Source organism: Triturus cristatus, chromosome 10 (genome assembly GCF_964204655.1).
Source record: "Triturus cristatus chromosome 10, aTriCri1.1, whole genome shotgun sequence".
Taxonomy (NCBI): Eukaryota; Metazoa; Chordata; class Amphibia; order Caudata; family Salamandridae; genus Triturus; species Triturus cristatus.
The window spans coordinates 1,052,128,667-1,052,417,024 of NC_140593.1; the positions used below are offsets into that span (position 1 = coordinate 1,052,128,667).

Consider the following 288,358-nt stretch of genomic DNA (forward strand, 5'->3'; position numbering starts at 1 on the left):
CGATTCGAATGTTTACTTAGATGTAACAGCCAATCAGAATCGCGCTCGCGCACGCCACCGTACGCGTACGGTAAGCTAACGGTAAGCGTACCGTAAGCTGGCTCAGATATATATATTGATTTAAAGGCTATTTTCTCAGAATCTACTGAACAGATTTACACCAAACCTACAAAAGGCACTTCCTTGACCTGAGGACTACCTCTCTGCCAAATTTCTAGTAATTCTGTTCAGCCGTTCGGGCTGTAGCCCTGTCTAAAGGTCCTATGGAAAAATGCATGGGAAAAACGCGTTTTGGGATCCCCCTTTTATCTCAGCCCCCGCTTGACGAATCCCCCCGAGACTTTCAGGGTAGGAGCGGAGCGTAGCGCCCCACCTATTTTGAGAAATTCGCGAGGATTCGTCGACCGGCGCCAAAGTTATTCAAAATAGAATGTTGCGGATTTCCTATGGAAACAGGGTCCTAACTATAACTACCTACTGGCGACCGCCAGTAGGTAATATATATATATATATATATATATATATATATATATATATATATATATATATATATATTTATATTTATATTTAGGTGGAGGGCAATAGAAAGGGGAAACACCTAATGAGGAATGCTTAGCGTTATTGTAGGCAAACTCTGCCATACAAAGCAAGGCACCCAATTCATCCTCATACTGAAGTGAAAAGCACCAGAGGTATTGTTCTAAAGTCTGATTCAGCCTTTCAGTTTTGCCGTCAGTTTGAAGAGGGTAGCTGGACGAAAGCCGGGCATCTATTTTCATTGCAAGACATAGAGCTTTCCAAAATCGGGAAGTGAATTGGGTTTCTCGATCAGTTATTAATACTGCAGGGATACCATGAAGCCTTACTACGTTCTGCAGAAAAACAAACACCAGTTCAGAAGACGTAGGTATTTTCTTCAGAGGGACAAAGTGACCCATCTTCGTCAGATGATCCACGACTACTAGAATTACAAGGGGGGCATTTCAACATTGAAATCCATGGAGACGGTGTGCCAAGGTAATGGTGGAATAGGAATTGATAGAAGCTGCCCCACCTGTTTGTTATGGCTGGTTTTTCCTTGAGCACAGACAGCACAGCCACTCACGTACTGTCTAACATCTTTGCGGTGGGTTGGCCACCAGAAGTGTCGTGTGGTCAATGCAATGGTTTTTTGAGCCCCTAAATGTCCGCCTATAGTGGAGTCGATCGTCCAGGTGAGAGCTTGAGTTTGCAAGGCTTCAGTAGGCAGGAAAAGCACCTGGGAGTGGTACAGCAAATCATTCTTTTTTGTCCGGAGAGAAGGTTCAACCAGTAGCCACTCCTGCTGGTTCAGATGGCCTACCTGCATCTTCACGTCTTCCAGGAAGGTGGCAGAGGTTACTGCTCCTTGTTCTAGTCTGGGGAACCTTGCATGTTGTAAGATTACAGGACGGTCAGGATCTTCCTTTTCAAGGGGTTGGTGGACCCAAGAGAGGGCATCCGCCTTGCCATTCTGTGGGCCTGGTTGGTACTTTATCACAACATCAAAGTCAGAAAAGAAAAGAGTCCCATCTCAACTGTCTTGGTGTAAGGGCTCGGGCTGTCTTAAGAAACAGTAAGTTCCTGTGATCAGTTGATATCTCTATGGTGTGGCTGGCTCCAAGCAGGTAGTGCCTCCACTCCTCACAGGCCCTCTTAATCGCAAACAGCTCCTTGTCTATGATGCTATAGTTGCATTCGGTAGGTGTTAGCCTTTTTTGGAGTAGTAGGCCACTGGGTGGACCTCTCCGTTGTCAGGATGACGGTGTGAAAGAACATCCCCCAAAGAAGATTGAGAGGCATCAGTTTCCAGAATGAAAGGTAACGTGACATCCGGATGTCTCAAGATAGGAGCCTGTGTGAATCTGAATTATAATTTCTGGAAGGCCGCTTCTGCTTCTACTCCCCAAACAAAACGCTTATTCTTCCGTAAGAGCCGGGTGATAGGCTGTTCTAGCTGGGAAAAGTGCTTAGTAAACCTCCAGTAGAAGTTTGCAAACCCTAAGAGGCTTTGCACTCCTTTCACCGACAATGGAGACTTCCACTCTGTAATGGCCCGTACCTTTGTGTTATCCATTTGCAGCCCTTTGTCATTGATAACATAACCAAAGAACTCGATTTCGGGCACGTGAAAAAGGCATTTCTCCAGTTTTGCAAAGAGATCATTCTACTGCAGCCTTGCAAGCATTGCCTTCACATGTTCAACGTGTTCCTTGAGATGGGTGGAATAGATCAAGATGTCGTCAATATAGACAATACAGAAAATGTTGAGGTAACCACGTAAGACTTCGTCCATGAAGTACTGGAAGGCGGCGGGGGTGTTGCAAAGCCCAAAGGGCATGACCTGGTACTCGTAAAGGCCACATTTGGTTCTGAAGGCCGTCTTTCATTTATCTCCTTGACGTACTCTGATCAGGTGGTAGGCACCTTGGAGGTCCAACTTAGTAAAGATACGCGCTCCCTTCAACTGGTCCAATAGTACAGGAAAGAGAGTAAGTGGATAGCGTATTTTTACAGTGTCCCTGTTGATGGCCCTGTAGTCTATACAAGCACGGAGGTCCCCCTCATTCTTGGGAATGAAGAAAAGAGGTGATGAGGCAGGTGAGGAAGACGGTCTTTAGATTAGTCTCTAGATATTACTACTTGGGTTCTGTTCTGCCTTTATCGCCTCTCACAGATTTGAATTCTGGGCAGGCGAGGGACTGGAATAAACGACGGTAGCACCGGCAATCTGGAGGCACAATGGCTGATTCAGCCACGGGGGACCAAATGTGTCATGTGGCATGTGAGCAACATTTAACATTTAATTTGTAAATTGTCTATGAGAGACTGAGAACCTTCACAAAGGGATGTAATGAAATGTTCACCATCAGGTTGCAAGCCATCAAAGACATGCTGTCATGGCCGCCAGGGAGAGAGGTATCATGACCTCAACCTAGTGTGTCCTTCGTCGCTGCCCATGACTATGTGTGCCTCCAATGAGATCTTGGTATGTGCATTTAAAATCTGTGTAGTGCCAAATGCCTAGTCGAGAAGCACTGAGGGTTAGCAAAGTGGCGTCCACGCGGAGATAGAAAGGGACAAAGCCTTTTGCCATTTCTACAGCAAAGTGTTCAAGTATAGGATTAGCACGGTGCCATCCACGGCAAGCTGTAAAATGGCAAAGCTTTTGTCCCTTTCTAATTAGGCTTGGATGGCATTTTGCTAATGCTATGCTTAAAGATTTTGATAGAAAAGCAGGTATATGAGGTGAGCAATTATAGAATGTTGCTGGTGTTGTAGGGTTCTCTATACAGCATCTGCTCTCCACCTAATCTTGGGAACTACCCGAGTTCTCTGCTTCTTTTTTCATAATTTATGTGTCACTCTATGCCTGAAAGGGTATTGTTTTGACATATATCTATATATATCTATATCCATATATCGATGGATTGAGAGATAGAGAAAGACATTTTCAAATGTTTTGATTTCCCCTGCGGGACAGATTGTGACCACTGAGGGAAACACACATTTAAAATATATATAAGGAGATTTTTGCACAATTATTGGAGTCCGTACCCATTTATCCGTATCGAGTGGATTTTGTTGGAAAACGTTGTGGTATATATATATCCAACAGTTCTGTGGCAAAGAAACCCAAGCCGCTTGCAATGACAGGCCGCGGCGGGGTCGCGAGCCCCTACGAATCCAAACCAGCGTCGTCTTCCCAAATCTATGAAAACAACACACCGTGGCCCCAAGATATCCTTATGCGTGATTCTTATTGCAATGTCACTCTACGCGTTTCGAAGCTTCAGCTCCTTGATCACGAGTAATGTGAATGCACAAAACAAAGAGTTTTAAATTAATCATTTGACACACCTCCGTATTGGCAGTGAAAACACACTTCATAATGTTACAGACTTAACAATCGAAACAGTGGATACAGACGTATTTACAAACGATTTTGTAAATTTCACTTCTGCCAAGTTTGGCTAAGGTCTGTGAGAAGGTCGTTACAAATCAACTGACCAACTTTGTCAAGGCCTCGGGTTTGCGTCACCCGCCTCAATCCGGATTCTGGGCCTCGTTCAGTACGGAATCAGCTTTGCTAGAGGTGTCTGAGGCTATTCGCGAGTGTCTGGATGCCGGCGGGAGAGCCACATTGGTTATGCTTGATCTCTCTGTGGCATTCGACACTGTGCCCCATTCTCTGCTCCTGGATCACCTCTTGGAGATTGGCCTATCCGGTTCTGCTTGGGACTGGATTAGGTCCTTCCCGGAAGGCCGCTCGCAGCAGATTTGGCTTCCTCCATGTGTCTCTCTGCCTCAGCGGGTGGCCACTAGGGTCCCACAGGGGTAATCCCTTAGTCCCCTTATTTTTAACATCTATGTTACTCCTCTGATTTATTTAGCGGAGGCATTAGGGGCTAAGGTGATGGCCTATGCTGACGACACCCAGCTTCTATTCTCCTGGAGTAGGGATGATGATTCTGTTCTATCGGCTCAACATTGCTTGGCCTCTGTTTTTCGCTGGCTCGCTCAGGCGCAGCTAAAATGGAACAAAGAGAAGCCTGAGGTCCTCTTAGACGGCACTTTCCCTGCTAACTTCAGAGAGAGGTTTTGGCCCCCGGGCTTCCCCTTGCCCAGTGCAATGAGCAACACTGCTAAAAATCTAGGGGTCTGGTTCAATGAGAACCTGTCCTTTTCAACCCAGGTCAAGAAGCTGGTTGGGACCTGCTTTGGCACCTTGAAAGCTCTGAGGAGATTTCTTCCTCTTCTTCCGAAACCTGCTAAAGAGACGGTTGTTCGTGCCTTGATTCTGTCCCGCTTGGACTATGCTAATGCTCACTATGTGAGCCTAACCGGCTACCTCCTGAATAAGCTACATGTTGTCCACAATTCGGCGGCCAGACTGATGCTTGGGTTGTCTAGCAAGTGTAGCGTGCAAGCTCATTTACGCTCCTTACACTGGCTTCCGGTGGAATCACGTAAAAAATTTAAAACTTTGGCTATTGCCCACAGGGCACTTTATGGCTCTGGTCCGGCCTACCTCCAGAAGAGGTTTACTTTTTATAACCCAAGGAGACAGTTGCGGTCCTCCTCTCAACTTCTGGTGCAGACCCTAGGTTTAAACGTCAAAGGCTTGGTGGGAGCTCTTTTGTGCGGAAAGCTACTTTGGCTTGGAATGCTTTGCCCTTGGCGCTACGCAGCATCCAAGATCCTGCTTCCTTTAAAAAAAAAAAAAGCTAAACACCTTTCTCTTCAAGCACTCCCGGTTTTTGTCTCCCTCCTTCAAGTACGCGCCGGGACACTCTGAGTATCTGCGCGCGATATAAATTCATTTAACATAACATAACATTTTCTGCCAAAATAAATCAAAGCAATAATCTCAGTTAGTACATTGTTAAATATTAATTTTACAGGGCGTATTGCAAGTGCGATACACTGCGGGTAAAAAAACAAACCCGTGCAGTTCTATTTCCAACGCCCAATGCAGACTTGAACAAAAACTTTATAGGGAACTCGCTAGTTAGCAAGACACATTAATATGTGTATTCTCATCACTCCGCCCCGTGGGCTAGTAGTACATTTTTTTAGTTCTAAATATATATATATTGCATATGCCACATGTCTACCATCTGCAGAGTATGCTCCAGTAGATGGTAGATTTATGTGACATATACAGTATATATTAATGGATATCGCAACATGTTTGCATGCAGTGGAATGGCCTGCACACAGGTTTATTAGTTGTTTCGGGTGCTTATTCTGCATTTGGTTGATTAACTGGAACTAATGAGATTAAATGTTTCCCCTGACAGTTTACCATGGTTGCAAATCATAAAACAATGAAGTCACATTATAAATAAAAGTGCTGTATTATGCCACATCATTTGCCTTTTTGTGCTGCATAAGTTAGTCAACACTGTTGCATAATTTGGTGCTATCGTGCTGCATATTTGCATTGACTCTACAGCACTGAGTTTCACAAGGAGCACGCCTGCCCATATGTTGCAGGGGCTACTATGTGATTGTGTGCTTCTTGAGATCAAAGGTAGATATGTAGCTTTGGGGATTTTTTTTTTTATACTGGAAATGCCCAGCAGCTGCCCCAACAATAAAGTTTTACGTAAGTGATGTTAAAAGTATGCTGTGATATTGGGTATGTGGCAAGGTGAAGTAATACTGTGTCTTTTTTGTCCTTTTTGAGTGTCTTTGGAGAACTTGCACATTTACGAAAGAAGAACCTGCACATTTACGAAAGAAGATAAGGCAAGTTTACTTTGTCTTTATTTACTACTGCACACATCTCACACTCATACACCCACTGACAGTTTTAGAAAAACAAATCTGTCTTCTACAGAGAAGTGTTTTCGAAGCATGGTTTTAGACAGTAGCAGAGATGGCATTCAAATGGATGACTGCTGCCCAGGCCCTGACTCTGGTTATAGAGGACAGCTCTGAGGCAGGGTGAGAGACTGAGACAGCAGATAAAGAGACAGGATTTGAGGGACAGGAAAAAGGAACAGAATCTGGAAGCAATTTTTCAGTAGGCGGAATTCTATCCGATGACTCATCTTCCAGCGAATCTGAGGGACATGATGATGGCAGTCGAGCTGTCCCTTCGCAAGCACAGTCTGTGCAACAGGGCTGTCGTAGCAGGTAAGACCAAACCAAAGAGCAGGCATGTGTGGCGTCAAGCACAGGCTTAGGGCCTGATTATGAGTTTGACAGTGTCGGATGCCCCACTCCCGGACCACCAAACCTGTGGTTGAACCACTCGCCAGATTAGGAGTTTTCTCCTGGTCTGGTAGGTGGTTCTTTGGCAGTACCTAAGATATAGGCACCACAATGGGAACGTCAAAATCAGTACCTGCACGGAATGGACTGCTGCAGTCCATGTCGTGAGGGTACTAGGGTGCATGCACACAGGGGAGCACAGCATGCCTCCTCAGGTGCAAAGGCAACAGGGGGTCATGTGGGACCCCTTGGTTTCCTCTCCGCCATGGTTTTCTTGAAGGTGGAACCACCATGAAAACCGTGGCGGAGAGGGAACTCATAATATGGTTGGTGGGACCGCAGCGGTTCCGCGAAGCATATTATGGCCTAAAAACCACAGCGCCACCACACAGGGACCTCTGATCCCTGGCAGCAACAGCAATCCCATGGCGGCCCAACCGTTCTAGTTGTATGAAGGCGTTCGGAAGACCCCCGCCCTCCAGTGAGTCTGGCGGTCCATGGATCGCCTGACTCGTAAATAGCTCCCTAGTGCTCTCTTGGCAGCCCCCCAATTTAGTTCAGCCCCAAATTCTGCCTTTCACTGGCGACACCGGATGTAAAGTCGCTAAAGACAATTTTTTGCCAATTGACTACATCCATCTCTTTTTGGATGTTGACTCCCTTGCTCAAATTGTGCAGCAAACAAATTTGTGTGCCGAACAATTTCTGAGGGAGCACAGGGGCACTCTAGGGCCTCCTATGGGGCATCAGTGGGCTCCCACTTCACTTGCAGAGCTGAAGATATTTTTGGGCCTATGCTCAAAATGTGGTTACTTCATAAAACAACCTTGTAGACCTACTGGTCTACTCGCACGGTTTGGGTAACCCCCATCTTCGCATAGTACAATAGCAGAAATCATTTTTGCCGTTGGAGCATATGCTGCATTTCAATGACAATTCTGCTGCTTTGCCCTGGGACCATCCAGACCAACATGGCAGTCATTAAGTCCTCTGCTAGGGCGATGGTGGAGTAAACATAAGCCTCGTTGTCACAGACTACCTGGTGTGGCAAAATTATTTTAACTAGATTTTGAAGTGCTTTTTTAGGGAACTTATGTATACAACACAAGGACCACCCTATTTGCCCAATGCTACACGTATGGATAAAACATTTGTCCTGCTTGCCATGTTCATCCTCCATCAGAACTTAGTAGATGTTCAGTTTGCTGTATGGCAAGTGCATTACAGTCACAACACTGCACATAACGGTGAATGGGACATATGCTACATACTCACGGACTACAGTGTGTCAAAAACGACAGTTGTTTATAGTTTAAGACTTTCTCTTTAGGGACCATCAACAGTATTCCCCAGCATGTTGGCTTTAGTTTCAAATGTAGATATTCTCACTCAGTTCAAGGAATAGAGACATCAAGTCCTCTGCTAGGGCGATGGAGTCTTCTTTATCAGCCAATATGTAAAGATGTCCCTTACGAAGAACTCCTTTTTTTCCCCCAATGTGAATAGCTGTGAATTTTGGATCCAAGCGTAGCCGGCACGTAGGCAAACCTGAATATTTTTTTTAACTACACAACCAGGGATATCCAGGTTTGCATGATTTCTGTGGCTCTCACCAGATAATTTTACCCAGCAGCCCTAGCAAAAGTTAAACTTTGGTAAGAAACGCACATTTTCTTCACGTTTATATGATAAAAAGACATGCGTCAGCAGGAAGCTACAGGTTTCCTACCACCCTGAGTTCCCACACGTCTCCCGATATTTGAGTGAGTGGCCCAATAGAAAACAACACAAAATGCCTAATTCGCTATGTTGAGAGATAAGCAATAGGGGAGGTACTGTATTTGAGGCCGTGCTGTGGCGCCACTTGCGCAAACAGCAGATATTTTTCAAAACTAGATAACCAGACGTATTCAGGGTGGTGTGCTTTGCATGGGTCCCACGAGGTTTTCTTACCCACAATGCTCTGCAAACCTCTAGCTTGAACTAAAATTACACATTTTTCCTCCATTTCTGTGATGGAAACTTCCACTGATCTTCATTACCCCACTTGTGCAGATAAAAACGCTGCCCCACTAGTGTGGCTGGGGCTGGTGCCCGCTACATGAACGGCTCAAGCCAAGGCCAATGGGAGCCCTCGCCAGGGGACTCCCATTCCCCTTGGTTTGGTCCGTTTCTGTCACGAGCACTAGGCCTAGACACAAAAGTGAGTTACCATTTTTATGGGGAGACTTGGGAGAATGCCGGGTGGATGAAGGTTTATGTCTCTCCTGCATATTCCAGAACTTTACTTCCCCTGGAATGTGAGGAAAATGTGTTTTTTTTGTCAAACTTTGAGCCTTGCTAGGGTTTGTGGGCAGAAAAACCTGGCGAGATCCACATAAGTCAGCCCACCCTAGAACCCCTGAGTGTCTAGTTTAAAAAATGTATAGGTTGGCTAGGTTTCCCTAGGTGCCAGCTGAACTGGGGTCCAAAATCTACTCCTACCCTCATAGCGAAAAAAGGGTCAGTTTTCAGTGGAAAAATGCGATGCGTTCAGGTTGTGTTTTGGGACGTTTCCTGTTGTGGGCACTAAGCCTACCAACATAAGTGAGGTACCATTTTTTTATCGGGAGACTTGGGGAAATGGAAGGTGGAAGGAAGTTTTTGGGTTCCCCGCAGATTTCAGAACTATCACGGAAATGTGAGGAAAATGTATTTGTTTAGGCAAAGTTTGAGGTTTGCAAGGGATTCTGTGTAAAAAAAATGGTGAGAGCCACACAAGTCAGCCCACCCTGGATATCCCCAGGTGTTTTGTTTTCAAAATGTACAGGTTTGCTAGGTTTACCTTGGTGCCGGCAGAGTTAAGATCCAAAATCTACAGTTACACACACTAGAAAAAGGGTCCGTTTTCAGTGAAACAATGCAATGCATCCAAGTTGTGTTTTAGGCTGTTTCCAGTCGCAGCCACTAGGCCTACCCACACAAGTTGGGTGCCATTTTATTATAATTAAATTGTTTATTTCGGATTAAAAATCCATAAAACACATAATTAAAAATAGCATTTCTTATATACAAGGGCCACTTATAACATTTCTGTCAATTAAAAAAGAGGCAACTGAAATGGAGAAAAAAAAGCAGGGGCAGGGTGGGGTAATGACCCTTAAAATGTATATCCTATTTCTACGGGGTGAATGTTGTTACAATTCCCCTCTGGATCGTAAATCATCCTGAATCAGGTCAACTACTACTATACTCCTCTCTTATATGATGTCTTTAGGAATACAACCCACCTTTTAAAGTATACAACCAGATGCCAAGTCTTTTTGGTAGCCTTTAGTTCATTTAATTTGCTTTATACGCCCCTTCTCTCGATGTAAAAATTTCAACACGTTCTTATGTTGCTAAGCGGTGCTTCCTGTCCGCATGCGTATAAGCCAAGCTGCATGTAGAAATTTAGCCATGGCAACCATAACCACTTCCCTAGTGTCAGATTTCAATATCCTTAAGGCTTACCCAATCGTTCTTACACCCGTAAGGCGACATACAGGAATAATCTACTTCTTACAGGGGTTGTTGTAGGCAGAACAGAAAAATGCAAAATGAGTAATGGTGTTGGGACTTATGTTACACACTGGGCAGAATTTGCCAGAACCAGTATTGGTCCCCCATCTCCCTGTAAACTCTGCTATGGGGAGAGTACCACATCTAAACTTCAAGTAGAGTTGCTTAGGGAAGGAGCCTTGTATCACGTCTAGGCATGTCTCATAATTAGGGCTGATCTTTTGATCTAGAAAGTAGTCTGTTAGACTACCCGAGGAACAGTTTTTAATCAGTTCACCCCATAGTTAGTATCTGCATCACTTTTTTATCAGGCTTTTTGATAACTTAAGGGCATCTTCTGGTTTGTCCCACAGGGAATACAGGGCAAGAGCTTTAAACATCCTTTTAAGGTATGACAGCCACGATATCCTCAAATGGCCTGGTGTGTTTAAATGATCCCTGAAGGTTAGTCTATAAGGCTCCAATTCAGGGGTTGTCCAGATTCTATAACAGAACAACAAGGGCCTCAATTGTACCATATAAGAAATGGGATACAGACCCAGATCCATCAATTGGGGAAGTATTGGGTGCTCTGGGGGAGATTAAGTAACTGCCTAGCTAAACGATTATCGGCCACATTTAATTCTCTTATGTTTGAATTACCCCACAGTTCCGCTCCGTAGAGGGCTGCACTCTTTGCCCTGATTTTATGTAGTTCTAAGACTGGGGTTAGGCTTTTGGATTTCAGTCTTTTGGTCACTTTGAGAATTGCCTCAGACTGTTGTTGAAGTTTGAGAGCACACTTGCTCACCTCAGGCTTCCAGCTTAATTTGTGGGACAAGGTTATCCCCAGGTGGGGTTGTTTATCAATAAGTTAATTTGGGAAGTCCCATGGGAGTTTAATGTCATATATTTTGTTTTACTTACATTTATCTCTAGACAACAATTAGTACAGAATTAAGGAAGCAATTCAAAATAGCTTGCAGGCCGCTTGGGGTTTTGGAAATGAACAGCGGGTCATCTGCGAATAATCGTACCGGAATTTTTATCGAACCAATTTTTTGGGCATCATTATTGGGGAAGTTTAAAAAGTCAGCCAGGTCATTTACAAATAGTGAAAAGTGAATTGGAGCTAGCACGCACCCCTGGCGTACTCCCCTTTCTATACCAAATGCATCTGTTAATTCTCCATTTTTGCCGGTATCAAACTCGTGCTGCATTATTCTCGTAGATCCTAATAAGGATATGTAGATGATTAGCCGGGATTCCCATGCTTTCTAAGACTTCCCAAAGTTTCCTTCCTGTGACCATATCAAAAGCAGATTTTAAGTCTACGAAGATGACAAAGACATCTTTTACCCAGGACTACATTTATCCAGTATATTGTTAAAAATCTGACAAATTGGTCAAGGGTGCTAGTTTTTGGCCTTAAACCTGCTTTTAAATCTCAGAACTTGTTATTTGAATGGGCCCTGTCAGTCAGTTTCTCTTACACTTGCAGGCAAAAAAGCTTCTGGAGCCCACCTAAAAGGCTAATTGGCCTGTAATTTGCAGCCTCATGGCGCCATCCTTTTTTTATAAATAGGGACGATTTAAGTTTTGCACCAGGATTCTGGAATAGCACCCCCTTCAAGAATCGCCCTCGTTAGGGGGTTCAGATAGGTTGCCCAGATATCAGTTTCAACTGCATAGAGATCAGATGGAATAGAGTCTGGGCCCGGGGCTTTTTTTGGGATGATAATTTCAAGGCCCTCAGGGAGTCTAGGCTAGTTATTGTCAGGGTGGTTTAGGCTCCCTAGCGTACTAAAGGGGCCAGTATCACCGATCCCCTCACCGCTCCCTTTATAGTCTAAACGTTTTTAGTTCCTGTTGGTCTGGTTGGCTGTCAACGTTTGTGTGGTTGACGTTGCTACAATCTTACCTACTTCCCACATCGACGGGAGCAGAGCAAAGCTTCCCAAAGTGGTCAACCCATTGTTGCGGCTGGACATTGAAGGCATTTTATTGAGACTTGGGAAAATGGCAGGTTGACGGACAAATCCACTGCCTGGGCCCCTAGAAGTGTAACCTGTGATCTAAAGAGAAAATCCACACATCGACTCCCAGTGTCTGTTTTCTCGATGCATCACTGCAAAAGATCAACTCATCGCCACTGCTATGGAAAACGTGTAATATTTTACTTGGCATAAGCTGCAGCCATTTTGTCTGTGGTGTCCATTTAGTTTCCTTCATAATTCTCCCGTCCCCTTATGCTCGTCTTTTCACTCTGCGTGTGTTATCTATTTTTGTTGACTTCCTGACTCAGCTAAAAGCAATGTACGTGCTGAGAGTTTGTAGCTGCCAGTACCCCTGTTAACTGTCAATCACTTACTGCTGCCATAAGCACTCCTGCTCCCCCTCCCACTTTGCTGACCAAGTGGTTATTCATCTGCCTGTGTTTGCTGAAAACTATTTCCAAAACTTGTTCTCCCTATTTCTGTTCACATGCTTACGGAGCAGAAAACCTGTATAAAAGACCTTTGTTCTGTGACTTCAGTGTACTACCTCCTCCAGCACTTGAGAGTGCTGTGTGGACGTGGTCACACCCATGAGTGAATTAAAAAATAAAAATATAGAAAAGAAGGGAAAAAAATAGAAAAAGAGGATAGGGGACGTCGAGTAGAGGTAAATGGCCAGTACCCCATTAGGCGCCCTATTTATCCCATACTTAATAAACCTCAGGATGACTGCATCTTATTAGATCAACCCACACCCCCGTATAAATTCCCCACTCCAAGTGCCCCTGAGGATGAGGAGCATTTGTCTTCAGAAGAAAAAGATAAAGATAAGCAAATTGGGTGGCAGACTCGCTCTACTTTATCTAGGGAAGAGAAAGATAACTTGCAGGATATTGCTAGAGAGGAAGTACGTTGGACTACTACAGCAACGGCCCTCACATTTACAGTTCAGACTTGGGAAGACGCCAAACAGTTATTTTTGTAGAAAAATTCCCTTGGGAGGTAATATATGGTTGGCGGCATATTTCGAATGCAACAGAATCAGATGATATAAGTACTGATTATAAACAGTTAGGTGATGGGACTTTCCTTTTTTCGACCCTACCTGATATGATTAGACGGGTGTTCAAATTACGAGATGATATATTGCGTTTGCAAAAGGAGCAAGAATTAGCTACGAAAAATAAAGTTGCAGAAGCAGTTCAATTTCAGGCAAAGAAAGTAGATGCTTTGGTGGATGCGAATAAACCTAATAGTAGTGAGTCTGCTATGAAACCTATGTGTGAAGCTGCACCCCTGTATGTTCCTATGAAGGGTGCAGGAACCAATAATGGTAAAACTTGAGATGATGCAAAGGGATATTTTATATATAATTGGGTTTACACTCCTTGGAGGAGAGCTGATGTGACGGCTCTTACAGCTGCTTTGCCCGACCCCCGTTAAAAAATCCTCCAGCCTTCTATGAGGAGGTGGAAGGAGCCAGTAGCTCCTGCACTATGACCTTGCCAGTTATTGATATGTTCTTTGGGCTTATTTTGCCTCTTGATATGTGGAGAACAATACGTAAAATAGATGATAATGTAGCATATGGTGCAGTAGCGGTCCGTGGAGGGATTTCCGTGGGGCGGTGAGGCGGGGCGGGGGAGGGGCAGGGTGGGGAAATGTAAACACCGGAATATGGATCAACGGAGGGAAGTACACATTTAAATAAATAAAACAAATTCCTTTGCGCGCGCTGCATCGCAAAATGCGATGCAGCGCGCGCAACGAAATTAGTTTTATAAATTTTAAATGTGTACTTACCTCCGTTCATTCATATTCCAATGTTTACATTTCCCCACCCTGCCCCTCCCCCGCCCCGCCTCACGGAACTCCCTCCACGGACCGCTACTGATATGGTGATACCGGAGAACATTTAGAACAAATAGATGCGGTAAGGGAGCCTGCGCAGAAACCTCAGAAGATATTAGATCTGCCTAAAGCAATTGTGAGTAAGTTGAAAACTCTCATACCCCCTAAGAAAATAGATTGGACCACGTTAGCATCCTGTACACAGAAAAAGGATGAGTTCGTTTCTGACTTCTTTTCAAGATTTGAAGAGACATTCCATGATTTTAGTGGTCAGTCATTGGCCAATGATACAGGTAAGCATTTGTTTGTTGACAAATTTGTCACTAATATGTTACCAGAAATAGCTAGTCGCTCAAAGGCCAGCGAGAGTTCTTGGACCAAGTCTTCCCCAGTTTCCCTTTTGACTATGGCCCAATAATATGAGGGACAGGAACAGGAAGTGAAAGGCAGGGAGGATAAGAAGGTTAAAGAATTAAAGACAAGTTATGTTGGCTCAAGTATATAGTCCACCATTTAGGGGAGGTGGAAGAGGCGGACATTCAATGTATAAACCTGGGGTGCCCCCTCTCCCTTGAGCAAATTTGTCCCCTGATCAGTGTGCCTATTGTAAAGAGACTAGGCATTGGCGTTCTGAGTGCCCTCTTTGGCGAGGTCAGCAGTACCCATTGGGGAAGGGGTAGTGTGAGAAGACGCCCAGGGAATTCAGGACATAGGGGAGGTACAGGAGCTCGCCCCAGATTTGAAGCAGTTGAACAAATTACTCTAATACCTTTGATAGACGAAATTACGCCAAGTCCTTTGTTCTGCACCAGTATTAGGTACCCCAGAAATGTTGATGAGTGACTATTTGTCCCAGTTAACTGACAGCTTGTCTTCTATTTATCAGCAGGTGTGGGAAGCTCTTCCTTCGTGAGCCCTGCTGTGCTGACATTATCATCGCGACAATTAGGTCACCGAGAGAGGATGAGCTGTGTCACCTGAAAGACCTGAGTAAGTCTTCCCGGACCACACGATCCCTGGTACATCTAGATATCTGCTTTGACCCAGGAAGAAAGACATTTCAGCGCAGAAAGACTGTTTGAGCCACTGTCCTGGGTGGTTAAAGACTGACTACAAAGTGGGGTAGCCGATTAGTGACTACTCGTCTCAACGGTAATGAAGAAACCAACGCCTGCCCAAGACCTTAGGGCATAATCTATTGTGTTGTTTGGCGATGAAAATTAGTTTGCCTAGGAAGAAGGAGATCACTGCGACAACGTGCAACGGCTGTACAATCTGCATCCTTGGTCAGAATTTGACTGCTATCATCATCGCTACTGTAATGTGGGTAGTGGAGGAAGTAATGACTGGAGCCTCCTTACCTAACATTACTGTTACATCACTTGCTGCAAAACAGCACCATCGTTTTGATTTGCCGCAACATGAACAGGGATACCAGCAAAATCTGAGAAACAATTTATTTCTTCAAATGTTGCATCAGACACACCAGCTAAGCAATGCTACTAACTGTTGGGTTTGCGGCAAGATTCCTCCTCATCAGAACATAAAAGGAATCCCGTTGTCACCGCTGCCATTCTCTCACAATGGCTTATGCCCAGCTTGGTTCAAACTTCTATATGCCTCTAATGAATAAAAAGTTTGTTATCCCAATGAGGAAGGGGACCCACAAGCCAAAGGAACTGTATCGGAAATGGAGGAGTATCGCAGAGGAAATTCCTCCACATGTTATGTTTTCCCCAACACTCGAACGGCCAAGGGTAACGGGCCTTTTGTCATCGCTGTAACTAGAGCCCGAGCAAATCTTTGTGTGAGCAGTTTTGGTACTATCCCAGTGGGAAAAAGTGACTGTACCACAGTATTGAACATTACTGGAACGAATAATAGCACTTTTCTATCCTCGCCCAACACTTATTGCATTAGTGGGAGTAAAGGCTACTATCATCTACCAATTGGATGGTCTGGAACATGCTACGTGTCCTTCTTGCTTCCTCCTGTGTGTGTTCTTAGCACCTGCATCTTATCATAAAGATCAAAAACTGTTTAATGAAATTTCCTTGAACCGATTCAAAAGAACTATAAATAATGATGAAGTGGATCAAACCGACACTGCATTACAGCAATATGTTGACTTTTATTTGGGACTCTTTTTCTTTGTTGGTGCGGCTTTGAATAGCAGGAAAATCAGGCACTTACAAATGTCCAAACTGTAAATGCCTGTTCACCAATAGACCGAGAAGTCAGCGATATGATGCTCAACGATATACATGATATTTATCGTACCCCTTTAAAGCATAAGAAAATGTCTTAGCTTATGCCAAAAGGGCCGTCTGTGGAAAACGTGTAATATTTTACTTGGCATAAGCTGTAGCCATTTTGGCTGTGGTGTCCATTTAGTTTCCTTCGTAATTTTCCAGTCCTCTGCTGCTCGTCTTTTCACTCTGTGTGTGTTATCTATTTTTGTTGACTTCCTGACTGAGCTAAAAGCAATGTATGTGCTGAGAGTTTGCAGCTGCCAGTATACCTGTTAACTGTCAATCATTTACTGCTGCCATAAGCACTCCTGCTCCCCCTCTGCTGACCAAGTGGGTATTCATCTGCTCTTGTTTGCTGAAAACTATTTCCAAAACGTGTTCTCCCTGTTTCTGTTCACATGCATACTGAGCAGAAAACCTGCATAAAAGACCTGTGTTCTGTGACTTCAGTGTACTACCTCCTCCAGCACTTGAGAGTGCTGTGTGGATGTGGTCCCACTCATGAGTGATTAACAAACTTGTTATTTATTCCTACTACAGTGCTGATCTCTACTTTGTTGGTTTTTGAGCCCGTGGACAAAAGGGTGACCCTGCACCAGTGTACCCATAAAAAGGTATATTTCCACAGAGTGGATGTTGGCAGTTGATGGAGCAGTTTGCAACTCTGATTTCACTCATACCAGGAGGCACCCATTAGTGCACTCATGACATCGATACTGGGGATAGTCCACCTGTAAAGCACAAGATATACAATCTGACTGACAGAGTGAAGGCTAGTATTAAGCAAGAGGTTTCCAAGATGCTAACCCTAGGGGTGAGTGAGCCCTCCAGAAGTCCTTGGTCCAGCTCAATGGTCTTCGTTGCAAAGGCTGCCCCGGTGTCAACCCTGAACTGCAGTTCTGTGTGCACTACTGCGGGCTCAATGCCGTCACTAAGACTGACGCACACCCTATCCCCCAAGCTGATGAGCTCATTGATCGGCTGGGAGCTGCCAAGTTCCTCAGTACATTTGATTTCATGTGTAGGTACTGGCAGATTACCTTGACCAGGGGGGCACAAGAGAGGTCAGCGTTTTCATCACTAGAGGGGCACTACCAGTTCCAGGTTATGCCTTTTGGGTTGAAGAACACCCCTGCCACATTACAGGGACTGGATAATCAGGTCCTGGCTGGGTTGAAGAACTTCAGTGCCGCCTATCTTGACGACATTGCAGTCTTCAGCTCCAGTTGGAAGCACCATTTATACTATCTTCAGGAGGTGTAGAAGGCCCTGCAGAGCGCAGGTCTCACTATTAAGGCCAGTAAGTGTCAGATAGGGCAGGGATCTGTGATGTACTTGGAACACCAGGTAGGAAATAGCCAGGTGGCACCCCTACAATCCAAGATTGACACCATTCTAGCTTGGGCACCCACAAAGCCCAAGCAAACACAAGGAGATGATTGACGGAGCGCTGAAACTTTTCAGACACTCACCCCCAGTCACAGATCTAGGTTGAATCCATCATCGTTCTTTAGCTCACTTCACCACCCCAGTTCAGACCCAGCCACATACAAATCAGTCTTGACCCTGTTCCTTATGGGAATAGTTGAGCCCAAACAGCCAAGCCAGGTCTTACCTGGACTGGAAACTAGCAGCCTGGGACCGGTTTCGGGTAACACTCCTCATCCGCCAAGCTAGCTCGGATCCAGTGGCAAAGTGAGCAAGGGACCCACGCCTGGGCATACCCTGCCAACTTTGGGCAAACACAAGGAGATGATGGATGGACCGCTGAAACTTTTAAGACACTCACCCCCAGTCACAGATCTGGGTTGAATCCATCATCGTTCTTTAGCTCACTTCACCACCCCAGTTCAGACCCAGCCACATACAAATCAGTCTTGACCCTGTTCCTTATGGGAATAGTTGAGCCCAAACAGCCAAGCCAGGTCTTACCTGGACTGGAAACTAGCAGCCTGGGACCGGTTTCGGGTAACACTCCTCATCCGCCAAGCTAGCTCGGATCTAGTGGCAAAGTGAGCAAGGGACCCACGCCTGGGCATACCCTGCCAACTTTGGGCAAACACAAGGAGATGATGGATGGACTGCTGAAACTTTTAAGACACTCGCCCCCAGTCACAGATCTGGGTTGAATCCATCATCGTTCTTTAGCTTACTTTGCCACCCCAGTTCAAAACTCAGACAGAGGTGAGAGCCTTCTTAGGCCTAACTGGGTACTACCAAAGATTTGTCAAGAACTATGGCACCATTGTTGCCCATTGACAGAGCTGACTTCAAGGAAGCAGCCATGTCAGGTGATCCAGACTGTGGCATGCCAGACCGCTTTTCACACCCTGAAGGAGGACATGTGCACGGCTCCAGTGCTCAACACGCCTGACGTCTCCAAGGAGTTTGTGGTGTAGACTAATTCCTCAGAGCATGGTGTGGGAGCCGTGCTTTCACAGCTGAACAAAGGAGGCCTAGATCAACCCGTAGCCTTCATTAGTAGGAGGTTACTTCCCCGGGAACAGAGGTGGAGTGTGATTGAAAGGGAAGCTTTTGCTGTGGTCTGGGCACTAAAGAAGATAAGACCCTACTTGTTTGGAACTCACTTGAGCGTTCAGACAGATCACAGTGCCCTCAGATGGTTAATGCAGATGAGGGGTGAGAACCCAAAACTGTTGAAGTGGTCGATCTCCCTACAGGAAATGGACTCTAAGGTGGACCTCCACCCTGGAACAGAACAGGCCAATGCTGATGGTCCGTCTGGGTTCTTCCGCCTTAGTGAAGAGAACTCCCATGAGGTTGAGTAGTTCTCCCCACTTTCAGCTGGGGAGAACTCATGTTAGACCTAGCATTGTTTGCCGTGATTTCCCCAGTCTTTTTGCTTCTGACCTCCTGTTTTTGACTGTGTGCTGCATTTCATTTCTGCTGGTTTTAGGACTCTGGGCACTTTACCACCACTGACCATTGCTAAAGTGCAAGTGCTTCCTGTGTAAAATGTATTGGTTTGTCCATGATTGGACAATGCTACTAGTGGGCCTGTAGCACTGATTGTGCCGCTCACATGAGCAGCCCCGCAAACATGTCTCAGACCTGCCACTGCAGTGTCTATGTGTGCAGTTTTAAACTGCCATTTTGCCCTAGCAAATACACCCACTTGTCAGGCCCAAACCTTCCCCTTTTACTGCATAGAAGTCACCCCTAAGATAGGCCCAAGTAAGCCCCATAGGCTGGGTGCAGTGTTTTTAAAAGGTATGACATGTACTGGTGTGTTTTACATGCCCGAATAGTGAAATACTGCTAATTTCGGCTTTCACTATTGCAAGGACTATCTCTCCCGTAGGGTAACATGGGGATTGCCTTAAGATATATTTTAAATGTATTTTCCCATTGGGAGCCAATGGAGATTTGGAATTTTGGGTCTCTGAACTTACAATTTAAAAATACATCTTTTGGTGAAGTTGGTTTTTAAATTGCGTGTTTGAAAATGCTGCTTTTAGAAAGTGGGTATTTTCTTGCTTAATCAGTCTGTGCCTCTGCCTGTCTATAGAATACTCCTCTGGGTTGGCTGACAGCTGGGCTCTTGTACATTCACTCTAGACAGTCACACAAAGGAAGCTGAGCTGTTCCTTGCATATCCTGATGGCCCATCACCAGGCTGATGCACCTTCCTGAGCTAGATTGGTGTAAGGAGTGGTCACTGACACCAGAATAGGGCTGTGCCAGTCCTCACACAAAGCTGTCTTCACCCTCCTGTAGTGTGTCTGACGCCTGGGCAGGAAAAGGCCTTATGCACTACAAAGCCTTTCCTTTGAAGTTTGCCTACTTCAAAAGCAGAACGGGTATAAATATTGGACCTCTGACACCCCAAAATCAGAAAACGTCTGGTATGTTGAAGTGACTAACCCAGCAACCACAACCACCAACCACTCACTCACTGCATTGGAACAGCTTAGCATACTGACAACCACCACCCTGATGAACTCTATACACTCAGGAGCACCCACCGACCCAAGCCCCCAACGACTCTTCAACCTCGGAGGCAACGAGGTCAGCAACCAGCTCACCACCATACTCAATGGCTCCATAACAGCCACCTTTCCCGATGCATGGAAACAGGCGGTGGTCAGACCCCTCCTCAAGAAACCTTTGGCAGACACCAGAGAGTACCAGAACTACTGTCCCATCTCCCTCCTTCCATTTCCCACCAAAGTCCTGGAGAAGGCCATCTACCTCCACCTCACATATCATCTGGAAAGAAACAAAGTGCGGGACCCATACCAATCAGGCTTCAGAGACAACCACTGTGCAGAAAAAGCCCTGATCGCAGCAACAGATGACATCTAAGCCCTACCTGGCTGAGGAGAATCAGCCGCCCTCATTATCCATGATCTCTCAACAGCTTTCGACACCGTCTCCAACCACACACTCATCGATCTACCATGCCAGATTGGAATCACAAATGATGCACTCAGATGGATGCGTACAAAGAACAATGTCTCAACTGGAAGTTATTCACATGGCAAATTCAGAAACAGATTTAATCACAAGGAAGAACAGAAAAAAGACTTAGATGGATGGCATTCTTCCTCATGGGATGCACCCAGTGAGAGTCTGCCTCCGTCCCTTCACCTCGCAACCCAAGCACATCATCTGAGTCTCCCAAGGCTCATTCCTCAGCTCTACCCTCTTCAACATCTATATCACACCACTCACAGACATCGCCAGATCGCACGAAATCAACATCTCCTACGCCGATGACGCACAGTTCTTCCCTCACTCTCATCCAACCCCACCTTAACAAAGCCCAACTTCCACAATTTTATGACGAACATCGCGACATGGATGAAAGATAACTGCCTTAAACTCAATAAGGACAAAACCAAAGTTCTGCTCTTCGGCAGACACACTACCCTTTGGAATGATTCATGCTGGCTAGCGGAGCTCGGACCTACCCTCAAGCCGAAAGACCACGCCAGCAACCTCGGCATCATACTGGATAGCGAATTCTCCATGAAACATCAGGTCAACACCGTCGCCTCAGCCTGCTTCCACTCAAAATCTTCAGATGGTTCCCCATCAGCACAAGGAAAATGATCACGCAGGTCCTCATCATTAGTCGGCTCGACTATGGCAATGCACTCTATGCCGGCAGCATCACTGAACTCATGCAGAGACTCCAGACAATTCAGAATGCAGCTGCCAGACTGGTCCTCAACCTGCCCAAGAGGACACACATCACCCAGCATCTGAAAGACCTCCACTGGCTCCCTGTCCAGAAGAGATGCCAGTTCACGCTCCTGATTCATGCCTACAAAGCCCTCCACAACCAAGGACCAAACTGCATGACCCACTGCCTGATCTTCCACCAGCCGACTAGAGACCTCCGCTCCGCACACCTCCATCCTTGCCCAGACACCACATATCCGCCACAGCTGCACTGGAGGACGCTCCTTCTTCCACCTCGACACCAAAGCCTGGAACACCCTCCACCTCCGCTGAACCACTTCAGGAAGAGACTCAAGACCTGGCTCTTCAACTGATACCTCCAGCACAGCGCCTCAATACCCAGCCCCCCAGGTGATTAGCCATGCTACACAAATACTACTTGATTGATTGAATGACTGAGGACATAATACCAGGAAGAAGAGCTGGATGCTGTAGGAGGGACTGCCACTCTGCCTGTTGCTTTCTTGTGCTGGCTTGCTGCTTCTGTCCTGGGAGTGAAAGGACTGGACTTTGCTTTCTGTATTCTGCTTCCAAGGTTCTCCAAGGGCTTGTGCATGCTTGCCTCCAGTTAAGAAGTCTCAGGGCCATCAAAGACGTCACCTACCAGTACCTGGGGTCCTCTGCTGAGAGTCCTGACTTGCCAAGTGGTGACAAATCTAGTTCCTTGGCCCTTGGAAGTGTAACCTTGTTATCTAAAGAGAACATCCAGGCATCGACTCCCAGCGCCTGTTTTCTTGATGCATCGCTGCACAAGATTGACTCATCACCGCTGCCTGCACCAAAGCATTGTTGCCGCTGGAAACATCAACCACGATTTTCACTGCACACCCCAGCTCGCCGTCAGTGTGTCGGTAAAAATCGTTGCAGCATGAGTCCTGAGCACTGTCACCAACGCCTGTGACACCCGCACGACTTAGACGCAGCACTTGCTTTGCAGCTAGAAAATTGATGCAGTGTCTGCTTCGCTGCTGTTGCAATGACGCAGTGAGTCTGGATTGTCGACGCATCGTCCCTCAACACCAATTCTTCATTGATACTGCACAGCAGTAAGGAACCGAGGCCACCTGTCTGGAAACTGATGCATCACCTCCCCTTCCAGTAAGGAACTGAAGCATCACCTCCCCTGACAGTAAGGAACCTACGCATCGCCTTCCCTGCCTAGCAGTTAGGAACCAATGCATTGCCTCCCCTGGCAGTAAGGAACCAATGCATCATCTCCCCTGTGTAGTAAGAAACCGATGCATCGCTTTGCTTTTCTGGCACCTAACCTCCCCTGATCCTGGCACGGTCTTTGATTTTTGATGCATCTAAGGTACTGTGTGCTAAAATGAACTCATCTATTGATTTCTATGGGCTTAACTTGCTTAATCTTTTAAAAGAGATATCTTGACTTGTGTATTTTGAATTTTTGTTGTTTTGGTCTTGTTTTCTTCAGATAAATATTGGCTATTTTTCTACCCTGGTGTGGACTCCTTTTGTACAGTTTTCACTGTGTTACTGTGTGTATATGTACAAATGCTTTACACATTGCCTCTGAGATAAGCCTGACTGCACGTGCCAAGCTTACATGGAGGTGAGCAGGGGATATCTTACCAGTGTCACTCCCTTACCTTGACTAGAGTGGGGGTTCCTACTTGGACAGGGTGCAAACCACTGCCAACTAGAGACCCCATTTCTAACATATTTACAAGAGAATTTAAAGAATGGGTTAATTGTGCTAACCTAATTACCTGCAGCAGCACCTTGGGTTTTTTTGTACTGAGGAAAGACAAAGACCTTTGACTTTGTATTGATGAATCAGATCACAATCAATGATAGATATCCTGTGCCTCATATCAAGGATATTTTGAAGCCTATTCCGTGGAGCACAATTTGTTTTCTGCACTTGGCTTATGAGGTGCTTATTATCTACTAAAGAAAGTGGATAAGTGGCAAACAGTGTTTCACACACCATTTGGGTGTTTTGAACTGTGTACTTCCATTTATGAAGTAAAATGCTCTTCCCATTTTTCAACGCATTACGGAGTCAGTGCCTTAAGAAGGCTTGCGACACTTTTACGCCGTGTTGCATCAATTTTTGGGACACAGCAGCGGCATAAATAATGCGCCATGTTGCGCCATATGTACAAAGTGGTGTATGCAAGCAGATGTGTCACTTTGTAAATGCCTGTGCTACATTATACCTGTGTCAGGTATAATGTATGCAGGGTGGGCGTTCCCACATGAAAAAGCCTCGTACAATAAATACGACATATCCATTGTGTCGCAAGGAGGGCACTCTTTTCATAAAGCAGGCCCTCAATGTTCTCTCCAGTCTTGAATCAGTTTAAGTTGGTCTACTTAAATTACATTCAAGTGCTTCCTTCTTTACCATACACTGCCAGTAAAATGTCGACCTTGATATTTTGGGTCATTTGTAAAAAGTCATCAAATCAGTTCTGTAACTAATGTTATCCTTGTATAAAATAGGTGTCCTGCAATAATTAGTAGAAGGACGCAGACAAACGGGATTACAAGCACCAAAAGCGTAAATAGTATAGTTCTACGATGGTGCTAAACAGTGTATATATGCAGGCATATAAACCTGGCAGAAATCTAGCGTACAATTACTTTGCGAAACCTACTCTAAGTGTACCTAGAGTGTGTGTAGGGTGTAGAGCCAAGAATCACCCGAACAACGATCCAACCACAATACCTGATGGAATAGATTGAAGGCCTCGTCTTGGTCACAAACTGGTCACCCCTCATGAGATATCAGTCAGCTGCGTGGTGATTTCTCAGCATGCAAGGACCCTCGGTGTCAGTGGAAATACCTCCTCTACTAATCTATTGGGATTCTCATCTTTTATAATAGATAGCAGCCTTGTGATGAGCGCATAGATTAGTGATGTTATGGATATAAAGATAGCCCTGTCGTCCCGTGGTTGAAAATAGTGATGACATTTGTACGCAGTGCGAAAACGAGACCTTGTACATGATGTTCAGGGCGTTGTGATAATGTTGTGCGAAGCTAGATGTAAAAACAAGTTTAGTTTCAGAGAAACTAATCCAACATTGTTGTGCGTGCAAATGTGTGCAAAAGGTCACAGCTGGAAATGTTGTGTGAGGACAATGTAAGAAATAAGCTGCTTCGCTACATGGGCCTAACTCTGGAATATAACACTCTTACATTTCTAACAAGAGTCATGTCAACATCTTCCTGAAGGTTGCATACATTCAAGAAAGGAAGAACCATCCCTCTCCCTGAAATCCCACATATTCCTGGCTGCCCATTGACCTGTAAGTCAAAGAAACCAGGAATATTACTCGGCTAATAACGAAGGATACTGATGGTGAAAAGTTGACAAATAGTAAATCAGTAGCTGTGAAGGAGGAAACTCTCTCTAGCTAGATGACAAGAGCCCTTCTCACATCTAAACTGTGTAGCCTAATCTCCTCTGAATAAGAACAGGGAAAAAACTGACGTAAAGTCACTTCTTGATCCTTATGGGAGGAGGAATTTACTTTCGCACAAAAGCTGGACCTGGCAAAAGAAAAATTCTATCCTCAGAAAGTTTGCGAAAAGGATGCATACAAGACTGGAAAGCTAGTGCCCCAGTCTTCTGACTGTGGTAACTGTTGTCAGAATTTTTTTTTTTGTGTCAGAATTTTTATGTACACTCATTCTAGAGGCTCAAATGGTGGATCCTTCAAAGCATAACGAAAATAACGAAAGGTCCTAAGTAGGTAAAACAGGAAAAGAAATTGTGTGGATACTATTAAACCCGTCAACCAGATGTTGAACTTAAACTTCATCATCTGAAAAGTTTTCCCATGTACCCCATAACCTCTGATGGCTGCCCACTGGATCTTTAAAGTGGAGACTTTCAGGCCGATGTGGAAACCATCCAAGAGAAAAGAGAGGATGAGGTCCCAGTCCACTATTTGAGGATCAAACTAGTACCCAACACACCATTTACTAAAAGATTCGACATTTATGGCATGATTTTAAAGTGGAAGATCTTTTAGACATCTGTAGTGCCATGGCTACAGAATCCTGAAGGGCCCTAGATTTGCCTTTCAACCCCCATGCTGCCAATTTGAGTCTCGTAGGGTCTCTTGGTGCAACATCAGAAAAGCCAGAGGATCATCAAACCTCCGATAAAATACTGACGATTACATTGTCTTTGTTCTTGTGAAATTTGAAGCAAACCGTCATCAGCATTGTAAACATGATTATTCGCCTTTAAAACTTTTACATCAGTAACTCTTCTGAAAGATATCAATCACAATAAAGTTGCCAACTTCCTTGACAACTGACGTAATGATAAATACCTGTTTGGAGAACAACTTTCTAATTTCTCAAAGATCACATTTACAACACACAAGCAACAGTATTTTCCCCTCAAATCCATGTGCAAAATACCCACTCTTTTTTTTTTGTCAAACCATTTTTATTGCAGGACCAAGTACAGCTTACAGCAACCAGGATGCATGTCAATAATGCAGGTTTCCCATCCTCCCCTTAATCATTAATCCGTGTAGTATACACAGCCGTACTGCCCACATCCCAGAGGCCGGGCGGCGTCATATAGAAACATGGCACATTAATACGAAACTGTCAGGAGCATACTTCCGGTGAAGAACCCCGGTGCAAAATACCCACTCTTGTAATAAAAACCCACGATTAGCAGAACCGTCTCAAACTATAAGTACACCAAAGGAACATCTGGATTCGTCAAGTCCTCAGCACATTGTACTTACTTCGACAACAGCAACAATGACACCATTACAATCGCCTAAAAAAACTGTTCAAGATGACCAGTTTTTGGCAGACTTGTCATTTTTCTTCAAAAAAACTCAAAATTCTCCTAAACATACGCCAAACACAAACCCAATTTAGAAGACTCTACAGCAATTGGTGTCTGGCCTCAACTTCTTCAAACTTTCCAACAAACAGTTAATGCTTTAAATTACCACTCTGATAAACTGGATGTGCAGATAGACCTTTTGAACACCTTAGCACTGTTCACAGCAGGCATCGACAACAAATTGGACAAATTGAACAATTTAATAATAGGAGCTCAATCTTCTGCAAAGCTTGTCCAGGCCGTTTGTTGCTGTTCCCCAATTATAGACTCTCTCTCGTCGCTTCCAGCCTTTCTATCAAAAGTTATAGAGGAGGTCAAGCTGCTGAAGAGAAGCGACTCATTAACAACTCTTTGCCCACAATCGCAAATTCTGCCAAATACGTCCCAAAAACAAGTCAATCCTTGGATCACATCAAAACAAGGCACTGAGCTGAGGGAGGGAACAGTTCCCCCCCCCCCCAAAAAAAGCTAAAGGAGCAGTCACCTTCTGACCGATTCCAAATTGGAATAACGGGCTCCAATTTGACTGAAGCAACGATCAAAAATGCACGATCTCCAAGTGGGGGTATAATCTGCGCAGACCATATTGAGTATGAGTTAGCAGCTAGTTCAGCAACTCTGACAGCCTCGATCTCGGAAGTGCAGCCAGTTCCTTTACCACCTTGCAGCAAGAGAGAGCGCAAACGCCAGCGTAAACATAGAAAAACAAGGACTAAAACAACAGCTGCTTCGACAAATTTTTTTCCTCTTTTTGCAATAGCTTCTAATAAAAAAGTTTTTAGTGAAACCGATGCACCATCACCTTTAGTAAACCCAAGTGCAATTGAACAGAAAGGGGATCTATCAGAAATTGTCACAAAACGGACTCTGGGTAGCAACCAAGACTCAACCAAGCCAGCTACGGGAACAGAGATTGTCGATCTTAGCTCTGTTAAAGAAAAGCTAAGGGTGAAAATTAACGAATCAAGCCTGTTAGAGCCCACATCTGTGGGAATAGCAATAGAAGATCATAGTACAGCTAAAGAAAAGCTAAGGGTAAAAAGTAATGATCTAAGCTTGCCAGAGTCTACAGCAATCGCAATTAATTCCAATCCAGTGCCTGCTATAATTCCATCACGGTCAGATAAGTTAATGACTAAACTAAATTTAACAAACACAATTTATAATCACAAAACACCTCTTCCTATTAATAGTCAGTCTGTGATGAAGGCCTCCAAACACCAACCTCAACAGGAGCAGGACCTCGATGCAGGCCCGTCAACCAATAAAACCAACAAGTCAATTCAAAGTCCACGTAGCAAAAAGGACTCAAAACTTTTTCATATTATACTATCTCCCAACTATAAATCAAAAGGACGGCAAGATACCCTTAATAGATCCAATATAATCAAACTAGTGGATGGTACCCCGGGGTTCGCAGGTTTGGTAACGGATGATATAGAATCTATTGTATTCCTTCCACCAAGAGGCACACAACCATCAGAGGTAACACTGGTAGCATTCAAGTCGGCCTATTGAGTAGGGGTATTTCTGGATCATAAGGCCACCCTGCGGGACTGGGGCATTCGAGTGTACCCATATTCCATCCCAGGGTACCCCCCAGCACTACTAAATCAGCAAACTCCACCTAAAAGAGCTGGAACCTTTCGATCTGTGTCCCACTCTAGAACATGCTCGATACTAAAAAATGCGTCAGGTCCTGAAGTATGTAACAACTCGTCTTCAAATGTGGCCTTTAATGACGATTCACACCAAGGCTGGAGTTGGTTTCCAGCTATTTTATCAACAAAAAGCCCTCAAACATCTCCATCAGCAACGGGGCATAACCCCCAAGCAGACTCCACCTTCTTAATTTGCTCCTGGAACATCAGTGGTCTTCAACAGAAAATTATGACCTTTGACACCCACTACTTCATTTGTAAGCATGCAGTAATAGCTCTGCAGGAAACTTGGGCCTCTCAAGGCTGCCCTGTTATCGGCTATATTGACCTATGGAAACCAGCACTGAGGGATAGCCGGTATGGTCATTCAAAAGGTGGCTTGCCACTATATATATCAATTAATCTAAAAGGCCCAATAACACAACTAAAACTGGATGAAGACTAGTTGCTTGGGGTCAAAATCAACTCATGGCGGGAACAACATTCACTCATCTTCCTAAACGTGTATATCAATCCAAATACCCATACAAAAAAAGCACACCTGGTACGACTAACGGAAATTATGAGTGACTTAGCCGCGGAGTACCCTGACTCAGACTGCATTATTACTGGGGATTTTAATACCAATATATTTCAGGGGCAACTAACAGAAACTGAGGGGCCCTTTCTATTTCCCTTGAACGAGGCAGAGCCACAAACCAAACCGGCAAATCAAGCCTACTGCAGTCTGGGACACCTCTGTGTGACACGTTTCTACAGCGCAGGTTACCTGGTTATTAATGGAAGGTCGGAGGGTGATATCCCCCCCAATTGGGCTTGGACAAATGGATATAAACTATCCTATTTGGATTATTCCATTTGCAACTCAGCTTTGCTTCAATGTCTGGTCAGTTTTAGTATACACCCACGAACTGAAAGTGATAATCGGCCTCAGGTCATAGCTTTCAAAACAAAACCAGTGAAGCATAAATCTGCACCCTTAACCAGCAGGGGAATATACTCCGAAAACCTAAAGCGCCTGAGATGGAGCGAAGACATCAGCCCAAAGATCTTATACGTAAGCATGGAGCTCATAAGAGGTGGAACGGATCAGGATGCCTCCCCGATAGCGACATGGTCGATGCTCTGCTCACATTTGATTGACCTTTTCTCAAAAAACAGCATTCCCCAAGGAGATCCCTTCCACGCCAGTTTGCACTTTCACAACAGTCGAAGCTACTTAAGAAAGCCAGAAACAATGCCTTACGACTATTGGCAAAAGCGCCAGGGAACAGCGAATGTTTAAAACAGTATCAGGCAGCCCAAAAGTCACTCAGGCTGGCGATCACTAAGGACAAACGGATACATGATAACCAATTCTTGTGTAAGTTAGTGTGCGAGAGTAAGAGCCGAAACTCACGAAAATTCTGGGCCCTAATCAATCAGTCCAATACGAGCCCATTGAGCTTTGGATCTGCCAACATTCAAGAATCTGATTGGGTTGCCTTCCTTACCGATCATTTTAGTCCTCCAGAATGTTTAGGTGCTATAGGAGGCAGCCCCGCAAGAGTGAAAGCAATAGATTATAATAATAAGCAGAGCAACCTTAAAGAGCGTTTAGACACCGACAATGAGGATCTTCAGATGTCACAAGAAAGGGTTGCTACTGCTGTGTCACGAGCAAGATCAGATGGAGCTCCGGGCCCAAACGGCCTGCCGCAGAACTTGTTTAAATCCGATGTGGCACTCTGGTCAGGCCCATTGACAAATCTTTTTAACTTTGCTCTGAGAACTGCAACAATCCCAGACTCATGGCGGGGTGCAATAATCCAACCCATTTATAAATCAGGTTCCCGTGCCTCTCCCAATAATTATAGACTCATTGCACTGCTGGACATTGAGGCGAAGCATTACGCAGGTCTCCTGTTGGAGGAGCTGAGGCTATGGGCAAAGGACCATAAATTGATACCAATTAATCAAACAGGTTTCATTGCTAACTCCGGGACGTTGACCAATTTATTAGCACTGTCAACCATCGTCGAAAAAGCACTCTCCACATCTAGATCTGTGTTTTGTTGTTTTGTCGACTTTAAAGCAGCGTTTGACAGGGTTCCGAGGGCTGCTTTATGGGCAAAGCTGAGGAAATGGGGGATCCCCGAAAAACTCTTGAAGGCAATAATACAACTTCACTCCAGAACTTGGGTCAGGGTGAAGCTGGGGTCCGGCACGCATCTCTCTCGGAAAATCTTGACATCAAGAGGCGTGAAGCAGGGATGTGTGCTGGCCCCCATGCTTTTTAATCTGTTTATAGCGGACCTGTCATCTACATTGGACGGCATTAACAGCCACCTCCCAAAGGTAGGAGGTTCGGCCTTAAGTAATCTTCTATATGCCGGCGACCTAGTCCTTTTTAGCCTCACTAGGGTCGGGCTGCAAAGGCTCCTCGACAAACTGTATATCTACACGACCATGAACCAACTAGAGGTAAATTTAAAGAAAACACAAGTTGTCCCATTTGGTTGGAAACGGCTTACTATAGGAGGATGGTCATATAATAACATAAGCCTTGTTGTAGGACACTCGTACAAGTACCTAGGTGTCCATTTGGACTCTAGGGGTAATCTTATTAAACACCGTAACGAGATTGCAGTTAAAGCTATGACCCTTGCAGTGTCATTAGCAAAGCTCTCGAAAAATATCTCTGGGCCAACTCTCTTACCACTCCTAGAAGTTCTGAGAGCAAAAATCAGCCCTACTCTATCATACGGTATAGAGATATTTAGGGGCAAGCTGAACACTGCCCTAAATCAACACACAATCAAAATCTACAAAAAGGTACTCCATTTGCCAAACTCTGCATCCCCAGCCCAGGTAAGACTAGAGCTGGGGATATTGAATTATGATGTTTCTAACATGGGTACATATTTTAACCTCTGTCATAAATTGAGGCAAGCGGACCCAGGCACATTAGAATTCTTAGTCTGGCTGGAAATCACCCCAAAAAAACCCAGAGGCACGTTTGGTTGTCTTCTCAAAGACTATATCCATCAAATGTCGGTGAGTGAGCTATGGGCCCTCAACCCTAGTCGGGCAGCATTTAAATCTGGTATCAAAAAATGTGTGAGATTGAGTTCTCTCATAATGGATAAAGCACTTTTTACCAAACGCAGTCATGCTTGGGCCCTTGTAAATTCATACAGATGTGTAGCTCCTGCAACTTACTTGACTTGTACATATTCATTGTATTTAAAACGCAGTTTTATGGCAATCAGAATGGGTGACTGGCGTTTCTTGCAAGATTTGCCCCCCTGGCTACGCGCGGCGGAAAATACAATCTGTAGAGGGTGTGGCAAGACAGCTGAAACTTTGTTACATGTGGCTTGTCTTTGCCCAGCTTTCAACCTCCACCGTAGGTGCAAACTCAAAGCAGAGTGGAATAGGCTGGGTGTTCGGACATGTAGGCAAGCCATTATCGCGACCCTGAATCCCGAAAATACAGCTTTAAACTTGGGTTTAACAAACTTTATTCAGCAAGCATACCGTACTTTATGCAAAAAGGGTCTTGCTAATGAAAATCTTAGGGAAGATGAATTGAAATGATTATTATGCTCTGTACACGGATGGGCCAACACACTAAACTCTATTTCACAGGATACTGCCTTGTTTTTAATACGTATGTTGTATTTTTATAGTTAGTGTATCAAAAATGTCTGAATAGTTTTTAAACGTTTGTTATTAAGTCTTGAATCAGCGACCAAAGATGTAGAAAATTTCTACTTCTATTATGGTTACTGAGCTGCTGCTCGTCTCTCTTTCTTTTTTCTGCATTTTAAAATAGTTGTTTTTTTTATGTGAATTTTGTAATCTCTTTTAAAGATATCCGTGTTATATCTAAATAAAGATTATTATTATTATTAACAGTATGTTAGTCTAGGCAGTCAATGCAGTTTAATACCTTCCATAACTCTTCAAACTAAAGCATTTCTTCCTACTATTACTTTTTATTACAGTTGTGAGGTAATATTACATGGAAGTAAATAGATTCATGAATGCCGGTTGACTATTTGTGTACTTCTAAACCAAGTCATTTGTAAATTTTATTAGCAGATGTAAATGGGTTTGTCAATCTGGCCCATGAATCCTTAACAACATGAATCTATGTGGCAACCAGGCCCAGTCTGGTATTTAAACCTCACTGGCTTTTTAGGTCGAGGACGTCCGGTCTGCCGAAAGGCAGAACCGGAAGTCGGAGATTTAATGACTTGGAGAAGAGGGGCTTGAAACCGCCCCTCTTCTCCCCTGTTCTCCATTGGCTGGCCTCTTGAATGCTGGCCAGCCATTGGAGAAGAGGTCAGTCATTCAAATCAGGCCCCGTCCTTTTCGGATCGGGGGGCGTGTTTTTTGCAAGAAGTCTCAAGGAGGAGACAACAGCAAAACACGCCCCCGAATCCGAAAAGGACGCTGCGTTTCTCCGAGGCATTTCTGCTCTGCCTCGGAGAAAGGCAGTGGTGTCTTCCGGTGCCCTCGTCAGCAATCGTTTGGTTTGTGATTTTTAATGGCTTTGTTTAAAACTTTGTTTTTCGGCTGGCTTTAACCAGCGGCTGAAAGGAGTGTCAGCACTTCTATCCGTTGACTGCATTTCGCACATGTGCACCGTGAACCACTTTAAAAAGCTTCCACTCACCCGACATTACATTTTTTCCCTGGAAGAAAGCTCGAGCAGGTGTTTAGAGTCACACTGCAGCAGGACGCCGAAGCATGTGCAGGTCAGAGAGGCACACACACGGACAACTGCGTTCAGGCACCCAGCAACAATCTGATAGTGCTAACAGGCCCGCCACTTTTTAGGTATCGGCCGTGTAATTTGTTTTTTTATTTCTGTTTTGTTCAGGTGGCTTCTGTAGCAGTACACCGGAAACACACATTTCCTAGTTTTTTTGTTTTTTAACTCCTAGCAGCGGGCGGAACGTTTTTAGGTCTCGTCTTCATACAATGTCGCTTGGCTCTAAAAAAAAAAAAAACAAGCCCAGAATGGAAACTCATTGAACTCGTTCGGCGCATGGTGAGGCGCTCACGCGGCAACAGGCAAGGCAGGGTTGTAGATCATAATCTATGCACACATTTTGGTTAGGCTGCGTTTTACAATTATTTTTGCCATAGGTGGTTTTACAGTCGACATCTTATCAATATGAGCTCAAATCACCTTTGCCCGTGAATAATGGAGTATATTGTGTTGTGCATAATTTACACGCGTCTGAAAGAGAATGTGTATGAATATCCGAAAAGAAACACACGTTTGGAAGAGTAGGGGAGGATTGCCTCTCTGGAGGGCAGGTTTCTCTTTGTTGTAAACTCTGGCAGTCTAGCCCCCTCCCCCAAACCATCGCCCTCTCCGTGTTTATGTATGTGAAGGGTGCTACATTCTTCGGCTGCAGCCCGGCCTGCTTTAAAAGCGGGTGCTGCCATTCCCCCATCCTTCCCGGATGCCTGTCTTAGGGCACACAACAGGCGTTCCCCTCCCCATGTGGGTGATCACAGATCCGGTTTCCACGTGAGCCTTTTTAATCTAGTGTTTCAAGTGATCCTATCGGCGCGCGGCGTTAGTCACTGCAGGGACTGCACATGTCCCCGCAGGCCTAGATAAGGCGAGTCATTCCACGGCCCTTTTATCAGGGTGGGAGCAGCCCAGCCCTAATCGCTCTTCCCTTAAATGTCCAGCACACAAGCCAGCAAGGAACGCACGTTAACACAGAAGCAGTGGGTGCTGGGCACCCTGAGGTCTTTTGAAATGAGGTATATCATTCAGCAGAGAAATGTATCTCAACAAATTGACTAAAACAATTGGAACTCTGATTTTTCAAGGGATCGCCGGATAGTGTAAAGAGAAAAACTATTCTCTTTGCCCAGCCCAGTATGTCGGACACTCACTAACAATAGGCCCGCTAGAGGATTTGATGACGTCAGATGGGCTTCTAGACCTGGTATGAATGACATCATTCACCGGATGTTCCGTGGATTTGTGGAGCGGAGCTTGACCCTCCCTGACAGACGGTAAAGTTCTCAAAAGACCGGTTAAAGCATTTTGAAGTTTGCTCCTGTAGTATTACCCATACTTTTGGAATTAATGGTCAACTTTTATGTGATTTTCTTAGTTTGCCAGGAGTCGTCACAATTGACCGTTTATGCTCGTAAATTTTGTTGTGGGTGAATAATTCAGCACCTTGAGGCCTGGTGTATGAATCGTGTCCACAGGCACCTACTCCGCCGACACACTGATTACATGTAACCGGTCTCACCAACAGACTGAGTTCAAACCGACCCTGCTGACGTCCTTCGAGATTTTAAGCAAACTCTCTGCTACACTGTTTTTTTTAACAAATCATTTTTTTCCTCTCGGAGATTTTAAGACAATGTTGGTCCACGAGGGCCCACGCCATGACAGATCTTCCAGAGATCCATGTGTGATCTTTATACATACAATTAATCAAATGAGAACAGTTTATTAACTCCTGTTGATCCTGAATTGTGGGCCCAATTTGGATCTGGGCCCAACTTTGGACACCTCTGATTCAAACCAAACCGTATTTCCTGTCGTGACATTTTAAACCGAATCCACTGATGCCCAGTGAACACGTGACCACACTGCGATGAGTCCTATTGTGAGCCTTCCTCACACAGGGACATTACAACCGGTACAACTTTCTAATTCCGATGAACACACCGTCCTTTCACAGTGACATGAACCACGGGCCATTATTTCCGTGAGCTTTTGTAAATAAAGTCATTGTCATCCCACGAGTGCTTGAAGTAACCTCAATGGCACACTGTGAGATTCTAAATCAACCCCGCCCAAATGTCGGTGAGATGCTAAAACAATCCTGCTGCCAACTCGAGATTTTAACCGAGTTCTATTTTAAAATGCATTTTTTACCGTCCTCTTTTCTGTCCAGAAGAGGGGTTCCTCACAACAAGCCAGCAGCTTCAACTGCAAAGGACACATCTTTTGAACATATGGCCGAGGCAGGGATTCTGTCTGCATCGAAGTGGGACTTTTAAGGAAACTCCCCCCGCCCATAAAATACCCGTTCACATTTTGGAAGACATGTGGCTCACAGAAAGACCAAAACATGTTGACCACTCGTAGCTATTTTTTTGTGAACGTTTATTAGGAAAATCTACCTGGAAAAGTGTTACTGGAAAATGTGCTTAGTTTAACTCATTTCTCGTTTTACTGATTTTTTTTATTGAAAGGCATAAGGATGAAATGATTTTATGGTTGATTCTCACAACCCTTATTTATATGTAATTTGCTTTTCTCTTAGCTCGCCAAACTGCACATTATGTACCATTAGCCACGTGAGCACGAGACAAGTGTCTTGAGCACCCATGCAGTTTAACCACACCTGCGCTTGTTTTTCTACCAGAATCTTGACAAATGGTTCCTCCATTCATGAAGATTTTGTGGAAGTTTCGACAGTGATAAATTGTTTGCAAAACTATTTCATGCTTTGGGTTTAATAAACAAGGGTGGCATGAGCTTGCCAAGGGCAGGTCCTTCATACATACATATATACTTACGTATTTTTCTGGATTACCAGGTTGTCCAAAGGGGAGGGGGTTGGTAGGAGGTTAAAGTACCCTACGGATTGTACGCAGAGCGTGGTTGTCTGCAAAGAATAAATTGAGTTCAGGATTAGTGGCTTTAAAAATTACATTGGTTCTGGGAACTTTTCAGCTGTATGTAGTTTTTTTTAAGTGTGCTGATAAATTGTTATTTCTAGTGAGATTGTTTAAAAAATAACGTGTCTTATTTTTTTATACGGTTTACAAATATTTTATATGAACTTTATCAAAGCCGCAGTTTAAAAAATACTGCAAGCAATCTGCCTCAAATTCTTTTTTAATTGAAAAAAAATGAAATGTGAAATGTGTCAGGCCCCTTAAATGAACATGCCTGCCATGTCAGACCATTCACAAACATGCCCACAACAGCACAGCGTGTGTTCCTGTGCTAAGAGGTGGAGTGTGGATTTGGAAGATCCCTGGAGAAAAAGCTCATAATCTGATCCTGCTGCTGGTTAAATAATGGCTCGAAAAGACTGTGAATGGTACTTGCGACAAACGCAGATGGTTCTTTTTGAAATTCTTTAATTTTTCAGACATGCTCCGAACATCGGACGGGGCAGCTGTACAAGCATTAGGAATGCCTATTTCCTAGTTGCGATTCGCTGTGTATTGCAATTAGGACATCGGAATTCCTAATGTATGAAGCACATTGAGTTTCCTTTAGAGATTCATAATGGGTCGCAAATCGACCAACCTCATGATTATTATTATAAGGTAGGTCACAGTTTGTGAACCATCAGGAATGGCAGCCATGCAGCAGACCACCATGTCTGTGATTGCTGTTTAAACAAGCATTTACAATGCAATGGTTTCGGCATTGGTAAAGTTAGAGCTATTGGCATTGCTCATGACATTATTTTTGTTTATGTTTTTGTTTTTAAAACATTTAAAGAAACGGCATTGTTATTTACAATGTCAATAGCTTAATCACTCTCCAATGCAAGACCTATTGCATTTGCACCCACACACAGATTAAGCTATTGACATTGTAAATAACAATGCCGTTTCTTTACATGTTTTAAAAACTTAAACAAAAATAATGTCATGAGCAATTCCAATAGCTCTAACTTTAACAATGCCGAGACCGTTGCATTGTAAATGCTTGTTCCTGCAGGAGTCGGGTAATTTCGAGGAACAAGGGCTGCCATCAAACCCATAGGCTTTATTACAGCAGCCACGGCTGTGTTACGAGAGAGCGGAAAAGAAACAAACAAACAAACAAGCGAGCAAAAAACAAACAAATAAAAATAATAATGGTGGCTGTTTTGAATACGTTTTTGAACATCTTTGACAGGGCTCTGGGGTCCAGTTCTAGTGGCGACGCTATTTGGCAGCTAGGCTCAGGAAAAAAACGCTGCATTTATCAGAGTAACCGCATGTTGTCCCTACTTATCAGTCAGGAAATTCCAGGCTACGCCAAATTAAACCTTTCCCTCCCCAGCCATACTCTTACCCTGCGTCCTCCATTTCTGTGGTGTCAGACCATGAGCAGCAATTATAACAGGAAACAGTAAGTCATCCGGAACACAGTGCTTTCACTATCCAGAAGCACAAACTGTGCTCATCTCTCTTCAAGCCCAGAATTAGAACACAAATGCTTCGGAACTATCAAATATCACAACAAGGCCCCGAAATATCAGACTTCACTACCAGGCCCAGCAGTGACGCAGTTACGGCTCGAGCGTACAAAAACGTGACAGCGATCGTGACGTGCATTCGTTCTAAAGCCACGTGTTATACGCATCTGGGCTGTCAATCAGGCACCGCGCGGGATGCTGGAGGTTTGATTAACCGGAACGCTGCATATGAATGAGTGAGTGAAGACTTGAGGCATTTACATTTTATCACAGATTCGATTCAGCCTAGTGTGTACTGTCGTCCAGAAATGCCTTAACATATACAAGAAGACATTTTGACCTGTAGGCTGCGCCCCTACGAAATATGTCCTTCGTCTCTGCCTATATTCCCCATTTTTCCTATATTTTTCCCATTTTTCCTATATTTCCCATTCGTCTCATACGAATGGGAAAACACTTTGAAAGGCTAGGGTGTTTGTTCCGCCGTAACAAAAAAAACACTAAACCTATTTGTAAATCTGAATTTGAATGAAACCATAATAAACAAGCCACTAATTAATACCTATTACTTCAACAACTTTAGATTACATAAAACATCGAAGGTGTCACCAAAAAGTGATACTTAAATATTCTTTTGTTATGCACCAGAACTTCCTTTGTACTGAGACCGTCAACACATCCTGTCTAGTAACCTTTTAGTAATAAATATCACGTTTTGTTATGGGGTTCATGTGGTGTTGCGGTCTAGTTCTCGGCGCACTACGTGCGACGTCACCGGACTTCCGGCGGCGGCCATCTTGGACTCGCATTAGCGCGCTGATTCAAAGGGGATCGGAGCTCCGTGCCGGCGCTCCTGCTAGCAAATGTAATCTCGAAATAAATACCCCTTCCAACACCTTCACCACGTCTACGTTCTTCTGTGGGGGGTACCACCTAAGAGAAAGGGGCAACATTACAATGGCGACGAGAGTGGGATGCGGCCCAGCGCTGCCTCCAGGGTGAGTGCCACGGGGTGAGCACGCTGTCTACACCCACGGTCACCAACGGAGAGCGGCAGAGGACACGCATCAGGGCGGGAGGACCCTGACCGAGCCTGGTTCAGGGCGGCAGCAGCCCGGCGGTAAGAGACAGCGCCAGGGAGAGGCACGCGGCCAGGCAACTCCACGCATCGTGGCGGGGGTCACAGGAAGACGCGCGGGAAGCGGAAAGTCCGACCAAGACGACGACCCAAGCGAGGGGAGCTCCAGCGCCAGAGGTTCGAGCCCACGGACGCGGCGGACGGAGGCTGGGAGCAAGATGAGTACCACATCGACCGGATTGCCGAACCCAGTACCATTCCTAACGAAGGCGGGGGTTCCGGAGATGCCGTGGGAGGATTGGAAGCGGTATTTCTTGAACTACCTGTTCGCTTTAGAGGAAGAAGGCGGCGGAGAGTTCTCGAGCACGCGCAGGAAGAGGATACTCTTACACCACCTGGGGCCGGCAGGTCAGAGAGTGTACGACGATCTGGTGAAGGTAGTGCGGACCGCAGGAGACGATGACGTGTTTCAGCACGCGATCGACGATATGGATGCACATTACCGCCCGACTGTGTGTGTAGCCGTCGACAGGTACAACTTCTACCACAGAGCGCAGCATAAAGGGGAAACGATCGACCAGTACGTGGCGGCGTTACAGAAGCTGGCTCTAACGTGCAAATTTGGGACCTTCCAGGAAGAGTTGATCAGGGACCAAATAGTAATGCATGCGGCGAACACGTCTATCCAAGACAAGCTGTGGGCCAATGGCGACGAACCCCTTAAGACAGTGGTGGCCATGGTAAAGAAAGCCGAATTGTCCAAGAGGTGTGCAGAGGTGGCGAAGAAAGAACGTCTCCCGGAACAAGCGGTGTGCAGGGTAGAGGAACGGAAGAGCCGCGAGGGCCAAGCGGCGGCAGAACAACACAACACGCGACCATACAGGAAGTCCACAAACAAGGGCGCGAAACAGCAAGTACAGGGACAGGGGAACACCAACACGTGCTACAGATGCGGCAGCAATAGACACGCCGCCAACGACAAAGGGTGCCCAGCGTTCCGGGCCAAATGCACATACTGCGGCCTGATGGGCCATTACGAAAGGGTATGCCGAAGGAAAGCGCCGAGGCAGCAAGTGAAGTATGTGGCACAGGAGACGGGCAAGGAGGAAGAAGCGGAAAGCCAGGAGGACGAAGAAGAGATCCTGATGATAGAGGATCAGATACTGGGGATTGACGGGGCGGTCGACAAGAAACCCAGATGCGACATGAACATCGGGGGAGTGAGAGTCACAATGGTCGCAGACTCGGGTTCCCCCTACACGATCATAAGAAGGAAGATATGGGAGGAGGACTTCGATCCGGTTACAACACACCAACTGCGTCCCACAGACATCCATCCTGTGACATTCACCGGGGAACCTATACCGATGGTCGGGTATTGCCCCCTAACCTTCGAGTTCAAGGGCAGAACGTGCGAAGGGAAACTATACGTGGCAGAAAAAGGGCCATCAGTATTGGGATGGAGGGATCAAGGAAAGCTTGGGATAAAATTGAACCCGGGAGGTCGTGTCCAAGTGCTCATGATGGAGGAAGACCCTGGAGCGGGGGCAAGGCAGTGGAAGGAGGAGTTCCCAGAAGTCTTCAGAGAAGATATAGGGAAGTTAACCAAATTCACGCACCGAATAAACCTGAAGGAAGGAGCCCGACCGGTGTCACACAAAGCAGGGAACATTCCGTTCCGCACCAGAGAGGCAGTACAAGAGGAACTACGGAGGTTGGAGGACAACGGGATCATTGAAGCCATCGACAATGCGGAATGGTTGGCCCCCTTAGTTGTGGCACAGAAGCCGAACGGGAAGGTGAGATTGTGTGTGGACCTCAGGGAGCTCAACAAAAACATCGTAGTGGACAAGTTCCCTCTTCCCCGCATCAACGAGATGCTGGCCAAGACCAAGGGCGCCAAGTGGTTCTCCACGGTAGATTTAACGTCCGCATACCACCAGATTGCACTCCACAAATCGTGCAACCATCTCACATCGTTCATAACACCGTTTGGGTGCTACAAATTCTTACGGATGCCGTTCGGGCTGGCCTCTGCTGCAGCAGTGTTCCAAAAATTGATGTACCGCCTGTTCAACAAGATGGAGGGAATCCAGTACTTCCAGGACGACATCTTGGTGATGGGAGCCTCCAGGGAAGAACATGACAGGAAGCTAGCGGACGTACTGGCAGTACTCAAGCATAATGGCCTCACAGCCCAGTGGGACAAGTGCAGGTTCGGAATGGAGAGTGTCACGTACCTGGGGCATGAAATAAGCCAGGAGGGCATTAAACCCAAAGCGTCAAACGTAGCGGCTATCAGGAACGCACCCACACCGTCGAACAAGGAGGAGGTACGGACGTTCTTAGGGATGGCTGAATTCTACAGCAAGTTCGTATCCCACTTCGCGTCAAAGACACACCACCTGAGGTCGATCCTGAAGGACAAGACGGCGTTTGCATGGAAGGAAGAACAACAGCAGGAATTTGAGAGGATGAAGGAAGAAGTATGCGGGGCGGTACCCATTCAAGGATTCGACCCAATGGCTCCCACGATCCTGACCACAGACGCGAGCGATCAAGGTCTAGGCGCAGTGCTAACTCAACAGTCCACACAAGGAGCGGCGGCCACGATCAGCTTGAGTAATAATGGGGTTGGTGCAAGCTGCAATCGGACAAGGGGCAAGCTGGGAGAAGGAACTTAAGCGTCTGCTATGGGCTTACAGGATAACTCCCTCTTCCACAGGCTACAGCCCGTTCCGAATACTGAGAGGGAGAGAACCATTCACCCGAGACAACGTGGCATGGAAGAGGCTCACCGTGCAAAGTCATTGGTCACCGGCGGTGGTGCGCAAGAACTTGGAGAAGGCGCAAGCCGTGTACACGAACTACTATGATTCAAGACACAACACCAAGGAAGTCGCACTGGAAAAAGGGGAGTGGGTCAGGGTGAAGCTCCCAACACCCGGGAGAAAAGGGGACAGCAAATTCACGCCACCATTCCAAGTAGTGGAACCCTACTCCACATCGGCCTTACTGAGCGATGGGAAGATATGGGCCCAAGAACGCATGGCACGATGTACCAGGGCAGAGGAAACGGAGCACGGAACGGAACTGAACAACAAGGACGAAACCCGGTCCACACCGGCGACGAAGGGAGAAAGGAGAAGACCGGAAGGAGAGGCGGGAAGCTCTCCTCCAGAGGCCTGGCGTCCAAGAGAAGGGGGAGTTGAGACACCAGGACCCAGAGACCGAGAGACAGCGATAGAGACAGAGTTGGGTGGTCCTGAACTCAATGGAACGAGTGGAGCAGCATCCCCGAGTGGGGGGGGCACCACTCCAACCGCGAGCACCGGAGGTAGGAGAACACGCTGCGGGAGGAGAATAATGCTGCCACGAAGATTCGAAGAGTTCAGCCTGGATCACAAGTAAGACTGTACACGTGTGAAGGGGGACTTGGCACGTTGTGTAATTAAAGGGGGGAGATGTGGTGTTGCGGTCTAGTTCTCGGCGCACTACGTGCGATGTCACCGGACTTCCGGCGGCGGCCATCTTGGACTCGCATTAGCGCGCTGATTCAAAGGGGATCGGAGCTCCGTGCCGGCGCTCCTGCTAGCAAATGTAATCTCGAAATAAATACCCCTTCCAACACCTTCACCACGTCTACGTTCTTCTGTGGGGGGTACCACCTAAGAGAAAGGGGCAACATTACAGTTCACACCATTGTAAAATTCATTAATAAAAACATAAATAAGTTTACACTAAAATGCTTACACTGCATTTTTGGCAGACTGTAATGGATGCATTTTACATGACACCAATACATTTTGGCGGCTATTGCAGCCACAGAGACATTAGCAGCAACTTGACATGAATTAATAGAACCAGGGCCGGCTCTAGGGCGGTGCGATCGGTGCCACCGCACCGGGCGCTGACTTGGGGTGAGGGCGCCATGTTTATTGTTTAAGAAGCACCAGATGCCACGTTCCTTGCCCCAGCAATTTTGAAGCATCAGTAAAAATGTCACGATAACTGCGGTGATTAATGTTTTTCCTGTAGACAGACCGGAGCTTTGTCAGGTAGAGAACGTTTTGACTCATTGTGCCATGGGTTAATATGCCTGCTGCACAGAACGTGTCCTATTCAGACCACAAACTACATACACTCTAAATAGGTCAGTGGGTTATCGCGTTGTCAGAGAGATTCTTTTGTTACCTTTTGTTACCTGCAGTTTAAAAGTTAAAATCTGAATATAAGAACAGTGAGCTCTTAACTGTCCTTAAAAGAGCTGCATGCAAACTGCAAGGAATATATTACAGCTACATGTTTTTTTGCCCAGTCTTTCCTTATCCTAATATTTCATTTGAGTAGAAATCAATTCTTATTATTTAAAAAACCCTAACAATGGTGTCACAACACTTGAAATTCTGAATTTGTGCTTTTCCAGACCAAGGACTCTTAAACTATACTGCCTACCAGAATGGATGATATGTGACTCCTACACCTTGTAAGCCTCTGTCTTATGTAACATTTCCTATACACTGATACATGTATGATTGTCTCCGTGCAATATATGTGTGATGTAAAGTGCTCTGACACCGTGCACTGGTATGAGAGGCGCTATAAAACGAAATGAATTAATAGACAGTGTTTATGGAGACTTGGGGGGGGGGGGCATTGTCGAATGGTGGTAGTGAGGGAATCCGTGGCAAGGTGGTCATTGGTGGGGGGCGCCAACAAACATTGTCGCACAGGGCGCCACCAGTACTAAAGCCGGCCCCTGAATAGAACAGCTCCGCAAAGCCAGTAGGTTTTGCCTATGCAAGAGCTATTGGGTTTGCCATTGTCTTTTAACCATGTTGTAGAGTAGCGCAGCTGCTATGCAGCATGGCTAAAAGTTAGAAAAAAGTGTTACAAAAAGGCCAGTGACACGGACATGGGTGTGGGAGGGGGAGAAGCAACAGGGACAACGGGGAGTGAGGGTGGGAGGAGGATGAGCAACATGGACAGCAAAGGTGGGAGGGGAAGGAGCAACACGAACAAGAGGGTGGGAGGGGAAAGAAGCAACACCGACAACGGGGGCTGTAGGGGGAAGAAGCAACAAGGACCTTGGGAGGAGGAGATGGAAGAAGCAACACTGGAAGAAGCACCAGGGAGAAGAAGAAAGAATCAACAGAGGGGGAGGAACTAAGAAAATAGTATCTCAATCACAGTCTGAGCAGCGGAAAGACACTAATAAAGATGAAGCAATCAATTCTTGGCCCATGCTCCATATGAAAGAAGAGGAAGTAAAGCCAGCACATGTGGGCCAATAAGGAAGCAGCAAATAAGAGTGACAATGAAGCCGAATGTAAGCAGTGGGCATGCTCCAAGCCCCTGGTATACAATACCTCTTTCTAGCAACAGCGCATGCATGCTCTTAGGCAAGCACTAAAAAAGGAATTCCTATTGCAATACATGCAACACATTAGCAGGTCTTGGAAGCTGGGAGCACTGATGTGCCTTATGCAGCGCTGTGCTTAACAATCTTGAACCAAGTTTCCAGGCAATGAGAGCAGCAGTATACGTTATGTTAGTAATGTGTTACCAGTATTCGTCTAGGTTGCATCCTATCCAAGCTTTCAGATGGGCGTGCACATGATTTGATGCAAATTAAATCAGTGCTTGTGATAGAGCGTGATGGTGCTCTAAAATTGTAGGGGTGCATCATAATCACGGATAGTCCGCACCCGCATATATTCATGTGTTGTGTTAACGTGTGGCTATTAGAAATGTGGTGTAATAATGATGTGATGTTAAACGATATAAACTTATTTGTGCCATGCAAAGAGAAACAAAATGACATTCATGACTGAAAGTGTAATCCTTGTTATGTTGTAGCTGCCTAATGAAAAGTGTATGTATAATAGAATGCATTTTAGTTTAAATGTACACCAAGATGACGATTGCACGAAGAAATAATGAGATGCTGAACGTGTATTAATTGTAGATGCTGTAGTGCAAAGCATTATTAACTCAAGTGTATAATTTGATGTGTAAAGACCTAAATGAAATGTTCACGTTGGAATATGAAAGGCCTATTCATTTATTCTTACGTTGACCAAATTGTGTAGGCCCAAAAATTTATTTTCCCTGGTGTGCTCTCGCATTTAGAAGTAGTCAGCGAATTCCATGTGTATGCACGGATGTTCTGTTCTCACGTTGCAGTTGCAGGTGGAAGGAGCTGCCTTTTGTTAGTTAGAACTAACGCCTTTTGTTTTATGAGTTAGGCATGGAGGAGATGTGCAACAATTTAAACAACAAATCGATAATTAGGAGCCGGTGTTCCTTCTCACTGAGGAGACCTGGGAACAAAGGTCAACGGAATACACATGGAGAAGACAGTGGAAAACTACCTAGGAGAGGTGTCCGTTAGTATGAGGTTATCTGTGGGCGTGTTCTACATTTTTGCATTTTGGATTAGGGAAAGTGCCCCGAGGGAGGAGAGGCAGAAGAAGAAAGAAGGAGGTTTAGAGAGGTAGAGGGAGACAGGATGAGTTAGGTGTTAGATAATTGATTTGGGAAGAGTATCTTAGAATGAACTCTTTAGCTTGTCATCTGGTTTCCATTGTGACTGTGCTTCTTAGGAAGTCTTCAGAAGCTGACACCTTTTTTTACTGATTTTGTCTGGGAAATGCTAAGTAGGGATGTCACCTTAGAGATAGTGTAGGGATAGTCTAATGTTTTCCACTTTTTAGAGACAGATGAAGTGTGACTTAAATGTTGGAGCAGACGTGCTTGTGTTTTATTTTTAGAGTTGTTTATTCTCTTCATGATCCACCGGAGCAGATTAATCCATAGATTCGGTTTTGTATTAGTTCCTATGTATTTTTACAACCTCGTCTTGAGGTGCTTGTATATTCAGTTGTTTTTGGCTTTGTAATAAACCCCCTAAACTGAAGTTGGAGTCTGTGAGCTTTGAGATTTAACTAGTATTTGAAGTCAATTGGGATGATGTACAGTTTCTCCCCTTTACACTTCTCAGCAGGTAAAAAGAGACATCGACCTGAGGTTCCTTGTTAAATTTCTGTAGTGGAACCCAGCCTTATCACTTGAAAAATTTGATTTGTGAAGGCTGTGCTTACTATAATGGATCAAAACACATTATAGTACTTTCAGGCATGCATTGGATACTAAATGGGCTACATGTACCTTTGTCATGTAATGTTATTTTAGGGAGACTTGTAGAGTGCACTTATCACCCATGAGAGTATCCAGGCGTAGAGTGCTCTAATCACCCATGAGGGTATCCAGGCACTTGAGCAGATGAGTGAGTGGGCAAATGATTCCCGTGGAGTTATTCATAGAGCCAGGTCTTCAGCCTCTTGCAGAACTCAAGAAGTGGTGAGGAGGCACTAATGGGCTGGGGGAAGTCTTTCGATGTTTTATGTGCGATGTAGGAGAAACAGCAGCCTCCTGCTTTGTTTTTATGAATGCAGGGTGTGTATGCGAGCGAGAGTGAAATAGAGCATAGATGTCTGGACGGCTTGTGAAAGTGTATGAGGTAGTTAAGGTATGTTGGCCTGATGTTGTGTAGGGAGTTGTACAGCTGTTCTACAACCCTACCTTTGATCAAGTAAAAGTATGAGTGGATGGAAGGAGGAAGATGGACAGATCGGGACAAGTGAAAGGATGGATGGGTGAAAGGATGGATTCATGAATGTAATGGTGGGTGAAAGATTGGCAAGATGAACATGGACATATTGATGGGCACATGGATGAAAGGATCGATGTATATATGAAAGGGTGAATGGATGGAAATGAGAAGTGATGAACAGATGAATGGATTGGTAGATGGAAGGGTTAAACAGATGTGTGGATAGGAGAAAGGAAGGGGGAAGAAATGGCAAAGAGAAGTCTCCAAAGGAGAGGCCAGGTTTGCTCAGTCTGAGTGCACAAGTTGATTAGATGTATATTTAAGTGGAGGATATTTTAATTATCAGGGTACTTACTTGCTTTCTACACACAGGCCCCAATTCACAAAGGTAAACGTAGACCTGAAATCTAAGTTTAGACCTGAAGCCAAGTCCAAGTTTAGAGCTGAAGTCTAAGGGCCAATTTACAAAGATAAACTTTGACTTCAGGTTTAAGTTTACCTTTGTGAATTGGGCCCTTAGACTTCAGGTCTGAGTTTACCTTGCGAATTAGGCCCATAGCCTTGTGGTCCATAAAGGGATCAGCAGGAACAGAAAGTTAACAGTGTACTAAAAGCCCTATTTACATTCTGGGTTTCCACTCCATGCCCTTTCAGTCGCTCCTCAACAGCAAAACGAAGACTGTTTAGGGCGTAAATTTTGACAAGGGATTAGCCCTGTTATGGCACCTTCTGTGTTAAAGGGTGCATAATGCCACTTCCCCTACCACTGGCATTTCGGTGACTCGTACTGCATGCTAATCAGCCCTCCTCCCCAGGTAATCTCAAGAAAACTGTTTACTAAAAACAGACATTTGAAACAATATGGAGTCCGAGAATACAACAATCATGACCTACGTTGCCTATTTGCATACTTTTGATTATATTTTCATTTTATTGAGACACTTGTGAGTGAACAAACATGATGGACTTGTGTAGTCATATACAAAAAAAGTTTATTAGGCAATGAATAGAAGACATCAAGGTGCAAATCAAGAAACAGCAATGAGAAGCCAGAGACCGAGCTTGTTTGGATGACAAGGGCAGCAGAATACTGCCCACAGACAGGGTCACTTGCCAGACTCCTATATCACCCCCATCCTGCAGCCAACGGCTCTTATATCCCTGTAAATGGAAATGAAAATAGTTGAACCACTGTGAAAGCGTGTGCGTGCTCACACACCTGCACGCATCATAAGATCACTGTTCACATAATCAAGAGTTTGCATTCTCAACCACCCCTATTGTTCCAAGCTCTTCATCTAGGACAGACATGGAAATGTCATAGAATCGAATCACTGTTCACATAATTAAGAGCTTGCACGTTCAAACACCCCTATTTTTCCAAGCTCTTCAGCTAGGCACTTTTAATGAATTTTACGTCCAGAAAAGCACAAAACCCTTCTAAAATTTTTGCTACAAAGTCAAAAACTTCCATAGTTTGCAATATTTGTAAAATATTACTTCTAGCTTTAAGGGACCATAAGTATTGTTAACTGGTTGGTGTCTAATGTTCCCTTTCATATCTGCGTGTGCCCTACTTTCATTGCATCGCTTCCGTAGCCCATTTCTGCTATGCCTTCTGTTTTTCTCTCTAGGTTAAAAAAATAGGCACAGAGATTCCTGCTGGCCCATCTTCTAACTCACGACATTCATTTTCATTTTTACCATGGAAGTCATTTACTTTCGTACATGTAGGTATTGGCCTACTTAGACTTCAAAAATATAAATTGACTTCCACAACTTTTAGGCATGGGATTTTAGTATTTATCCTTCTAAAAAGTTAATTGCTTCTTGTTCCATGACTTAGCAAACAGCAGTGTCCCCTCAGCAGTTTTTACCCTCATTAGTTTGGATTACTGTTTACAGACAGAGCAAGAGTCCAATCAGACATGTCCCTTTTTTACGAAATACGAAATACTCGACTTCAATTGATTAATCACTTTGGATCAACTGAATATTTAAAAATGTAATGTACATCAGGTTATGGCAAAAGCTCTGGAAGTGTCTACATTCTGTTGTAATTTGGAAGTTAGAATCGTTTCCAAATGGGGAAGTTTAAGTTAGAAGAAATAAGTCTGCAAAAGCAAACTGTTAGTGAGAAAATTCTTTTCCAAAAGGTATTGTGAGAAAAATCTCATTCAAGGAAAGTTTAATGATGTTTGCAAAATCTTCATGTCAAATTTTAAATTCCTACTTCCTTAAATAGTACCTGGTTTGCCTATCTTGTTTCTCTGTATGCTGGTCAGGTTTGAGAACATATGACAATATATTTGGTAAACTGGTGAGAAAATTGCATCTTTGGAGACTGCGAAAAAAACAAAAATGTTCTTAATCTGGCCACTCCCTGGATGTGCACGTTATCATGTTACCATTCAGCTACAGTTGCTTTCTGAAATCATTTACTGTTGTGAGTGAGACAGCTAGTCCAAGGTGATGTAATGCAATTGCAAGAAACAGGAGAAAGAAATCTTGGGACTTAAATAAATGGACAAACAAAATGTAAGTACAAAAAAACTGCAGAAAGAAAGCAGTAAGTGGGTATCACCAAAGCTAAAAAGATACAATTAAAATAATGATAAACATTAATATTAAGAAAAAATAATTAAAAGAATAACACAAAAACATTTAATAAAACTGTAATGAAGTGGCCGTTAAAAAACGTAAAACAAAATAGCAAAAAATGAAAGAGGATATAATACACAATCCCCAAAAATATGAATCAATTTAAAACAAATAAAAAAAAATGCACGAAATTAATGTAAAACTGAGTAGAGAAGTAGGATCCCAATATTCATCATTTCAATATTAATCTTCCGAAAATAGTCTCGGTCTGTATATTGCACATAACAAAATCACATATAAGCCATATTCCAAGGTGCATGTGCGCATGTTAGAATAACTATGTTGTAGTCACAATTTTGGTGGTCTTTCAAAAACCTTTCCTATGCCTGCCAACTGTATGATGAAAAAACAGAGACGGTAGCCATGCAAGACACTGTTGTTGGCAGGTATCACGGTTGCCTGAAAATGTGTTTTGCCGAGTCATAGGCCATGCAAGAGAAAATGACCAGGTAGTGTTTTGCCCCGTTGACTTGGATTCTGTAACAATCCCACACATTAAATAACAAGAGGAGGAACCGCTCTGCTTGGAGGCTTTGACCATGTTTAAGGATCTTTTAAGGATGTGGTTGAAATGTAATTGAGCTGAGAGGGGCCAAAATGTTCAAGAGGGAGACTTGGAGGGTAAGAGGTGCAAGGTATGACTGTGTTCAACACTAATACCAGTATTACTTAATAGTATTTACCTTAAAAGGTTAAGGTTTTTTTGTGTATTAGTGTTTTCAACTTGACAGAGTGCCCTGGAGTTTGGAGGAACAGAAAAGCCAAGCCATTTTTACTACTGGGTTTTCTATGTTTAAGGTTTCATGTATTAATAGTCCATGGTTGTGTGTGTGAATTAGAGTCCTAACAGGTTTAATAGGGAACCCTATACAGCTAAAGGCATATGATGTCAATTCTATAACTTATTTTCAGTCTTAAAACCTCTTGATTTACTCCTCGATTTAGAAGCTGTGAAAATAGCACAGTCCTCGCTAGAATTTACCTTTAACCAATTGCAAAAGTTTCCTGCTAGATCCAATTGCAACCTATTGAATTTTCTTCTTTCAGCTATATGTGTCCGCTGAAAATTCTGCTGGTTAAATAAAAATATCAGCTGCAGCCGACATACACAATTAGGCATGGATACCCTTCGTTGATGATACTAGTGATCACTAAATGGTCGCTACCATGAGCTTATTATATTTTTGTTATCTTTTCAAAGATGCAAACAGCAATCACTGGATCCCAAACACACCATTTCTAAATGATGAACTGAAATGTACAGTAGTTGACTTGTAATTTCCCTTTATTGTCTCCAGAAATCAGGTTTACCAAGGCCAGGGGTGTAGCTTGGTTAGTAAGACTGGGCCCAACTATTAATCATAAATACATTCATTAGTGAGTTGTAATACCCCAAACACCGCCCCCCCCCCGAACCTGCCCCCCTGACCAAGGTTTATAACAAGCTCACCTGGCTCCTCTCTCTTCCGGAAATCAGAAAAGCAAAGGTCCAGATCAAATTACAATACAGTCATCTGGAAAAGCTGTAAAATCTTTCTGCCTCATTCCCCACTCACTCTGACCCTCTCCTTCACTCGCTTTCATAACTGAAAACCATTCAGTAACTTTGTTCTGAAATCCCTTTGTCAAATCCTCTCTGGTTCTCTCCCCACTTCTCCCTTTTTGGTTTACTCTTAGACTCATATTGTCAAAGGATTGTGATCTGCATACAACAAATTTTCATGAAGACAGGCGGACAAGAAAGTAATAGGGCTTCATTCTCTAGTGCCCATAAATGGCAAAAAATGACCACGGATGCTTCAAGATCTCCAAACCTCTGTCTGGTTCTTCAGTTCTTAGTGTACAGTCAGTGCAACCAATAAAAAAACAATGTCAAGTTATCTGATGTTTGCAAAGCCACAAAACTGGATAAATATGGAACCGTAGATGTTCTGGCCTCCTCTTCCCCAAACGGAGAAACGCCCGCACCATCATTGTACCCTCCCCTCCTTATGTTGGCACTGGTCAGCTACATCGCCTGGTCAGGACTTAGTAGCCTGTAGTGAAAGAGCTGTTGTAGGTTTCAGTGTGGAAACATGTACTGTGAGACGTACTCGTGAGGCTGTAGGCAAAGTAGGCGACGGCAGAGCCAAGAGTCAGTCCAGACATGTAGGAAACCGTCATAGTGTTGCCTAGAAAAAACACACAAGCGGACTTTAATTTTTTGCACTTTAACTGGTTTCTCAAACATTAGGATACTGCAAATCAATATCCTTCAAAATGTAATAGCATCCCAGGTTTTCAATTATCTGTGCATTTTCTTATTGTTTTTAATTTTAATCATTTGTCAAAGTTTACTTCTCAGAAATGGCATGAATTGAATGTTCTAAACAGTGAAATCCATGTGTATCATACAATCAGTCACACCGGTGGCAACGAAAGCAAATGTTCTCCATCATGCCTGCCAATTAACCCAACGTGCACTTAGCCCGGTGTACACATTCATTTAAATGAGTCACTGACTACCAAAAATTTCATGATTGTGTTTTTAGTTTTTTCCTCCTGGCAAAGCAGTCATGGACAAACACATAAGTCACAGCTGTCGTGGGTATCGGGACAGACTTTTGGAGTCAGCAGGGATTAACAGTGGTTATGATGAGAAAGTTTTCTGTTGTAATTTATGCAGAATCACAGAGATGTTTTTTCTGGTCACCCTAATGGTAAGAAATCACTTTTATACAAAGTGGGAGCAGCAACCTCTACAAAATGCCGACATGCATTGGTGTGATTAAAGCAGAAACTTCATAGTTTGAGGTGGCGTTGGATATGAAGTTATTCAGAATTCCCTGACTCTCAGCATATTGACAAGCTGTTCAGCTCAAAGCCAAAGATTGTCGAAGCTCCAGGGGAAAGTATGCTTTGCATCTTGGAATGAAACATTTAAAATAATAATAAAGCCTTTTTTAGGCCAGCTATAATTATCTGGCTTTTTCTTGTGACCATTTGTGGTGGTCCTGTGTGCCTACTCTGATCTTACTCTATCATTGACCCTACTGTAGTTTAGTTCTTAGGAAAAAAAAGAGTAAAACTTCATCATAGTCATTGGAAATTAGTACAGAAAAATAGTCTGATTGCTAGCAATGTATTATTCACCATCAAAACAATTTCACTTTAGATACATAATTCTGAAAGAGTTGGGTTCTTATGTTACTACAGTTTTGGCTCTTACTTCACTGTAGGGCTTGTTAGAAGAACTTGGGTTGATCATCTTTTGAAAGGCCAGAAGAGCTTGATATAGGACCCCTGAAAGACAGTAATTCTCTGGTCCTTTTGTAGCACCCTACCAACAAAGACTAACACTGCATTACATTTTCAATCACAAACTGTGCTCGAGAAAGGCCAACTTTACTCCTGAATCGCGGTTAAGCAGAAGACTCAAGGAAGCATGAGTGCAGAACTATGGATCTTCCTTCACCCAGATCTGAGAAATCAATCAAACCTATAGGTCTTAAAAATATAGAAAACAAGATTCTTCATCGAAACCTTACCATCCTTTTTAGATGACACTAAGACCACTCCACCACGCCTCTTTAATGAGAGACAGGGCCCCCATCTCTACTCATAACATTCCTGGAGCCCACACTAAACTTCTAACGTCCCCTTCATAACCTAGAGTCTCTAAGTTAATTACTTGCTTGTAAAAGTATACTGTAAAGAGTGATATTTTCTTATCTGTAGCACTGCTACTTGCTACTATTTACAAGCCAGTGCTATAAAACCAAATAAATTATTGAGTTACAATGAGATATGTTTATCTTTTGTACTATCAGTGAGTTGACAGTGTAACCACTCAGAGATAACTTAGTGTGACCACTTACAGATTTGAAAGCGACCAAGAAGATCCTACAACATTCATTGCTGTCAGGTTTCTTTCCCAATAATTGCTTATAGTTTTTTAAACTCGGTAATCTACTACTCTTCTTCTAAAAGGCATCTGTAAGGATGCTCTCAATTTGTAAGCATGACACAATAAGGCAATACTTGTTTGTGTACAGTTATTGGTGATTTTGATTATCTTGTGATCAATACTGCCTGGGTAGGTGTATGCTCCTGAGTTTAATGATCGCCTAAGACATTCCAGGCCTCAAACTCCTTCTTAAGCAACAATCTTCTGTGGAAGGTGTGTTAAAGACATCCTTGTTTACTTTTGTAGCCTTTCACCTATTCATCCAGGCGGTTGGCCATGGAGGGTCATCTTGGGAAGGACCTAATGTGGCTCCTGTCAGCATTTTAAACTTTAATAATTCCTCTGTCAAGCTGACTTATTGCCACACTTAGGGGCATATTAACAACGGGCAGCGATAATTATCGATGGCCGTGCTTAGCGACAATTATATTATCGCAGGCTATCTCTGGTATTTATCGCCCTGGTAGCGTGTTATTAACAACGCGTTACTCCAGGGCGATAAAAATTCCAGAGATAGCGAGGTTATCGTCCTTTTGCAGGAAACATCGCTGGTTTTCCAGCGATGTTCCCTGCAAAAGGGCGTTAACCTTGCTGATACGACCCACGGGGTCGTATCAGCATAATCCACCCCCTATGTTAGGGATGGCTAAGTCAGGATTTTAGCAGACGTTAGGTTTTGGCGAAAACTGCAGTTTTCACCAAAATGGAATGTGTGCTAAAATCATGTGGGCTGCCTTGTAAATATCGCGATGTAAACATCAGCGATATTTGCAAGGTAGTCCATCTTGGGTACGCCCAGTAACGCCCACTTTGGAGATGCAAAGTGAGGCGTTGGGAAAAAGGGTGCTAACATGCGATTATGCATGTTAGCACCCTCTTGTAAATAGGGCGCTGGTTTTATCTCCGCTTTTTTGGCTTTGTAAGCCAAAAAAGCGGAGATAAAGCCCTTGTAAATATGCCCCTTAATCTTTTAGCGGATGCCTACATTGAAAGCTCAACCAGAAACCTTACTTTAATTGTCTGGGTGATTTTCGTGCAAGGTACCATTTGAACTCTCCAGCCTTTCGGGAGAGTATCTGTTGATAAATTGATGTTCCGGGCTTATCCTGGGCTCTCTCTGCACCAGCTGTCAGAAGAATTATCTGATTCCCTTCTCTCGTTGCTCTAGTCCTTGTTAAATGTAGAACCAAGGGATAAAGATGGAGTCTGCACGAATCTAGAATAGGTTCAAATCTGCCATTACATTCATGTTCCTGCATTTTCGAGGTAGCTACACCATCCCTGAAATACAGAGATGCATCTTCCCAGAATTCAAAGCTGTATTGCACTTAACTCTTTCTGTGGATCATCATGTATATTAAGGCATTCGTACCAAAGTATGGAACTTTCCTTTTTGCAACGAATACAAAGTGTGATCTACAGGGCATGTTGATCCATTCTGGCATCGAGCAGCAGACATTCCACCCTAGAAACTGTTTGAACTGCATCTTCACAATGCAGCTGCATGTCTTTAGGGTGCTTCTGTTTATCTTTATTGCAACATGTTTATTAAGTAAATACATTAGTTAGTAAATTGCTTACACAAAAGAAATGTAAAGAACAACAAAACTTAGCCAATTATGTGGTCACAAGAATAACGTTGAGGACAATTGTGAAGTTGGATAAGACCAAACATCAAAAACCTTTGACGGTGGAGACCTACACCCAGATAGAACTCTGCCATAGTGGAAATGTTTACCTATAGATTTGTTTTAGATCTAGGATCCAAACAAATGATAGATGTGTGTACAGCATCAATAATGTTGAAGCATTCTACTTACCTGCCAACTCCCGTTGCTCTGGACTCACTTTGCCTGCCGCCAGGATCATGGGCACGCTGCCAAAGTAACCATTGCTGATGCCCATCAGGAGGGAGAAGATACAAGGCCATGCAGGGTGGCCAAAGGCAGGTTTTCCACTTGGGTAAATGCACATAATAAACAGGGGAATGAAGATGACACGTAGACAAGAACAGATGAGGAGGTGAGTGCCTCTCCAGTCGTAGGGTAATGCTGCCAAGATCTAGAATAATAAACAAAAAAACAAAGCGGTAAGCAATATGTCTCATAGTTCTAGTGCATGAGGTGAGTCAATATTCAATGGGGATGCCTTGGGGAGGTGACAAAAATAGTTGAGAAAGAAAATTCAGACTTGTCTCAAAAACCTTAGCTTGTTAGGTGTTCTAGGTGGTGGAGCTAGACAAGAGCAAGGAGGGCTTAGCAAATCTTATCAGTGAAATTCACATTTACATTTCAAGTATACTGAACTCCTCCATCCCTTCGAATAATCTTAACCAAAAAAATCATTGCTGTTTTTAAGTTCTAACTAATGAGAGAAATTACCAAGGACAATGAAACATTAAAAAATATATATACAATTTTAATAGGAAAACAGCATACAAGGATAGTGTGCCGCTCTGCAATCCAGCCAGCCATCGGCCACTTATTACTACACAGATTGTAGCTCTGTTCTGCAGTTATGGAAACAATGCCTTACCATCCAGAGGAAACTGGATGTGGGTCTGAAGGGATTGAAGCAGAGGGACTAGAGCGACTAGAGAAATTATGAACATGAAAAAGATTGCCTGTTTCAAAATCACTAAGCCTCAAGTCCTCATAATTGCACTCAGGTCAGGGTAAAGGCCCCACTTGCTCAGAGCCAACCACAACCAACACAACAAAAACAATTACGAAAGGCTCAGGAGGAAAACATTATAAGCCAAAGCCTTTCACTCTATAAAGTAAAGATCTTGCAGCTTTTCTTGGATAAGGAGCAAAACATTATAAGCCAAAGTCACTGCCCAGTGCCTTTCACTCTATAAAGTATGGATCATGCAGGCTTTTCTTGGATAACTATGAAAGTCTTCCTCTGACGTGCCAAGTTCACCTTTGCTGGAAAGCCAACATTCACTGGAATGTTCATGTTCTGGAGCTCTTTGCTAAAATTTCAGAGAGTACTCCTCCTTAGCCAAGTCTCCAGAGTCGATTTTGCAAACACGTGAATACGTTGTAGGCATGCCTTAAATGTGTCTTCTGTGCAGCCACCCTCTATAATTTGCCTCATGTTTTCGATGAGCCTCAATCAGCAGGACCCTGCAACCACCTACTTCTTTGCTCCTTGGGCCCTTAATGGGCAGTGTTATGGCCTTCAGCGGTGTCACCAGTTTGAAACCCTCCCGGTCACTGAGTTTCGTCTGTACTAAGATCAGTTATGTACAACAGCTTAAAATGGCAGAAAGGTACTAGGAAGCGCTATACCAACAATAAGTTATAATTATGACAAGTAAGTGGTCCCAGCAGGTAATAGAGAAGTAGTATTAACAAATTCTCTCTATGGTGAATCTTACTATTAATTTCTTATCAAAGTTTGTAAAAGTAATGCATAGATTGTGTTGGACCAACAGGACATGTTAGACACACCATTGCACTAACATTCATTAAAGCGCAGAGGTGGGGTACCACAGTGCTCACAAATCATGGATCTCTATTCACATCACTAGAAAAAACCCCAACAGTAAACAGGACACACTAAGTTGGGCCCCATCCAAAACATCACAGATGTACTATGTATTTGGATTTCACAGCACTCAGTACAGCACTGGACACTAGGACATGCTATACATTACGCTGTATGTTGGGAGTTTGGTCTTAATACATTTCGCAATTTGGGTATAGTAGAACACTAAACTCCTAACCTATACATATTTGAGGTACATATTTGCTCTATATCATGCAATGTCAGTGGAGAAAGCAAACCTTAATAAAAGTATCTCTACAAAGTAACAGAAAAACAAGGTCCTTGTCAATCTTTATAGGTCAAATAAGGTTAAAATATGACAACCACTGATTTTTACAAGACTTGAAAGCACTGGAAGACAATAACAAAAAAAACATTGGTATTCACAACCAATAGAAACTGAAAAGAGGAAAGCCTTAGCCTTGGACAAGCCAAGAAGTGAGGCACCCTCTCCAGTTGTGCACCTTGTGCGCCAAGCTACATAAAAAGGGGACTGTTAATAGTAAAAGTGGGCAGGGAAATATCCAGACACCTACAGATGGACGAAAAATATTGAACTGCCCAAAGGTGTGGGACATATTTTCTGCTATGAATGTTGGACATGAAAAAAACATGTAGTGGTACTGGAATGGAACTAGGTCTCAATAGAGCTAATCAAATGGGGAACAACTATCCATGAAAAAGGGCATTGGAAATGTTTGACGATGACAGGAATGTGGAAAGATGATAGTGAACTGCAGTTGTTTTACAGCAAACAGATGTAGAAGTTGGCAGATCAACATTTTCTGTTTTTGTATATAACTCTAAGGACATTATAGTGAAAATGGTACTTAGAGGAACTAATCCGGGCCCACACATACCCTGATGGAACACCTGGATGAACAATGGAGATTTGTGGCCTGATGTAGAAGTCCCTTAATAAATAATCCTTCTATCATGTTCATAGATTTGCATTCTCTGCAAAGGTGGTGAATGCAAATTCATCAAATATAGGGCTTTACTCACGAGTGATAGAGGTTTGTTCCACAAAGTGGCGCTATCCGTTATGGGAGGAGCCACTGTGATGGAAAAAAAAGACTAGTAAATTATACACCCTGCCTGTTACTGCTGAGGAAATGTAATCATTGAAGCAAGCTTTCAAAGTGGGGTAACTTGCCTAAGCCCACAATGATAGAATACTAAACATGCTAGGGCTTATTTTACAACATGGTAGGGACACTAGATTTTGCCTTTTCCAGAACATCTGCTAGCATTTCAAAGAGGCACTCTGTCACCAAGGGCCAGATGTACAAAAAAGTCAGTTTGTGATTACCTAATTGCGAATTTTTGGGATTCGCAATTAGGAAATCGCAAACTGCTATGTACAACAGTGTCTCAGACACTGTTTGGAATTCCCAATGGTTTGCAAATGGACCTGCCTCATTAATATTCACGAGGCAGGTCGCAATGTGCGACCCATTGGGAATGGCTACAGTCACAGGGACGGTGGCCTGCTGGGGTCAGCAGACCACCACGTCTGTGATTGCTTTTCAAATAAATATATATTTCCTGTAATGCAGTTCGTTTCCGGAAAGGCAAACGGGCTGCATTACAAAAAGATTTCTTTTCATTTTTAAGATTAGGCAGTGGTCCGTGGGCCTGTTCTTAAAATTAAATTTCACCCACATTCACGAGGGGTGAGGGATCCCTTGGGGACCCCTTCTGTTTGCGAATGGGTTACCGCTTCCTCTACGGAGTCAGTAAATTATGAATGTTTTGCGACCACATTCTGGTTGCAAAACATTCATACATCAGTGCTATTTCGTATTAGGAAAGGAGGCCCTAAACAAGCCTCTTCCTAATACCGAATCGCAAAAGCAAAATGCAATTCGGTAACTAGTTACCGGATCGCATTTTGTCTTTTGTATATGGCAAAATACATCTTACCGATCACAAACGGCCGACCGGTAAAATGCTTCATACATCCGACCCGTTGTCATTTCGTGAACCGGTCGGTGTAGATAGGGTGGTTTGAAGTTAATTGTAAAATTTGGAAGAACTGCTGATATAGCTGGAGCAGAGTTTGCCAGCAGTATGTTTGCCACCTGGGTCTAATAAATAGGGTGGTTACACTGCCGAGGTGCAAATGATAAATGAAATATTTTTTGTCGAATTGTCTCTTACTGCTCCCTTCTAAATCAGGCCAATCTACTCTAGTATCATATCAGTATACACAATGTGCTGACACCATTGGTGTACCATACCTTGCCCACAAAATCTGAGAGATTGAAGACTGCCATAATCAGAATTGGTAGCCACTCTCCCAGCGTGCAATTGCGGATCTCTGATTCCAGCCCAGGGAACAGGCACAAGGTAATGAAGTACGTCATGGCGATAGATAGCATAAAGGGCCATATCACACGAGAGACAATGTAACGATGCAGCATCATGTCTGAAATAAATAAAAGCAATAGAACACCCAGGTCAAAGATCTACAAGAAAGCATTTATTTTCAAACCCGTACTTTGCAATGATGGGTATGTGTAGCAGAAACATGCGAACGGATGATGCTCAACGTGCAAAAAATCGCCATTTTCATTTGGCATTTAATATAAACGCGAAAGTACCTGGACGTTTCACAAAATGTTTATGCTGTACCACTGTCTGCCCAACAATACATACATATAATCCTTTTATATTCTACTGAGGTAAAAATCATAAAGCAAGTTTATCTCCAAATGTTTTTTCGATCGAAATATGCAATGGTGCTTTTAAAACACAGCCTCTGCTCTTTTGAGATAAGGCTTCTTGCGACTATAGCTATAACTAGCGCCTTCTCCATGCACTGATTATAGCATTTAATATTATAGCTCTTATACCATTTAAAATAATAGTATTTACAATAATGGTGATGATATCACAAATCATATCTTTTGTCAGTATACAGTGCGTGGTAGAGGTATAGTTTATGTAGTGTGGCTATTGAGTTGAATACACTGTGTCTGGAGGTGCATGAGTTATAATAATTTGAAGGTGTTGCATAAAATATAAGTTAAAGGCTTACAAACACTTTGGTAACCAGCTTAAAGAAGCAACAATGGGTGCTCTGCACAACGTGTTGGGTTAGTAGAAAAAGTTATACAATTAACTTAGACGGTGCTCAAAGAAAAAAGGGTTGGTTACCAAACAACCCTAATATGTCCCTCTCAAAAGGGGGACAAAAAATCTCCAAAGAATAATCCGAGCACTGAGGAAATAATAAAAAAGGCAATGTTCATTCTGACAGTATTGATGTAAAGTCCACTTTAATCCAATTCATCTGTTCGGGCCAAAGGAGGTGTAGTCCATAAATCTTCAGAAACAAGGTTAGCAAAGTGCTACACAGCCAATGTGAATTTCCATCAATGGTAGAATAGTACAGAAAAAATCCAATGGTTTAGCCATAAGTACGGTTCAGCCAACACATGTCTCGTCGATAGGTAAGTGATACCTCAACTTCTTCAGGGCTGTATACTAGGAGTACTCTCCTTGATGGTCTACTTTTTGCCGCTATACTGGACTACATTTATATTCTGGTCTTTGATCCCGGCAACACCGAGTTGGTTACCCAGATATATAAAACAACACTCAGATTTCTATCGAAATTCCAGCCCTGAAGAAGGCTCGGCATGGATAGCACTCTGCTAATCTTATGCTTAAAACTTTGCTGTAGAAATGGCAAAAGACTTTGTCTCCTTCTATCTCGGTGTGGATGTCACTGTGATAATCCTATGCCTAAAGATGTCATCAGTGATGTCACTGACCATGTCATGAGTCATTTAATATGTGAGGTATAAGCAGTGCATTGCGGCGGCATAAGTTATAGTTAGCTCAGGTAACTAGAACTGTTGAATTTGAATAGTTTTGTACAAGTGAAATCTGAGCCTAATTATAACATCCGTGTAACCTTTGTTTTTTTTAGTGAATTTCTAAGGTTTTTTAAAAGTTTATTTCCTAACTATAAAATCCCTTTAACCCTTGGTTTTGTTAGTGAGTTTCGAAGGTTTACATTTTTTTATTTCCTAACTGTAACCTGTAAACTTTCAGAGTGGGTGTGTGAGGGGCTATATGGGTCTGGGACTGCGTCTGTGAGTGGTTATGTGGGTGTGTGAGAGGGTTTGTGTGTAGCTGTGTGAGTGGGTTTGCGAGTGACTGCATGGGTTTTTGAGTGGGTGTGTGAGTGGCTGTATGGGTCTGCGAGTTGGTTTGTGAGTAGCTGTGTGGGTATGTGAGTGGGTTTGTGAGTAGCTGTATGGGTCTATACAGTGGGTGGTGAAAGGGTCAGGGCCTCCGACGAGCTCTCAGCAATCCCACTGTGTGGGACTATCTGATGGTAACAGGAGGGGTTCTTGGCCCCCAAGGATCCTCATCATCCAATTGGACTTCATCCTCCAACTAGTAGTCTGCCAAAAGGCGTGTTTGCAGAGTGCTAGACAATGCTCACAGCAATCTCGCTGTTTGGGTCTTACTGGTGGTAACAGGAGGGTTTTTGGCCCCCAACAACCCTCAACATCCAAGGGGACTTAATTCCCCTAGAATAGTGTGCCAGGAGGCGCGTTTGCAGTGTGGTGTACAAGGTGGGGCAAGGCCTTCGACGAGTTCTTAGCAGTCCCGCAGTGTGGGACTTTCTGGTGGTAACAAGAGGGGTTCTTGGCCCCAAGGACCCTCAGCATCCAAGGCTACTTCATCCCTCAACGAGTAGTGCGCCAGGAGGTGCATTGTAGAGTGGTGAACAAAGGGGGCAGGGCCTCTGATGAACTCTCAATTAGGCTGTCATCGTATACTTCTTGGAAGAGTGTGCACTGCCAGTAGTTTCAAAAGCACAGGCCTGACTCCAAACTCAGGAGGCACAAAAGTGTGTATACCAGGGGATAAACACACAGTCACCCGTTTTTTTCTTTTTTAACCAAAAAGAACGCATTGTAGATGTAGTGTTTTTGCAAAATGAATAATAAAGTTGTTTGTACAGGTCGGCACGTCTATTTAAGGCAACACAGTTTGGACTGTGAGGATTGCTGTGGAGCTCATTTCATTTGTAATTCTAATAGTTCGTCTGGTGCTAGAAGCCGCTGCAGCGAGAAGAAGCTGTCTTCATCCAGAAATCTGTGATAACATGAGTCCTGCTCTAGAGAAGACAATGAGACTACAAAGAGGTGAATCTCCACCAAACAAGGGTACTTTCTCTTTACTGCATGAAGCTAGTGCTTCTTTGTTTGGTGAGATGTACTAATTTTCTTTGGCACCAACAATGCATCACCAAAGTTGGCTGGAAATGTGTTAGAGGGTCTCTTGGTAAGCTGTCCATCATCCTGGCTAAAGGCGGGAAAACCATTGCATACTACTAAGATGACAGGATGGGGGCCATACAGGCGGAACTTCCAGGTGATTTTGCGTATTTGAATACTCCTAGTCATTTATATGGGGGATAGGGGCTGCATCCCCCCTACCCGGTCTGATTTAGGCCCAGGAGACCCCATCCCCGGGGCCCATCCTCTTCATGCTGGGTGCCTTGGAGCCCACCCAGGGTACACAGTGTGCAATGTTGGGGATGGCAGGGGGAGCCTCAATGCCCATGCAGTCCCTGGCATTGCTCACGCACACAAGGAGCTGCTAAATATGCAGCTACCTGTGTGCTGGACCAATCCTTTCATCTGTTTCAGTGCCCGCTTGACGGCGGGCAAGGAAACAGATGAAAAGTCCGCTCCCTGATAGTGGGAGCAGTTTTCCAGCTCCTGCCAGCTGGGAGCAGATGTACTGTTTGCTCTCGCTTGGCGGGAGCTGTCATAGCTCCCACCAAGCAAGAACAAACAGCGGTGTCCCAAGGGGTGGACACCATGGGACATAAGGAACTGGCCCTAGGGGGTGGCGGTCCCCAGGGCCATTAATGGCTCTAAGAAGGGGGGCCGTTTGCCCCCCTCATTTCTGTTTCAAAGGGCCTGCCCCGGGGAGGTGGTGGTCTCCGAGGCTGAATACGGCCCAGAAAGGGCATTGCGCGGCTCCCCTCCCCCGTTAGCTGATATTTTTGGCCCTGGGGAGATGGTGGTCCCTGGGGCATCTATTGGGCCCCGGAGGAGTCCATGCTAGGTGGACTTCATAGCTAAGCTTCCTATCTTGCCAAACAACCAGATATTGATAAGCTTTTCACTGGTCCACCATCTCTACACCTATTCTCCACGTAAATATGCTCCTTTTTCCGGACTGAATTATTTTCGTTTTACCAAGATTTACTGTAAGGTTATTGTTCATTTTTTATTTTATTTTATTTATGGATTTTTATATAGCGCTGACCTGACCCTGGGGTATCGGAGCGCTTAACAACAGTGTTTCATAATAGTTACATAGTAGAGCAGTCTTAAAAACATAAAGTTCGGCAGTCCAAAAGTACTGAAGCTTCTTGAGGTAGTGGTTGAGTCCTGAGTTAGCCTCGTTGAATGCTTTATTGAGGTAGTCCGAGGTCTTGAGGCAGCTTAATTAATTGCACACTTGTCTTGAAGCGGGTTGAGGTGGATCTGAGCGATGTAGAGTCAGACAGCATCGGCATCAGGGATAGCGTGCCGGCGGCGGCTATCCATTCGGGAGGGAGTGGTCGAGGAGGAAGGCTTTTATGTGTTTTTTGAATTTTGTAAAGGATGGGATAGTTCTGATATCTTCTGGGATGGAGTTCCAGACTTTTGGCGCGTTTCCAGCAAATGACCTCGCGGCAGTTTTGTGTTCGCGTGTTCTCAAGGGGATGAGAAGGCGGGAGTTCAAGCTCCTGAGGTTTCTTGTCTGCCCGGCCCTCTTGAGTTTGGCAGCCAGATAGTCCGGTTTTCCAGTGTGAAGGGCTTTATGCGTGAGGCAGGCCGTTCTGAAGTTAGCTCGCTGTTCGACTGGGAGCCATTTTAGTTCTCTTAGTGCTGGTGAAATGTGGTCGTATTTTCTGATTCCGGTGACCATTCTGGCTGCTGCGTTGAGGGTTGTTTTGAGGGGAGCCAGGTGGGATTTTGTGGTGCCGGTTAAGGTTGCGTTGCCATAGTCGAGTCTGGATAGCACCAGTGATTGGGTGGCTTGTTTGAGGTCTTTAGTAGGGATGAATGGTTTAATTTTGTAGAGAAGCTTTAGGTTAAGGAAGGCAGTCTTTGCAGAGTTTTTGATGTGGTTCGTCATGTCCAGTTTAGGGTCTTGGGTGATTCCTAGGGATTTCACGGAGTTAGCCAGGGTGAGATTGCCGTTTAGAGCATCCATAGCTTTAAGCCATTCTGCGATTTGTGCGTTCTCTTCTTTGTTGGAGATGAGGAGGATCTCCGTTTTGTCCTGTTTAAGTTTAAGGTGATTTAGGGACAGCCAGTGTTGAATTTCTTTTAGGGTGTTGTTTAGTCTGAGGATGTCATCTGGGGAGGAAGTTTCCAGATAGATCTGGGTGTCATTGGCATATAGGTGGAAGGGGATATTCGCCTTTTTAAGTATGGTGGTGAGGGGTTCCATGTATATGTTGAACAGTTGTGGTGAGAGCACTGAGCCTTGGGGCACACCTCTGCTGACGGGGTGGAGGTCAGAGGTGAAGTTTTTGATTTTTATCCTTTGCGAGCGGTTCTGGAGGAAGGAGGTGAACCAGCGGAGGACCTTCTCATCGGCACCTACCCTTTCTTTTAGGGCCTTGATGAGAAGTTGGTGATCTACCGTGTCAAAAGCTGCCGATAGGTCGAGGAGAATGAGAAGGCAGAAGTGATCGGAGTCCAGTGACTTATGGATGTCATCTGTGATATTGAGGCTCGCCGTCTCAGTGCTGTAACCTTTTCTGAATCCCGATTGGTGGGGGTCAAGAAGGTTGATGTTGTCCATGTGTTAAGTCAGTTGTGAAGGACGCATTTCACGAGGATTTGGGATAGGAGGGGGAGATTGGAGACGGGTCTGAAATTGTTCAGGTCCATGTAGTCAAGGCCTGGTTTTTTAGTAGTGGTGTTACTTGGCCGACTTTAAGGCATTCAGGTACGATGCCGGATATCGGTGAGCTGTTGATGATTCTGCACCAGAGCGGGGCTATGGAGAGTTTACGTTTTTTGGTCAATTGAGTGGTATAGGATCCAGAACGTGAGAAGCGGATTTGGAGGTGGAGATTAGCTTGATAATCTCGGCTTCCGTGATGGGATTGAAGGACTTACATGTATTTGTGTGGTGTAGGCATGTGCTTTCTATTGGAGCGGGGGGCAGGCTTTGGCAGGCAGGGTTGGTGCTGGTGTCTAGCGAGTGTTCAATCTTGGAGATTTTTTCTTTGAAGAAGATGGTGAAGTTTTCGCACAGTTCCTTGGAGGCCTGGGTGGGGGGTACGGGGGGCTTGGTTGTTTGATGCTTGATGATTTTAAATAGTTCATTGGGCCTATTTTTTGCATTGTCCAGGGCGGAGCAGAAGAAGTTGTTTTTTTCATTACGGATGTGTTTTTTGTATTTTCTCCGAGCTGCTTTGAGTTGTTCTAGAAGGCTTGTGGAAGGGTTGTTTCTCCAGAGTCTTTCTGTCGCTCTAAGTTGTCTCCTTTCGATGTTGATGTCCGTATTGAACCAGGATCTGGATGGGATGTTCCTGTTTTTTTTAGTTTCAGGGGGGCTATCTGGTCTAGAATGGATGTCAGGGATGTGTTGTAGTAGTCAGAGAGTTCTGTCGTGGATAGATCATCCGAGGAGGTAGTGAGGAGGGAGTTGACTTTTTTCTCCAGGTCAGTCATGTTGATCTGAGTGAGATTTCTGGTCCATTTGGGCTGTTCTTGCGTGGGGGGTTGTATAGTGGCTGGCAGTGTGAGGTGGAAGAGGATTAAGTGGTGGTCGGACCAATCTACGGGCAGGGTGTGGTTTTTCGTCACCGTGTCGCGGTTGGCTATGATGGAATCTAGGGTTGCACCTTTTTTGTGAGTTGTTTCTGTGCAGTGTTGCGTGAGGTTGTTGTTGCGTAGTAACTCACTCAGGTTTTGGATTAGTGGGTTGTTATCTTCGTTCCAGTGTAGGTTGAAGTCGCCCAGAATAAGGTTGTTCACGTCTCGTAATGAGCAGTGGGCAATAAGGTCCGACAGGTGTTCGGTGAAAGTGGTGGAGTTGCCTGGGGGGTGGTAAATAAGGTGACAGGTAAGTGTTTTTTTGTTGCAAGTGTTGATGTTGACAGTTAGGCACTCAAAGGTGCTGTAGTTGGAGGAGTTTGTTTCCGTCACGGAAATATTGTCTCTGTGGATGATCGCTAAGCCTCCTCCTCTTTGGTCTTTTCTGTCTTTGTTGGTGATTGTAAAGCCTGGGGGGACGAGAGTGTCCAGGAGTGGAAGGGAGTAATCATTAATCCAGGTTTCTGTGATGAATGCTATGTCTATGTCGTGCGTGAGGATGGATTCTGCTAGTTCAGTGGCATGTTTGGTGGCTGATCTGCAGTTTATGAGCATGCAGTTAGTGGGGGTCGTCTCTGTTTTGGGTTTCTTCGTTAGGGGGACTGTGGGGATGGTAGTGCGGGTGGTCGGTGGCCTTGGTGAGTTTGGAAGGGCTTGGTCTCTTCCTAGTCCGGTGATCACCTGATTTTTGGATTGGAGGGTGACAACAATACGATTATCGTACGAGGAGGCGAGATCTGCTGCATCGCTCTCAGACATAGCGTCCCTGGTTCTTTTCGGTCTCTGAGTCAGATTGGGGAGGGGATTAGCTACCCATCTCTGGTAAGGGACAGTGGACGGTCTAGGTTGTGTCTGGGTGGTGGAGGGGTGGGTGTGATGTGGTTGCTGGGGCGCTACGAGGTTGTCTAGGATTTCACTCAGGCCCCGGGTTATAGTTGTTATCTGGGTTTCCAGCATGGAGAGTCACTGCTCAGTCTCTAATTCGCTGAGGTAAGGGAACTGAACCTGTGTGGGTGTGTTGGGCCTAGGGAGGGAGAGTCTCAGGGTGTTGGGCAGCTTAGTGGTGGCTGTGTTGTCCGATTCGGGTCTGGGGAGAGAGGATCTTAGGGAGATAAGTAGCCTAGATTTGGTTGTGTTATCCGTGTGGGATCTGGGCATAGCCGAGAGTGCAGGGTGGCGGGGGTCTTGTTGGAGTGTGGGAGCTGTATTGCCTGTGGGTTCGGGGGGATGGGTGTTCAGGTTGTTCGGAGTGAGTTGGAGTGAGTGGAGGGCAGGTGGCGGGTGGGGGTGAGAGCCGGCAGGGGACAGCTGGGGATTAGAGCCAGCGGAGGGCAGTAGGGGTCCTGTTCTCTGTGGGGGTGGTGAGGGAGATGTCATGTGGTGAGGTGTCTTGTTTGGGTGTAGTTGCTTTGTTGCCTGTGGGTGTGAGGTGGGTGGGAGTGAGAGCCGAGGGTGGGAAATAAGGGGGTCCTGTAATTCGTGGGGTGGTGAGAGGGATGTCGTGTGGCGGGGGGCGTGTGGCGTTGCTAGGTAGTATCGGAGCGGTAGGTGGCGGGTGGCAGTGAGAGCTGATGGGGGGTAGAGGGTTCCTGTTCTCCCTGGGGGAGGCGTGGGGGTGTTGTGAGGAGGTGGGCGTACAAGGTAGCTAGGGAGTATCGGAGATGTGGGCGTCAGGTGGGGGTGAGAGCTGGACAGGGGTAGTGGAGGGGAAATGTTCTCTCTGGGGGTGGTGAGGGGTGTGTGCTGTTGTTAGTGAGTGCCGAAGCGGTAGCTGAGTTCAGACTCCTGGTCTGGTTCCTCCAGGGGGGGAGTCGGGGCAAGAGGGGAGGGGGGGCGTGAGAGGGTGCATTCCGGAGAGAGGGTAAGATGGTGTCAAAGGACTCTAGATTATCGCTGTTGGCTTGTACCAGGACGGTGCCGTTGGAATACATGATCACCGTGGTATTACCAGTACGCCTTGATCGGTACGGGAGTGATATTGTTAGTTTGCAGCTGTGTGAGGTGTTGGTGGTTTTTGAAATGCTGAGCTGCGATCTGAAAATGGATTACCATGCTTCGTGTCTCTCAGTGTGGAAGATAAGGTCCGTTTTTACCTTTCCTTTGGAGTGGCAGTGGTAGGTGTCTGCAAAAAGTGACTCGGTGTGCTGTCTTATCAGTTTCTGTTTAAAGTTCTTCTTCGCTTTGGGTGAGAGGTCAGGTGGGAAGCTGATCACGAAGGAGATCGGGGCATGCGGAATTATGTGGTTCGTAGAGGAGGGGGCGGTGTGGGCTGTCGTGTCGGGAGGCATTGTGTGTGGATGGGGCGGGGGCGGGCTCCGTACTGGAGGACGGGAAGTTGTATCCGGGGAGTCTTCGGAAAGAGTAGGAGAGAGATGGAGAGATTCAAGTTGGGAGAGATTCGGGTGGTTACTAGGGCTAGTTGAAGAGGGCAAACTCAGGGGTGTGGTGGATTGGGATGCGGACGGTGTGGATTGCGGGGTCGCCTCAGTCGAGAGTTAATGTACCTGGGCGTCCCTTTGGAAGTTAAGTGTGAATATATGGTGGTCACAGGTGCGTTCAGTCTCTCTACCTTCTTCCTGTTGATGGTGGGTTCGGAGCAGCATAGAGCTCAAGAATGTGGTGTTTTCCCATTCAAAGGCGGTCATAGTTTACCAGATGAGATAGGGGAAGTATCAGACCAGAAGCAAACGGGATCAAACAGTGAGCGGCGTGGAGCTCCTGTCTGAGGTGTTAAAGTGCAATTCAGTGGTGGTGGTTTAGTGGTTGTCAGGTCGGGTAGGTGATTTTAGGCGGGCAGCTTGTGGTGTGCACCTCGGGAGAGGAGGGTTAGGTCACAGGTTGCGGCGGTGGGGTTGGGGGTCGCGCTGCAATAGGGGCAGGTCAACTATCGTGAAAACATGAAGATAATTTAGAGCTCTATGAAGACCAATTGGAGAACGATCCTGTATCACAGTATTATCCACATATTATAATACAGGAATGTGGAGGCAGTGGATACCACATCTGTACACAATGAATGCCTAAGATTTTTTACTGAGAGGAATTTCCCAAACCCTGCAGGGATTCAAAAGATTTTGGATGGATAGCCTCACCCACAACTTATCACATGCTTCATCATAGGCGATCTGTCCACACCAAGGCTTGCAGGATAGATGGATTATTGATAATCATCTGATATCTGAATTGTGTGATTTTTAATCATATTTAAGGTACCCAACAAGTTAAGGATACTTCCTGGATATATCTTAAGATATTTTCAGAAAGCATCTGGATCCTTGCTACAATCCACTACTAAATTATCTAAGATCTCCTAGCACTGGTTGAGTCCGCCAAGGTGGCATTTACCTACATTGATGTGGATAGATCACATATGATGAAGCATGCCACGATATGTTGTGGCGATCCATTCAGAATCTTTTGAATCCCTGCAGGGTTAGGGAAATTTCTCTCCGTCAAAAACCCTGGCATTGGATGTGCAAAGATGTATTGGTAAGGAGGGTATGCCTTGGTTTGTTACCTCTCTCTCTCTCTCTCTCTCTCTCTACTACTGTGCCTAGTGTATACCACATCACAGTCATAGATTAGGCAGCCACTCGAGGCACTACATACCACTTACTCGGGCCAAGCCTCTGCTGGAGGCACCATATTCCTTGTCACTCTCAAGGGCCACGCCTCACCTAGAGTAACTCTATTCTACTTCACATTCATGGTTCCATGCTCTACTCAAGGCATTCTATAGCGCACCACTCTTATGTGTAAGAGGTGCACTCAAAACACTTTTTAGTACAAATCTATCAGGAGTACATTTTTCATGCAAAACAGTCTGTAAAACAGGTATGACTACATATCTGTTTACCAGGTCCTTGATTCTGACTCAGTAGTTTAAAATGTGTAAAATGTTCTGAAACATTCAAATTCTTGGACACGGGTATTAGCATACGCTCCAAAGTGCATAATGTCCACAAAATAGCACCTTTGCTATGCAACAGAACCTGCTCCAGTCTGTTCTTCTGAGTTGGAGGGCAGAGAGCAGGGAGAGATACCAAAGGCTAAAAATGACATACCACCAGTGAGGAGTTAAAGAAACTTACCTCTGAAACTAGGCCAGTTCTTTTTAATTTTGGGTATAGGAACGTCAAACCTCACATAGGTTCCACCACCTGCTAAGTCAATACCGTTGCCTAAGCTGCCCATAGGAGACTCCGGACGTCCTCCATTTTCCTGTGAAAGGAATTAAAAAATATGTTTACATGTTGGAAACGGATAGTTTTAAAATACTGCATGATTCAAATTTTAAGAGCACTGTGAGAACAAATCTCATATTCGTATTCCACCTGAATATTGAGTTTTTTATATTTTCCTGCCAAAATAATGTGGACGAATAACAACTACCACAATATCCTGAAGATAATATATGTAGGTAAGCATAGATTTACTAATCTTAACTCCACATATGTTTAACTTATAATGCATTGTACTGTTTAATTTCTATAGCGTTTCCATACCTCTTGTCGTTGTCCAGAAGCACCTTGCAGACTAGGCATTAGTGGTTGGCGTCTGCGGCACACATATGTCAGAAGTTTACTGGTAGTGTTGTCATATATTAAAGTTAAGCATTGGTGTTATGCGTGATTTCCTGAGAGTGTACTCCAAACCTGACACAGTAACATATGCTAGCCCATTACTCTTGTGGCGGAAAGTAAAGAAGTGTGTGGATAGGGACACAAGCAGCATCTAAAAAACCAATTGGGGTTGTAGCCTTAGAGATACGTGACGCTTCATTGCTTGAGAAATTTTGAAGAGCAGACACTCTCTATTAAAGAGTACCTGTTTGCTATGTATTGGATTCCTACCGAGAAGTGAAAGTACTCTCCCCTTCAAATTTAAGAAATGGAGGTACTCAGTACATGACCCTCCCTGGCCTTTTAAAGCACTGGTCTTAGATTATGGGTAATGCCGAGATTTTATAGAAGTTCTCAATTGCCCTTGAATTTTGATAGATCTGATTTTCTTTAGCTGTGTGTTCCATCATTTTCATAGCTGCCCTGAGAAGTTGCTATACCCTCTGCATGCTTTATGGAATGTAGGAATTTTTAGTAGTGGAACTGTTCGTTGTCTGTGGTTTCTTCCTAGGCTGTATAGCCCAAGTTTCAGTTGTAAGAAGCCAGGCCGCAGCCTGTGGATCACTCGAAGTGCAACACAGAGGCCTGTGAAGACTATCTATCTGGTCACTGGTGAACAGGGTAGTGCTTTGAGGGCAGGGTGATATGGTCCTATCTATTTGGGTGGAGGACTTGTGTGGCAGCAGTATTCTGTATTTATTGTAGTTTGGCAATTATTAGTCATACCAATGTAGAGTCTGTTTGCATGGTCCAGCCTTAACATCACTAGAGCTAGAGAAACCTGTATACTTAGCCGAAGGTAGGGGTAAACACATTGAAGGATTCTTGTTGTGTAGTATGAGCCTCTAGTCACGATGTTGACTTGGGATTAGAGAGATAAGTTGGAGTCCATAATCACTTTCAAGATTTTTCACTTCAGCTGACATGGTAGGTGGCTGCCACTTTTTCTGAGGTCCAAGTGGATATGGGGCTGTAGGTTGCCCAGATACAAAGGTGAGTTTGCCTTTTTTTAAAGGAGCTGAGTTAGAGGTGATTCTATAGCATTATTCAATGCCATGTAGGCATTATTTGAGTCTTGAAGATTTGACCTATGAGGGTTGTTTGAGTTTTAATATTATCTGAGAGGCATAAATGAGCTGTAAATGTTGAAAAAGTAAAAGGGTGGCAGTTGATTTCTATGAGACCCAAACTGAATTTGAGAAGGATAAGGGATTCAGTGGTGACATGGAGACAATTTGGGATCTGTCCTTAAGGAAGCATTTTATCCAACTGAGTGCTGTTATTCCAGTTCATACAGTCTTTGAACATCTAACTGGTGGTTTACTGTGTCAAAAGCGTATGACAGGTCAAGTCCTAGTAGAGCAGTAACCCCATTATTGTTGTTAGACACAGTTTGTTTGGGGTCAAAGGGCACACATTTCATCGCTCAGAATTGAGGAGGTGAGGCTGCATCACGGAGGGGCATGTAAGCAACTCTAGAAGCCCACAGTGCGAGACACAGTTTGTTTGGGGTCAGTAGGCATGGACTTCATCGCCCAGAAGTTAGTCAGCCTGAGGAAGTGGTGCTGCATTGTACGGTGGCATATAATTACCTCTAGCAGCTATGGCACAGGACGCATGCAAGGATGCCCGCAGGAAGGGCACAGGGCACGTCTGGATAAAGACTGACCCAAGAACGGTCCCGTCGTCAACCGGAGGAGGCTGAGCCGTGCCCCCTACCCTTACGCTCTCTTCTTGAAGCTATCTCTACACTGCTAATGGGTACATGTAAATCTACCTGCTCTTCACGTGCTCCTGTGATTGGCACCACTATTGACACCTTTCTTGCACGTGGTGTTGGGGTCATCTTGCAGAATATTGAGCTAACCTTTCCTTGCTGGCACTGCTTTGTCTCTATCCCCTGTCCCTCCATCAATTGCATCAATAAACATCGGGGCTAATCGTGACACCAGGCAATTCTACTTTCCATCCAGTGCCAACCCTAGCCTTGAAGCACTTGCAGTAAAACAAAAGAGAAAAACAGCTCGTTTGTCTAAAGTCCAAGAAAGGGATCTATCTAGGCCTCCCCTTTTAGAGGCTTTCTTGGTGGAAGATTTATTTCCAGGATCTAGCTAATGATAAAAGAGATCCTACTCCTGATGTCTGCTAGGCTTGAGAGGATCAATTCCAAGCTGGCTGAGCTCGGTCTAAGTGGGGATGTCATTACTGAGAGGGTCTCCTTCGCTATACGGTCTCAGGGTGATGTAAACCAAGGGCCACATATGGTACCAGTTGTCTGCTCACGCTTAGATCCCTCTATTGCAGTGTCTGACTCTGTTCCCACTATTTACGATGGGAGAGCACCTGGAACCCTGAGCCTTATGGCGGGGATGCCTCTTAACAATGGCATTTTAGTCAATACTCCTCAGCTCCTTCCACCATCTTTAAATCGCCCGAAGCACATCTCTAGTAACCTACAAGCCCGAAGCCCACCTTATGTCTTCCGCCTAATGCCTGACCTTATGTGCTGATTTTAGCTCAGGTCCAACATCTGTCTGTCACATCTCTATTGATACTGTGGAAGAATTAAAGCATAAAAATATTCATTGGTTGACTAAGAATCTGAATTTTAACGAATATGACTCCAGCCAAATATTGTTTGCAAGGAGAGTCCACTGGGTGGGTCCCTCTATTTAATGCATGGAGGGTGATTTTGTAGTGCTACATTTTCAGAAGCCCACTTTTGTGTACAACATGCTGACTCATTTTAATGGCTGCTCCCTGAGGAATTCAGCAATAGTGTTTTTATCGCTAGGCTATTTTTATAGGCTTCCCAGCATTTCACAATCTGTAAATGAAGCCAGTTTTTTGAAGAGCTGGCTCATCCAAACCTGTGTGTTTTTGAACAGGAAAATAGATTTCTTTCTTTGATGAGTTTAGAAAAGTGAACTGATCAAGTTATGTACCATCTTTAAATTCAGCTTTATATTGTTAAAAAGAAATCTATTTCCGTTTGCTGCGTAGCTACTCCAGCCCCCCATATGACCAGCACGGTTCTCTCTCATCTGAAAGTAGACAACAATCAGTTTGACTTTAGCAATGCATAAAGGTGTAAGTTGAGAGGGAGTGAGCATAGGAGAGGACGTTTGAATAGAGTAGTACAAGAACAGAGTAGGGTATTTGCTTAGGTGAGGTATAGAGGGCAAGGGAGTAGGAAATGGGTGGATTGGAATTTGGATATGCATATCTAGAAGGAACTTATATTTGGAGTTAATGATACATCTATTCTTACCTATTTATACTTACCTTTATGATACTAGAGTGATGGATTTTTTAATTTGACATATTTTAGCAACACTATTTTGGCTATAAAATATTTTGCTGTAGATATTTTGACATAAAACCCTGAGATGCCACTAGATCTCAAACATGCATTGAAAGTTCCCTAGTATGTCCTGAGCGGCGATGCCTGCTCCCTGAGAAACATACGGCACACCCAGAGCGCATGAAATGCTCTTTGATATTGTATGCATGCTCTATTGGGTGTATTGCATTCTCTTTGGGTTCAGTGGCGTAAGATACATGGAGGGGCCACGGCTCTGGATTTAATCAGGAGCTCTCAGGCCAGAGAACTTTGCTGATAGGGCCCCCTGCAGCTCGGGCCCCACACCCACACCATGGAGGCTGCAGGGGCCTGTGTTACGCCACTGTTTTGCGTCCAATGTTCAGCCACTGATAATGCTCTATGTTTCATCGAGAACTGTATGAATTTGATTCACAAGGTTTCCAGGAAATTTGACTAACTTGCATTCCTATTCACTACTCTTACTGCCATATAAAAGTTATTCATGTTTTCTAATTCACATACACTGTTTTATTGCATGTGAAGTAAATGTTCCACAACAGCATGAAATTGCTAAACTAAGAGAATTTTTGCCACCGCCTCAACATCAAGCTTGAAAAAGCAATCTAACAATTCCCAAAAACTGATAGAGGCCCTGATATCTTGGTGGATGGGATACTATGTCACAAACATGGCGGATATCCCGTTTGCCGTGTTACAAGTTCCATAGGATATAATTGTCATTGTAATTGTATTTATATAGCGTTTACTACCCCTTACGAGGCATCGAAGTGCTTTTCGGCAAGTAGCACGCTACTCCGGAACCCAAAAGGATTAGTGATGAATCAGTATAGATAATTATGAGTTCATTTGAGCAGTGGACATGTGAGTCTGTTAGTTGAATCGAAAAGGATAATGGAGGGACAGAAGAGGTAAGAGTCTATAAAGTGGGCGATCATAGTAGTAGTAGGAGGTTTGGGATGAGTAACAGAGAGCTGGAGGAGGGAAGAATCTCTAGAAATGGATTAGGGAGATAATGTAATTAAAATGAGTTTTTGGATGAGTCTAAGGCGGGATTCACTAGGGAAGAATTTAGAAAGGGTCTTTTGGGAGATTATAGAAGTAATATTAGGGATATTATTAGATTTGACAAGCAAATGGAGAAGCCCTAATGTGCCTGATGCTCATTTAAAATGAATGACAGCAGAATCTGGTTGCTGCCTTGCGACATGCCTGCAGAGCGGCACATTTGGGAACTGGTATATAGCAGACGGGTTATACCATCTGCCAAGATCGTAATCAGGCCCAGAGTCTTTTGCTATTTTTCCCTGAAACAAGGAATTCCCGCATTTCAAAAATTCACTCGAGTGAGTGTGAGGGAAAATGTTTCATTTTCTTAATCTTTTATAATGAAAAGTGACGAAAAGTGATCCTTCCCCTTCACATACCAATGTAGACTTTTGATAAGTGTCTCAAAAAATTCCACAATGGTATCCTCTCACTAACTTTGCTGATTAACTGAAAATCAAAACTGCCCTCCAAGGATTCCAGTGCTCTTAGACATCTATTCATCACACCTTTCTAATGGTAAGTCTAGCACATTCTGCTCATGTTAATAGTATTCATCTACAGCTCCTCTGATTTGAGATGTACTGAGAGCTCTCTCTGGGGCAGAGGGCCTCTGTCATGTTCATTTAGCTGTGAAGCAGTGATTAGCACAACAGTAAGGCCAGAAATATCAAATAAAAAGACAGAATCAATGGTGACTGCTTAGAATGTAACAATATCAAAACTGCTAAGTTGCAGATTGTAGACTTGATGTATATATTACTATGCATATCTGATGTAGAGTTGCACAGTCTGCACAACTTCCAATCCAGTATCTCCCCATCTCGACAATGGAAGTCCCTGTCCATGCATCTAGAGCACTATGTGATGCACGGATATCTCTGAACGCATCGCGAGCTCTCTTACATTCGCTGTAACATCTTGCTGTGCTTGCCCTCTGAGATCCACTGGAAATTCTCTGAGCTGAGATTCACAAAGAATTCCTTGAGCACTGTTCAGAGTTTTTAATACCATGTAAACAAACTCTTTTTGAAACATTGTAATATCTCTTAGGGACATTGAGAAATCTCTGTAAACTACCCAGAGCTCTCTTAGATCTATAGTGAATCCAGGACTGAAATGGGAGTTCTGTGTAATGCATAGAGATCTCTGAACTGCATCAAGGATGCTCTTATGGAGAGTGTAAGCATTTGGAGGTGCATTGAGTAGCACATATGGTACATTGATGGCACTCTGAATTGAATTGCAAACTCTCTTGGCGGCATTGCAAGCCGGTTGAGGTACATTGAGAGCTCAGTGGACTCTATTGTGACACCTCTGCGACCATTATTCATTGAGATCACTGACATGTCTCTTAGAGTCGCTGAAAAAGTCCCTGCATTGCGGTTAGAAGTATATGGATTCATAAGGAACTCTTTAAGAAGACCATGACATTCATAGTAAGTTTACCAAAGAGTAACGTATGTAGAGCTGTACATTTTATCAATATTTTGCAAAGCCATCCTTAGGTGTCTCTAAGATGCATTTTGTTGCTCTTCTACTACCTAAGTTTTGTTAGGTAACATTTTGTACTCACCATCGCAACTCACTCTGGTTAAGGGACAATTTTAGAAATAGAACAGCAAACAAAACGTATTTTAAAGTGAGCATAAAATTCATGCTCACATCATGCAATTTCATGTATGTTTTTTATTCAATTGCACATCTGGGCTAAAATTCTTGTGAGATTCAGAAGTAGAATGGTTAGCACAAAAAAACCCATCTTTAGCTGAAAGCAGTTTTCTGCTCAAACTAGCCTCCTGCCAGTATCTCACAAGACTTTTTTTACGTGAGGTGCTCACTCTGGTAAAATAAAAAAGTGGCACCAACGTACATTTTACTGCTAAAAAGTAATTTTTGCCAAATTTTCTTGGCATTCATGAAATTTGGCGAGAGAAAATACACAATTTTGCACAACCCCCCAATAAACAATGCTTTTACACCATTTGTGCTATTTAGTTGATAAGAAACTGGAAAACAAATTTGTTTCAGAAAATTTTTATTTTCATACAAAGACCAGAAAAATAAAAAGAAAATGATATCAAGGGTATGTAGTACACTCCGGTTACAATACATGGAAGAAAGGCAATAACATCAGGTGCATAATGCAACAAGTAGAGCTGAAATAGATTAGTTTGAGGGGATCTGGGGCGTTATAAATCAACTTTTTATAAGTCAGGGATATCGCTTTCGTTGGCATATATCCATCAAGCAATCTGTCCTCCAACGGCGAGGATTCTGGGGGAGAGTCACCCTTTGGTAGACGTGATGTTAGCGCATGCCTCACTTGCAAATATCGAAAGTGCTCTGTAGCGGCCAGCTTATATTCCTGTTGCAGAAATGCAAATGTGACCACTTCACCCTTTTTCCACAGGTCTCCAATCTTTGTGATCCCGATCAGATCCCACTTGTCAAACCCCTTCGTCGTCCTCAGGGTGCCCAACTGTTCCGCATCCCACAGAGGAGTAGCCAGCGTGAGTTCCGATCCCACCCCAAGCTTCGACTTGCAGCATGCCATACCTGTACAGAGTGTTTGGTTGGTCCTGTCGGGAAATTTTTGTGGCTTAGAGTATAGAGTTGTATTATAATTACCGGCCGGCAGTAAACATTTTTCCATCCTGTAATCTGGGTCGCCCCAGCGGCGGTATGTACAATGATTAATTAAGGTCAAATGCGTCGCCCAGTAGTATTTTTTGACATCTGGGAGTCCGATCCCCCCGTCGTACCAACTCAAAGCTAATTTTTGCAGTGCTATGCGGGGTCGGCCATCCCAAAGCAACTTCCTCTGGAGGCCCTCAATCTCCTTAAAATACTGCGCCGAAACCAGTTCTGGGAAATTCTGAAGCACATAGAGAAACTGTGGTAGCGACATCATTTTGAACAGCGCTGCCCTACCCAGTAAGGAAAGTGGGAGCTCCTTCCAGTTAGCCACGTCTCGCTTCAGTCTCTGCAGGGTCGGGAGTAGGGTACGTTCGTAACAAATCCTGGACTCTGTTGTGATATAAATTCCCAAATACTAGAAGCCTTCCCTTGCTACTTGGATAGGACATCCCCTAGGCAGGGGAGGGGGCCCTTCACTGAGGACATACAGCAGGGACTTACTCCATTTGCTTGTGTACCCCAAAAATTTCCTGAAATTTGTAAATATGTTGAGTACTCTATGAAGCGACGCCTTAGGGGACGCGAGGTACAACAGGAAACGCACATTATTCTTGAGCAGCAGGTCAAGATAAACCCTGGGCATTACCCTAGGAAGGGGCGTGGTCTTCAAGGTGGAACTCATGGTGGTTTGCTTTCCTATAGGTATTTGTTAAAGGCATCCCAAAGTCACCTGAGACCGGCGGTGCCATGTATTTTTGCATACAGAATGTTGTCAGCACCTCTAACAGAGAGCAGCAAAGCAAGTTCCACCACTTGTCAAAGGGGCTTGGGGATGTTGCTTTCCAGTCTGAGAGTACTGTCTTGGTACCCAAGGGGAGGAGGAGGTCCAACAGAAGCAAAGGAGTGTTTTTTGAGGTCTGAGGAACGGGGCTTAGCAAGTATGCCCAAGGTATCCGTTAAAAAAATCTATTTTTATTGTTAACGCTGAAACCTCATGTACTGGTACTTGTATTCTAGTCCGGAGCGGGGGTACCATCATGCAGTTAAAAAGCATATGCTGAAGGTCGCCTGTCCTCTTCCCACATCACCAGCATGTGCCTGAGCCTCTAAAGTTTATGTAGTCTGGCGAGAGTCCAAATTGTTTTGTGAATGGACCAGAACCTTGATTGTGCTATCGTTGGCATGATTTTTGCAGAAAAGGGAGATAGCCACATATTTTGGTACATTGTGTTTGTGAATTCCGAGGGGCGTGCGGATTGTACATGGGATTCCCATTTTGTGGTAAATAATTTCAGTGCATACCCATTGGGGGTGTCTAGGAACTTGTTTATACGTGAGGCGGTGTGATCACTTGTTTTAAAGTTGCCCAGTAATCCTTTTTTTTTTTTTTTTTAAAGTTTGAAAAACCTTTATTGTACCATTAAAGTGTACACTGCTATTCAGCCAACAACCCGGAGGCAGGCAGCTTGTGTTTGCAGCATCGCGCCGCGAGCTCGGATCAAAGTCATACACTTGAGCAAAGTTCCGACAGCATCGTTGTCTCGGCTTTCCACATTTTACTATAGAAAAATATGAACTGTACAAACTACAACAGCGGCTGCAATCTGGAAATGGAGGAGAGCAATCTAGCACCTGAACAAAGTTTGCTTGTAGTGAACACCCAGCGACCATGCGGTTATACTCATGCGTCGTTACGAGAGTCCCTGCACACACGGCTCCACTTCGCAGCTACACGCCAGCCCTGCAACAATGCCACACATCCAGCAGTCACTCTCAGTCACCGTCAGCCACCTCAGACGTTGCCAACCAGTCCACCAGCGGCTGCCAAATGTCAGCAGGCCTCGACCGCAGCGGCATCTGATCCCAGTAGGCGGTCAATTGCTCCTTGCAGTAAGTTGCTGACGCCACCCATCCCGAAACCCTCGGCGGAGCCTTTTTCTTCCAGTGTAATGCTATTTGGCGCTTAGCAAGCAATAGGAGAAGGGCCAATAACCTGCGCGATGCACTAGGCACGTTCAGCACAAAGCCCAGGAGGGCCACGAGAGGGTCCGGCACACTAGTCAGACCCACCATCCTCCCTATGGCGGCAAAGACTGCCTCCCAAAACCCATAAATCGGACCACACACCCAAACTAGGTGGTAGAATGTAGCCTCTCGTTCACCACATCTCCAGCAATTCGCATCCACCTGTAATCCCATTTTAAAGAGTTGCATGGGTGTTCGATATGTCCTGTGAAGGAAATTAAAGTGGATAAGTCTCAATCTATAATTAGGAGACAAGTTTTCAAGTTGGGTGCAACAAAACTCCCACTGCTTCTCTGTAATTTGAATGCCTGCCTCCCTCTCCCACAGGGACCGTGAGTCTGCATGGGCAATAGGCGAAGCATTTTGCGTAGCCCTATATATACGCGTTATCAGCTTGCGCGAGGAACTATTCGAGAGTATGTCTTCTAGCGCTGCCACCGCCGGTGGGGCCTTCGGGAACATAGGATACCTGTGCTTGCACGCCGCCCTCAGCTGGTAATATAGTAGAAGTTCAGAAGCCGACGGATCTGGCGCTACGGCCATGTCCTGCACGGTGAGGAACATGTCGTCTGGGTAGAGGTCACCTGCTAGTTTCAGGCCACAGCAACTAGCCCGCCGCGCCACCGCCGCATCAGTCAGCGGTCCCAGCAGTGGGTTGCCTTCCAATGGCATACTCGGGGCATATAGCTCAGTCACACCCGCGCGCTTCGCAATGTTCGACCAGGCCCAACGCACCATCTCCACTGTATTAATGTCTTCCTGGGACCTTCTATATCGCTGGTATGCCGCCGTCCTGAGGGGGCAAGGCGCCGCCACGTCCGTCTCTATAGCTACGTGGGGTTGGTAGGGGATCGGATGATGCCAGAAATGTAAATATTGGGCTTGGCACTGTAGGCGTACAGCTCGATGTCCGGGGCTGCCAGGCCCCCCTGACGGAAAGGGAGGGTAAGTAGGTTCCATGCCACTCTGGGCTGCCTGCCCGCCCAAACCAGCTCTCTCATGGCAGAACGCAGCCGGTTGAAGAACGCCTTTGTCAACGGTAGGGGATGTTAACAAACAGATAGAGGAATTTGGGCACCACAACCATTTTGAGTATCGCGATGCGGCCCGTCAATGATAAAGGCAGCGTTTTCCACCTCTTCACTTTACTTTCGAACCATTCCATAGCCACACCAAAGTTTGCCAGCCACAGTTCGTGAATAGAGCGGCTTATGTGTATTCCTAAATACTTGACCTCGTCTGAGACCCAATCTATTGGGAATTCAGTGTGGCATGCGGTTGTGCCATCCGTCAGCGGCAGCATTACCGATTTAGACCAGTTAATGCCTATGCCAGTGAGGCCGCTATAGCGCACCATTTCTCGCATAAGCGGGTCAAAATTTTCGGATGGATTGATCATGTATATGGTGATGTCATCAGCGTACATGGAAATGAGCAGCCCGCGCGACGTGAACCCAACGCCTCGCTGAGCATGGTGCTGTCTCATGCGGGCTGCTAGTGGTTCCGTCGCGATAGCAAATAACAACGGCGACAGTGGGCACCCCTGTCGTGTCCCTCTGGTTATGGGGATTGGATCTGACATGTGTCCATTTACCCGCACCCGGGCCGTCGGACCGTTGTAAAGTATGCTGTTGTAATCAATGAAAGGATGGTCCGATCTTCTTAAGTAGATTGGTTATGATCTTTATTCAAGTTGTTAAGAAATCAAGAGAAACCCCACCAGGAGCAGCTGTCCTGCTGCTCAGCCCATACCCAACTGACATTCACAGACATCCAACATTCCATCCATCCAACATTCCACACCACAGTCATTCTAGCTGAGCAGCAGGGAAACATAAGTTACAACATATCTCCCTTCTTTACGGGGAACAAGTGCATTGTAAAATAGATAAGATGAAACAATAAAATAATGACAATATGGCAAATAACATATAGTCACGAAATTGAATACAATGCACCAATAATACGAAAATAATGCAATACAATATAGACATCTCACATCATACCCTGTCACACCATACCACGTCTCATCAAACTCACATAAAGAAACATCCAATCACAGCATATACTATATCTCACCAAACTCACATAAAATAAACATCATACTACATGTCATCTCCCTATCACACCATACTACATCTCAACTCGCACACAGTGGATACTTAAAAACAATCTTTTACACCATACAACATCACAACTCGCATGGAAACTATCCACTTCCTGAATAAACCACTATCCTACATCATACACCAAAAAAAAACCCATATGGCACAGATCACACCAGTTGGCCAGACCGGCACGACAAGCAACATACAGGGAACCAACCTTAAACAATACAAATATCAGGACACAACGTGCACACCGCAAGTCAGAAAACAATCACCCTCATAACACTTCTACACACACATCCAAAACTAAACCACTAATTCAATAGGTATCACGTTCACACACATTATACAATAAACCATACCTAATAATGAATGACTTAACATAACACAGCCATCTCATGCACGACTCAAACCGATGAGTGGCCCAACCATTAACCACCACCACATACACAACATCAACAGTGTTTCGAAATTCTGGGACCAATGTCCCTTCCCCCATTCCTATTATGGGACATGGCTCTCCGTCGTGGTTCAAATTCATACACTAAGTCAATGGATGACTTATTCACATACAAACAATCAACAACAAACTTGTAATAATGAGTGACTTCATATAACACAGCCATCTCATACACGACACAAACCAATGAGTGACTGAACACTAATCCACCACTTCATACACCATATTCACAGTGGTTCATATTCTGGGACTTGTGTCCCTTCCCAATACCAATTATGGGACTTGGCTCTCTGTCGTGGTTCAAATTCTGGGACCCTCTGACCCCTTCTAATTGTGGCTCAATCGCCTACTTCTGGGATTACTATCCCGGTTCCAGGTTCAATCTGGAGGCTGCTGGATTCTATATCCTAGTATCACTGTCCCGGCTCTGGGCTCAATGCTCCTCATCACGCACTCGTTTTTAATTACCGTCCCCATCATGGATCAGCTTCCGGGAGATTTATTCCACTTATTGACTTTATAGTCATTTCATATTAAAAAGCACACTGCCAACATTCTGCTAGTAATCTTCGCTTTTCAATATTCACTATCACCCAGACCAATGATGTTACTGGCAAACGTCAGCAAAGGCAGAATCTTTTCCTCTCAATAGTGTATTTTTTTTCCTTTTTTTTTTTACACCCTGAGCTAAAAGACACGCCGTCAATATTTCCACCGTAGTATACACAGTCAGCTGTTACAAAACGACATATCCCGCATCAGCAAGGCAAGAAGATTAAAACGGATAAAATACCTCACATTTTTATCTTTGGCAAACAATCGATCTGTGTGCGCCTGAATTATTCACATAACCTGAAGGCACGCATATCCACGTAGAACCGGGTGGTTCTCGGCAAGGACATGCATCCAAAATCGCCACTCAGGAGTACTGACGCAGGCAGGTTGGAGTGAAGACTCGTCACAAAAGGGACGGTGTCATGGTGACGCCGACAGTCTCCATGAGGAGGTAAGCTGGCACGTATTGTCCCTCTCGTGCAGGATTTGTTTTCCATTTAAACTATGGCAGTTAATCCGTTACTGTGAACGCACACGCTGAAGACAACAGTCAAAACCAATGAATACCGTAGATATTCCGTAGACATCTGCACATCTCTCTCTTTGAAAACGTTCGCTGCCAAACAATTCAAGCACTGTTCAAAGATGCATCAAACTCAGAAGCCTTAAATAATCACTGCCCTCAATTGACACCTCCAAAGCACCAAACAGCAACGGAGCTCGTATTCACAGTCAACTAAAAGCTTAACAGCTTCTCACCGGGGCCCGGTCATTGCCCCCGAGTAATATATTCAAAATATACGCCGGAGCTCGATATTTGCCCCCGAACGGCACACTCAAAGGTTCACCACACTGAAACGTGAATCTTCAATAAATAATACTGAGGCCCGATCTTAGCCCCCGATCGTCACACATCAGAATTCATCACATTGAAACCTGAATCTCCATTACTTAGTACTGAGGCCCGATCTTTGCCCCCGATAAACATGTACTAAACTCATATCTGGCACGCTTGGGTTAAAGGGCGACCGTTGGCAGGGTCACTAGTGGGGTTTGGGTGCCAGACAGCAGTACATACTTGTTTCTATTTTCCTTCAACAAAAATAAATCTTTTACGTTGTGGTTTCTTTAGTTAATATTTCATGTACCTGTCAGGTTTCTTAAACATCCATGGACTTCTCTTTTCATGTTCTCCTGTCAAGTTCCGTTTTTTCCTTCAAGTTCCAATAGGTTGCACACGTGGATTCTTCTTCAAAACATCACCAAAATGTTGTAATCAATGAAAGGATGGTCCGATCTTCTTAAGTAGATTGGTTATGATCTTTATTCAAGTTGTTAAGTAATCAAGAGAAACCCCACCAGGAGCAGCTGTCCTGCTGCTCAGCCCATACCCAACTGACATTCACAGACATCCAACATTCCATCCATCCAACATTCCACACCACAGTCATTCTAGCTGAGCAGCAGGGAAACATAAGTTACAACATATCTCCCTTCTTTACGGGGAACAAGTGCATTGTAAAATAGATAAGATGAAACGATAAAATAATGACAATATGGCAAATAACATATAGTCACGAAATTGAATACAATGCACCAATAATACGAAAATAATGCAATACAATATAGACATCTCACATCATACCCTGTCACACCATACCACGTCTCATCAAACTCACATAAAGAAACATCCAATCACAGCATATACTATATCTCACCAAACTCACATAAAATAAACATCATACTACATGTCATCTCCCTATCACACCATACTACATCTCAACTCGCACACAGTGGATACTTAAAAACAATCTTTTACACCATACAACATCACAACTCGCATGGAAACTATTGATATGCCAATGCTCCTGGCAAACAGCGGGCTGAATCCCATGCGGGTGAAAAGCGTAAGCAGGAATTTCCACTCCAGCGAGTCGAATGCCCTGGTCGCATCCAACAGTGCAGCCGTAGCCTGCACCTTGGGGTCTAAGTAGTGGAGGACCCCAAACAGCACTCGCAAATTATGTGAAGTGGATCTACCCAACACGAATCCCGACTGGTCAGAGAGCGCTATCTGTGGCATCATGTACTTTAATCGGTCTGCAAGCAACTTGGCATATATTTTGGCGTCGAGGTTTATTAAGGAAAGTGGGCGATAAGATTCGGGGTTAGCAGGGTCCTTTCCTGGTTTGAGCAGTGCAATTATCATTGCTTCCCGCATCGATGGAGGGAGGACACCCGTCTCAATGGCCTCCTCGTACACCCTGTGGAGGACGGGAACCAGGATATCCGTGTACTCTTTATAGAAAGCAGCCGTCAATCCGTCAGGGCCCGGTGCTTTGCTAAGGGGCATACTCGCTATCGCAGCACGTATGTCATCTTTCGTGAATGGTAAGTCCATGTACTTACGGGCTCTATCATTAAACCATGCTAAAGCTATGGTGTCTAGGTAGTCATTTAGCACCTGATCATCCGGTGTCACTCTAGTGGTGTAAAGGTCTCGATAGTAGTCGGTCATGGTTTGAAGTAGGGCTTGCGGCTCCCTGGCCACCCCACCCTCTGTATTTCTAAGTTCCAGAATGTACTCCGCCCCTCTGGGTGCCCTCAGCATGGCCGCCAGCGTGCGACCGGCGCGGTCCCCCTCCCCGTAACGTCTGGCCTGACTGTCTTTAGATAGATATGCCACTTCTCTGTCCGCCTCCTTTTGATATTTAGTTAGTGTCGCCCTAAATTCTGCTCGTAGGCTGTCCTTTGGCGCCTCCAACAATGCCGACTCGAGGTCAGCAAGCTCAGTTTCCAGTTTGCGTAGTGTGTCCCGTATGGACCGCAGTACACCTGTTTTCAGCGACATGCAGTGGCCCCTAGTCACCGCCTTGGAGGCCTCCCAGAGTGTGCCCGGCGAGTCCACCGTGCCCTCATTAAATTCAAAGAATTCCTCTAACTTCTCGCGCAGTGCCTGCTGAAAGACTTGATCGCGAAGCGCCCTGGAGGGGAATCTCCAACTAAACGGTTGAATGTAGTGTGCCGGAGTGGACAGCGTCAGGCACACCGGTGCATGATCAGACAATGACCTCGGCAAATGTTCCACCCCTAGTACCATAGTGTGTAGGTCCCGTGAGAGCAACCAGTAGTCTAACCTAGACCACGCCGCTCTGTGGACCGTGATGCAGGTGCCAATGCGAACCCCGGGGTGTAGTCTCCACCAGGAGTCCACTAAGTCTGCGTCCCGTATAATGTCGCCCAACGCCTCCGATGCCCTAGGGTGGTGCGCCCTGGCCGCACCTTGCCTATCCATAGCGTTTGAAAGTACAACATTGTAGTCACCCCCCCACAGCATTGCAGCCGGGCCGCAAGCCTGCACCCTATGCCACAGATCACAAAAGAAGCCCGCGCTATCGTCATTCGGGCCATATACATTCACCACCACCATTCTCATACCACACAGCGTGCCCACTAACAGGAGGTATCGACCTTCAGGATCCTTGATTACTTCATGTGTCGTCCATTGCAGACCCTTTCTGATCAGTACCGCCACCCCTCTGGAGTAGGTTGAGTAAGTAGAATGCGCTATCTCCCCCCACCTGCCATGACGGAGCATTTGTACAGCTTTATCGGTCAAGTGTGTTTCCTGCAGGAGGCAGATGTCTATTTCTTTTCTGAGCAGATATGCCTGCACCAGCCGGGCTTTACGCCTGTCATTCATACCACGCACATTCCAGGTGAGACATTTAATTTGCTTCACGGCGGTAGAAGTAGCAGTAGACCTTGTTCTGTCAGCACGCCAGCCGTTTTCCACACATCTCGCCCCCACCCATTCATACAACGCGCTTCTTGTCGTGTAAGCCCAGCGTGTTCCTGTGCTGATAAAGCGCCGTGACAATGTGCACAATGCCCTAGTCGACTGGGTAAGGTATAGCGCACAGACTGCGCTTTCACGCAGAGACTCACTCCATCCAACCTCTCGACTGCAGCCAAACAGTCAACAACAAAACCCCCCAAACTCAAAGTGTATGTCCCTCCCGCTCCAACCCCCCAATCAGGTTGTGCATTCACCCCCCACATCACCTCCCCCACCCCAACGCCTTTAACTACACACAATAGCGGTAACCAGTGATCGGGAATGATCCCTTGGGGAACGCAGGTCAGCCAACAGACAACCCCGTACTCATGACAGGGTGATCGAGCGCCGGCCCAGCATGTCAGCTCAAGGCCCCCCCGCCCCCCAGCACTAGCACATTTCAGCGACCCCTCATTCGGATTCAGTTAACTACCAATGTTACCAGCAGGCCGTCTACCCCGGCACAGCCGAGGCTGAACACCCCAGCGCAATGATAAGCCCTTAACCCCTGCAGTCACTCAACGTCGCTCAGATTGTCCCTCTGGTCCGGACCCTCTGTATGCGGTTTGGACTTTTGATCTTTGACCAGTTGCTTAGCATACTGCAGGGCGGCCTTTGCGTCCAGGAAAAAGGTTGGTTTCCCTGGGCCCTGCACTCTCAGCTTCGCGGGGTAGATTAGGGAATATTTTGTGCCTGTTTGTTGAAAGACTTTTTTTGCTGGCATGAATTCTCTACGTGCAGCCTGGACCTGCACGGTGAAGTCCGGGTATATGGCGATGTGGTTGCCTTTGTACTGTACGTCTTGCATTTCTCTCGCCATGCGTAGGATCGTGTCACGGTCTCTGAAATTTAGGATCCTCGCAATGATGGGCCGTGGCGGTGCCCCCGGCCCAGGCCTCGGCCCCAATGTCCTATGTGCCCGCTCGACGAGGAACATCTGTGACAGCCCCGCAGCAAATAGATCTTTCAGCATCTGCTCAACGTAGTGCGCCATGTTCGTGATGTCTGTGGATTCGGCCACCCCCGTAACGCGAACGTTGTTGCGCCTCGATCGGGCTTCTAAGTCCTCATTTTTTTGCTGAATCAGCGCCAGAACCTTGTCCATGCCACGCATTCGTTTATCTAGGTCCGTGTGGCTTTCCTCGATGTCAGACACTCGCGATTCCAACGCCTCTGCTCTGCCCTCCTGCTTATCCATCCGGGCCGTAATGTTGTCCATGCGTGCCGCCAATGCATCCATTTTAGTGTCTAGTCCCTGCAGGCTCACCTTCAGTTCCTGGAACATCGATTTGATGTCCGTATCACGGGAGCCGCCCGGCTCCGCCACCGCTGCGTCTGCGTCTCGTTGTTCCTGCTCCGTCTGCTTTTGCCTGGTTTTGTCAAAGGTGAGCCTCGGCTGCCTCGTGTCCGGCTTGCCCATCACTGCCACACAGCACAGTCGCCAGCCGAGGGCGGCAGAAACCCAATGTCAGTTTGGTACAGCAGGCCCAACCCAACGGGTGCCCAACGCAAGTGACCGCTGATGGCGCTGCAAGCCAACGGCTCCAGGACGCACCTCGGCCAATCAGTGCGGCAACCGGCGATCTACGCCGGGATCGGGCAGAGGCAGCGTGACTCTGTGGGGCAGCAGCACCCCCTCGAACTCTCCTAGCTGAGCTGGCCAGCTCCCCAGCGCCTCTTCGACGGCTCCCCCGGTCAGGGATCTAGAGGTAAGGCAGGATGCTCCCAGTAATGTAAGCGCTGAACTTCAGGCGGACCCCACGTCTCACAAAGGGCATTAACGGGGCGCTCCAGCCACAGCAATCCGCCGCCTCGCTGTTCACCACCCGGCACCGTTCACTGCGGGGCCCGCCAGCGCGGCCGGGATCCCGATGGCGCCCCCGATCAAGATGGCCGCCTCCTCCTTTGCGGCCAGGCCTGGCCCGATCAGCGCCGATTTGCAGGGCACACGTGCACCGCACGGGGGTAAGGCCGCAGGCGCTCCGGGGGGGGCCCGGATGACCCGTCCTCAGGCGCGCCACCACAGCAAGAGTAAGCGCTGCACTCACCGGCCGCCAGTATCCTCCGCAGCTCCGGCCTCCGGTTCGCGCCGAGACCTCCAGGCCCCCCGTCTCAGCCCAGCAGCAGTCGCCAGCAGCGCCAGATCCTCAGCCAGCGCTCCCAGGCACCGCCCGAGCGAGGCGAAACCGGAGCTCCGGGCGCTTCAAATGGGCAAGGCGAGTCAGCAGTCCGGCTCAAAACAGCACAGCACTCCTCCGGGCTCAGTTCTGCGCAAGTCCCCGGACCTCACGGGCGCGCCAGGCCGCACCGTCGCAGCCCGCCCGCCGACTAACTTTCCTCAGCGGCTCCAGCTCCAGCTCTAGGAGCGGCGTCGGGCAGTCCCAGGCAACGAGTAGTGTGCGGGGAGGTCGAGTGGACCGAGTCCAGCACCCGGTGTTCGGATTTATTATCGGATTAATGTGCTCGATCGGCGGAGCTGCGGTTTCAGGCAGCCATTCCGCTTCACGACCAAGCCACGCCCCCAAGTTGCCCAGTAATCCTGGGAGATCCGGAGGGTGTGGATACTTCTGTTTACCCAGTACACCTTTCAGCCTCAGAAATGTATAGAGGTCTATATTGGGTAGGTCGAATTTCAGTTGCAGAGTTGAGAATGGAATAGGGTTTGTTCATGATCCCAAGTCATTTATGGAGTTTACTCCTTTCTTTGTCCATGATTCCTAGAGTAACATTGTCCCCTTTAATTTAATTGCGCAGTTTTGCCAGAGGGAGGCCAAGGTGGAGTTCATGAAAAAAGCGCTTGTGAAGCAATAAGAGAGATGCAACAGTGTCCATTATTGTAGGTATAGTTTGTTCCAGAGGCTGTGTATCGTGAGGATGGAGCTAAGTGGGTTGGGATAAATTAGTTGGGATTCTTTGGTAAGCCAAGGGGGTGGGGCAGGTCTCATCAGTCCAGAGTCACCACAAGTTCTGTGCTGACAAGAATACCCTTTGATAGCAGAGATAATCTGGGAGGTTTATTCCTGTAGAGGATTTGTTCCTCTTCAGAAATTTCATGGAGATTATCGGTTTCTAGTTCTTCCATAGGAATTCGGAGATGAGCTTATCTATATTTAAAAAGTAAAGGGGAGAAGGGTACAGGAAGCATACTCGCAATAACGTTGATTAGAGTCACTATCATCATCTTAACAGTGTCCACATGCCCTCCCAAGTGATGTTCTTCTGGGACCAGGTGTGAAGAAGGTCTTTTATTTAGGGGAGAGTGTTTTTTGTTCATTAATAGCCATGGATTGTTTAAGATCAGAACTAAACCATAAACCCAGATATTTAATGTCTTCCAGTTGCCATATTAGACCAAGGTAACCAATTACAGCTGAAGTACAATGAACGTTTAGAGGAAATACCTCAGTTATATCTTTGTTCAGGGTGTAGCCTGCTACTAGGGAGTATATTTCTTTCATGATGAATGGGATAGCTCGTGAGGTGTCCTCTGTAAATAGAAGTACATCATAAGCATAAGCTGCCACCACATGTCTGCCAAGGAGAAAGTTGATACCTGTGATATATGGGTTTTCTCTAAAAGCAGAGATTAGAGATTTTATAACCAGCATAAAAGTAGGGGTGATGGAGGTGGGCTCATTGGAGCTGTAGAACTTCACATAGAATGATTTAAAGGTGTCAAGGATGCCTTGTGTATATGAGGGAACCACAACGTCAGAGTTCCTTATTGCTGATATGAGGGCTTTATTTTTTGCATATTTTAAGTAGTTAACTAGGGGTTTCCCAGCTCTATTGTTGTTACAGAGCCTCCTAGCATTTGTTACATCAATACACTTCTGTGCTCTCTGACTAATAATTTGGTTATATTGTTATAGCATGGAGTGGAGTTTAGTTAGGACAGATGAGCCTTTAGTATGTCTGAGTTGCGTGTTTAATGTCTGAATTTCTACCAGTTTCTTGCGGTAGTTGGAGATAGCTTTGATTTTTTGGGGATCTGAGTGGATCATAGTGCCCCCCAGTGTGGCTTTGAGAGCGTCCCATCTTGTGGTTGAGGACGTGTCATTTGGAAGGTTTCCCATGAGGAAATAGCCAATGACCTTCAGAAATTCAGCTCTATTGTTAGGGTCTACTAGATGACCCTAAGCGCCATTGCAGTGGTGGAGGGCTAGGGTAATTTAGAGTTAATTGAAGATACACACACGTGTGGTCAGAGGCCACTATCGGCTCGATTTTCAGGGAGTGGGCCAGATGGAGTATAGAGTTACTCACCATGATATAATCTATCCTCGAAAAGCAGTGATGGAGTGATGAGTAAAAAGTATAGTCACTCCCAGCCGGGTTATATAGACACCAGACATCTAGGTTATTGTTGCTACAACAGATTTTTATTTGTCTGTGCAATTTATTACTTATACATTTATGTGCTGAGATTCTGTCTAGGTTACCATCCAGAGGAAAGTTGAAGTCTCCACCCAGAATTACACCCCGGTTGTCTGGGAGGTCCAAGATTTGTCTTCCTAGGTCCTTCTAGAGGATACTGCATTGTCGTTTGGTGCGTATATATTAACAATGAAGAATTCTAGATCCCTTTTCTTCACTTTGGAGATGAGCCATGAGCTGTATTGGTCAAGAGTGTGTGATATTATAGATTTTTTTTTTTATCAATGTGACCTCACCGTTCTTTTTTTGTGGGGCAGGTAAGAGGCCGATCTTGGTAAACCAATAACCTATAGAATTTTGCGTTGTAAATAGATTTCAGGTGGGTTTCCTGTAATAGGATAATATCCCCTTTTAATTTGTTGCAGTATTCCGCTACCACTATATGTTTTACTGGTTGATTAAGTACCTATGTGTTTAAAGAGAGTATGTTTTTATTGAAGAGATGGGAAGATGTCTTTGGGGATTGTTTCAAGTCTGTGAACGTGAGGTAAGCTACTTGTTTAAGAGTATGTTGTTTGATATAATACAGCAGATATATCCTGGGATTGTAAATGGTGTGCAGCTGGGGCATAATGTGTGTGTTGGGGTGGTGTAAGTCGAGGGACCGCCCAGGAATCTGAATGTAGCAGCGGATAAATCATCGAGGAAGGAAGACAGAGGAGAGAGAGAGGAGAGAAGAAGAGCCAGACTAACAAGACATTCAATCGAACTGGAACAAAAAACCTAACCCATACCCACCCTCCACCCATCCCTTGAAATGCCACAGGATGCATTCCCCTTCCCTAATCTAAGTGGGCCACAAGCTGGCCTGTCCCAAACCAACTGGGTGACTACCCAATCCTGCAGATCGACTGATGTGGTTCAAAAAGCATATATTAAGAAATGGGAATGCACCATAGCACACAGCTGCCGCCACCAACCTTACAGCGATCGGTCTGTACATTTGGACTAAGCAAAGGGGTTTTGGGTTATGATGTATTGCTTCTGTTAAGATCAGGTGGGACTGCAGGCTGGTCGCATGCTTCGAGTAGTGACCCCCACCATTAATGGCGGGCAGGTGACTATGGGCATGTAATTTGTGGGGAGTAGCCATATATTACATTGTTTATATCATAACCTGTGTCCTATGGAGTGAATCGCTAATCTAAACAACATTATGAGGAATACTGAGCGTATTATTGTAAGCAGAAAAACAATATAGAGCATTAAAAGGTAAGTAGAAAGGGTGTCATAAGCCAACAACAGCTAGGCTGAAAAAAAAACCTTTAAGGCAAGGCAGGTTACACTAGTATTGGAGACATAGATGCGAGTACCTCATATCTGCCTTGTAGTACGAACTCATGTCTGAGTATGAGTAAAGCATTATGTCTATACCTAGAGGAAAGAATAAGTGTAAGTATGTGTTAAAGTAGGCTTAGAAGGTCCATTCGAGGTTACCACCTTGATACTTGATCAAGTATATGAAACATGCATGTGTAACATAAATTAGAGATAGTAGACATTACCAGCAAAGTCTCGGCGGCTCAACTTAGGGTAACATCAGTTCTAATTGTCAGCGCTAGGATCTCCTGACAAACATTAGGAATCCTCGTTTGTGCACGGGTTAGAGACAAATAGCATTATCAACTTAGTCGAAGAAATTCAGTGCGGAGAAACTTTAGACCTGTTCATTAGCGCAAGATGTCCCTGGCATACTTTGAATTACCATAGCCGCAAACACAGAGGCTTTCAGAAACGTTTGTAGGTCAGTGGGGGTACCTAAAGAACAATGACTTTCCCTGGAATACAATATGGAATTTAGAAGGGCCAGCGAATCCAAAAGGAGTGTTATGATCTTTGAGAGACCGACAGAGGGCCAGGAAACCTTTCCTAATGGATACCGTCTCTATTAAGTAATCCTGTGTGATGTTGATTTCGGAGCGTTCCATAGGATGTGATGAGCTTTCCTCATATAGGCAAGTATATGCTCCTGTTGGCGGTATCATTGCAGTCTGAATATCATAGCTCTTGGAGTGGAGGAAGAGTTTGGAGGGTTAAAGTGGGTTTGCCCATTGGAACTCTATGAGCCCTTTCTATCTCAAAGTCTTTATCAAATTTGATTCCAAGGGTGCATGGTATCCAAGCCTCTAGAAATTTGACACAGGAATTTGTGTAATCCTCTACCTTTTCTGGGAGCCCAAATACACGGGGATTTCCTCTGCGGTTGCGATCCTCCAGCTTGGATATCTCTTTAGTCAGGGACTTGATCCTATTGGTAGTTCATCAATGCTTTTTTCTTCGGGCAATGCAGAGTCCTCTAGCATACCAATCCTTGTCTCTGCTTCTGTTAGACTGCCTGCCATACTGTGAAAGTCATTCCGTCGCACTTGCAGATCATGATGCATGGCTGCTTTGTTTGCTTTTGTCTCTTGGGATAGGTTGTGCAGGGCTCCAAGTCATTGCACTATTATTTCCAGGCTTGCCCCCGGGTCTGACTTTGGTTTGATCGGAGGGTCTAGCAAGGGATGCTCCACCTTGGCGTTTTTGTCTTATTGTCTTTCGAGTCAATATTGTCCTTGGATTCTTTGCGCTTAAGGTCTGCCATTGTGGAAGAGCGAGTGGGCCTGGTCTTGTGGGCCAGGGTACTCATTGGTCGGGCAAATAGTGGTGTGGGTCGAACAGTTCAATGCTCCAATAGTCTCCTAAAGCTTCTATAGGGAAGTTCACGGTGTTTTCAGTATTACGTAGCATTGGTCAGATGGTAGTTATCTATGGTCTCTGTGTTAGGTAAGGTGAGTTCCACCAGCTGAGGTGTCTCACACACAGCATTCATGCTGGAGGTGACTGAGGAGACTATGATGCCCTTGACCATCCATGTCCCTTGTCCAATTGACCATACACCATTAGCTCAATAACTATCTCAATAACATGGAATTGGATGCTCAGAGGTACACTGTGAAAAAGACGCACGTCAGGCTGACTGTGGGTCCCAAATAGATACTGGAATGACTGTTCCGCTGGGGCGTTGGAATATGAAGGGCTGACCAAGACGTTCAACCTATGTTACTGCCAGTATTAAGCCCAGTGCAAGTAGCTGCGGTAATCAGGGGCCCCGGGACCTTCAAAACCTCCCCCGAAGGTAGTCATAGCACTTGACTATGATGTATTTAACTACTCTGGTCGTTATCTCTCTGAGCGTTCATAATGCGCTCCATGTGGTAATGTAGTTATAAGCAGGTTGCTCATGGGATTGGGTAGGTGCATGCTCAACGGCTTGGGTGTGATATTGAACTTATGAGCCTTCCTGGTTAAGTGTAGCGCCACACTAAGAGATTGAGCTTTACCTCGCTTTCCTTTAACAGTCCAGGCTGTGAGTCATTCCACGGATTAGGGAGCTAGGGGCGGTTGCCATTTTGTTTTGTGCGAGGGTCTTGCCTCCAGGGCGCCTTCTGAGAATGGTGAGCTATGGCGTGGGTCCCCGTCACGTCACATCCCCTGTGTTTTGCATACTTGATGGATGATCTTCGTGTAGTGACAGAGGTGTATGTACTGTACCTCCATTTTCTTTAGCAGTCCACCCTGAGGGTTGCTCTGTGAAGTGCGGGCCACTGGGGACCGCCATCCTCTTTACCCTGCAAGTAGGACACTCGTCAGTAATAATCCTTTGTAATAAACAGGAGTCTGTTAGCTATAACATGGGTTCCTGTCTCGTCACCCCCCGGTATTTTGCATGTTTGATGTCTGTTGTAGGGTTAGTGGTGGATGGGTGGCCTGCTCAGATTGGCGAGCTGAACGGCATTAAGGAGGCATCGCTCAGACACTTGGGCGGAGTAGAGGTGGCAAACTTATGAGGCTCCTCGGATGGTGTCCGTGTGGTAGCAGAGATATATGCTCTCTACCTCTTTTTAGGTCTCGCCTGATTCAGCGCTTGCGCTGATCTGGCCGAGACATTTTGTAAACAGGCTTTTTCAAGTGCTGCCGTGGCCTAAAGCTACAGTGCACGTGAACGTGCACGCGCGCAGCCCCATGTGTCTTTCCAATCGCGATCGCGATCGCCATCACTTTCACTTTTGCGGCCGCGTTGCTAAAGCTTGTTTGTCTTGCGTGCTGCTGCCGCCTATCTTACACATCGTGTATGAGCATGGCGCACTCATGTTTCCCACGGCATTTGCATTTCATCAAAATGTGGTCTTTTGTTGCCTACGTGCGTTCCCCCGATCCTGCTCGCACAGTAACTTTTAGTCGCTCCGACAGGTTTGCTTCGTGCACTGCAGAGAGCAGGAGGCATTTCAGCCTCTCCCACCACTCTTAACGTCTGCTGCGCATTCGCAGACTTTACACAAGCTGTATTTTTATTTGGGATGCCCACACTGCTCCCGTCCAGCACGAGTAATTTAACACACTTCTATGCGCTCCAACAGACTTCCATGGAGCGCTGCCGAGGGAAGGAGGCATTTCAGCCCTTCACACTAGTCTTAACATTTGCTGCCTTTTCACAAACTCCCAGCACTGTAGTCGGAAACACGCAGTACAACTACATTTCCGTCAAGGTGTGTTCAGCACAGAGTAATAAAGCAAATCGTCCTTCTACGCTCTCTCTCGTTTATGTCAATTACAGTTAAAAATATTACATTTGTCATGCAACCTGGCCTAAGTGTGTCTCCAGTGCACTACAGCTCCCAGCAGGCTGTGTGCACGCAGACCCAGTTGTGCCCTGAGGATCTGGTGCTGCTACTGCTGAGTCACAGGTGCAACTGTGTCCCTTGCTCACTGTTGCGCTCTGGCTCTGCTAATCCTGCTCATCTTCTGGTCTCCTCTCCTGTGTGGTCGGGGCCACGTAGGTATGAGGCCATGAGCAATAATGAGGCACACCCTCCCCTTTATTTTGTTACCGGGACAGCAGGCTGTGGCAAACAGTAACGTCTCTGTGTTTCTTCTTGTCTTTCTCTCTTAAGCTGAAGGTGCAAATCTTCCAACCACTCTTAGATGCACCCCTGGCCGTCAAGGCTTTCTTATTGTGGGCTTTGTTAAGGCTGCTTTTTGGTTAATCCTAAACATGCGGACGTAGTAATTGCAGAGTAATTCCAAATAATTATTAAGCGTGGATCGAAGATTGGTTTTACCTCACAATCTATACAGCTGAAAATGATTAACTGATAAGTGGCCGGTGTTTGTGTTAACAACAAGCAATAGATATGTTTATCACCCACTCTCAGCATAAGACACAGCCACTACAGCAAGTACCGTGCCCTGGAATGAAGAGAAGCAGCTGGGGAGCTTGAAGCATTTATGGCTGGAGAAGGTGAGACAAGGTATGTTAAAGCTCCTTTGTCTTCATAATGTACACTCTTGAAATTATTGGCACCTTAACAGCCACATACCGACGGTCCCTACCCCGTTACTTTACCTTCCACGTCGTTTTACTTTGATTTACGTTTCACGCTGTTCCCACTCGCCTGTTGCTTCGTGCAAGATTTTTTTTTTTAAATTTATATACACGACTGGCAGACGTCTGGTTTTCTTTAAAAATGGTGTAATAACAGCAGAAATCCCCAACTTTCACACATAATATTTTTCCTGTTTATTCCGTTGACAACCACTTTTTTCAGAATGTTACTTTTTTTGGTAGATAAAATTATCATTCCACTGCAAAAAAAAGGTTGTCATTTAACACACCACCTCCCGCCTGTCCATGCGTGTTTAACTGTTTGTCTTCCTCCCTAAGCATTACACACTTCCGCTGTAGAGACCAGAATCTCTCCCAGAACCAGTAAAATCCAATATCATGATTCCCTTAAAGAGACAAGTCCATTTAACACAGAGGCACAGCAACACTTGTTGCAAAATGTGGAGTCACTTTGTGAAACTTGTATTTAACTTTACCTGCTCTGCCATCCCCACCCCACACCAACTCATGTCCCTCCCTGCTGCTTAACTATTTGTCTTGCTCCCTGAGCCTTACACACTTCAGGTGCCTGCTAACACAGATATAAAATCTCTGGCCGGACATTAAAATCCTATATCATGATTGCCTTAAAACAGCAGTCAGTTGTTTAACAGCCAATGAATACTCCTGCATGCAGAACATCCCAAAAATCGATCCGTGCACATTCCAAATCAAAGCAGTCTTCCCAGCTGTTCGCTCCCCAAAAAACAAAATCCACATTACTCTCCCCTGCAACATAATTCCATTACATTCCGCAACACAATTTAAACTCCACTTAATTTCCTCTACACATATTTCCAGTCCAACCTACAAAATTACACTCCATACCACAGTATTACACTCCACATATTTTCACTCTATGCCATACAATTCCATGCAACACAATTCAACTCCACATAATCCCATGTCACAAAATTCAAGTCCACAACACAATTTCACTACACACCACATACATCCAATCCACACCACAGATTCCCACATCATGCCACATAATTCCACTCAATACATGCCACCCAAGGACATGCAATACCACTACACATAAGTTCACAACACTTCATACCACATAATTACTAACCACATAATTTGATTGCACACACTGATTCACCATTTCTCATATTGGTTCTCTTCAGGTCTTCAACACAGTTTCTTTACCATAAGGTTTAAAAAAAACACACACACACTCTCCACCTCTACAAACAAAAAAAATAAGTAAAATACAATATCGTTTACCACGCCAATAGCGCTAACTTTCAGAAATGCAAGACCGATTGCATTGCAAATACTTAAGACTTTTTTTGGGTTTGCGGCTGCCTCTCGTTTTCAATCCCCTCCTCTCTGCTTCAGTTTCCCCTCCCCCTGGGTGGACACGACATGAAAGGGGACTGACCACGGAATCGTTTGCAGAGGGTAATTGGTTGTGTCTGTGGGCTTTCTTTGCTGCTCTCTCTTCCTCCCTCGGTCAGCACAATTAACATAAAATAGAAACTGAAAGTAGAAAGTCGTCACAAGGGAATTTTTGTGTGTGGTGAGGGGCGGGGGCGTATGTATCCTGAACAAACAAGTGAACCAATGCCAAAAAACATAACAAGCATTTGCAATGCAATAGGTCTCGCATTATAAAAGTGTGAGCAGCTGGCATTGCTAATAATAATGCAACACTGGCTATTGGCTTTGTAAATGATAAATAAATGCCATTATGTGTTTGTTTTACAAAATAGATTAAAAAAGGCATTGTCATGAACAATGCCAATAGCTTAAACTTTTGCAAATGCGAGACCTATTGCATTGCAAATGCTTGTTTCTTTAGTAGTCCAGACTGAGAATTGATCCGTGAAGGAAGGAGCAGTAGGTGGCCGCCATTTTGTTTATGCTGCACAGGGATCATTTGTTGGAGCAACCCCCTTGAATCCATCGAGCTGTGGCATAGATACCAGTCTCATTACACAACTCTGTGAACTACTTGCACTGACGGATGTGCACAGGCTGATAGCCGATGGAATGTTTGCTACGCTTCTTTAGAACTGCGGATCGGGCGTCGAGCAGTTGGCTCCGACAGCCATCTTGTATATATTTTTCAAAGCATACTACTGTGCGTCAAACTAACTAGACCAGCTTTTATTATTGGGTGGGATAGCCTGCTGCTCAAAGCACTGAGAATTTAGTGTGAACATTAACTGGTCGGAAAAAAACATTCTGCTCGTCAAAAAGAGTGACTTCCCTAGACACAATGCCAGTGTACACACTGGGTAGATTATTAAAAATGACTGTAAATGTGGAGAGATACTTGTAAATATTTGGATTACAAACTGAAACAGCGCATACAGTACCACACTTATACTCGATTTCAAAATTAAGAAGTTCCGCAGTCCTTTATTCTAACAGTGTCACCAATAGCTGTTCAAAAACCAAAGCATTCACCTTTGATAGAGTTACATTATTTCCAGTCTCAGTTAAACTGCCAATATATCTGTGGAAAGTAAAAAAAGTTTCTTACAAACCTAAGTTATCAATGATTTAACGGCGCAGATAATTTTACAGATCACATTTTCCCAGATTTTCAATTTCTAACATGTTTACAGAGAATTCTAGAACACTATCCTTTTGAAGAAAACTTTTGAAAATCAAATGAAACTTCAAATATGGTTGTAATCTCAAAAGCTGGCAATGGCAAACATCTTTGTGCCTGCTACAAACCAAGGGGCAGATTTACAAGCCCCTTGCACTGCTATTACGTCACTTTTTGTGATGCACTGGCAGCGCATTTCTCTGCCCCATAATTACAAGGACAGGAAAAGCCACCCTGCATGGCTTTACCTGTCCTTGGAAATATGGCCCCTTTATACGCAGCACTTTGCATGAAAGGAGCGTTCCATGAGTGTTGCTGTGGGTGTTCCCACGCAACACCCATGGAACCAGACACATTTCCAGATTTACGAGGAATTGTAAACCTGGAAAGGCATCAGTAAGAGTGAGGGGCAACGAGGAGAAACGTTTCATTTCTCCTCGTTTTATTCTTCTCTCAATGCGTACTGCATTCTACAGCACGCATTGAAAGAGGAAAATGCCGATAGTGATTGTTTTCATGCAGGAAGGGGCACCTTCTTGCACAAAAACAATCTCCCCATGACGCAGGCATCCTTGCACCATGGTTCAAGGGTGCCTGGGCCGGTGCATGGCAGCTGTTTGTGCACGAGCGCAGGGGAGAGCACAGCAATGCGACATATCATTGTAAATATGTTGCATTCCTGTGGTCTGAATGTGCCGCAGCGTGGCGCAGTCAAAGGGCTTGCGGTGCAGTGCTGCAGCACTTTCTCCTAGATCTGTCCCTAATTATATTGATAGCCGAGCATTCTTATTTTTCATGTAACTAGGGTGACAATATCGCACCATCCAGAGCATCTGCCGTATGAAGTTTTGAGGCATGGCAGCTTCATGAGTCAGTGGCCCCGCTGATAAAGGTCCATCTTCTCACCTCTGTGCACAACCAAGCAGAGGTGTAACCTTATGGCATGACACCTTCACCTCTCACCCTTGTCTCTAAGGCACATAGAAAAAATTTGACTGACTTTACCACAGCTTGTACCACAGCCTCGCTGGCCTACTGACACCGATGTGACAGGCTCCACCTTCCTGGCCTTTCAGGTGCACCAGTTTAATATGCTTCTGACTACTGGAATTACGCGGCAGGGGAGGGCCAGTTTATGTGGGAGGATTGAGTAAATTATGCATTAAGAAAGGCCAAATTATGTGGTGTAATGCTGCACATTTTGTGATAGAATTACTTCATTATTTTGTCATTTTTAGGTCTCGCCTGGCGTAAGACTGCGCAGACGTGCGCAGTCTCGCTGGCGAGATTTAATGACTTTAGGAGATTTCTCTAGTGGGCTTTAAGCCCCGCCCCTCTTATCCACTGGCTGGCGTCACCGTTTATGCTAAACGGTGGCCAGCCATTGGAAAAGAACGTCTAGTGACATACACTTTTTTCTTTTAGAGCCGTCCCAGTTGGACTGGCTGCCCCGACTTACTGCTGGTGTAAAAGGTTTTCTTATCTTTATGCGGCCAAACACATGGCCCCATAAAGATAAGAAACCAGTCATGCGAGTCAGTCCAACTGGGACGTCTCTAAAAGAGAAAAAGACTATCCCTTCATTTATCTCCTGCACACACATGGCCAATTCACTCTCTTCCTACATACACCATACCCCTCTAAGCTCCATACCTTGCTCTTGGCGCAGGTCACGCTCCGCAGGGCTCCGTAGAAGATGGGCAGCAGGGCCATGATCATCAGGCTCCCGTAGGCTAGCGCCGTCCCCTCTGGGGAGGCCGGCAGCCAGGCAGATGCGTTGGAAGCTGTGGGGTCCGAGTCGTTGATCAGTGACGGGGGAGGCTCTACCTCTGCCATGGCTGGAGGTTCGGGGAGCTGCGGGTTTCAGAGAGGAAGGTGGGACGGGAAGGTGCAGCGCCAAGGCTGCATGGAGCTCTGTAGGAGGGCTCCGGACATGGAAGAGACTGCTCTTTCAAGCTCCGCTGCTTTTTGGTACCGGTAAGGCCACGTCGGCTGCGCTGCCGACTTTGGTGCAGGAAACTAGGGTTCGAGCCTCGAGGTCGCGTCCCCATCCTGTGATTCTGGGCAAATCACTTAATCTACCCGTGCCTGAATATGTAATGTAAATACGGTGCTCATGTACAGTGCTCCAATACCTTCGGGTCGAATTCGCGCTATATAAAAGATGCAAAAAAATAAAAAAGTGACGTCCCTCCCGGATGAAGCACTCCGCAAGCTCCACTTTGTCCTTAGCAACGGTTGCCGACGAAGGGCGGGCCAGGTAACTAAGGAAGTGTATGTAAACATCAGAAACAGAATTCATGCTGCAAGTCAGCCTTACTCCACTTTTGAAATGAATCCGGTAAACGTGCTTAACCTCAATGATAGACAGGAACAGGTAAACCTTCATTTATTTCAGAGACCACAAGAAGTTTCGAAATTGAGACTGCATTTGTGAAACAGGGCAGGCAGCAGAGAACACTAGGCGCAAACAACCAATCGGCTTCTTTGTTTTCTTGGAGCACACGCCAAAAAAGGGGCCGGAAAGATGCCACCCGCAACCGATATCTAAATGAACATCTGAGAGACATCGGCACAGCGCTCAGTTTCATTTGACAAAACGGGCTGGGGTGAGAGGTCACTTCTAAATCTCATTCAAGCAAGAGCGGTAATATTTTAAGTCACAGCAAAAAGCAAAATCGTCTGTCTGCCATCTATTTCTAGCATTAAATAGATTGGCAAACTTACTCCATAGTCAGCAATGTCGGTAGGAGCGGGATTCCCAGTAGAGCGCGCGCACTGGTACAGAGCAGTTAGAACAAGGACGGGCTTGCAGAACGGAAGAGGAGTTGTCGAGTAATGGTTTCCTCTCCGCACTGTGCCACTCCACCCGTGGTCATGAGTGAGTGATGGCTGGTGCTACCAAAGTGTACTCAACACGGTCAGCAAATCATGCGACCAAAAAGAAACATACAAGATTCCAGATCACACGTAGGAGATGGACGCCGTTATACCGTGTGTACCTTAGCCCTCAGGTCGGCTTGGAGGCACTGCTTGATTTGTATTAAAACAAGCATTGAAAATGCAATAGGCCTCGCCTTTTATTAAGTTAAAGCCATTTGCTTTGCTAATGGTATTATATAGCAAAGCAAATGGCTTTAACTTAATAAAAGGCGAGGCCTATTGCATTTTCAATCCTTGTTAAACTGTCTGGGCATTGGTTGCACATCATGAGTACCAGTTCAAAACCCAAATATAACAATAAGCAAAAAAAAGGTGACCTGTCAACCTTTGCAATGGACCTCCGCTGTGCGGCAACATTGGTTGCCATGTTTTTAGTAACGTTTGAGCCGCTTGAGCTCGAAACAAATTTTTGTTGTTGTTAAAATCTGCAGAATATGCGGAAGATGATGCATTATGTGGCAAGGGCGGCAAATCTCTAATTATGTGAAAATTGCTGTGGCCACACAATCGCATAATTCCAGTGCCCCTGACTATACTCCAGTCTTACCAGAAACTGTCAGCACAGCCACACCCCTCTATCAAGGATACTGTGTTTTAAAAATAAAGAAATGACTGACCCACGTCAGCCCTGTCAATAATCAAAGGCATAACACATGACTGACTCTGCCCAGCCCTGCCCAACTCATAAATACATTAGCTTGAAATGTGACTTTTTTCTGGTCCAATCAGGCACATTTTGTGGTCCAGACGCCACATTCCTAGCTCAATTTGTGACTGGCTTCATCCCATGTGTTTTGCGCCTCTAGAGGCCCTGCCCTGTAACCAATCGGATTCTTGCCACACTTTGCACCTTAACTTATTTGCCTAAAATGTGAATGTCTCAGCCCAGTGCCACTGATGTAATATTGGATTGAGTATGCCACATGCCATCCTGCCTGCAAAAGGCACAAATCATCTAAGATTAACTGTTGCTCTACATTACCAACCTTCTAGAGGCCCCCTCCTCATAAGATTGGCTCTACCTATGTCTACCTGTTTGCCCTCTTGTCCTTTCAGAGTCTCTAGCCTTCCAGAAGTAGCCAACAGGGCCTCTGACTGTGTCTCTTTCTTAAGTAATACCCAGTGTATGCTCTGCATTTCTATCCGTTAGGAGGCAACAGTGTACAAGAGGAGATGAAGGAGATTGCACATTTGGACCAAAGTGCTGATGACACCCATACATTGTAACATCCTTGTTCTGCATGGTGACCAAAGTGATGCTGAGACTTCTCACACAACTGTGTTAACATCTGAACTGCGCATGATGACCAATGTGTTGTTGAGACAAACACATTTTAAGATTCTACCAAAAAGGAAGGAATACAAATATTGCTATAGTCTTTGTTTCCAAGAGGCCTAGTGGTGTTGGAATATACAGTAGTTTTGCAAAGAAACTAAAACCAAGCCAATGCTTACAAAGCAATGACCAGCAGACACTATCTAGGGACCGCTCTGCAACAACACATTGTCACCAGAGTTCAAAAAATGTTTCAGCCTGGTTGACAAAGAGATGGTCAGTCACAACAGCTTCAAATAAGTTATTTCTCAATTATAAAATATTTCCCCATGATTAAGCACATATTACTCCTGGAACTTCTCACAACTGACTTACTTAAGACACACCTATCCACAGAAAATACTTTAGTAGTATGTTGCCCCAGTCAGTTTCCTTGAGTTCCTATGTATCCCATAAGCTCATATGTGTTCAGAGTGTCCTTGGAATCCTATGTGTTCCCATAAGTTCACATGTGTTCAGTGGAAAATGTACATTAACATTAGCATTGGGTCTTAAACAAGTGAACAAGAATCGTGTTCACATGATGTGTTTCGTTCATGCAGAGTTTTGCAAAGAAATAGGCCTGAATCTCAAACTGCATTTTGTAGTGCTTGAAGTAGTACTAAAGTACTACTACCTGCTTACTGCAAAATATATTTGACAAACATATGATTGGATATCTCAATTTCCACTTCTCCTATCTTATGTATTTGTATATGTAAGTTTACAGCTAAGGGGCCGATTCCGATGTCGGACGGACTAAGGTCTGTCAACATCGGTCAGGAGCCGTAACCGACCGACCTGCTGTCGTCGGTTACGGCCCTGCAAGTACGATGCGACCGAACCCTGTTTGGTCGCACTCGTATACTTCACAATGGAAGCATGCATTCCGAGCGGAATGCATGCTTGCATTGTGAAAAACAGGGGTGCAGTTCATCCCTGCACCCTGTGGCCGGCACTCCAAGGTGCCTGCCACCGGGTGCAGGGATCCACAGAGGGGCACCATTGGTGTCCCCAGGCCGTAATTCGGCAGCCTCACACCCATAGGGGCCCTACTGGGGGCCCCAAAGACAGTTTCAGACTGCCTTTTCGTGCCGGTAAGACCGGCATGAAAAGGCAGTGAAAAATTGCCATCGTACTCCCTCGGTTGTAAAGAGGTGGCCGGGGGAGTACTGAAAGATGTCCGGACGGCAGACGGGCTCTCCGCGCCTGTCATCAGCCATCCAGAAATCCGAGTTGGATTCCTTTCCGACCGAGCCCATCAGAAAGGCTCGGTCGGAAAGGAATCCGGCCGGGCACATTCCGATGCGTGCGGAAGGGCTCCGAACGATGTTCGGAGCCCTTCCAACCGGAATCGGAATCGGCCCCTTAGTAGTAAATGTGGAAGGAACAAGGAGATTGGTAGTTAAGAGAGAGAAGATGCTGTTAGAAATGCTGCACGAAGGGACACTCATTATCATACCCTGAAGATCATACTTACGTTGGAGTATATCACATGTCTTGGTGACCAGACAACAGGATGACAAGGTGCCTAAGGGCACATAGAGAAATGAGACTAAAACTTAATGGGTGTCTGGAAAAGAATGTTTGGGGTGTTCATTCTCTTTATTCTCATGTTCTGTATTCCTGGGTTATCTGTTATAATGATTAGAATTATAATACATACAATTTACATATATTAGCACATAATAAACACTAATTAACTTATAATACAGAGATGTGTGTATATTTAGGAAGTACAACTCTTTAAATCCTACAAGTGCTTCTCTGGCTGGTCTCTCGTTTTCCTAAATGCTCCAATAATGCTAAGTGCAAAGGCCGAAGGAGGAGGTGGAAAGTGCCTAAAGGTTTTGTCTTCTCCAAAGAAATCTAGGCTATAAACACATCTCCGGGGCTTAGGATAGTTAACCCAGGTGTGCCTTCAAACATTATGGGTTTCACAACGCTTTCTAAATCACAACTTGATATTAAGTCGTAATAGGTACCTAAGTCGGGTGTAAGCACGACTACTCCTAGAAAAAAGATTTGTGAATTGGACCTTGCCTGTAATTTACCTTTTCAAGCTGTACTCTAATTGATATTAGAGATCCTGACTTTGAAGTTGATAATGCTGCTGCCAAAAGACCATAATAAAGAAGAGATAAAACAATTAGGCAAGCAGCACACCCCCGATGAGCTAGATTAGCTCTTCAAATGACACAGTCGTTATTCAAAACCAAGAACAAAAGGTTGCTATCCTCGACACTACTCATCCACTTTATTGAACACTTTGAGTCACCTACAACACTTTGGGCCTCATGTAGGAAGCCAAATACTGGTCGGTAACGGCCGAAATTCGGTAAATATCCCGTTACCGACCGGTATTTAGGCATTTGCTATGTAGGGGGCTGATTTCTGGATTCGGTATTTACCGAATCGGAAATTAAGATATCGGTAAAATACCGATTCGGTAAAAACCGAATCCAGAAATGCAATGTAGGGAGCACTCTAAAGAGTGAATATCAGTATTAAGAATTTGTTATTTACCACCAAATACAGGTTGGTGATAAATAACGAATACCTTGCAAAAAGCAATATTTTGCTGATTTAAGAGTGCCATGTGGCAGACATACATGCCCTTAGGGCATGTATGTGCGCCACATGTGCACACATGCAAGATTCAGGGGTGCAACAGGGTGTCAATGTGACATCCTGCCACCCTTGTATATGCTCCCCCCATTACCGAATCGGTATTTACCGAATCGGTAATGAGGCATACCTTCCCATTGATTCCTATGGGCCTCCAGGCCCATAGGAATCAATGGGAAGGTATGCCTCATTACCGAATCGGTAAATACTGATTCATAATTTCCGAACTTTTCCGATTCGGTAAACTTTACCGAATCATTACCTACATCACATTTACCGATTCATAAATACCGAATCGGTAAAATTTGGTATTTATGAATCGGTAAATGTGAAGCTACCTACATATGGCCCTTTGAGTTTAAGTCGAAAACCTATTTTCACACCTATGTTTAACAAGTGTATTTTTGAGGGCAATATCCAAATCCTAATTCACAGAATCAGGTTTGGGAATTTGTTTTCCTTCATGCAGAATTTACAAATATATGCAAATTCTGTCCGTTTTTTAAAATGTCTGCTGTTGTGAATTTAGGGTGTCATACTGAAGCATACAAAAAGTGATGGATGGAATGCTTGAATTAATCTCAGCCACTGGTAATTACTCGAGCCACATCCCAGTTCACCATTATTTGACACACCATGCCTCCTCAGTTTGGATTTAGCCATACGCAAATCAGTCTTGACCGTGCTCCATTAGGAACAGTACAGCCCGAACTGCCAGCCCAAGTCCTACCTGATCCAGAACACAAGCAACCCCAGACCGGTTTCACCTTTGTTAGGGCTCATCAGTTGGGTATAGCTTGATTCCACTGGAACAGTTTGCACAGAATCCACTTCTGAGCAAACCATTCCCACTTAGGGTATTGCGCTGAAGCATACAAAAAAGTAATGGATGGAATGAGCACCTTGCAACCAGCGGTACTGGTCTCGGGTGGATTGTGTTTTGGTTCAGGGAGGACCCGGCCTAGCAGTTCGGATTCGACTGGTCCTATAATATAGGAGCAAATTACTAAATATTCCACTCTGGTATCATATACTAAGCCACTTCAAATAAACTTATTACAGCCGTGACACATTTGTGCACCTATAAATTGAAAATACTCTGAACACTTGATCTAGCACACAAGGTCAGCATTTAGGCTAGTGGATAGTTTTGTGAATATCCATGTCCTTGCCACGAACCACCTTCTTCTGTTGCTGCCAAAATATCAATACAAATACATGTTTTTATTTACCACCCAAGGATAGAGCTGCAACAAGCGTGTAGACTTTATCAAAAGCTCTCTCCGTGTGTTAACTCCAGGCAGCTGTTAGCTGCAAAATCAGAGTCATACTCAAAGCAACTTCATTAGGAGGAGCTGTAAGAATAAACCCAGTTTAAGTATTTATAGCCTTAGAAGGAGTAATCAAGGCTGCAAGCCCAAACCTTTACCCGTTCGGTGACAATATGCTGTGTCCTTTATTATTTCCTGAAATGTCTATGTACACCAATGGTTCACATTAGAAATGATCAGTTAATCCCTTGAAATTATGAATTATATATATATAATTATATATTTCATATGGTACTGGGTTTTGTTGTGTATTGCCCTCCATTTAAATGAAGCCAACACCACAGAACAAGACACTTGTCTTTATTGGCACAGAGCAGTAACCACCATGGACCAAGTAGCAAGGAAACATCTCACAACTGCCACTCCTCAAACCTCCAAGCCATGGCCCAAGAATTCCATCTTACATAAATACTGAAGGGCAGATTTATGTAAGAGTTGTGTCGCCCTTGTGCCACGCAGCTCCTACATAGAAGGAGGGCACATAGAAAGAGGAAAATGCCTCAGGGGATTGTTTTTGTGCAGGAAGGTGTCCCTTCCTGCACAGAAACAATCCTGCTTTCAACGCAGGCACCCTTGCACCATGGTGCAAGGGTGCCTGTGTTGACTCTAGGCAGCACGTTGTACTCCAGAGCTGGGAATTGATAGGAATGCGCCATATAGCTGTATATTGTTAAGTACGGCACTTTTCTGCCCTTTCCCTATCACACAGCGCAGCAAGGTAACTTGCTGCACTGCGTGATTATTTGTAATGTAGGCCCCTAAGTGCAGTGGATCACAAATTAAGGTAGCACACGCACGCCATTCTGAAGAACGTCTGACCACAAACAGTTCCTGAAATAAAAAATAGATAGTGCCACTTGTGTTTACCATCAGAGATCTCATATTTCAGTGAATCTGTAAGGGATTAGAGTGTTGTTATGTAGGGACCTTAGGGCATTATCCGCTATATAAATTAACAAAGGTCCTCAAATGCTCTTTGGAAAAGGTACACCTTAAGCCGTTCTTATGAATTGGTTATCTTAGTCTTGAAGAAGAGAAGATAAACAACATCCCACAAATATCTTTACCCTACATCCTGTAGTGACCAGACGAGAGCTGGAGCTGGTTCACAGACAATGTGTATGTTGATAAGAGATCAGGTACGTTTGCAGGTTAATCAGATCCATATTCCTGCTGGTCCCATGTGGAGAGCAGAGAACACGCTCTATATGTTTACTTCATCTGGTGTATACATTTACCACATTTTCAGGATTAACATGTTCTCTTCTACATTTTTTCTGGAGCAGGACCACGGCAATATTAGTTAGAAACTTTAATGATACTTTCTTGGCAGTGGGACTGTGTTAAGATGCATTGGAGTATAACAAATTAGGTGGTTTTGTTGAATTTAATTTCTGTATAATCTTCAGCCATGACTCCATTTCAAAGCCTCTTCTCTTCTGCTCCAGAAATCCAGCTAAAGAGCCTTCTTTAGCCAGTGTCAAGTTTGTATGACTTGAACATGCAATTATGGTAAGTGTATGTGAAGCTTTCTCTAGGGAAAACACATCTTTCCTCTGCAACCACAGATTGAAAAAGCTTGTATGTCAAATCATCAAGGTTAATCATATCAATCTGTACTTATATCGACTCCAAAATATCCACTACTAACTTATTTTTAAGGTAGGCCTACATTGGGTAGTTTAGATTAGGTGTTCTTAACTCCACATTTATTTACCTTACTGATAAATGGGTAGTTGATCGATATTGTGCAGTACCTGTAGGTACAAGTCAATATAAAAAAAACTCAATATTTTAGTAGAACATAACACAAATGTATATTTTTTATTAAGTAGCATTGCTTATAATGACAGAGCCACTCAATAGAGAATGGTATCCAAGGATGATCTGTAGGATCCATATTCTGTAAATTCTGTTGTGGTTCCTTATGAAGAATGAATAGTGAATTTTACAAAACCTGGTTATTTCAACCTGCATGCTTCTCAACCACCTGCCATGCCAGAATCTCCAGTTGTGTTTAAAGTATGAGTTTGGTGATGCAATGCTCATCGCTAGTACAAGTTAAAAAGTCCTAAGTACACATAATATCTGTATCTCAGAAAAATAGAAACTTACAAATCTTACTTCCTCTGTAATGGCATCGTGATGAACTCGGTAGCCATTTCCATGTCGAGAAGCACTTCTGGGCTCTGGAGCACCCTCCCGGGCACGAGCTGTGTAATAGCGGACAAAGTGTGTGCGCCTCACCAGCAAGTGGAGGATGAAGCACATGAGCTCGATGCCGATAGAGATGAAGAAGAAGATGATGGTGTTGACCTTCTCATCAGGTAAGAGCATTTTGGTGAATATGCGACTGAGTGAGATGATCACCCCGGCAGTACCTGGAAAGCAAATCCAGTTCAACAGGTGTCAATGGTCAGACATTCACTGGTATCTAAAGCACCATGAAAGAGAGGGAATGACTGCTGACTTGGGGTTGATGACTACATGGTAAGGAGATGGAGAATTTTTATTAAATGAACAAAATATCAACCCTGCTCGATTTGCAATGTATCCATTGTGTAATCAGTTATAAATTCAGTACTATTGCATCCTCTTTAGCTTACCACCAATCTGATGTGATTTTATTGTACTCATACTATAGACCAGGATAGGTTCCCAGTAATTAAATGCCCCCTTCCCTCAAATCACCATGTACTGGATATGTTGGTGTGTCAATCCAACAAAATGTCTTCACCTGAACCTAACCTTTTCGCTGAGTGAACGTGCATAAATACCTGCTTTTTAGGTTAGTATGGTAGCAGCATGTCCTGACTGTACGTCAGCACTTTGTATGTCCTCACAAGATTCTTGATCATCTTAGGTTTTCTTCTGCATATTTTGAGTTCTTTTATTGTCATTAGTTATTGTGGTGAGTTTTTAGAGTGTCTGATGTGTGTGATGAGGGATCTTTGAGCATTCACTATATGCCAAATTAAATTGCAGATAACTTGTTCAAGTTTCACATCTCTGTGCGGCATGTAACATGGAAGGAAAGCTTGATTATGAAAAGTTGTCAAGACAAATGTTTGCATCCTACACCTCCATAACTGTACGGGGCATATTTACAAGCCCCTACCGCCACCACAACGTCACCTTTCACAGCGTTGTGGTGGCAATAGGGGTTCTACCTTATTCACGTAACGTGGCTTAACGCCGCCTTGTGAATAAGGCACCCTTATTAGCATGAAAGGGGAGAGGGCAATGGGCGTTGTGGTGGCAGTTCCACCGCAACACCCATTGATTTTGACGCTGCCCCATATTTAAAAGGGTTAGTGTGAACAGAAGGCCGCAGCAAAATTAAGACCAGGAAGACCCTGGTCTTCCCCTGGCGCAACGAGGAGAATTTTTTTATTTCTCCTCGTTTTTGCTGTTTCTATGGGTGCTGCGTTGTGCAGCACACATAGAAACAGCAAAATGCCATTGATTATTAATGTACGGGAAGGTGTCCCTTCCTGTACATAAACAATCATTAAAAAAATGACGTTTTGCAACTTTTATGTGTGCTGCACTAAGCAGCACACATAGAAGTTACAAAATGCCATTCAGAGATTGTTTATGTGCAGGAAGGGCCACCTTCCTGCACATAAACAATATTCCCCTGCAACGCAGAAACCCTTGCACTATGGTGCAAGGGTTCCTGCGTTGGCGCTAGGCAGCTAAGTTTAGCGCCAGTGCAGGGGGAAACGCAAGGCTGCACTGTATTGTTGTAAATACAGTGCAGCCCTGTGTTTTGGAAGTGGTGGAGCGCTGCAATAAGCCAAGAAGGCTAACGCTGCGCTTCACATCCCAGGAAGGAGAGGTAACTGTACGGTTTCTTTATGAGTCTTTGGCATCCTTTTCAAACTTGACAAACTCTATTAAACAAAGATCTTAGGGCCAGATGTATGAGAATGGATTTGGTAAATGTGGTCGCAAATTGCGCACTGACGTTTACAATATCCGTTTGTTAGAGAACCAACCTCTGAAATAATAGGTCAGTTCTCAAAAACCTGATTCATAGTGGCTTGCAGTTTGCTCAACCTCATGAATATTAATGTGGAAGGTTGCCAATTGTGACTTACTATGAATAGCAACCATCACAGGGATGGTGGCCTGCTGAAGTCAGGAGACAATCATGTATGCTATTTATTTTAAATAAAGCACTTAAATACAACACATTTTCCGTAAAGGAAAACGGAATGCATTTTATTTTTAATGAACATTTAAGTAACATTTTTTAAGAGTAGACAGTGGTCCCATTCACAAAAGGGAAGGGGTCTCTTGGGAACACATTCCTATTTGCGAATGGGTTACCACAACATTTGTATAGTCGGCAAAATATGAATGTTTTGCAACCATATTTAAGTCACAAAACATTAATACATCCCAATCAAAATTGATATTTGGAGAGAGCTCCCTAAACACACCTTTTCCAAATACCGATTCGGTATTTGACGCAAACCCAAACTGCAATTTGGTAACGTGTTACCGAACCATAATTTTGGTTTTATACATACCAAAAAAGCCTTTTTTTTGGTCGCAAATGGCCCAATTCTGCGAATAGGACATTTTGCAAACTCAAAAAAGCTTGGACGTCTAATTCTAAGCATGGGCGGTTTCTCCATTAGGGCTCTGGGGCCACACCACTCTGAAATTCCTACACATTAACTTAAAAAAAAGTCTGTCTGCCATGCCTCGCTCTGAAGCAGGAGACAGAAACCAGGCAGTAAATCAACTTTCTGCAATGTGACGCACGATGCAGTGCTTACCTTTTTAAAGCCCTTCATTGCCATTGTAATCTATAGTGGTATTCACTGTAGGCTTTGAAGCTGACAGTGTCACGGTTTTGGGCATCAGAGTCTGCCTCCCTGTGTGAGGCTAGATATCCGTCATTCACAGACATAGATCTCACCCTTTCACATTTGTCACAGGGTAGGAGGATGCAAGCGTATGTGATTAGGCGCCTTGTCCTCGGTAAATGGTAAGTGTTATAATGCTAATTTTGTGTTATGTATATTGTGCTGAGACCCCTCGCCATGTTAACCATTCACTTTGACACCCCAGGACCTGGCTGCAGGTCGCTGGGCCCTTAAGAAGTGGAACTGCTGTATTTCTTTACCCACAAAATTGATCCAAAAGGCTAGCAGGGTTTTTGTTCCCTTGTGAAGTTGATCCAAATTTCCGAGCCAAGCGCAAAGGGAGAAATAGGTGCTTATAGAAGAAAAAGCTACATGCTGTATGGCATTAAAACTGGCCCTATCTTCATGCCCTTAACATTAATGCCAAAAACATGGATTGATTTACAAACAATGAAAGTTAAAAACATTAAGGTAATGCATGTCTGCGATTTAGGTCCTCTTTTATTTCGCGGTTTACTTAATCTTGCATTCACCAAGGATGTTAACTATTTCATCATGTTGCGTTTCTGTATTTTGTTCTTGCATCTTATTACTCTTGTATGGTGAATACTTTCTGTCATGCCAGGGGTTTATGATGGGCTTTGATTGAGAGCTCTGGCAGGGAGGCTGAATTCAAAGCAAAGTGCCTGTCAGTGGGTTGGCCTCTCTGCATTGCACACAGAACGATGGTCATGTATTCCAGTTGCAATTGTAATTCTCTGTAAGTGTGTGTGAGGTGGGTACACGGATGTCAAAATATTTACAAGGCAAAAGTGAAAGAAAATCAAGTGCTTAAATGTGAGTGTGTGCAGTATATATTTAGGGGTGGTGAAGTGAGGGAGATGCGAGGAAGTGCATTCGGCGGAGGGTGAAAATTGAGCAACAAAGAGGAAATATGTGCGGTTGGACGAGATGTGCAGAGAAAAACAGCATTCATATCTAACATAAAGCGCATATAACTGTAGGCCAATACACTTACATGGGCCTCAATAATATTTAATTAGAAGTCTCACAATTTTCAATATAACTGACTGAAGCCAGCAGTCTTGAAGCCTGGTTAGAGCATTTTCTTCCAAAGTCGATGCCTCATGCAATGTGCAAGACACTGGGCAATCACACACTTTAAAAGGCCTTAAATTGTTGCGCAGTACATTTTGCACATTACAGTAACTGTTGAACATATTAATGCAGTCTGATATGGGGCAGTTTTAAATGTGTTTAATAATTCAAGACTATATGTTGCCATTGCTTTATAAACCATGCTTCCTCACTAAATTCATTTACTTTAAAATGCACAATTTGCCAATCTTTAAAAAAAAAAAAATCTCAGTAGGAGGACCCTTTTGGACCGTACGTTTGTCCATTACGCTTGCTCGCTACATAAAAGCAATACCCAACTTTTACACTAAATGTCCCCAATTTCAAATGTCTCTGGCCGCTACTGCCAATTATACTCTACATATAACTTTATTTATCTACACCTAGCCCATACCTCTACCACCACCTACACTGCGCTACCATGTTTCCCCCTATACATGTATCCTGGCAATTCTACCCCTGATTATAACCTAGTACCCTAGCAGCCATGCACATCTACCCCCTGATTATATTCTAGTACATCTACAGCTACCACTACCTATAACATAGTACCTAAACTCCCTCCTTTACCTTAATTTCATTACCTCTACTTATACTCTTTTATCTCAAATTCTACCTTAGTATCTCTGCTCCTATTTACACTCTATATTAATCAGTATATCTATACCTGCACCTATATACCTTAGTCTCTCGTCTCCTATCTCTACCCTAGTATCTATACCCTTATGTTTTTAAACTTTTCCTTTGCTCCTTCCTATCTCTATCAACAATGTTGTGCCTCTTTCCTTGCCTATGCTCATTTATGCCCTACAAATAACCTTATTGCGTGGCACTTATCCCATACCCTGCCACTTAATCCCTCTCTATACCCTACTATCTCTACCTGTACCCTGGCACCTCTACCCCTGATTATAACCTAGCACCCTAGCACACTTGGACTTCTACCCCTAATTATACTCAAGTGCGTTTACCGCTAACAGTACCTATACCATAGTACCTGAACTCCTTCCTGTACCCTAACGTCATTACTTCTACTGATACTTTTTTACCTCTATCCCGGCCTATATCACAGTACCACAATACCTAGCTTGGCACCTTAGTATCTCAGCTTGCTCCTATTTATACCCTATTCCCTATACCAACCTATCCCAACCTGTACAGATCCCTATAGCTACCTGTACCTCTAGACCTTAATACCTCGTCTCCTGTCTATCCCTAGTATCTCTACCCTTACGTTTTTAGGTCTCGCGAGCAAGGCTCGAAGAGACATTTTATATCTGGGCTTTTTCAAAGTGCTGCCGTGGCCTAAAGCTACAGTGCACGTGAACGTGCACGCGCGCAGCGCCATGTGTCTGCGCTTCACATGAACAGCATCTGCGCGTTGAGTGCTCCTCTCCGGAAGACCTGCTGAGTTAATTATAGGTCTGCAGAGGCATGCTGTGATAATGACCGCTCCCCCGCCCCCGCCAAGCGCGCGTGCCACGCTCCACCGGGCTTGTCTTGTTTTTTTTTTGTGCATATTTATATAGCGCGAACTCGACCCGAAGGTATTGGAGCGCTTTACATAGCACCCCATTTACATTACACATTCAGGCATATAGTGAGTTTTACGCACTCCTCTTCACCTGACATCCGCTTTTCTTCATTCTGTAATCTGCCCCTACTCCCCATCTTTGCAGAGTGGAATGAACCTCGCCTTTCCCAGTTCCTTACACCCTCACATATCTTAAAAGAAGGAACAAACAGGCCACTGCTCACACTCCTTTCACATACCAATGCCGCACACACATTCTCACAGTATCTATCGGACTATGTGAAAACAGCATTTTGTAGACACTAACAAGCTTTCACCTGCAAAACGAGTACAAGACAGTATAAATAGTGCTTTCACTGTGAAAACCACACGCTCCCACCCATCGTAGGCAAACTTGAGGCCCGCTAGTATTGCGTTCACTTTAGTCTCTACGTTATAGGTTGAGCGAGTGAGGCACGCTTTGATCGCTCGAAAGAGGCAACTTATTTTTCAAAACTGCTCCAGGGGCCGGCATGTTTGCATATCGGCTTATTCCCCGGCTTTGCACAACGCCGGGTAAATGTACTATGCAACACGGACCGACTAACTCTCAAAAGTTTCATGCTTAGAATTCAGTACCTCAGGGGAAAAAAAGTCAGCAACATTTCTGAGCATTAGAGACAGTGACTGTTTTTCCGTTGGTTCAAGAAAGACTCGTTATCACCCTCAGCGTGCCTTTGCAAAATATACATGTGGGAGATAAAATAAAACAGCTTGGCTCAAAATATTATTTTTTAAGGAACCATAGAGGTAACTGCTCGCATTTAAAATGGACATGTTTATGCATTCATTATACATGTTTATGCATTCATTAACTTAACGTGTGGGTTCACTCACGAGGTGGCTTTTAGGTTTCAGTCAAACACCAAACGTAGAATGAGAACGTACCTCTGAATACAGGATACCCATGGCTGCTCCACACGGGTCTGGAAGAAATTAATGCAGGATTCTGGGATTGCGGGGGCGGCGTCCGACTTTGCTTGCTTAAATCCAATCGTTTCAAGGGGTAACTTCTGCCTGTAAACACACGGCAACTGCCAGGCGCGCAACACTCATTGGACTCAAAGGGCTTCAGCGCCCGTCCCCCCCCCGCTCTCCTCCTCGGGTGTGGCAGCACCGGATGAGACAGCTTCCCGGGCCACACACAGCCGCTCCCGAGCACTTCACAGGTCTTTAAAAGACCATTTGCAAGTTAATGAGGCCTTGCTGTTGTTTCACCCTTTCTAAGTGCCCCTCCAGTTCCACTCTTTATTATGGCTTAAAAGATTCAGCCCCCACCAGACTTTCTCAAGCGTTCTAAAAGCAATATGGCACGGCCAGTAAAAGCGAGATTTAGAAAAAAACTTGTGATAGCTTCTCACTTTGCAAGAAAATCATTTTCTACTTTCAACTCGTGGCTCGTGAGTTGTTGTGAACGGCGTGTGCTCCATTGATTTTGACCCTTTTCTGGTCAATTTCAAGTCCAAGCGCGTATGCTCACGAGGTAGTGGGGTATCAGTTAGCCCTCTTATCACGTAACGTGATTCTAATGTTTGTTTTGTTTCCATTCTTACCCTTTTGCGCACATGAGACACCCAACATAACTGCTGTTCCCAGCTTTTTGGTTGCATTTTTTGTTTGACGATGAGCATGTGTTGTAATGAAGCAGCCGCATCTCTAAGCCTATATGTGTGCTCTCAACCAGATTTAGAGTCAGTGCCACACTTCTAAGAGGCGAGGTTGCAATTTGCACAACAGCGTTGCAGCTCTCACATGCACCAAATGGGCCCTGCTTGGAGCACAGCGGGAGTGCTGCTCAGTGCATGTCAAAGAATGCTTTCAGATATATGTATTGGACACACACATCGAGCTTGTCACATAGCACGTTACACAAACCATTGGCATTGTAAATGACAATGGCTTTTATTTATGTGTTTTTAACAACCTGCAAGCGGTGCGTAAACACGCACTTTGTACTTATAGTCGCTGCCTATGAGAAGCAAGGCTGGCAGTAACTGAATCTCTTTTACTACCAGCCTTGCTTCTCGTAAGCAAGGACTATGAGTACAAAGTGTGTGGTTACGCACCGCTTGCAGGTTTTCAAAGCACATAAATAAAAGGCATTGTCATTTACAATGCCAATAGCTCAAACTCTGGCAAATGCGAGACCTATTGCATTGCAAATGCTTGTTTGCACTTGTCTTTTGTTCCTCTCTATCACTATTGACAATTAACTACCTCTTTCCCTGCCTATGGCCACTTATACCATAAATATGACCCTATTTATCTACACCTAGCCCATACATCTACCACTACCTATACTGTGCTACCATGATTCTGTCCTATACCTTACTCTCTCTACCTGTACCCTGGAACCACTAACCCTGAAAATAACCTATTGTCCTAGCACTCTTGCACTTCTACCCCTAATTACACTCTAGTACATCTACTGCTACCACTTCCTATATCATAAGACCTGAACTCCTTCCTGTACCCTAACATCATTACCTCTACTGCTACTTTTTGTTTTTATCTCTATCACTGTCTATATCATAGTATCACTATACCTCCTTAGACACCTTAGTATCTCTGCGCCTATTCATACTCTATACCAACCTGTATAGTAAATCTGTACCTGCCAATACCTATAGACCTTAGTATCTTGCCTCCTGTTTATACCCTAGTACCTCTACCCCTACCTATACTCAAGTACATCAACCCCTAACTATATCTTGGAGCCATAATCCCTACCAACACCCAAGCGCCTCTCCTCTTATTTATGCCCTAGTACCACTTCCCCTCACTACACTGTAGTATCTCTAGAGTTACTTGTAACTTTATTTTTTCCCTTGACACCCACCTACACCCTAATATCTCTTGCTTCCACTTCTTCCATTTCACATAATGCTTGTTGTCTTTATTATTTTCTTGCGCCATTTTCTTTTCCCTTTTTTTTGATTTTCCCTGGAGTTGAATATCTTCCCATTTTTCGAGGAGGATGCTTTTTCCCATTTGGAAATTAACCAAAATGGAGCAGCACCAGTCTGGCTAGTAAGCCAGGAATTCTTCATTTTAGATATTCTTCTGAAATAAGAGCTAGCGGATACCGATTATGCCAATGCGCCACAATGCGTATATGCCAAACAACTGGCTGTAAGGATTTTAAATAGTGGTTCAACTGAAAAATAATTGACAGTCTTGGTAACTATGAATATGTAGGTCCAGGACCCTGAGAAGTTTTCATGTGCCCACACAATATGTTCAATTCTAGTTAATTTGTTTGTGACCATTCAACTACTGAAGCAAACTTGCTCAAGACATGTTTCAGATTATTTACTGTGAGCCTGATAGGAAACCATGTAAAAAGGAGATGCAAACATATCCACATAGTTTTACTTATGGAAATTAGGCTTCTTTACATTGTTGCGATGGTGCTGGAGCCATTTTCATAGTGGTTGTGCTGCGTTCTGTGTTATATCACTGAAGTCGTATGGGTTGTGAAAAATACAAGCGTCACATAAAGAAGAAGTGTAACAAATCAAACACACCTGTGCAGCAGGAGAGTGTTAAGGATGTGGATTATAGTCAATGGGTGCATTTTTAAGCATGCTGTTTCAAATATATTACTAAAGCATGGTTTGGTAGAACACTTTAATTTACAGACAGCACATTTTCCATTGAAATAGCCTCTAAATGTGTACAGACATGCAGTTCTACTGATAAACCCAAATAGCACACAAACAATAATGTGCTTGGAATAGGATTTCACCAAATGTTTAACATTTGAACATCACCAAGTTACTTGTCTTGATTTGTTTCATCAGATTAAAATCTTTGCTTCCATCACAGTTCAGAATTACAAATAACGTGCTTCATTTGTGCTTTCCTAACTTCTGGTACATTTTGAAATATTTGTACATTTCATTTACAGGTATTTGCATTCTGTTGTGTGTTAGAAACAATTTACACCCTACAGCCTATCCTGTCATTTTCACTCTGTATTTAAACGCAAAGCAAATGTGACAAGGCAAAAACAACATTTAAAAGCCATAATAAGGGTGTGGGACATGGTCTCCTCCCCAATCTCCAAAGGGCACAAGACAGGGTTGCTGTCTCTCACCCCATACCTTCGCCCTCATCCTCAAACCACTTGCTAATTCAATTAGGAAGAACAAGGCAATGAAGGGAGCATCCATAGGCAAAGATGCCTTCAAACTCACAATGTTTGCGGGCAACATCATGCTCTCCTTGAAAGACCCTCTACACAAGTACTTGAAGAGCTTACCAGATTCCAGGCAGTCTCCAATTTGTAATTGTCACTAAAATGGGGATGCTCCTGATAAACCTCTTGCTATACCAGGAGTTAGCACTGGACAGCCTCCTACCTATCCCATGGTCTATAGACTCACTTACCTACCTGAGTAACCCTCAGCTATTCTAAAAATGGCATACCAAAATTTTGCTTGGTTGGTGTGACGGGCGGTTGTCAAAATGAGGTTCTTACCCCAGATTCTTTATCTATTTCAGACATTCCCGTTGCTGCTTCCACCACTGATTGTTAAACAACTACAACAATTAATCAATACCTTCATTTGGAAACATAAATTGACCTTTATTGCTCAAAAGAGCCTCTCGACCCACTTATATTGTCATATTTTCAGGCCACCCAGCTTAGATATATCTTGGAGTGTGGAAAAATCAATCAAACAAACTGTGGTTCTTTGTAGACCAATTAATCACCTTGACTCCCTTTTTGCAGGTTCCTGGGATTCAGAGATAAAAGAGAATATGGTTTATATACTTCTACCTAATCACTAGAGTGATCCTGGTCGAATAGGATAAGGTGGCACAGAGACCAGTTTTTACAAAGTTCCAGACACTGTACACACAAATTTGCTATAACACGGATTTTGCGCCAGCTGAGGAGCCATTGGCATTCAAGATTTGGAGGGATAGGAAGGGCCTCATGGTGGATTCCCTCTTTCAAAAGCAACGCATATTATCTTTGAAGAACTTAATGCCAAATTCGGGATACTAGAAATTGAGCGATTTGCATACATATAACTCTGCCATTGGGTCCTTCATCCTACAATGAAGGAAGACGTTTCACGCCTATGCACGACCGTTGAGAAGTGGCTTAAAGGTGGACCACATGATAGGGGATTAATTAGTAATTACTATACTTTATAGGTATCTTTTAGACACCATACCCCAATGCAAAATCCAGGGCAGAAAAGGTGGGAGGCAGAGATAGGGCAGGTGCTGGCCTCCAACGAGTGGAAACACCTATATAATAGAGCATGCACCTTCACAAATAACATGCAACTTAGAGAAGCGCAATGCAAAGTACTGACATACTGTTACACAATACCAGAAAGAACTGGAACATGGAGGACATCTTGCGGTGATTACTGCTGGAGAGGTTGCTGTGCAACAGGCACCTTGATACATTTGCTGAGGCAATGCCCTAAACCTGGGAAATATTTTGGGGGATGTCATTACTGATCTTACAGAGCCTTTGAGGTACAAATCCCAAAAGAAACAAGGTCCATCTTGTTTGGGATACCCTTCTCGACCTACGGGTCACCAAAGTCTTTCAGTGGTAAACATCTGGCTGTGGTTATAGTGATGGCAATACAGGTCTTACTATCCTTGTGGGGATAGAACACAACACCTGACCATGTGGTGTGGCACAGTAAGCCGTGAGATATGCTAGTCATGGAAAAGATATCCCTAGCAGTGGGTAACTCCCTTAAACCCTACAAGACTAGCTAGAACCCCTACATTCAATTCCTTACACATGAATATAGGGAACTCCAATGCCCCAAATACCTTAGGGCTATTTATCTCATACCAGAAGAAGTCTTTAAAATGCTCCCAACTCAAAAGACCTAAGCGTAATGCACCCCAGTAGTGGTGCTCCTGGACAGTCAAATAGGGAGGAATTCCTTCTGTTGGCTCTAATTCTGAGAAATAGCCTTGGTTTAACAATGACTGATTGAGGGGCTAGAGGGAAAGGGGGAAGGGATTTGTTTTGTTATACAATATGTATTGCAAGGCTACCATAGTGCTCTTTGTCGGCTGGACGGCTGCGGACGATGGTATGTGTATAAGGACAAACAAAAACAGTTAACGCTATATACAAAATTTAAAGACATCTTTATTGCTCATTGATCTTCTGAACTTCAGCATGATTATTTTTGGGGAGCTCAGCACCCCCTCTTCGACTACTTCCAGCGCCTATGCATCATTAGAACTGAGGTGTTACTTACTTTCCCCGGTCATCACACCCTGGGTATATCGTTTGGGCAGCATCCCGGTGTAACCGTAGAAACTGGATTGCTGCACTTAAAGAGACAGGGATATAGAAAAAAGAAAGAACATGGAGAGATCGTTACTTCCTTTGCTGATGTTAAACACAGATCCAGTATGGTTTCCCATCATATGCTACGTTTTCCACATTATTTTCAAAATAACTTTCTCTAGAAATTGACGTATATGTTTGTTGAAGACCAGACCATGATCTTCTGTGGAATTTATCCTGATGTGCAGTATTATAGGAACATAGTACAGCTTCGATTAATGAATAGCACAGTTTATGCAGAATTTACTCTGGGATTCTGTGGCAGCTCTGCGATTCAAAAACAACACATTGCTAACGCCCTTAATAAGCTGCAGGGGAACGCGGAGTTATTGGCATTTTATATATGTTTCAGTATCGACACCACTGTTCATAACAAACTATTGAGTCTAGACATTGACATTGACTAGTTTCACCATGTTTTGATTCCCTCATAACTCTGGCGTGGAATTACTAACGAAAGTGATTCCGCCAATATTGCCAGAGAACTTTTGGCAACAATGTATTGCTGGGTGGTCTGATGTGCCGTGGTGGCTCGCACCACATTATTTATAATTTTGAGAAACAATCCCAAAAGCCCAAGGATAATTTCTGTTTTGTCCTGCCTGTGACCACCAAGCCTCACAAGGTGGTACGAGGCAGGATAAATCACCAATGAAAGATCGACTTATAGTAGGCTCCCCGTGAACAAACAAGTTATTTGTCAATCTGAGTTCCACACTCCATGGCGGATCGTCAACTGCGGATTCCCCAGCAACGTTCAGTCATGCCAGGGATCTGCAGCTGCCGGACGCCGTGGTCGTGGTTGCATTGATGTTCTGTAACAAAAGCCCTCAACTTAACTTGTTGCCTCCGCCTGGTACTTCTACACAGACCTATGCTAAATTGGCTGCCGGTTCATGCTTTCCAACAGTGGAACCAACTGAGGCTTCACTGTTGGAAACCAAGCTTCCCTACCTCAATATGAGGCATGAAACTTCTGTGTGATACCTGGATAGCCAGCCTGACATGTATAAACCAGCTTTAGGGCCTGATTTAGACTTTGGTGGGTGGGATACTGTGTCACAAATGTGACAAAGTATCCTGTCCGCCAAAGTCAAATTCAGACCCTTAGTCAAGCACATGATAAAACCGCTGCAGTCTGCATTGGGGCTGAGAAATCAGCACACAAAAAGATGGGACAGGCTTATCTTTTTATGTGACTAGTTCTCCACTCCGACTGCTGAATCTCCATAGTTGTAAAGTTCCTATCAGTGCTGGACTGGCCTATATGGCAATCAGGCAGTCCCCGATGGGTTGGTCTGACAGATCTGTGTGTGGGCTGTTTTTTCTTAGCAGTTGTAGGCCTGTTTTATGGCCAGTTGGGCTGTTTTTTACTGTTGATTTCCCAGATACTACCATTTTCTTGCTATAGAAACAGAGTAAACGTACACAAAAGTGTAAGTTTACCTTTGTGAATCAGGCCCATAGTATACTGAATGGCAAAGGGGCGAGCTATGTCCCTTACACATCCTTCCTCTGTGCAATTTGTAATGAGTCACAAAGGCCCTTTGAGATCTGGAAAGACTTTTGGACTTGCGAAGTACCTTTCATCTACTGTGGGATCTGATTGTGCCATTGCAAAGTCTGTTATTCTGGGAATCACAGGCTTTGCTGCTAGAAATTAGGTTTGTACATTTAGCTCATATTGCTTAAACTGTGGCCTTTTTATTTTTCCAATTATTGTAGACACTCCTCTCTTTCATTTCCACGAAGGTCTCCTTATTTAATATGCTAAATGGCTTCCTTCTGGTGCATTATTGTAAGCATTGGAAAGCGATAGCATATTCATTCGCCTTAGCTGTCTAATCCCTTAATACTGTTTTGACACTAATCCAGACTCAATGAGGATCTTCTCACTGTCCGTCTCAGTAAAACATTTCTCATTGAAAAGGAGTTATTAAATGATAGAGCAGGATTAAGGATTTCCGAACTTCATGCTTAATTAGATGTGGCATTTCGAAAGGATAGTTTGCTTATGTAAAAAGAGAAATCGAGACAATTCACCAGCCCGGGATCATTAATGGCTTGATTACTTAATGCCAATCTGCATTACTAACAACTGTGATGAGAAAGACAGACTTGCTGGTGTATCGCATCGCTTACCTCCTCCTACCATGGCCTACCTCCTGCCATACCTAGCAGAATTGGCTCGTGAGCCTCTGCATATCGTATTACCGGCTGTAAATTGTGATCGGCAAGCAGCCAGCGTATTGCAAACCCACGGACGCCCTTCGTCATTAATTCCTGCATCCCCATGGCGGCGCCGTAAACTATCCGACAGGATTTCTCAAACCACATCCGCAAGGTTTTCTCAAACGTCTGATAAACCTAGAACTCCCATCCCACCCTCCATCCACTTGGATTCCTTCCCCCCAATCGTCCCGCGCTTCCGATTCAGGCAGCATATACTTTCAGGCTTGCCAAATTTCCTTGTCCTGATGATGATCCATGTATCTAGTTATGGATCGCAACGTCGTTGACTTTCTAAACAGCTTGCACGTTAAACTCATTTGTTAAAACAAGTGCATCACTGTTTACCTTAAAAGCTTGCCCAAATTATTCGTATTGGTGAAAAGCTTTTTTCTTGTTTTGCCTGAAAAATGTGTGTTCATTTGTGAATGTCTTTTTGTTCGTTCTTGTAGGATACAGGACTGTGTCCCACTCGATTACTTTTTGTTTGATCACTACCAATCATTTTGATCCATTGAATCTAATGTCCGGCTGGACATCTTTAACACAATATAGTACTGATTCTGGTCTATATTCATTGCTATTGAATTTTGAATATTTGAAGGACCAATTGTTTTTCACAACTAGTTGACACCCAGGGTCCTTCCTACCTTGTGGGTTCCCTTCTTATATTTAACACATGATCCTGCAGATAACATCGGAGCTTCCACCTCGCTCCGTGTGATCCTATTCCTGCACACCTTGGGGCATCGACTGCTGCCTTTCTGGCCCTTGGAGCCCGCAACTACATTGCTTTCCCCCCCGCTGGTGGCTGCCCACGCCTATTGGGCCTATCTGTGGACGCGCATCCAGATCGCGCGTTGCACTACTGTGGAGCCGCTGCCACCTCTCCTTGCACCAGCTGCCCCACTGGAATCGCTGCGCCCGCTGGTGCCTTCCTGCTGCCTGACCCCCCGTCGGTCCTGGTGAGTGCCACTGCTGTGGGGGCTTCCGCGGCGGGGTTGGGCGAGTGTATGCTGCACCGCGGGGCCTGGGCCTACCTTTATCGCTGCTGGGGCTCTTCTGCTACACTGATCTCAGTTGGCCTCCCTGCACTGCCCCGCATCGAGGGCTGCACGCCCCCGCGTCTCCCCGCTGCCATTGCCCCCGCGCCTCTGCCTTCTTCCGCGGCGCTCACGGCGGGAGCCGACGACACTGCAGCCAATACTTGCCTGGCAGCCCCCGGCTCTGCTGACGCCTCACGCTGCCTCTCCATTGCCCTCACTGGAGGTCTCCCAAGCTGCCAACGGCCAGCTTTACTCACCACACCTGGGCCTCTGACTCCTCAGCTGCACCATCCATGCACCGCTGGCCGCAAAGCCTCCCTCCTGGATCGCGCAGCGGGCGCTGGGCCGTAGTCAGCGCCTTGCCGCCTCTGGGCTGCATCTGCCTCTCCTCCTCGTGGACTTGCTGGGTCCTGCCTGCCACCCGGCCCCTGCTGATTCCTGGTGTATGGAGCTCTCGTGGGGGCGCTTGCGGCTGGGTTAGGTGTGCGCTCGCTGTACTGCGGGGCCAGGGTCTTTCCCTCTTCCAGCTGAGGCTCTTTGCCCTTTGCCTCTCTTCGTTGGCCCCGCGACGAGGGTGGAGCGCCGCCACGCTTCCCTGCTGCCTCTGCCCCCTCGGCCCCAGTTCCCTCTGCTGCTTCTGCTGCGGGGGCCATTACTGGCGCGGCAACAATATCGCCCACACATCACCGGCTCTGCTGCCCTACCGAGTCGCCATCCCTGCTCCCTCTCTCCAGGACCCGCGGGCCTGATATAGCCTGCCACCACGAGGGGTGACACAAGTGGCTTTCCCCTCGTCCTTCACCTCCGGCCTAGCCGCCGCCCACTCCGAGAGTGCCTAGACTCTTGCCACTGGGCCTGGATCACCTGCACCACTTTTTCCTGCCACGGCGCGCTCCACACATTCCCGGGTTCTGTGGCCTTGTCTATCCGTGGCAGACCCCCTTCGGTTCTGCGGTGGCCTTTCTCACCTGCTCCTGACCGGCCATGGGGAAGACCAACCCTAAACAACCCAAGATCGCCTTTGACCAGTGCCGGCAGACTCGCCAGGATGGCGCGGTCGCCGATGGGAGTGATCCGGCCACCCAAACGGATTTGTCCCTAACACGGGAGGATGATTTGAAGACCATCATGCTCGACGTTAAATCCACAGTTACCGGCAATGCGGCCCAGCTCGATCAGCTGTTGACCCGTCTTGACACCGTCAAGGCCCGAGTTGACTCGCACGACCACCGTCTGCTGCATGTTGAAACGATGGTCTCTGATGCTGAAGACACCGCCACTCAGGATCGCCACAAGCTCCTCAAAATGGACAAGATTCTTGAGCTGATCCGGAGCAAGAATGAGGATATGGAGGCGCGTTCCCACAGGGGCAACCTCCGCATCACGGGAGTGCCCGAATCCACCAATATCTAAAAAATGGAGGACTTTGTGGAGCAGCTTTTTCGCAAACATTTTTGGTGATGTCTTATACTCTGTCATCATCGTCAAGCGTGCCCACCGCTCCCTCGGCCCTCGCCCTTCCCCTGGCCTGCCGGCTCGTCCCATTATAGCCAAACTCCTGAACTTCAGAGACCGCAATGCCATCCTTCGAGCGGCCAGAGAGAGGGGCGAGATTCGTCATCAGGGCAACTCCTTGTCGTTCTATCCCGACTACACAAGGGCGGTGCAGGCTGCTCGCCGCAAGTTCCTCCCGGCGAAACGGATCCTTCAAAAACATGAAGTCTCCTATTCTCTGGCACATATCCTGCCAAACTGCGAGTCAGGCAGGGTTCCAAGATGCTCGTCTTTCCGGATCCCAAAGACGCTATGGCCTTCGCGAAGAAATTGGACCGGACACAACGTTCTTCTCCTGCTAACTCTCAGGCCACCGCTGATGGCAACCTAAGTGACAATGACTGAACCTTATTTGTCTCTTGACACTATCACTAACTGCACTCCTTGTTGCTCAGTTACCTGATTGAATCTCGCCTACTTTGAGTTTTTTCTTCCGCAGGGCTCTCTATACCTTGACCACGCTGCGGGCTCGTTTCCCCCTAATGCCCTGGTGGCAGTCCTTTCTGTTGTTTGCTATGACCTGTGGCTTGGCCACCCTGTCTTTTTGGCAGGGGAGTATGCTGGGATACGCCATGCCTCCACGGGATGACTCCCTTATTGGACATAGACTTTTCCCTTGCCAGTTGTGCGTCCCCGGGGTGGATATGGGTGGACTCTCAGCCTGCTCGGGGGGTTGGTGTGGGTGGTGGGTGACCGGATTTCTCTGCACAGGATTGGCACCACATCTCCCTGCTGCTCTCCTCTGGGGGGGGGGGGGGGGGGGAGTGACTTTAACGTTACGCTGTCTACCACGCTAGATCACTCCGGTCCGCACACATCTCATCCACGCGCCGCTTCACTATTGAGTTCTATTCTCACTGATAACTCCTTATACGACGCATGGTGCCACACTCGCCCGAGGCACACGAGGGCACTTGCGTAACAGGCTCCCATGGCTGCTGGTCCCGCTTGGACCTCTGGATTATCACTCCGGACACCTTTGCTTGGCTCACCTCTGTTAAGCATATGGCGCACACTCTCTCGGATCACGCTCCTGTTCCCCTCTGTCTGTGCCTCCCTCACTCCCTACGTCATGCGTTCTCTTGGCAGCATCCCCCTAACACGCTCCGGGACTCGGTTTTCTGTGACGAGATACAAACCGCAATTACAAATTATTTCAAGCTCAACGAGGGCACTGCTGACTCGCCTTCCACGCTTTGGGAAGGATTTAGGGCCGTCATTCGCGGGGAATGCATCTCTAAGCAGTCCGGTGTCTTACGCTCGATCCGCGGCACTCTTGATAAATTAGAGACGGAGATTAAGGCTCTGGACTCCTCCCACTCCAGGGACCCTAACCCTGACATGCTTGCTCAGATCCGGGGGAAGCTTACTGACTTTGCTGACGAGGCCAACAGAGAGCTCCCGTTTCTGGGCAGGGAGGCGAGGGCACCTCGCTTCGGTGAGGGTGACCACCCTGGCAAGACCCTTGCCAACCTCCTCCGCACGCCTCACGCTGCGTCCTATATTACCTCCCTCCAGCACGGAGGCCCTGACAGAACCACTTCTCCTGAGGAGATCAAGACGCGTTTCACCGCATTTTACTCACAACTTTACACGGCCGGGACCGTGCCCCCGCGCAAGGTTCTCGATCAATATTTCGATACCCTTCAGCTCCTCTGGCTTGGCAACCCTCACCGGGAATTCCTTGATGAGCCCTTCTCCAAAGAAGAAATCCTTGCTGTTATTAATGGCATGCCTGGTGATAAGGTCCCCGGTTCAGACGGCCTGCCAGCGTCCTTTTGTAAGGCTTTCGCGCCCCTCCTGATCCCGCAGATAGCTGCCATGTATAACAAATCTTTTGAAAACGGCCAGTTCCCCCCTTCGCTCCGTGAGGCATTACTCACACTACTAAAACCGAACAAACCCCCAGAGCTCAGGGACTCGTATCGTCCCCTCTCATTAATTAATACGGACAACAAGATCTTTGCCAAACTCCTCGCCTCCCGCCTTCTTCCCTTCATAAAGCTCATCGCTCGCCCGGACCAGTCCGGATTAATTCCTGGCCGTGCGACCTCCCATAACCTCCGGACTATATTCTCCGTCTTGCATCAAATTAACCCCAAGCTCCCGGCAGTGGCTGCCCTGCTGGACGCCAAAAAAGCCTTTGACACCCTTGAGTTGCTCTTTCTTTTTTATCTCCTCCCTCGCTTGGGCTTTAGCACGGTCTTCATACGCAAAATACAACTTCTCTACACTCTTCCCACTGCCCGCCTCCGGATTAACGGTCAAATATCGCAGCCAATCTCCATCGTGAGGGGTACCAGGCAGGGGTGCCTGCTGTCACCCATGCTCTTCGCCATAGCTAGACTCCGACAGCACCACACCCAGAAAGGTCTCGGCTTCGCGGCCCGCGCTCTTGTCGTCTCCATGTATGCAGACGACGTTACATCCTATGTCCGCAAACCTCAGGAGAATCTCAGCCCTCTGGTTCGTGAGGTGATACGGTTCGGGGGCTACTCCGGCATCCAGGTTAACTGGAATAAGTCTGTACTTTTCCCCCTCACTGATGCCACGGTCCCCTTTACTCTGGACTACCCCTTTGTTTGGGCATCCGGTCCAACAAGATACATGGGTATCTGTCGGAGTAGGGACGTAGATGAACTTTGGAGGGCTAACTTTGGCCGTGCTGTGGACTGGTTTGAGTCCAAAATTCCCCTCTGTCATAAGTTACCCTGGTCACTGGCAGGTCGCATAGCCATCGCCAAGATGGTGGTGCTCCCGAAGTTTTTGTATTTATTTGTCAATATTCCCATCCCTCTCACTGCCCACTGTTTTTCGCAAACTACGCTTATTGCTCATCACTCTGGTCTGGGCTGGTCGACAGCCCAGGATTGCTTATAATGTCCTCACCCTCCCAATGTAGCGCGGTGGTCTTGGTGCCCCTGATTTTAAACTTTACGCCCTTAGCGCTCAGGCCAGTTTTCTCCATTTCTGGCTCCACCCAACTCCTTTTCAGCCACATGTCGCGGTGGAGGCTGACCTGGCTTCTCCATGGCCGCTCACGACCACCTTATTCGCCCTGGCGAAACTCCCACGCACCGAGATTGACACGGTGGAGACTCTGCGCTGGGCCTGGGACGGGCTCTGTAAACTCTCCAGCTCCGGCATACTCTCCGTGAATGCCATGCCTATTGCTCATCACCCAGCTTTACCCCCGTTCAGTCGACCGGGATGGTTAAAAATGCTACCCTCTTGGGGCTCTCCACAGTGTCTGACCTCTACCCTGGGGACACATTTTTCACCCTTGCTGTCGACTCTGGCCCCATGGACACTCTGCTCTACTATCAACTAAGGGCTATTTGCAGGGAGCTTCACCCCACTTTTCCCTAGCCTTCTTCCTCGATGGCCACTCTTAACCTCCTTTACACCCCCCCCACCCCCCCGAAAGCTGGTCACCAAGATATACTCCCTTGCACTGGCAGCATCTTCCATTTCTACAGACCGGGCGCGAGTGGCGTGGTGTGAGGACCTGGGTGTCGAACTCTCTCAAGAGGACTGGCTTTATTGCTGCACTCAGATTAAACGCCTATCCCCAAATTACCGCCTGCACCGCATCCACTTTTTGTATTTGCCTAGGCTTTATCGAACTCCTGCTTAGCAGCACAAGATGGGACTTATCCCCAGTGATACATGTCTGCGATGTTCCGCTCCTGCTGCAGATTTTTCCCATCTAGCCTGGCTGTGCCATCAGATCTCTGCATACTGGAGCAGGGTGTGTGCCCCTATTTCTGAGATCACCTCGTCGCCGGTCCAGCCTGACCCTCTGCTTTGCCTTTTAGGCTTCAAGAAATTTTGCCCAGATGCTACGTGCCGCCTGACTGCGATGCTTCTTGTTTTTGCGAGGCGTAGGGTCTCCATGTGCTGGGGTTGCAGGCTTATACCTAAGGTTGACACTTGTCTTGAGGATGCTTCTCGGTGTCAGACACTCCTGTCCGAATTATGGGACCTAATTCCGGCCAAATCCCGCCCAATTGACATATGGGGTCCACTTGTATCTTACCTCTCCAGTCGTAATTCTCTGCGTCCAGAGACCTCCCCCGCGCTCCCCGCCGGCGTGCCGCCCGCGGCTGCCGCCGGTGATGGTCAGTGAGTTGCTGGCTCTCCGCTCACTCTCCCCTTTGCCCCCTTAGCCTCTCTCCCTCATTCGATGGGCCTCTCCCTGTGGCTCACACTACCTCCCCAGTGCTGCCACCGCATTTTCTTCTCTGTATCGATTTCAGTGGAGAAGTGTGGCTCAATGATTGGAGCGGCAGACCCTGATGCAGAGGTCTAGCCCGGAACCAGGGTTCAATTCCCCACCTCGGCGGGTCTTGGGCTCAAAAATTCCACGGACCTGATAATTCTCGCCTCGGTGCCATGCCATTCCAATCATGGAGTCCCACTCTGCAACTCTGGGCAATAGCTTGCTTAATCTCCACAACGGCCCCCACAACGCTAAGGATGCCTGGCCTCCACCTTGGGGGTGCCCAGGAGTGGACGCCTCACAGGGAAAGCCAGGATGGGTTCCACAGCGGTATTCGTACAAGCGCCTTGAGACCCTTGCGGGTGAGTAGTGCGCTATACAAGTATCAATTTACATTTACATGTGTTCTGTGTATGAGGTAACCTCTGCTGTATAATACTGAACGGGGCCTCCCCTCCTGTTTGGGGTCCCTCTGCTCGTGTATAATGTCTTGATGTAGTGCAATCTTGTAACCCTGCTGTGCAACTTTGTTTAATAAAGATTTTTGAAAAATTAAAAAAAAAAAAAGCAACTCCTGTTATTGCCAGAAATGGGACTTTTGAGATTCTTAAAAAAGGGACTTAAGAGATCATTTAGAGTTTGGCGGACCGGGAGTTCCCCCAGAACATTAATAGATGGAGGACCATTATGTTTCCCACAGTGCCACCGGATCCTCTTGACCCATCGGCCAAAAAAGTCCCAGTAGAAGCAGATTTAGAAGACCCAGGCAGAGAAAACAAACAATGGCAAAACGCACTGGAACACAACTCCTTGAGTGCCTGAGACATAGATTTGTTTGTTTTTCCTTAAACAAACTCTTGCTATGGGAGTGTGAGATATTAAAAAAGAATACCAAGAAGGCAATTAAACCTAGCACATAGGCAGGGATCTCTAAATAAAGTGGATATTACTCTTCCAGAAAATAGAGGAAAAGACATTAGTCGATGTGACGGGCTGGTGGGCCACCAATTTTGGTCAACACATATATTTGCCATTCCTGTGTTTATTCAGCAGGGGTTTAGAAAACATGGAAAGACCTCCCAGGAAAAAAACAAAAAGAGATGGAGAGAGTCAGTAAAAAAGGTCACTGCATTAAATACAGTAGACACACTAGTTTTTTCCCCCATGTCTGCTGCCATCAATGCACTGTGGCCTTGTAGTGCCAGCCATAAAGACGAACTTGTTGCCCTGAATGGTTTTAAAGCTAAGTAGAAGGCAGCAAGAGGAAGTTGACTTAATGGGGCTTGGGATTTAACAACCTCCTGAAATAAGAAATATATGAATGTTAAGCCACATGGCAAGTAATATACATGACTCAGCACTTCCAAAGTGATGCCCTGTAAGAGGTTTCACACAGAACATATTCCAAAAATGGAAGTCTGTCACTAACCACAGAACATGTCACCAACTCCCCTTCTGAACTGCTTCACTGGAGGATTTCACTTACCTGTACAGCCAAAGGCAACTACTCCTACTGCCGCGAGGTTTATGGCGTAGGCTTGATTTTTGGAAAAGAGATCCAGCCAGACATCACAGATACTGACGAAGAGGAGGGGACCCAGGGCAAAGAGGTAACCTGCAAGGAATCAATTTGAAGGAGAGTGAAGAGTAGGGATTGCACAATGGCTAGCTCATCAGGTTAATTTCCCTATATTCATAGAACTATTACTTGCTCCGTCATCAAATTAGGATTTAAAATTGTTCATGATTACCAAGATCCCACTCAAAGTCATTACTCACCCAAAATCAAAGAAAAGAAGGTGAGACCAGGACCAGAACCAGTTCAGGGAAGGCAGGACACAGGGAGTGTAGAGAAAGTTCCTGTGTGAAAACCCACTACTCAATCTTTTCCTCATCAGGCAAGAGTCATGACATTCAAATATTGCGCAACTCACCCAGGCTTCCTAGCTAAATTTGTGCTATACAGATCCCGCTTGATCAATGTGAAAATTAAGACTCACAAGGAAATGAATTAACATATTAGAGAATTCCTTAAAATGAAAGACCTAAAATGAGTTTACTAATTTGCATCCCATTGTTAACAAGAAAGCTGCTGCTACAATGTCCCCTTCAAAAGAAATGTTGTTTTGCAATACGTGCTCTAACACTAACTCAAACTAACATTAGCCCTAACTCTATGCCTGACCCTCACCCTGACCTTGACTTTAACACTTATCTTGCCATAATTCTTATCCTAAATAATAACTCTATGAGCCTCATTTAGGCTCAGATGGGACGGTAAGCAAAACATGGGGCAATAGAGCCACTGCCTCTGCCAGCTCATCAGCAACCATCCAGCCAGATTGTAAGTATTGTGCTATGTCTGAAGTTTTATTTTGTCAAAATAGTCTTGTCGTTATGGCAACAGTAGTAACAGAAAAAAGAAGCAATGCCACCTGAACTGCCGTGTCATTGCGGTATGGTAGGTTGGCCGGCATTTTTTCCACTTTCAAAGCCAAATCCCCAAAGTTTTGTTTCGGGAAATGTAGTACCAATGTCAGTGACATGCTGGGGATTTTCTCCTAGCACATGGGGATATTGGGCCAGATGCATCAAAAAATGTTTAGCGATTTTCTAATTGCGAATCTTTGCGATTCGCAATTAGGGAATTGCAAAACGGCATGCATGAAAGTGTGCAGTACACTTTCTGCAATTCCTAAGGAGTCGCAAATGACCTACCTCAAGAATATTAATGAGGTAGGTCACAATTTGCAACCCCCTATGAATCGCAAAAATCACAGGGATGGTGGCCTGCTGAGATCAGCAGACCGCCATGTCTGTGATTGCTTTTAAATAAAGCAATCCTTTTTTTTCTTAAGCAGCCGTTTTCCTTAAAGGAAAACGAGATGCTATAAGAGCGGGCAGTTGTCCGTGGGACCACTGCCTGCTCTTAAAAATGCTTTTCCAAACATTCACAAGGGGGAAGGGGTCCCTTTGGGACCCCTTCCCATTTGCAAATGTCTTACCACCTACTTGAAGTAGGTGGTAATATGCAAATGTTTTGCGACTGCATTCAAGGTCAGAAAAAATTCATGCATACTGTTAGAATTCACTATTTGGAAGGGACGCCCTAAACACGCCCCTTCCAAATAGCGAATCGCAAACCCATTTTGAGATTCGGTAACAGGTTACTGAATCGCAAAATTGGGTTTGGTGCATCGCAAAAGCATTTTTTGCGATCGCAAACGGGCCGATTCACAATAGCGAATCGCAAACCCATTTTGAGATTCAGTAACAGGTTACTGAATCGCAAAATTGGGATTGATGCATCGCAAAAGCATTTTTTGCGATCGCAAACTGGCCGATTCTGCGAATCGGCCCGTTTGCGAGGAGAAAAATGCTTGATGCATCTGGCCCATTATCTTTTTAGGTCTGCCCAGGATTCCCGTGTTATAGGGTCTTGATAGGAGAAGAAAACCTAACCTGTTGTCAAAAGGCACACCCTACTTAGATCGAGCATTCGGAAGCCAAATCAGCAATTAGCAGTGAGGGTATTTCTGATGGCACAGCAGGCTGTAGCTCTGCCTTCAGAAGCACAATACTTTTCCCACTTTTTATTGTTGTTGGGGAGCAATAGCAAGGTGGATGTGGAATCTGCCAGTTGTCGGTAGCTGGCCCATAAACACCCTGCTCTAAATGAGTCTCCTAGTTGCTGCCCCTCGCCCTAACAAAACACTAACCGTATCAAATTTCTTTCCTGGCCCTGAAACCTAATCCTTTATCCTACCCTTCACTCTCCCATTTAACTAACCCTCACAATACTCCAAAAACTATTGTAATCCACACAAAAACTGTGAATCTAACCATAATTATAAAAAGTTCCCAAACAGTAACCATAATCATAACTTAAAAATTACTCATTAATGTCAAAGGCAAAAATACTTATGTACTGTATTAGCTTAACTTTTCTTATCATTGATTTTTCACTGTGGGAGAACCTTGGTAAGTATTCTCCACAAGGGATTCGTTCTTATGTCATAACCCCAATTCATTCATATATAATTTTAAGTGAGTTATGTTAGTGTCCACATTCATTCACTTATCTGATCTGCACTTAATTGGATCTTTATCTTTGAACATTTAACTTGAATTTGAAATCCTCTTGTATGATTATCCGCATTCCATTGAAATCTGTAAATTTTCCTTCTCCTATCAGTTGAAAGCACATAAGACACAATTCTTCATTCTTCCCCTCCTAGGACCAATACACATGAATGCTTAATAGTAATTGCTTATTCAGTTTTAGAACAGACAGTGAAGATAAAAAAGGCTCCCAGTCTCTTTGGTGAGGAGTCGGGCAGAATATTAAAATAGGAGCGAATGCTTTATTTTGACTTTCAAAGAGAGAACCATTCTGATAGTTATGGCTTTGTAAATAATCTAACTGTTCTAAGGGAACCCGGTTTTGTGTGTCGTCAGTAGCCAACTGCCTCACTGGTATATGTGATTGACTACAAACTGATCAAATATAGCATGCATGAGAATTTGTCTGGATGAATTTAAATATAAAGGTTTTTCTTGCCTTATCTTTGTTAGCTGGTAGATATTTTCAGATCAACCCGTACACTGTGCTGTTCTAGACATATGTGGGTCAGAAAGGACCAACGCATGGTATACATGAGATGGACCATCTAGCATATCGAGAATTCTATTTAGAACATTGATACAATAGCAGTTGAAAAAGTCAGTGACATAATTAAAATGGAAGTAAATAGGTAATATAGTATTAGTACATATTTTGCTACAAATTAACATATTACATTGAGTATGGAATTAAGCAATACATAAACATAACGATCAGTACACAATATGAAAGTACAGGTTTTGCAAGAACTGATTAGACATTTAGTTAAACTAATCTAGGCCTAAGGCTTGATCCGGGTTTAGTTTCAAGTTAACAATCCAGTTTAGAGAACATATTGCAAAAATTTATTTTGAAATTCAGATTCAATTAATTAGTAAAGGTTATGTTACGGTAACACTGAGAGACATAGCACTATTTAGAGGTATTCCATTTCCAAACATTAAAAATATGAACAATCGAAAACGGTGGTTCTTAAATTTCCTGTTTGTGGTGTAAATACCCAAGAAACAATGTAAAAATAGAAAACTGTTACTGAAGTCTCAACTTATCAGAGGAGATACTGGACAAACTACTGAGTCAAAAAGTAACGCCAAAGCATAAACTCACCCACAGTGATTCGAGTGTGTAGACTCAGCATCTCCATCAAGGCATTGTTCAGAATGACAGCAGCCAAGGCTACTAGGATGTAGGTCAGGCTCATGTCAAATACGATGGAAGTGCCTGTGAAGGAGAAAGTGCAGTAGCCCCTCAGAAAAAGTCAAAGCAAAACTAAACCTTCTCAATTTGAGGAAGCTTGAAGAGAATTATACAAACAGAACTGGTGTTTTACAAATGGTCTTAAATGCTTTTTTCCATTTTGTATCCAGATTGTGGTGCATTAAAATAAAACAGTTAAATGAATATAATAACCAGCTAGAATAGTGGAAGGAAGGTAAGAAGGAGAGTTACAAATGAGTACATTAGGACACAAAAGGTCCATCAATCGAAGGATGGCTGTAATACAGTTGCTTGAGGATAGTGGCAAGGCGAGGGTGGTGGCTCTAGGTGCCTCTTGACTAGAGAAGGCACGTCCTCAGGGCAGCTTTTGAAGATGTCAAGGTGAGCAGACAGGGTCAACGTTTAGGATGTTCTTTTTACATTATTCAGACAGTAACTGATTGAATTGGGAATGTGCACATTTGAGTGCCTTGGGGATGGGGACGAGGTGAAGTGACCAGGGATAGATGGCAGGGATCAGCAGCTAAGATGGTCTAAAATTGAGGAGATATCAATTGCCAATTAGTATTAACCTAAAAAGAAAAAGTAATCTGTCAATCTAGGCTTTGTACGTATAACCTAAAGGTGGATTCCAGTAGCAGTATGTAAAGGGACTGAGCATGTTCCAGACCATAATACTCGCTTACTAAGCAGCATTATTTCAGTAGGGCTGGGAGATTAAGCATAAAAAGAGTCAAATCTCTCACCTCTACACCTGTCAAGATGAAATGTTTGCCAGCATGCTTGACGTGCAATGGTTTGAGATTGTGTCGGTAAAGTGTGAAAGGCCTGAATGCTAAAATATAATTATTCATTTGCTCAACTACTATTATCCAAGTAACTATTCAACGTACATAGTTGCACATTAGGAGTGTATTTTATGGGTTTTGCAAACCTCTCACTTTATTTGGAAAGGTATTCACCAAAGGATTATGTTCGTATACTTACTTTACTAAGGGCGGAATAACAAGAGCAATCCCTGATGATTCTTAAGGGTTAGGATATGTCTAGAAATGTGGCCCACCTTGAGTTCCGAACAGGTTAAGTGACATGTCATGAGCGTTTAACAGTGTTCCTTAAGCATGACTACTCAGCTATACATTGTGACTGTAAATATTTAGTACTTGTCATGCATGCAGACATCACTATGGTGCCTCGTTAGGGGTACGAAACCTAGATAAACTCAACTATAGAACAATACAGTTCCTCTGTGTGGGAAAATAAACTCATCCAAAAGCTTGATAACATAAGGGAGAAGTTAGAAGACTGAGAAAAGAGAGCTGCAGGAAACAGCCCTTGCCTCAGTGGGAGGATGCAGGGGACCAAGGATCTGATCCCGAGTTCTAAAGTGAATTTATTTTACTCGATCTTTGATCAAGCATATAGAAGATACAAGAAAGACCTTCTATCTTTCTGATGAAAGGAGAAGTTGAAGATGAACATTATAATAATATGAGCATTAGGGTGGTACTTGAGTGATTATTAACAATGGCTTAATACATTGTGACTGGTCACAAACCACTCTTAATTACTCCGGAATCACAAGTAGGATAGCCTACCTCAATGGACTTCCTGCAGATTGATTTGTAGTTATTTGCATGTATACCATCCACAAACCAATGGCACACTAGATGTGGACTATCTCCATATACGAAATGCACTAAGTGTTACATATTGAGCCAACTACTGCAACTTCTATTTAACTGGTTCATCTTAATATACGAAAAGACAGTGATTGAAGCAAAGGTTTACTTATTTACCCTCAACCAAAATAACAAGGAGAAAGAAGGTAATTATTGAGCAACCATTTGAAGCCATTTAGAAGAAGTAGACATACATAAGACAACCAGCTGTCAACCTGAAGCCATTCAAATGAGAACTCCAAGATTTATAAACAGAAAGAGTCATAAATGCTTAATGCACTAACTAATAACTCCAAGTTCTATTCTTTCTCACCACAGTGATTGCTAAGCTACATTCGCCTCACTCAGAAAACAGATTTTACCCATCCTATCCAAACCAAAACTGAAAACTCTAACTGTAGTACCTGCATAGGCTCATTTCTTCCTGAAAGCTGTAAATAGGGGCTACACCTACAAATTTTCCTGAATACCCAGGTTCCCAGCCCGCCCTGTGGTCGACCCAAAAGGTAGCACTAGAAGAGAGGGCTCTCTGGACTGTAATATGGAAAATTGGAATTTAAAATAATGAAGGTTACCAGTAAATAACTGAGCATTACATCCTCGCTTGTCTGCCACATCCAAGTCCATTATTAACAAGGACGTTTCATACCAAGAAATCAATTACCAAAGGCAAAGAAAAAGAAGACATACATTGAAAAATTCAGTACTCAGTGACTGAGTAAAGCAGAAACACAGTCAATGGCTAGCAGGAGTCAAACCCTGCGATCCAAACTCAGCTGAGAGATCACCATTCATCCTCTATCTTCAATGGACTATGAAGGTGTGCAGAAACACCCAGGCGGCTGGTTTACAGATGCACCCAAAATCCTCCTAATAGGTAGACATGCGTGGACGGAAGGTTCCCTTGACTAGAGCTGTAATGGTGACATGATTGGCAAGCCAGTATCTCACTTTGGAAGTGGAAGGCTTCTTTCATTGTCCAGAAAGAGCAAAGGTGACTTAAGAGACTCAACTTTGTAAAAAGGCAATTGGCGCCAGCACATTGGATGCTCCTGGAATGGAGTGGGGCATCCTCAGGCAAGATAGGTTCATGAGAAAAACCAGGAGGATGGGATCCTGCCTACAATGAAACACAGAAAACCTGGGAAGAAGAATGAATGAAAGATTCCTAGCACAAAGCACAAATCTCACTCAATCTGTGGTTTGAGGAGGTAGCAACCGACACTTAACATTAGGGGTAAGAAACTTATGATCTATCCTGTCCAAGGATTTAAAACAGGCAGTCCCGCAGCTCCAGAGGCAAATTCCATAAGTGAAAAAATGAATGATGCTCTGAGAATTTGTTAACATAGCCGCCCAGGAGCTGTAGAAGTTTAACGCATTGGAACAGAGAGCCTCAAAATGCAAGCATATCCTCTACTGACTATAAAAAAAGGGGACAACTAGGCCAGAAACCCATCCTGTAAGCAATACAGTACACCACTAGGATCATGTGGTTGGTGTGTAATGTTGTAGCTGATACATAACGGTTCACAAATCCAAGTTTCAGTGAAGCAATTTATTGCAGAAGCTTAAGCAATACACCATCAACATAATCCGCCAGGATATTTCCCAACTGGCAGCACATCGAACCATTCACCACTCGTGAAAAAATGAGGTTCCATATTACAAGGACAGTTTTCCATCAATAAAGGGAAAAGCACTAAGTGGTTATGGAACTAAAGAACAGCTCAGAACATATATCTTGAGAACAATCTGGCCCAGAATTTCAAATGCAAAGGGTCACCTTTTGGGAACAACACTGGGTTTGACAGTTATTTCTCTCAAATTCCAGACTTCCAGGCAGCAGTCAAGGAGAGACTACTCAATGGAAAAGGAGTGGATGGGCGTATACAGGTAGGCCAGGTGAAATGTTTACATAGGGAACCAAGATCTGCAAAGCTAGAATGAAGCCACCAATAGCCCTGTCTTCCTGGACTTTCTGAAGAACCCGATGGAGTAACAGAATAGGGGAGAGAGACTTACTGAAGTGAACAGGTCAAACCAAGGATCGTTGACACGGTCCAAGATGGTCTGAAACACAGTCATGCAGAGGAGATGGATGGGAAGAAAAAAAGAAAACTGGCTGAAGTAAATGACTGACAATGACATATTCAGGGAAGCATTAGGGCTCAGGCAGTTCATCAATGTCCTCATTAAAGAGCTTTTCCTTCCGAGCTCCCTTTTTCCTGAAGCTTTTTTTTATAAGATTTCTTTCAGCTCCTCATGACTTTGCAGGCTCTTGAGTTGGACCTATCTTGAACTCAAACCCTCCTTTGAAATTTCAAGCACTAACCCATGATGATCCCTGACCTAGGTTTCTGCAGAGGATAAATATGAATCTGATACATGGAGTTTGAGCAAATTCTTTCTTCTTAGGTCAAATCATATTTAAAGCTAATACTTTTCTCCAATCCTCGATCACATGTTAATAGGTCTTGTCTTAAAGATTGGGTCGATGGACTTTCATCCTGAAGATGTTCCCTTCCTCGTGAGTATGCAGAGGATGAGGAGTATATATTCTGTGCTATACATGGCATAGACTTTCATGTGTATCCTACATTTTCTTTTGAATATCAATAGAGAGTATGCAAATATAGGTATATACCCAGAATTCACAGATTTCCACTAGACTATATAGAGAATGTCAAAGGCCTTCAAAAACATTTGGATAATGGGAAATATTGCATAGAGAGAGTGGCATACAAAAGCAAAACCAGCATTTTCCAAGTTAGTGTTGAACTAAAGTAAAAATAGAAATGGTAGCAGGATGCCAATTTGAGACTGAAAATTACAAAGGAATGCTAAGTTGTGACTGTAATATTCTGCACTGAGGCAAGGGATTGTCAAGTTTCACTACCATGTTTGTCTGTGGAATAGCCAAACACAGACAAAGGAATAGCAAGCTGGGACAAGGGCCTGTCAAAGATGGACAACAACACATAGAGTGCAGGTTCCCCAATACTAAGCTTATATTGTGGACAACCCAGCTTCGAAAAAATAAATAGGCTGTGCAAAGGCAACATCAAAGTGGAACAATCAGATATCAAGCTGAGTCATTTAATAACAAATGGTTGTGTGCGAGTGGGAATATGAGATAAGGGGGGGTCAAGCTATGGCAAAGGAATGTCAATATGTGACCTGGGACCACCAATTGTGGCATGATACTGAAAAAGGAATGACAAGCATTAGTCAAGCTGCGACATACCAATATCAGGGTGTATGAATACCAACATTTGTCAAAGGAACAGCCAGCCAGGATACATGCCTTTTATGTTTTGACTCAGGAATGGCCGACTATGAGAAAGAAATACCAAGCTCTGTAAAAGCAAGTTGAAATAAGGGAGTGCCAAGCAGTAGCATATTAGCACCAATATATGACTTGGACATGCCAGGATGTACTTTGTGAGTGGCATTCTCTTACTATAGAAATCAAATATGTGCCCAGCACATTTGTGTACTGTAGGCATTCAAAAAAAGGACTGGGTACAATCAGAAAAAAAGCTTGGGTATGTTGGGTTGTTATGAAGGCCAAGCTAGGAAATTATGGGCCTGGTCCACAATGTTTTTTCTGTGAGTAGTTATGTCTTACTACTAGTTAGATGCGGTTATTTCTGAAATTCTAGTTTGTTTGAGAATGAGAAGCAGTGATTTACTCCAGACGTAGGTATTCCTTGAAATTTATAAAAGTAAGACATTATTAATCATTGACAAAAAAGCGTTGTGAGTTATGGATTTGAGCAAGCATAACTAATTCTCTGATATGAGTAAATCACACTTAAGTCTGAAGCAGGCACAACAACATACAAAAAACACTTTGTGAATCAAATCTGGAAAACCATTAGTAATTCACACCTAAGACAAAAGAAAGACGTATTCAACAAAAGGAAATGCTTTTTTATCTTGAGCTCAATAAATCAAGTTTATCACAGTGGAGATTAAGGTGTATTCCTGAACAGAGACCTACCTGGGTACTTCTGATGCAAGTAATCTACATCTGTAATAAAGCTGTTATAAGGAAGGAGAAATCCCACTCCAGCTAGAAGCATGGCGAAATATATTCCATGGTACCGATCCTGCGGTACAGGGCCTTCTGAAGCTGCAATATAAAACAACAGGAAAACCCATCAGTTTAAAGAAATGGGCTTGCAGAGATCATTCTACATTTTGGAGGAATACATGTTTGGAGAGAAGACATGAATTTATAACCCTGTATGTTGTTACATTGCTAATCTTTGTCTTAAAATAAATTTACCTCATTATAATCTGACAATGAGGCTTCTTTCTCCTCTTTCAGTTTCGACTGCTTTCTGTCTGATCCTATGGTGTATTGTCTATCTGTATAATTTAAAAATGTGAAATCGTTGTATGTACTTCTCTCTTCTACTGCATTTGACCTTCTATGACATAGTGACTTACCTACCCTGACACTCACAGACCATGGTTTACACTGAAGAATACAACACATAGATGAAAATAAAAAAAATACTAACAATTCTATGCATGAAATATCTGCTTTTATAGATGACACTTTCACACTTTTGAGAGTCCTGAAAAGAGAGGACTGAAAACTTCTCTTGTACAATTTAACATTTTAGTTAGACACCTTTAGTAATACCAAACACTACTTCTTACTGCTGCCTGTGTGACTATTACATCAAATTCTACCAAATCAACATGTGTACAGAACATCTACAGTTTATCTCATTTGTCATGGTGCCAAGAAATGTTGATATGCATGAATTCCATGATTCAATCAGTCGGAACCTCTGTAATATTTTTAATACACTGACAGAACTCCTAGCACAAATCCTACACAGTCCGAAAGGACAGTGGATGGCTATTGTTGAACCGCCACAGCGCCTACTTCCTCAATCACCTCACCTACATACTGATTGTATAGCAAGGTGCATGTCAAAAACCCAAATGGCACCCAATTGACTTTTCAAGACATCCAACCACACATATGAAACACTATAAATTGATGAAATATCAATTATGAAACCATGCTCCTTGGAGGCAGTTAAAGAACCACAAACAGACCACGAAAGAGCCAGCTCCACAAGCCAAATCAGTTATTGCTATGGGTGTAACTTTAGTCCACTTGCATATCTGGTTAAATGTATCAAGATACTCAAGATAAACTACTTATTGATTCTCATACAGTTCTCTTCTACACCCATTATTCATATTCATAGATCTTTATCATTATTTTTTAAATGGCACATATTCAAACAAATTATTGAGTTCTTTGTTACAGGGATTGTGCTATGGATTTTCCTCTTATGAACACACGTCCACATACAGTTTTAAATTCAATGTATTTTCACCTTTTTGGTGTTTCTTCTGGAGTATGTATATGTCACCTCCTGTATCAAACGATGCACAGTGTTAATTAATTTCATTGTTAGGCTTAATTACTGATTAATGTTGCACATGATTCAAAACAGTGATAACTGAGATCATACCACCTTATCAGATACATTTCAGTTGTTGCATAATGGTCAGTATCATCATTCAGAAAGACTATCATTCTTTACCATTAGCGGTTTTTGTATACTGTAGCTCAGTTATTTTATGTCTCAAAACTATATTTTGCACATATTTTTACCTTTTAATTTTCAGTTCTAGTTTTGGTCATTTCAATTATGCCCAAAGTAAGAACACTGGAAAAAATACGTAAGAGTCTATTAACTCCAGAATTGCCAGATATAGAACAAAATATTGAAAAACAGAAAATTAGAAAATTTAAAAGGGCCACCATGGATTATAAAGTAGATATCTTATACACATGACAGAAATTTTGTGTAAATAGAAAAACGCCCATTGTTTATTGCCAAACTCTCACAAGCAGTGATGAAAGAAGTTCAAGGAGAGAACCAACAGCAATGACGAGGGTGACAATTTGCCAATTGGACGTTGTATCAAATTCACAAGTTTCATCAAATGAAAAATAAAGTGGTAAACTAAGTCAACAAATGACAGAAGATGGAAGTTCAGTTGATGGTTGATGTAGGATGGTTCTTGACTGTGAAGAGCTCTGTAGGCTTGTGTGAGGATCTTGAACTGGCATCTCCTCTGAATAGGGAGCCAATGGAGGTTTCTGAGGTGTGGAGTGATGTGGGTCCGTCTGGGATGGTCCAGAATGAGTCTGACTGCAGTGTTCTGTATGGTCTGGAGACTTCTGAGGAAATGGGTAGAGATTCCAGCGTAGAGAACGTTGCCATAGGTGAGGAGTCTAGCGATGAGGGCCAGGTGACGTTCTTTCTGGTGTTGATTAGGATCCATCTGAAAATGGGCGGTAGGTGTGGGTGTAGGTCGAGTTCTGCCGGCCATACGGAGGTGTTCTTCCCGAAGATCAGTGCTTCTGTTTTTTCGGAGTTGAGTTTGAAGCAGTTGTCTCTCACCCACTTGGCTTCGTTGGTCATGGAGTTGCAGTAGCTGGTTTTGGCGTTGGAGGGGTCCTCAGTGATGGAGAGGATTAGTAGAGTATTGTCTACATAGGAGATTGGGTTGAGTCCATGGGATCTGCCGACGTCTGCAAAGGGGGTTCATGTAGATGTTGAACCAGGTGGAGCTCAGCAAGGATCCTTGTGGTACACTGCATATGATGTCCTTGGGTGCGGGAAGGGAGGCAGTTGGATGCTTTGTGTGCGTCCAATAAGGAAAGAGGCGATCCACTTGAGGGTGTTTTGCTGAAGGTCAAAGTTATAGAGTCTGTCGATGAGGGTGTGGTGGGACACAGTGTCAAACGCATCAGAGTAGTCGAGGAGGATCAGGGACACAGTTTCTCCATGGTCTAGGAGAGTTGTAATGTGTCTGTGTCAGCGATCTGTGGGGTCTCAGTGCTGTGGTTGGCACGGAATCCTGATTATGAGGCATTGAGGACGTGGTTATGTTCTAGATATTCGGTGAGCTATTGGTTGATGGCTTTCTTGAGTACTTTGGGTGGGTAGGGGAGCAGGGAAATCGGTTGGTAATTTTTGAGGTTGCTATGGGTCGGCAGATGGTTTCTTTAGGAGGGGTCTGACCTCTGCGTGTTTTCATCCTTTTGGGAAGTTTTCTGCGGAGATGGAGGTGTTGAGGATGCCTGTGAGCTGTATGCTGATTGGGTTGGTTCTGAGGTTGAGAAATGGTGGGGGCAGGGGTCGTGGGCGCCCTGGAGTGGATGGACGACATGATGGCTGTGGTGATTTGAGTGGTAAGTGGTGACCAGAATGCAGCACGCATAGAAAGAGGAAGAAAAGAGGAGAGGAGAAATAAAGATATTTCTCCTCATTACGCTTCTCCTTGTTCGCCCTAAGTTGGCAGGGTATGCCCAGACATGGGTCCCTTGCTCACTTTGTTACTTGATTCAAGCTAGCCTGGCTGAAGAGGGCTGATAGCCCGAAACCGGTCCCAGGATGCTTGTTTCCGGTCCAGGAAAGACATGGCTTGGCAGTTCGGGCTGGACTGTTCCCCTGAGGCACAGGGTCAAGACTGATTTGCATATAGCTGTGTCTGAACTGGGGTGGCAAAGTGAGCTAAAGAATGATGATGGATTCAACCCAGATCTGTGACTGGGTGTGAGTGTTTGAAAAGGTTCAGCACTCCGTCCATCATCTCCTTCTGTTTGCTCTCCTGTGAAAGCGTATCTTTTCGACTCTTTCCCAGGTCTATGAGTTCTGGTAAATCTGGGAATGTGTTAACAACCATTGGAGTTGCATGGGAACACCCATGCAACACCCATGGAACATCCTTCCCAAGGCAGAGTTAGGCAACGCAGCGATATGTGCTACATTGTCTTACTCCATATTTATGGAGTCACTCAGGGCTATGCAATGTAGCCTTGCATGTCTTCATAAATCACATGTAGGGTTTGCGTCGCTCGTGCACCACGTTGCGTGGTGCAAGAGCGACACAAACCGGCCCATAAATAGGCCCCTTGGTGCATAAAAATGGAAGACAGAGCAATGGCTTTCACCATACCAAATCAGAACGGCGCAAGGGAAACACACTATTTTAGATGAAAAAAACAGCAAACGGATCCCAACACCATGAGATCACATGGATGCACTGTGGGGTGTGGCAAGGACTAGCGGTGAGAAAAGGTAACAAATCCTCTCTCATTGGAATAGAATTAGATGTTCTACAGCTAAGAAATGCTAGAAAGTGAGCAAACGGTAACAATGACACAGCACACAAATGGGAGGTAATCAAAACGAGAACTGAGAACAAAAGGTTAAGTGATGTGCTTTATATGGGTTGCGACATTAACTGAGACAAAGTACATACAACTCACCAACCGTAATGAATTATAGCCTTTTGAATGATGACACCAGACATTGTGCAATAATTGAAAAAATGAGAACTGAGAAGAAAAGAAGTCAAACAAAGTGCATAATACAGGTATGAGACATTGACTAATATAGCTGAGGTTTTACAGACATTAATTACAGTATTGTATGAAGGCCTTTTTGAATGATGAGATTGACCATTGTGCAACAATTGAAATTGATTTGTTAAGATTGTTAGGAACTCCGTATTCACTGCTTTGAATCATGTACAACATTAATCAGTAATAAAGTCTCATAATGAACTCATTACTTCTATATTTTTTTTATTCCAAGTGACTGCATATGCATAATTCTGAAGAAGCAAGAATCCAATGCAAATTTCATCAAGGGGCATATGTGCAAAGAAGTGGCGGTGTGGGGCTCAACGCCTCACTCCGCCACTTCAGAAACGCAAGCCTGCACCATATTCATAAGACTATGATGCAGCCTTGCATTTATTTCCCCCTGTGCTGGCGCTATGTTTAGCAGCTTAGCGCCAACGCAGGCAACCTTGCACCATAGTGCAAGGGTGTCTGCGTGCAGGGGAAGAATGTTTATGTGTAGGAAGGCCCCCTTCCTGCACATAAACAGTCTTGAAATGCTGTTTTGTCACTTCTATGCGTGCTGCTTAATGCAGCACAAATGGAAGTTACAAAATGTCATTTTTTTTAAAGATTGTTTATGTGTAGGAAGGGACACCTTTCTACACATAAACAATCCAAGGTGTTTTGCTTTTTCCAGGTGTGCTGTACAAGCCAGCACACATGGAAAAAGCAAAAACGAGGAGAAACAAATAATTTCTCCTCGCTTCGCAAAGTTGAGACCAAGTTTTCCCTGGTTTTAATTTTGGCACTGCCTCCTATTTACGGCACCCTTGTAAATATGGGGCAGCGTCAAAATCGATGGGTGTTGCGGTGGAACACCCACAGCAACACCCACTGCCCATCCCTTTCACGCTAAGCATAGCGTGAAAGGTGGCCTTATTTACAAAGCAGCGTTAAGCCACGTTAAGTGACTTAACGCTGCCTTGTAAATAAGGCGAAGCCCTTATAGCCACAGGAACGTCCTAAAACCCGACGTTCCTGTTGCGATAGGGGCTTGTACATATACCCCTAAGTTTCAAAATGTATGAATCAATTATTTTTATTTGCATTAAAAAGAAAACAACACACATGCACCTGCCGACATCCTGATTGCCATCAGGGAAATAAAAAAAATATAGATAAAAAAAGGAGCTTGCACCCTTTCTCTCCCCTCCCCACAGGCAGTGCTTAATTTGTAAAAATAAATTAGAGTCAGGGCTCTCGTCAGGAGGCCACTGCAGCGTGTACCACTTATTGCCCCTGCCATGCTGCCAATGATAGTAACAACACAACTACTAACCATCGCAGTCCTACAAGTGTGACAATTCAGATCAAGCCCCGAAAGCTATAAGAATGGCTTAGGCAGCAGGTAATAGTAATTTTTTATGTATATTGAATTAATAATTTACTATTGTTGTGGTCATCTCTGAATTAGCCAACAAGAGCACATATGAGAAACAGTAACTACAGTAAGAAGAGTAAGTATCTCTGAGCCCGATGGCAATACATTTCACAGATTCATCTCGATGAATGTAACCAGATATTAAAGTGGAATAAATCGAGTAATTTCAGCCGGTGGTTTCCGGTGCTCAGCACCAGCACTTAATCATCAACACCGGTGCTTATAGCGCAAACCAAACTCAATCCATTGGAGCGCTTTTCCTGAGCACTAGTTAAGGACACACTCACTTTTTGTAGGCACAGGACATTAAGTGATTTTCCCAGATTGTTTTTTTTTTTTTTTTTTTTGGAATCCTTTATTACAGATTTCAAGAGATATACAAGTATGGGCCTACAACCTTCAGGCCGGCCGCTAGTAGACAGTGAGACCATGAAACATATTCATAAACACAAGCAGCAAGCAGTAAAAAGTCCCACAGATCAAAAAATCATTTGCGGCCACATTGCCCAAACATCCCAAATGGCGGTTTCATTTTAAATGAAAAAACGAGAAACAAACCCACAAGGCGGCAAAAATCTAGGCAACAGTATGTGCTCCCCACGGGAGGGCTCTACCAACCTACAAGAATAAGAGGGGGGGAAGGGCAGGGGCAGAAACAAAGTGGTTACAGTAACACAGAATCAAGAGAATGTGCAGACTAGGGAGACAGGGCCGCCGCCAGGTCGGGCGTCAGTGGCGGGGTACAGATCCCGCCGCGGTAGGAGTTCCAGGGGCCCCACACCTTTACCCATTTCCCAGGCTTACCTCTCGCCACATACACAACCTTTTCTCGGAACATACACCAATCCATATTTTCCTTCCACACCGAAATCGTGGGTGACCTCTGGGAGCCCCACAATTGTGCTATGTCACGCTTGGCCACCATATATCCCAATGTCACCCACCACGTTTGCGTCACCGTATAATCAGTCGGCTCCCACACATTCAGCAGACACCTCCTAGCCTCGGGGAGCAGCGCAACATGCGTGACCGCTTGCAACACCTCATGCACACCACGCCAGAATCGAGTCACCTCCGGACATTCCCACAAAATGTGGAGGAAGGTCCCTAACATGCCACACCCACGCTTACACATCCCATCCACCGCGTATCCCATGCGCATCAGGCCCGGTCCCGTAACGTAAACCCTGTGGAGTATTTTGAGCTGGACGAAACGAAGGCGGGCCGGTATGGCCACCTCTTTCGGGGAGGCCACCGCAGATACCCAATCCTCGTCGTCCAGCTCCAATCCATCAGCGACCCATGCCTCACGGAGGGCGGCCAGCAGTCCCGAGCGATCGTTGATGAGCTTTTTATAGATCAATGAGATAGTGCCATCCGGTACATGCCCATCTAGCACTCTATCCTCCAAGGGGGAGCACTCCGGGATGGACGCGACCTCCGGGAACACGGAAGACAACGCGTGGCGAACCTGTACATACCGGAAGTACTCCCTGTCATGCAACTGGTATTCCGCTTTCAGCACATCAAACGTTTTAAATCCCCCCTTCGTCCAAAGATCGCCCACCCTGCTAATGCCAATCGTGTCCCACTTCTCGAAGCCTTTCGTCGTCCACAAACAACCCAGTCGTTCAGAGGCATACAGTGGCGTCGCCCGGGTCAACCGATCTTTCCACCCCATCGCCGAGTATGCCGCATGCCACACCCGTACCGCGACCCGTGTCGGACCAGTCAAACGTGCGTCGAGCGATCTAGAGTAGAGCGCACGATTGTAGTCGCCACCCGGCAACAACAATTTGTCCATTTCAAAAGCCGGATTAAGGGCGGGCCCATAAAGCCCGTGGTTTATCGTAGCCAGCTGGGAGGCCCAGTAATAACGTTTGATGTCGGGGAGGGCGACCCCCCCATCGTACCACGGGAGCGTCAGCTTCGCGAGGGCGATCCGCGGCCTCCCATCCCAAAACAGTTGGCGTTGCAGACCCTCCACCTCCCGAAAGTAACTAGCCGGAACGACATCCATGGTGTTTTGCAAGGCATATAAAAACCGTGGCAACGACATCATCCTAAACAGCGCCGCCCGGCCGAGCGGCGAGAGCGGCAAGCGCCTCCAACGAGCCACATCCGCCTTCAAACGTTGGAGGGGGGGGAGTAGGTTCTGTGTGTATCGGGCCGCAGAGTCCAGGGTAATAAAAATACCCAGATACTTAAATCCCTGTTGAGCAACCTGGATAGGACAACCCCGCGGGAGGATAGGGGCCTCCCCTGAGAGGACATATACACAGGATTTAGCCCAGTTGATGACTAGGCCTGAGTTACGGCCAAAGGAATTCAGCACATCCACTAACACAATCAACGATTCACGCGGGGAAGCAAGATACAAAAGAATATCGTCCGCGTAGAGAGAGACTCGATCCTCATACTCAGGAGTCCATCAGAGACCACGAATCGAAGGGTGCCACCGCAGCCACTCCGCCAGGGGCTCCAAGGCGAGCGCAAAGAGGAGAGGCGACAGCGGGCAACCCTGTCGCGTGCCCCTACCCAATTCAAAAGGAGCCGACACTCTACCATTCACCACCACCTGGGCTAGCGGTCCGGAATACAACAATTTCACCCAGCCAATGAATCCCGGGCCAAACCCAAACTTCTCCAGCGTCGCCCAGATATATGGCCACTCAAGCGTGTCGAATGCCATAGTGGCGTCCAGGGACGCCAAAATGGCTGGCTCACGTATGAACGGAACCCTCGAGAGCACCCCATGCAGACGCCGCAGGTTAAGCGCGGTGTTGCGATGAGGGATAAAACCGGACTGGTCCTGATGGATCAGGTCGCACACCACGCTGACCAGCCGATTAGCCAGCACCTTGGCCAGAATTTTGGGTTCCGCATTCAAAAGCGAAATGGGCCTGTAAGAAGTGACCCGATCACGCGGCCTCCCCTCCTTGTGCATAACCACAATAGTGGCTAGACGCTGGTCCAGCGGGAGGGAACCCGCCGCCCGGGCCGCGAGGAACATATCACGAAGATGCGGCGCCAATGTATCCGGCCGCAATTTGTACAATTCAATGGGAAGGCCATTAGGACCCATGGCCTTGCCAGAGGCGACTGAACGTATGGCCAGAGCGATCTCCTCAGACGTCGGAGTCGCGTCCATCAACGATTTATCCTCCTCCGAAAGGGAAGGCAACGCAATATCTTTAAGCAGGTCGCGGGAATCCTCTTCCGAGCGAAAAGATACCGGGGAATACACCCCGCGAAAATACTCTGCGAAGCAATCAACAATTTCACCCGGATCAGTAACATACACACCCTCCACTCTCTCAACCAGCGGAACAACACGACTCGCTCTCTCCTTTTTATCCAGCCACGCGATCAGTTTTCCAGCTTTATCACCCATATCATACAGTCGCCCCTGCTGCTCCCTACTCAGGCCCCTGGCCGCCTCGGTGACCAGGGCCTTGTAGTCCGCTTGTTTGATCCTGAGAGCATGCAGTTTGTCGTCCGTGACACCACAATCCAGGTCACCCTCCAACTCAGTTATCTCAGACTCAATACGGGTCACCTCCTCCCGCTCACACCTCTTGGAGTGGGAAATGAGGGACAGGGCCTCCCCCCGGAGTACCGTTTTGAACGCCTCCCACAGAGAAACAGCAGACGACACTGATCCCACATTATCTCCAAAATATTGCTCAAGGGATTTAATCAAATCTGCGCGAATCGCGGGATTACGCAGGTACCAGGGGTTGATCGGGACCACCCTCCCCTCCATCCCCGGGACAATATCAAAGTGCAACAAGAGAGGGGAGTGGTCTGAAATACCCCGAGCAAGATGCCGCACCTCCCCGACCCTCCCCGCCTGTGCCGCTGGCATCAGAACATAATCAAGTCTCGAAAGACTACCATGAGCCCCGGAATGAAAGGTGTATTGTACCTGCGCAGGATGTTTTAGCCGCCAACAATCCACCAGACCCAGGGTATCTAAGAGGCCAGACAACCAAGTTTGGGCCCGGGGGAGATCCCTGGGAGGGTGACGATCCTCAGTTCCGGAGACCACAGCATTAAAATCCCCACCAACCACTAAGATACCCTCCGGCAGCCCAAGAAGAAGGCACCCCAAATTAGCAAAAGTAGTCGTCTGCAACCCCGGCGGGACATAAACAGAAACCAAAACAACTACTTTACCCTCCCAGGGGGCGCTAGAGGGCGCCAAACCAAGATGGCCGCACAAGAGTGAGGCTCCCGCCAGACCGGGCGCTTTCAAGATCCTTTCAGCTATCCTGATCAGGCTCTCCTCCGCCTCACCTCCACGGCTGCATCCGCTGTGACCTACGCAGCGCCCCGGTACCCGCCACGTCTCTGGAGCCCGCCGGAGTGCTGAGATATTCGCTGGAGTTCCCCCGGCCGAAGGTGAGGGCTCGTCTGCGGCCGGCGCGCTGTGGGAGACGCGCTCCACGGGAGCCCGGTGCTCCGAGGCCTTCACGACGCTGGACGGCTCCGACTGGTGGGGCTGCAATCGACGCCGGAGGATCGGCGGCCATTCCTGCCTGGGACGGGAGCTCTGCGGAAGGTAGGCGGAGACATCTCCGAGGCTGGGCCGAACTGGGGGGCCTTTCGCCCGCTCGCCCTCCGCTGGTTGAGGCCTGCACCCGAGACTTACGCTCGCAAGCTGCCGCTGACCTCGCTTGGATATCCGGGCACGGGCTTGGGGGCCATCCTATCCCTCCCCTCCCCCTCACGCATCCTCGGGAGGAGAGACACTTACCCGGGGCCTGGCTGCCGGATCGCACCAAGTGAGACTGAGGAGTGCGGCCTCGGTGGCGCACGCTGTCCCGCATTGACCGGCGGTGCGGTCTGGGAGGCCGTGACGACTGCTGCCCCCGCCTCGGCGACTGGGGCTGCGGGTGGGGAGGGATTGCGACTCCGGGGACGGGTACTGCTTGGATCCCTTCGCCCGCCCTGTACTGCGGGGGCTGCACCCGGACCGGCGGACTACCGACCGCGCCTCACTGCTGCTGCTGGCCTCCCTGGGGGGCTGCCTGGGCTGGGCGGATTGGGGCCGGATGCCCCCCCCCCTGCTGTCCTGCGAGTGCGGGCTGAGACCTGCGGGGCCCTGAGACTGCTGCCACGTTTGGATCGCCTCCCCCTCCATCTGGGCCACAGGGGGCATGGCCGTGCTTACCTACTGACGGTGGAGTCGCCCCCCCCCCCCGCCCTCCCTGGTCGTTCGGTCGCTGGGGGGCTGCCCCTGGACCGGCCGCCTCCCTCGCTTCCACGATCCTCGAAGCGTGTTTGAGGAGCCGCACCACCCCTATCCACTCGCGGGGTTGTGGCTTGGCCTGGACGGGGCCCCCCACCTCGCCTGGACTGCCGGCAGGGTGAACTAGGCGAGTTCGACTGTCAGGCACCATGGGGCGCAACGACGCGCGACAGTCCAAGTTACCGTTTGACGCCAAGAAGGCCCCCGCGCCGGCGTCCGAGCCTGGCCCATCCGCCACTGGCCCTCCGGACGAAGACTGGAAATCTCTCCTGCTGGGATTGAAACAAAGCCTAACGACCATAGATTCTAAAATTGACACCATCACTACCAGGCTGGAGGGTGTAGTGGCCAAACTGGAGCGGCACGATACCCGCATCAAAGAGACTGAGGACAGGATCTCCACATTGGAAGACGGCGCCACCTCTACAGGCCGACACGTTACCCAAATGGACCGTCTCCTCAAGATAATTGCGGACAAGAATGAGGACCTAGAAGCGAGGTCCCGTCGCAACAACGTCCGCATCCTGGGCCTTGCGGAGACCACCAACACCGGGAAAATGGAGGTCTTCGTCGAGAACCTGGTGGCCGACCTGTTCGGGCGGGAATCCTTCTCCCCACACTTCATCGTGGAGAGAGCCCACAGGTCCCTCGCTGCCCGCCCCCCCCCGGCGGCCAGCCTCGGCCCATAATTGCACGCTTCCTTAACTATCGAGATCGGGATGTGGTGCTCAGACGTGCGCGAGAGATGGGAACAGTGCTCTACTGCAACACTACGCTGTCCTTCTTCCCCGATTTCACTGCATCTGTGCAGGAGGCCCGTCGGAAATTTGCTGGGGTAAAAAAGAAACTGCAGGCCCGGGAGATTCCGTATGCAATGCTATACCCTGCTAAACTGAAGGTCTCACACCGGGGCAAACAATTGTTTTTTCAGCAGCCGCAGCAGGTGGAGGACTTCCTCAAGCGGCATCGTGGAGACTCGGGTGGGGGGGCTGCTGGGCCGCGGCCCTCTCGGTCGCCCTCGCCGATGGAGCAACAGGACTCAACATATCGGGGGGCTGCCCCCCCCCCTGACTTACGCTGCTGTTGGGACTGCACTTGCCCGAATGGATCATCGTCACTCCTGGTGAGGTACCTCTCTTTGTTTCATGTCAATGACACTAGGCTTGATCGTTGTTATATTTTGTGCCCGGTCGCCCACCTCCGTCCCACATTGAGGGCCTAGTGTAACTCTGGGTTCCTGTGGGTGCAAGTAGGGAGGTGGATGGCAGGTCTGGCGCCCCTAGAGTACGATCCCCCAATGGGCGCACCCCAATGCACCCCTTTCCTCATCAAGGCAGGGGTAGTTACTGTATTTTTTCTGTTTGTTAGGTTGGGTTTGATAGGAGGGGAAGGGGATGGGTGGGTAATGTGTACCCGGCCAGTTGGGGAAGCCGGCGTGGGTGGTCGAATACTCCGATCTGCATCTGGGTTATCTGTCTCCTCAGTACAAGATGCGGGAGGACGGGTGGGGGGGTAGTTCACTGGGGTTTTGTTATGGAATTCGTTACTGAGTGCTACGAGCAATTGCAAGCTGTGAGAACATGCCACTTATGCCTTTACACGGGGGAATGGGGGACTTAGCTGACAAGCGCCCTGCGCAGAACTTTCAGTTGCTCTCATGGAACGTGCGCGGGTTAAACAACCCGAGGAAGAAGAGGCAAGTCCTGAGCTACCTGACTCGGCAGGGAGTGTCCGTGGCCATGCTCCAGGAGACGCACTTACAACCGGGGATGACCCCCCCATTTGCGTCACGATGGGCTGCGAATAGGGTGTTCTCGTCTTACTCGAGTTACGCGAGAGGAGTGACCATTCTAGTGAGACGTGGGATGGGGTTTACGCTGGCGGGAACTGAAGTAGACTCTGGAGGGCGGTACTGCATGGTTTGGGGGACACTACACTCGCATACGATACTGTTTGCATGTTACTATGGCCCCAACACGGATGACCCTTCCGCGCTCCTCACTATGTGGGGTAAGATTCAGTCCCTAGGTATCTCCCACATTATACTGGGAGGTGATTTCAACACTGCACTCAAGCCTGGGATAGACAGATCGCACCCGCAGGCGTCGCACTACACGCACACACAGCGCGCGTTGTTGAACATAGTGGACGAGCACCGCTTAATTGATGCTTGGAGGCACTTCCACCCCACGCTCCGGCAGGGCACCCACCACTCCGCAGTACATTCCACCTGGGCGCGTATTGATTACGTATTCCTTTCATCGGGCCTCTCCCCGTGGCTGGGTGGAGCACTTCATCTGGCTCGCACATTCTCTGACCACTCTCCGGTCCTGCTGTCCCTGCGTATTCCCCTCGCGATCTCCCCATACCTGAGTTGGCGACTGAATCCTGCACACCTCACAGATTCAGTGTTTCAAGCGGAACTTGAGCAAGACATAAAGGACTTTTTTGAGCGCAATATAGATTCCGTTTCCAGCCTCACTACAGTCTGGGAGGCGTTCAAAGTTACCGTGAGAGGTTGGTGCATAGCTAAGGGAGGTGGTGTCCTTAAGTTTCTGCGCGGAGATTTACGCAGGCTCGAGGCTGAACTCCGTAAGTTAGAGAACGAAATGGAGCGGAATGGGCGAGAGCCTGGCACTGAGGCGCAGATGCGAGAGAAGCTAAATGAATACACGGAAGCCGCAGCCAAAGAGAGTAAGTTTCTGGGGAGACCCTTTGTCTCTCGAGTGTATGGCGAGGGCGACAGACCTGGCAGGGCATTGGCCACCGCAACTCGCTCCCCTAGGTATAGTAACTACGTTGCTACCTTGCTGGATGAGCATGGCACCCCGCAGCGGAATCTTGCTGACCAACTCAAAGTCCTCACGGATCACTACACTAGGATATACACCTCCCACAGGACCGCACCGATTGTATTGCATGAATACCTCGATGACACTGCGCTTGCTTGGCTGGGCCCCACACAGCAGCAGTTCCTCCATCATACACTAGAACTAGATGAGATAACGGATGCAATTATGTCCATGAAGTCGGGAAAGGCGCCAGGGTCGGACGGATTACCGATCGACTTCTACAAAGCCTTCAAGCATGTACTAGCCCCCATTCTACAGCAGGTGTACTACTCTTCATTAGAGGAGGGTTCCCTGCCAGCCACGATGCGAGAGGCCCTCATAACGTCTTTGTTAAAACCTGGTAAAGCGCCGGAATATTGCGACTCCTATAGGCCCCTCTCGCTGTTAAATACAGACGTTAAAATATTAGCGAAGGTCCTGGCTACGCGCCTTAACCTCTTGATGGAGCGCCTCGTGCTCCCAGACCAGGCCGGGTTTGTTCCCAACCGTGCAACTTCTCATAACTTGCGCACTCTTCAGGCGGTGATACAGGATATTGACCCGACGAGCGAGGCTGCCGCGGTCTTTCTCGACGCCACTAAGGCGTTCGATTCCCTTGAGTGGGATTACCTCCTGGCCTTGCTGGAACGGATGGGCATGCCCTTCAATTTCCTGGATTGGATCTGACTGTTGTACTGCCGGCCCCGAGCAATGGTGCTGCTTAATGGTGCCCGCTCCACCCCCTTCGCGATTCACAGGGGTACCCGACAAGGATGTCCCCTCTCCCCGGTGCTGTTCGCACTTGCCATAGAGCCCTTGGCGGCCAAACTTCGGCAGCATCACAATCACCGATCTCTCATCTATCCTGAGCGCCAACTGCTCATTGCACTATATGCGGATGACATGACTCTTTATGTGCATAAGCCGTGTGAAAACTTGAACCCTTTGCTGCGGGAAGTCACTAAATTCGGTGCCATCTCGGGGATTCAGATAAACTGGACGAAGTCGGCCCTGTTCCCCTTGACTGACAAAACTACGCAGTTCCCCCTGGATTACCCCCTGGTATGGGAACAAGAGGAGATCAAATACCTGGGCATCCAAGTGACCAGAAATCGGGAAGCCCTGATTAGAGCCAACTACGGGACTGTTGTGGATAAAATCACGGACAAAGTTAACCAATGGATTTGCCTCCCATTGTCAATGGCGGGTCGGATCTCACTGATCAAAATGGTGGTCCTCCCCAAGCTGCTGTACAAACATACCATACAGCCCTGGCGCATATTTCTTCCGTGCCCTCAACTCCCAGTTATCGCGACTCACCTGGGGAGGCAAGCAAGCCCGACTCGGGCTGCGGACCCTTATGCTACCTTACCACCAAGGAGGGTTTGATGTCCCCAATTTCCAGCGATACTATGATTGCGCACAGGGTCACTTCGCCGCCTATTGGCTTCACCCCCCCCCCTTTATGGCGCACCTGGCAGTCGAAGATGGATATATGAGGCCGGAACAACCTTCCGGATATTTATACACGTCAGCCCGAATAGAACATAGGGACCCCACCACGGTCGACTGCACTGTCAGTGCCTGGAAACGATTGGCGGAACACATGGAAGTGAAATTCCTATACTCCCCTCGCATGGCTTTGGCACATGATCCAAGGGTGAGTGTGGCCCGTGAGGAAATTGGCCGTAGAATGCTCGCAAAGCTTGCGATTTATACCTGGGGGGATCTATACCACCAGGGGAGTTTCCGCACGGCGACACACTTCTTCGGGGATACCACTCCTGCCGTTATGGATACCTTTCTTTACATTCGGCTCCGGCAAAATATCAAGGCGGTCACGCCCGACTTTCCGAGCGAGCCTGATACCGTGGCGCCCCTCCATGCCCTGCTGCAGAAGGGGACTCCGACACATGTGGTCTCCATGTTATATAACCACGCGCAGGCAGCCCCGTCCCCCCCCCTCTCCGAGCGCGTAATGACTGGGACTGCGATCTGGGGGAACCACTGTCGGACGCTCAGTGGGAGGAGAGTTGCTCCCATGCCAGCGCGGTGACAGGAAATGCCCGCCTTCGACTGGTTCATTTTAAATTTCTGCATCGCCTCTACTTTACACCCGCTAAACTACACCGCTTCGGACTCCGGGACAACGACTGCTGCCTACGTTGCAGAAGACCAGGGGCGGACTTCATGCATCTGGCGTGGTCTTGCCAGGCCGTTGCCGCCTATTGGGTGGAGGTGTTTGCAGCTCTCACTGAAATGATTGGGGTAAGCATTGCTCCTTGTCCTAAGATTGCCCTGCTGGGCCACTCCAACCCTGCTGTAAAGGCGCACCGGAAATTCTTCGCGATGGGCCTTCTGTTGGCAAAACGCCACGTCGCATGCAGGTGGGGGCGAGGGCGAGCGCCTAAATTCAAAACTTGGCTGGATACGATGACAACTTGGCAGGAACAACTGCACAACTATTCGGACCTTTTACCTCACAAATCGCGCCCCAGGGACCTTTGGGGTCCACTCACTGCGTATCTTCTAAAGACGCAGTTCCCAGACGCGCCCACGACAGGCGCGAGTGGGGATGTGACAGTGGAGGGCCGGTCCACCTCGTCGGCTCCAGCACCGAATCCACCGCCAGCTGACATTGATTTAGCCCCCTCCCCTCCCGCACTCCTTTAGTTCCCCATACATGCTACGCCTGCACTCTCGCTACACCCGGCTGGGCTTCACACGTCCCGTGGGATCGCCTAACATCCACAGGCTACACGGGTGGAGGGAGCTGCGAGCTTATTGTCCCCCCCCCCCCCCCCCGGGACCGGAGGTGGGCGGAGCCCACCCCACTACGGCATAGCATGCACGACACTACAGGAAGTAGCATCATGTCATGTTCTCTACTGGGGCCATTGCCATACCCTCTCAGATCACTTGACGGTGCCTTGGGGCGTGGGACGTCGACGCCCTGGTTGCTGCCTGCACTCCATAGCGTGATACACAGCCCGCACAGCCAGGCACCACACTGCCATAAATGCCTCGTACTGGGTGTGGTGGATCTCTGCTGGAAGGGCACAGTTTATGTAGCACTTGTTTGGTTCCGTTATTAAAGTTGAATGAAACCTCATGTTCCTCATGCTTGATCACCTCATGCAGCTCTGATTGCTCACTACTACATGCTTAAACAGTTCTAATTCCTATGCTACGCGGCCGGCCCGTCTGGGTTGTAGGCGACATGCTGTGTAAACCAGTGGCTGCTTTTCAAAATATGCTTATCGATGCCCCCACTGCATGTTGTCGCTGCCGGCCTGATCATTCAGGATGTAGGCGTACAGCTGTGTACTATTTCTTCATGCTCAATAAAGGTTTTTGGGAAAAAAAACAAAAAAAAAAAACTACTTTGCCCTCCCATCTACCCACCAGAGCCGTATATCGCCCCCTGTCATCATGGAGCACCTCGTCAACCTCCAACGGGAGCGAGGTTTTAACCATAATGCCCACACCCCTCGAACCAGAGGTGAAGCCCGAATGGGCCACAAGGCGATAGCCCCGCCTATTCATAGCACAGAAGGAGTTACCAATAAGGTGTGTTTCTTGCAAGAACACAATATCAGGTGAAATCCGTTTTAAGAACTGCAGGACCACCCCCCGTTTTATTCTGTCCCCCAGTCTGTTAACATTCCAGGAAAGAAGTCTCAGTCCCCTACCCCCCCATCACAGCCAAAACCAATCTGTCCCCTCCCAGAGAGCACCTTGAATAGAACACAACAATATGTCTGCCTTGTGGTACAAACAAACAATACCCAACCCCAACCCAACATTCCAAACAAAACTCCCCCCTCCCTGCACCCCTGCATGAGCCCAAACAGCCCCCCCAACTTGCAGTGTGCCTGTCGCCCCTGCATGAACTAAACTACAAAGACCCCCTAGAGGAGGAAAGAGAACCCCCTCGAGACACACCACAACCTCCACGGGAGGGGGAGCCAAGCACGACAGTCAAGAAACCCTGAGCACAGCCGAAAGGTGGCATCATCAGGAATTAGCCCCAGTATCAATACCGCTGGCCCGGTCCAGTGGGCACTCTCCTCCCGCGGCCCCCACACCCTCTCGATCATGTCCCCTAGGCAAAGTGTCCAACCAGTCCCCGGCCGTCTCCGGACGATCAAAGAAATGAGAGCGACCCTCGGACTCCACACGCAGTCTGGCCGGGAAAAGCATGGCGTATTTCAAGTTCATATCTCGGAGCCGCCGCTTAATGCCCATGAAACCCAGCCTCTGCTTCTGGACCGCTTGAGTAAAGTCAGGATAGAAGTTCACCTCCACGTTCTCCAGCTTAAGCGGCCCCTGCACTCTAGAAGCTTGTAAGATCGCATCCCTGTCCCGAAAGTTGAAGATACGGGCAATAAGAGGCCGCGGGGGAGCTCCGACCTTCGGCTTGCCACCAGGAACTCTATGGGCCCTCTCCACCGCAAAGAATTTACTCAAACCTCGAGGCTGTAGACGATTAGAAATCAGATCCTCCACAAAGAGATCCGCCGCCGAATCCTCCAGTCCCTCTGGCACCCCGATAATGCGAACGTTGTTCCTCCGGGCCCGACTCTCGGAATCCTCCAGTCGCCGATCCGTGAGCGCACTGGCCTGCCGGAGCCGACGTACCTCCGTCTGGAGGGCCGCCACCTCAGTCGTGAGGCCCGACGCGGTGTGAGCCAAAGAATCCACCCTGTCATTTGTCTTGGAAAGATCTGCCCTGACAAGGTTAACATCGATGAGAACCGCGTCGAGTTTGTGCGCCAGGGTATCAAATTGTTAACCCACCGAGGTCTTCATCTCCGCGATGGCGCCCATGATGTCCTGCAAAATCAGATCCGTCGGCAAATCCGGGGCATCTGCGGGGCACTCAGGGGACCTATGCGACCCACCGGGAGAACCCTTCGGCAGGGTATAGCGATCCATAATGTTGGCTTGAGTTGCAGCGCCACGCCGGGTCGATTTGGCCCTTGGCCTCTCGCCATCCTGCTTCGTCGCCATCGTCCTGTATCCCGTACACCCACGAGTCCTACCGCGGAGAGCGAACAGTCGAGGCCAAGGACCCCAGAGGTTGCCTCAGAAAGGCGGAGCAGGTCCCCGCAGGGCAGGCAGGGTCCCCCAGCGAGGCAACCACCACACACAGAAGGGCCGTGATACCACTCGCGACAATGGCAAGAGGGCTCAAAAGCGAAAGTGAAAGTGTGGGGTACGCGACTCGCCAGGCTCGTCCCGCCGTTGTTGTTCACTTCTCCACTGGATCACCCCCCAACTCTAGTCCGGGGTCAGGAGAGGAGCAGGCCGCAAACTTCAATCGATGCCCAACACGGCACACGGGGTCCGATTGAAATACGGAAAACGGGTACCACCTCGGCTCAGGTTCACCAACACAGTCCCCTCAACCGAATCAGGATGAAGACAGGATAAATGTAGGAGGTCGCGGAGGTCCTCGGGAGCCTCGCACCTACGCGGCCATCTTGGTTGCGCGCTAGGCTCCTCCTCCGATTTTCCCAGGTTGTTGAGCCAAGACTCTACATTTTTCCCCAACTCCGAAGTTGGGAGCTCTGGCCATTACGCCACATCCTCACCCTATTCATTGTTAGTAGTTGGTTCTGTTTTCAGTGGCGCTAACAGGAGAAATGGGCTGGTGCAAGCTGCCTCCTGATGAGAGCCCGAGCACTTATTTTGTTTTTACAAATTAACCACTGCTCAGGACACTTACCTGGATGCATCTAAATCTCACTAATGACTCTGAATATATTAAAGTCTAAAAATGGTAATTTACTACTAAATAACAGAGGAGTGCAATAAAGGGATCTGTGTGGACATTGTGTTTGCAAGTAAAGCACACATTTTCTGTGAAATAAAATAAATCATTTGTAACATCAATGGGAATGAAGAAGTAGAGAATCTCCAGCAGTAATTAAGTGCAAGTAATTGCAACCATTTCATGAGCCACAAGATGTCTCTTAAATGCAGCTGAGGAAACTAAACAAAAGGGTTTGAGCAGGAAATGGAACACAATAGACATTCATACCAAGAGCAAAGGGTATCAAAATGGACACAAATAAGAGCTAAAGGTGACAACCCCTTTTTGTGTCCTTTGGGATTCCCTTTGCTCTTGTGATGAGTGTCGTTGTGTTTCATCTCCTGCCCATACACTTGTGTTTAATTAAACCTCAAGTGGGGTCTCATCTTGTGTGTCGAATGTAGCACTGACATGGCCTTCTTCCCCCACACAAAACTGGAACAAAGGAGATTAAGGACGAAATGAAGTATTCTGACTTTTGCAGCTCAGAATGGTGGAAAATGTCTGGTATTACTGCATTCTCCTCTGTTCCGACATGCATAAATCATAATGGGTTGGTGTGACCATACTGGGTAAAAAACAACAAACCTCCCCCTATTGTTAGAAGAAGATGTCTCCCTCACCGTGTAATTCCTACTGCATGAAGTCAATGTATTCTGATGAGCCTCTGTTTTGCTGCCACCTTTGCTATGATTCTGTGATACTATGCCATGTTGTCGAATCAGTTTTAATAAAAAGATTTACAAAAAAAAAGAAAAAAACAACAAACCTCAAGATATTGGTGCTTTTTTTGGTGGTATTACCTTCTAGTTTTACAGAGACTTTTGAAATAAGGGACATATCTATGACAAAGGATATTTTTTAAAGTTGCCTTTTACTTTAAAAGTGACATATTAGTGAGAAAAAAGGAGCGAAAGTAGGGAAGGTCAATATTGTTAAATGTAGAATAAAACCAACGGTTTTCCTTTTTTTTTTTACAAAAAAGGCCTATATTCAGTATACAATCTCAGCAGTTATATTTCACATCGTATCGAATCTTTTAATATCTGACTTCTTAAAACATAATTCTTGGCAGAGAATGTAGTTTAAGAGGACATCTTATTTGGAAAAGAAACATGTACACATTCATCAAGTATAAAAAAAACAAAGGAAAACCACAAACAAACGTCAAAAAGATAAGGGCACACCCTAGACAAATGAAGAAGTATGCATCCGCAAGATGGGGAACTATGTGTACTGCTCCGGGGAACATAATTGGGTCACATCCTCTACTCCTCTGAACACAAATGTTATAAATACGATTTCGTCACTAGAAGTGGGAGCCTCAGTTCCTGTTTACTGGCTCCTCAAGAGGGAATGAAAGCCCACAGATGGAGATCTACTTTTCTTACCCATATTTTGAGATTTTATTTGATTGGACAGATGTTACCTCCTAACCTTCAACTGTGGTTTAATACTTCTGTTTATTACTTAAACACACAAGACAACACCATTACATTCAAGACATAAAATCCACCTCTAGTAGTTATTTGATTTAATAATTGTTATGTGTGGGAGAGCGGCATCGTGATTCACTCATGAGTGATGCTCCCGCCCCAAACTTTACAAAGTGTAGAGAGAAAGGGAGAGGAGAGAGAGAGAGAGAGAAAGAGATAAAAGATGTATACATAACAACATCTCTTAAATTATTTACGTTTCAGCAGAGACCCAAGGCATCACAGGTAGACAAGTTTCTCTACTGAAGTTGAACGGGGCCTTTGTACAATGATCTACAGCGTCATACGCTCCAAAAAGAAGGCTTTCAAGTTGTGTACTAGACGCATATACTCTTATTTTTCTTCATTAAATAGGACTGCCAATTAACAGATGCACATAAGGAGATGTGAAAGAAGTAGGTCAGCCTAGGAACACCCAGTTTGGCATTCCCTATTCCGATGGCCTGTATCACAGCTTGTCTCTCCACAACCCAATAATAATTGTTACGCCTCATGAAACCATGCTTTCCATTGGTGGTAACAACCCTCATGCATTAAAAGCATAGAGCGACATTTGCGTGACCTGCTGAAGACCCTACACCAAATATCAAGAAGGGATGTACTGTTGAAGAATTTGTGTTATTTAAAATAATTGTAGCATTCAAGTTGAAAAACCCACATCAAGCTGTGTTGTCTCCCCTGACGTAGGACAGAACAAGATGTTCTCGGCTTGATTGAAGTTGCTTTTGGGAATTCTGGAGAGCAGTGAGTAAAAGCAGCGAGTAGAGAGTGGGTGGTTACTTTAGACAAGCATACAAACTACAAATGAGCAAAACTGCAGACACTTTATGTGAGTAGAGGATCAATAGAATTGGAAAGACCATTTTGCATATATATGAACAGGAACTTGATTTGCTGGTTACAATTTAAATTAGCTATCAGACTGCAACAGGTTTTGATCAAAGAAAGGGCTGTTTCATTTCTCATTTTAAGAACAGGAAGAATTAGGAGCACTACTGAATCTAGAAATCTAACAACATAATTTGTCAACGACTTGGGATGCAGAAAAGGATTCAATGTTTTCTTTTTTTCTTTCTTAAATGATGTCTTCAAGCAAGGTTTTGCCATCCAGAATGGTTAATATTGCCAATACTACGCTGATAAGTATGAAACAAGGCTAAAGGGAAGTTATCATGGTTAGGATTGGTTATAACCAATCTTGGCCCACGTTGGGAACTGTACCCCAAACTCAGGATCCACAATCCCGACTACAATGACAGCATATTTTTGTACATCATGGAGGGTCCCTGTGTCCCGCCCACCTCAGCCAGGGTTTCAAGGGATTCCCCCCCAAGCCCTTTATGGCTGCTTAATTTTTTTCTCCAGGATGTGGCAACAGGGTACTGGCATCCTTTAATGTGCATTTTCTCTTCATGTTGGGGGCCTGATGATCACAAATGATCAGGTCTGTGACCCTGGGTTTGTGTTTGCATATCCAAAATTGATTATGAGATACAAAGCTCCCTTATCCAATAAGATATTCTTTAGTTTATTTTCCTTAATTTGGGACTGCTGATAATCTGCAAACCCCCATTCATTGACCATTTGCAGATTAATGGTCTAGATATCTCTAACACAACTTACAATTTGACTCAACTGGAGGTCTACCAAATGTACTTTAGTAATACAACTTTGTGAACATGTTACAGCAAACCAAGCAAGGCTACTTTCTTGAGTAAAGATCTACTTTCGTGCCAAGTTTGGTGTAATTCCCTTCATCTGTTTTTTTCTGTAGTGGAGAGTGGAAATCTGTATTAGAGTAGGCAACCTGCTTGAATGATCTGCCCGAAACTTGCCATATAGAATCCACATTGGATAACTATCTTTTTCTATATTTATATTGAAAGTACCCAGGCATACGATAGGAGTTTTGAGACATATAATAACAGCAATTTAAGTTATTATATATTTATCAGAATGTTGATGGTTTGTTTGTTAACTTTCGCAGTGACGGTGATTGAATTGATACCTCCTGGTGTATTATTTAAGTGTCCAGGTGTAGGATTTACGGTGACCAATTTTTCAGTGGGTAACACTGCATCAGGTAACAATTGCTTCTGTTTTCACAGAGTTGTTTTCTTTGCCTGCATAAAGTATTTGAATCATGTTTACATTTTACTGAAAGGAGAATACATTCAATATCTGTGGTGTATCAGGGGAAATAGAATAATGGAGTAAAGGAATAAGTGCTCCCGAGTTCTGTGACAGAGCTATGATGACTGAGTACCTTAGGGCCAACATCGCCCCCAATGGTCTCATCGTCAATCTAATACCCCGACTGTTCCTGGATGATCCTTTGTTCAAAAAAAGAATGGTCCTTGGTGTCATGGAAATGCACCAGGGACTTATTGGTACTTATCATAGGGACAGCCAAGAGATTGGCTGACTCCATTCTTGCACGTATTCAAGACCTTGAAAGTACTATGAAACCCGTCACTCAATCTGCTATTTTTAAAACCAAATTAGCAGAGATTAATCAGGAGATTTCTGAAAGCAGGGAGTTTTTGTTAAAACAAAAAATAACGAAGCTACAGAAAGATATCTCCAGATTTGACAAAGAGAGAGTCTTTCCTTATCTGAAAGCAGACTATGTTTCCAACAAGACAGGCTATTCAAGTGATGAGGACTCTAATCACAGCAGAAGAGGTTCATCTAGTGACTCCAGTACAGGGAGTTGGAATAACAGGAATCAGAGAAAGACCAATACACGGGTATACCACAACCAAGGTGGACCCATGTTTCCTGTCCCCCCTCAGCCTCCGTTTTGGCAATACCCCATGTTTCCTCAATACCCGCCACAATTCTACCCTGGTAACAACCCGAAACCTTTTTTAGGCAGAGGAAGAGGGCGAAGGCGAGGACAACAGCAAGCTACACCACATGTCCAGTGGCAAGATCAACCTCAACCTCAGCCACAAATGGAAACCCGGAGCAAAAGGAGGGGTCAGAGGGATTAGTCATTAACCTCTCCAACAGATCCCTTAGTGACACAGAGGAGGATGTCATAAAGAAAGGACTAGGCTTCGTACCTACTCCTAGAGTAGATAAATTTGAGTTGATCTGCGAGGTCCAGAATTTCTTCCGAAAAATACGCCTCAAAGCATTCTTCCGTGACGAACCTCCAACTGAATCAAGTGATACTGGCCTACATAAGGCTTCCACCTTTACCCCTTCTAACAGCATGATTCCCTCGGAGGTCCTTACCTTCGAGAAGGCTGTACTAAAAGACCTGGACAAAGTACAGAATAAAAATGTTTTGTACAACAACTTTACTCGCAAAGAAAGGGAAGCGGCCAGTACGCTAGCAGCTGACACCACTATCACCATCAAACAGGCTGATAAGGGAGGTGCCACAGTAATCCAGTCCACCAGTGATTATGAAATAGAATGCCTACGACAACTTGGGGATAGAAAATACTATACACCCATCGACACTGATCCCACGGCGAGATTAAATTTAACAATAGCTAGCAAGGTATTGGAGGCCGAAGCTAATGGCTGGATCACGAAAAAAGAAGCAGACTTCCTTATCACTCCCAAGCCTGTCGTACCTTATTTCTATACACTACCTAAGGTACATAAAGGCGTCATTCCTATCCCTGGGAGACCTATTGACTGTGACATTGGCTCCCTCCTGGAACCTTTATCAAAATTCTGTGATTACTTCTTACAACCCCTGGTGAAAGAGACACCATCCTATGTCAGGGATACAACTGACATTTTGAACACGATTGAGGGGATACAGAATACCGAGAATGTTGACCTACTAGTGACCCTTGATGTAGAGGCTCTCTACACCAACATTCCACAACAAGAAACCCTGACGGTGATAGAGGCAGCCCTACATAAAAGGGAATGGACATCCCCTACTCCCATAACATTCATCATGGAATTGGCTACATTAGCTCTCACGGAGAACTATTTTGCATTTAAAGATAACCTTTACCATCAATCCCAAGGTACTTCGATGGGGAGTACCTTTGCTCCCAGTGTGGCCTGCCTGTATATGGCGGCTTTTGAAGAGGCAGTGATAATGAACGTGGACAACCCCTTCGGGCCAAACTTAACCCTTTGGAAAAGGTACATCGACGATGTCATGATCTTATGGAAAGGGGATTTAACAACCTGCAACGAATTCTGTGAATGGATTAACACTAAGAATCAGTTTTTGAAATTCACACGTCATATCTCTGACTCTGACATCCCTTTCCTGGATTTAAACATCAGACTGACATCCACAGGGTTGAGCACGAGTCTCTACAGAAAACCAACTGACAAAAACAGTTTACTTCTCTACAGCAGTCACCACCCTAAGGCCCTACGCGATAACTTGCCTTTTGGCCAATTCCTTCGACTCAGGAGAAACTGTAGCTCCATCACTGACTACAAAATTGAGGCCAACATCCTCTCAGGAAATTTGACACAAAGAGGCTATCCTCCCCGAGTGATTCACAACTCAATGAAGAGGGCCAGAAATAACAATCGCGAGGCCCTTTTGGAAGTGAGAACAAAAGACAACATAGAAACCATTACTTGTGTCACATCTTTTACACCAGAGTCCAACAACCTTAAAAAAGTGATAAAGAAACATTGGGGAATACTATCCGCAGGTACACTCACGATTCCCCCGCCAAGCTTCGCTTTCAAAAGGACTAACAATCTGAAGGACACTTTGGTTCACACGAGACCGAAAAAACACATAACTTCTGCACATAACACCTTATGGAATCTTCCCCCTGTACAGGGTCACTATACCTGCGGAGGGTGCTCTTGCTGTGGACAAACTATTGTGGCTAAATCTATTCGCCTTACTGCCACTTTCGAATGGGTCCTAAAAAGACATACAAATTGCAATTCCACGAACTGCATTTATCTATTAATTTGCCCATGCGATCTCTATTACATAGGGATGACGACACGAACAGTGAAAACACGTATCACTGAACATAAAAGCAACATTAGATGCGGCAAATCTAACACGAAACTTTACAGTCATTACCTTGTATGTAAACATAGCCCTACAGATCTACATTGGATTGTCCTTGAAAGCCAGCCTGGAATGTCTCAACATTCCTTGTTTAGGCTAGAACAACGCTGGGTACATCGCCTTTCATTGGATAGAATTGGCCTCAATGATGACATACCCTGGTCTACAATATCTAACTGATAGGACTCCTTACCAGCGATAATGATGAGGTGGCAGGATAGTACTAGTACCACCTGATGGTCTTACTGACACTTAGTCCTTTATGTTTACCAACATTTGCACCATTACATCATGAGACCGTGATTAAGCCACCACAGCATGGACGGATGACAGCATCACCGATTATGCACTGCTTCATGTACTAATAGAGCCAAATTCCCTTCTACCTTTCTACCTTGCTCCTAGACCCACACCACTCCATCATGGCGCCCGGTTTGGGTTACCTAACTAACCAGACCTGATAAGAACCACCGACAATAGGCATAACACATGGTGCACATGTTTGGGTGAACTTAGACGCTATCGAATACTTCCTTGGCTAGCCTTTCTCGACGCTATTCCGCTCGATTGGGTATTATCTTATGCCTCCCTTTGAAGTATTTGTAACACATATTGACGACTACAACATGGCGCCCAAAATGAACTTTTATTCACGTCGGGAATGACATACACGTTGCTAGTTACAGTTGCTATGGACGTGACATCATCACACGTGACTAGCTCCTAGCCAATTATTGACTGAATAAAATATAGCGCCACCGACCCATCTTTCATCTTCCGGGTTCGGCGACGCGGGCAGGTTTACTAACCTCCAGGGGAATCTTGCCGTGTAAGTACATCCTGGGTTCCCTCGATAACTTTTTCATGCGTGTGGTTTTAAACATTAGACACTTGTTGGGGCTTTTTAGACACCTTAAGGAGAAACCGCACTTTCACCGGGTTTTTGTCTAACTCCGGCACACACTTGAATTGCTGCAATGTGGTGCTATTGAGATGTTTTCTCTCATAGGACTCTGTACTGGTCAGAAATACGATCATCACGGGTCCATGATTTTGACCTTTTCACATCTAAGGCGCAATTCTTCTTACACGCGCATTTGCACTGTGACTTCCCACGAAGGATTGCCATGACTAATTCGGGCGCACACATAGATAGACATTGCTTCTTGTATTTACACTCATGGTGTGTTCTGTAATTTATCAAAGGCTTTTTTTGATGATTCAATCGGGACATACCCATTTTGTCTCGGCTTCGATTAGCTGCACCTGGTTGACCACCTTAGGGACCATATTATTATAACACACGAGAGGTGTTACACGCTTGAGCAATATGTATAAGAGACACTAAGGATGGAGATCTCTCCCTTGTGACCTTGTCAACTTCAAATTTGCCTGTGCCTCTACTTCTTCCCTTTATATTATTATACCATAGGGAACGAATGTGTTTCTCCCCCTGTTGACGCGCCATGCACCTGATGATGAGGTTTTTATAAAAAGAATTGGTGAGTTCATACTTAACCATGATTTGTTCTTTACAACTGTAATAATGGTTGTGTTTTTTAACCAGAGCCTCGCTATGCTTCCTTTTTTAACCGTTTTTCCTTTTCTTGATAAATCATCATTGGTTGATTGGTCAGTATCCAGTTAGTAATCCAGTATAATTATAGTCTGGAATATATCAAATTGAAAACTGGTGCACTGAACTGGTGTTAATTAACTAATTTTTAAATGTTTTACAGATGCCAAGGGTGGTTCTCGATATATACATTTTTCCAATTTTTCTCTTTTCCTTAGGTGACCCCTTTTATAAACAATACATAAGGTAGGGGCACCTATTAAGGGTTGACTAACAAACTATTTTTCACCCTTGTTTTCACACCACACTGTAGATAGTTTTTAGCACACTTCACTTTAGCATTATAGGTCCTGACGAAGCGCCATGAGATCCTTCTGACCGACTGGGCGCGAAACATGTTGACCAGAAGAGTAGAGCGTAGCTAGCCACTCCTCCTTTTGTGAGCAAATATAGCTTTGACGCCACTCACCCCTTTTTAACAAGGTGGTTGACTGAGCCAATAAAGTTACATTTCAGATTAACCAACCTCTTTTAATCCACATACATCTACACTCCCGGGCCCTCACACGCATGCACCATACGGCAGGGAACAAAAGATCTCCGATAAAGAGCCCCTGTATGGGTGCCCGTCGGGTATTGCACCGCCGACCCGACGAGGAGCAAAACCCAGATGATGAAGCATGACACCTAGCTTGCTGGGTGTGTGAGGGTTTCAGTTCCACCCTTAAGGGATCCCCTTCCCTTGTGCACTTACATTCACTAGGTGAAAGTCTGCTATCGGAAAACTTTATTTCCCTTCGACTTTTCACCCTGTAGGAACTACACACCTCTCGTTGATACCGCTACTTAGGGCTTATGGGTAGGACCTCTATAAAAATAGCCCACCCTTCACTCTCCTTCTCTTTGTTGAACATATCTAGCGCGGGAGTCCCCCGCAGGAGATAATTTTCAGGGTTACCTATAGTGCTATTTGGCTCTAACAGGTCCTTTTTCCCTCCAATAATTATGGAAGGGGAACTAGGTATCAGCTACGGTGAAGACGCTGTGTCTGATATTTTAAGAGCACCGTCGCTCTTGGTTACCGACGGTAGCATAGCTTCAGGTTCTCAGTCGGATGACTGGACGAATTTAACCACTTTGAAGAAGGAATGGTTGAAAATAACCATACATGGAGCTATGATGACTGAGTACCTTAGGGCCAACATCGCCCCCAATGGTCTCATCGTCAATCTAATACCCCGACTGTTCCTGGATGATCCTTTGTTCAAGAAAGAATGGTCCTTGGTGTCATGGAAATGCACCAGGGACTTATTGGTACTTATCATAGGGACAGCCAAGAGATTGGCTGACTCCATTCTTGCACGTATTCAAGACCTTGAAAGTACTATGAAACCCGTCACTCAATCTGCTATTTTTAAAACCAAATTAGCAGAGATTAATCAGGAGATTTCTGAAAGCAGGGAGTTTTTGTTAAAACAAAAAATAACGAAGCTACAGAAAGATATCTCCAGATTTGACAAAGAGAGAGTCTTTCCTTATCTGAAAGCAGACTATGTTTCCAACAAGACAGGCTATTCAAGTGATGAGGACTCTAATCACAGCAGAAGAGGTTCATCTAGTGACTCCAGTACAGGGAGTTGGAATAACAGGAATCAGAGAAAGACCAATACACGGGTATACCACAACCAAGGTGGACCCATGTTTCCTGTCCCCCCTCAGCCTCCGTTTTGGCAATACCCCATGTTTCCTCAATACCCGCCACAATTCTACCCTGGTAACAACCCGAAACCTTTTTTAGGCAGAGGCTGGGGCAGAGGAAGAGGGCGAAGGCGAGGACAACAGCAAGCTACACCACATGTCCAGTGGCAAGATCAACCTCAACCTCAGCCACAAATGGAAACCCGGAGCAAAAGGAGGGGTCAGAGGGATTAGTCATTAACCTCTCCAACAGATCCCTTAGTGACACAGAGGAGGATGTCATAAAGAAAGGACTAGGCTTCGTACCTACTCCTAGAGTAGATTAATTCGAGTTGATCTGCGAGGTCCAGAATTTCTTCCGAAAAATACGCCTCAAAGCATTCTTCCGTGACGAACCTCCAACTGAATCAAGTGATACTGGCCTACATAAGGCTTCCACCTTTACCCCTTCTAACAGCATGATTCCCTCGGAGGTCCTTACCTTCGAGAAGGCTGTACTAAAAGACCTGGACAAAGTACAGAATAAAAATGTTTTGTACAACAACTTTACTCGCAAAGAAAGGGAAGCGGCCAGTACGCTAGCAGCTGACACCACTATCACCATCAAACAGGCTGATAAGGGAGGTGCCACAGTAATCCAGTCCACCAGTGATTATGAAATAGAATGCCTACGACAACTTGGGGATAGAAAATACTATACACCCATCGACACTGATCCCACGGCGAGATTACATTTAACAATAGCTAGCAAGGTATTGGAGGCCGAAGCTAATGGCTGGATCACGAAAAAAGAAGCAGACTTCCTTATCACTCCCAAGCCTGTCGTACCTTATTTCTATACACTACCTAAGGTACATAAAGGCGTCATTCCTATCCCTGGGAGACCTATTGTCTCTGGCATTGGCTCCCTCCTGGAACCTTTATCAAAATTCTGTGATTACTTCTTACAACCCCTGGTGAAAGAGACACCATCCTATGTCAGGGATACAACTGACATTTTGAACACGATTGAGGGGATACAGAATACCGAGAATGTTGACCTACTAGTGACCCTTGATGTAGAGGCTCTCTACACCAACATTCCACAACAGGAAACCCTGACGGTGATAGAGGCAGCCCTACATAAAAGGGAATGGACATCCCCTACTCCCATAACATTCATCATGGAATTGGCTACATTAGCTCTCACGGAGAACTATTTTGCATTTAAAGATAACCTTTACCATCAATCCCAAGGTACTTCGATGGGGAGTACCTTTGCTCCCAGTGTGGCCTGCCTGTATATGGCGGCTTTTGAAGAGGCAGTGATAATGAACGTGGACAACCCCTTCGGGCCAAACTTAACCCTTTGGAAAAGATACATCGACGATGTCATGATCTTATGGAAAGGGGATTTAACAACCTGCAACGAATTCTGTGAATGGATTAACACTAAGAATCAGTTTTTGAAATTCACACGTCATATCTCTGACTCTGACATCCCTTTCCTGGATTTAAACATCAGACTGACATCCACAGGGTTGAGCACGAGTCTCTACAGAAAACCAACTGACAAAAACAGTTTACTTCTCTACAGCAGTCACCACCCTAAGGCCCTACGCGATAACTTGCCTTTTGGCCAATTCCTTCGACTCAGGAGAAACTGTAGCTCCATCACTGACTACAAAATTGAGGCCAACATCCTCTCAGGAAATTTGACACAAAGAGGCTATCCTCCCCGAGTGATTCACAACTCAATGAAGAGGGCCAGAAATAACAATCGCGAGGCCCTTTTGGAAGTGAGAACAAAAGACAACATAGAAACCATTACTTGTGTCACATCTTTTACACCAGAGTCCAACAACCTTAAAAAAGTGATAAAGAAACATTGGGGAATACTATCCGCAGGTACACTCACGATTCCCCCGCCACGCTTCGCTTTCAAAAGGACTAACAATCTGAAGGACACTTTGGTTCACACGAGACCGAAAAAACACATAACTTCTGCACATAACACCTTATGGAATCTTCCCCCTGTACAGGGTCACTATACCTGCGGAGGGTGCTCTTGCTGTGGACAAACTATTGTGGCTAAATCTATTCGCCTTACTGCCACTTTCGAATGGGTCCTAAAAAGACATACAAATTGCAATTCCACGAACTGCATTTATCTATTAATTTGCCCATGCGATCTCTATTACATAGGGATGACGACACGAACAGTGAAAACACGTATCACTGAACATAAAAGCAACATTAGATGCGGCAAATCTAACACGAAACTTTACAGTCATTACCTTGTATGTAAACATAGCCCTACAGATCTACATTGGATTGTCCTTGAAAGCCAGCCTGGAATGTCTCAACATTCCTTGTTTAGGCTAGAACAACGCTGGGTACATCGCCTTTCATTGGATAGACTTGGCCTCAATGATGACATACCCTGGTCTACAATATCTAACTGATAGGACTCCTTACCAGCGATAATGATGAGGTGGCAGGATAGTACTAGTACCACCTGATGGTCTTACTGACACTTAGTCCTTTATGTTTACCAACATTTGCACCATTACATCATGAGACCGTGATTAAGCCACCACAGCATGGACGGATGACAGCATCACCGATTATGCACTGCTTCATGTACTAATAGAGCCAAATTCCCTTCTACCTTTCTACCTTGCTCCTAGACCCACACCACTCCATCATGGCGCCCGGTTTGGGTTACCTAACTAACCAGACCTGATAAGAACCACCGACAATAGGCATAACACATGGTGCACATGTTTGGGTGAACTTAGACGCTATCGAATACTTCCTTGGCTAGCCTTTCTCGACGCTATTCCGCTCGATTGGGTATTATCTTATGCCTCCCTTTGAAGTATTTGTAACACATATTGACGACTACAACATGGCGCCCAAAATGAACTTTTATTCACGTCGGGAATGACATACACATTGCTAGTTACAGTTGCTATGGACGTGACATCATCACACGTGACTAGCTCCTAGCCAATTATTGACTGAATAAAATATAGCGCCACCGACCCATCTTTCATCTTCCGGGTTCGGCGACGCGGGCAGGTTTACTAACCTCCAGGGGAATCTTGCCGTGTAAGTACATCCTGGGTTCCCTCGATAACATTTTCATGCGTGTGGTTTTAAACATTAGACACTTGTTGGGGCTTTTTAGACACCTTAAGGAGAAACCGCACTTTCACCGGGTTTTTGTCTAACTCCGGCACACACTTGAATTGCTGCAATGTGGTGCTATTGAGATGTTTTCTCTCATAGGACTCTGTACTGGTCAGAAATACGATCATCACGGGTCCATGATTTTGACCTTTTCACATCTAAGGCGCAATTCTTCTTACACGCGCATTTGCACTGTGACTTCCCACTAAGGATTGCCATGACTAATTCGGGCGCACACATAGATAGACATTGCTTCTTGTATTTACACTCATGGTGTGTTCTGTAATTTATCAAAGGCTTTTTTTGATGATTCAATCGGGACATACACCATTTTGTCTCGGCTTCGATTAGCTGCACCTGGTTGACCACCTTAGGGACCATATTATTATAACACACGAGAGGTGTTACACGCTTGAGCAATATGTATAAGAGACACTAAGGATGGAGATCTCTCCCTTGTGACCTTGTCAACTTCAAATTTGCCTGTGCCTCTACTTCTTCCCTTTATATTATTATACCATAGGGAACGAATGTGTTTCTCCCCCTGTTGACGCGCCATGCACCTGATGATGAGGTTTTTATAAAAAGAATTGGTGAGTTCATACTTAACCATGATTTGTTCTTTACAACTGTAATAATGGTTGTGTTTTTTAACCAGAGCCTCACTATGCTTCCTTTGTTAACCGTTTTTCCTTTTCTTGATAAATCATCATTGGTTGATTGGTCAGTATCCAGTTAGTAATCCAGTATAATTATAGTCTGGAATATATCAAATTGAAAACTGGTGCACTGAACTGGTGTTAATTAACTAATTTTTAAATGTTTTACAGATGCCAAGGGTGGTTCTCGATATATACATTTTTCCAATTTTTCTCTTTTCCTTAGGTGACCCCTTTTATAAACAATACATAAGGTAGGGGCACCTATTAAGGGTTGACTAACAAACTATTTTTCACCCTTGTTTTCACACCACACTGTAGATAGTTTTTAGCACACTTCACTTTAGCATTATAGGTCCTGACGAAGCGCCATGAGATCCTTCTGACCGACTGGGCGCGAAACATGTTGACCAGAAGAGTAGAGCGTAGCTAGCCACTCCTCCTTTTGTGAGCAAATATAGCTTTGACGCCACTCACCCCTTTTTAACAAGGTGGTTGACTGAGCCAATAAAGTTACATTTCAGATTAACCAACCTCTTTTAATCCACATACATCTACACTCCCGGGCCCTCACACGCATGCACCATACGGCAGGGAACAAAAGATCTCCGATAAAGAGCCCCTGTATGGGTGCCCGTCGGGTATTGCACCGCCGACCCGACGAGGAGCAAAACCCAGATGATGAAGCATGACACCTAGCTTGCTGGGTGTGTGAGGGTTTCAGTTCCACCCTTAAGGGATCCCCTTCCCTTGTGCACTTACATTCACTAGGTGAAAGTCTGCTATCGGAAAACTTTATTTCCCTTCGACTTTTCACCCTGTAGGAACTACACACCTCTCGTTGATACCGCTACTTAGGGCTTATGTGTAGGACCTCTATAAAAATAGCCCACCCTTCACTCTCCTTCTCTTTGTTGAACAGACCTTTAGATCTCATCTTTAGAGAATATTTTAAAAAAAATCTCACTACTTATTGCTTCCTCACTGCTTCTACTGAATCTGCAGTTTTTTAAACATTTTCTCACTTCTGCCACGCTAAAACTCTTACATGTTTTACAGTCATAGAACCCCCCCAAAACGAATCCTAACTCTCATTTAAACTATTAGAAATGATTCAAGTATCTTAGAATTTTTTGGTTTTAAGACAAATAGCATCATATTCACAGTGATCAACTTATCGTTGGCAAAACAGAGAACTAAACACATAGTTCAATGGAGGTTGGGAGATATATGCAAGAAATTAACATGGTAGGACACAAAACAGATAACTGCAACACAACAATTCTCCTGTGTCATCTCTTCGCTATTGTCTATAGTTGTGTCATGAAAATGGATAGTCGACTTCTGAAACTTATGTATATTATTTATATTCCAATAAAATAGGGTTGCAGGACAAACGCGCAACATAAAAGGACTTTCTGCAGACATTCCGCTCAAAACCTTTCTTTTTTCTTTGTAGTAAACTTCTTCCACAAATCAAGGTGGGTAAAGACTGGAAACTGCAAATTGTGTGAAGAGTGGAGATTGAAAATGTCTCCCATCTTCAAGAGCAAATTCTAAAACTTTACCCTCCCCTAATATAAATAAGTACTTCAATTATCAAAGCATGTGCGTTGAGCTGATGTGAAAGCTCCTTTCTGATTGGTCAAATAGAATATTTAATTAGTTTTTCATTCATTGCACCTGACTCGCACTGATGCACACTCTAAATTCAATATGGTATTCTAAGTTTTATCGATTGCATTTATTCAAAGTGGTATTCTGAGAATCGTTTATGCATTCATTCTTAAACACAATGTGGTAATTGGAGATTCATCTGTAAATTCATTCAAAACACAATGTGGTATTCTGAGATTCATCTATTGGATTCATTATTAAACGCAATGTGGTAATCTGAGATTTATCGATTGCATTCATTCTTAAACTCAATGTGGTATTCTGAGATTCATCTATTGCATTCATACTTAAACGCAATGTGGTAATCTGAGATTCATCGATTGCATTCATTCTTAAACTCAATGTGGTAATCTGAGATTCATCGATTGCATTCATTCGTCACGATGTACTTTTAACCATTCTCAAGGCCTTCACTTACGGGTTTCTGGGAGGTCCCCTGAGGAAGACGCCCTCTTGCGGGAGTCGGATACCAAGCTCTCTCCTGGTTCCATGAAGGTAAGGACACCCTTTGTCTGGCTTCCTTTTGCCTGCAGTTCTTCCTCTTCCAGCTGGTAGCTGTCAAAGCTGAAGCTCATCACCACATTGCCTTCTGGGGTTACCGCTGGACTGAACTCCTTGTAACGATCTCCTCGCACGGAGCCCATTGCGGCTAACCTAAAACTTAAAAAAAGAATTGACAACAACCAGATTCTGTTTCAAACTCCATATATATTTATGCTTTAAAGCCAATTTGACTCTTATAATAAGCCCACTGCAAAGTAAACAGCTGTAGATCATGTGCAATGAGAGGCTAACTCAACACCACACAACATCAGTGAGAGTAACATTAAGATACCAGGGGCCATATGTATGAAGGCAATTTTGCGATCACAAACGTCGAAATTAGCAGAATTTCGGCGTTTGCGATTGCAAATTAACAGTGTCCAATGTATGACGCAAAACGCCCCTTGCAAAATAAGGAATCGCAAATTTTGCGAGTCCCCATTTTGCGATTGCATTTAAGGAATCGCAAATTGCGATTCCTTAAATGCAATGTAAGAAACACAATAAAAGTGCGATTTAGCCGTAAGGAATCGCAAATTACCATCAACTTCAAGTTGGTGGTAATTTGCGATTTCTTTGAAAAATTCACTTTTTGGCATTTTTCAAAGTGCCATGTGACTCACATACATGCCCTTAGGGCATGTATGTGTGCCACATGTGCACACATGCACATTTCAGGGGTGCAACAAGGTGTCCTTTTTACACCCTGGCACCCTTGAAATTGCATTCTCAATTTGCGATTCTCTAATTGCGAATCGCAAATTGAGAATGTCTTCCCATTCAATCCTATGGGCCTCAAGGCCTATAGGAATGAATGGGGAGGTATTTCTTAATTGCGAATCGCAATTTGCGATTCCCAATTAAGGAATATGTAGGATTTGCAAATATTTTTGCTAATCCTACATACATAGCGTTTTGCGATTCTCAAATAGCGATTCGCAGAAAATTGCTATTTGAGAATCGCAAATGGACATTTTCATACAAATGGCCCCAGATGACAAATACCTTATTCCAATGCCAACTGTTGGCTGTGCGAGCATCCCTAATCTCTTCATACTTGCTCCAGTTGGTGGTAAATTCATCACCTGCACTCTGTTGGACATTTATAAGTAGATGTACATAACCACCCATCAGAAGTCAGAAATCGTGAGTACAGAGAGGGCATGAAGAGAGACAGCGTGAGCGTACAATCACAAATGAAACTTCTATAGCAGATGCTCTCTGTTTTCACCACAAAATACTAATGTCTCTCCCACGACCCTCCATAAAGCATGACTGTTAATTATTCCAATGGTAGAAATATTTTTGGGAGTGATCCAGGCTTTGGCTTGCTGTGATTCTGACTTTTTGGTGGTCCGAGGCCAGCACTCCCCGTCTTTCATTCACATTGGTGTCAATGTATAGTTCTTGTGGGCTTAGATAGAGATTTCTGTCAACAACCTAGACAGACCCTTAAATACATTATTACAGTTTTGGAGGCACCAACTTATAAATAGTTCAAAGATAATATTGGTTTGTGGGACTTACATTTTTGCTGTCCCTTGAGCGGGTGAATATCTTTGAGTAAAAATAGTTAATGAAGGGCTTATGATATCCTATTCACCACTAAATGTCTGGCTTATCCAGAAAATCCCCAAACCACTTTTATTTTTTTCTACCAGTAGTAGGTCTTGACATGGATTTACGCACCCAGGGACTATACATTTTGGAAGATAGCGCGCTATGAAGTACCACTGCAGACTCACTTGGAGGCTTCAATCTGCTTGTGTTCCACAAATCTACCATATGAAGCACAATGTAAGAGATGCATCACTCTGTTTGGGCATACCTGACACTCATCCAAGTGCCCATGAATCCAAGCCCTTTAGGCCAAACCAGCCCATTGAGAAAACTGATTTGAGAGTCCCTCCGCACTCACTAGATCTACAAATCCAGATTGTCAGTTGCCTTTCCCACTATGTGCTGGAAAATGACTGGAGCTTGGGAATTACACTTTTGGGATTTGACCAAACCTATAACATGCTAGAGTATAGATCACTATTGTATTCCTCTAATCCTCATGGGCCACATAGTGGCATGTTGCAAATCAGTTTTTGCATAGGTTCCTGCTACAGCCCCTGGAGTCTTTAGTTGTGCGGTGCCCAGTGTGTGAACAAAGTGTGCATTGTTCCTGCAGTCCTCTGCTGTGCAGTGCCCAGTGTTTGCACAGGTGTGCACTGTTCATGCTACAGCACCTCAAGTCTTTAGTTGTGCGGTGCCCAGTGTTTGCACAGGTTTGCACTGTTCATGCTACAGCACCTCAAGTCTTTATTTGTGCGGTGCCCAGTGTTTGCACAGGTGTGCACTGTTCATGCTACAGCACCTCAAGTCTTTAGTTGTGCGGTGCCCAGTGTTTGCACAGGTGTGCACTGTTCATGCTACAGCACCTCAAGTCTTTAGTTGTGCGGTGCCCAGTGTTTGCACAGGTGCGCACTGTTAATGCTACAGTAACTCAAGTCTTTAGCTGTGCGGTGCCCAGTGTTTGCACAGGTGTGCACTGTTCATGCTACAGCACCTCAAGTCTTTAGTTGTGCGGTGCCCAGTGTTTGCACAGGTGTGCACTGTTCATGCTACAGCACCTCAAGTCTTTAGTTGTGCAGTGCCCAGTGTTTGCACAGGTGTGCACTGTTCATGCTACAGCACCTCAAGTCTTTAGTTGTGCGGTGCCCAGTGTTTGCACAGGTGTGCACTGTGCATGCTACAGCACCTCAAGTCTTTAGCTGTGCGGTGCCCAGTGTTTGCACAGGTGTGCACTGTTCATGCTACAGCACCTCAAGTCTTTAGCTGTGCGGTGCCCAGTGTTTGCACAGGTGTGCACTGTTCATGCTACAGCACCTCAAGTCTTTAGTTGTGCGGTGCCCAGTGTTTGCACAGGTGTGCACTGTTCATGCTACAGCACCTCAAGTCTTTAGTTGTGCGGTGCCCAGTGTTTGCACAGGTGTGCACTGTTCATGCTACAGCACCTCAAGTCTTTAGATGTGCGGTGCCCAGTGTTTGCACAGGTGCGCACTGTTAATGCTACAGTACCTCAAGTCTTTAGTTGTGCGGTGCCCAGTGTTTGCACAGGTGGGCACTGTTAATGCTACAGCACCTCAAGTCTTTAGCTGTGCAGTGCTCAGTGTTTGCACAGGTGCGCACTGTTAATGCTACAGCACCTCAAGTCTTTAGCTGTGCAGTGCCCAGTGTTTGCTCTGGTGTGCACTGTTCATGCTACAGCACCTCGTGCCCAGTGTTTGCTCTGGTGTGCACTGTTCATGCTACAGCACCTCAAGTCTTTAGTTGTGCGGTGCCCAGTGTTTGCACAGGTGTGCACTGTTCATGCTACAGCACCTCAAGTCTTTAGTTGTGCGGTGCCCAGTGTTTGCACAGGTGTGCACTGTTCATGCTACAGCACCTCAAGTCTTTAGTTGTGCGGTGCCCAGTGTTTGCACAGGTGTGCACTGTGCATGCTACAGCACCTCAAGTCTTTAGCTGTGCGGTGCCCAGTGTTTGCACAGGTGTGCACTGTTCATGCTACAGCACCTCAAGTCTTTAGCTGTGCGGTGCCCAGTGTTTGCACAGGTGTGCACTGTTCATGCTACAGCACCTCAAGTCTTTAGTTGTGCGGTGCCCAGTGTTTGCACAGGTGTGCACTGTTCATGCTACAGCACCTCAAGTCTTTAGTTGTGCGGTGCCCAGTGTTTGCACAGGTGTGCACTGTTCATGCTACAGCACCTCAAGTCTTTAGTTGTGCGGTGCCCAGTGTTTGCACAGGTGCGCACTGTTAATGCTACAGTACCTCAAGTCTTTAGTTGTGCGGTGCCCAGTGTTTGCACAGGTGGGCACTGTTAATGCTACAGCACCTCAAGTCTTTAGCTGTGCAGTGCTCAGTGTTTGCACAGGTGCGCACTGTTAATGCTACAGCACCTCAAGTCTTTAGCTGTGCAGTGCCCAGTGTTTGCTCTGGTGTGCACTGTTCATGCTACAGCACCTCGTGCCCAGTGTTTGCTCTGGTGTGCACTGTTCATGCTACAGCACCTCAAGTCTTTAGTTGTGCGGTGCCCAGTGTTTGCACAGGTGTGCACTGTTCATGCTACAGCACCTCAAGTCTTTAGTTGTGCGGTGCCCAGTGTTTGCACAGGTGTGCACTGTTCATGCTACAGCACCTCAAGTCTTTAGTTGTGCGGTGCCCAGTGTTTGCACAGGTGCGCACTGTTAATGCTACAGTAACTCAAGTCTTTAGCTGTGCGGTGCCCAGTGTTTGCACAGGTGTGCACTGTTCATGCTACAGCACCTCAAGTCTTTAGCTGTGCGGTGCCCAGTGTTTGCACAGGTGTGCACTGTTCATGCTACAGCACCTCAAGTCTTTAGTTGTGCGGTGCCCAGTGTTTGCACAGGTGTGCACTGTTCATGCTACAGCACCTCAAGTCTTTAGTTGTGCAGTGCCCAGTGTTTGCACAGGTGTGCACTGTTCATGCTACAGCACCTCAAGTCTTTAGTTGTGCGGTGCCCAGTGTTTGCACAGGTGTGCACTGTTCATGCTACAGCACCTCAAGTCTTTAGCTGTGCGGTGCCCAGTGTTTGCACAGGTGTGCACTGTTCATGCTACAGCACCTCAAGTCTTTAGCTGTGCGGTGCCCAGTGTTTGCACAGGTGTGCACTGTTCATGCTACAGCACCTCAAGTCTTTAGTTGTGCGGTGCCCAGTGTTTGCACAGGTGTGCACTGTTCATGCTACAGCACCTCAAGTCTTTAGTTGTGCGGTGCCCAGTGTTTGCACAGGTGTGCACTGTTCATGCTACAGCACCTCAAGTCTTTAGTTGTGCGGTGCCCAGTGTTTGCACAGGTGTGCACTGTTCATGCTACAGCACCTCAAGTCTTTAGTTGTGCGGTGCTCAGTGTTTGCACAGGTGTGCACTGTTCATGCTACAGCACCTCAAGTCTTTAGCTGTGCAGTGCCCAGTGTTTGCACAGGTGTGCACTGTTAATGCTACAGCACCTCAAGTCTTTAGCTGTGCAGTGCTCAGTGTTTGCACAGGTGTGCACTGTTCATGCTACAGCACCTCGAATCTTTAGCTGTGCAGTGCCCAGCGTTTGCACAGGTGTGCACTGTTCATGCTACAGCACCTCAAGTCTTTAGCTGTGCAGTGCCCAGTGTTTGCACAGGTGTGCACTGTTTATGCTACAGCCCCTCAAGTCTTTAGGTATGCAGTACCCCGTGTTTGCACAGAAGTGCACTGTTTATGCTACAGCACCTCAAGTCTTTAGCTATGAGGTGGCAGTATTTGCACAGGTTCGCATTGTTAATGCTACAGCCCCTGGACTCTTTAGCTGTGCGGTGCCCAGTTTTTGCACAGGTGCCCATTGTTCATGCTACAGCCCATAGAGTCTTTAGTTATGCGGTGCCCAGCTTCTGCACAGGCTCGCATTTGTCATGTTACAGCCCTGGAGTCTTTGGTTGTGCAGTGCCCTGTTCTTGTAGAGGTGCCCATTGTTCATGCTACATCCCCTGGAGTCTTTAATAGTGCGGTTCCCAGTTTTTGTATAGGTTCACATTGTTCTTGCTAAAGTCTCTGGAGTCTTTAATTTTGAGGTGCCCAGTTTTTTCACTGGTGCTCATTGGTGATGCTACAGACCCTGAAGTCTTTAATTGTGCGGTGCCCAGTTTTTGTACAGGTGCGCATTGTTCAAGCTGCTGCCCCTGGTGTCCTCTGCTGTGCTATTCGCAGTATTGCAAGGGTGCGCTTTGTTAATGCTACAGCCCCTGGAGTATTTTGTTGTGAAGTTCCTATGGGACTGGTTCTATTATATCCACTATAGACCTTTTGTATGAGTCATCTTAATTTTATGGACCAGTCTGTAGGGGGTTTTATGTCACGATATCAAGGTCAATAGTATCAAAGTACTACAAATGTTGCAACCTCTGCATCACCTATTACTACTTCATTAAGCTAAGTGTACATTTACTATTCTTTTACGCATCTATTTACCTAGGCTTACCTTGCAATGTAGTAATTAGGTCTTTGTAGTGGATGTGATATTTTTGTCATGCATGATATCTCATATTATATCGGGAGGTTATACTCTCTATCAGTGCTTAATTTAAGCCACTGCTTTCTGGTGCTCTGCACAAGCACGTAATTGGTTTACGGTGCTCGGCACCGGCACCTAATTCTCAACATCATACTTCGAGCAGTCTACCACATGGTGGCGCTGCTCATCTAATTTAGAGATATGCAGAACAACGGTTGGTTAGAAATACAATATACATTAAAAAATTGCTAACACCTACCTCCCCAGCCATTCCTTTACCTTTGGGGACCTGGAATAATCTGAACTGTCGCATTTACATGCGAGAGAGATGGTTAGTAGATGTTTTGGCAGCGATGACAAGGGCGATGGGTAGTGCTAGCAGCAGAGGCCTCCTGGTCAGAGCCCTGGCACTTAATATTTTACAAATTAAGCACTGCTCTATATGCATGAATCATATCTGCCAAGTTTCCAAAGCCCATGCGTGATGTGCTGCTCCAGTCCAGTTTTTTTCCTTTGAATTCTGGGACTTGTAGTCTGTTGTATGATGTCATAAACAAGACTACATGTGTCGAGCAGTACCTGATACGTGAGCCTCCACTGGAGCAGAAGGGCTAAACCGACTCCAAGACGAAATTTGCCCAACTCCCCAACCCCACTGCGCAGCAGAATACGCTCTGCCCACAGTAGAGAGGGGGAAAGGGGAATGGGAATAAACAGAGACTGCCACTGCGGTGCCTACTGGAGCTCTTCCTTTCAGGTCTCCCAGCACCTGTAATTACAAGACCAACATTACTCTGAACCTTACCCAAATTACTTATGCTAATGTGCTATCATGTTACTCTATAGTTCTTAGACCTGTATCACTCTGTGGTCTAGCTTCTCTCTTGAAAGTAATGTGCTATTTGTGAATTCCCTTGCCAGTACTAGTCACTAACAATTCTTCTTTTCTTTTGATGCTCTAGATGGTGCTGATGGTAACTGAGCTGTAGAGATGGTAAGTATAAATATATATATATATATTTCTATTTACTTGCAGGAAGTTGATAGAGCGCAGGTTGTTAGTAGTTCAGACGATGTGGCGAATATGGATAAAGAGTCTCTCAGCCTTTCTAGAGAAAAAGACTGGCGAAAGTTTCTGCGCAATAGTCCTTCATTGTTATTGTAGCGCAAAATCTGGAAAACCTTTTTTTTAGTAAATAGCCAGCGCTTGACGGTAAACAACGTTTACCCCAAAACTTTGTCAACGCAGGGAATCACAGCACAGTCGTTACAACGACCGCGTTGTGATTCCGCATACCATTACTCCGCAAGTCAGAACAACCACTTGCGTAGGGAGGGGGAGGTGTTTGATTTGAAATCCAACAGCTTCCCTAGTGTCCGCACAGACTGGAGTTGGAATAGTAAATTATACTATTCCAACATCCAGCGCCCCCCCTCCGCAAGTCGTTGTTCCGACTTGCGGAGTAATGGTATGCGGAATCACAACGTGGTCGTTGTAACGACCGCATTGTGATTCCCTGCGGGGAAAAAGGCTGCGGAATAACGTCATAGATTCGCGCTTGACTAATGAAAGAAATAACTGTGATACTGTCTGTCTGCTGAAAATAATCTAGTTCGAGGAATCTTCACTCATAAATTCAAGTAAATTAGGGTCCAGGAATACAGTCCTGACTCACCAATAGCGCTCTCACAATAGGGAATAAATGATAACGAGAAGGTAGACTTCTGAGAGTAACACTGACCAGTCACTCTCACAGCCCACTGAAGAAATACCTGTGAAGTCCCACGAAGGCAGCTGGAAGCCGCTAACTGACCTCAAAGATTCCTGGGATGAATAGGCAGGATACGAGAAAAGCGAGCGGTAAAACCCTCTCGAAAATTTCCTGTCAGAAAACTGGAGCACTGAGTATACGCAGCTTCGCTCAGAAAGACGACGGTTGAAGTACAAAGCGCAACAGGTGCGCGCGCACAATAACTGGCAAATCCAGAGACTAAATTCGGAACACTAGAACGCTAACTTAGATTTGAGCCAGACGCCATGTTGGAATTCCGCTGCAGAAACAATCCGCTATCAATAAGCTTGCGGAATTACATCTCTTAGCAACCAACTGACTCCAGCTCCTACAACCTTGCCTGCAACCAAATCCCTTCTTAATTCCAGGAACAGGTGAGTATCATTTTGGTCTGGAATGGGCTCGTTCAACCCTGACAACATGTCCCAGAATTCAAAGAAAAAACCTGGACAGAAGCAACATATCAAACATGTACCTTTAATACTTGGCAGGCCTGCATGTCATATTGATTTGTCTAGATTACTAGGAGTAACAGTGGTAATAGCTATCGCAGTCCAAACGACTGGCATCCGCACGCTGCTGATCCTTTAAGCAACCTACAAACAATGTTACAAAAAAGCTTATCAAACAACTCTATGGGAGAGCGTGCAAAAGGCTTTGAACACCATCATATTCTATGGGTTCCTAAGAGGATTTTAGACTGTTGTTTGGATAGATTAGAATTTCTTGCTCTACATACCACAAGCACTCGTCCACTCAGCTTAAACATGCCAGATTAAGACGTTTTAGAGCACCTTGTAGTCCTTGAGGTGTACACCACAGAGACCGGATTAGGGAAGTGTCCAGTGTTGGAGTGGCCTATAGGGCAATCAGGCAGTGGTGATGGGCTGGTCTGACAGGTCAGTGCATGAGTAGGTTTTTTGGGTGTGTATGGGTCTGTTTTATGGCATGCTAGGATGGTTTTTACTGTTGATTTCACCGATATTAAGGCAAACATGGCCTACGGCAAGCTCAAATCCATGCACACTTCCAAACCACTTATACAGTGTGTGTTTACAGGTTTAAAACTGCCCCAGTTTGCAAATATGGGCCGCCTTTCCAAATTTCTCTTTCACTAATGGGGGCCACTTTTATTTTGGTGCCCATGCCTATTTTTTGTCCCAGACCGAACCTGCAATTGTCATGGGTCCATCAAGTGTTTGGCTCTGCTTTTAGCACTTCTATAATACAGAAACTGTTGCAGTCTCTAATAGTGATGCCCAAGCACACTTTATCCACATGTGCAATATCATGTGGCACTCCCTCATTTACATAGGGCATTTCCCATGCAAATGACGGAACATCTTTGCCAATGCTCCATATTAGCAATACAGAAGCACAGAGGGCTTCATTTATGGGGATTTGGCATGTGGCAGCGCAGCAAGTAACCTTGATGGTCTGCCATGCATAAATGTTAAAAGGCAAGAATGCACTGTATTTATCCAATATGGTGCATTTCTGTCCTTTCCCCCTGATCCGATGCTGTATTGGCAGCCTTATGCCAACGCAGGCATCCTTGCACGATGGAAGGGGCACCGTCCTGCACAAAAACAATCCATTGAGGCGTGTTCCTCTTTCTACATGTGCTGCAGAATGCAGCTCACATTGAAACAGGAATAAACTAGGAGAAATAAAGTTATTTCTGCTTGTTCCGCCTCACCTCAGAAGGCGTAAGGTTTTGGTGCAGCCAGAGGTTTATATGGTCTTGTAAATTTGGAGAAGCATCAGAATCCATGGGTGTTGTGTGGGAAGACCCACCGCAACGCCCATGGAACGCCTCCCTAGCGCAGAGTAAGGCAATGCAGCGATTTGCTCTGCCTTGCCTTACTCCAAATCTGTGAGGCCATTCAAAGCCATGCAAAGTGACTTTGTGAGGCCTCATAGATATGATTTGAAGGTTTTCCATGCCGGTGCGTCACAGAAAGTGACGCTATGGCAGTTCAAGGGGCTCATAAATATGCCCCAGAGTTTCTTTGGAGAGGCACAAACTTTGTGCCAGCTAGAAAGTAGCACACGGTTAACATCCTCTTAGGATGGTGTGCAGGGACGAGGGCGCAAAGAGAGCTCCTTGGTGAAAACCGGTGCTCGTGGTTATGTAATACGACGCTAGTGGCCTTCTTATGATGTCATAATGTCACGCGCAACTATGCACAGATCTAGAAGGGGGACTTGGACCAGTTCTTCCAAGAAAGGGATGTTGGCAGCAAGTGTGCAGTGCCAAGAGGGCAGCTCAGAAACAAAGTTTGAAAGGAGTTGTATACTAGCCAACATTTTCTGACCCAAATGTTTTTAAGGCTTTAAAACCACAAATTAGCAAAAAGGACACCTTGTGGGAACTGACAGCAGGGTGCCACTGTCCCAACCAGGATAACACAAGAAATCACATGAGATGGAAATGGAATCCAGCTCAGAAGACATGGTCACGTGACTTCTAATCCAGATGATATCATGAAATATAAATTACTTGACAGATCCCTGTGGCCTGGCTTAATCTCATTAAGAATGGATGAGTAACTCCAGCAGCATTCTCTGCATGCTCAAGGAGCATGCAATTACCTGTTAAACAAATTAAATCTACATCTTCCACAAAAGGAGCAGGATGACGGTGATAAATCTATGGGAGGCATCATTGCCAAAAAAAAGCAGTGGCTTACTCATTATGTCTCTTTCGCGTGTTTTGTACCATTTTTTCCAAACTTTCCCCACCAAAACCTGCAAGTACGAGTATGTGTGGCAGTCGCTGAAGAGAGGCCAGTTATTGTATGGTCACAGTCATAAATGCCTTCTAATCGGGGTTACAATTACATTAAGGCCACTGCAGCTAGCTAGCTTTTGGTGTCATCTGAAATGGGTGGCAAATGCCTTAAAACGTGCCCTTGTTGATGGGGGTGGTAGAATGCTCAAATTGGCATTTGGCCCTGGGCTCTGCAAATCTTACTCCTTAGCTGCCTCTCACCCACCTGAGAAGTACCCGAACTCGTAAAATTACAGAGTGAGACACTTATCCATTTGAAGGAATTCCATATACTCTAACCTAGCACCTCTCACAATCTCCAAATCACCGCTTTAGGTCACAAAATAAACCCAAACCATATGTTATGTTATGTTATATGTTTTGTAGAGCGCTAAAATCAACCTGGGGTATCTCGGCGCTGACTAGGAACATGTACTGAGAGTTAGTAAGCCCGCATTAAAAATGGATATCTCTGTTAAAATAGAAAAGCTTTCAGCTGTTTCCTAAAAATGCTAAACATTGGGATTTTGCGCAAGGCTGGGGGGAGCTCATTCCAGTATCTTGGCGCAAGATATGAGAAGGCTCTACCCCCAGTGCGGATGAGGCGGATTCGAGGAACATGGAGGAGATCCAGAGTACTGGATCTAAGTTTCCTTCAGGGGGAGTATTTTATTAGTTTTTCCCGCAAATAGAGGGGGCCTCTTTCATTCAACGCATTATGTGTGAGACAGCAGATCTTAAAAAAAGATCTCTTCTTTACTGTCAGCCAATGTAATCCTTAACAAAGGAGCCGAGGCGGAGCCTGCCGGACGATTTAAAATCATTCTCGCTGCGGTGTTCTCTACTACTTGGAGTTTGGCCAATAGGGTCTCTCCCACTTCTGCCAGCAAAGCATTACCGTAGTACAGAAGACGACTGATGACCATTGCCTGGACTAGAGTTCTGCGGTGGGAGGTGGGCATGTAAGGAAACATTTTCATAAGAAGCCTCAGACCATAATAGCACAAACTCGTAGTAGCCGCGATATGATCCTTCATAATCAAAGCCTGGTCCAATTTTAGACCTACGTTTTTTACTGACTGTTTGGGGGAGGGGGAAATGCCCAACTGAACAGGGCACCAGTCATCCGTCCAACTGTCCGTGGCTTTACCCATTAACATAACCTCAGTTTTTTCCGGATTCAACTGGAGACAGTTTCTTGTCATCCAGTTGGAAATGGCAAGCATACCAGTGGCAAAACGGATTTTGTCGAGCTCTGGGTTTGGTCCTATGGTAAACATAAGCTGCGTATCATCAGCATATGAGATGATCTCGAAACCCAGCTGCTCGACAATCCTTGCCAGCGGAGCCATATATATATTGAAAAGAGTTGAACTTAGACAAGAGCCCTGCGGAACGCCCTTGTCAAGGTGCATTTTTCCTGAGGAATAGGGTCCCAACATGACAGTTTGGGTTCTCTCAGACAAGAAGTGTTTGAGCCATTTCAGAGCTGCCCCATTGATACCACAGGAAAGAAGTCTCTCCGCCAGCTTAGAATGTGAGATGGTATCAAAAGCTGCGGAGAGATCTAAGAGAATCAGAATTACTGAGCCTCCCGCATCTATAGTCTGTCTGAGAGAATCGGTTACCGCCAAAATGGCGGTCTCCGTGCTGAAACCTGGCCGAAAACCCGACTGCGAGGGATCCAGAATATGGTTATCTTCCAGGTAAAAACTTAGTTGTCGATTGATAATACTTTCCAATATTTTACCCAGCAGCGGTAGCAAAGAAATAGGGCGGTAATTACCAAGAATTGAGGGATCAGCAGTGGGTTTTTTTAAATATTGGGCAAACAAATGCCTCCTTCTAGATGGCTGGAATAGTGCCCGTATGGATGGAATGATTAAATATATCTCGGATTACCGGGGCACAGCTTGTGGCTAGAACCACCATAGTTTTTGGCTGACAGAGATCTAATGGTGACCCAGATTTAGCCACAGCAAGGCCTTTTGTGACCTCCTCCGTTGTGGTTGGTTCAAAACTGTTTAGGGAGCTGGCTGCTATCTTATCCTGCTCCTCAAATTTGGTAGAAGATACAAAGTCAAGAGCGGCTGGTTGAGGGAAGTTCTCATAGATTTTTGATATCTTCTCATGAAAGTAGTTCGCCAGAGAGTTACAGAACTCCTGGGATTCCATAGGCGCCTGTCTACAGACTTTAGGAGATACAAAGTCCCGTACTATGCCAAACAGTGTTTTCGGGGAATTGCTGGCATTTTCTATATGGTTGATGATAAACCGACGTCTGGCTACTTTTAAGTTCAGATGATATTTGGACAGAGACTGTCTATAAAGAAGTCTGTTTTGATGAGTCTTACTAGTGCGCCACGTTCTTTCCAAACGCCTGCAACTGGCTTTTTCCATTTTTATTTCCACCGAATACCAAGAAGTGGAAGGCCGCCGTTGAAGGGAGCCCTCCACTTTTTGTAAGTGGTTACAATATATGTATTTGTATCCGTGCTATGAGGTATTTTACACAGTGTGCACAAAATTGTGTACCGTCCATGGACTGCTCTAAAACAAACATGCCTTTACCAACTGTTCCACCTTTGCTCCACCGGTTGAATCTGACAGTGCTACTACTGTGGCTGTCGGCCTCCCTCTCGCCTCCTCACACTACTACCTCTGAATAGGGGTGGTTTCTTCTGCTACCATCAGGGGTGTGGCTATGGTGCCATGCTGCCGCAGCCCGTGCAGGTAAGAGCGGTGGGGCCGGGTTGGGGGGGGGGTTCGACAGAAGATTAAATAAATAGTTAATTTTCCCTTGTCCTAGGCCCAGGCCCAGGTGCAAGCAAGGGAAATTGCCCTCCTTTTGCTTTTTGGGAAGTAACATGCACCCAAAGGCACATTCCCTCAATGTCACTGTGCCTGCTGCACGTATGATAGGGACACCGCTTCCACCAATTGGAATTGAAGAGGTCGCTACAGGATTCGATTGTCTTTGTTTCCGGCTGAGCCTTTAGCAACTCGCAAATATTGGACAGTCACAAGAGGATTCAGCAAAACTTCTCCCTGTGACTTTGGCTTCAGAGCGAGTGATGAATTTCTGGCCCACCCAACACGAGCTGCTACTGGTGGCTGCCTGCTTGAGGCTGGGCAGGCAGTACAGGCTCCGTTTCTAAGTCAGGGGCGTCTCCTCCGTGATGGCGGAGGAGCGACGTCCCACTAGCTCAGAGCCAGCACCTGAATTCAGCTGCTGGCTATGAGCCAGCGCTGTAGGGAGGGATGGGCCTGAGCCATGGGAGGAGTGGTTGTTGCGCTTATAAGTGTGCATGTGTGCCTTAGGCTGGCCAAACACACATGCGCACTTAGGTTTCTCCAATTCGGCGGCCTTGCACAGCCGGGTTGGAGAAATAGCACAGACTCCCTGTGCTACGCGGAGTGCCAAACCAGCCCGCTTAGGCCAATCCTGCGCTGCTCTCATAAAATGAAAGCAGCATGGGGATTGCACGGGGATGTCTGTGATGCTGTCCTGGGGGCTGCTGGGACCAGGAAGACCGAGGTGCGATGCAGGAGGTGGCCGGCAGCTTCAGGTCAGTCTCTTTTTAAAATTATTATTATTAACGCCCCCCCCCGGGGCACCCCCCGTGCCTCCATTCCCTGCCTCACCACTGTTTGTTCACTGGTTTCTTTGTATTTTTTGGTGCACAGGTGGTTCCAAGCCCTACAAAAAGTGGTAGGAAAACACATAAAAGTCAGTAGGACTGCTAAAAATGTGTTAGCCTACCTCCTAAATATGTATGGTTAGCAAGCGTAGAGCAGTGTGCCTGTTACTCAAGAAAATGTCTGGATTTAAACACAGTAGCAACAGATAAAACAAGCATTGGCAACACCAATAGGTCTAGACCATGCAAGTGCTTTTGGCTTTGCAAATGTGTTTTAGAAATGTTGTACACCAGCGTGGCTGTTCTTTAGCATGGCTAAAAGTTAGTGGCGTAGAGGAGAGTAGAGTGTTGTAGAGTGGAGTGGCAGCGTGTGTGGTGTACTGGAGTGGCATGGTGTGGAGCTGCTGAGAGTGGCAACAACTGGAGTGGTACAGAGTAGAGTGGACTGGTGCAGAGTGCACTGGCGTAGAGTGTTTCAGAGTATAGTGGTGTAGAGTGCAGTGCCATTGAGTGTAGTGACATTGAATTCAGTGGCATACAATGCAGCTTTGTAGAATGCAGTGGTGTAGATTAGAGTGGTGCATTGTAGAGTGCAGTGGTACAGAGTGCAGTGGCGCAGAGTGGGGTGACGCAGAGTGGAGTGGCGCAGAGTGGAGTGGTGCTGAGCAGAGTGGCATAGAGTAGAGTGGAGTGGATTAGAGTGCAGTGGCATACAGTAGATTGGAGTAGAGTGGTGCAGGGTGGTGGCGTAGAGATGAGTGATGCAGAGAGCAGTGGCGCTGGGTGCAGTGGTGCAGAGTGCAGTGATGCAGAGGACAGTAGTGCTGAGTAGAGTTGAGTGGCATAGAGTGCAGTGATGTACAGTGCAGAGTACAGTCGAGTGGCATAGAGTGCAATGGCGTAGAGTGGTTCAGAGTAGAGTAGCACCGAGTGGTGCAGAGTAGACTATAGTGCCATAGAGTGCAGTGGGGTAGAGTGGAGTAGCGTAGTGTGGTGATTAGTGCAGAGTAGAGTGGCGTAGAGTTTAGTGAGAGAGTGCACTGTTGCAGAGTGGAGTGTCAGTGTGCAGTGGTGTAAAATGGGGAGAGTGGCGTAGAGTACTGTGATGTAGACTAGAGTGCAGTGGAGTAGAGTGCAGTTGTGTAGAGTGCATTGGTACAGTGTGTAGTGGTTAACAGTAGAGTGGCGTAGAGTGCAGTGGCATAAAGTGGAATGTTTCAGAGTATAGTGAAGTGGTTTAGAGTGGAGTGGTGCAGGTTAGAGTGCAGTTACATAACGTGGCATTGAGTGCAATGGCGTAGAGTAAAGTGGTGTAGAGTGCAGTGGTGCAGAGTAGATTAGAGTGGCATACAGTGGATTGGCGTAGATTGCAAGGGCATCTAGTTGAGTGTTACAGAGTAAAGTGCATTGGCGTGGAGTGGATTGGAATAGAGTCCAGTGGTGTAGAGTGCTGTGTTGCCAAGTGGCATAGAGTGGAGTTGTGCAGAGTAGATTAGTTTGGCGTAGGCTAGAGCGGTGTTGTTGGTGCAGTGGTGAAGCGTGCATTGGCATAGGGAAGAGTAGTACAGGGTAGCGTAGAGAGGCGTAGAGTGCCGTGGCATAGGGTGCAGTGGTGTAGAGTGGAGTGGTGCAGAGTACAGTGGTTTGGAGTGGTGTAAAGTAAAGTGGTGCAGAGTAGAGTGCAGTGGTGTAGAGTGGAGTGGAGCACGGTAGAGTGGAGTGGCGTATTCATGGTGTAACAGTACACTGCCATTACAGACAACACATTTTCAATTGAAATGATCATTACATTTGCACATACATACAGATTTACTAATAAAACTATTCAGTGCACAGATGAAAATGTGTGGAAACTGCATCATCTAGTGTAATGATTTGTTTTGATCATAATAAAGTATTTGTTTCCAACACACTTCAGAAATAATAAAAATATGCTTCATTTGTGTTCCTAATTCTGATCAATTCTGAAATACTTACACAGTTCCTTTAAACGTTGTTGCATGCTAGAAAAAACTCTTTCCTATCCCCAGTATCCAGCATGATTGTCACATAAATCCTCTCACTTTGAAGTCAGAGAAAGAAAAGTAAACAAGTGTCCACAGAAGACAGCGCCTGACATTTGACCTCTGTGCACAGCAAATGTGACGAGCACTCGGAAGGATACTGTAAATAAGGTTTGGGCAAGAGAAGGTAGAAACCGAAGCTGGACAGCCCAAAACAAATACAGCCAGCAAATGGGAAACAAGGAAATGTGAGTTACAAACCACATAGTCAATTACAAGCAATGGCCGGAATGCATTCCTTGGCCAACTTTCTGAAAGTAATCAATATGTCTTTAGCAAACCAGACAGCCGTGCTGTTTGGTAGGTTGCCACCTAAAACTGGCAATTATCTCCGGTTTACCTAAACTACCCTAAACTACCCTCTCGCCAAAACTGTATGTCCTGCAGCCACTTATTTCATTAAAAAAAATTTGCAAATGCCCCTTTTTGTCCCTAAATACGAGTTTGGTCGAATACCCTATTGAGATTCTCAGTGGCTAAAACAAGTGTTACCGGCCAGTATCTCCACAGTTGGTAAATGGAAGTGGAGGCATCTCAGCAGGGTAGGGGTAGGGAAATGGTGGATGGGAATGAAGAGAAAGGGAAGAAAAGTTTGACAGGGTAAAAGAAAAATCTTGGTAATGGTTTAGCAATGAGATTTGCCTGTTTTTGTTATAATTCGCTATATTTTGGTCTCCAGGAATACCTGATAAAGAAACCACAGCTGGTACAAAATCAGGTGGCCGGACTGATTTTCCGACAGCCAAGAAGATGCCATATTTCTCCTCTGATGAGGAAACTCCACTGGTTACCTGGGAAACAGCGCTCTGCCTTTAAGATCGGATGTATCATCTTTAAATCCTTGCATGGCACCTGTCCTGAGTTTACCTCTTCACGCATCCACAGGTACACCCCTGCTTGTAATCTGAGGTCCTTGCACCTCAACCTTTTCGTCATTCCTCCCTTAAAAAAGAAGAGGCAAGAAGGGGCTAGATTCTCAGTTTTGGGCCCTCGATTATGGAGCTCACGCCCATCTAATATTAGATCATCATCTCCTTATCCTAGATTTAGACGACTTTTGAAAACTTGGTTATTCTCCCGGGCATATAAATGAGTTGATGAGCTGCAAGTACCTTTCTGCATCCAGCACCAAGAAACCAGATCAGCGAATGTGCGCTTTATAAATAATTTTAACATAACATAACGTCATGCAAATTTACTAGTTGGAATTTACGTCCAGTAAACTTGGGTCCAGTGTCCCTGCACCCTAGGATACCGGGTGCATGAACACAAGGAAATTCATGATCTAGCGGAGGGGTATCCCACACGGGGAAATTGCTCTGCCTGACTCGTGATTTAACCTTCTGTCAGTGCACACAGTATGGCCCCAGAGCTTGTTAAACGATTCTATAGCACTAGCCAAGACCTCTTAAAGGGTCTATCGAGTGAAAAGACAGAATCCAGGTTTTTTAACCTTATATTTCATTATCGCCAATAGTAAAGGTCTAGGGTGTCCCTTTGTTAGCTGGTTGGGTTGCAAAACCTATTATGGCACCATCAATGGATTGCCCCTTTAAAATGGCCACTCCCATATTTAAGTCTGCCAGACATTCACAAGCCCTGTACCGCCTCACAGCGTAAACATAGATTAAAGAGCTGGACGGGAAGGGCTCAGATTATGTCAAAATGTCATGTTGTACAATCTCCCTTTAGTAGTCTCACTGATTTCACTGTGGACAAGCTGCTAAGTTCTTCTGCAGATGCTGCTTGTCTGAGGCATGGAAAATGACAAGGTGCAGGAACACGCTGCTGTACAATTTTACCAAAAAAGGCTGATTGTAAATGCCATAAATTATAGAGAGTCTGAAGGAAGATTTCTGATAGTATTGTGTACCCCGGGGAACCAAGTATTATTAATATAATATGCATGTGTCAAATCCTGTAAATAATTAATCTTTCTGCTAAATTATCTGTGTTCAGATCTCATGTTGGTACTCTAGATATTTATAGCACAAAGGGATTTTAATGAGTGTGCCCCCAAACCTGGACAGACAAAAAGATGGCAAAATTAGTTAACGCGTGGTAGGAATGACTTCATTTACATACAAATGCACTTATTAATTAATAAATACATTTTAGCATGAAGTATCAAATCTATTTCAATTTCTTTCAGCTATGTCAATATATCCCTGTAGTTTCCTATTATTTAGATCTGAGATGTCTAAAAGTAATTGTGCACCATCTTAATATGGCCATCATATAAAATACTGCACCTAGGGGTCTGATATACGAAAAGACTGATCACAAAACTTGGTTGTGAATTGTGCACAGACCAGTCTTTCATTTTACAATTCGACCTGAGTACTAATAGCTTGCTTTGATAAATGTTGAGGCATGGGGCTTGAAGAAAGACCTGCCTAATGAATATTAATTCAGCATGTCGCAATTTGCGAACCCCTGTAATTGGGTGCAAGCATAGGGCGGATGACCTGCCAAGAACATATGTGTGTTTGCATTCCCAAAAGGAGAACATTTATTTTACAGCAACTCACTTTCCTTCATACCTTAATTGAGTTTGGTGTCCGTTCGTGTTGTGGGCACTTGGCCTACTCACACAAGTGAAGTAGCATTTTTATTGGGAGACCTTTGGGAACACTGGGTGGTGCCATATTTGTGGATGTCTGCAGATTCTGGGTGAAAAAACCTGGTTCGAGCGACGCAGCACACCCCACCCTGGACTCCTCCGGGTGTCTAGTTTTAAAAAATGAGCCGGTTTGGTAGGTTTCCCTAGGTACTGGCTGAGTTGGAGCCCAAAATCCACTGCTACCAACATTGCAAACACATTATTCTTCAATGGAAAAATGCGATATGTTGCGTTTGACGCCAGTTCATGTCTGTCGTGGGGACTTGGCCCACCAACACAGGTGAGGCATTTTTATTGGGAGAGCTGCAGGAATGCTGTGTGGTAGGAAATTTGTGACTGCCTGCAGATTCCAGGACTTTTCCTCACAGAAATGCAAGGAAAATATGTTTTTAGGCAAAGTCTGAGTTTTGTAGGGTATTCTGGGTACAAAAAACCTGGTGAGAGCCACACAAGTCATCCCATCATAGACTCCCCCGGTTGTCTAGTTTTAAAAAATATGCTGCTTTGGTAGGGTTTTCTTAGTGCCAGCTGAGCTGGGGCACAAAATCCACAGCTACCCACATCGCAAAAAACACTTGTTCTTCAATGGAAAAAGTCTATGTGCCTACGTTGAGTTTGGCCCCGCCGTGTCTGTCATAGGCACTTGGCCCGACCGCACAAGTGAGGTTGCATTTTTATCGGGAGAACGCTGGGTGGTAGAAAAATTGGGGCTGCCTGTAGATGGCAGGAGTTTTCCTCACAGAAATGCAAGGATAACGTGTTTCTTAGGCAAAGTTTGAGCTTAGCAGGTGATTCTGGGTAACAAAAACATAGAGTAAGCCATGCAAGTCACCCCACCCTGGACCCCCTCGGTTGTCTAGTTTTCAAAAATGTGCTGGTTTTGTAGTTTTCCCTAAATGCCGGCTGAGCTGGGGCCAAAAATCCACGGCTACCCAAATGGCAAGAAACACTTCTTTTAGCAGTGGAAAAAAGGAATGTGCCTACGTTGCGGTTGGCACCTATTAATGTTGATGGCACTTGGGCCACCCACACAAGTGAGGTAGCATTCTTATCGGGAGACCTGGGGGAATGCTGGGTGGTAGGAAAGTTGTGATTGCATGTAGAGTCCAGGACATTTGCTCACAGAACTGTAAGGAAAATGTGTTAGGCAAGGATTGAGCTTTGCCGGGAATACCGGGTAAAAAACCTTGGTGTGAGTCATGCAAGTCACCCCAACCAGTAATTCCTAGTATGTCTAGTTTTTAAAAAAAATGCTGGATTGGTAGGTTTCCCTAGGTTCTGGCTGAGCTGGGGCCCAAAAACCACAGTTAGCCACCCTGTAAAAAACACATGCATTCTGGTGGGTGGAATATAATGTCCCCCAGGTCATGTTTTGGGGTGTTTTGTGTCACAGGCACAAGTCCCAGTTACACAAGTGGGTTACAGATTTTATCGGAAGACATGTGGGAACACAGAATAGTAGATCATTTGTTATTACCAATTGAAAGTCTCTACATTGTGCCTTTCAAATGTAAGCAAGTGTTTGCCACAGAAGACATTTTACAAAATGCCCTCTGAAACACATAAATTCAGAGCTGTACAAACAAACACTGCTCATAAACTCAGTACCAGGTTTACATTCCATAAAACAGAGTTTTCCTTCATACCCTTTTTCCATTCTTTATAATTTACTATATGAATTTCTGTATAGTAGGTACACAATGAAAACCATTGTAAGGTGCAGCTTGGTTGTTCGCTCTGGGTACCTCGGGTTCTTGGAGAATTTACAAGCACCATATATCCCCTCAACCAGAAGGGTTTAGCGTACGTAATGGTATATTGCTTTTGAAAATCTGCCATAGTAAGAGGAAGTCACAGATGAAAACGAAGACTGTTTTTCTCAACTCAATTTCAATATTTTTTTATTTTCAACTTTTTATAGAAAAACCTTGAAGGATCTACCCCTTGCTAAATTCAGAATTGTCATCCACTAAGAAGGGGGACCCCTGAAATAGGATAAGGGCAGGTAAAACAGGGGAACTGAGAATTACCAAAAAGAAAGGAAAATACCTGCCACAGATAGATAAAAAAACAAGGCCCTATACAACACGATCATACTAGCACTCATTCAACAGCGACATCATGCACCACATCACATCAGTACACAGAAATAAAAACATATACGTGATTAAATAGCAATTCCACTGTTCAAATTCAATGAATAAGGTTTCAACAGCCCGGTGGGCTAAAAAACGCCTACCTGGCTGTTTAAATTGTGCTCATTGGCGCTTGTTTTGAAGGAGCTGTGTGGGACTGTTAACAACTTTATGTATATGAATTTTGTAATGTTTTGATGTTGACTAATACACGCAAAAAATCACTGTATATACATATAAAAAGTGATATAATAAAAAACAATTAAAAGATCAATAAATCTATTTACATCATTACTTAGTTGTTCATTGTCCTGGTTTGCCTACTGGCCGTGGGTATTAATTGCTTGGACCCTGTATAGGGCCTTGTTTTTTTATCTAGCTGTGGCAGGTATTTTCCTTTCTTTTTGGTAAATTCAGAATTGTGTCTACTTTTCTGAAGTGTATATCTTTCCGGGATCCACTATGGGTTTCACACCCATTTCCACCCCTAACTGGAAGGAGGCTGAAAGCACAAAAATTAGAAAAACGGGCTATCTCTCAGTAAAGTGCCAAAACTGTGTTGAAAAATGTGTTTTCCTGATTCAAGTCTGCCTGTTCCTGCAAGCTTCCCAGATGGTGATTTTAGCACCGCAACCCATTCGTTGATGCCATTTGCAGGAACAAAACAACCCTTTCTTCTGCGGCATTTTTTCCCCCAAAAACCCTAAATGTAGCTGTATTTTGGCTAATTTCTCAGTACCCTCCAGGAGAATCCACAAACCCTGAGTAGCTTTAGAATCCCAGGATGTTGGAGAAAAAGGACGCAAATTGGGCGTGAATAGCTAATGTGGATGAAATGTTATGGAGGCCTAAGCCCTAACTGCCCCAAATACCCAAAATAAGGGCTTAGCACTGGGGCGGGAGGTAGTTCTAGTGGCAAAGGGGTTAAGAGAAAATAGCACCATGAAGCTCAGAGAGCACCAATTGTGGTCAATGACTGCGGTACACCAGGACCTAGGTGTGATATAAGGCCAACCACAATAGAGCGTATGTCGGATACACCAATTAGATTGGCCCTGCAAGCGGGGAAGTTTAAAAACGTTTTAAAGGTACCAATAAGAAAACTTTTCAAATCCAATATCCTTACCATTTGTTAAAATGTGACTTCTTGATTGGATTTAATTTAAATAATATTTAAAATAGTTGTCAACTATATTTTTCTAGCTGGTCCCATTCCTGAGATACAATATTATTATTTTAATATGTACTCTAGTTTTCTACATATGACAATTAGGCCTACAAGGGTAAAATTAGCTTTTAAGGTCTCGTCACTTTAGGGATATGGAAACATTAATTTACTACAAGTCCTACTTTGAAATACAATGCATCCTGCTTTGTGGGTTACAAGGCCTACTTTGGGGTGACTTGCTAATATTTAAATGGAAGGCTTTCATCTGTCAAAAAGGGTTATTTTAACAGGTTGCACTGCAGGTTTTACCCTGTTGCAGGCAGGCTACAATAGTAGGCCTAATGCCATGTTTTCATTGTCACACTAGTGGATGCCAACTATAAGTTGTTGTCCATGAGTTACATTTTGCTTTCCATGCAATGGGAAAGTTAGTATAATTACAGGGCAGCCTTGTCGCCGGAATATAATATAACTCGTTTTGTATGCCCGAACTGTATGTGACGTTATTATGGTTTAAATGTGCTTATTAGTGACAATCCATGACTTTTGTGTGACACTTAGAGTGCAACTTAATTGTGAATAAAGCAAACAGAAAACTCCCTGTAATGAGCTACATATCAGAAAGTATCCCCATTGGTGCAACCTGTTACACTTGGCCCCTTATTATCGATTGCGGCGGTAGACATTTACAGCAGCTGCACTGATAAATAAATAACTTTTTCCAATGGGTGACAAACAAAGTAGGACTGATGCTGAGCTCAAAGGCGCCCTCAAATAGCATGACAAAGTGCTTCAGTGTGGGAATACGGGGAAGATTAACATCTTGTGTTAGGCTGACCCGTGATGCGTGGCATTTGGCTGGGCTGGGGGATGTCTCAAGTAGTTGACTTCAGCAAAATTGCCAGCTCTCAGTATCTCACCTTGTCAAGCTCCTCCTGTAACTTATCTCATGTTGCTGTGTTCAGTTGCTTTCTTCCTGTACTTGTGTTGATGCCAATCGGCCAGACACTGTTTTCCTGCTCCAGGCGATAAAGAAATATGCACACCACAACATTATGTTGTCTCTCAGAAAACAAGCTGGCCGCTTCAGCTGCACTGCTGGAAAGTATCCAACTGGGGAAAGAAGGATTCTGTCAGCAATGCTCATTAGCCTGTCCCTGTTTAAAACACGATTGCTTAATGGTAGATTGCTTTTAGTAGAATCCATTGTGTACCTGAGGGCAATTTTCCAATCAAACCACAAAAAGAGGAAGAAGAATTTGATACTAAGAACATTTACAGTGTTTGTTTACTGTCTGGGACACAGAATAGCCTGTCTGCGAAGGGAAGTGCAACTAGTGACGGCGGGTGCAGGTAAGAGAGGTGGGGCGGTGTGGGGGGGGGGGTCGGCAGATGACGACGAGGGAAAACAATTTTTTTTTAAAAAACAACTTACCTTGCGCTTGCTGCATTGCCAACTTGGCGGTAAGCGCAAGGTAAGTGGTATTCATTTCTTTTTTTATTTTCCCTCATCATTGTCTGTTGACTCCCCCCCAACCCGCCCCACTGCTCTTACCTGCACCGGTCGTCACTGAGTGCAACATGGGTAAAGTATCTCATAGCGAATCCAGGTCTTTGCTCATAGGACATTTGTTACTTGTTGTTTTAGATGCAAGTCTAAAGATTAGGTGGTCTCCTAGTGACCATGCATGACAGCCTCCTTCCACCGCACTCTGGTCACTTTTTGGCATGTTGTGGTTCTGAATATTGAGCATTCTATTCATCACCCACACTCAACTTTACATCCGGGTCATTGAGAGTGGGTCAACCTTCACCAGCAGGTACTTCAAGAAAACACTTGCACTTGGTTCAGACACGTCAAGCTGGTTCGAACTCACTCACAGACCAGTCTTACCACGCCGGGTTACTGCCACCAGTCTTAGAAAATGACCAGTTCTGTCCAGCCTTACCAGTTGCCTGCTGGTAAGGATACATTTCCAGGATCAATTTATCAGTCAGAAGTTGGGTGTGTTAAAAAAAAAAAAAAAAAGCAATTTCTAGCTCATAAACACTTTTAATGGGTAATGGTGGATAAAGGGTGAATGGGGATCAAATGCCTTCTTAACCCTGTTCCATCCTGCAGTCACAACTAAACGTGACATTCTATGTGTACCCACTATGTTGTAACTTAATGTATTGCCCCCCCCTCTCTCTCTTAGACACCTACAAAGAGTCCATACACACTAAGCACACACTCACTCTGACACTAAGTGGCATATCTGCAAGGAAATGGCGCAGCGCTACGGCAAATTTTGCAGAGCTGCATCATTTAAAAAATGCACAGTACGCCGTACAATACGGCGCACCCATGTGTTTTCCCTTGCTCTGGCGCTAAAAATAGTTGCCTGTCACCAACACAGACACCCTTGCGCAATTGTGCAAGGGGCTGCATTGTAGGGAATGATTGTTTATGTGCAGGAAGGTGTACCTTGCTGCACATAAACAATCAATAATGGTGATTTGATACTTCAATGTGTCCTGCATTCTGCAGCACACATAGAAGTAGCAAATCGCCATTATTAAATGATTGCACATAAACAATCATTTAAGGCTTTTTGCCCTTTTTATGAGTGCTGCAGAAAGCAGCACACATAGAAAAAGCAAAAACGAGGGGAAATAAAAAATATTTCTCCTCGTTACACCAATCTAATGCCTGCTTTTGCATGGCATTAGTTTTTGGCGCTGCCTCAGATTTACAGATCCTGTTAAATCTGGGGCATCATCAAAAAGCAATGGCTGTTGCGGTGGAACGACCACAACGACACCCTTTGCACGCCCCTTTCATGCAGAAAACTGGGTGAAAGGGTACCATATTTACAAAGCAGCGTACAGCATGGTGCAGGGCACTGCGCCACCGGAACGCTGTAAAAAGTGATGCTGCGGTGGCGCAATCCCCTTGTAAATATACCCCTAAATATGGAGCCATCCAAGAGTGGTAGTCGCTTAGGCCAGGACACCTTGAGGTTACAAAGTGCCACGGCATGCACTTGGCAACCCAGGGCAGGTTCTCCCTCATTCTTGATGTCAAAGTTTGACCAAAAGCTTAGAGATCCTCAGAAAATCGAAAAGATGTGAAGACAGCAGTATTGAAACTCTCTCGCACTCCGACTCTGTCACCACTGTGGCCTCTGCAGGTAAATGTATCAATTAGAAAGAGGGTGAACGAAGGTCATTTCTCTATTGCCTACTTAGACATAGTCCGTGCTCTCTGCCAAGCTTAAACCAGAATTAATGGTTATATCAGCGAGCCTTTATTGATATCAATGGTGACGGATAGAGGTGCCTAAGTCACAATGTTCCACAAATAATCAAAAACCCTGTAGGGTAGGATTGTATAGGAAGGCGCTCAACAATTCTTGGTGTGTGCAGAGAGGATGTCACACTGCATTCCTCGTCATACCAGGTTGATTTTCATTGGATTTATTCCCAAGCCTGAGGTGTAGGGCTGTCCTATTAGGAACAGTTAGACAACGATTAAGGGTCAAGTGGTAATGTCATCCCTGCTTGGCTCACAAAATAGTGCACCTCTGTGGACTCCATCTGATTAGGTTCTGAAATCATGAAATATTCATCACGTGAAATACAACTTGTAAGCGAAAAATATGGATTTGAATATTTACTGCATGCAATAAAACACAGCCCGCAGATTCACCCTACGCCAAAAAAAAACTTGTGTGTTAAATGTGCTGGAAATTACAAGCCAGCAGCATCTTTGAAAAGCAAGGAGAACTCGTCTGCCACTCAAAAGCAAGTTGTAAATCGAAGCCAGCTAAATTATAAGACCCCAAATACATCAAACAAGCCACAACTCGGTAAAGTATAGTAAAACAATGATATCAAACAATTAACTAAATACCCACCTTCCCTTTCACAATAAAATGGTGGCACCTTCAGGCACATCGGTTGTCATGTTGCCGATCAGACTCAAGCGAGCAACATCCAATGACAAGCTATGAAACCCATCGCACATGATCAACCCTCACACACACCCTGCGGCACACGGCCATGGATGCACCAATTATAAATGATCGCAGTACTCTGCACTGATTCAGCATGGTATGTACCAGGAGGAAAAGGGTCCAGGCTGCCCAGCACCAAACACGAATGGCAGGTGAATGTGTTTGGATGCAAGTGAGAAGGCAGAACTAAAAACACTGTAGCCTATGTCATGAGAAGCAACACGCATGTGTGTGTGAAGTATATCTAAGCTCCACACAATGCTGTCCCACATTTCCTAGCGTTCAGACCACTTCAAGAATCCCATGAGGAGCTGCAGTCAAAACCCCATGGAGACCCATAACACATTAAGTCCCCAAATAGGACTTGGGTAGTTGAATACATGACACCCTATTCCCATTGACAAAAGAATCACTCTTCATGCTGGGACATGCACAATGGCAGAAGACCACATTCACAAAACCAGAGGATAGTGGGTACCAGAACTATCATTGTGTATAAAAGAAGACTTGTCTAGGAATGTGTATGGTGCATACGTCGCTAGTGCAGAACAAAAGGGAGGGTGTCCATGAGAGCAAATCAAGGACACTACAGCTAAGTAGGTTTTAGGTAGAGGCCTACTCCTGAGGGAGTAACATACCTTGAAGAGGTGAATCACCAACTTCTTTCTGAACTGCCCCCGCATTGGAGCAGTTATAATGTGAGTGGGGATGCTGCTCGATTCCACTGGAGTATAGATGGAGAAGGAATGCCTTCTAGTGTTTCCTTTATTTCACATTTTGTCTCTTTTATCAATGTCTTGCCTAATTGGTTAAGCACTGTCTGCTAAGGAAGTCAGTTTCCCGGCTAGGGGAGGCAGGTGTTGTTTCTGGTGGCCTTGTGAGGAATGCACTTGGTCTTGAAGATGGTGTGGGCCTCAGGTGCAAATGAATTAAGTTCCTTCATCTTCAGAGTGATGTAGTTGATTTTCCACAGGTACTTGATGTGTTATTATTATTAATCGATTCTTGGTATAGCACATGGCTACCCTTAGGCATCCCAGCGCTGGTTTGCGGCCAATCACATTCCTATTTTAATGCAGTTTCTGGAAAAGCCACGTCTTTAGTTGTTTCCTGAAAGAGAGGTGGTGAGTTGTGAATCTAAGCGTAGGGGAAGTGAGCTCCACAGGATGGAGGCATTGTATGAGAACATGCGTCCCCCCGATCCTACCCTTCGAATCTTTGGTACCTTGGCTAGAAACAGACTGGCAGATCTTAGATTACGCAGGGGACGGTGGAATGAGAAAAGGGTGGAATGAATATTTGGGCCCGTGTCCCAGAGGGTCTTATTTGCGATGCAGAGTGATTTAAACATTATTCGTTCTGAGATGGGAAGCCAATGCAGAGTCCTCATTGCTGGCTTAGCCGCTTGTTTTCTGGGGATGTTGTATAGTAGTCTAGCTGCGCAGTTCTGTACCACCTGGAGTCTACTGATTACGGAGTTTGGGGTGCCCAGGTATAGTGCGTTGCAGTAGACCAGCCGGGGGAGTATCAGTGCTTGAACCATCGCTCTGCGTGCGGCATCTGGGAGTAGTGGTTGTATTTTCCTTAGTTGTCTTAGGATGCCAAAGCATGTAGCTGCTACTTGTACCGCTTGATGGTCTAGTTTAAGCGACTTATCCAGCCAGATTCCTAGGCTCTTTATTCTATCCTTGGGTTCGGGAGTTGGTCTCAGGCAGACTGGCAATTTTAAGTCTAAGGGGCCACTTGCTGTATAGCCGAGGATCAGTGGTTCAGTCTTATCCCCGTTAAGCTTCAGGTAAGACTTGTCCATCCAGATGGCCACCTTTGTCAGACAAGTTTCAAGGTCGATTTTGCTACCATCAGGGTGGTTGAGGGCTACCACCAGTTGGGTGTCATCGGCGTATGTTACTATCTGGGCTCCATATGGGAGGACTAGATCAGCTAGGGGTCTCAGGTACACGTTGAACAGGGTGGGGCTCAATGAGGACCCCTGTGGAGCCCCACAGGTGAGGGGGGTCTTCCTTGAGGTGTGCTTGCCTTCAAATACTTGGAACGTTCTGTCCGTTAGAAAGGACTCGATCCAGGAGAATGCCTTGCCTGTCACTCCCACCTCTTTGAGTCTGTCTAGTAGTGTGCCATGATTTACTGTGTCAAATGCGGCACTCAGATTAAGTAAGGTGAGTGACACATTGCCCCCCAAGTCGAGGATTTTCCTTGATTCCTCAGTCACTGTTATCAGTGCTGTCTCTGTACCGTGATTGGGACGGAACCCTGTCTGGGAAGTGTGTAGAATCTTATGGACTTCCAGGTAGTTAGTGAGGGAGGTATTTACGTGCTTTTCTAGAATCTTACTAACCAGGGGGAGCAGTAATACCGGACGGTAGATGATCCAGGTCTCTGGATTTAGTTTGGGCTTTTTTAAGAGTGCTTTGACCATGGCGTGTTTCCAGCTTGATGGTACTGTCGCGGTATTTAGGGACAGGTTGAGGATTTCCAAGAGTGCAGGAAGTATGGTCTCCTTTACCTTATGTAGCAGGTGCGCTGGGGCTGGATCACATGGGGAACCCTATTTAACTTTTGTGAAAAGTGTGGAAAGGGTGGTCATGTCCAGTATTGGGGGGTCGCTCAGCAAGTTTGCTCCCTCCGTCATACTTTCCACTTTAGTACTAGGATTTTCCGTCTGCTGAGGCGGAGGGAAGGCATTGTATATGTTAAGGATTTGAGTATTAAAAAACTCTGCCAATTTCCTACATCGTTGGGGGGCTGATTCTGAGGGGCTTTCTGTCTGGGGGTCGAAACCAGGAAGCGGTGGCCGCCATTTTCTCTCTCGCTCTCTGAGTTGGGCAGCAAAAACGAAGCCCAAAAATGTCTAAAGAGGCAGTTTCTTGAGATCCTAACCACCCAGCATTGATATAGGGGTCCCCAAACAACCCCCAAGCCCAAAAAAAAAAATTTTTTTTTTTCGGAAAATCGCCGATTACGCTTAACGTACGCGTACGGTAAAAATTAAAAAAAAAAAAATTATCCACATTCTCCCCACCCCGTGTGCAAATGGTGCCTGGCATGGCATATAAGAGCTATGAAATTAACAAATGTGCGCACGGTGCGCGAAGCGCATCGTGCGTACATGGCCCATCCCGCATAACGTGGGCACGCGGTGCGCGCAGCGCACCGCGTGACCACCGTGCGTGCACGGCACTAACTGCGTAAAGTGGGAGCGCACGCGGCGCGAAGCGCACCGTGCGCGCACGGAAAGAACTGCGTTAACTGGGCGCGCACGCCACGAATGGCGTAAAGTAACTTAGCATTTAAAAAACCGTACAAATTCACTGAAAAAACCATAGGTTTCACACACGTTATAGTTAGGAATTAGCATTTAAAAAACCTTGCAAATTCACTGAAAAAACCATAGGTTTCACACATGTTATAGTTAGCTGTACATTTCACTCGTAAAAAACCAATGAAATTCCCCCGTTATAGTTAGTGCAGGCAACTATAACTCACGCGACCGCAATCTTCTGCTGATGACATATGTGTCTTTATGAAAAAAAAATATTTGTAATATATGTATAGCTAAAATTTAATGGAAGAAGACATGGGCAAATAAGTGTCTAAATACAGTATTAGCATCAGCAGAGGATTGCGGTCGCGTGAGTTATAGTTGCCTGCACTAACTATAACGGGGGAATTTCATTGGTTTTTCACGAGTGAAATGTACAGCTAACTATAACATGTGTGAAACCTATGGTTTTTTCAGTGAATATAGATATATATAGATATATATATATGTTTTATTTAATGAATTTCTAATACAGGATCCTAGCAGACAGCTAAGAAGAGATGTTAGCAAGAATTATTACAGTGCAAATCTACTACCTCAAGGGTTTGTCAGAGGTGGCAACCAACACCAAATCCTTCCCTACAAAGATAATCTGTGATATTTCGCATAATAAAATATAATTCTGCAGGCTTCAATGCAAAAAAGAACAATCCATCTACAAGTGCTTATTGACCTTAACATATACTTTTCCCAATCAATACTCCAGGCCTACTGCATTGATGGTACCTGTGCATTATAAACAGATCGGTGCCATGGCATCTGAAATAGCTTTTCCTAGTGATCCAATTAGGCCTCTACCTAGTGTCACTGTCTTGTCACCATGGTCAAGTCGGGCCTCCTGTATTGACCTTAAGCTTACGGACAAGGCAACCATCAGCATGCACTCATAAAACTACACAGTATACAACATTACAGTTGGTAAAGTAAAATACTTTCACTCCTAAAAGGGCCTAACAAGGATTCTCACAATGCTGTGGGAGTAACCAACCCCCCAAACCCTTGTTTACCAAGGTAATCTGTGGGATTCTATGTAACAAAAAAGTATATCTGTGAGCTTTAGTTCATAGTAATAATCTACCCTTAAATGCCTATTGAATTGAACGTATGCTTTTGACAATCTATATGACAGGCATATTCCCTTTATCCTAACGTTTCATAATAAAGAAGCAGGCCTAAAGCCTTTGTCGTTTGTTTGGCTCCATAATCAAACCAGGCCTACTGTGTTGGACATAAGCTTTGCCACAAAAGAATCATCAGGTACCCTTTCATAGAATTACGAGTATGTGCAAAATTACAGTTGTCACACCAATAAAATTCCCAGGTAATAGACCCTGTTATGGGTTACCATACTTCAAATATCCTCTCCCATTGGTTTGTTCAGGTAGGTCAACAATACACTCTTACACGCCTATCCCCTTTAACACACGGACTTCCACAATAACTAAGTAAGGCCTATTTGCTTTGTCATAACCTTTCATTATAAACAGATCACAACTAAGGAATGTGATGTAAGCTTTTCCCATGAACGGATAGGGCCTGTGGCCTTTGTCATTGGTTTGACACTATACCCCACACAGGCTTCCTGAATTGCACAGAAGCTGGCAACCATCATGCATGCAGTTTTAAAATTACAAAAGTGTACAGAATTACAGTTGGCGAAACAATGTACAGCCCTCTCAATAGGGCCTAACAAGAATGGTGGCAGTGAAATATTTCTACTCCTAGGCTTTGTCAGAGTCGGTGGACAACTCCAAAACCCTTGCCTACTACAGCAACATGTGAGATTACATATAACAAAATACTTGTCTATAGCCTGTAACAACAAACTTTGAAAGGTTTACTAGCTTTAAGAAAAGGTTTTCATGATAAATAAGCTAGACCAACTGCCTTTGTCATAATATTCATTATACGCCGACCAGGTCTATGCAGTGCTTAATTTGTAAAAACATAATTGCCAGGGCCCTCATCTAGAGGCCACTGCAGCTTGCACCACCCATTGCTCCTGCCATCGCCGCCAGTAACAAAACCAACACAAACACTTACCATAACCCCCTACAGGTGTAACAAATCATACTATTACAGGCCCCTAAAGCTACAAGAATGGTTTGGACAGTCGATATTAGTAATTTTTTATGGATATCGAATTAATAAAAAGCTGTTGTGTTCATCTCTAATTTTAACAAACAGCGCCACCATGTGGTACACTGTCATATGTGCTGATGTTGGCAATTAAGTGCTGGCATTGAAAACCGGAAACAACCGGTTCAAATTAGGTAATGGGTCTATAGCATTGGACATAACGTTTCTCAGTGCACCAATCAGGCCTATTGCTTAACACCATAACCAACTCAGGCCTTTTGTTTGACAGTCAGCTTTTCCCCAAGCCAACCTTCCGGTACACAGTCATAGAATTAGAAAGGTATGCAAAATTAACTGGCTAAGCAAAATATAATCTCTCCTAAAAATGCCGAACAAGGATTCTCACAGAGGAAATCTTTTATATTCATGGTATATCACAGGGGGAACCAACACAAAAACCTTTTCCTACTAAGGTGATCTTTGAAATTCAATGTAACAAAATACCTACCTGTCTGTATGCAGTGATGTAGAGTAATAACAAACCACCCATTAAACCCTATTGACTTTAACATATTGTTTTAAAAATAAATTAGTGAGTCCTAGTGCCTTTATTGTAACATTTAACCAGTTTGGTGCGGAGGATGGCTCTGTGCCGTCTTCCGTACCAGTCCTCGTGTGCTGAGCACCAAAGAGAGTCTGTTTTTTAGGTCTCGCCTACGCAGCACGCATGCGGTGCATAGGAGGACCTTTAGCGGTCGCTCTGCTGTTTTTGGAAGCACATACTTGTGCTTGTGGCGGCATCCACCTTGCAGAAGCGAGCAGTGGCGCGCATGCTAATTGGCTGTTGCACGCTCCCGCAAGGCGGATGGTGTTACAAGCACGAGTGTGCTTGAAAGCAGCTGCTGCTTCTTAGCGCGATCACTTTCACGGCCGTGTCGCTTTCACGGCTGCGCGGCCAATGCTTGTTTAAATAAAGAGTTGTTGGTGTGAAAGTATAGTTGAGCAGAGCCTAGACCTGTTTGTCATCTTCATATACACATGAAAATAGAATCAGCCACTGCAACAGTCTATTTTTGATTGATTTTTCTGGGTGCTTTTTTGGCTTGATTGGGTGATTGAAGGTATCCATGTGCTTTGTGTGGTGGTTTCTGAGTGGTACGTGCCCCCTTTACTAAAAACCTATGCTATAAGCTGAGCAAGTAATTTTGAGGGATTACTTTTTTGTGTTCCTGTCAGGCCACTATAGCAAGTAGCTGCCACCTCCTTTCCCCTTCCCAGCTTGTCTTTTCCAGGTCAGGTCGGAAGATTTATTTGGGACATCCCAAGTGGACCTCCATCCCCCATCTTACACCCCCCACCCACCACCACCCCAAAGTGATTGCCTTCCCTCTTTCTATCCCAGTTTCTTGTTCACAGGAAAAGAGGAATTGCTGAGTGATGTTTTTTGGGATTGCAACATTTTCTGTTACCATTTTGTAGGACTCACCTACAGACAGCTTTTAGCAATAGACCTATTATATTCAATGCAGACTGAGAGTGGGCTTTATGTCCACGCTTTGATCATGAATTTATGACTTTCTTTTCTATCTCCCTGATAGCCTCCATCTTTATTCTTTCTTGGGGTCGTCCCTTCCAAGGAGCATTTTGGTTTCACTGTGTCTTCACTGGGTGACTTGCACTCTACCACTGCTGACATCAGGACTTTGCATTGAAGTGCATAAGGGACGTATTTCTCTTCTACTCTCTATATTTTCCTGCTCCCCGCTCCCCTGCCCATCTCCACTTGCTTGATTGAAATATTAGCCCCAATTTATTTTTGCCCACGCAATCCTCTCCATTTTCCTGTCCACGTTTTTGAGTCATTCAAAGATGAACTGCCTCATGTGCATTCTTCCAACCACAACAGTCATCATGGAATGTATTTCCTTGTGATTTTAGGAAAATCTATTCCAAAATGGAATAGATTTTGTTCGAAACAAATGCCGAGTTGTAGGAAGGCATACTCAATCTGATTAAGGTTTTCTAGACTTTCAATATCACCTCCTGATTTCAATCACTTTAACTAAAAATGTGGTCACCATCATGGTAGATTCATTTCGGTGCATTCGGGCAGTTTGGTGAGGTAGAGCACTTTTTGTGCAGGTCTTGAGGCCCTATGATAGATGGGTGCAAGCACAGCAATGGAATTATAAAGGAGCCCTCTATGTCATGCCCAACTAAACTTTTGCTTTGTGTTACATAGCCACTAAAAAATGAAAGTGAAGTGATTTACAACAGGGCGATTACCTCTTCCTGCTTCAACACCCTCTAGATCCTCAGGAAAGTCTCCAAGTGGCTTCCTCGCAACAGCTGCCGAACAATCACCCAGACACTTATCACCAGCAAGCTAGACTACTGAAATTCACTCTACGTCAGAATCTCTGCCCAACTTACCAAGCAACTCCAGATTGCACAGAATGTAGCAGCCAGACACACACTCAGCCTCGCACCCACGTATCACCCACCTTAAAGATCTCCATTGGCTCCCCTTCCCCAGCACACCCTGTTTAAACTACTCACACATCCATACAGAGCACTGCACAACGTATGTCCTATCTATCTGAACAGATTCATCAGCTTCTACACCCCCACTAGACACCTCCGGTTAGCCATCCTCCTAGCCGTAGGTACCCCCCACCCCACATCCTTCCAAAGAGCCAGAGTCTACGGTTGTGTTTTTATGTACTCAGGTCCTAAACCCTGGAACGAACTCTGCCTTCACATTGGGGTCGCCAGCTCAGTGCTAGAATTCTGGAAGAAACTGAAAACTTAGCTCTTCAAATAGGCCTCAGCCAGGACACCTCGTCTCATCAGCGCTAAGATACTCTCGAGTTTGAGATGTGCGCTTTATGAGTACATATAATATAAAATAACATGGACAAAGCAAAAGCAGCATAATGTGAAGGTGTAGAAGCATAGCTATGGGGAAGTAAAGCAAATACAACAGTCTCCAGCAATGAAGTCTTAATGCACAGATGGCCAAGGGAAAAACAAGAACTGCTTAGTAGGGAAATCTGCACCTTGTGACTGCCCAAGGTGCCGTGCCCGCAGGCCTGACGCAAGCGTGTTTTGTAGGTTGTGCTGATTGTGGTTTAAACTACTCACACATCCATACAGAGCACTGCACAACTTATGTCCTATCTATCTGAACAGATTCATCAGCTTCTACACCCCCACTAGACACCTCCGGTTAGCCATCCTCCTAGCCGTAGCCACCCCACACCCCACATCCATCCAAAGAGCCAGAGTCTACGGTTGTGCTTTTATGTACTCAGGTCCTAAACCCTGGAACAAACTCTGCCTTCACATTGGGGTCGCCAGCTCAGTGCTAGGATTCTGGAAGAAACTGAAAACTTAGCTCTTCAAATAGGCCTCAGCCAGGACACCTCGTCTCATCAGCGCTAAGATACTGTCCAGTTTGAGATGTGCGCTTTATGAGTACATATAATATAAAATAACATGGACAAGGCAAAGGCAGCATGATGTGAAGGTGTGGAAGCATAGCTATGGGGAAGTAAAGAAATACAACAGTCTCCAGCAATGAAGTCTTAATGCACAAATGGCCAAGGGAAAACCAAGAACTGCTTAGTAGGGAAATCTGCACCTTGTGACTGCCCAAGGTGCAGTGCACGCAGGCCTGACTCAAGCGTGTTTTGTAGGTTGTGCTGATTGTGGTTTCAGATTGATTAGAAATTTGTACCTGGACAATTAGAGTTTGGGCTAGTTTTCAATCATATCTCTATTCAGTTATGAATTTGCTTGGCTTTACATTCACTCCATTATAGAAAAGATCAGTTCTCTAAATCTATTATTACCTTTAAACATAATCCTTACAATGTAACAAAATCTAAAACCAACTCTAAACTTCAACCTAAACATAACCCTGCCCTTACCCGTACTCATCCCTTATCATTGCCCTTACTCTGCCCTTTCTTGTGCTATAAATGTGGATATGGCCATAGTCCCTTGGTTATGAGTACTGTAATCCTAACCCTAAACCTACCCATACCCTGTGCCTACCCCAAACCTCATCCCTTATCCTAGACGTAGCTGTACATTCTAAGACAACCTTAACACAACCGTTACCTTTCTTTAGCCCAAATCTCAGGGTTCACCCAACAATGCTGAAAGCAATGCTCCCCATGTTTACTGGACTATTATAATATGTCTATTGGGCTTCCATAATTTTTATTTTCTACATAATATACGTGTTTGTAATATTTTCTTTATTTTCACATATGTCTATGGGGCATATCAGCAAGCTGGCGATAAAAAATGATCCCCGCTTTAGCGTCTGTTTTCGGACGAAAAGCGGCGATAATTTTATCGCTTAATCAGCAAGGTCAAGCTAATGCAAAATGAAGCAGTAACAGGAAGCCATAGACATCTCTGCTAGTACTGGAGATAGGAATGAGTACCCTATTATGTCCTAGAATTACGTGCTCTTACATGCTTTTTTGAATCAACCCCAAAATGTCCAGCTCCCTATAAGTAAAAGTGCAAAGATGCACAGTTCTATCTAGCTATACTAATGGGATTTAAATATTACCTGTGTATTCGCATTTTATTCCTATTTCAAATGTATTGACGCCAATTCACAAATGCTTGTAAGAGAACATAAATGATTACACACCCCAGAATGTCTTTGTGAATACACAAGGCTTCTCATATGGGGCAAAAGGAGAACACAGCTATTACCGTCCATGTTCGTAATTGGATTTCCCTCTGTTTTTCATGGTGGGAAATCTTATGAAACTCCCCCATAATTCCAAGCGGTCTACAAGTAACAGTTCCTCGTGCTTAAAAAAATTATTTCCAGGTGAAGAAAAAATAAAATACAGGTGTTCATAGAAATGCCGGCAATGTTTACTAGTGTGAATAGTCCACCATACAGATATTACGAACAAGTAAGTATTTGTGGAGTAGCCTGCTTCAAAATCTATTATTTGTATGGATTGCCATCTGTATACGTATATTTGTAAATGTCCTAATGGTCCTATATAAATGCAAAGGGTAGGAGGGAACCGAAAACTGATAGATTTCCAGCTTTTTAAAAGTTATATAAAGATTGGGCCTTTTGTGTAAGGGGCTTGCTGATGAAGTGGAGTTTTAGGGTTTTTCTGGAGTAGTCAATGGTGTTTAAAGTGCAACTGCTAAGGGGGGTGGTTCCCAGAATTTGGAAGCCAAAGCAAACAAGCATTGGCATGGCCAATAGGTCTCGGCTTTGGGGCCTTATAAGTATTTAGTTATGCAGCACAATATCCTTGGTGCAATGACATCAACTGTGCATGGCTAAACACTTATAAGGTCCCAAAGGCGAGACCTATTGGCTATGCCAATGCTTGTTTTCTTTGAAATGACGATCAGTGTACTTAAAATAACCCCCCGCAGTCTTTATGCCCTCCACAGGAGGCAGATTGGAGGTGATTTCCTCCAATCTGCCCTTGCGGGGGACAGAAAGCCTACTACACCACCAGGAAGTGTTGTTTTAGGGAGGGGGCAACCCCTTCTCAATGGGCTAGTGCTCCTGCCTCTACCAGGCCCAAATTTCTTTCTTCGCCCCGGGGCAGATTGGAGGTTGGTACCTCCAATCTGCCCGGGGGGGGGGGGGGGGCTGAAAGCCCACTAGACACCAGGGATATTTATAGGGGAAAAAATCGGTGGGGGCGGCCCACCCAGGCCTCAGGCCTAGCCCCCATCACTCCCAAATACCCTTAAGCAGTCTTTTGGGGCAGATTAGAGGTGTTTTCCTCCAATCTGCATCTTAGACCACCAGAGAGTGGATGTTTAGGGGAAGAGTGGCCCCCTCGCAATGAGCTAGTGCTTCCTCCTACCCCCAGGCCCAAATGTCTTTCTGCCCGCCAGGGGGCATATTGGAGATTGTTACATCCAATCTGCCACCAGAGGTCAAAAAGCCCACTAGACACCAGGGTTGATTTTTTGGAGCAGAAATGGGTGTGGGCTGCCTGCCTAGGCATTAGGCCTAACCCCACCCCTCAAATGAACCGCAACTGTCTTTCTACCCCCCCAGGGGGCAGATAAGAGATATTTAACTCCAATCTGCCCCGGTGGCAGAAAGCCCACTACCCAGCAGAGAATTTGTTTTATTGCTAAAAGGTGTGGGGATGGCCTGCCCACCTGTCCACACATCGGGCCTAGTCTCCACCTCTAACACGACCCAAACACTCTTTCTGCTCCCCTGGGAACTAAAGCATCCCCATCCTTTTGGCAAGAAGTGAAATTTTGATTTTGGATGCTTTCTTTTGTTTATATATTTATATGTGTAGCAGAGTTAGGCTAAGTTCCAATGTCATCCTACTTGCATGTTGAATGGCTGCACTTTTCAGGCTCGGTCAGCTCCCACTCAGACATTTCTGAAATGTAGACACCCGGGGGAGTCCAGGGTGATATGCCTTGCGTGGATCCCATAAAGTTTATTCTAGCCACAATACCCCGCAAACCTAATACTTTGCCTACAATTGCACATTTTCCTTGCATTTCTGTGACGTCAGCTTCTGAAATCAGCAGGAATACACAAACTACCTACAACCCAGCATTATCCCACTTGTCCTGATACCACTTGCGTGACTGGTTTTGGTAGGTTTCGCTGGGTGGCCGTCGATCCCCGGCCAAAAAAACGCCTCTACACCCATTGCTAAATCAGATCATTTTTGTGACAGGGAATGTTGATGTCTCCACATTGTATTTTGGGGCCTTACCTGCTGGGGGCAATAAGTGAGGTACTATTTTTATCAGAAGAGCCTAGTGGAATGCTGGGTGGAAGGAAGTTTGTAGCTCCCCAAAGATTCCAGAACTTTCCATCACAGAAATGTGAGGAAAATGTATTTTTTTGGGTCAAAGTTTGACGTGTGCAAGGGATTCTAGGTAAATCAACCTGGTGAGAGCCATGCAAGTCACCCCATCCTGCATTCCCTTGTGTCTAGTTTAAAAAAATGTACAGGCTTGCTAGGTTTCCCTAGGTGCTGGCTAAGCTATGGCATCAAATCTACAGCTAACCACTTTGCAAGAAATGGATCCGTTTAGAGTGGAAAAATGTGATGTATCCATTTTGCGTTTTGGACTGTTTCTGGTTGCAGGCAGTAGGGTTACCCGCAGAAGTGAGGTACCGTTTTTATCTAAAGACATGTGGGAGCATGGAATAGTAGGATATCTATTATTACCAATTGGATTTTGCTGCATTTGTGCCTTCCAAATGTAACCTCTAAATCATATGCCTGTACGGGTACCCACAAATTCAGAGATGTACAAATAACCACTGCTCCTAAACTCCTTATCATGTGCCCATTTCAGAAATACATAGGTTATTTTGATACCTGTTTTTTTCAGTCTACATATTTCACTATATGAACTGGTATATACTCAGTACACAATGAAAAACCATTGTATACTGCAGCTCAGTTGTTGGCTCTGGGTACATTCAAATCCTATATATCCCTACAACCAAAAGCGTCTAGCGAATGTAACTTTACGATGTATTTGTAAATAGGCCATCGTAACAAAAAGTTACAGATGAAAACATTGTCACAAATGGCTGTTTTTCCCTACTCGATTTCAATATTTCTTTATTTCAACAGTTAGTTTCTTTGGGAAAACCTTAAGGGGTCTACACATATGACCCCTTGCTGAATTTGGAAGTTTGTCTACTTTTTAAAAATCTATAGTTTTCCTGGATTACCCATGGATTTCCCACTGGTTTGAACCACAAAGTGGAAGTAAGTTGAAAGCAAAAAAATATGAAAAATTGACTACCTCTGTGAAAAATACCAAAACTGTGGAAAATAATGTTTTTTTTTTATTCAGACCTGCATGTTCCTGAAAACTGAGAAGAAGATGGTGACTTTAGCACATCAAACTGTTAGTTAATGTCACTTTTATTAAAAAAAGACAAACTTTTATCCAGCGAACGTTTTCCTATTTTTCCCCAAAAACTCAAAACGTAGTTATATTTTGGTTATTTTCCTACTCCCCTCAAGGGAAATCAACAAACCTTGGGCACCTGTGGAATACATAGGATGTTGTAAAAAATTACACCAAATTGGTGTGGTTACCATATGTGGAAAAAAATGGACGCTAAAGCGGCGATAATTGTATCGCCGGACCTTGGTAATATGCCCCCCAGTGACATCAGCCATCACCACCTGCAACCCGACACAGCAGTGGCGTAACATAGGCCCCCGCATTACGCCACTGTGACACAGCCATCACACAATTAGCTGCGCTAAGACGCCACGAGCCACCCAGTCATGAGTACGCCCATGCTAGTTGAACACTTTATTCTACAATGTGTTAGCTGGCTTTACCTAGTTGGGTCACAAAGAGACCCAGATTTTAAAGAGAAGATTTTAAAATATCTTACGAGCCAAAGGCACCTGCTGCTAATAAAGGTAAGATAACTCTGGTGATTAATGTGCTTGCTGAAGACATTTGTGTCGCAGCTTTCAACCATCCTAAAGTAGCATTGAGGGTTAATGTACCTGCTGCAAAGCACACTTTGTAACATGCCTATCACAGATTTAAAAAAAATTGTAGATACTCAGTGAGTTGCTTCTTTCTCTTTCACAGATACCGGTTTGTTACTTGCAGTTCATAAGTTACAGTCCTTTTAATGTTACACAGTAAGCCATGAACCGCATCATAGAGCTGCATGCAAACTGCAAGGAATGGGTCTACATACTTAGGGCCTCATTTGCAATAGAATAGCACCGTGTGGTGCTGCAAGCAATTTTGCAGCGCGGCGCCATTCTAAAAGTGCAGGAATGTGCCATATTTACAAGAATGTGGTGCATTCCTGTGCTGGCCCCTGGGCCGGTGCTATAAAAGAAACCTAGCATCAATGCAGGCACCCTTGTCCAAGGTTGTGCAGGAAGGGGCACCTTTCTGCCTGTGGTGTAGCTGGACCATTTACGGCCGCTTGTAAGAGTGGGTACGGTGCTGGCAATTTCTGTGTTTGCCGCCCCACGACGGCCGCAGGTAAGAGCGGGGGGGGGCCACCGCCCCCCCCCAAAACTCATGCTGCCCGGGGCAGACCGCCTTCCACACCTACCTTGCTGCGCCACTGCTTTCTGCACAGAATCAATCAAAATAGAGGCGATTTCCTCAGAAAGAGGTAAAAACAAGGAGAAATAAGGATATTTCTCCTTGTTGGACCTCCCGGTGTTACCATCTGTTGCATTCCCAGGTTTACTATTCCTCAAAAATCTGCCATTGTTCAGATTCTATGGGAGTTGCGTGGGAATACCCATAGCAACACCCATGGAACGCTCCTTTCACGCAGTGTTCTGCGTGAAAGTGGCACATATTTACGAGGACATGAAAAGCCATGTCAAGGGGCTTTGCGTGGCCTTGTAAATATGCTGCGGAGCATTCTGCCATGGGAGCATCAAAAAAGTGACACTCCAGCAGCGCAAAAGTGTCACCAGGGCCTCGTAAATGAGGCCTTTAATATTGTCTCAATCTTTCGTCATTCTACAGTTGCTAAAAATGGTTCCTTTCGGTGGTGACACATTCTTACTAATATACATATCACAACCACATTTTAAATCATGAGTTTGTGTTTCTCTAGACCAAGCACTCTTAACATTTAATGCCTACCAGTATGGGTGACACGTGACTCCAACACCTTGGGCCCCTTGTTTTTTATGTAACATTTCCTAAAGATTGATTTACACACTTGTATGATTTATACTCTATGAATAATATGTGCATGTGAAGCAAAGTGCTTCAACACCCTACTTGGTATGAGGAGGCGCTATAAAAGAAATACATGTGAGAGGGGGTATGAAGAGATGAGGGGCACCACTAGAGGGTGGTAGTGTGGTAATCCGTGCAGATGGAGGGTGGGGGCACCAACAAAGATAGTTGCACTGGGAGGGTGCCACCGTTGCTAAGGCCAGCCATGTGGAAAGTTTTCTTCATAAGGAAAAATATTTTATCCGCAGAAAAGAAGTTAGCAAAAGCATTTGCACCTGCTTTTCTCAGGCAAAAATATACCTGCATTTTTTCATTTGAGAAACAGGTATCTTTACCTGAAGTCTGATGAAACAGTTCTATGAACTCCCAAAAGTCTACACCTCTGCTATTTGGAGGTGTTCTGGATGTGGTTACAAACTTTTTGCATGAATCAGGCTCTATGACTTCTAAACAACAGGGACATTATATTGTTCCGTCTGTGATATGGCATCAATTAGGTAGATGGATCCCAAATTACAAAGCATTTTTGCAGTCCCAAATGCTGTAATTCACAGTTTGAGACAGAAAAAATACTTTTTGCAATGTACTAAACCCATTTTAGGAGTCAGCAACTTTTTTGTAACTCTTAAATTGGGTTTCGAAATAGATAAGGAATTGCTATGTAGAAGGGGCACACTATAGGTGTCCCTTCCAATAGTGATTCTTTTCCATATGTATCATAGTTTGACACTAAAATAGTTGTAAACCATTGAAAAGTTACTGACCCCTTCGTTGGGGTGGTATTCCTTTCACAAAAGGGATGGAGCGCCCTTGGGACCCTTCCCCTTGGTGAATGTTAAATTAAAGTTTACTAAGCAGTGTTCCATGGGACCACTACCAACTCTCAAACAAACTTTTTAAAAAGTAAACTTTTCTTTTTAAACACAGCCCCTTTTCCTTTCAGGAAGAAGGGCTGCCTTGTTTTTTTTAGAAAGCTTACTTTATTGAAAGGCAATCACAGACATAGTGGTCAGTTATATCAGCAGGCCATCATCCATGGGATGCTCTCCAGCCAGAGTGTGTCGCAATTTGCGACCTACCGCATGAATAATAATGAGATAAGTCAATTGCGACCACCTCCGTATATGAACTTTCCGAACTAAACTATTTGTCATAGTATTCTGTTGCACCATTTTGAGAAATTGCCAACAGTTATAAATGGAATGAAGGTACAATCCGGCAGAGAATACACACAAATCTTACAATTACATACATGTGCAACCAAAACAAAATAACTACTTATCCACTTACATGGATTTGATGGATAGGTACAGTTCCGTACACCAAGAGAAGTCACTAAGGGGCAGATTTACAAGCCCCCTGTGACACTTTTGCATAACTTTTCCCATGTTAGAAGTGACGCAAAAGTGGCGCAAGGGGCTTGTAAATTTGCCCCTAGATCTTTGTAGGTCACTTTATCGTGGCTAAAAATCCACCTCCGCTTCCACTACGACCAGGATTTGTACGGGCAGATTTACTATTATTAACTCCGCCATTTTCACATTTTGGATTTGATGTCCTGGTCAAATTAAAATGACTGCAATAAAGTAGTACCACAAGACATACCAAACCAGACACTAACCTTAAAAATAGACTTGTAGTTGGCCTATCCTCATTAGAGAGGGACTGGCTTCAGTACTCAGAGAGTATGTCCCAAAATAGCAATCATACTACTGACTCCAAAGATACTCTAAAGGCGGGTCCATCCTCAATAAAGAAACATTGGCTCTACTACAATAAGGAGGCTTCCAAACATAGGATGCAGACACAGACTCTAATGTGTTACACTCAGGCACCAAGGAGAGACTTACATTACTACACTGTGATAGAGTCCAAACTGAACAAACAAAGAACTGACTACTATACACCCAGTGTGGGCTCAGGCTGATCCAAAGACCCTGGTCAGACACACCGAAAGAGTCCAGACATACAAGCCGGACACCGATTTAAGTGCACTTACAGAGAGTCCAGGTCCAAGTAAGTCCAAAGAATTCCAAGCAGGTCCAGCCTTATTAATCAAGCACCGGTTGTATTAAGGCTACAGTGGATCCAGCCATGCCAATCAAGTGCCTATTACACATAGAGGGTCCAGCCCAGCCAAGCAGGCCCGGCTCTAATGCACTCACAGAATGGATCTTCTGAGATATTTTGGAAGAACACTTTGCAGCCTTCTTCTCCCCTGAAATGCACTGACCAGAAGGTGTTATTACGATGGATGAATTAAATTAATGCATACTGTGTGGCATTATTTACTTTTTATAAAGATGGAATAGTGTGGCAAATGAGAAGTAGCCCCTCTTGATGAGGAATGCAATGTTGGGGTGTTTGCCAGTGTGTTTTAATGTTGACTTGTTCAACCTGGAGAAATAACTAGAATAAAATAATTTCAGGGGCTGTGGAGCAATGGCACCTTTTAAAGATTAACTGGAAAAAGCTGGGGGGGGGGCGGGGGGTAACAAACATTCTTCAATCGGATCTTGAACAATTACACAGATTGGCGAGGCTGGTTGAGGCAAGTAAACAAGGAAAGGCTTTCACTTTTATTGATGAAGGAAGCAAAACTAACCAGGACTCTCTCTAACTGAGATATCTCCGACCAGGAAAGCACCGCATGTAAAGTCCCTCAGAGTCCCAGGGAAAGAGACATGGAAAGTCCCCTCCTGCCATTCACTCTAATCAGTGACCGGCCTTTATCTGGACAGTTCCAATGTCCAGAAGGTGTGTTCCATTTCCAGAGACTGGCTGACTTAGTAGAGTGTCAAAAAACTACAGAGCCTCTCATGTGTAGGCCAGTGGTTCAAAAAGACCGGCAACGAAATAATATATTATCTTTGCTACAGTTTTCACAATTTTAAATCTTGTATGCACCGAGTGTTACCATTACAAAAGTTAACGGCACATCTTATCAAAGGCGTAAATATCAGCGGTGCAGCCGGTGCTGTTGCACCGGGGACCAGAAGGCTAGAGAGCCCATCCTTTCTTACAGGTTTGTGTATGCTTATCAGGCCGCAATCACAATTTTTTGAAGAGTGCTTGGGACCGGGCTGCCCTATGTTTACGCTGGGCAGGGGAGTGGGTGGGTGGGTGGGGGGGTTGTGGGATGAAGGGGTTGGGCGTAGGAGACTGGAGGGGCAGTTATAAAGACCAAAACGGGCCTGAGGCAGACGCAGGAGCAGCCAGATCATATAAACCACATGAAAACAAGCATTGGTAAGGCCAACACATCTGACTTTGACTGCCAACTTTTTGACTTTGTCAATGTTTACTTTGTTTTGTCAATGGCCTTTGTAAAATGTTAAAGCTGGGGTCATTGAAAGTGTATGAAAAAGCAATGCCTAAAAGCAAAAATATTTTTTACTTTTAAGAAACACATATTGATTGATTTTGTAATCCCTGGAACTGACTCAGCTGCTTTCTGTGTGTGGAGGTGCTCGTTCTGAAAGGGAAGCATGCCATCGCTCACAGTGAAGGTACTGGAGGCTGGAGTGGGCTGACCCATGTTGTATGTTGCAGAAGGCGGGAGAAAAATGTGAGTAACACAACAACAAACCAATGGATGAAGATGGCTGGTTGAAAGCCTCAGTTATTAATGATACTATGCATATAATTTTTGTATAAGCAATAGTTCTTGGCTGACGCCAGACCTGTTTGATAGCTACAAAAACGGCACTGTGAGTGAAGCTTTTTAGTTTGCATGTAAACAACCTATTTATATCTGTCTTTATATACCTATCAATCTATACATAGCTATACATATCTATCTATATTTATGTATTTCTTTCTATACCTATCTATCTAGACTATAGCTATCTATCTATACGACACTTCACATATTTCTGTCTCTCTTCACCTCTCTATACCTTCCTACCTATATTAAATCTATTTACCTATCTATATCTATCTATTCCTATAAATGTGTATCTATTTACACCTACTCATACCAATCTATGTTCTGTCTATACCTATATATCTCTACTTATCTGCATCTATCTATCTGTCTATTTTTGGCTTTTTATCTCAATATATACCTATGTTTCTATCTAGCTATATCTGTCTATCAATTTGTATCTATCGATACCTATCACCTCAATCTCCCGATCTGTCTGTACCTGCCTGTACATCTAACCTACTCTCCCCCGTGCAATCCATGTCCCTTTTTCTGTCCCTGTCCTGCTCTGTGCCTCTTCATTTCTCTGTCACTGTACCAAATGATGTCTGTCCCTCCCCCTGTCACCCCTCTCTGCCCAGCTTCCCCGACCCCTTCCCTCTGTTTCTCTCAGGATGTCCCCGCGCCTGTGGGGACAGCAGTCTCGTTCTTAAACACTGCCATATGACTGTGCAGTCTGGCTCTTGTTTTGATGACAGAAGATGAGGCCCTGGGTCCATGAATATCGCTGATGGTGTCATTGGGGAAACATAGGAATCTCAGAGGTGGAACACTGAGAACTCGTGTCACTGTCAAGGGATGAGAAGCGTGTGTAGTGTGCTGGTGTGTGGTGATGGAAAGCTCTGTACTGGGGCCTCTGTATGATTGGAACCCACTCAGTGCCGTCTTAAGGCATGGGCACGCTGGGCAGTTGCCCAAGGGCCCCATGAGCATAGGTGCCCCATGCAGACCAGAATTTAACACACATTTTTCGTTAAACGTTTTTAATTCTCGCCTGACCCAGCGCATGCGCTGGTCTGGCGAGACTTATTGAGAGGGCTCCAAAAAGTGCTACCAGGCCAGCCTAGAGCTGCAGTGCATGTGCGAGGGCGTGCTCGGCGCGGTTTACCGCGGTTACTTTCACTTTCGCGGCCGCACAGCCGCTTTGCATAGCCAATAGGTCTCGCTTTTGGGACCTTATAAATATTTAGTTATGCAACTGTTGCATGGCTAAACACTTATAAGGTCCCAAAGGCGAGACCTATTGGCTATGCCAATACTTGTTATTCCTATGAGTGGTTGTGGGGGCAGGGCCCTGGGCACTGCTTTGCCCAGGGGCCTATAATACTGTTAAGACGGCCCTGTTTGCACTAGTGACCGGGAGAAAGGAGACTCACCCGTGGCGTTGTTTTGAGTAAATGGAAAGCTTGGGCTAGTAGTATTCTGAGAAGGGAAACTCACCTGACTATCTCTTCCAGTCAAGGTTTTGTGCTTTGAATTCTGGACCTTATAGTCCCATTTTGATGATGGGATAAACAGGATGACAAATCCTGAATGCAAAGCAAACCCTGGACCCGTTGAGGTCCTTGTGGACCTGGGAAACTTGAGACCTCTGACATTTCTTCTGCTTTGTCTATGTCCTTCGGTGGGTCACTTTGAAGCACAATGGGCAGTTTATGAATTCTTACACTTGTGAGGTGTATCGGGTTCCAATAAAAGGCCCACAGGCAAGCCCTCATGCACCATTTTATTTTGTAGTGTCCGAGACCGTGTTTCAGAAACATCAGTCACTGAGAAGTGAGTGAAAATGAAGGAAAGGTGAGAGGTTCAGGGAGCAAGGGAAAGATGTGGGGGGAATAGAGAGATTGCAATGTAGAGAAGAGAGAGGCATGGAAGAGTGGAGAATTGATTAATGTGGCTGGAGAGATATAGAGGGAAAAACAAGAGGGAAGATGGAGATACAAGGGAGAAAACAGGTGCAGCAAAGAATAAAGAAATAATGAGGTGATTGGAATGATTCTGGGGAGCGGATTGTTAATTAACGGAAGGAGAGATGCCAGGGATATAGAAAAGAACCTGGAGAGATACAAGGAAGGATTGAGAGAATTTAGAGAAATGGGACAGTATAGAAGTATACAGGGGAGGGTGGCCAAATGTACTGGAGAGAGAAAGTGATAGAGTAAAGCAGGGATAAAGGGAAGAGAGGGAAGAAGCAGGAAAGAGCAATTTAAAGGGTCGAGAGATAGAGGCAGTAAGGAAGATAGAGGAGAGTGGAGAGATTGGGAGAATGGAAATATATGGAAATGGGAAGAGAAAGTGGGGATGGAGTTGAAAACTATTTGGTAAAAGCTCAGAAGTAACAGAATAGAAAGATAGAGGAGAGATTAGTCATAGAAGAAGAGCGGAGAGATGCAGGGAACAGTGGAGAGAAAATTAAAAGTGGATGGGAGTGATTTGACAGGATGCAAGAGGATGCAGAGCTACTGATGTCTGAAGGGCCTAGATCAGCGGCTGCGGCTTTTATCCAAAGCAGAGAGCGATCTATGCTACATGCTAAGTCTATCACTTCTAAGAGCGTAGGATTTCTGCAGCTAAGCAACCGATCTTGTATTTTTTAGAAAAGCAATTAAACACAAATTGATTGTGTTTATATATATCTACATTGTTCTTAAAGTGCATGTTGCTGCTAAAACTCGCAAATGTGCTATGCAGTCTCCTCAGATTCCTCACTGTTTTGTTTTCTAGAAAATGTGAGTGCCAGAATGTTTTACTGAAATCGGTGAGCAAGATATTTGAGAACCCACTGACATTGTGACCTTATTTTAATTTTTTTAAAGCTCTATAATTTCTATGATAAAAAGAAAACCCGCAGTTTTTTCATTTACTGAATTATGATCTGTAAGAAATGCTTTCAGTTTTACAGCTTTGATTCCATCAAGATGGTATTCAGTTGTGCCACATTTCTGTCATAAATACAGATTGTTAGCACTCTAGTTGTTCATTAGAACTTTGTGTTAAAGCTGCAGTTGATCACATGGGAATTTAATAACAGGCTGCTTCAGTTCATAAAGTACGTTTTTCAGTCTGCATGTCAGAATGTTTTACTGACGTGGATGAAACAGATATTTGGGAACTCATAGAAACTGTGTCCTCATTTTAGCTTTCTAGAGCTCTAACCTTAATTTCTATGACAAAACAACCTCCCTCTTGTTCATTTCTGACTGTAATGCTTTAAGCTTTACAGCTATGGTTCCCTCAAAATTGCTTCAGGTGTGCCACAGTTTTATCTTGTTTACAGAATCTTAACTCTCTAGTTCGTTGGAACACTGCGGGAAGCTGCAGTACAACATTATGGAGTCAATTTTCAGACTTCTGCTCCTGTTGGAAGTACATATTTTACTCAGAATATCAGACTTTATTCTCAGATGGCGGAGGAAGAAAGTGTGAACTTATGGACAGTGTGCTCTAATTCTATAGCTTAGGAAGCACCTTTCATAACCTCAATGAGAAAGTCATGAGAGAAAACAGTTTTCTTTCAATGATAGATCATCAAATCCCAGCAGAGGGTCAGCATTTTTCACAGGCTAAAATCACCGTAGAACACACTACCGTTCCTAAAATTAGGGTGCTACCACCAACAAATGGTTTACACTGTGACTAAAATCTGTTTTCACACTGTATATGTGCTCTTTTTGTGTCCAAAACCTGGCATGCATTTGCATTTTAGTGGGAACCATGTCCCCGAGTTCTGTAATTTCTGCCTCAAATGTTGTCCATGTTGTGGCCAGCAGTCAAGTGAGGTTCTCTTTGGTTCCCCCACCACAAAAACCCCATGGGTTCAGGGTGTGCTCACCTTGCCCCCTTTATATTTCAATTCATTTTGAGGACACGGGCACCATGTCTCTGATTTCAGTAATGGCTGCACCGGCATATGGGTCAGGATGTGACCAGCCAATCAGGAATCGACTAACCCCCTGTAAAATGGCCAACCAGAGCATAACTGGACATCGACAGCTCAGATATCACTATCTTTCAAACCCCTTCATGACTACCCAGAGCACTCTTTAAACATGGATTTCTCAAAAACAGCTGAATGGATTTACACCAACAGCTGAATGGATGTACACCAAATAAACAAAAACACGCCCCCTCCACCCTTTGTTGGCCCCTTCTTGAAGGATCACCCGAAAACTCTTTAGGAATGAGCTATGGTGAGTAAACATTTTTGGGAACATTCCCAGAAGATTTTCCAAATGGCACCAAATGTATTAACAAAACAAAAAACGCATTTCCTATGGCTACACAGTGGCAAACACCACTGTGTGATGCACATACACACACAAAAATACACACATGCAAGCTAAAAGTCAGCAAGTAATAGGATAGTAAGCTGGGCTGTGGCTGGTTAATGCATTGTGATGTAATGTTCTTTAAAAACACTTTCCTGCATTGGAGCAGCATTGTGGTGGACCTGATTGATACCGGGATGTTGTTCCAGATTCTGGATGCATTGATGGAAAAGTCCTTTTAACTTTTTTTTTCTTTTTTTGTACACATCTGCAATCTGATGGTGTCCTGGCTGTGTGGGGGCAGAGTACCACAAGAGATGGGGAGCTTGTCTGCAAGATAAGTGAGGGTGCTGGTTGTGATGGCTTTGTAAATGATGCTGCGGGTTTTGAAGATGGTGCGGGCCGGCAAGGGGAGCCAATGGAGTTCTATCAGGATGCGTGTGATGTGATCGCATTTCTTCAGGCCCAGGATGAAATGTGCTGAGGTGTGTAAGATACCCCAAGGGGTACCAGTGTGGAGTCTGGGAGGCCATGATGAAGGACAATTCCACCATCCAGATGCAAGTTTGAAAGGTCTTGGACAGCAGTTCTTGGGGTGCCCATGTGAACAAATGTGCGTTGGTTTGAAAGGTAGGAGCAGAACCAGTGAGGGACATTGCTGGGGAATCCCATCCAAAACTTGAGGGTGCGTATGAGGGTGGATTGGTTGACTGCATTGAAGGCAGCTGAGAGGTCCAGCAATATCAGGAGACAGAGGCCATCTTCATCTGTGTATATATGTGTCAAATATGAATGCAACAATCCTTTCTTCTACAATCATGGGACTCAGCCACCTGGGACACAGATGCCACGTGGGCAGGTGCTGCATAATTCATAAATGCACAAAATCCTTCAGCAAGGGGAAGCTGCACTCCAGGCCCACTATTGTTAGGTTAATATCATATCAGTGTCCTAGGATAATAGTCGTTTTCCTCGAGTAGCACCTTAATATTGAATATTTTTTAGCACAACACATGCACACATCTGAAGAAACTGCATATAGGATAATAGTAAATCGTGATTGTATTATACATAAATGATGTAATTGCCATGATACCACCAATAAAAATAAATGACTAGCATCTACCATATATGCAGTTTTGTTACGGAGCACAAAGACAAAGGCTCATAGTCCTCTTGCTACTTATGACATCCACTAATGGGCTGAGATAGTCACAAACACCGGGCACAACCGATAATTTGGATGTTTAACCGGAATGCAGCCGCGGTTCGTGCAGGTAGCAGCGGTCGGGCGGTGGGGCCGTGTAAGGGGGGATTCCGAGGGACGATGGAAAGGGAAAATGAAATAAATAATTAATTTTCCCTCGGCATCGTCCCTCGGAATCCCCCCTTACACGGCCCCACCGCCCCACCGCTGTTACCTGCATGGACCGCACCTGCCTGAATATATTTATTAATATTGTGCTCAATTCTGTTTAAAAGATTTTTTTATGTACATGCATTTGGTCTCCTATCTTTGATAATATCACGTAGAGATCTTATGCTTGTTAATAGTATGGATCGATGTGAGAAAAAAAGACTATGACATTCGATGTGCATGCAAGCCCGCTTTCACTGTCATAGGCAGATAGATGGAGATAGAGATAGAGATAGGTGTAAATAGATCAGACTATTATTTTAGGCAGGTTCCTCTGTTAATGCTCACATCATAACATATTCGCCTGGTGTGATGCTGCGAGGCTGAAAACATTCCTTTCATAAACATTTCCAAATGCACTGTATCGCACCAACAGCTGCGGCAGTCTTGCAAGTGAAATAGATGTATTCTTCTCCGCACACTAAGCCAAGCAATCTCTTGCAAATGCATTCATTTCTGGTGCCTTTCCAAATCTTCATGGAAGACATTTCTGACACTGGTTGACCAAAGTTCTATGCATAGTTGCAGTTTCTTCACAATGATAAGCCTTGATTGCTAATATTCGTACAAAGCATCTATTGTTATTTTCATCATGTTCATAAAGCCATCTCTTGACGTGTTTCACTTTAGTGGAGCTCATTATAACAAGGCCGTTAGAGCTGGGTGTGCAACATATCAGTGGCGTAGCGGGGGGGATCCGCCCCCGGCAAATCTAGTTATTTACAATGCATTCGATTTGATCACATGCCATTAAAACACGGTCGTTACAACGACGGCGTTGTTAGTATGCAATACCATTACATCGCAAGTCATTACAATGACTTGCAGTAGGGGACGCACTGGACTTAGGAATTGTGCTATTTACTATTCCTACTCCAGTTTGCGTAACAGCAGGGAAGGTGTCGGATTTTAAATCCAATACCAGTGCGCCCCCTACTGCAAGTCGTTGTAATGACTTGTGATGCAACGGTATTGCGTACTAACAACGCGGTTGTAGTAACGACCGCGCAGCGTTGTAAACGCTGTTTCCTGCCCCAGGCAGCACGAGTTTTGGGGCGGCAGCCTCCTCCACTGCCATTACCTGCGGCCGTCGCGGTGTGGCCAACGCAGGAATCACAAGCATCTCCCCGACTTTACCCGCGGCTGCCAGGCGGCAAAAGCAAGGACAGTCACGGGCGGCAAAAGGTCTAGCTATGCCACTGCAACACATATCTGCTGCATAGCAGCTGAAGGCCAATATTTTCTTTTCTGTACATCTACTGGTCTGTTTCTTCAACAGAAACCATTTTGTGGCGTTCAGGGCTTAGCCCGTGAAATTCGTCGGCATACCATAGTTCTACCTTGTTTGGAAATCACAGATTACTGTCTCATGCACTCTATTTTGCAATTACCTTATATTGGAAAACAGTTGGGCTTATATTCATTGAGTCTATTGAATTAGATTTAATCTCATTACTTGGAATTAACCCCATATGTTCTGGTTCTTTGTTTGTTACTTCCACACATGAAATGACCTGTTGACTCATACCATACAGATCCATTTGGCTTCATCGTGGAGTCATGGCAACTCTTGCTTCCACAATCCTGTTGATGAGGCATTTAGACATGATTGTGCACCAAATGTCATTAAGACTCCTATAAAAGTTTGTACACTCCTTTTGATGTTGCACCAAGGGTGATTTTGCACCTATATGTGATTTTACTCCTAAATGCTTCCTCACAAAGCTCTTTATTTTGCACCAAGGGTGACTTTTCATCAAAAACTGGTCTTGCACCTAAATCTGATTTTGCACCCACAAAATGATGTTGCACCTAAATGTGATTTGAACATCTGAAAGCTCCTCACCCATGCTGATGGCACACCAAGGATGAATTTGCACCTTAATGTGCCACGAACTACGGGCCTGGTTGCAAATTTAGGTGTTGTTTATCGCACCAGATAAATAACGATACGGCAGGGTACGGTATTCATCGGGAACAATAAATTACACCTATCACAAGTTTGTGGGGAATAAAATGCAGATTTTGGTCTTTAACGCAAATACCGTATGCTTTTGCAGGTCTGACCTGCCGAAATGTAACAATGGTTGAGGTGTTTAATGCTTCCAATAATTATCGAATGAACTAAGGGGCATATTATCAAGCACGGCGTTAAAATTATCGCCTCTTTAATGGCAGGAAACTGCCGCTAAAGCGGCGATAATGGGCTTGATAATATGCCGCACAGAATTCCAATAGAAGCCCATGTTGACACCAGAACATGGGCTTCTATGGGAATTCTCAAGGGCATATTATCAAGCCCATTATCGCCGCTTTAGCAGCAGTTTCCTGCCGTTAAAGCGGCGATAATTTTAACGCCGTGCTTGATAATATGCCCCTTAGTTCATTCGATAATATTTCAGCAGGTCAGACCTGCAAAAGCTAAAGCGGTGATCATTTTAATGCCGTTTCTTGATAATATGCCCCCAAATACCTTCGAACTTGTAGTTGGGTTTACGCATGCGTCGGAATTAACCGACTCACTCGTCATCGGGCCCTTAATGCCAGGACACACTGACGCCTAATGTCACATCTTAGAACCACATTTTTCTTGTGCTGATACCCAACAGCTGCACATAGCAACTGTCTCAGATTGAATTTGCTTTTAAAGATCAATAACTGACATATTTGTCATTTTATACAATTATGTCCACCAAACCTAAAAAAGGGAGCTACATATCAGACTCAAGGGTGTATGTAACAACATCACCAAAAATACCCTCAAACACTACAAACATCGACCCCTGAAAGCCAACCCAGGAAACATTAATCGGTGACAAATACCAGAGCCTCAGACTGGGCTCCATTACATGTCTGTGCATACTGCCTTTGTCACTCATTTTGATATTGCCCCACTAGTCGTAAATTCGATCATTCACAACAACTAATGTCGAACAGTACGCCAGTGTTATGTATCGATTCTACCAGGAGGTGGCGCCAGAGACACAATATAAAACCAAGACGAATTCTCTAATTAGATGTGCACAATAATTAAGAAAGAATACGGATCTAAATGGAAACCCACCTCCGCTTCCTTCTAGGTTATGAAAAGACGAAGCTTGGCATCGTCAAAACACGCGTCCCCCTATTCCAGAGTCTGTCAAGTCAAAGTGCAAGGAGTTTGCCATTTCACAAGTCTTTTTTCCACAATTAAGAATTAACACGTCCTTTCTAATTGTTTTTCTTGAATATCCAGTATCAGTTTGTAGCTGTTAATTGACGTGCGTTGCGTGTGAAAGTGCTGCGAACATTGCAATTTTACAACCCAAAGATACAATTTCGTTCCTTTATCCCGTTTATGCCCGTTCCATATTTCTTGTTGCCTTTTCTTCTTTCCCGTTTTTTATTTTTGCACATCTCTCCAATTTTCTGACTCCGCATCGCTCTATGAAAGAGACAACAATGCCCACTCCCTCCACCGCCCCCCGTTTCCCACCCCCTATTTCCCTCCCTCTTCGTTGCCAACAGGTTTCTCCCCCTCTTACCTCTTGGCTGCTGGCAGCAGCTCCTCGGGTGGGATGAGGAGTTCAGGGCCCGAGATCCCTCCGCGGCCACCTCCTCCTCCTCACCCTGGCACCCTGGACCATCCCTGCATCTCCCATCTCATGCCGCGCTCCATGCAGCCCGTGTCCTCTCCCAGAGGCGACCAGTCAGCGGCACCGCAGACCCTTCTGCATCTGAGGTACACAGAGCCAGCCCACACGCTCTCCTCTCCCCCCACCCCCTCCTCGCTCCTTGTCTCCCCTCCTTCCCCCGTCCGTGGATGGATACCACCCACTGCAACAGCAGGGAGCCTCGGAGCACCGGTGCAGGAAGGTTACCCCACGCCTGTCAGCATCCACGCAGTACCTGCCTGGTGTGAGAGGCGGCGAGCGGGAGTGCGTGTCGTATCCCGTTCTCCACAGCTTATAGGCACCACAAGCTGGGTACCACCTGAAAGAATGCAAAGTGTCTCCCCCAGCCGGGTACAGATGCTGTCCTAAGAGCCTTCCACCCCGCCCCGAGGAAAGTGGTATGGTCTGACAGCCTCGGCAACAAGTTAGATTTATCAAGCGCCTTATAAACTGAGGATCTCGAGGCGCTGAACTGCCGCCCTATGAACAGTAACTTTTACTCCAGAATTGACCCTTTAATAAGGGTCCGACAGGGAGAGAAATAGACCCTCAGTAGCCAATTAGATAGTTGAAAAAGTGGCCCACATTTGCATATCGGAGCAGGTTTCAGCTTGTAAAGACACCATGTATAGGTGTTGTGCAATGTATTGGAGCAAACATGCATTTATGTTTGCTGCAGCCAATGTTTGTGTTAATATTAGGAAAATCAACAATAACAACCTGCCCACCAGATAGGGTGACCACCTGGCAGGGAGGCAAATTCTGGAGAGGGCTGTAAAAAATTCAGCACAACTGGGCACAATTCAGGACAAAATTCAGGACACAGGGTCAAAATTCAGGACAAAAATTCAGGTCAATTTTACTGGCATATCCAAGGAGAGACCATACCCCACTACTTTATCAGTGCATTTTTTTTCTACACAGCACTATTTATTCACTATAGTCCAGTGGTGTCACAAAACTTGAGGCCCCCCTGCAAAGTACATGGATGGGCTCCCCCAAAGCTCCAGACCCAGTCAGGAGCACTCAGGCCTGGACCCGCCGATCATGCACTTTGTCAGAGGAGGGTCCCTGGAGCTCACCCACCCCCGCCTGGGATGTGGAGGCTATTGTTACACCACTTCTATGGTCTTTTTGTGATTGCCTTTAGGTTGCTACCCTCAGGTGGTACATTCCGTCAACAGTAAATTAACTCCCTTGACCACGGTGTCAAGGGCACTTCCTCTACCCAAATGTTCCCAATCTTTCTTGGAGCGAAAGCAACTGCAACACTTCGATTATGTTTCTAAACATTTTAAAATCCATGGCAAAGATTTTGAGAAAGATTAAGGTAAGTGAACTTCGGGCTAGATGAGACAAGTTGAACAAAAACATCTGTCTCACCTCCACCTCCTGTGGACTTTAAACCTTAAAAAAAACGAATGCAGCAGAGCAGATGGTGGGGGTGACAGTGTCACACCTAATGTCAGGATGTGAGGTGCCCACAACTTGTCTGTAGGGAAGAGGTGTGGCGCCGCGGCCAGGGCGACTGACTCCGTAATCTGGGGATCACGGTTCGATCGCCGGCGGCAGGTTAGCCCAGCACCATGTGACTCTGGGCAATAGCTTGCTTAATCGTCCCGAAGGCCTCCTGCGCCTAGAGACCCTTACGGGTGATTGATCGCGCTTTACAAATGTGGATTATTATTGGTCTCACAGCATTAGGGTGTGAGTCCGGGACTGTACATTCACCTCAGACTGGAGCCCGGACTACCGATCAAAGAGAATTAAAGAGGAGGATGAAATCGACGTCAGATGGGAGAGCCGCAGCAACTGATTCAAAGGGTTAGTGTCAAGAACCGGACAAGGAAGGAAGTTAACAACAAGGTGGGACAGTTCCTAAAATCAGAGAAGATGGTCCCGCCATGAGTATCAGAAAGTATTTCATACCTGGGGAGTTTATCTCCGCACAGAGGAGAGAAACAGAAGAGGCACTGTCAAGTGGTTGAACAAGCAGCACCCACCCACCCTGGCAGACTCTGCTTGTGCAATGGTCCGCAGGTCGTGCTTGAGAAGGGTGGGCAGGGACCAGACCCCCCGGAAGGCTGTGCTGGGCAATTGCCAACTCTGTCCCTGTCTTAAAATGGTTTTGCAGTTGAGTCAAGGCCGAACTAGTGGTCTCGCTCATCCTTAAGGACCAAAGTACATATAGTATCGTCAACATATTTGGGATGCAAATGACACACACAAAGAGAACATGATAAACAGTTAAAAATGTAAGAAGTGTTTCTCTAACATATGCTAATGTTTTCCGCTTTATATACGATTAGACCCCAGACTTAACTGGTAATCAGTTACCTTTCAATACTCCGGTATTAATATCTATCATTCCCCCACTGATATGCAGGGTGGAAATCTGGGCAGAGAGACTTGGTCCCTCCGAGCCAGCTTTTTGGCCTTCTCTTCCTCTTTCAGTAATGGGCCACATGGCACTAGTGAAGATAGTAATGCTACCTCGGTTATTGTATTATTTTGCAAACCTTCCGCTGCTCATTCCGTGTTTCTTCTTCAGACATGTCCCAAGTCGGATTTTGAGACTGGAAGGCTCGTTCCACTCTAAAGCTACCCGTGACTGTGGGTGGATTAGCCCTTCTGGACTTAGAACGCTATTATTTAGCTGCAGAGCTCCAATGGGGGGCTTGCTGGCTGTCTGGCCGCCCCCTGCATGAAATGAGGTTAACCGGTAAAGACATTAAGGAGGCCTTACTGCACGACTCATTATTTCCTACTGACCATTCTACTGAACTCCACCCAGGGTTATCCCGCACAGCTTTCTCTTGCCTTACCACAACCTGTAAACTTACTAACACTGCACTACCTTTGCTAGGCCTTCCCACTCGCACAACACGGCTACGCTCAGGGCAACTCCATCAGTGGCATGCTTTGGGCTCTCAAAATTGGGATATTTGTTGATGGTGAGCTACTAGATTTCCAAACTCTTATGGCAGACTACAATCTTCACCCAGGTCAACTCCTTACTTACAAACACCTTAAACAATCATTAAATGGCCTATTTCATGTCCGCCACCTAGCACCATCCCCGCATGAGGTGTGTCAGATGCTCTACACCAGTGATACTCAAAGTACGGCCCGGGGGCTACTTGAGGCCCTCTTGACATGCGGCTCCACCAGTGAACAGCAGCACAAGCTGCATTTTAGTTCCTGAACACTAATATTCAGAAAAAATATTAAATAAACAGACAAGCATTTATTTACCTGAACATAAATGCTTGCCTGTTTATATTTAACATTTATATGGACCTCCTTACACAATCCCTGACTCACCCAGACCACCTACCGCCACCCTGCCGGCATCAGTGCAGCCCTTGGTCACACCATAGACCGTGCTTTGTGGCCTCTGGGCAAATGTTTGCTAGTACTCATGCTCCACACCATAGGCAGTGGCGGCAAAGTGATAAAATGGATGCACTGACCTTTCCTGCAACATAGAGACCACTCCAGGGCTTCTCTCCATACTACTGCAGAGACCGACATGGCCAAACCTCTGCACAATATGGACTGGCTCTAAAGTATTGGACTATCCCCACAAAGGAGGGGTGGGAAGGTACACTTTAATATGGGTCAGTTTTACAGGAAATTAAAAAATTGTGTGCTAACTCTTCATCAATGTATGTAGCCCAGCACTGTCCCTCCGTAAATGTACGCTGCATCTGTTGCTGCATATTCGGCTACTATCGTGCTATGTAACCTCTTTTGGCATACAACGATACAGGCTCTAAAAACACATATAGACCATTTCAACTTAGTATATTAGATCACAACATTGCACTGACATTTAAATGAAGTGAAAGTTTCTAAACATGAACTTTAAAACATTCATTAACCCTCTCTCTTGACAACACCACGAGTGAACGAAGTGATCTAATTATCTGGTGTCCCTTACACCATGGCCAATAATATTGTAATGGATGATGGAACATTACAGGCTAATAAAATATGCAAGTGAGTATTTTGTACACAGTCCATCTTAAACTGAATTACTTGAAAGTGCTCTCAAATATCACTTTCAAGTAAATTAGTCACATGAAGTAAATTGATACGACTTAGAACACAATTTAGCCATGCAGGAAATCCGGGACTTGAAACCAGGTTTTCTGATCACACATAGTGCACGTAAGCCACTGACTAAATTAATTTCTTTTTCTCAATCCCCTTTAAAACCAGAAGACAGCGGGGCTTATTTACAAGCCCATCGCACAGCTGGTGCGTCACTTTTTTTGACGCACCAGTGGCGCAGTGTGCCTGCCCATATTTACAAGGCCATGTAAAGCCACCCTGCGTGGCTTTTAATGCCCCTGTAAATATGGCCCCCTTTCCCTCGTTACTCGGCGTGAAAGGAGAGTTCCATGGGCGTTGCTGTGGGCGTTCCCACGCAACATACAAGGAACCTATCGCATTCCCAGATTTACAAGGTTTTGTAAACCTGGGAATGCGTCAGATTCCTGCGCTTCCCCAGGGGAGGCGCAAAGGAGGCCCAACGAGAAGAAATACTTTTATTTCTCCTTGTTTTTCCTTTTTTCTATGTGTGCTGCATCCTGCAGCACACATAGAAAGAGGAAAACACCTCTTGTGATTATTTTTGTGCCGGAAGGTGTCGCTTCCTGCGCAAAAACAAGCAACCCTACAACGCAGACACCCTTGCACCATGGCGCAAGGGTGCTTACGTTGGCACATGGCAACCAATTGTGTGCCAGTGACGAGGAGAAGGCCAGGAATGCGCCATATCTTTTTTTTTTTTGTGAAAAAAGTTTTATTGTGCAGAGAAAAGGTTACAAACACGGGCCTACAACCGCCAGGGCCGGCCGCTAGTAGTTAAAGTGGTCAAGCAGATCAAAAAACAATGACTGGCCCACAGGGGCTCTGCTATATTACAGTAGATCAGACTGCACATAAGGGAAGTCAGGATACACACTTTTAATATAAATAACAACAAAAATAAAGAAAAAACAAAAAGCAAGGCGAAACGACTTGAAATGGGCGTCGAACCACAGCCGGGGGAGTCCACACCCGACCACCCGAGGGCGGTCAATAAAAGGAGGCCTGAGAGGGAGGGGGGGCCACGGGAGAACCAAATCTGTACTCCAAGGTACGAGATAAGCAATGAACCCTGAAGAATCAGGGGGACGAGGCAACCCCAGAAATGCGCCATATCTTGAAGATACAGCGCATTCTTGCCCTTTTGTTTTGACGCACAGCAGCCCAGCAGGAAGGATTGTTGCGCTGCTGCGCGTCAAAATATTGTAAACGAGGCCCAGTGTTTTTTTGTGCAATTCTGTAGGATGAATAGTACACTGTGTTGACTAAATACTGTTCACATGTTAATCTGACACAATATCTACAAAAGAAAAAGATGCATAATGAAGGTAAGGAAAGGCAGGACACCATATGCTAATATCTCTGGCTTTTTTCAGTCATTTCATAGCTATTCAATGCAGCAGGCGAGGTTCATTAAAAAAACATATGGATACTGCAGTGGGTACATGGGGCCAATTAGAACGGGGGCGGAATCGAAGGGGAGGCTAAAAAGAACAAAATATTCTGTAACCGTTTTGTTGATCTTTCACCATCAAGTAACTACAAATAAAATAACGCACAACGTAAATAAAAAATAAATGAAAGTTAAACTAATCAGTGTGAAATGTGCTATTTTATGTTATGAAAGCTCGGATGGTTAATGCCATCACCACAGAGGTCTGTGTGCAATCAGAGGCCCATAGAATTAAATCCTGTTTGCTGCAGCAAAGAAAAGTGACTTGTGTATTTTTAGTGCTACGAGCTCCCTGAAAGCACTGACAATGTGTCTTTGCTTTAAACGTGCATTAAACACAGTCTCATATAGGCAGCCACAAATGCACATATAAATTTAGATTAAAGATAAAAAGTGCTTCTAAAGTATACATTTCAATAATATGCAGATTGATTCTAGTGCAAGCATTTCTTATAACTGTCAATTAAAAGCAGTACTCCACTGATCATCCTTGAACACCTTTATAGTACCTCTCAAAAAGAAAAAATCTGTGTCATCAGGAAGCTTAACGTCACTCCATCAATTAATGCCTATATTGGTTCCTAAGTAGCCTTTACATTTGCATTTTTACCAGTTCCGCACATTTGCATTTCTTACGGGAAGCAGGCACCCGGAAGGCGTGTCTTATCTGTCTGCCCCTCCCTTGGGATCACAGTACAGGGCACTCCCTCCCTTCCACTCCAGCTGGGGAAGCTCAATTGTGAACTCGTGTCCTTTAGCTGAAAGGCCACAATTATGTACAAATGCCCTCTGTTAAATCATACATCACGAACAACAGACATTAGGGTTAAATGACGGACAGTCCGTGAAAATTACTGACGGGTGGTCACCCTTCAACCAGACCATAAAACAGGCACAAAAACAGCCACAAAACTGGCTCACACACTGATCTGTCAGACCAGCCCCATGGGCACTGCCTGATTGCCCCAAAGTCCTGTCCAATGCTGCCCCTAATCACGTCTCAGAGTCTTCTGTGGCCGGATGAAGTCATTTTGGCCACATTTAATTCCACTAGCATCTACCCTCTGCTTAAAAGTGTTGAAAGGAGGGTGTGTGTGTGTGTGTGTGGTGTATGTGGTGTATGTGTGTGTGTGTGTGTGTGTATAGTATTATTATTATTGCCATCCTCATCATTATCATGGAATACTGTGTCCGGGTGAATGTGCAGTTGCCCTACCTGTTCTACCCTAGTTGCCCACCCACCACATCTTAGTATTGTGTGCAGAGCAGAATTCACAGGTGCAGGAACACCAGACTAGATTTTAGAGGCCAGAATTCTGGCCAATACAATTGATTTGCAAAAGGCCTGCTTTACAGGCCGAACCCATTGCCTAAACCATGCCTACCCTCAGTAACGGCACTGGGGGAGGATTCAGTGCTCAAATCTGTCAAGTAAAATCCACCCCTCCACTCACTCACTTGTTCTGCCCCATTTCGATCTCCCACCCACACCACACAGGAGCCCTCACAGATATTTACCATCTGCATAAAGTAGGTGGTAAATGTCTCCATTAAACCTTATGGAACAGAGAATTCAGGGTAGAATATCATCTGGAAAACCCAGGTCTGCGCAGTTATTCCCCATTCTGTGGGGCAAACATGTAATTGCAGGATTTCAGTGCAAAAAATCTGGCCAATATGGGTAATCCCAGCCACCCGTAATCTCCACATGGTATTCCAAATTCTTTACATTGTGACCCTATTTTTTCTTTTCTACACTAACTACAGCTTTACATGTTTTTACATGTCTAAAAACCGCCAGCCCCTGCCTTTGTCAGTGTAGAAATTGGAACTCTGATCCAAGTAGGATAGATTGGGTCCCACTTTTATACACATTTTTCAAAAAGAGGATGTTGATCCCACTCTCAATGGCCTGGAACCAGTTTGGAGCATTTCATTTTCATAATGCATTTTGCCTTCTGCAAACAGACACATTCTTTGCCAAATGCAATGGCTTATACATCGGCTACTGACAATGCCCGATGCAACTGAAGCAGCCACAACATAAGCACAATGATCAGGGAAGATTCTGCACTTGGTTGTCATCAGCTTTTTGCAGTGGTGCTCCTGCGAGAGTCAAGGTGGCACTCCCTGTCTAGATCCTGTCTGTCCTGAAAAGCATAATCTGCTGACTTTCCTCCCCTCCCCTTGCCCGATACCAACCCAAAGGGCAGCTTTCCGAAGAGATAATCATCAGATTGTTCCTAACAGGCTACAATTGGCCCAGTGTAGAAGATTAATTCCCCATAACACGAGACAGTGTTGACTCTCCTCCCCTCTCTCTCTCTCCACTTTAATCCAGAGGCTAAACCCTCAAACTCAAGAATGCAAGCAATACACTTCCACTGTCTGGAGAGGCTATACCTCAGCCCCCATCTTGTGCTAAGATTTACCAAGGGTATCCAAAAAGAGACTGGTCCCTGCAGCCACACTCTCACGAACAATATGAAGCCCTGCTACAAGTCTTTCCCACCTACATACACACACACACCATGCACACACACACACACACACCATGCACACAGAGAAATCAGTGTAGGGTCTCGGTGTTACATTTAATCAGAACCTTACACACATGGAGCCTTTATGCACCACACTTATTACTTGACAGAAGAAAGGTTTGTTCAGTTTCCATCAAATATAAAAATGGTACTCTGCAATGACATTTAATGGATATGACCAACAAAATGGACAAAGGTCCCATGTCGACTAGAGCGCATTCTTGGAATGCTCATTCAGACCATAGAGCTAGCCTCTTTCCCCCAGAGTCATGGTAAAAATGATAAGCTTCAGCATGAACACATGATTTTCATGTAGGCTGGGACAAAATACTAGGATATTAGATACACTAAAGCTGGAATCACTCAGGTCAGGACTTCAAGCTTGTAATACCACAGACTGCTGTATCTCAGAGTATCATATACAGAAATATTGTCCTGTCATAAATATTGACCCTTGAGTGTAGATTTTCTAATAACTATGGGGCAATATTTTTGTACTCAGTATGTAGGACAAAATATTAATGCCCACCTTAGACAGTCCACTAGCAGTACAAATTTAACAATACACATGCTGAATAATTAGGCATCTGCCATGCCCCACTCACCACCATCCTCTCTTCAAACTTGTTACCCGAGACACAAAACTGACAGCTACTTTGCTAGATCCCCCCTCAGACCAACCCAAACCCAATCCCACCTCACTACCTGAGCCTAGGCACAGCTCAAGACCATCCACCACACCATTTGCCTTTGGGTGGTATAAGGAATATATTCTAATAATTTTACCCCTCGGCTACACAAATGGGATAATTTTCTTGGACTTGAATTGTACACCATTATCTGTAAGTAGTGACTTGGGAAATCCTCCCGTACTAAATATTTCAGGCAGAAACAAACAAATGACACTCTTAGAGCTAGATTTATCAAGGAGTAGAAAGAGAAAAATGCCTCCTTGGATTGCTTTTTGTGCAGGAAGGTATCCCTGCAAAAAAACAACTCTGCCCGTAATGTAGGCTCCCTTGCAGCATGGTACTTGGGTGCCTGTGTTGGCGCTAGACAGCACACAGTGCACCACAGCTAGGAGGGAACAGAAGTGTGTCACATCTTAATATGGCATTTTTCTGCTCTCTCAAACAAGGTTGCTGCCCTGCGTCGCATGAAACGTTCGAAAATGTGCCCCCTGGTGTTCACATCACTAATAAACTTGATCTGCAGCCATCTAGAGAATATATCAACCAACACCAAGATACCATCCTCAAATCGCACCACTTCCAGGTCTGACAATGTCCATTGGTACATCATCCCAGGGCTTTTTGAAAAGCACTTAACAATCATGAATTGCTCTCTTGGTGTATATATTTTATCAATTGAACATTCCAAACATTCGCTCACAACACCTTCAACCAGCTTATCCATCCCAGCCCACCAATAGTTCATACATAATCCCTTTTTGTCCTACAAATGGATTGATGACCAACACGTGCTTTTCTCAGCAATTTCTCACAATGACACAGACGGAATCAATCTTGTTCCGCTATTTATTATTCTTTGGCTCACAGATAAGCTTTCTTTCACATTCCAGTGAGATACCACATATTTACTACACAACTTCATTGTCATCCAGCAAACTCAAACCAACTTAATAACTTTCTGAAGAATACCTGCTTCTACTAGCTCATTCATCTAATCCATGAGATGAATGACACCGGCACCTATGACACAGATCTTTTCTCCTTCTTGATCATCAGTCACGTTTTTCAGTTCTCCATCTTCTACCACAACATTACATCTCCGGAGAAAATACATAACTCATACACTTGTTAAGCAACAACCTGCATATTCAGCTAGAAATATAGCCTATTCCATTCTTTAAAAATACCTGCTTTAGCCCCTAAAGCAGGTATTTTTATTTTATGATCTGCTTCAACAGTAAATATCTTACCACAGACCATATTCTGCAAATTCTTAATAGCCCAAAACACCACAAGAGCTTCTCAATTCATTACCGCATTTCTTTTTTCTGCATCTTTTAAACTTTGTGAAATAATATAAATAAATGTTGTAGTGTTATTCATATTACAATTTCGTTGATTCTAAGACACACATAATCTTTTAGTGCTAGCATCCATTCATATTATGTTCTCATACTTTGGACAAGGGCTCGGTAAACTTTGTGCCCCTTACATCTCTTTCTTCAACTTCCCAAATTCCCTCTCACAACCCTCATCCCTAAGAACCTCACCTTTTATAAAGCAAACTTCGCATCCTAGCAGTTTTCTCTGAAACCAATGCAGAAACTTACTGTAAAACTCCATTAACACCAAGAAAGAATCTACCTCATCCTTCTTTTTTGGAGCCAGCATTTTACTGAAAGTATTGATCAGTTCTGTCTTAGGTCTCAAACCATTTTTAGACAATGCATGCCCTAAGAATTTCAATTCCTCTCTAAGTAATTTATATTTTTCTACTTTAAAAGTAAAAATAACCAAAAAGAAAGTCCCTTCTGTCAAAGAAGAAAAGTGTACACACCTCTTAGTAGGACTGGAAAGAAAAAACTTTTTCTTTCAGATAACCCTCACGCACCCGGGTTGCCCCTTGGTGGCATGCTTCATCTTAGGGTTCATTCCTACCCTCTACGGACAGGGGTGAGCTACTGCCTACGGAGATGCGGGAGCACTTTATGAAAATGGGGTGTTCCTATACACCAGTGTTTTTCAACCACTGTTCCGCGGCACACTAGTGTGCCGCGAGATGTTGCCTGGTGTGCCGTGGGAAAACGTGGGAAAAATGGAAACATTCGAAAGATTTTTTTTTTAAATGTCAAATTTTTCCCCACTAGGCCGGGCGGCAGGCGCCGGACTGTATCCTGGGTATGAGGGGGTGGGGTTTTTGATTGGCGCTCCTCAGGGGGACACCCTCCACTTTTCTGATGTCCGGGCTGTGATTGGTCCAGACTCCAGCCTGGACCTATCACAGAGCAGTATCTTCCGACTTCCTTCCCGCCCGAGCGCAGTGTGCGCAGCAGCGGAGAGAAGAAGACGTCGCAACTCGAGTCACCAGGACTCCCAGGAGGACCGGAGCAGGAGGAGACGGACGGAGACCAGGACTCGGCGGGAGTCGGCACTGCAGAGAGACCGCATCCGGATCCAGACCAGGCGGCAGGTGCAGCGTGAGGTGAGTCTCACTCATTTGCACCCTCATTGTATTTGGGTTTCATGCCTTTCACCCTGACTCAGTCCTCGGATAGGACAAGGCAGTAAATGAAAAACTTAAATCAATAATTAAATAAATAGATACATACATGGTGCTTATATTTTTTACCAATCTCTTGTTAGAATTTCAAGTTCTGGAAGTTTCTCAGCCTGCTCCCCCTCAGGAGTTGAGTAAAAGCTCATCACGGAGTGGACCTCTGCTGGTATGTGTCACTGCTCTGGGAGGTGCACTGAATGGCAGCGGGTTTGATTTAGTGCAGGCAACATTCCAAAGCCATTGTGCTTTGAAGGGTCGTTTTCAGGTGCAGTTGCTACGTCGAGCTGAGGCAGTACCTGGAGGGTTCGTATACGTGTCCTTGATGTCACAGAACTGGCACTTTCGAGTGCTGTGAACTCTGCCGAACGCGAGACCTCTTACTCTTTGGTGGGAGTCCCATACCTTGGTGCAGAGCCTCATTTATTTGGTACATGGTTGGACCCATGCAAAGGTTTCCATTGCACACGCTTCTTGGAGAGCAGTTTTGGTGTGGCCATGCTCATGGGTCCATGATTAACGGTCGTTTTTTAACGTTAGTTTATTTATGTTATTTGAAAGGTTTTTTATAGAGCTGGCTAGACCCGTGGGCATCAGAGCGCTTTACAGGAGCAGACACAGAACAAGAGATAACACATTTGCTCTGGGCAAAGCACAGACAGTCAATAACACAATTGAATTAGAAATAAAAAGGGCCATTGGAAATAAAATGTACATGCGAGGAGGGAATAAGGGTAGGACAAGAGGAGGGAATAAGGTAAAGCAATTTTACAAATGTAATACAATTTTTTATTTTTTTTAAACACCCAGGTTGCGCTCAACCAGTTCAGTAATGTGGGGGGGCCAAAAAAAAAATCTTGTGCAGAGTAACGTGAAATGCAACGCTTAGGAATATAAGAGGAAGGGTGCAATGTTAAGGAGTAGAAGAGAGAAACGTAGGAGAAGAGATAGAGTTAATTTTTTTAACATTTTCTAATTGTGGTGTGCCTCGTGATTTTTTTCATGAAACAAGTGTGCCTTTGACCAAAAAAGGTTGAAAAACACTGCTATACACCATATGTGGGGGTGGGGATGTGGGTCATTAAGATGGAGTGGGTTAAATTATATGAAAAAAACTTTCAAAATATCAAGCTAGTGGGACACAAAAACTCTATTTTACTCCCCTAGTTGATATGCTAAAATCTGGGGACAAATGGGAAATACTTGAGGTGAAATACCTGCTGTTTCCCTGGTCGGTCAACTGAGGTTCTGTCTCGATCCGAACCCGTGTGTTCGGTATCGTAGTACTGACACGATCTTGGTACCAGTGAACCGTAAATGATCCATTTAGTATGTGACAGTGTTTTCGCTGTGCTACGAGCATGGATTCACTGAGAAATAGGGCATTCCGTTGTAAATTCATGGCATCCATCTTAGATACGGCATCCATCTTGTTTATTGCCCTCACATAGTCAATGGACAAGCAATGACCCTGGCTGAATCACCTTGTTAAGGACACGTAAGCGTTAGTCCAAAGGAGCTGATGCTGCATGACTAGGCAGAAGCTACCTCCCTTGCCTGAGGCCAATCATGCTATACTAGTTCTTGTGTTCGTTGGCCTGATCACGATTAGGAGGCCGAAGCCAGTAGCCATGCCCGTTTATGACCCACAAGCATCTCTTATCCTACTTATCAATCTTTCCCACCTGGCTCCGCTCCTCTCCTTCTGGGCTTTTACTATGGGGAGGATACAATTTTTATGATGGGGAGGATCGTCGAAGAATGGGAAACTGACATGAAGACTTGATCGAACACTGGGAACTTACAAATAATTATCGTTTGATATATGTTTATTGTTTGTTTGGGATACCGGGCTAGGCATGAAAGATATTTTTGCAACATTGCCTGAGGACACATTTGGTGTATTTAAGGAGCGACCCACTTTATACAATTCGAACAGTCTCCTAGATTCTGCCTTTGTGTGGTTCCTACGACTTCTGTGTCCCTGCAGTAAATAAACCTTGTGTCTGACGCCACCATCGAGAAGCCCGTGTCTCTGTTTATTTGTGCACCAAGGCAGGAAGGAACTCAGGGGTCTTTTGGGTGTTGTTTCCCTGACACCTCTGGACTCTAAAAAGTCCAGAACCTCATTTGGCGCCCCACGTGGGGCGACGTCAACCGGTACCGGTCCAAAGCCTGAAGATTTCGAGGAGCTTCGTGTGAAGATTCCGGAGGGGGGTACCCCACTTCATCGATCCCTGTATGTCGTAAAAGTGGCCCGACGATCTCTTCCACGAGGGTTCCCGCTCCCAGACGGCTACAGAGGACCGCTGCCCTGACTGTCGCCCTGTCTTGGACCCGAGGTGCAGACCTTAGTACGGCGAGACGTAGGCGGGTTCTCCTTGGTGACGTCTTCGACATCTCAGTTAAGTATTAAGTGGGTCGCGCCCAGTCTGATTGCTCTTAGTTGCTCTTGTAAGGATTTATCACTGGTTGCTCTTGTTCGGATAAACCTTTTTGCTCTCTGGGTACGTTTGTTTTGGATTTGTAGATTATCACTGGTTGCTCTTGTTAAGATAATTTTTGGTTTGGTATTGGTTCATTTGATAGGCCTAAGTTCTTTGCGCATTTTGGTTAAAATTTGTCTTCAGTTCGTAATGGCTAACCGTAGTAATTGTTTCTTGTCCTGGTTAAGTTGCAGCAGGGATTCCCGGTTGGAGGACTCGTGTCCGGTTCCTCCAATCGGAACTCCTACATATGAGCTCTATTGTAAACATGGTGTGGGTCCTATCACTTATAATGGAGTGTGGGTCCGTTACACCAGGAAAGATGGTGTCCTTAGTTGGCCACCACATGGTAGCTTTGAAACTAAAATTCTAGACAATCTAGAAGTAAAGTTGTTTAAAAAGAAAGCCCGGCCAGCAATGTTCGATTCTTTTCGCTTTTGGCAAAAAGAAGCTAGACAGAGAGAAATTAGAAAAATAAAGAAGGAACAGAAAGAGAAAGGGTTGACTTTAATGCAGTCTGCTAGGCAGTTGCATGTCAACGAAACTGAAAAAGCAATAGAGGTAGCAAATAGAGAACATAATTTGGCAATTGACAAGTGCTACCCTGCCTTGCCATCGTGTCCTGCTAAGCCAATAGAGGACTGTGAAAAGGATCCCCTGTTGTCTTACCTATTGAGATCACCTCCACCGTACGTACAGGGTATTGCAGCGCCCCAGTTACCACCCGTTGTGCAACCGGCTGCTGGTCAGCCTGGAATAGTTGCTCCTTTTCCTTTGAATCAAGCTCCTATTCTTCCTGTGGTTAATGTTCCTTCGGCACCCCCTCTGCTCGGGTTGCCTATTCCGCCTTTGCCTGCCGTTTCGCAAACTGCTTTACCTACTACTTCTACTGCTTCTACCCCTACAATTTCATCTGCTCCAGCTTCCCTGTCCCCGAACCCTGTAAACATTCTGACTCCGCTTTCTGTTCGTCGGAAAATAACCGACTCTGTAACTAATATCTTGACTCCTCTCTACAGGTCTTTAATTAAGACACCCGTTTCTGACTCTACACAGAGACGTAGTCAGCTCCCTGGTCCCCATGAGCGAGAAATATTAGATTCGACAGCTCTTAGGTGGATGTCGAAAGCTGTGAAGTATGATGCACGAAGAGTGTTGGATACATTTATGCAATGGAATGAACCAACTCAGCGTTATGTCTTTGACGTGATGTGTTCCCTTTTACGTGAGGAATGGGATGATGATGAATTAGATTCCGTTCCCACTGACTTGATACATATTCAGAGAAGGTTCGCTGCAGGAATGGTAATAGGTTCGGAAGTAAAGGAAGCGATAGAACTGATTCTAGCATGCAGGTCTGATTCTCCTCTTCGAGCACCAAGGGACTCTGATGGTTCTCCAATTACTAGGAAGAAGCAAGGTCAGTATCCGATGAGGGAAGTTCCGCCGATATGGCGCGATGCAGTTCAAGCTGATGCGGCTAATAATATTTTAGCTGCTCCAGCACATTTCCATAGAGTGTGGATACACATCCCTTGGAAGCGGGCCGAAGTATTAGCAGTAAAACAGGCGTTGCCGGACCCGCGTAAGAATCCTGCTGGGTATTATAAAGAGTTAACACAGACAGTTCAAGCATGCGTCATGAATTTGGCAGACATCGAAATGCTATTTGGCAACGTAGTGCCACAGCCTATATGGGCCAAAATTCGCCAGGAGAATCACCCAGTTGCTTTAGGGGGTGATTGGCCAGCTATTGTAGCAGCAGATGCACAACAAGTTGGTTGGTGCTAAACCTGAGCCTCTGATTGCTGCTTTGCCTGGCAGAATAATCAATTTGATGAAAACACTGATGCCAGCGTTACGGGTCAACTGGGATAAATTATCAGCATGCAAGCAAAAGAAGGACGAAAGCGTCTCTGATTTCTTCACTAGATTTGAAGAGACCTTCGTAGACCACAGTGGGCAAGATATGAGTACTGAGGGAGGTCAGAGGCTGTTTGTCGACAAGTTTGTGTTTAATTTATTGCCTGAGCTTAGTAACAAGTTGAAGGATTCTGAGAGTGCATGGGCGGTATCGACGACAGCACAAATACTCGCAACTGCTCAGTATTACGAAAATAGAGAAAAAGAAGAGAAGGAAAAGTCAGAAAAGAAGACAAAAGACTTGAAAACTAAAGTTCTTTTGCAACAGGCGTATCCGTCTCGCTCGAATCAGTCAGACTCGCAGCAACGACCTCAGTTTCAGCAACAGCCACAATTCCAGCAAGGGATGTCCCAAAGATCTGACTATGGTTTTCCCCGACAACAGTTAGCATGGAATCAGTGTGCCTATTGTAAAAAGGAGGGTCACTATAAGAATGAGTGTCCAGTTCTGCACTCACAAACTAGTGGTGTCCCAGCTCAGAGAGGTCGTGGTGGGTCTATGCAAGCTCTTAGAGGTAGAGGACGTGGTACTATGCCTCCACAGACTGATCGCCCATCTAATTATTTCGATCAGCGAAATGCACAATCTACACAATCAGGTAGATCTCCCCAATACCATGTCGAGGATTACTATGAAGGTAGTGAAGAAGTTCAGCACAGTGAGTACTAGGACAGCCACAGGCAGAGAGAGGGAGTAGTATCCGTTCCAGTTGATCAGAGTGGACCTTATGTCGCAGTAGCTACATCAGGCGTGATTGAACCGCTTCTGTTGGATACTGGTGCAGCAAAAAGTTCAATTATGCACGCGAAACTCCCTGGCGCACCTTTGTCTGGCTCAACGAACATTTCAGTAGGTTTCTCAGGCGCCCCTGTTCACAACCCCGTTTCTGGTCCTTTGTCAATTTCTGTTGGGCCATGTCAACTAGAAGCACCCCTTATCCTGACGACCGGTTGTAATGAGAATTTGCTTGGTTTAGATCTGTTGAAACGTCTGCATGCGACATTGTACTGTTCTCCTTCGGGAGTACAGCTCACGTTGGGCAAGAGAGTCATCTCTCCAATGTACTTGTCGATGGATAAGCTCCCACCGGAGCTGCGTTCTCTCCCTGATAACCTTTGGGCGACTGGTCCTAATGATGTAGGCCTTCTGGAAATCCCCCCTTATGTAGTGAGTCTGAAGGCAAATGTTAGATTCCCACGAATCCCACAGTATCGGATTTCAAATGAAGGTGAACGTGCGCTTTTACTGATCGTGCAAGATTTGATACAGAAAGATGTGATAGAAGAAACTAGAGGAAACATCTGCAATAGTCCTGTTCTGCCGATTTTGAAACGCACTGACCCTTCCAAACCTCCAATCTACAGATTTGTGATTGACCTCAGAGAGGTTAATAAAATAGTGGTTCCACAGTTTCCGGTGGTCCCAGATATCACTGCATTATTGACGTTGATTCCTGCCTCAGCTACATGGTTTACAGTGATCGACTTGAAGAATGCCTTTTTCAGCATTCCGATAGCCGAGGAAAGTAGGGATATTTTTGGTTTCTCCTTAGGTGGCCGTAGTTTCAGGTTCAAGCGCGCCCCACAAGGTTATTGTGAAAGCCCTTCAATCTACAGCCAAGCATTAAAAAGTCAATTAGATGCTTTTGTACTTCCACCTGGTGTTGCTCTGATCCAATATGTAGATGATCTTTTAATAGCTGCGGACGACAAGGAAACTTGCAAAATAGCTACAATTTCTTTGCTGCGTCATTTATCAGACTTGCATCACAAGGTTTCACCTTCTAAACTACAATATTGTTGCCAAGAAGTGACCTACTTAGGTCATCTCTTGTCAAAGGAGGGAAGAAGGCTGACCCCAGAGAGAATCAAAGCAATTTCACAGATGACTGTACCAAGCACACAGAGAGAAGTGCGGGCGTTCTTGGGTATTACGTCATATTGCAGACAATGGATCCTAAATTTTTCTCTCATGGCAAAACCATTGGTGGCTCTGACTGGAAAAGGTGTTCCGAGTCCTTTGCAATGGTCTGATGAATGTCAACAGAGCTTCTCGGAATTGCGTGATGCGTTATGCTCAGCTCCTGTGTTAGGTACTAGTGACTACGGTAAGCCGTTTACACTATATGTCCATGAAAGAGAGGGTTGTGCGTTGAGTGTCTTGACGCAACAATTTGGTGGCAAACAGCGACCTTGTGCGTATTTCTCATCCACATTAGATCCGGTAGCCAGAGCGTTGCCAAGTTGTTTGAGAGCTACAGCAGCAGCTGCAGTGTCTATTCGACAGTCTGCTGGATTGGTCATGAACAACATGTTAGTAGTCATGGTCCCACATGCTGTGGATACACTCATGAATCGAACGAAAACCCAGCACCTCACCAGTGCTAGACTATCAGGTTATGAGCTGACACTTTTGGCAAGCCACATTCAGATCAAGCGATGCAGCATATTGAATCCAGCAACACTGTTGCCGACTACTCAGGAGTCGAGTGATTCAGAGCCACATGACTGTTGCTTTAGAACTGAGGAAGAGACAAAAGGTAGGATTGATTTAAAAGATACTCCGTTACCGGATCCAGATGGTACTTTGTATGTCGATGGATCGTGTTTCAAGCTACAGACTGGTGATGTGACGGCTGCATATGCAGTTACGACTTTGAGTACGGTTGTCGAGACTGCAAGAGTGAGTCAGAATTCTGCCCAAGCTGCAGAATTAATTGCATTGACAAGAGTGTGTATTCTAGCTGAGGGAAAGAGAGTGAATGTGTTTACTGACAGCCAGTATGCCTTCGGCGTAGCACATAGTTTCGGTCGCTTGTGGAAAGAAAGAGGTTTTCTCACGTCCCATGGGACTAAGATCCAACATGGACAGTTAGTCAATGACCTGTTGGAATCTCTGACCTTACCGAATGAAGTTGCGATCGTGAAATGCAGTGCACACCGGAAGATTACGGATGATGTTGGCCGTGGGAATGCGTTTGCTGATGAGGTCGCCAAAGAGACGGCCAAGAACATGATGAGCCGAATGTACGTTGCAACATCTGCAGGATGGATTGCTGAATCAGGAATGTGTGAGAATACGATTGAAAGTGTGAAGGCAATCCAGAATGAAGCAACTGAAAAAGAGAAGAATGCATGGAGGGAGAAAACGGGTAAAATGGATTCGAGTGGATGTTGGGTTGATTTGTCTAAGCATCAGCGTTGGATGCTACCTGATGCGTATGTACTTGCGGTAGTCACTATGGCGCATGGAGCGGCGCACATCAGTTCGAAAGGGATCTGTAAGATGTTAGCTCCAGTATGGAAGAACGATGGAATTACTAAGTGCGCGGAGAGAGTGGTGAAAAATTGCATGGTATGCCTGATGCATAATCCTGGCAAGGGAACCCCAACCCCAGCTGGTCACTTTGCTCCCCCTTCTTGTCCCTTTGAAGTGATTCAGTTGGATTTTATCCACATGGACAGATGTAATAATCTCAAATATGTCCTAGTGGTAGTCTGTGCTTTTTCAAGATGGATTGAAGCGTATCCGTTAAAGGATAACACTGCTATGTCCACTGCCAAAATCCTCCTCAAAGAGTACTTCCCCAGGTATGGTATGCCACGGATTGTATGGTCGGACAATGGAAGCGAGTTCGTAGGGAAAGTTATGCAGAGTGTGTGTACGGGTTTGGGAATCAACCAAAAATTCCATAGCGCGAATCACCAACAGGCAGCAGGTTTGGTTGAGGGGTACAATGGTACCTTGAAGCTGAAACTTGCTAAAATCCAAGCTTCCACTGGTTTATCTTGGCCAGACGCACTGCCCTTGGCTTTATTGCCCACCAGAGCGACTGTACACTCTCGAGTAGGGCTTAGCCCATATGAGATTGTGTTTGGTCGCCCTGCTAATGTCTGGGGAGTCCCTAGGCCCAAGGAGTTCAAACAGATCGAATATCCAATGTTGATTGATTACCTTTTTGACCTGACTGCTAAATTGAGTCTTATTCACTAACAGGTATTTGAATCCTTGCCTAAGCTGCCAGAGAGTCCAGGTCACACATTGAAACCCGGTGATCTGGTTGTGGTGCGGAACTTTGGACGGACCCGGAACCTCCAGCCAAGATTCGTGGGTCCGTTTCAGGTGCTCCTGGCCACAAGAACTGCTGTACGCCTGGCTGGCAGGAAAAATTGGGTGCACGCTACCCATACGAAGCGTGTGCCTCTCCCACTCCCCTACGATAACTGGGTTAGACAGGGATTTGGTGTATCCGAAACAGAACCTGTTCCTAGGCTTATCCCGTTCAGTGATGCAGAGTGCATGACGGACAAACGATCTGAAATACAGAACTCTGATACTGCACCGGGAACGTTTCCGTTGAACTCTGAACAGAGTGTTGTACAAAGTGAACATTTGCCACCTGCGGATTTGAACATTACTGCACCTGCGGATCCGCTGTTTCAAGATCAGACAAGACCCGGAAAGTACAGATATAACCTACGTTCTCATTCCATGAACCAATAACATAGCATAATCACCTTTCCGTTTGAAAACTGTTTTGATCTTAACACGTTGCATTCAGTCAGGAAGTTTGCTCTATAATTTTTGTCCTTTTGTTTTTGTTGTTCTCTCGCCTTGCCATCTGGGTTACCGTAGGGTCGTAACGTGTGCCTTGTTTTAACTTGCAGGGGGCCAGACACAAGGTCGGTCTCTTCTGTTTATTTTGGGAACTCCCAGGGTAAGCAGAGGCAATTTTTCACCAGGTACAAACCATCCGTTACGAACGGTTGTAGAAGATGGAGCTTCCTGAACTGCGACGAGCTAACATCATAAATGCTCGTAAGACAAAACTGTATAGAATTCTGCATAGCAAATGTTTCATGATGCAATGCGCTCTAACCTTTCTGATTGTTTTAATAACTTTGGTAGGCGGAATCGTTTTTGGTATCCAACTGATTTTTGCACCTGTTACATCTACAGTGCCTCCCCCTGTTTCTGTTTCTCCGACTGTTGTTTCTCTTCATTCTTTTCACCCTTTTCCTGCACACGAGCAAGCGCGACGCTCTGAGTTTATAAATAACACTTTCATTCAGCTCTTGCACCAACACCAACTAGTAGTAAATACAACAAACTGCTGGGTGTGTGGTCTGATACCACATACTATGAACAAGGGTATCCCCTATCTGGTTCTGCCCTTTAGTTATAATGGATCATTTTGGGCATTTCAGACCATGTTCGCTTATGCTCTAGAGACCTATCCCCCGCGGCCTCCGCGTTCCACTAGGTATAACTCTGCTAATAGAGCCTTGGTAAAGGGAATTACTGACATGGTTAGAGATGTCAGTGACACTCCGTTTATTCCCAAGGATGAGTTACGAGTTTATATGGGTTGGAATGCTACGGAGTACGGCATTAGTTTGGGTGAAAACAAGCGTAAAAGCTCGACTCCGATTTGGGTCGTACCCCACCAAGATCAGGTCTGTTTACAAGGGAATGGGAGGAATCCGAGAGCTCGACTAGGGAAGAGTGACTGTACTGAAACGTACGTTTTCCCATCACAGTCTTCCCCTGCATTTTTAGCTGCTAAGGGTACCTATTTTGTCTGCAAAGATAGAGCATATACGTGGCTGCCTGCTGACTTTTCAGGCTCATGGTATATTGCCCGACTATTACCTCCGACTTACACTGCCGCACCGGATTATCACAAGACTAGAGTTGTGAGAGGTGTCTTCGACAAAGAAGATACAGCTGGCCAAGAAGCAGGAGACTTTTTCAAAGGTTTCCTTCCATTCTGGGGGCCCATGGCCAACAGTAGAAACTTGCGTCAACTAACACGGGTAGTTGAATCCACCATTACCGAAACTGCTGGTGCCCTTAGTAACCTGACAGCTGAGCTTCAAGCGGATCGCCTCATGACGTTGCAGAACCGTATGGTCCTTGACGTATTACTTGCAGATCAAGGTGGAGTATGTAAGATGATCCAATCGAGTTGCTGTGTCTTTATCCCAAATAATGCGCCAACAGTATATGAGGCCATTTCCAAGTTACACAAGATCACTGACTCTATTCATGTAGACAAAGGTGATTGGTCACTGATGGGATGGTTCTGGAATCTGTTATCTGCGTGGGGATGGAAGGTTCTGATAGTCATTGGTGTTTTGTTGGTATTTCTATTTTCATGTTGTCTCATCGTTCAGTGTGGTCCTGCCTTATGTGGCCTTTGTGCTGCAACCTGCGTAAGAAGACCACCGGTTTTGGGAGATACGCCACGGGATAGAATAATGCTCCAACAACATATCAGTGACCTGATGAATATAGAGATGGATTCTGACTAGAGTAAGTTATTGCCTATGTAAGGGCAAAAGGACGGTCTGAGGTTCTGTCTCGATCCGAACCCGTGTGTTCGGTATCGTAGTACTGACACGATCTTGGTACCAGTGAACCGTAAATGATCCATTTAGTATGTGACAGTGTTTTCGCTGTGTTACGAGCATGGATTCACTGAGAAATAGGGCATTCCGTTGTAAATTCATGGCATCCATCTTAGATACGGCATCCATCTTGTTTCTTGCCCTCACATAGTCAATGGACAAGCAATGACCCTGGCTAAATCACCTTGTTAAGGACACGTAAGCGTTAGTCCAAAGGAGCTGATGCTGCATAACTAGGCAGAAGCTACCTCCCTTGCCTGAGGCCAATCGTGCTATACTGGTTCTTGTGTTCGTTGGCCTGATCACGATTAGGAGGCCGAAGCCAGTAGCCATGCCCGTTTATGACCCACAAGCATCTCTTATCCTACTTATCAATCTTTCCCACCTGGCTCCGCTCCTCTCCTTCTGGGCTTTTACTATGGGGAGGATACAATTTTTATGATGGGGAGGATCGTCGAAGAATGGGAAACTGACATGAAGACTTGATCGAACACTGGGAACTTACAAATAATTATCGTTTGATATATGTTTATTGTTTGTTTGGGATACCGGGCTAGGCATGAAAGATATTTTTGCAACATTGCCTGAGGACACATTTGGTGTATTTAAGGAGCGACCCACTTTATACAATTCGAACAGTCTCCTAGATTCTGCCTTTGTGTGGTTCCTACGACTTCTGTGTCCCTGCAGTAAATAAACCTTGTGTCTGACGCCACCATCGAGAAGCCCGTGTCTCTGTTTATTTGTGCACCAAGGCAGGAAGGAACTCAGGGGTCTTTTGGGTGTTGTTTCCCTGACACCTCTGGACTCTAAAAAGTCCAGAACCTCACAACTAGTTTCAATCCCTACCCCAAGGCTTTTCTTCAGTACCTCAAAGGAAAAAAATGCTCCCACTCCTAAAGTTCTATTCAACTAATAAAGTATAATGATAAACACAAGAGACAGAAAATAAAGTTTATACAGCACCTAATTGGTCTGTTTAAATCTAAGAAATCATGATAAGAGACCGTCAATGGGCCTCATGAGTCCTTCGAGGAGCAGAAGGGACGCCTTTAGTCAAACCTTCCTCAAGGCTACTCCATTACTGGAAAAACCTGACTTGCTTGCTCGAGGCTCCTTTGAGGTCCTGAAGAAAAGCCTTGGGGTAGGGCTTGAAATGAGGCAGTCTTGGTACTGGACAACCCACACACTTATTGGTGCTGGCCCATGTTGAACCTAGATCTTTGATAACTCCATTATGAATTTTTGGAATTCATTGAATGCTTGTCTGAAAAATCTGACGTCCAGTAGTTTTCTCAACTGAATATAGTCAGCTTCTAATGCTATTTCATAATTTCAGGTTATAGACTCTAAAGGATTTTTTGCTATATTTAACTCTCTTCAATTTGTGTTATGTGATAAGATGCTCCCTGGTCCAACAGATTCTTTCTCTATGATGGAATCTGCAAACAACTCCTACACAGACTACAGACAAACTAGAACACAGCTGCAAGACCCATACTCAACCTCCCATGCCGCACCCTCATCACACCGCACCGCAGGAAGCTTCACTGGCTCCCCATTCACAGGCGCAGACAATGCAAGCTTCTCACGCACGCAGGACCAGAATACCTGAACAGCCACATACACTTCCACCAACCCACCAGACACCTATGATATGCCTCACTCTCACTTGCACACAATCCCGGCATCTACAATAGCAAAACTGGAGGACGCTCATTCGCCTACATCGCACGCAAGGCATGGAACAACCCCCCTCAACACATCAGAGGCTCCTCCTCACTTACTGAGTTCCGCAAGAAGATGAAGACCTGTTTCTTCATATAAGCCCCTTAAGACCACACACCTACACATCTTACCTAAGCGCCTGGATAGCCTCTCGGGTGATTAGTGTGCTTTACAAATAAATATAACATAGCATCCTGACTGAAGTGAAGGCTTATGACAGATTTGGTAGCTAATCAGGCATTTTCCCCAATCTGCTTTGTTCATAATGCATGGAGTGTTCCACTTGATCCTGAACTGACCAGGGAGCTAAGAGGGAGATTTAGGAAGCTGGCTCTTTATATGGTATACCAAAAAGAGTTACACCGTGCAAAGAGTCCAGGTATTTCCTTAATAGGGGACAGAGGCTTGCTCTAGCAAACCCAGGGTGCTCTTTTAGGGGGTAGTCTGGTCGAGCAGCCTCAAACCTATCAGAGAGGAGTGTTAGACATCCTCAGCACACACACAGCCAATAAATGATACACACAACTCAATATGGAGATCCACACCAATGTATAAAAAATAAGACTCATCTTTATATAACTTTAGGCACCAAGATCATGAAAATCCAGTAAGTACTTTTTAACATAGCAGGTTTGAAGAAAACAGGTTTTTGATACTTTAAATTGTAATTGAGGCACTTTGTGGCAATGGTAACTTAGGAAGAAAACATACGCTGCATATGGTCACTTAACAACAACTTACGGGACCGTTCCCAAGGTCTTCAGGTGAGTATGGGGCAGGGCCCAAGGCAACACCAACAGGTCACCTCTGGAGGCACTGGGGCGTCCGGGTGCAGTGGTGCCTTACAGCATCAGGTGCCCTATTCAAATCTTTGGAGATCGGTTCATTGGAAAAGTGGCTATGAGTTAGTTGCCTGTTCAACGCAATTTTCGATAAACAGGGGAGTGGCAGTCTTGGTTAGAACTTTCTTGGGAGGGGTTAGACGGACTAAAGTGGATAGTAACGGGAGATGGGTCTTAGTTGAGTTGGTAAAGGGTTTTACGTTGTGTGTAGTTTATGGATCTAACAATGATGATCCCGAGATTTATGATTTTCTCGAAATAGAGTTAGCCACCTGGTCAACTCCCATAATTTTTTGTGGTGATTTGAATATTTCAGCGGACTGGGGCCCGGATGCAGTATATTCAGGACGAAAGCCAAGGGTGTTTAGGGCTGTTAAATCTCTTCTCAGCTCGCACGGGCTGCTAGATGTATGGGGAATTAAGCTGCCTAAAAACCCAGGCTACACATATTTTTCATACCCTTTCCAGAGATATACTAAGTTGGATTATTTTTTCGTGTCAGCTTCAGAAATAAACAGGGTAGCAATATCCAAGTTCCCAAAGGTATTATTGGACCATAATCCGTTGGTATTAACATATGAACTGGATGGGTTAGAAAGGGTAAGAACTAGATGGACTTTCGAAAGGAGATTATTGTTGGATAAAAGATTTGTAGAACATATTAGGAAATGGGTGGGGGAATTTTTTGCAGCTAATAGATACAGTACCTCACGAAATGCGTTCTGGGAGACGTTTAAGGCAGCCTTAAGAGGCGAATCAATAAGCTGCGCGGCCAGATTGAGAAGAGAGGACAGGAGCGAGGTGGAAAGATCAACGAGGGAATTGTCAGTGGCAGAGGAACAACATATTCTAGATATAGCACAAGGTAGGGATAGTATGGAGAGCCAAAGGAAATTGCTGGTAGCTAAAGCTGATTTACAAAAGCTGGTAACGCAGAGGGTGACAGGTGAATATCAAAACTCAAGGGTGCAACGATATGAAACTCGCGAACAAGCCGGCAGGCTGTTGGCACTACAAATTAAGCAGGAAAGAGTAAAAAATACTATCACTAGGATAGAAGATAATGGTAAAGAGTACACAGAAGCTAAAGACATCCTGCAGGTTTTTAAGAATTTCTATCCAGGCCTTTATACCGAGGAAAATCCAGGCGGTCGCCAAGGTGAAGAATATGTAGATAACGGCCCCCGACTTGACAATATAGCTAGGGAAGAGCTGGAGAGGGATATTGGCGAGGGCGAGATTATAGCAGGATTGCAGGAATTATCCACGGGCAAGGCCGCGGGCCCTGATGGGATTCCTTTGGAGGTATACAAATGCATCGAGTCCGAGATTACTCCGCTTCTTATAGATCTATTCAATGGTATAGTTTGTACAGGGGTGGTTCCAGACTCATGGAGGGAAACAAACATAGACGTTTTTCATGAAAAGTGGAAACCTAGCAAGAAACCGGGATCGTACCGCCCCATTTCGCTAATCAATGGGGATACCGAACTCTACTCTAGAATCTGGGCTAAAAGGCTGGGCAGGATCATAGGCGGCCTTGTCTCCCCGTGGAAACATGGGTTTGTACCTGGGCATGGTACCACAGACCACACTAGGAGAGCAATAGCTCTGTTGGATGCCCAGTCCATTGTGGGAGACGGGATGGCTATGATCCTGCTCGATGCAGAGAAGGCTTTTGACCGAGTGGTTTGGAGTTTTCTCTGGAGGATCTTAGAGGGGAGGGGATTCGGAGAGAAATTTATAAGAGCACTCAGGGCAATGTATGTCAACCCGGTTGCCAGAGTGGTGGTTATGGGCGAGAGCTCCGATAAAATTATTATAAATCGAGGCACGCGTCAGGGCTGCCCTTGCTCTCCAATCCTCTTCTCTCTATATATCGATCCGTTCATCCGAAAGATACTAGGCTGTCCAACAATCAGACCCGTGGTATGTAAGGGGCACGAAACTAAGATTTTGGCGTACGCGGACGATTTGGCCGTGGTTACTTTAGATCCGCATAAGGCACTTTTGGTCTTGGCACAAATGGCAAAGGATTTTGGCAAACATTCAGGATATCTATTAAACGAATCTAAAACATTAATAATTTGTACAAATAATATCGTCAAAACGGATGCAAGATTTGTGGATTCAGCGAGCTATTTGGGGTTCAGAATCAATGCTTCAATAGATAAAATAGTAGCTGAGAATTTTGGCCCCCTGAGTAAATCTATAGAAGCAGATCTAAAAAGAATCAATGTATTACACCTTTCGTTGATAGGGAGGGTCAACGTATTGAAAATGACGATGTTCCCCAAAATTCTTTATTTGTTCCGGGCCATACCTCTTTTAATTGAAGAAAAAATAATTAAAAGTCTGGAGTCCATCTTTATAAAGTTTATCTGGCAGTATGGGAGGGTAAGGCGTAATCTTATGTCTCTCCCTAGGGATAGGGGCGGTCTGGCCTTACCGAACTTGAGGTTGTATCATTGGTCGTGTCTACTGATGCATATGTCCATTCTTTTCCAGTCAGAGCCACAATTCAGTCGGGGAAATTATGATACTCAGGTGCCCCCTTCAATTTTTGAGTTATTAGTAGGAAGAAAAGCATTTGGCCTTTTAATGCGTGAAGTCGATCGCAGATATTATAGGAAGGGTCGTTTTAAGGTATTGGGTGGTGCATGGGGGGTCTGGAGGGCTATCTCAAAGTTCTGCAGAATCCCCAAGGTAAATCAATATCTCCATCTAAACAACTCTAGCTTATTCCCACAGATGGCAGCCAATAGGAATTTACAGGTATGGGAAGAGCTAGGAATTAAGACATTAGGTGATATAATGAGGGGAGATGAGAGATTGGGGTTTGAGGAACTGCAGCACAGTGTTGGTATTCCTTCAAAACATTGGTTGTTGTATGTCAAATTAGTGTGTAGGCTGAAGGCATTAAGACCGAGGATTTCATCATCAGCGGAATTCCCCATTGTAGACCTATTGGTTAAAGGGTGTAAGAAGATAAAAGGTATGTATAGTCTACTTAATGGAGAAATTCAAGACAATATAGAAAAAACTGAATCCGCTTTGGCTATAAAACTGGGAAATCCTGATGTCGATTTGGATCTGGCCCTCCTTTTGAATAAGAAAATATTCAGTTCCACTAGTCTGAGGGCACAGCATTACAAAACCTTGTTCAATCTATATCATAAGCAAGCTAAGCTATATGCCTGGGGGGTAAGGGAAGACGACAGCTGCCCCAGATGTAAGGGGGGTCAGGCAGATCTGCTTCATATGTTTTTCAATTGTGGGTCTCTGGCTGGTATTCAGAGGGAGATAGAAAAATTCTGGGAGGGGCTAATAGGCCAAACAATTGATATATCCCCTACCCTTATGGTATTAGGTAGCGATGATAGGTTAAAACTGGGGAAAGCGGAGGAAGCTTTGGTTTTCATCTCCGTCGCAGTACTTCGGATCTTAATTTCTGCTGGGTGGAAGGATATCGTAGCTCCCTCATTTCAAATGTGGCTCTCTAGACTACTTGGTTTGCATAATATTGAGATCTCTCTGTATGCTCAGAAGGGGAAGAAATTAAGGGATTTTGGGGAAAGTATCTGGGCTCCTATCTCAAATTGGAGGGGGGCCGGAACTAGAGAGGAGGAGTGAAATCAGAAGAGCAACAAATGTTAAAAAGTCTTATATAAAGTAAATGTGGCTCCTCATCCCACTATGGCAGGCATTGCAAGGATAAAGGATGTATCATTATGGTATTAATTTTTTGAATTCTTACACTGACGCATTGATGTAACTTTATGTTATTTGTACAAACTGCAAATCAAAAAAAAAAAAAAAAAAGGAAAAGTGGCTGCAGACTTGGACTGGAGGACCAGTCAGGCAACGAACAGGGGGGCTCAGCTCTTGCGATGCTCAGGGACGTAGGAACAGCTTTGGTCCTCTTCTTTAGGGGTGAGAGGTGCAGAGGTGTCTTTAGTTGTCGAATTTTTGTCACTGGGTGCACTCGCAGAAGAGGGGACCTACACACTGAGGCTGCAGGGGGCGTCAGGAAGTCCACAGTGGGCAAGTCCAAGGTTAGCTTTCTCTCTGGAGGACCAGGGGACCACCCTGGCACTGTTGGCCCACTTCAGTTCAGGCTCAGAAGCACAGGTGCAGTGGTGTTTTGTGGTGTTAGGTTTTGCGGTCCAAAGCACTCACAGTCTTTTTTAGGGTGCCTGCCGGATGAAGGGAAGCAGCTCCTTTGCTCCACGGGAGTTCTTGAGTCTTTATTGAAGGCAGGCAGTCCTCCCAGGCTTTGTAGCACAGCAGCTGCAGGACGAGATGTCTTTGGTGCAGTTTCGATGAGGACCTGCAGACAGGCCGGCACTGCTGGTGCCAAGTCAGTTGCTCTTCCTCAGGCTTCTGGTTTTGCGGCTCTTGAGTGTCCTTATTCTTCATAGGTCATCAGGATCTTAGGACTATGTTGGCACCGTTGGCCCACTTTAGCTCGGGCTAGGCATCTTGCCTTGAGTGGTGCTTTCCAGTGTCTCGGTTTCACAGTCTTAGAAAATCACAGCTTAGTCTTTGGTACCTGCAAGATGCAGGGGAACAGCTCTGCTATTCTACAGGAGTTCCTGAGTCTTTGGAGAAGTGCTGGCAGACCTCCCATGCTTCGTGGATCAGCAGCTTGCAAGGCAAGACAACTTTGGTACAATTGTTGAGAATAGGCGAACAGGCTGGCAGGTGCCAAGTCAGTTGCTTCTTCTGCACTTCTTGCTTTTGCGGCTATTTGGCCCTTCTTCTTCTTTTGGTAAGCAGGATCTGATTTCCTGGTGCCAGGGCTCCCCTAAATACTGAATTTAGGGGTATTGGGGGGGTTTTGGGTAGTAGCCAATGGGCTCCTTACCCCTAGGGTCAAGTGCTCATAACCCTGTCCCAGAGATCCTAAATTTGCCATCATCAAGATGGACACTTCTGAAAAGTTGCATCTACTTCAGGTAGCCCATTTCGGGGTGGTGCTCATCTAAGGGTGGACACGCCTGTTTTGCCAAGCTAATTTTCCCGTCTGTCCAGGTGCCAAGGGCTGTAGCCAAAGGGGTTTGATTTCCTCTCTTGTGAGAAAATGCCAGATTTTCATACCAAAGGCGATGAGCCTCTTTGAAGCTCCCCACCCTTGGAATGCCATTCTGTGGGTCAACCTGTGGGCGGGGGTACTGGGCACCCGATGCTCGTGCAGGCTTGATTTATGGCCCCTGGAGAGCAAAGGCCCTCACCCTTGGGTGTCAGAAACTTGTCTCTGGTGGCAGGCTGGTTAGAACCAGTCAGTCAGCACACCAGTGGCTGGTAAGTTTTTAGGGGGCGCCTCAAACGTGCCCTCTGTGTGCAGGTATTCCTCAATCCCACACTGGCATCAGTGCAGGTTTATTTTTAAGAGATGTTTGATACCAAACATCCTGTTTTTTTCAGTAAAGCCATCATTTAGCTGGGGAACTCGTTTCTACCGGTGTCCAGCACATGCTTGTAAAATGGCTTTGCTGTTCACTTGTACTAGCAGCAATGGACCTGACCAGCACAGGGGCATACCTGCTCGTGCAGTGATGACCTCACATGTAGTTTAGTGCACCTTGTCTTAGGGCTGTAAGGCTTTCTGTAGGGGTGACTTACCTATACTGCATGCAGTGTGGGTTTGCATGACACACATGCAGTGTGCCATGTCTTTTCACTTTCGTCGGCACCAAGGCATGCAACCTGCAGTGGCAGTTTGCATGAGCTCGGTGCAGCGGCCCTTAGGGAGGTACAATTCATGCTGCTGCCCTTAGGGACCCTCTTAAATACTTTAGGCCCTAGGAACCAGGGGCACCATTTACTAGAGACTTACAGAGGGTACCAAAGGTATTGCCAATTGGGGGAAACAATTGTACGGTTTTGGGAAAGAGATTTGGCACTGGGGCCCTAGTTAGCAGGAACCCAGTGCACTTCCAGTCGAAATCACATCAAATACCAGGCAAATAGTGTGGGTGACCATGTCACAACGGGCACTTTCCTATAAGAGGTTTCAGGGCTGGCTTTATGTGGTCTTGTTTTTATGGCTGCATGCACACTTGGACAGCCTCATTTTGTATTTTTTGCAGTCTGTTGATGAGTTTGTTTGGGAGGCCGGTGTCGACTACATTACAGATGGTAGGTCGGGCCATGGCCAAAGCATACTTAATTTCACTGCAGTAGCTGGTATGGAGGAGGATGAAGATTTTACGGAGGAGAGAGAGAGGTAATAATTTCTTCACTTGACAACTGTGTTGATCTGTGTGGTTGAGGTCTGAATTAAACATGATCTCTAGATTTCTAACTTATTAGGAAGAGGATTTAGGGAGGTTGAGTATGATCTCCACCAACATTGCCATCAACCAGCAGAACTTCATTGGATATATTATATTACCAACTAATCACACAATACCGTATTGCACTATGAAATATGTCAAATGTAGAAATATGTCCCTAAGGTACATGTCTGGCTGAGGAATTTAATTGCCACATTCCCCAAATTGTCTCTAATTACTTCTAGTGTAGTGACACTTTAGAATCACAACAGGAAAGCTATTGCTTTTTCGATAGCTTGAACTTTCCTGTCGAGGGAAGTTACAAGAAAATTCACATTGACAACCTACTCATGAACTGTGCTGCTATTGCTGTGGATTTTTCTGCAATGGACTTTGCCACATCACAGTCTACTGAGTCTGCATCACACACTCATACAAGGATCCAACCACAGAAGCCATCACTACCACTGCCCTTGCCACGCTTTCTCCTTACCTTCCCAATGTAGTTGGTGGACAACAGTGGTGATTTCTTACCCAAGGCATCCTTTCGTCCTGGCTTAGATTTGTCATGGTGGCAGTACCAGCGTGACAGTCGCGAGTCACCCGGGCCATAACTGATGGTAAGAGGAGCGGCTGGTCCCAGCAACGATGGAACTGCTGGCCTTGGTCACCCACCATCTGTTGCTTGGACGTCTCGGGTGAAGGGGATCTGCAGCTGTCTGTTTCCAAAGCCCCGAGTAGGCTGAGCACCACCATGACAGCAGGTCAGGGGTCTGGGAGGACTTGAGGTGCAGAGGGTAGGCTGGAAACAAGGGAGACAGAAATGTGAGGGACAGTGATGCTCATAAGAGGTAATGACAGTCTAATGCGCTGCGCACCTGCCAGATCCCACCTCCTCCGCGTCTTATTAGTTGACCATCTGAAGGCATTGCCAATGGAGGACGCAGGCTTCCATTAGCTCTTATTAGGCACTGGGAATCGGCGCACTGGAGCGAATATATCGTGGCCTAAATATGTAGGTGCATATAGGTAAGTATACATTTAGTACTCTTAATTCCACATCAACATACCCTGAGGTAGTATATATCTTCAAGGTACATAGATGTATCTATACTTACCTACATGCCTACCTATAAAATATTTTTTTGTCATTATTTAGGCTGCAAAAATGCGACTCTACAACGTCTGGTACTGGGTGGCAATTCCACTGCTATCCCACGCAGACCAGACTCCGAGGTTGGCCACCTCGCATTTCTATTTACAGAGACTGTTCTACTGCCAGGATGTGGCCGTGGGAGAATGCAGAGCAGCATGCCACTCTCCTGTGTCCTTCCCCACGGCTGGTGGGCACTACTTCACATGCCCCCTTTAGGCAGGCTGCTGCTGTACTCTGCAAACAGCGATACCTAAAAATAAATTAAAGGATGTGCTCCAGCATTGCCGTAGCATTAAAAAGATAGACATGGAAAAGAATTAGTGGCATAGGCCCACAATTATCCCCAAGCATAGAAAAGTAAACAAGCACACGGCACTTATTATAAACCTAGAACCAGAGGCAAAAGAGCAGAGATGCCCATATTTTATTACTTAAGCTAATAGACAAAGAATCACTGAATTCTTGATGAAAAATGAGTTTATTGATGCCAGGGTCAGGAGGTCATAGCCAATCAATCCAGGGTAAAGAGAGGAAAAGGATTCTCTTTTCACCACGTGAAATCCTGAAAGTACTTGAAAGGGCTGCTGCTGTCACATTGACATGTTTTCATCCTGGAGGCTATGCATTCAATGCACACTTGCAATAAGGTGCATGTTCCCTGCTTTGTTTCAATGTGTTTAAAGTCTGCAGGTCTTTAGTTTCAGAGTTGTCTGTGTTATCATCGGTGCATTAAGGCTAAAAGGAAAACTACAGTGCAGGGGAGTAATGTGATTTGCATAAGTTCATTCTATGTGGTCAACTGGGGAACTCGATTCCGATCCCTTTCATGACCCGAGATCCTCACTTAGAAACGGGTGGTATGAGATTCTGGATTGTTCGTTTGTGGGAGGGTTCCAACCAAATTAGTAATGTAGGGCACCATCACGATGCCAGCGGGACCCCTCACCGACAGGCCGTCGGTGGCAGGGCCACTGACAGACTGCCCTGCAGGCCAACCGCCACAGTACGATGCAGGCAGTCAGACCCTTGAATCTCGGGGGACAGACCACCGCCATTGTCAGGATCTACTTATCCCGTCAGGGCGGCTGTTGGAATCGTAATACTGAATGGAGGCGGTGCATGCTCAGGCTAATACTGAATGGAGGCGGTGCATGCTCAGGCTAATACTGAATGGAGGCGGTGCATGCTCAGGCTAATACTGAATGGAGGCGGTGCATGCTCAGGCTCTATCGTCATGATCACGACGTCCCTTTCCAAATGGCTTTTCATGGCGGTCCCATCGTCTTGAAAAGTCAGATGGAAACAGACTTTGGGATCTCCAAGCAGGGACCCCATCCCCCATGGGCCACTGCTAAGTGGTCAGGGGGATGCATGTGGTGTCCCCCTACACATGCATTCATCTTGTTCCAGGCACCACATGGTGCCTGGCACACGGTGCATGGATGTTTGTAAAGTGCCTTTTTCTACTGCGGCTTGTGCTGCAGCCCTTTTTATGGCAGTAGAAAAGGGAATTTTATGACCACCTGCGCGGCAATCGTATCGTTATTGGGTTGGCGGGACCACAACACATTGCTGGCCGGTCACCTGCCTGCAGCGATGGCAGTCGGACACTCGTCCGACTGCCATCATAATCTGCCCTCTAGTTTCTTGCTATGCCAACACACTGTTTCAATTAGAAAACCTGCAGCTAACCCCTGCCATCAGTCATATAAAGCAGTAGGTTTTCACCCAGAGAAATGGGTGTTAATTGCTAAAGCAGCATGAGACCCACATTAAAGTCAAGAAGTAAACCAATAAAATAATTCACAAACCTATTTAGTGAACATTAGAAAAGTTTATGTGTTGCAATTTTTAATTAGGGTTTGTTTAAGTGATTCTAATCATACTATATAGTGGCTTCAGAGCGCTAAAGAGGGTGACAGACACATGTACAAATTTGGAGAGCAATATCAACTGCTGTCTAACCGCCTATGTAGTGTGCTGACAGAATTGTAAAAAAACGGGACAAAAACGGACAACATCAGATTAAGGGAATCGGAGATATGATTTTTTTAGTTTTTAAGTCAGTTTGTTATGATTTCTATTGGTCAGCTATACAAATTCTGTACAGTTCTTTGCAACAGTGACCCCTGCCTTCCAGTGAGGGTGAGATTTCGAAGTGGCATGCTTGTGTTTGTGTCTGTGGTTGGGTGTATAACATGTTGAGTCGACTGCGTGCAGCGTGATTGCTCTCCATTGGGAAACATTGTATGAATCTGCAAACAAATGATGGTTTTCTTGCTGTTTCTCATTTGTTTTTTGTTTATGTGACAACCTGCATTGCCAAAGCTGCAGTTCTCTGGTGGGTTGGATGAACATTACCATCCCTTCTTTTACAAAAACGAGTTCCCGTCCTGCTCCACTGACACTCACCCTTTGCAAATGTTGTGGGGCTGTCACTTAGAAACATAGGTCCTGGTTCACAAAGGTAAATGTACACTTTTGTGTAAGTTTTGGTTTGTTTTGAAACTCACAAGTTCTGATTTGATAGTAAGATTACAAGTGTGGGGGCTCCACAGTTGGGGCGGAGATCTCTGCACAGAAAGAGAAAGGCAGGTCCCACCTTTTTATGAGCGCAGTTCCTGGCACCGACTATGGACTCTCCGCAGTCATAAACTTACTATTAAAGTTTGGGAATTCCAAAACAAAGATAACCTTACACAGAAGAGTAAGTTTACCTTTGTGAATTAGGCCCTAAGAAACAACAGCTCAGGCAGTCTGATGGTATATCTGGTTTCAACCCTGTACAGTGCTATCTTAGCGTGAGGATAATTATCTCCGGGTAACGAGGATTTTTATAGCTGAGATAGCGTGCTATTAGCAACGCTTATCTCCTCAGCGATAAAAATCCTCACGCTAACTGCCTAACGTGAGATTATCGCTGTAAACCCAGCGATACTCTCACGCAATGTGGCGTTAGCTTGCTGATAGGGAATCACAAACTTGGCCATGATATCCACCCACCATAGGATATCATGGCTAAGTCAGTCCTGAAGCAGGCGTAAGGAAAGTAGCGATAACAGGGGTTATCGCTACTTTTCTTGCCGCTATGCTTCATAGCGTGGGGCTTAATGATAGGAGAAATGTCGCTTAGCGACATTTCTCCTGTCATGTTAGGTCAGGAACGCCCACTTTGCATCTCATTAGAGATGCAAAGCTGGGCGTAAAGAATCCCCACGCTAAAGCAAGGTTTCACGCGTTAGTGTGGCCTTGCTAATTAGGCGATAAAATTATCGCCGCTTTTCGGCCGAAAACGGCTGCAAAAGCGGCGATAATTTTTTATCGCCTGCTTGTAAATATGCCCCTAAGTTAGTTATCGTCAAGGTTTACGTTCTGCAAATACAAGATACATGTATGCAGCTGGAATACAACTAAGAAACAATCTTCACCATTTCTGTTCAATGCGACCTACACTTGCCTTCATGGTGGAGTATGATTGGGAGAATATTGAGAATTTGCAAGAAAGCTGACACTTTTGTCTTGAAAGTGGTTCACTCCAGTGCTCCCAAAGCCCAATAATTACTGGGCCTCTGGACCAAGGTACCCGCATTCATCTGGGCTTTAGGATAAGACTCTACTGCACCAATGTAGAGAGATTCATTAAAGGAGTTGGGACCTTGCTGCTAATGCAGTGCTTAATTTGTAAAATGAGTGCCAGAGACCTCGCCAGGAGGCCACTGCAGCTTGCACCACCGATTGCCCCTGTCTGCTCTGTCTTCACTGTACCTACACAACTACTAATCATCACACTGCTACAAGTGCGATATTTCAGACTGTTTGAGGCCCCAAAAAGAAATAAGAATGGCTTTGGCAGCAGGTATTAGTTGTTTTTAATGTATATTGAATTAATAAAGCAACTGTTGTTCTGCTTATCGCTAAATCACACAAACAGCACCACCATGTGGCAGCTGTCATAAGTGTTGACAATTAAGTGCGGTTGCCGAGCACTGGAAACCACCAGCTCAAATTAGGCACTGTCCACGGTGTTTCCTTAGAAGTTGGAGACAATCCCTATTCTCAGGAGGTACCCTGTTGCCATTGCCTACTTGTAATTAGAGGACACTAAACTGCACACAGAACACAGAAGTATGCCCTTGATAAAGAGGAAGATCGGCACAAGTCACACCCGAGTGAAAACTTACCTTGGAAGTTGTCATAGAGACTGGATACTCAGGAGCCACAAGGATCTCTTATAACCAAGCGGAACAGAATAAGACAGGGATATCAAGAGGTATCTCAGGTTTAAAGAGCTGCAGTGATTTTACCCAGGGCTGCAATTTTGACGAGTCTCCACCATCCCTGACCTGCTCAGGATCTCTGGGTGTACCATATCTACAATCCAGACGAACAGAGAGTTTCTAACTTTTCATCAGCCTCTTTGGTGAGGACCCAATAGCTGCATCAGGTTGCCCTCATTCTGATTTTATTCAAACAATCTCCATTGCCACTATGATTGCTGAGGTACAGGCATCTGAAGTCACAGTTGCACCGTGACCATAATTACCAGATCCTAGTCCATATTAGCTGAGCTTCTACATTCATTTCCGTGTGTGCAGACTAGTGGGTACCCAACCAGCAGGACAGATTTGCTCACAACTGTCTTATTCCGAAATATTTCACTTTGAATTTTGGTACCTCCTGACATTGCTATGGGTACTCTCACCATTAAGCATTCAATACCTTTGTAGAGTTATCAAAATAGTTGAGTAGATAATTTGTCTCCTCCGCCGGTGATTGTGCCCAGTAGACAAGAATCCCAATTAATGAACCCCTTGGTAGCCCTATTAGCTGGGCACTAAGTGATTGTGTGAACTGGCTTTTTGACATTCTGATATAATTGTTTGACTTTGGTTTTAACCTTGTTCTGGCAGTGGGGAGGCGTGGGCCCACATATAATGGTGTTAAAAATATCCTGGGCCAGAATACCACATGTAAGATTATAATTTCTTAAAATATTATTCAATGTCATTGTTAAAAATATAGTTTGTGTTATAACATTGTAATTCACACCGTTTTTAAGTGCATTATGTGTATTTTTTGCATTAATATATTGTATTTGTGTTAAACAAATATTTGTTTCGTTATACAATACTTTTCGGAGCAGAATGTTGGGTTTATAGATAAATAGGAAGGTGAGCAACTTAAAAGGTTTAATTCTATATGTTTGTTAAGTTTAAAATTGTTGTGTGAATATCTTTATATATTAAAACATCTTTTATGAATTTATATTTTACTTATTGATTTTTAAAGTTAGTTCTATTATTATTACATTTTTTATGTTTGTAGTATGTTTTCATGTAAAAAATTAAAAAAACACTTTCCTTGTCATTTACAATTAGTTTTTTAAATATGTTTTACTTTAAATACGTGTATTTCATTAATTGTAATATAATTGCCTCAAATAAAGGTGTTTTTGTAATTTTTGTCTCATTGGGAGTTAAAAATATATGTAATTTACATTTCAAACGTGGAATATTGTTATTTTTTACTATGTATTGTTAAAAAATTAATTATAATGATCAATTTTAAAGCTTTAGTTAATTATTATTTTTATGATAGGACTTCCTATTTAACTTATTTCTGTGATGTGTGTTTCTTTATTTTTGGAATGAATGACATTTTAGTATATTCTTTTTAGTGCAGTATGTGTTTGTTAGTTTACAGTTTTGCAGTAGGTCTTATTTTGAAATAAAATGATATTTGTATGTTAATGCTTTTTTAATGTGCATTGTTTAATACTAGAGTTTTAAGTCTTTTTTGGGTTGGGGTTCTATGTTTTTTCATTACAGGTTTTTATTTTTAGCCTGCATATACATTCATTTCAATGTTATTTTATGAAAAAAGAATTGACTATATTTTAACAAAAATATTTGTTACTTTGTACATGAATTTTTAGTTTTCCTTCAGCATTTAATAGTTTTTCAATTTTTTCAGGTTTTGGATGATTTCATGGAATTTTGGAGCTGTAGAGAATGTTTCAGTTTTCTCTGGATTATCTTCATGTTTTTTGTGCTATTTTCTCATCTATATGTTTTTATCCTGTCCAATTCATCTATATTATTGTGTGCAGAATGTTCATGTTTTGATGTTATGTTTGTGGATTTATTGACTATCTATCTATCTATCTATCTATCTATCTATCTATCTATCTATCTATCTATCTATCTATCTATCTATCTATCTATCTATCTATCTATCTATCTATCTATCTATCTATCTATATATATCTTTTTTTTTTTAGGGGGGTGGGGGTGTCTGCAATAAAGCACTTTGTATAAGGATACCTTGTGTGCTTTCCTGATTCGACATTTGAAAAACACGCCGAGAGTTACCTGAATATATATATTGGCTTGAAAAAGGCTTCTGCGAAGCCGAAACGCGTCTCTCCAGCCATGGGATTGTGTGAGACCTGATACAATAAAGAAAGCCATACCTGACATCTTCGAGTACGTGCCTTCTTCTTTGCCAGAGTGAGATGTAGTATTTATATATATATATATATATATATTTCTTTTTCTGCACAGTATATTTATTTATTTATAAACGTACAAAATTTTCATTTGTCAATCTAGATTTTTCTCTTTTGAATTAGTTTATTATTCACATTGGTATCTTAAATTTGCTTTAACGATATGTAGAAATAAATATTAATAAAGCATGAGTGTTTGTGTTTTAGCAATAGCGGCTCGTGCAGGGAGTGCCGCGGGGCGGTGGGGTGGGGCAGGGAAGGGTCAGGGTGGGGGGTAGTAAACTCATGGCCGACAGGAGTAATGTAAATAAATAAATAAATAAAATAAATCTCATTGCGAGCGCTGAAACGCAAAACGCGTTTAAGCGCGCGCAATGAAATTCGTTTTATTTATTTATTTATTTATAATGACTCTGGTCGGCCGTGAGCCAGAGTTTACCACGCCCCACCCAGCCCCTCCCCGCCCCACCGCCCCGTGGCACTCCCTCCACGAGCCGCTACTGTGTTTTAGGGAGGTTAAATCTAGGCCTGAGCTAAATGTTTATTAAAGTGGCATAATTCGCATAATTTTGGTAATTTTGTGTTAGGCTTGCCATGTGAAATTACTGAAATTACGCCATTATGCCACTTTGCAGGATTACCCACCAATCGTGTTAAAAATTTACCATGAATGGCACCCTTTGCAGTAAAAAAAAGTACTACTAATGCACTGAAATAACAAAGTTGAGTGCTCTTGTTCGTGATGCTTTGTTTAAAAGCGTCCTTGCGCCAAAATTTTATGCATGGGTGTATTTCACACTAAAATATAGTGCAAAATGACAGATTTGTATTTCCCGTAATTACTCGTAATTTTGGTGAAATTTCGTATAAGCATGAGTAAGAAAATTAACTGAATTTCACACACACCTCGTTAAAAGGTGTTGTTTAGTGTGTTTTTAAAGTAGGGTTCTTGCTTTTTAATCTAGATATCATCGGCCTAGTTTAGTAGCATTGAGTCTTACATTGAATGCTAGGAGTTTATGCATCTGATTAGTTTGTGTGGAGAAGTTTGGTTTGAGTTAACTTAGGGATTGTTCATTCTTAGATAGTGGTAGCTTTGGTATTTTTAAGTATTACTAGGGATTACTAGGTACAATATAAGGTGGTTTCTTCCTATTGTTTCTTGGAAGGAATTGTGCTAACCTTCCATTGTGTTGTTTGTCTTTGCTTCTTGGCACATGGTTCTGTTATAGATGTTCCACCATGAAATGTGATACTTGAGTTGTCATCTGTTGCATTTATAATCCATTAGGGGAGCTAGTTATGTTTCGTGTTGTTGGTAACGGGGATTCAATTAACATATATTGTTTAGTGACTTCTGTTACAGGGACGTATGATGAAGCTATTAGCTTTTTGTATGCAAATTCTAGGTCAGTTGCACATTCTATACTCAGAGTGGATTTTTGGAGATGCCTCCATATGCTCTGGGTAATTAGGAACAGTCAAGCCCGAATTACCAGACCAGGTCCTTACAGAACTGAAACACAAGTAACCCAAGACCGGTTTTGCCCTGATTAGGGCTCATCAGTCGGGTATAGATTGGTTTCAGTGACAAAATGAGCACGGAACCCACGTCTGAGCATACCCATCGCACTTAGGGCGCCAACAGCTACAACAATCAGTCTAGATCCTGTCAAGGTGATGGATGTGATGTTTGAATTAATTTCAGCCACTGGCAATCCTTCAGGCCGCATCCCAGACCACCCATGGGCAAATCAGTCTTGATTCTGCTGCAAAAGGAAAAGTTTAGAATAAACTGCCAGGCCATGTCTTTCCTGAACCGGAACACAAGCAACCGAAGACCGGTTTCAACCTGATTGAGGCTCATCAATCAGGTATAGCTTTCTTCCAGTGCCACAGTGAGCACTGGACCCACGTCTGAGCATACCCGTCTCACTTAGAGCATCAACTGCAATAGCAACAAAGTGACCTTGGAATGCTTGAGTTAATCTCAGACAATAGCAATCACTCTGGGCCACATTCCAGTCCATCTTTTTTCTCCCACCATGCCACTTCAGTTTGGACCCAGCTATATGCAAATCAGTCTTGATCCTGGTCTAATAGGAAAAGTCTAGTCCGAGATGCCATGCCAGGAGCTTCATGAACCACAACACAAGCAAACCAAGACAAGACCTGTTTCGCCCTTATTTTGGTTCATTAGTTGAGGAGAGCTAGGCTCCAGTGGCACAGTGAGCACAGGACCCGCATCTGGGCATACCTGTTACACTTAGGGTGCAACTATCACAAAAAGAAGGTGATGGATAGAATGCTTGAATTGATCTCAGCCACTGGCAATCGCTCATGGCTGCATTCCAGTCCATTGTTTTTTGCCCACCATTGCAACTCAGTTTGGACCCAACCATATACAAATTAAGGCCTGATTACGATGTCGGGCGGATGTACCGTTGCCGTCTCAGGACCAACTGACCTCCGGTCGGCGGTCCCGACACCCCAAGTACAATGTGACCACACAAGGTGCGTTTGCATACTCCCATTTGTCTTGGGAGAATCTGTTCACCCCTGCACCACGTGGCAGGCACCTCGGGGTGCCTGCCACATGGTGCAGGGATTAAGAGGGGGGCACCTTAGGTGCCCCTCGGCCCCCAACCGGAGGCCGCAGGGTGAAAGGGACCCTGCTAGGGGCCTCTAATGCCACTTTCCAGCAGTCTTTCAATGTCAGAAAGCCCGACATGGAAAGCCTGTTGGAAACTGATGTTGTAATCCCTACGGTGGAAACGCCGTCCACAGGGATTACGTGCAGGCCTCCTATTAGCCAACGAGCTTCTTGAGCCCATCAGAATCCAGCCGGAATGACTGACTGGTTTCTCTTCCATCATCCATGTGTTACATTACGTTAGGGTTAGACAATTGTTTCTGTTAGCAGAAATGATCATTCTTGAGGTTGTTCATAGTAAGGAGGTATCTTTTTATGACTGATAAGTAAGTGTTAAAATGTCTAGATCTTTATATTTTTCAGATGGTATTGGCATTTCCCAGGCTGTTCTACATGTTCTGATAATTCATGTTAACAGGGTTGGTATGCCAGAGAGTTCTCCTGTTGCCTGTTCTGTAATATATGATATAGTATTTGTAGGTATTGCTCATATTGGCTCTTGGGAGCTCGTACAAGCCTCTTTCTGGTCTTTTAAAACATTCCTGACTTTTACTTGAGTAATATTATGGGTGGTTGTGTTTCCTAACCCTTTCAGCTATTTCATTTTTAGTAGCAGTCCTAAGAAGGCATGCGCTTGAATAATATTTGGTGCCTTTCTGGTGTGTTTTCTCACTGGGGGTACTCTCTTTACTAGAAGAATATTCTCTATAATTTAATAGAACCTTCCCTTTTAGGGATATGAAGTAGTGTGCTTTTTCTAAAATATCTGTGGGATTTAGAATATATAAAATACTTAGGGCCTTATTACAATGTCAGACGGACACCATTGCGGGAAAGGAACTGCCGACCTTAGGTCGGCGGTTCTGACATCCCAATTTGGCTGCGACCGCCCATAGGGCGGTCGGAAACATCCATTTCTCATGGAAGCTTGTGTGGCAGCAGGAAAAGACCTGCAGCACAAGATTCCATTGATGTTTTCTAACATGCCTGCCACACGGTGCAAGGAGGCCCAAAGGTGGGGGGCAAGGAGAGATGGGGGCCCTGCTAGAGGCCCCCAATGTTGCTTTCTGACAGCCTTTCCATGTCAGAAAGGCCAACATGGAATGGCTGTCGGAAACCAACATCATTATCTCGAAAGCGTTGGATGGTCCCTCTGACTGCTGCCTCTGACCGCACGCATTGTAATGCGTCGGTCTGACCGCAGCAGCATACGGCGGTCAGACCGCATCTGCCGAGCCGTCAGTTGCAGTCCGACTGTCATCGTTATCAGGTCCTTAGTATTATTTTAAAAGAATATGGGAAATAGTGTTTATTTTATCATTTTTACATTGCAGGTGCATATATCAACTAATGTTGTTTTTACTTCATTTTAGATGTAGATTTCTGCCTTGCTGGCTTGTTTGGTGTAGTTTTTGCCACAGTTTTCTTTATAGTCTGTTGAGATGAAGAGCTTAGCTAGTGGTGTCAGTTTGTCTTTTCATATAAAATGAGTTTGTTTGTTGTAATTAATTTTTGGGGAAATATATTAAAGTGTTCTTTTTACTGTAATTTTAGTTTAGTGCTTGGGTTACAATTTTTACTTTTGCCATTTTTGGGTGATTTTTGAGGAAATTGGTGTCTATGCTTTTCTTTTCTTTTACTTTTAGCATTGTTTCCTTCTTGTTGAAGATGCACCTGTATTTTTTTTAAATAATTATGTAGTCTAGTTTTACTTATTTGTTATTTAAAAATTATTTTAAGTATTTAGCTTTCATTTTGAGTCAAACTTACATTGTTTGTTGTATTTAGTGGTTAGAGTGTTGAAGTTTCCTTTTGTTAGTTTGCAATCCGGCAGAGTAACACTGTCCTGATGCGATTTTATTTTCACAAACCATATTTTATGATTTTTTTTATGACCTTTTTGTGCTGTTTTTTAAAAATAGCAAAAGTGTTTCTATTCGTTAACTGCCTTTAAGTGTAATTTGATGGATTGGTTGGAGACTAGTTTGAATGTTTTTTTTTTGCTCCATTCATGATAAACACTAATTAATGTTTTTGGTATATATTTAGGGCCCGGTTCACAAAGGTAAACTTACACATTTGTGTAAGTTTATATTTTTTCCCTATGCACAAAGTTATTTTACGACTGCGGAGTCTCCACCACGAGTGTGGAGACTCTACTGCTGTAAAGATCCGCAGTCGTATATGTAAGTTTACCTTTGGGAATCAGGCCCTGAATGTATAATATCATTTTCACGTATTTTATATGTATATATATATATTTAAGTTAATATAATTTTTTTTTATTTAGAATTATGTTGATTTTCTGGTGTTTGATATTTGGTTTTAGTGTTTTTGTTATGTTACCTTATTTTAAATGTGTAGCAATATTTGATAATTCTTTATTGTTGTTTACAATATTGTTAAGTTTTATATGTTTTAAAGCAATATTTTGTCACTGATATGTGTGTCTTTACTGCTTAGGTATAGGGTTAGCGATACATTTGTTTTCAATATGTTTTGGGCAATAATTGTATATGTCGATTTTGTTTACCTTGATATAGTACCTGTAAGAAACAGAATTATTATTTGGGGCAGATGGAAGTCCACCACCAGGGCCGGACTGGGAACCACAACCGGCCCTGGCAACGTGCTCGGCCAGCCCCCTCCCCCCTCCAGGAGGGGGGGGGGGCTTGCTGCCGAGCTCTTTGCCAGGGCCGGTTTTCGGCCGATTTTGCAGCTATGCTGAAAAAACGGCCCCCAGGGGCCCAAAACCGGCCCCCGCCCGTGCGGCGCACCGGGGGATTGCCCGGTGCCCGCCCTGTCCACCACAAGTAAAAAAGGCACCAGCTTGTAAGGTTGAACACAAGGTTTCAATAATTTAAACTTCACTGCTGAATCCCACTATGCAACACCAAAGGGCATGCACAGAATGGTGTCAAGTTACAAACATGTAGACCAGCAGGAAACCTACTGATGTCCCCTAATTGAAAATGACAAAATACATCTGACAGTGAAATTCAGGGAAAGGAAAAAGCAGCAGGAAGAGCAAAGGGAGAACACCATTATCCCAAATGCCCTTTTAAGTGAACTCACCATGGTGTCGTGGGCTAAGCCTTCTTTCCAGTATCCTTGAAGCTCTCAGGAAAGAAGAAACCAACTATTTTGTGAGAAGGGTACAGCAACTAGGGGTAGGATAATGACAGAATTGAGTAAGTCCAATATAACAACAAGGAGGGGTTTGAGAGCTGACCCATCATACTGGCTGATTGTGCTGTAAAGAGCTCCTGACAGACCAAGACCCCAGGTAGAAACCTAAGGACATGGAGCGACAGGCAGGCCACCAGTTGTAGAGAAAAATTAATCAGGAACACACAAGGGAGTCACAAATGGAACAAGGGGCAAAGAAAGATAGTAATGGATACCCTAATCATGAGGGTCTACAAAGGGTAAAAACAAAAAAGATGAAAGGATGGTAAATGGCGGTCGATTGAGAGCTAACAGTAGCTCGCGGACACCTTCAGAGTAGCTTGAAGCCTTGAGTTCATTTTTAAATGAGCACTGGTTCGAATTTTCCTTTTAAAGTTAAGGGGAGGCTGTGTTTATTTTACATTATTAGCATCAGACTGCAGATCACAGGGCCTAAGAATGGGCAGTGCTGGCATCGACTTTATGACCCAGGCTGGGGCACAGAGGTGAAAAATTGAAGCTCTAAGGTATTTCACACTTAAATAAAAGTCCTTGTCAACTCACTATTGGAGCATGAGAACAAAATGATGTTTCTGAATACTGTTAAAAGGGAGAAAATTAAAATGAAGAGTTAACTTAATCATGAATTAACTCTTCAGTTTAATTTTTCTCCAATTTCAAAGTCACATTTACAAACAGCTGGCCTCTTGCTCCGAGTGACCAGTAGACACTGTGCCTACCATATTTATAACTGAAAAATACAGCCTTTTTTCAAATGGGAGAAACTTGAAATGAAGAAAAATATTTCTATGGAACATTAAGGGACTTATTACGAGTAAGGCGGTCCTCAGGACAGCTGTACACACAGTGGCAGTCCAGGCACTGCGGGTCTGCCCGCAGTATTCTGAGTGTGGCAGTCAGACCGCCGGGTTCACCAAGAACCAGGATCCCGCGGCAGTCACGCAACGGAAAGGGGCAGGCATATGCCGGTGGTGCCGCTGCGGCTCAGCCGAGCATATTCCGAGTTGGCGTTCCCCTTCCCATTTCATGGCGGTGAGCCCGCATGAAAAGAGTGGTGGAGAGGCAACTAAGGGGGACTCCTGATGCTTCTAGGCCTGGGGCTGCATGAGGGGGCACATGTTGTACCCCCCTGGAATTGCACCTCTGTTCCTGCATGGTACGGCATGGAGAAATGTGCCGCAGGCGCAGTCACAGCGGCGGGCTGCTGTTAAGGCTCTTCTATGAGCCTTACACAGCTGCTGCCGTGTGATTGCCACAGAATCGCCCACCCCCCCTGTAATACACTCATATTCTGGTAGGCGGGTGCACGACGGGCTTTGCCGTCCTCCTGTTGGTGCAGGGGTGGCGGGCCGACAGAGGACCGCCAAACTTGTAATAAGGCCCTAAGTCTTAATATTTTTCGCCACTTTCAATTACGTCTTAATATTTTATAAAGCATATTTCCTCACTTTGAAATTTAAGAAAATTTAAATGATGATTTTTATGGAATACATAGAAACTTAAACTTAACTCTTCAGTTTAATTGTCTCCCATTTCAAAGTTTCCCATTAAACACAACAGGCATCTTGCTCCCATTGGCTGGTAGACAGGGTGCCCGATTCATAAATGAAAAATACAGCCATTTTTTTAGTGGGAGAAGTTTATAGTGCAGAAAAATGTTCCAGAATATGAACAGTTTTGCAGAACATTTATCTGCACTCAAATTTCTGCCATTTACAAAAATGGTTGTAGGTGTGTGTTATACATGTAACGGTGCCACATATGGTGAAAGGTATGTCCTGTGCAATAAGTAGATACGACACAGGCTCTCAGTCAACAATACACATATATCCCATCCATACGCACGCATATTCATACATTCCCGCAGAACACGCTATCACTTAAACACATGGAAACCCTGTCATAGTGTCCGGAGTCAAAATATTTTGCTTAAATCATAGTATGTGGCTCTATGGACTTTAGTCCTAAACTCAATGAAGTTGAGCATGTGGGTGTTTAGTAACAATGCACGAGTCGCTTGGCCTTCAGTAGCTCACAATGATTTTCACTGATCACAAGTAGCTCTGACTACAGATAAGTTTAGAGACCCCGGATCTAAATACTAGTGTTACCAATAATGACCCGGACGTCTTCACATGACTCGGGAAGTGAGGATCTGAAGGGAAACTGTGTTGTGTGCTCTTTTTACTGCAAAGCTCAGTTTCCAACTCCCTGTTCTCTAAAATTGTCCACCATTTTTCAATCTTGCAGGAGACTTGCTGTAATCTAGTGTTCCTGGTCCTGACACTCGGTTCGGAGAGAAAGTACTTCAGAAAAAAACGATGAAATTCAAAGAAAAAACTGAGTTATGGTTCTGGCTCAAACCACTGGAATTCGCAACTTATTGTTATGGGAATGGTGGCAGGATGACAGGTGTATGTAGTAAGTGGGGGCACCTGCAAGGTAATTTTGTTTATGGCTGCTGCACACTACCTCTTCACCCAGTGCTTAATTTATCAAACAAATTAAAGCCAGGGCTCTCGTGAGGTGGCAACTGCAGTCTGCACCACACATTGCCCCTGCCATGCTGCTACTGATAGTAACAACACAACTGCTCACACTCCTATAAGTGTGGCAATTCTGACTATTCCAAGCACCCAAAGGTATTAAAATGGCTTGGGCTGCAGGTACTAGTCATTTATAATGTATATCGAATTAGCAATTGACAGTTGTGGTAATCTCAGACAGCGCCACCTTATGGCAAACTGTCACAAGCGCCGGTGTTGACAATTAACACGGAAACCACCGGCTCAAATTAAGCAATGTCTTCACCCCTTACTTTTCCTGTCATTTATGATTGGTTGGGGGGTCTGCGGAAAAAAAATATACATCATTATGCACAATGTAAAGTTGTATATCCTTGTTCACAAGGGATGCTTTCCATTGCAGGTGTCTGAGTGCCATCAAGCTTTAGTGCTGCTTTCTATGGTGACATTTGAAACCCCTCGGCAGAAACCCTGCTGTTATTATATATGCAATTGTACATGGCCGCATCCAGTCGAGCTGAAGTACTGTTATCAACACCTTCCTATAGTGCAATTTGCGCTTCTGCACGAGGCAGCCGTGCGCGGCACGGAGCGCTAAGGGAATGTAATGAAAATGGAGTCTGCTTCCTGATTAAGGCAATGGGAGCGGAGAGATGGAGTGGGGGCATGGAACTTGGCGTGTAAACGGCAAAAGCAGGATTTCGTACATTGACTGTGGCCTCCGAGAGCCAGTATTTGAATTTCAATTTATTTTTGGTCAATAAGTGCCGTTCTCCATAAATTGCCTGACAGGCCTCGTGGGACTCGGCGCTGAAGCCGGAGGAAGCGCTGAAGTGGGCGGGCCTCCTAATCCCGAGGCCCACTGCGCGTGCCTGACAAGGGCCTCGTGCTCAAAACACTACACGCGTCACCCAGAAGGGCTGCGCGTGCAAAACGGATTTCAAAGTGCGTGGTTACAGGTACGGATGGCCGTGCCGGTATCTGGGTTCAGCTGTGTATAGCGCGCTCGCGAATTTAATTGGACGTGGAAAATAACGACTTCCTTTGAAGCTTGACACCTGTTACACGGCTTGTTTATTCTCTGTAAAATGAAAGAGTAATGTTCCTCGGAAGGGGAAGGGCAGTGCTTAATTCGTGATGTTGGTTGCAGTTCTTTTGCCAGGGACTTATTTTTCATCATCAAGCTTTGACAAGAGCAAGACAGAAAAAGATAGGAAAACCGTGGCAAATGGAGAAAGCTGGAATTAAGAGTGAGATAAAGAAAAGGAAGTGAACCGTGGTGGAAGAAGGCTGCATTATCTGGAATCAAGGCCAGGAAACTGGGTGTGTTGTGGTTTTGGAGATGCTAACAAGCAGTGGAAGACAGTAGTAATGATCCAGCGGAAAGGGGCGACATTTTTTACAGATCCTCCCTGCGTCACAGATCCGTCACCGCACTTACTCATTTACACACACATTCATTGGTGGGGCCCATATCACCAACACTCGCACGTCTCACTTTGCATGCAGGGGGACGATGACTCCGCTGGACATGTGGGGGGGGGGGGGGTACCTTATTACCTATGGAAGGAAATATTTACATTATCTACATATTATACATCTGCACTTATAGAATCCTAACTTTAACATCAAGGCACTCCACCACTTGGTCGACGGACCAATTAGTTGGACTGGTTGATGGTGATTTAGGACCAGCTAAAACACATTAAAACTTCAGAATCCTTATCAAATGCCTTACATAAAGAACCACAAACTCATTCTCTGTTAATCAATGTTTTAGTTTATCTAATTATTTGCTTTTAGTAGCATAATTAGCATTTTGGTCAACAATGTTCAAATTTAATCAATCAACAGAATTTAGCATGACATTTATATTTACCTATTCTTGCTATTGGGGTATTTTTTCTGATTCTGTTAGCTCTGCATAACTCAAATCTCTTTCATAAATTGTCCCAATAGAATGCAGGCCAAGACTCAACAAGTCCAAAAAGTTCCTTCGCTCAGCACCACACAGTCCCAAAGATATCCAAAGGACCAAGCACTCGTGCAAGCAAGTCGATCACGCAAATTTGGGACACCCCTCCGGAACGCACTAACTTCCTCCCTATTCTACTATCCTTTTATAATAAATTCTAAGGAACTTGTAACATTTACTGAACTGGGAAGAACTGTGATTGGCCAATCCTGCCAAAATTGTTATATGGTCTGACTTTCTCAGAGTCTTGGGTTCCCAGGGAAATAGCTTTGTCATATCCTTAGCTTATATCATTCTCATGCGAAAGGTCCGATGTATCGATGCGTTGACCTTCCGTTATAGGTGGTTATTGTTCCACTTGGTCATTCACGCTGACTGAAATCTGGCAGTCTTCCACGTTCCTCTCCTTGACAAGGAACACTGTGCTCTGAACAGAGGATGCCTGGAGATCTTCGAAGCCATCCGAGTCTGCGCAGTAGACATCGCGCTCACAGGACGGTAGCCACTTCCGAACTCCATTTTGAATATAATGGCCTGGTAGGCCCGAATGCCAACTTAAGCAAAACAAAACATAAACATAATTAATATACGGAATTGAAGATTCTAATGTTTAAACCCACACTAATCCCATTATATATTAATATTTTCCTATCTTATAGCGACATATAAAGCAATAATACTCACCATTTGGTCCCATCAGGAACGCAAAATTTCACAAAAGCAACACAAATCATACACTTTCTATCACAACACCTTCTATGGTTAATATGCGTACCATAATTAGTAATTAAAGTTATTCTGCCATGCAAATAGCAATTAGTCCTGCGTATAATTCATGTTTATCAAGGTGCACTTTATTGATTAGTATACCACGGCACACAGTTAATATAGGTTAATATGTAAATTGATTACGTCATTTATATTTTCATGCAAAAAAAGAAGGTATACAAATTTTTTTTTTTTACCTGCTCCATCAGTAACAAGGTGGGAGTGTACGGATGAAGGTGCGTGCAGATTAGAGAAACGTTAAGAAATTGAATAATTTTCTTCTGCTGCCGAAGCGGGAAGAAGCAGCTCAAAATAACGTATGAAAATTGAGAGTTCAAGGAAAAAGCAGAATCAAGATGGATTCCTAAGTTGTAGATATATGACACGGAAGAACAAGGTGCCTTCTCAGTGGGTCAGCAGGCATTCAGGTAGATATCAGACCTACCTTTTACCAGCATCACCTCAGACTTCTCTGAGTTAAGGTAGAACCAATGGCTGTCTTTTCACTTCTAGAGCTGCTTACGACATAGTTGTAAAGATGTTGCAAATGAAATATCCCCCACAGGATATTAACAGGCGGGGTTATATTGGTTTACATCTTAAGTAGAAAACAAAAGATTCTAGAGCAGATGAGCCTCACAAAAGACTGAGCTAGATTTAAAGAGGACTGGTTATAAGGCAGAACTGTCCTCTTTAACACAGTTACCTTCACTGTGGAGAAGAATGTATTGACACTGATGTGCATTGTCTGTGACTTCCTTGGAATGGGAAAGAACCAAGGGGCATATTATCAAGCACGGCGTTAAAATTATCTTTAGCTTTAGCGGCGATAATGGGCTTGATAATATATCGCAGAGAATTCCAATAGAAGCCCATGTTGACACCAGAACATAGACTTCTATGGGAATTCTCAAGGGCATATTATCAAGCCCATTATCGCCGCTTTAGTGGCAGTTTCTTGATAATATGCCCCCAAGAGACAGTGGCGGCTACAACTATAAATATATGGGGATGTCCACTGCGCATGTTGGGCTGACTGTAGCAAACCAGCCGGCCAGCCCGACATGCGCACTGCAAGGGCAGCTGTAATCCTACAATTGCAGGATTCAGCACGTCCTCTGCACTCACACTGCACTTATAAGTGAAATGGCATTAACGTGCCATATTACTTATTCATGTGTGCCTGCTGCGCTCGCAGCAGGCGGGGCGACGCTCCTCCGCACATGAGGACGAGCCGCCCCTGCCAAGAGAATGACATCTACAGTGTCAAATGCTGCTGACTGGCCACAGTGAATCAGGGCAGTGACATCAAAAGACATAGGTTTCATACTGAGTTTGTCGAAAGCTATCAAAAGTACCTATTTGATTTTTAGGTGAAAGAGGCTTGGGCAGTGTCTAGAACAACATCACATTAAAAAAAGTTGCAGAGATTCTTTTTTTAAATCAAAATCAACTGGCCAATCTTAATTTGAGCCCCTCACATCCCTTGGGCCAAGTAATCATTGATCACATTTCTCAGGCGATCATGAAGAGACAAGTTTATAAGCTGCAGAATTTCAGGAGGGCGGAGGACTCAGACTTAAGCTTAATTAAAGCTTCTCGAAATAAGGGTATGAGTCATATGACAAGTAGGAAAACTGCAGGCGGAGATATTTACCTACATGTACTTTTCCTACCATTGGCGGCTGCCTCTGAACGGGGGTGGTGAGGTGGGGGGAGGGATGAAAAGACAAAAAACAAAAAAATAAACGTATCTGCTTTGCTGCCGCCACTGCCTCCGTCACACGCCTCTCCTCCGTCTTCTTGTCTTTTTCCTGGCTGCTGGCTGCAGCTTGCACAAGAAACACCCAGACTTCAGGACTCTGCCAGCCAATCATGATGCTGCAAGAGCAGTGTCCTGGTTGGTCTGAGTGGCCTGTTTGGCTGCTATGGCAGTGCCTGGGGAGGCTGTGCATATTCTCCATGGAGCTGTCATCACAGCCCAATGGAGAACATGCCAAGTGCGCATGACGGTTTGGACAGCCCTAGAGGTCTGGTCAAAGCGTCATGCGCATGTTGAGGTTGTGCAAACCACTCCTGCTCCCTATGTGGAGAGCCAGCTCCGCCCACCCGAAGTCACAAAGGACAAAAAATTGATAATGACTTCTTGTTATTATCATTTTATTTTTATTTTTCACCGCTCAACGAGCAGTGGGACGATGCAGAGTAGCCGCCACTGTTTCCTACTTTTTGGAATTCACATACTTTCAAATATTTATGTCTGGAAACCTCCATCAGTTGCAGGTTTCCAGTAATATGTCTGGGAAGGTTAAGCAATATTTCCACTGGGTTTCTGTTCCCTCTGTGTACAGGTCTTCATAGTGGAGAACTCCGCACAGGTGAAAAGGATCCAATGTGCAAATGTTTTCTGAAAGAAAAATATTTTTTCCAATGGAAAAGAAAGCCCTTCTCCTTTACCCTCAATAAATCTATGTTTATCCATTCTCCTTCCTACCCTGGAAAGGGACTTACACCAGCTGTTGACTGGAGTAAAGGATCCTATTGCTTCCATGTTGGACAGGGGGAAGGAAAAACACTTGTGAATGTCCCAAAAATATATATATGTTGGTGTTTGCAGATGTCTAAGGTTAGTCATGCATTTGACCCCCATTTTTCCACTCCATCAATGGGACTTAACGTTGCAAAGAACTCCACACTCGAGGTTAAGTCCTCTGCATATGTAAATGGGTTTAACCATGGCAGGAGTCCCTTTGTGAATTCCTGGCAAACCTAAAACAAGTAAGTTTGGTTGTAAACTTTGTAAATAGTTCAAAACTAAAGTCTTTTAAAACTTTGCGGCATATATGCTGTATGTTTTTGTGTTTGGGGGGGAATTTTTGTATCTTTAAATAACAGCATTTTTTAGGAACGTGGTAGCACAAGTTAAGTGCACCGCTCGTGACACTTTTCAGTCAGCCATTACAGAGATGTGTGCAGCGCTCGGTTAGCAGGCCGGTTGCTTATTGTTTAAGGTGCACACCCCTATTTAGGCATGGCCCGGACGCGCAGTGTCAGGTGGGGTGTTCGTTGAGCACCACTACTTTCTAAACTTAAACTTCAAAACTAAAGTCGTTTTTAACCTTCCGGCATATATGCTGTATGTTTTTGTGTTTGGGGAAAATTTGTGTATTTTAAAAAAAACTGAATTTTTTAGGCACGTGGTGGCACAAGTTAAGTGCCCCGCTCGTAACGCCTTTCAGGCAGCCATTACAGAGATGTGTGCAGCGCTTGCTTAGTGGGCTAGCCGCTTACTGTTTAAGGTGCACGCCCCTATTTAGGCATGGCCCAGGTGCGGCCATGCTACTGGCGCACCATATGCACACCCAAGGCAAGCCCGTCTGCGCCTGTCCGTGTCAAATGGGGCTTGGAACCCTGCCCGTTTCCAGTTGGATTTAAAGGTATTTTCCGCAGAACAACTAAGAGCACTGTGCCCTGTTTGTTCAGATACCTGTTGTGCGTCCCTCGACCCATTAAAAAGTCAACAAACATGTACGTTCTGTAACTTCTCCCTTAATGCATACAACAAGGCGTACAGCAAGGCGCCACGGGCAATGGAGCCTGTTCAATGACAAAAGGAAGTAGTGCGGCCACCATTTCATGTAATGGGCTAGAAAACAAGTTTTACTGCTCTTTGCATTAATGCTCGCCTGTTACATAGCCACCAACAGTATTTCCATAACTTTTTGGTGTATCATGTGCCTGATGCCATGTTCCTATCCTATCGGAGACATTGTTACGTAAGGCCTCTATCCCTGATGTTATTGCGGCTCTGCTGCCAAACTGTTCTATAGTGAGGCGGGATAAGAGTGACAAACCGGGTGGTGGGATGGCCTTTGTGTTTAAAAACATTTATTAATGTACTATCCATGAACTGCCAATTGCCAAGCAATGTCTTTCTCGTTGGAACTGATGCATAACTTCACATTATCGTGCGCTCTAATTTATCGCCCACCGGATTATGCTGAAAATTGGTGCACAATGCTTTCTGACCTACTCACCCCACAGATCCTCCAATTTCACAATATTGGGGGATTTGAGCAACCATTTTCAGGAATGTTCATGCTGTTCTGGCCAGACCCTGATTGTCGACCTTAGAGTACTGAGCCTGGATCTAAGGATTCTGTACCTACTCATAAACCAGGACATCTTTTAGAAACGATGTTTGCAAATATAAAATCGTTGGAACCGGCACTTTCCATGCCATTATTGTAGTCGGATCATTATGCTGTACCTTTTTCAGGTTGGGCATGTCATATTCCAGCTAGAGTGAGGGGTAGGCCTCAGATCAGATCAAGGGCATGATCGTGATTAGAAATCCCAGGCCTTAATAGTCAACTGAGGAATACACTGCCCAGTTTAACTCTAGTGCTTAAGCTGGACCTGCCTACGATTGATGACTGGTTGCGGGATTCACTGGATAGAGTTCCGCCAGCTAAAATCAGTTGCAAGTCAGATCCTACCCTCCAGCCACCTGGTTCACGGAGGCATTACGGGCAGGGAAATCAAGATGTAAGGGCCTGGAGAGATCCTGAAGACTTGCGTATGATGAGGATAGTAAGCTCATATACAAAACAGCTGTGAGAAACTATCATGGGCTCCGTAGAGCTGCTCGTGCCACCTTTTACTCGGACCAGATTTCCCCAGCCCAAAATTTCCCAAAAACTCTTTTCAGAGTGGTGAAAAATCTTTCCAATCCTATCAGGATTTCACTACAGCCGGTACTGTCGCAGCATCAGTGCGAGGAACTGACATATTGTTTTTGTTAAGAAGGTCCCAATATTTATATCACAAAATCCTTTGTTCTCTGGTGGCAGAGAAGCCCTGGGCTCAGTCCAAACTGGTTCTGTCCTCTCTGGTGCAGCTTCCTGGCAGGAGGTGGAGACACCATTGTCCTTGGCAGACCAGACCCATTCAGGTGAAAGGAAATCTCCTCCCCCTACTCTAAATGCAGCCGAGGTCTATTCAGCCCAGCCTGACTCATCAGGCTCTCTGGAGCCACTGCCCCTCTCCAGCCCCTGTCATCCAAAAGCCAGACTTGCAATACACAAACCTAGCAAAGGCACACTGCATGGCTAAGCAAGAAAATACCTACTTTCTAAAAGTGGTATTTTCAAACACAGAATATAAAAATCACCCTCGCTAAAAGATGCATTTTAACATTCTGAGTTCAGGCGTGCTAAACTTTATTTTCCTACCTTGTTCCCTGGGGTAGTTAAGGTTTATAAGATGTTATAAACAAACTCCCCATTCTGTCCTCTCGGAACAGGTAGCCTTGCAATAGTGAAAAACGAAATTGGCAGTAATTCACTATCAGAACATACCACACACATACCTTTCACATACATTGCACCCTGCCCACAGGGGTACCTTGGACCTGCTTTAGGGATGACTTACATGTAATAAAAGGGAAGGTTAGGGTCTGGCAAGTGGGTGCACTTGCCAAATAGACATTGCAGTACCAGACTGCACACAGGCTCTGCAATGGCAGGCCAGAGTTACAATTACAGGCTGCTTATGTGGGTGGCACAATCAGTGCTGCAAGCCCACTAGCAGCATTTGATTTACAGGCCCTGGGCACTCACGGTGCACTGTACTAGGGACTGACTAGTAAATCAAATAGCCAATCATGGAAACACCAAACCATCACAATAATTTACAAAGGGAGCACTTGCGTTTGGCACTGAACAGCAGTGGCAAAGTGCCCAAAGCATCTAGACCAGCAAAACAGAGTCCAACACACAGCAAATACACATGAGGCAAAGGCAAAAAATGCAGGGGAGACCCACTCCAATGGTGCCAGGTCTAACAAGAGTGGTGAAGGATCTTTCCAATCCTATCAGGATTTCACCAAAGCCGGTACTGTAGCAGCATCAGTGTGAGGAACTGACGTATTTTTTGTTTGTTAAGAAGGTGGCAGATATCCAGCTGTCACTAACGACCGAATGGGACATCTCCCGACCAAGTATTATAGCGGGGCCTCCTGCCACCAAGGACCTGACTGGTCCAGCCTCCACAATTTCGTCATAAACTGAATGTCTGGGATACTTTGGACCTGCTTATGTTCCTATCACTCACGACATCAATAAGATCCGGCTCATCTGGAGATCCTCTCCCCGCTGCCAAGTTCAGTTTCCTCAATTCGGACATTATCCAGTTGCTGGTGGGACTCTTAATACATCTCTTACGCAGGGGCAGATCCCACAGGCATGGAAACATGCCAAGGTCCGGCCCCTTTTGAAGAAACCTAACATAGACCCTGACAATTTCTCGAATTATAGACCAGTTTCTATGCTTCCCATCATGGCCAAAATAATGAATAAACATGTCAGCAGGCAACTCTCCAGTTTTATGGAGTCCCAGGACTTCCTTCATCCCTCTCAATCAAGGTTTAGGATGTGACACAGTACTGAATCCACCATTCTAGGAGTCACAGAACATCTTAGACTGCTCTTGGATGGGGGCAAGACGACTGTGCGGATTTTACTCGGTCTCAGCGCGGCCTTCAAAACTGTGTCCCACATCACTCTCTTAGAGAGGCTGGCTGACTTGGGACTTCATGGAACGGACCTGTCTTGAATGACATGCTTCTTAAAGGACCAGTCGTTTCATGTGTCTCAGCCACTGCCTATTCTGAGTGGCACACCCTGACCTCAGTAGTTCCTCTAGGATCGTCCCTAAGTCTGGAAATATTTAGCATCTATGTGTGCCCATTGGGTGACTTGGTGGAAAGTTGTGGCCTTACTTTAGTCTCATACACAGAGGATATGCAAATCATCTTTTCCCTGTCATCAGTGCAGCACCACAACTCTGAGACCTTGAACTCCTACTTGAGCCTGGTCACGAAGTGGATGAATAACTATTCACTTACTCTCAGTGGAGACAAGACCGAGGTACTGGTGCTGGGAAAGAATCCGTCCCTGTGGGGTCCCCAACATTGGCCTCTTCCCGATGCAGCCCCCAAGGTCGAAAATCTCGGCTTCCTATTGGATGACAAGTTGTCCATGAAGCCCCAATTGATAAAGGTGGCAGCCACATACTTTGCCGTGCTGAAATGGCTGCAGAAAATCATCTTGCTACTCCCTTTCCCAGATCAAAGGATGGTGGTTCAGGCACTCATTATGTTAAGACTGGACTACGGCGACGTACCATATCTAGGGGTTGAATAAAGCTTCCATCAAATGCTTGCAAATATTCCAGAACTCGGCAGCTAGGATGCTCTATAGACTCTCCAAAAGTGTCTCGGCCTCTTGTTTACTATGGAAATCCCCTGGCTAACAGTGGAGGAGAGAATTCATGTTAAAGCCCTGTGCTATGTGCATAGAGCAAGAGCAGGAGCCGGCCCACAATATCTGTGTGAATTCATTTGAGCTTACAAACCTTCTCGTTCCCTCCACTCCAGTGAACTTCACCTATGCATTGTCCCCACCGTCAAATGCACACGTATGGGAGGCCAGTCTTTTGCATTTCAGGGCTTCAAGTGGTGGACCGCCCTCCCAGAACCCTTGAAAGTTGTCCCTTGCTGACGGGCTTTCGAAGACAGCTGAAGACCTGCCTGTTCTGAGTTAGTAAAACTTGGACAGACCTGACGTTTTAGTGCCGGGAAACCCCAATGGGGTAGATTCGCTATCTAAAACTTATTAATAATAATAATAAGAAGAATAATAACAATAATAAGGCCTAATAGATAACAATATAAGACAAGAAGAAAGCACAGCAACAGGAATTTTGAATGATCATGTCATTCAATAAGCAAAGGTTTAAGGATTCAGAAAATTATTGTGATGGAACACTGTGGATCCATCAGGTCTTTAGTCATTCTACAAATAATTTTAAGATTGTTCTGTACCATAGACTACCTGGTGGAATAAAATTCTTTGCAATACTCCTAGAGTATTTTTTCCTTTTACTTTAAGGACCATTTACATCTTCTGCTATAGGAGACATGCTATGCATTACACCAATATCATCCAAACTTGATGAAACCTGGGTTTTTAGTGGCTATGGTGTCATTAAGCCATAGCTCCAGCATAGGGCAACAACACAGCAGTACTTTCTTAAGAGGAGCTAGGTATTGACAGCTTAAGTAATCAACATATGATAAGCAGACCAATGTTCATATGACAACTGAGAAGCGTTATCTGAAGCAGAAGTTGACAGTGAAACTATAAGAGAATCGTGCACAATTTGTGACTGGTTGCAGTGTTTGGTAATTTATCTTACTGTCTTAT

At 44.9% G+C, this 288,358-nt stretch overlaps 1 protein-coding gene across 7 annotated transcripts; it reads right to left on the reverse strand.

Annotated features, from left to right (window-relative positions):
* Window positions 1-46,929: 46,929 nt before the first annotated feature.
* Window positions 46,930-230,585, reverse strand: SLC29A4 (solute carrier family 29 member 4). Of its 7 annotated transcripts, none has more exons than XM_085629179.1 (12): window positions 230,187-230,585; window positions 175,734-175,975; window positions 140,274-140,405; window positions 134,475-134,588; window positions 130,731-130,859; window positions 120,102-120,176; window positions 108,376-108,641; window positions 69,069-69,198; window positions 58,360-58,547; window positions 54,382-54,622; window positions 50,709-50,786; window positions 46,930-47,115 (listed from the first exon to the last, which is right to left on the reverse strand). In XM_085629179.1, the coding sequence occupies exons 2-12, from the start codon at window positions 175,957-175,959 to the stop codon at window positions 47,108-47,110; spliced, it is 1,587 nt and encodes a 528-aa protein (XP_085485305.1). In that variant the 5' UTR covers window positions 175,960-175,975; window positions 230,187-230,585; the 3' UTR covers window positions 46,930-47,107. The 7 variants fall into 7 exon arrangements, with proteins under 7 accessions (XP_085485305.1, XP_085485304.1, XP_085485301.1 ...); XM_085629178.1 differs by lacking the exon at window positions 46,930-47,115 and adding an exon at window positions 199,025-199,217 and having other exon boundaries at window positions 49,883-50,786; window positions 108,385-108,641; window positions 175,734-175,969; window positions 230,187-230,380; XM_085629175.1 differs by lacking the exon at window positions 46,930-47,115 and adding an exon at window positions 199,025-199,217 and having other exon boundaries at window positions 49,883-50,786; window positions 175,734-175,969; window positions 230,187-230,380.
* Window positions 230,586-288,358: the final 57,773 nt, after the last annotated feature.

Coding starts and splice junctions, on each gene's coding strand:
- SLC29A4 (XM_085629172.1), bottom strand. CDS start 175,959: ATGGGCTCCGTGCGAGGAGATCGTTACAAGGAGTTCAGTCCAGCGGTA. Junction 120,177..130,730: donor AGTTGCCTTTGGCTGTACAG/GTAAGTGAAATC, acceptor TGTCTCTTTAAG/TGCAGCAATCCAGTTTCTAC. Junction 108,642..120,101: donor GGGTGTGATGACCGGGGAAA/GTAAGTAACACC, acceptor TTTGCTTTCCAG/GTACTGCCGGGGTGATCATC.